Source organism: Pantherophis guttatus, chromosome 12 (assembly GCF_059756535.1).
Source record: "Pantherophis guttatus breed Tessera chromosome 12, ASM5975653v1, whole genome shotgun sequence".
Classification (NCBI taxonomy): domain Eukaryota; kingdom Metazoa; phylum Chordata; class Lepidosauria; order Squamata; family Colubridae; genus Pantherophis; species Pantherophis guttatus.
Window position 1 is genome coordinate 6,557,675 of NC_142074.1, and position 243,993 is coordinate 6,801,667.

The 243,993-nt window shown below is 41.4% G+C and overlaps 2 protein-coding genes and 1 long non-coding RNA gene across 10 annotated transcripts in view; 2 read left to right on the forward strand and 1 right to left on the reverse strand.

The window, feature by feature from the left end:
- LOC148112210 (uncharacterized) overlaps window positions 1–17,736 on the forward strand; it is a 19,336-nt gene extending 1,600 nt beyond the window's left edge. Inside the window, exons 2-3 of the long non-coding RNA XR_015729669.1 lie at window positions 16,473–16,539; window positions 17,606–17,736. This is a non-coding gene — a long non-coding RNA (uncharacterized LOC148112210). The remainder of the gene's footprint in view (window positions 1–16,472; window positions 16,540–17,605) is intronic.
- Window positions 16,118–17,613, reverse strand: SERTM2 (serine rich and transmembrane domain containing 2). The gene has a single exon (XM_060692057.2). It carries the CDS (start codon window positions 17,536–17,538, stop codon window positions 17,260–17,262), a length of 279 nt encoding a protein of 92 aa, XP_060548040.1. The 5' UTR covers window positions 17,539–17,613; the 3' UTR covers window positions 16,118–17,259.
- Window positions 17,737–85,635: 67,899 nt separating the features above from the next.
- On the forward strand, window positions 85,636–215,774 carry DCX (doublecortin). 8 transcript variants are annotated; one of them, XM_060692054.2, is made up of 7 exons: window positions 85,636–85,780; window positions 100,300–100,690; window positions 135,403–135,743; window positions 193,317–193,419; window positions 195,883–196,020; window positions 206,957–207,051; window positions 214,622–215,774. In XM_060692054.2, exons 2-7 carry the CDS (start codon window positions 100,327–100,329, stop codon window positions 214,676–214,678), a joined length of 1,098 nt encoding a protein of 365 aa, XP_060548037.1. In that variant the 5' UTR covers window positions 85,636–85,780; window positions 100,300–100,326; the 3' UTR covers window positions 214,679–215,774. The 8 variants fall into 8 exon arrangements, with proteins under 8 accessions (XP_060548037.1, XP_087733621.1, XP_034290955.1 ...); XM_087877495.1 differs by having other exon boundaries at window positions 85,761–85,780; window positions 195,883–196,005; XM_034435064.3 differs by lacking the exon at window positions 85,636–85,780 and adding an exon at window positions 96,899–97,304.
- The last annotated feature ends 28,219 nt before the right edge of the window (window positions 215,775–243,993 follow it).

The window sequence follows — 243,993 nt, forward strand, 5'->3', positions numbered from 1 at the left end:
ATGGGGATGCTACAACAGCCTTGAGTGTGAAAAACAGTCATAAATCACTTTTTTCAGTGCTTTGTAACTTTGAACGGTCACTAAATGAACTGCTGTAAGTCAAGGACTACCCGTAATTTTATTAAAAGGTATATTGCAGTAATGTATAGCCAGAACCTAAGTTCAACTTTCCCCTCCCCTTAGCTACCTCCCATTGCCCACCCCATGCAACCAGCCAGGTTCAGGCAAGATGTTTTCATAATGATCAGTCGAAGCACAGTTTGATATGCCACTGGTATGCCAGGTGACCTTTTTTTTTTTTTAAAAAAAATTGATTTATATGCCGCCCTTCTCCGGAGACTCAGGGCGGCTTACAATGCGTTAAGCAATAGCCTTCATACTTTTGTATATTTATACAAAGTCAGCTTATTGCCCCCAACTGGGTCCTCATTTTACCTACCTTAGAAAGGATGGAAGGCTGAGTCAACCTTGAGCTTTGGAGAGATTCGAACCAGCAGTAAATTGCAGGCAGCTGTGTTAATAACAGGGTGCATAGACCACTGTACTATTCAAGGCCTTGAAGCAATGTCTCGAGGAGACACAGCAGTTACTTTTGCTTTCCCACAAGTCTTACCCCTTTCAATTCCCTCTTCCTAATAGTTCACGGCAGTCTATCACCTTATAGCAGCAAAGCACAAGCAAGCATTAGGTAACAGCAGATAGTCTTCAGATGTGTGGACTTCAACTCCCAGGATCCCCCAGCCAGAATATATTTTATGTCCTTAACCGAATTTGGAAAATATTGGATTCAGATTAAGGTTTTCTTTGACAGGATAGCCATTTTCTTTTGCAGCATGAAGCTCAGATCAATATTGATCTATACAGGTAGTCTTCGACTTACAACCATTCATTTAGTGACCGTTCAAAGTTGTAGCGGTACCTGAAAAATGTGACTTACAGCCAGTCCTCATACTCACAACCAACACCGCATCCCCATGGTCACATGATCAAAATTTGGTTGCTTGGCATCCAACATGTATTTACAACGGTTGCAGGGGTCACGTGATTGCAGAGTCAATGGGGAAAGCTGGATTTGCTTAAAGACTGCATGATTCAATTAATAACTGCAGTGATTCTCTTAATAACTGTGGCAAAAAACCTCATAACATTGGTGATTTTTCAAAACTCCTCTTGAAAAGCTGGTATTTTAGCCAGTGTCATCTGCCACCTTATGCTTGTTTGTGTTCGCTGCTATGCAGTGACAGACTGCCATGAACTGTGAGAGGGGGGAATGAAAGAGGGAGAGGCTAGGGGGAAAACGAAAGTAAATGCTGTATCTCTGAAATGCTGCCTCAAGGTCACCCAGCTGAAAGGAGGGACCTACAAACCAAAAAGCAGTGGGACTGACCGCTAGGATTGGTTAAACTGGGATGAATGATGAGAGATAATTAAGGGAGGGAGAAGTAGAATGTAGGAGTTTTGCGTGTGATTCTCAGTTCTGGCTTTGCAATACTGCAATACATTTGACCTCTAATAAAACTATACCTTTCTTAATATGTAGCCAAGGATCGTTTCTATTTAGAGGCTTAAGTTGTGGCAGGTCTGAAAACCAGTTCCTTTCTCCTGAGAAGTGCTCTAAGGGGCAGGAGGCTAAGTTCACTCATTATGTTAAACAAAAAATTATTAATGGCCTAGCAAATATTAGTTGGTTCTATTCCAGAGGTATCAAACTCACATTGTCACGCCAGCGTCACGTGATGTATCAGGACTTTTTTCACCTTCGCTAAACCAGCCTTGGGCGTGGCCAGCGTGTTACGTATCCGAGTTTGACAGCCCTGCTTATTTATTTATTTATTTATTTATTTATTTATTTATTTATTTATTTATTTATTTATTTATTTATTGAATTTCTATACCGCCCTTCTCCCGAAGGATTCAGAGTGGTGAACAGATTAAGATTTCATATACATATAATATATATATATATATTTTATAAACAGTAAATAATAAATTGAGTCAACTTGGTGTATCTCCTAAGATCTTGGCATAGAATTTAGATGTTTATGCTAGCCCTGCTTATTGAAACAGAAAGGTCTTCTATTTATATTCTAAACCAGGGGTCTCCAGCCTTGGCTGGCTGTGGAATACTGGGAGCTGAAGTCCACAGATCTTAAAATTGCCAAGGTTAGAGATCCCTGTTCCAAACCATAAGTTTAGGCTTTTCCAAGAACTGAGTTAAAACAAGAAAGCGCATGATGGCATAACAGAATGAGCAAACTCAGCTAGAGATGGCACTATTAAGATTATAATCCACAAATAAATAACTAAGTCCTGCTCGTGTGGTGCTTGCAGCTAGAGTTGTATTCAAAGAGGTTTGATACTTGTGTATACACAGCCTGGGAGGGGGAGATATTGTTAGCTAACCTCTACGTGTATGAACTTGTCTCAGAAAACATAAGCTGATTATAGGAAGTTGAGTCTTAATACCCCAATGAGGGCAATGTTATGCCACAATCTCTGATGCCTTTGCTGTGGCTCCTCTCACCCTGTTGATCTTCGCTTCTTAATGTGCTGTGACTGCAAGTTATTTTGTTTAATCCTCCTTAAGAACCATGCATTTAAAAAAGATGACAAGCATAACCTAATCTCGCCCATATTTTTAATATTGTGTAAAAGGACATTTTAAAAGTACTCTCTGATTAACGGACAATTTCCGCTGTCAGCAACTTTGATCCCTTGAAAGTAATCCTATCAAAATCCAACTGGGTCTTTAATTATGTGCCATTGAGTAGGATTGACTCTTTGCGGCCACATAGATAGATTTTCCCTGTGATGATGTGCACTCATTACCACTGTAAGGAGTCTGCAGAGAGCTGGATCTTCGCATAATGCATCTGAAGTAGGATAATTTGAGTTTATTTGTGCCTCAAATGAGAAAACTGGGTTGATTTGTTTGATGTGACATTTGTTTTCTCAGCTGTCCATGGTGTTCTCAGGAGTCTTCACCAATTCAAAATTTAAAATTGTCTTCCGGGTGCGCTTCAAGGTGTTGGTCATCACCTTTAAAGCGCTCCATGGCATAGGGCCTAGCTATCTTCGAGACCGCCTGCTGCTACCGACGACCTCCCATCGACCCGTGCGCTCCCACAGAGAGGGCCTCCTCAGGGTGCCATCAGCCAAACAATGTAGGCTGGTGACCCCCAGGGGGAGGGCCTTCTCTGTGGGGGCACCTACCCTCTGGAATCAGTTGCCCCCAGAGATAAGGAGAATCCAAGACCTCAGTGCCTTCCGCCGTGCCCTTAAAACCCATTTTTTCCAGCAAGCCGGGCTGGCTTAAGAAGAAATTTTAAATGTTTTAATTGGTTTGTGATTTTTAATTTTGGGGCCAAATTTATATATCTTTTAATTGTTTTTTAATATTTGTATTTCATGTTCTTAATTCTGGCTGTACACCGCCCTGAGTCCTCAGGGAGAAGGGCGGTATATAAATTGGAAATTAAAAAAAATAAAATAAATTGGTAGTCCTCAGCTTATGACCACAATTGAGCCCCACATTTTTGTTGCTAAGTGAGACAGTTGTTCAGTGAATTTTGCCCGTTTTATGACCTTTCTTGCCACAAGTGTTAAGTGAATCACTGCAGTGTTTGAGTGAGCAACACGGTTTTAAAGTGACTTTGACTTTGACTTTGACCATTGAGTTTCTGGTCCCAACTGTGGTTCTAAGTCAAGAACTATCTGTCACAATAATAAAATGTGGCAACCAAAGTCCTTATGTATCTAGAAGGTACCAATCCTTCCTTTTTGTGACCTGTTCAGACCACAATCATAAGGGAATAAGTCACAATCTTGCTTGCAGTTAAGCCATTCTTTGGCACACCAAGTAGAATTTTGGAAGATGCAGTGGACCATTTTTGAAAATCTCCTGTGATGGAGCACCCACAACCCTGGGAAGCAAACTACAGGTAATCCTCAAATTACAACCACAATTGAGCCCAAAGTTAAGTGAGACATTTGTTAAGTGAGTTTTGCTCCATTTTATGACCTTTCTTGCCACTGCTGTTAAGTGAATCCCTGCGGTCGATAAGTTAGTAACCTGGTCTTTTAAGTGCATCTGGCTTCCCCATTGACTTTGCTTGTCAGAAGGTCACAAAAGGGGATTGCATGACCTTGGGACACAGCAACGGTCATAAGTATGAACCAGTTGCCAAGCATCTGAATTTTGATCATCTCACCATGGGGAATGCCACAATGGTCATAAGTGTGAAAAATGGTCATAAGTCACTTTTTTCAGTGCTGTTGTAACTGAACGGTCACTAAATGAACTGTTGTAAGTCAAGGACTATCTGTATTCCATTGATTAATTCCTCACTCTCAGGAAGTTGGATCTCTCTTTGATAAGCTTCCACTGAATGCTTCTTGTCCTGCCTTCAGGTGGTTTGGAGAGTAAGTCAAGCTCCTAATCTCTATGACAGCCCCTCAAATACAGGTAGTCCTCAATTTACAATAGTTCATTTAGTGACTGTTCACTAAATTCCAAGTTACAACGGCACTGAAAAAAGTGACTTATGACTGTTTTTCACACAACCATTCCAGCAATCCCTGTGGTCCTGTGATCAAAATTCAGTTGCTTGGCAACTGACTCATATTTATGACCGTTGCAATGTTCTAGAGTCATATGACCACCTTTTGTGACCTTCTGACAAGCAAGTCAATGGGGAAGCCAGATTCACTTAAAGATTGGGTTACTAACTTATTGACTGCAGGGAGTCGCTTAACAGCAGTGGCAAGAAAGATCATAAAATGGTGCAAAACTCACTTAACAAATGTCTCACTTAACAACAGAAACTTTGGGCTTAATTGTCAAGGACTATCTGTGTAGGAAGGCAGTTCTCCCTCACACACACCACCCCAATCCTTCTCTTCAATAGACTAGACATATCCCAGTTCACTCAACCTCATAGCTTTGGGCAGATTCTCTGGTTTCTAGCTTTAAAACAAACTGAAGTCAGGCCAGAGTTGCCACAGAGAAGCAGAGCTGCCTGCATGGTTCAGCTGGGGATACATTTCGGGCTTTTGATTGTTTTCTGTTTATAAACAGCTTGCCCCAAGGTGCTCATTAGCTGCCAGGATTGCATGTTCAGGTTCAAGGTAGGTTGTGTTTTTGGCTGGTTTTGTTTTTCCATAACCGAGGTAAAGGCATTTATGTATCTTTTGAGACTGCAGGGTGGTTAAATACCATACACCATTGCCATTACCGTCACCCCACACAGGAGGTGCAGATTGTTTTTGAGCAAGGTGTTAATACTGTAGGACCTGGCCCTCTTTATGTACAACTGGGTCAATCATGCATAAGCATTTGAGAAGCCCCTATACAGATAGTCCTCGACTTAGGACCACAATTGAACCCAAAGTTTCTATTGCTCTTTGGTAAGTGAGTTTTGCCCCATTTTACAACCTTTCTTGCCACAGTTGTTGTGAATCATGGTAATTGATAAGTTAGTAACTCGGTCGTTAAGTGAATCTGTCTTCCCCATTGACTTTGCTTGTCAGAAGTTTGGAAAAGGGGATCCCGTGACCCTGGGACACTGCAGTTGTCATAAATATGAACCAGTTGCCAAGCATCTGGATTTTGATCACATGATCATGGGGATGCTGCAAAGGTTGTAACTGAAAAACAGTCAAGTCACATTTTTCAGTGCCATTTGAATGGTCACTAAATGAACTGTTGTAAGTCAAGGATTACCTGTAATTCTGTCGGCAGTAGACAGAAGAGGATTATTTTTACCCAATGAAACATGAAGCTGCTATGCTCATTTAGGCAGCCATGTTATATGAGCATTGTCCTCCAGTCAAGAATGGGTCAAATTTCACTTAAGTCAATCCTCCTCTACAGTGTTTCTCAACCTTGTCAACCTTTTAAGATGTGTGGATTTCAACTCCTAGAATTCTGTCGACTGGGGAATTCTGGGAGTTGAAGAGGTTGGCAACATCTAGAGGTTGCCAAAGTTGAGAAATACTGCTCCAATAAATAGATGGAATGACTGAAAAAAATAGGCTTTCTCCTTCACACAGCTCATTACTGACCCCAGATTGTAGACAGCATCCATCAGAAATGCTGATTGCATTGTCCAATCCATGCCTGCTACTTTTTAGATGGCTAATGAGAAAGGACTAATGATACAATCAAGCTTTTCAGAATTTCCTACCATAAAATGCTCAAACACTTCCTGGGTGACTTTTGACTCGGGAGAAAGACAGGTAGAACCTGAGGGATGGAGTCAAGAGAAGAAACAGCCTGGAGGCCTTATGTTCCCATAAGCGGTCTAAGCCCAGCACCTCTTGAATTCTACTGACTCTAGTGCCAAGTTAGTGCTGAAGTTTAGTGGACTATTGCTTTTGTGCCTGAGCAATAAATTATCTTAACCGGAACTTAACCTGCAGTCCTGATTCTTTCCACCTGACATCTTCTGGAAAATGTTTATCCAGGCTTTGGAAGTAACTCCTTTCAGACTTGCATTACAAACCCCCTTTCGCAGCATTAAGAAGATCTGTAAAGGGGGATCTCTTATCATATAAAAACAGTTTTTAAATGGTTAATTATTTTAGCATTCTAATTTATGCTTTGACATGTTTCTATTGTTTGGGTTTTTATTTTATATTGTTTGGGTTGTCAGCATTCCAGAAAAATCCCAACTCCAAGTAAAACTCTGAAGCAATCATTTTTCAAAATTCTATTTACTAGAATAGGTAAACTGGCACATCTGGGAAAACCAGAATCTGAGAGGTTCAGGTTTTCCCTCAGTAAATTAAAACCCCCAAAACCATCCCCTCACTCCTCAGTCGATCACATGCTCCAATCAACCGCCGTCACGTCTCAGGACATCACTCCGATCACTCCTTCTCCAGATGGTTTTTGGTTTCTCAGGGAATTTATCATGAAATTGCTTTACTAGAGTATCAGCGTTCACATCCCAACTTTTCACCCAAGTAGCTTCAGACAATGGGTACCCTTTCCAGTGTACTAAATATTGTAACCGACCCCTGTATGGTCTAGAGTCAAAGATCTTCTTAACTTCATAATGAGTCTCTCCTTGTACTACCAAAGGAGGGGGGGAAGCAGCTGGCAAGGGTCTTAAATTAGATTCTCTTGCTGGTTTCAATAAGCTACTGTGAAAAACTGGGTGTACTTTCCCTAATATGTGAGGGAGGCTAAGTTGGACGGTCACTGGGTTAATCACTTTATTTATTTATTTATTTGTTTGTTTGTTTGTTTGTTTGTTTGTTTATTTATTAAATTTATATACCGCCCTATTCCTAAGAGACTCAGGGCGGTGAACAGCGAACGATAAAAATACATTTAATACAAACGTTAATAAAAAACCAATTAAAATATACTAAACACTCTGGTCCTAGATAATTCAAGACATCCCAGTTTAAAATAAAATCAAAAAGCAATATAAAGGGAAAGTTAGGCCAGGCCGGCCTGCTGAAACAGGAATGTTTTGAGGGCATGGCGGAAAGTGCGCAGATCCGGAATCTTCTGTATCTCTGGGGGGAGCTCGTTCCAGATGGTGGGTGCCCTCACAGAAAAGGTTCTCCCCCTGGGGGCCGCCAGTCGACATTGTTTGGCTGATGGCACCCTGAGAAGCCCCTCTCTATGGGAGCGTACTGGGCGGTGAGAAGCTATTGGTGGCAGAAGGCGGTCTCGTAAGTACCCCGGTCCTACGCCATGGAGCGCTCTAAAGATGGTAACTAAGACCTTGAAGCGCACCCGGAAGACCACAGGGAGCCAGTGCAGCTTGCGCAGGAGGGGAGCCACATGGGAGTGCCATGCTGCTCCCATAACTACCATATTTTCACTATAGGGAAGGGATCTATGAATTTGGGCCTAAACTTCTTGCTAGGTAACCTCAATCTTAGGTACTTGGTTGACAAATATACCTTATCTCCTATTCGGAAAGTTAGTTGGAGAGACCGGCGTTTGTCAGCCTGGGCCTTATATTTTTCCGCTGATTCAGCTAAAGCTTTCTTAGTATTCTCCCAACCCTTTTTCAATGAGATCATCCATTCTATTAGGGACATAGAAGTGGGTGGCTCTCTAGGCAATTCAGGCATCGACACAAAATCCATGCCCGTAGTTATCTGGAAAAGAGTCAACCCAGTACTGCTGTGTACTGCATTATTATAAGCCACCTCTGCGAATGGTAATAAGTCTGCCCAGTTTTCTTGTTGATAATTTACATAACATCTAATGTATTGTTCCACCATTGAGTTCAATTTTCAGCCGATCCGTTAGTCAATGGGTGGAAAACTGAGCTAAGCCCCTGGGATGACCCAATGGACCACAGGAACTCCTTCCAGAACTTAGCAGTAAACTGGACCCCGCGATCTTATATTATTCTCCTTGGAATCCCATGTAGTCTGAAGATATTCTTCACGAAAAGCTTTGCCAGCTTCTTGGCCGAGGGTAGTCCGTTGCAGGCAGCAAAGTGCTTGTTTGGAGAATAAATCAATGATGGTCCAAACCACCTTGTTCCCTCCGCTGTCAGGGAGTTCGACTATGAAGTCCTTTGCAATCTCCTTCCACGGTTTGGTGGGTTTGGCCATGGTCTGGAGAAGCCCAGGGGGCTGCCCTGGTCTGGAATTCATGGTGGCGCAGGTGGCACAGCTTTTCACATAGTCTTCTACATCAGCTTTCATTCTTGGCCAACAGAATTGTCTCCTAGTCAAATGGAGGGTTTTTAAAAATCCAAAGTGGCCCCCTAGTCGATAATCATGACCCCTCTTTAGCACCAGGAGTTTCCCACTTTCCCACACATGAGAAGGTGGCAGCATGGAAGCTTCCGGCCTAATATGGCTTCCAAAGCTGAAAGGGGTATTAAATTGTTTGTTTGTTTAAGTTGTAGTCTCCTGGAAGTATACAAATAAAAAAAAGAATAAATTAGGTTTCACATGGGATCTTTGACAGGTTCCAGCAAAGTAGGTGTCTTTCCATATATGGTCCTTTTCATCATCATCGACAAAATCTTCTCCCACCTCTAAGGAAGTCAATTCATCATATTTACAACTCCCCAATAGGGTATCTGCAATAGGATGCTTCCCTTGGCAGCAGTAAGATTTTTACCCCACATTTTTTAACCCCCACCTGATTATTTTTGTCATAATTGAAGGGGCGCCACCAAGCCAAGCCACCAGCATCATCATTGTTATCAAAGATACCTCTGAATGCCATAGGCACAGTTGTAAACTAGTAATTGCAGACAGGTGCATAGAAGTACTTCATTTGGGAACAGATTCGCCTCTGAAAAAAGGACATGAAAGGAGACCAAACTCCTTCCCAAAATTTAAATATGACCGTTGTTAATGCTATAAATTGTGCAAAGGAGGAGGATTGGGAAAATCTTTCCCATTTGTAAGTAAGGAATGTGTTCTATTTTTTCCTTATGGCCCCCTTCATGTTTTATTCCGTCATGCTTCAAACTCAGCATTCCAGATGATTACTACAGTGTTTCCCCGAAAATAAGACCCACCCTGAAAACAAGCCCTAGCCTGGTTTTTTTGGGGTGGGCCTAATATAAGACCTACCCCAAAAATAAGCCCAGGGGATGGGCATGGCCTGCTGGACCCTTGGCCCAGTGCAGATACCTGTAAGTCCGAGCGCAGAGGGGTGGGGAGACAGGGTCCACCACACACTTTTCGCCCAGAGGGAGATGAAACTTCGTCTGCTTGCAAGTGGGACATTCCATTTCAAAGTGTCCCATTTGCAAGCAGATAAAGCTTTCAGTCTCCCTCATTTTTCCGTCTGGGTGAAAAGTATTTGGGCACCTATGGATTGCTTGGGAACGGAGTGTTTTGCCTGGCAGTGTCACTTGACCTCCTGCTCCGGTGCCGCAGTGGTGCTGGAAGAAGTGAGCCGGTGGCCACATGGGCTCCTGTTACACATGGTTGCTGGTGCTGCCGCCACCAGGCAGTTGTCAGGGCGTGGACCCATGAGGCCCTGAGGTAAACCGGTCTGTGTGTCGGGCAGCTCCACCACAACCCACCTCATGGAGGTGGCGCTCAAAAAAATTAAGACCCCCGAAAATAAGTCCCAGTGCTTATTTCGGAGCCCAAAAGAAAATAAGACTGGGTTTTATTTTCAGGGAAACATGGTAGCTTGTGCAGCTTCTGACATTCACAGGCAAAATAAAAAATAGAAGGCTCAATGAACATGACACTTCGACATAACAAAAACTTCAGGTTCGACAATCCTTTCCAAGGGTACCCAGCCAATATAAACTGAAAGTCATGTCATTATCTACAGAATATAGACTAGTAGAGGTGAAAGGGACCTTGGAGGTGATCTAATCCTACCCTCTGCCCAAGACAAGAGACCCTATACCATTCTAGACAAATGGTTGTCCAATCTCTTAAAACCTCCAGTGATGGAGCACCCACAACTTCTGCTGGCAAAACATTCCGCTGATTAATCTCACTATCAAGAAATTTCTCCTTATTTCTAGCTTGGATCTCTCTTTGATAAAGCTTTCATCTGCGAGTACTTGGTTGGAGTTGTTTTGGAAAAACAAAGTGGGTTTGGAGAAAAGGTTGACTCCATCTTTTTTGTAGCAGCTTCTCAGATATTGGAACACTGCTATCATATCCCTAGTCCTTTTTTTTCTCATTAAGTTAGACATACCCAATTCCAGCAACCATTCATCACATGGTTTAGCCTCCAGTATCCTAATCATCCTTGTTGCTCTTCTCTGTACTCTTTCTAGAGTTTTAACATCTTTTATCATATCATATTATATATTATATATTACTAGCTGAATATCTGTGCTCCACTACGAAACTATGTGATCGGGCTTAATAAATCGACACAGCTTGAAAATTAATGAGTAGTTATAATCGGCCTCTCCTCTCCCCTTCTCTCCCTCAGCCTTGCCCCACAGAAATGTCTCCTATCCTATCCCCTTCTCTCCCTCAGCCTTGCCCCACAGAAGCCTCCCTTATCCTATTCCCTTCTATGTCCTGCTTGCTTCTGTGAAAATAAAACTGAAACTGAAACTCCTCTCCTCTGCTTGTGTTTTGCATTTGGAACAGTTTTCTTTTCAGGTGCGAAGGGGGAGTAGAACTCCTTAGCATCAGAGCATGTTAATAATAATATAAGAAATACTAATGCTCTGATGGTCATTTCGAAAAATCCTTTCTTAGTGAGCACCTAGAAGCCAAGAGAAACATAGGTGGCAAATTTCAAGTTTGTAGGCTTTACGGTTCTGAAGATTTTGTGATGATTCATGAGTTGTATTTCGCTTATATATATATAGATTATTTTCCTAGGATGGTGTGTGTTGTAGCTCCCTAAATTATGAAGATACCATATTGGAAGAGGATGATTTGACTGATCATCTAAACAGCATTTTTGCCTGTTTTGGTCTCTTCTCCGAAAGCTGCTGTAGTTAAGAGAACTGGTTTGTGATCCCGGTGGATTTGCATGTTTCAAATGAACACCAATTATGGTGTTTACTCTCCGCCAGGGGTTTAAGCCACCGTTTTGTCTTAATTATGATGTGAATTGTGTGCTGAAAAATGCCAGCATCCTATAAAAGACAACCCCCCTCAGGTAATTCTAAAAATCTTGAATGCCAATTGTAAAACGGTTTCCCAGCATGCTTAGCAAAGATGTAATATGCTTGTAAACTCCCTCTGCAGTCCCAAGCCCCCCTATCATTCACCCACATGCAAGATCAGCTCACATGATCACAAGAAGATTGCCTGATTTGACCTCCCTTATGACTTTCCGTCCCTCAATGAGCTCAAGGTTGTTGGGATTTGCCTGCTGCATTTCAAAAAGATCCATTAATTTTGCCTTTGGTGAAAATGTGAGATGAAAAAAAAATTGCCAGGACATAATCAGTGGCAATTGGTATGACTGCGGAGTGAGGGGCCCCAGCTGTCAGGACTTTGAATTCAGGTTATAAATAATAATGGGGAGGTCTGTTGGAACAGTCACTAAGTATCCTGTCATTAAGTGAGGACTACCTGCACTTTGATGACATTGAAATAGAAATAAGGTCAACACAAATTCAGTTTTCTTTCACTCCAGCAGCCAGCAGAGGCAAAGGGAGGTTCAGAATGAGAAAACCAGCATTGCAACTTCTGATATAAGCCCCTTCTGAGTCACAACACAATATTGCAACACTGGAGCTCCAATATGGCTCTGGTCAGGTCAGCTTCAGGGTTGACAGGATGCTGATGACTCAATCTCACCCACTTCTGCCTGGTGTCTGAACCAAGCTGGGTTTTTAGTCCAGTATATTATTGCATCCCTGCACTAAACAACTGAAAGGAAAGTCTTTAAAAAAAAAAAAAGTTGCTAGTCTCATTGCAGATATGAATTTTACTTGGGTATCATTCATGGGTGTTCATAAGACATGTGGAAGAAGAAATTGCGTTCTTAATGGAAGAGGCAGTTTAGGAAACTCACCAACAAATTTCAAAATTTGAATTTCAAGAACGGACATTTTTGGAGGCTCAGTAGAAAACCAGGGATATAAGGTAAATGCAAGAACTTACATCAAGGAAAATGTTGGTAAATAAAGTTTTCTTGACAAGTGTATTACAGGTTCAATTGCAATTATATGTTAAGGACTACCTGTAGCAGAATTTTACAAGGCTGATTGTGCTCCCTTCTCCTTAATCTTTATGAGAACTAGGGAGGTGAAATTATTGGACGAGAAATTATTACATTTCTCGTCCAGACTCCAATTTCTCTTATTTAACAGTTGTCTTGATTGTGGCTTTTCCTCCTGTTCTTCGAGATTAAACATCCTGCCCTTTATACTTTCACAACCTTTAGCATTAGGTATGCTGGGTGGGGTTGTTAGGTCAGGTTCTCAATTTGAAGGAACTTACCAAAATAATGATAAAGGGATTCCTGTTTGAGCAGGGGGTTGGACTAGAAGACCTCCAAGGTTCCTTCCAACTCTTCTGTTATTCTATTATTCAACTGCTGCAACCCCAGATGAAGAACGGTTATATTATTACATCTTCATTTCCCACCCCCACCCCTTACACAAATTAGCCCAAACTCCCACAGGAGAAGCAATGCCCTGAATTAAAGAAGAAAAAAATACAGTGTATCTGCTAACAAAATACACCACTGTTTTTGACACATTGGAGAAATATGTTATTGTTACAACAGCTGAGACATGTGTGGTTACTAATTTTAGCATGGATTGGATTGGGGAATTTCGAAGTCAACAGAGATAGGGATGCTGGCAGATAAATGTTCTATAGCAGGAGCTCCCCTGGCAGTTTATTTCTAGACCAGACCTACATCCCTGATAAGTTATATGCCTACTGCAGTTTGCTATGAAGTGATCTCCTTCTGAGAAAGTACAGGAACTCCTTGACTTGCAACAGTTTGTTTAGTCATTTTTTGACGGCACTGAAAAAAGTGACTTATGTCTTTTTTTTTTTTTTATTTGATTTATATGCCGCCCTTCTCCGGAGACTCAGGGCGGCTTACAATGCGTTAAGCAATAGCCTTCATACTTTTGTATATTTTTATACAAAGTCAGCTTATTGCCCCCACAAACTGGGTCCTCATTTCACCTACCTTAGAAAGGATGGAAGGCTGAGTCAACCTTGAGCCTTGGAGAGATTTGAACCAGCAGTAAATTGCAGGCAGCTGTGTTAATAACAGGGTGCTTAGACCACTGTACTATCACGGCTCTTTTTTCTTGAGTCTTAAGTTTTTCACACTCACAACCGTTGCAGAATCCTCATGGTGATGTGATCAAAATTCAGACACTTGACAGCTGACTCGTATTTATGATGGTTGCACTGTCTTGGGGTCATGTTGCAACCCTCTGACAAGCAAAGTCAATGGAATAGCCAGTTTAACTTCATGAGTATTACTAACTTTACAACTGCAATGATTCACTTAACAACTGTGGCAAGAAAGGTCATAAAATGGGGCAAAATTCACTTAACAACTGCCTCGCTTGGCAGTGAAAATGCTAGGCTCATTTGTGATTATAAATCAAGGACTATCTGTACAAGGCTGGTGAGGTCAACAAAAGGCTTCATCAACGTTTTTCATCGTTCTACTGAATTCTGTATATATCCAACTATATATGGACTGGAGAAAACTATAATTCTCTAAGTAGAGATATTGCTCGTTGTTGGGTTTACTATTTTTCTGGAATCGTAGGACTAGAAAGGACCTCAGAGGTCTTCTAGTCCATCCCCCTGCTCAAGGCAGGAGATGTAATATCATCCCAGTCAAATGGCTGTCCAGTTAATTTTTGAAAACTTCCAGTGATGGAGCACCTACAACTTCTGGAGGCAAGCTATTCCACTGATTAATTGTTTTCACTGTCAGAAAATTTCTTCTTCTAGGTTGGATCTCTCTTTAAACATCTCTTTAAGCATCTTATCCCTCATATTCTCAAACCAAATCCTTGCTTGATCTGTATAGGTTTTCTGTAATGTTGCCAGCATCATAGTTTATATTGGTGCATAATGAAAGTGCAACCTAGCAGTTAAGATGACAAGAGAATTTACTGTCTACTAAACTTGAAGATAGCTATTTTGATGTAGTGGCTAATGGCATTAGACTGGTCATTAGAATTTGAATTTTCATAAGAAGCTAGTTGAGTGTCTTTGGGCCAATCACTCTCTCTCAGCCCTAAGGAGGAGGCACAAGATTTTGAAAATCTTTTCAAGAAAACTGCAGACTTGTTCACGTAGTTACTAGGAATCTAGACTAACTCAAAGGCAGAGTAAGAGGTAGTTTGTTGTTGAATTTAAGGTTACCAGATTAAAAACCAGGAGACCATGAGATCTTGTCCTGCCTTAGGCACAAAGCCAATCTGGGTGACCTTGAGCTAGTCACTTTCTCTCAGCCATAGGAAGGAAGCAATGGCAAACAGCTTCCAGAAATATTGCAAAACAACTACAAGGACTTGTCCAGGAAGTCATCAAAGTCAAGACTGATTGAAGTCACCAAAGACAAAAAAATACCCCTCTTCTCAAAGTTGTATTTGTTGGGTTGCATTTTTTCTGCCCTCTCATCAAAATTCACTTTCTATTCATCCCCCAAATTAATATGCTTTGCTGAAGATTCTTGTCCACCTTCTGCAATCATATATTTGGCCATCATCTTTACCACACTTATTCATTCTTGGATGATCTCCAAAAGCTAAGCAAGATTGGACATGGATGGGATACCACCTGAAAATCCCATGTCTGTTCTTCAATCTTAAATGTTGAAACAAAATTCCCCAGATAAGGCAGCAGTAAACATTTTTTGTATTGTTGCAAACGATGGACGTTGAATTTGTCATGTTGGTGCTGTAAGAATTCTGAAGGTCATATAATCTGATCTTGTCCAGCTATAACTTCATTTTGGTTACACTATATCTCTAAATACAGTTTCAGGAAGAAATGTTATCCTTATATGTTCCTGCAATATGGAGTTAGTTATCTCGTGAAAATCTTTGGCTCTATGAGCCTCAGGTAAGGCCAAGAGGATAATTTTACATAACCATAAAGAAATTTCACTCATTTTTTTTTTTATTTGATTTATATGCTGCCCTTCTCCAGAGACTCAGGGCGGCTTACAATGCGTTAAGCAATAGCCTTCATTCTTTTGTATATTTATACAAAGTCAGCTTATTGCCCCCACAAACTGGGTCCTCATTTCACCTACCTTAGAAAGGATGGAAGGCTGAGTCAACCTTGAGCCTTGGAGAGATTCGAACCAGCAGAAATTGCAGGCAGCTGTGTTAATAACAGGGTGCGTAGACCACTGTACTATCAAGGCTCTTATGAGTTTATTCTCTGTTTTTTAAAGTATCTATACTCTAAAAATGAGAAAATGGATCAATATGTTTCTTTTAGTTCTAGATTTAATGATAAGTTTGACTTGACTTTGTTACCTTTAATTGGTTTAACTTTATTATCTGTATTTATTACTTTTTTCTTTTCATTTTTGATTTCCTGTGGGGAAATCAATACAATTAAATAGGGACCAGCTGGAGTTTCTCCAGTTGGGAAATCAGTGTCTACTAAAATCTATTTCAACTACATATATGGAATCTTCATTCCAATCCTGATACTAGCATTCATCCAGATGCTTATACATCAATCTTGCAGAATCTGTTTATTAAACCGAATAATCCACACTTTCCAAAATGGACTTGGCTCCTGCATTTTGATGTGGCAGCAGAAACTATTTGGGTATGGTAATTATATGTTTGGACCAGAATCCTTTGACTGGAAAGCAGGTCTTCATTTTGCAACCCAAATTTGTAAATCCCATAGGGCAAAAGTAGTCAGAATTTGCTTTCCTTGTTTGTGGCACCCCCCACCTCTCCGAAGAACTAACTATGCATCAATTGTCATTAGCACTTGTATCATGCACTAAAAGACACATCTGAGACAAGCTTCAGCAGGAATTCCATCATCCAGAAATTATAATCTTGTAATAAATGTTTATCCAGAAATTCACCAAAGAAACATATCCAGTATAAACTGCCCCAGACTTTCACTTTGAAATCAATGAAAATGGTGAGTATTGGGTTGTTTTTTAATATTATGTAAATGTATCTTACCAGTTTGCATATATTTGCATGCATGACAGCTGGTTGCATGAAACATCACAACAGGTGCCTGTGCAACTCCTAAGGATAAGCAAAACATGGTAGAAATGTAATATTCCATCTTTTTTTAGGTTTGATTTGCCACATCCTATGACTCCTTCCATGAATCCCAAAGCAGTCCTGCTGCATTGGGAGCCTGGAGGACAATTTTATATTGACCTAGGCCTCCAGAATATTCTGAAAAGCAACTTTATTCAACAAGATCACTATCCTTCTAACTAATAGTGCAGTTCCAAATGCAAAACTATAGGCCCTCTCTCCCAACTGAAGATGATAGTGATGATCTTTTGAAAATATGAGACAAGCCTTGAAGAGGCAGAGCTGCTAAAATAAATCTAAGACAGACTATTAAAATCTATAAATTGCTTTGGGCAAGGCTTTGGATCAAGGAATGTATTCTTTGGTTGCTATCCATGGTCTTCAATCTATAAACCTGTATCTATTGTATGCCTCCATAATTGTTCCCCAGGGTCCTGCTCCTGTCCATTGCAGCCTTTAGCTGTCCTGAAACCTTATTTGCCTGGACCGTTTTCAGCTGGTCCAACAGTGGACAATGTTCCCACATTTCATCCAGTGAACCAAAAGATGCATCTTCAATGTTTCTGTGCAGCCCGTTGTGTCCCATTTTTTAAGGGCTGGGAATCCTGGTATGCATTTCCACATCTGTGAACTCCTGGGTGTTCTCCGTTCTCTCTGGAGATGTGGTGATGGGAGATATAACATGCTTTAAGCGGAGAAGCATTGTGAACAGAAGAATGAGCAAGATGGCTAGCAGGGTCAGGAACAGCCCCACGTACATATACAGGTTAGAATACTTATCTGCGATTGCTGCTTCTGTAGCCAATGTTGGGTGTGGGTGAGCACGGCCAGTAAGATTTCCATGGTGTCTGAAAACAAGTTCAGTCATTGCTTAGTCAGGCCTTGTCCATTCTCCTCCGTTCACTCATAAACACATTGCTACTTTTTTTACACAGTCCAAGAAAGGGGTCCTTGTTGGATTCATGCATTGGAGTATGAAGTAAATTCTCGGAGATGCTATAAATCTTCAAGTTGCGTTGGAAAGCTCTTTTCATGGACAGTCATCTTCTCCCAAGGCTTTGCTTGCTCTGTGAAATAGAAGACCCAGATCATCACCATCACTATCATCATCATCATCAATCATTTTTCTCTTGAAAGAAAAACACACATCTGAGATTTGCAAGGGCTTTTCAGTCAACAGCATTGCACAACTAATGATATATCCACAGAAGGCTTAGTCAATACCCGTATTGAGCTGGTTTTGATCAGAATCTTTGGTCTTCATCGGAAAAGTAAGCATCAGTTAAGTTCAGAGTGAGCAACCACAGTGATGCTTTTTTCAAAATCTAATTTCAAACCTTTGTACTGTATTTTATCTCTAATCTGAGCAACATGAGTTAATTAAGAGACTTTTCAATTAACGTGTTCTGCAGTGGTTCTCCAATGGACTGCTTCACAATTGCTGTGAATTCCAGTTGGCTACTTAATAAACTTTTGTTGTTCTAGTTGTAGCTCTGCCTTCTTTCAGCATTAACATCATAAATCAAAATCAGTACTATATTGTAAAAATTCTGAGTTTAATGTTAAGGCTTTCTTTGCCTGATGCTCTGAGCCTGACAACAATCTGTATTGTAAAAATAATATAGAATTATTGCATGGATAATGAGATATTTGTGAATCATTGGAATGGAGCTAAGTGATTCCCATTGTTTTCCTTCAAAGCTGTCCCATTCTGGTACTGTGTTTCCCTGAAAAGAAGACCCTGCTTTATAATTTTTTGAATCCTGAAATAAGCGCTTGGCCTTATTGCCAGAATGGCTGGATGAGGAATTCTGGGAATTGAAGTCCACAAGTCTTAACATTGCCAAATTTGGAGACCTGGTTTAGATAGACAAAAACCTCTCTCTCTCAAGGCTAAAGGGACCATGTGAAGACGACTTCTGTTGCTGTCACTTGGGCAATGAAATGTCGTGTAATAAAATTTCCCTTGCCATTTTGCCAAAAATGTTCCCTTCTCTACACCTTAAAAGCAGCTTCTGCTTTTTCGCCTTAATTTCAGGGTACCCGAGATTGTCTTTTTCAACTTTTTGTTTTGCTGGCTTTTTGATCATGGGACAGAGCTAATGAAATACAGATAGTCCTCGCCTTATAACCATTAGTTTAGTGACCATTTGAAGTTACAACAGCACTGAAAAAAGTGACTTACGACTGGCCTTTGCACTTATGACTGTTGCAGCATCCTCACAATCACGTAATCAAAATTTGTTTATGATGGTTGCAACATCCCAGGGTTATGTGATAGCCATTTGGAACATCCTACACGCACACACACACCCCATAGTAAGGTCAGCTCCAATTCTCCTTTTTTATATAAGAGGTTAAATACTTGGCTCTGTGAGTTGACTTGGAGTTACAACAGGGTAGTTGATGGGGGTTGGTTAACAACAGATCCCATCTTCCCTTGGCATCATACTTCCTCCCTCCCCATCTTTTTAGCTGGGTTCATTTTTTTATAGTATTGTGTTTATTTCAATTATTAGGTTTTATACAGTTTATCTTTTAATTGTAAGTCACTCAGACTTATTGTGTGGTAAAATGGGAGAATAGATAGATAGATAGATAGATAGATAGATAGATAGATAGATAGATAGATTGATTTTGTGATATTCCCCACCATGTCACTAGGGGTTACATGAAAGTAGCCTTCCAATATTTGAGGGGCTGCCACAAAGAAGAGGGGGCCAACCTATTTTCCAAAGCATCAGAGGGCAGGACAAGAAACCATGGAGGGAAACTAATCAAGGAGAGAAGCAACCTAAAACTAAGGAGAAACTTCCTAACAGTGAGAACAACTAACCAGTGGAACAGCTTGCCTTCAGAAGTTGTGGGTGCTCCATCACTGGAGGTTTTCATGAAGAGACTGAACCGCCATTTGTCTGAAATGGTATAGGACAGGGATGGGCAACTATGGCCCTTTTATGACTTGTGGACTTCAACTCCCAGAATTCCTGAGCCAGCCATGTTAGCTCAGGAATTCTGGGAATTGAAGTCCACAAGTCATAAAAGGGCCATAGTTGCCCACCTCTGGTATAGGATCTCCTGCTTGAGCAGTGGGTTGGACTAGAAGTCCTCCAAGGTTCCTTCCAAGTCTGTTATTCTGTTCTGTTCTAAGCATCCCACAAGCAATGTCAATAGGGGAAGCCAAATTCACTTAACAACTGTGTGATTTATCTAATAACTGCTATGATTTGTTTAATAACCATAGCAAAAAAAAAAAGATTGCAAGATTGGACAAAACTCACTTAACAACCACCTTGCTTAACAAAGGAAGTTCTTGTCCCAATTGTAGTTGTAAATCAGGGACCACCCATAGATGCACCTTAATTTTCTTTTTGTTTTGTTTTCACCTTTTCCAAGCTTAAGTTCATTCCATCCCATTTCTGCCTCATTTTGCTCAAAAACCAAAACCGTCCAGCTTAGTCATGAGTATTTGGAAGAGCTGTGGTGGCGCAATGGTTAGAATGCAGTATTGCAGGCTAATTCTGCCGACTGCCAGCAGTTCGATCCTGACTGGGTCAAGTTTGACTCAGCCTTCCATCCTTTTGAGGTCGATAAAATGAGGACCCAGATTGTTGGGGACAACATTCTGACTCTGTAAACTGCTGAGAAAGGGCTGTAAAGCACTGTGAAGCGGTCTAACTGCTATTGCTAGTTGTAGGACATCACATTTAATACCCCTTTTTCCCCAGCTCGAAGCCACTAAAAGTAATGGGGCTCCACTCAGCCATGTAAAAGTTGTGCTTGTTGTCCTACCTGATTTTATAACTACAATATGGACTGAATGTCCTGAAAAAGAGGCTCATGTCTCATCCTTAAAGACTATTATTGCTACAGCATGTTTTGGTGGAAATTTAGTTTTGAAAATTAGAGGGCCCGATAGGAAGATGGTTCACCTGGAGTTCAAGTGGAGCAATTATTACAATCCAAAAGCCCAAGCCTAATAAGTGTCTATTGGACACTTCTAAATTTAAGGAAAGAGATTAAAAGATGGAAATAATTACGAAGAGGAGAAAATAGCATTTAAGAATCTACTTCCCCTAAAATTTGCGGTCAAATCATACTTTTAATTTAAGGGAAGAAACAAGGCTAAATATATTGAGAATAAGCACATGACTGATACTTCTTTAATAAAACATAGAATAACATAACATAGAATAACAGAGTTGGAAGGGACCTTGGAGGTCATCTAGTCCAAATCTCTACACGAGCAGAAGAGTCAGTACCATTTCAGACAAATGGTTGTCCAGTCTCCTCTTAAAAACTTCCAGTGGTGAAGCACCCACAACTTCTGAAGGTTAGCTGTTCCACTGATTAATTATTCTTACTGTCAAGACTTTTCTCCTTAGTTCTGGGTTGCTTCTCTCCTTGATTAGTTTCCATCTATTGTTTCTTGTTCTGCCCTCTGGTGCTTTGGAAAATAAGTTGACCCACTCTTGTTTGTGAAAGCCCCCCAAATACTAGAACACTGCTGTCATGTCACTTCATAGTCCTTCTTTTCACTAGACTAGACATAACCCAAAAATAAATAACAGTACTGTTAAAGTACTGTTAAATAGCACCAGCTGCCTGCAATTACTGCAAGTTCAAATCTCACCAGGCGCAAGGTTGACTCAGCCTTCTCTCCTTTCGAGGTAGGTAAAATGAGGACCCAGATTGTGGGGGCAATAAGATGACTTTGTATAAAAAAGAACACCGCTTGGGGGGGCCGAAAGCCCTACTAAGCAGGTATATACAAAAGTATGAAGACTATTACTTAATGCATTGTAAGCCGCCCTGAGTCTCCGGAGAAGGGCAGCATATAAATTGAACCAATAAATAAATGCCAATGACCTCTGTATTCTAATGCTCATTTATTATTTGCTGATCTTGTCCATATTATTGTCCTATCCCATGTATGGTTTAGCCTCAGAAAACGACCACTGGCATTCCAGGAAATGCTCACTGCTGCACTTTTCTTAACCTAACATGCCGCCACAGAAGATTGTTGTGAGGATAAAAAGAAGGGGGGGAAAAATCAAGATTACCAATAAAGTTAACCAAAGCTCTTAGATTCCCAGTGTCTTAATAAAGTGCATTGGAGCACATTGGACTTCTGTTCAGATTTCAGGTCAGCAAAGTATTAAATGCCTGAATCTGAAACCCTAAATAGCTTTTTTTTTAAAAAAAAATTGCAGAATTTAAAGGGATCTTTATTTCCTGATCCAATTTTCTACTGAAGCTTTCCCCATAAAGCAGAGCTTCAGACATTGAGTGACAAGCATTCCTTTCAGCAAAGAAACTTCATTAAATTCTCTAATTCAAAGTTCTGGATGAGCAAATTTGTTAGGCTCCCCAAAGAGAGTGAACATTAACTTTTCTAAGCAAATTATCCAAGGGTGTGTGTGTGTGTGTGTGTGTGTGTGTGTGTGTGTGTGTGTAGAGAGAGAGAGGTTTGTGTAAATTCAAGAATGAGACTAAAAGTGCAAGAGTGAGAAAACAATGGTGTAGGGCTAAAATTAAAAAAGGCTTAGCCATCAACTCTGATTTTCTCAGAAGAACTTCAGGAAAAACAGATCAATATGCAATATGATTTCAAGAGGTTTTGAAGACGAAGCCAGCTTGCCCTCCCACCTTGCTGCCTGAATTAAAACCTACCACTGCAATCAATTATCTGGTATAACAGGCTTATAACCTTGCCTCCTCCCCAATTCAGGAAACTGATATTTTAATGCATGCTTTTAATATATATATATCTTGAGAGAGTATTCATTTATCTTCTTTCCTAACAGATGGGTCCCTCACTCCTTCTCTCTCTTTTACATGCAAACCTAATACACTGAAAGTCTTTTAAGTAGAGATAAAAGATTTTAAGAAGTATAACCCATTACCTTTTGCTGCTGGAAGGAATCCGAAAGGGTTTGACCCCAGAAGGACTCTATTTGAGAGGCATCTTCTTACGGGTTGTCCCACAGACACCTTTTGTCCAGATCGGTGAGATCTTTGCTGTTGGGCTTACTAGACCCAGAAGATGTGACTTTCCAGAGAGAGCACAGATGAAGTAGGGTTCCTTCTGAATGTTCACACTTGGCAGTGTGATAGGCACAAACTGGTACTGCTTCTTCCTTAGCTGTCTCACTTCTCCAGCTGGGTTGCTCATTCTCCCTTAGAGCAAAGGAATGGCGACAAATCCATCTGCCTTGCGGACAGCTGACTGAGAGCTGATTTTACCCACCGGTTCTCTTTTCTTTCTTTAGACAGTGGAGAGACTTGAACAGATTTCTCTCTCTGCACGCAGCTGTTTCATGAGAGAAAGAGCGAGGGAGAGAGAGAGAGAGAGAGAGAGAGAGAGAGAGAGAGAGAGATGCTCGTGGCACCAATAGCAAAGTTTTGACAAGCTTTTCCTTTAACTCTTTCTGTGCCCTGGATTCCTTTCTGGACTGAACAACTAGATAAAAAGCCAAGACTAATGCCAGGAGATAAACTAGAACTAATTCTTTTTTAACATTGAGAATCCTCATTGATTGGGGAGTTAAATAAAGCACAGAGACTTGTTGATGTTATCTGCGATAGAAACTCCAATGGAAATTTTATCACCTAGTGGAATTCATTCCCAAAAGATGTGGTAAAAGCTATTAACTGAGGTAGATTTAAAAGGAGATTGATTAAATTCCTAGAGGACAGCTCCGTCAAAGGCTATTCGTTTTGAAGACTCAGTGTTGTCTCTACATTGGAACCAGGCATCTCAAAATAATTTCAGGAGAGGCAGAGATCTACATCCCCTCTTTGTGAGCACCCCAAAAGAATCTGGTTGGCCATTGAGAAAAACAACATGTTGGACTAAGAAGGCCCTTTTAAGTGTCTATGGAGCTTCTCAACCATCCAGATAATGGTTGTTCCAAAAGTGTTTTTTCCCCCAAAAGATAACGACTTTGTTAGTTTTGTCCTTCTTATCCAAGAAGCTTTTTCAGTTCTTCAGAAGCAAAACATTTCCAAAGGAAAAAAACAGGAAAGTCCAGTTGCCTTTTGAAAAAAGCACCTTTGGGACAACCGTTATCTGGATGGTTGAGAAGCTCCATAGACACTTAAAAGGGCCTTCTTAGTCCAGCATGTTGTTTTTCTCAATGGCCAACCAGATTCTTTTGGGGTGCTCACAAAGAGGGGATGTAGATCTCAAGGCCCAAGCTTTTTAGCACCTAGTCTAGTGCTTCAGAAATCTGCAAAATGTGTTGCATTGTCCATTACAGATAATGTCCACTAGATGGACATTATGGACAAACAACAGGTGATTTTTCCAATATTGGTGAACTCTTAGTTTGTGAGCCTTAGCCATACTGATCAATGGTGAGAGACATTGCAGTTCAAGAGAAATTATTCCACAAAGCATGGTGAAACCGTGGCTTAGTGCAAAGGGTTAATTTATTTGAGAATGCATTCCTCTCTGAACCTTGAAAATTAGATTTCAGAGTGGCTGCAATTAAAACAGACATCCACCTACCTCTACATCGTCTTTCTCCTGGCCATCTGCTTCAAAAATTGACCTTTGCACATTTCTATGTGTTTGTGTTTTTAAGAGGCAGAGAACAAGTCTATTTCTTTGCCAAGGAGCATTCTGTTGATCACTCAAGTGAGAATCACAAGATTATGAGCACTTGCATCCTTAGAGTTGTATATATGTCAAGTGCTTTTCTGTAAATAAAGAAACAAACAGAAATGCAGACATCACTTGGCAAAGCATGGGCTTGGAAATTTGAAGGACTACAAGTAGATTTGAGGATAGCCCATAAAAAGAAACCAAAGAATAACAAGACAATAGGAAGGATGAATGTAGGGACGCGGTGGCTCAGTGGCTAAGACGCTGAGCTTGTCAATCGAAAGGTTGGCAGTTCAGCGGTTCAAATCCCTAGTGCCGCGTAACGGGGTGAGCTCCCGTTACTTGTCCCAGCTTCTGCCAACCTAGCAGTTCGAAAGCACATAAAAAATGTAAGTAGAAAAAATAGGGGCCACCTTTGGTGGGAAAGTGACAGCATTAAGTGCGCCTTTGGCGTTTAATCATGCTGGCCACATGACCACCGAGATTGTTAAGGATATTGTTGTGTCACAACCAGAGTCATGGTTCATAAAGCAGAGTACCATCAGATGTTTTTATGCACAGAAATGGTTTTGAGAGTGATTGTGAATAACATGCAGACAAACTGGTTTTATATTACTTTACTTTGAGGGTAAAGCGAAATCATAGTGATTTAACAATCCAAGTCTTAGCCATATAAAGTGCAATACAAGATCAATCCAGGGATATAAAATCTTCTTATCAGTTTGTAGAAAAATACAAGGAACATTCAGGAACAATATAAAAACAGTTCAATAAATATCAGGAAACAGTAATAAATAAACCATGATCAAACAATGACCATTTAGAGAGATCAAAAATAGTTACAGCATAGTAGCAGGTAAAATATGGTATAGTGTTCACAACTAACCACAATAAAGCTCTCCTTAAATAGATTGGCTACAGAGCTCATCCAATCAGGATGCAAAATGACTTAGCAATGTTCTTAAAGCAACATAATACATTTACACAATACAAACATACAATGTTGGATTATATATTGCCTGGCCAACTAGTTAGGCAACGACCATTTCTTAACAGAGACGTCTTCAGACAGCGCTGTCTCTGCGGCTTTGAAACGGAGATGAGCACTGCCCCATAGAGTCACGAACAACTAGCACATATGTGCAAGGGGAACCTTTACCTTTTAGGAAGGATGAAAACAGAACATGGATATAAGAGCCCCTCTTTGAAAGAGATGGGTACTTTAGAAATATGAAATATAAATAAAATTAAAACGCATAGAATTCTAAAAGAAAAAAGTTCTGGAGTTCTCCATATCAATCAGCAATGGATAATAGCCATTGGTTTATGAATGCGAACAGGAAGGCACTTGCAAGACTCAACTCATTAAAGGAACTGTTGGAATAAACGGAACATTTATAAGAGGCAAAAGAGACATAGCAGAGGAGGAAGAAAAACAACGTTACAAAGAAGGTATATTGTGTGAATAATGGGGAGAAAAGAAAGGAAATAGAAAAACTATAGAGAGTTTCATTTTTAAATAATATAATAATGAATGGAGTCATCCCCCATATTCTGCAAATATTTAGTTTCTTTTCTTTCCTTGGATATGCAAGACAAGAAACAATGCATGGAAACTAATCAAGGAGAGAAGCAACTTGGAATTAAGGAGAAACTTCCTAACAGTGACAACAATTAACCAGTGGAGCAGCTTGCCTTCAGAAGTTGTTGTTGTTATTGTTATTGTTATTGTTAGTTGCACAATCAGACAGATGTTCAGACTGGATTTGGAATTTTGAGCCCCCTATTGAATCTTTCCCAAGGACCTGGGATAGGCAAATGTGGATTTTTGATAGTGTTAAAAAGTATCCTCAGGGTGCCGTCGGCTAAACAATGTCGACTGGCAACACCCAGGGGGAGAGCCTTCTTTGTGGGGGCACCAGCCCTCTGGAATGAGCTCCCCCTAGAGCTTCGTCTTAGCCCTGACCTGCGTACCTTTCGCCACGCCCTGAAGACCCTTCTGTTCCAGCAAGCCGGATTGGCCTAATACGAATTTTATAAGGGGTGTATGTATGTTTTAATTTTTGAGCCAAATTTTATATATTTGATTTTAATTGGTTTTAAATTTTGTAAATCTATTTGTTTTAATATGGCTGTACACCGCCCTGAGTCCTTCAGGAGAAGGGCGGTATAGAAGTCTAATTAATAAATAAATAATAATAAATAAATAAATATTATTACAGAATGAAAGCTGTTCTGAGTAAAGCTGCCTTTTGCAATTGACTGTTGGTGATTTTGTCAGTGACGATGGACTTCAAGTTGTGCACCAGTTATTTTGGGATTGCACCCAAGACACCTATTACTATTAGTACTACCATTGCAATTATTATTATTATTATTATTATTATTATTATTATTATTATTATTATCATCATCATCATCATCATCATTATCATCATCTCTTTTATTCATTAAACATGAAACTCATGTTTATTATCATCATTGAATCCTGATTCAGATTAAAATCTACATTTCTACATTTTTCAATTCAGTTTTTATAAAACCGTAATAATTGCATTCATGATATTACAAATTCATGATAATGATTCCTGGTAGCGCACTGGTTAGAATGCAGTATTGCAGGCTAATTCTGCTGATTCGATTCTCACCAGCTCCAGGTTGACTCAGCCCTCTGTCTTTCCGTGGTAAAAATAAAATGAGGACCCAGGTTGTTGGAGGCAAGATGCTGACTCTGTAAACCACTTAGAGAGGGTAGTAAAGCACTATGAAGCAGTATATAAGTCTAAGGGCTATTGCTAATGACTGATGACGTCAAAGGTATCGTTCCAAATAAGGTTGCCCGGGAATTAATGAATGTTGGCATGTTTTTGGAGGCTCTCAGGGCCCGCTTTGAGGACGAGTCCAGAACGCAACTGGCCGAGGGAGAACTGGTGTCCCTGAAACAGAGAGGCCGACCTGCCAAGGACTATGTTAAGGAATTTCGGAAAATTGCAGGAAGGTCATGGCCCGAACGTTTACTAGTGCACCAGTTCCACCTAGGCTTGGACCGTGATTTGAGACAAGCATGCATTTACAGAGGTCTGCCGCCACATCTCACTGATTGGTTTCGAGTGGCCATTGATTTAGATATCGGCTTGAGAGAATTTCGCTTAAGAGGAGTATCAGGCCCAACTCAACCTAGACAAGCCTCAGACAGACCTCTGTCGAGTCGGGAAACAGGGAGGTCGGACCCAACACCTGGGACTCTAGAGGCGGCCCGCAGACCAGCTGAACAAGCAGATGAAGGATGGCAGAAAGCACCTTTTCAGGATAGTAAGCCGCCAGTTCCAGGAATCCCGAACATATACTATTTTTATTTATTTATTTATTTATTTATTTATTTATTTATTTATTTATTTATTTATTTATTTATTTTTATATGCCGCCCTTCTCCGGAGACTCAGGGCGGCTTACAATGTGTTAAGCAATAGCCTTCATACTTTTGTATGTTTTATACAAAGTCAGCTTATTGCCCCCACAAACTGGGTCCTCATTTCACCTACCTTAGAAAGGATGGAAGGCTGAGTCGACCTTGAGCCTGGTGAGAATTGAACTCGCAGTAATTTCAGGCAGCTGGATGTTAAATGCTGCCTTAGTAAGAGACATTAGCCTCCTACGCCACTCAGGCTCAGTAATATACGCAGATTTGGTAGACGTATTTAGCTAAATAGAATATGAATCCTTACCACCACATCGGTCAACTGATTGTGCCATAGAGTTGGTATCTGGGACTAGATACCAAAGCCAAAGTCACGTATGTATTCCATGATCCCGAAGGAGCTGGAGGAACTACATAGGTATATAAATAAGAACCTGGCCAGGGGGTTTATTCCAAGGGCCTGGTAGCTCAGCAGGCTAAAAGCATTGTGATTAACACCAGCTGTCTGCAATTACTGTAAGTTTGAATCTCACCAGGCTCAAGGTTGACTCAGCCTTCCATCCTTTCTAAGGTAGGTTAAATGAGGACCCAGTTTGTGGGGGCAATAAGCTGACTTTGTATAAATATACAAAAGTATGAAGGCTATTGCTTAACACATTGTAAGCCGCCCTGAGTCTCCGGAGAAGGGCGGCATATAAATTAAATTTTAAAAAAAATTTCAACCTAGTAGAGCACATATGGCTGCCCCAGTCCTCTTTAGGGAGAAGAAGGATGGGGGTCTCCGCCTCTGTGTTGATTTCCGTGATCTAAACGCAGTAAGTGTGGAGCCTTTATACCCACTACCGCTGATAAGGGATTTATTGGCCACGTTATCCACAGGTGAAATCTTCCCGAAACTGGATTTATGGGAGGCATATTATAGAGTCCGTATTAAGCCAGGTGATGAATGGAAAATCACTTTTAATTGTCTGCTCGATAGTTATAAATTCCAGGTTATGCCATTCGGTTTGCAGGGCGTCCCAGCGGTATTCATGCAGTTGATTAATGAGGTCCTGCATGAATATTTGTATTGGGGAGTGTTGGTGTATCCTGATGATACCCTAATTTATACTGAAACTATGGAGGAGCATACGCAATTGGTACGCTGGGTTTTAGAGAAGTTGCTAGCGGCCAAATTATTCGTTAAGGTATCGAAATGTGAATTCCACCGAACCGAGCTGGATTATCTAGGGTATAGGATATCTCAAAAAGGTTGGGGATGGATCCCAAGAAGATTACAACAGTATTCGAACAGCCCCAGGGATGAGGAAACAACTGCAGAGTTTCTTCGGTTTTGCTAATTTTTATAGGCAGTTTATCCCAGTGTTTGCCCAGATAGCATCACCCCTTACTAATCTCCTATGCACTTGGGGTATCACCGTAAAACCAAGGCCAGGTCAGTGTATAGTATGGACTCCTGATTGTCACAAGGCCTTTGAAGAGTTGAAAGCACAGTTTGCCCATGAGCCATACTACAACACCCAAACCAACAGAAACCATTCATAGTTCAGGCAGATGCAAGTGATGTGGCTGTCAGAGCCGTGTTGTTGCAAACTAACAATCACTCCAGGAGGAGTGGTGGAGGAAATGGACATGCTTGAATGCTGAGCGAACCTGTAGTTTCACGGGGTGTGGTGACGGTGGCACCAAAGTTAAGCGGCCAGGGCTGGGAGAAATGAGAGCGTTGGAGGCAGGGGGGAAGGGAAATGAGATCGCTGAGGAATGCCGTCATGAAACCGAGGCAGAGGAGGGTGGCTCAGAGGAAAGCGTTCCACAGATGAGAGAAGCCCAGATTATCATTGGGGGTGTGGCAGGTAGGTGGCACGGCTCTACAAAAAGCACTGAGAGGCGGATGCTCTCAGCACTGACTTTGAACTGTTTGAGCTCGGTGTTTCCTCGGATCTAGCTTGCAGCTACATTAAACCATTGTTCAAATACTTACTGTACAAGCAGATACTGGAATTTCTTCAAGCGGGGCTTGACAAGGGTCTTTCGCCTAACACGGTCTGTCACCGGGTGGCTGCCTTGTCATCAGTCCTTACTTGCGGACCGATGACAAGGCTGGACTCCCTGGCTCAGCATCCAACTGTCCACAACAAACCTTCGGCCTCCAGTAGTTCATTGACTGGGACCTCACTAAGGTATTCCAGGCGCTGACCGAGGCCCCATTCGAACCACTAAGAGCGACCACATTGCGCTTCCTAACCTGCAAGGTGGCCTTTCTGGTAGCCATTACATTGGCTCGATAGATATCTGAGTTGGCGGTGCTCTCCATCAGGAATGATCTTTGTGTCTTCCACCCTAACAGGGTGGTATTGCGTCTGGACCCTTCCTTCATATCGAAGATGAACTCATCGTTCCACAGGGCCCAGGAGCTTCTCTTGCCCAACTTCTGCCCCAATCCAGTGCATGCCCTGGAAAAGAAGTGGCACATGCTAGATGTGAGGAGGGCACTCCGAATTTATATCAGGCGGACTTCCCCTTTCAGGAAGACGGAGTTGCTCTTTGTGTCATTCCAGCCAGCCTCCTTAGGAGCCAAGGTCACTCCATCGACCCTGGGCCACTGGATTCGGGTGTGTATCGCCAAATCATATGAAATACAGGCCCTTCCATTGCCCAAGAGTATCACGGCACACTCCACAAGGAGTGCGGCCACAAGTGCAGTGTGGGGAACGCAAGCCTCTCTGGAAGAGGTTTGCCATGCGGCTACATGGTCCTCCCCATCCCCATATAAATTGGACAGCTATGCCTCGGCTGAGGCGGCCTTTGGTAGGCGGGTCCTCCAGAGGGTACATGCGGATGAGGGGACCTTGGACCAGGCTGCAACCCACCCTTAAGGACAAGACCGCTTTTGTATGTCCCATTCCTGGATGCTCTCTGCACTACAATGGAGAAGGGGTGTTGGTCCTACCTGATACGTTCCTTCTCATTGAGTGGAGTTAGCATCCAGCCCCACCCTAGTGACCAGCTGGTCCTCGGTCCATCAGGGGGAGAGCTTCTGACCATGGCACGTCGAGTCTATGCCTTTGCCAAAAGCTGAGGACCATTCGTTTAGGTGTGTCCTCGCAGCTTTGACAGACTCAGTCCTGTTGGCTATCAGACGAGGACAACCCATTCCTGGATGCTGTCTCTACTCAACAAGAAGGAGTGTATCAAGTAGGACCAACGCCCTTTCTAAAAGAAAAAGAAAGAAAGATAGGAAAGGGAGAGAGATGGAGAAAGAGAGAATACTATCATGAGCACTAATTCTATCGTAAGTTCATATGAACAGAATCTTATAAGACTGAAAGTATTTATTCTTTCCTTTCCTTTTACTCTCTGGAAAACTAGGGAGAGTCTATTCTGAAATGCTTCCCACACCTCCTTCTGTGAGCTGAGATACCTTTACATGCCAGTTGTCCAGTCTCTGGTTCTCCATTAATGGAGAGCTAAGCAATTGAACTGGCATGAAGATGGTTCCTCCAACAGGAATTTATCAGAACCACTTTGGTGCAACAGCTGTAGTGCTGAACTTCTATTTGAAAAAGGCAGGGAGTTTCCTGAGTTTCTCTGCACTCTTCAGTCCATTCCCACAAACAAGTGAAACCCTGGTTATTAGGAGATGCTGTCAAACCAATCAAAAATGTTAGTGAGTGGCAACCAGATTGTTCAGGCACCAGAGGACAAGACAAGAAATAGTTGTGAGTTGTGGGTGCTCCATCACTGGAGGCTTTCAAAAATAGACTGGATAACCATTTGTCTGGGATGGAATAAGGTCTCCTGCCTTGAGCAGAGGGTTGGACTAGAAGACTCCCAAGCTCCCTTCCAGCCCTGTGATTCTACTTAAGTTTTATGTTGGGTCAATTCAGATGAAATGGCTGTCCTGTGATCACTGTGGTGACCTCTCCATCAATCCAGAAAATGTAAGCTCAAAACATCTGCCCCACCCCAAAGTTTGTTTTCTGGAATCATGGGAATGAGACAATGGTGAATTCAACAACAGTAGTCTGTCTTTGTGTAACTGAGTCATTTGGGGGAAACAACATATGATTTTATTATGAATATGTCTTTATATCCAAACCTTAACAAAATTGGGATATTGTGGGTGAGCCAGAGTGTTATATTTATAGGGGCCCGGTGGCTCAGCAGACTGATAGCATTGTGATTAACACCAGGTGGCTGCAATTACTGCTGGTTCGAATCTCTCCAAGGCTCAAGGTTGACTCAGCCTTCCATCCTTTCTAAGGTAGATAAACTGAGGACCCAGTTTGTGGGGGCAATAAGCTGACTTTGTATAAATATATACAAAAGTATGAAGGCTATTGCTTAACGCATTGTAAGCCGCCCTGAGTCTCCGGAGAAGGGCGGCATATAAATCGAACCAATAAGTAAATAAAAATTTAAAGGAGGAATCCCTATATATAGCCATGAGAAACTGACTCAGGAGAGTTCTCATGGCCTTTTGCCCATTGTGTTTGTCCCCATTTTCCTGTTTTGCTCCCAAAAGAACCCAAAATGATGCGCTCATTTTCCTTTCCCAGATTATTCTCACAACAGCCTTCGTTTGCCTAGCTTGATCACTTCAAGATTCCAAGGTAATGTGTGAATTAAACAAAAGCATGGAATTATCGGTCTCATAATCTTATTCACATTTCCAGAAATTGCAGGTGAATCTTTGCTACAGATAGTCCTTGTCTTACAACCTTCCATTCAATGACTGTTTGAAGTTACAACGGCACTGAAAAAAGTGACTTATATCCTTTGTTCACACTTATGAACATTGCAGCATCTCCATGGTCAACGGGATCAAAATTTGACCTCTTGGCAACTGGCTGATATTTATGATGGTCACAGTGTCTTGAAGTCATGTGATCACCTTTTGTGTGTCGGTCCCGGACCACCAGATGGCTCGGGGCCACCATTCAGGTGGGGGAGGAGTGGACAGCTGGGATGCTTGTGCACGGGCATCAGCAGCCACGCCGCCCTGCCATCCTGATGGGAAGGGGCCACTGCCACCTAAGGCGGCGTTCCAGACACACGCCCATGGCCCGCATCACATTCTCCTGGGACTGCTGCCTGGCTAGCGGGGCTCAGACTGTACCCGGCTACTCGCGGAGGGAAACAGCTGATCGTCCAATCATGGGTGGAAGCAGGAAACTGAGCGGGATAAGACAGGATGGGCCGCTAGGAGCGTGGCCGGACTGCAGCGGCCGTATTAGTGGCAAGCAGTCAGTAAGAGGGGAAGGGTGTACACACAAGGGAGGTGGAGCACAATATAAGGGGTGGGTGAACTAACCACCGTAGCACAAACTTTAATTCCTTTTGGATGGTTGCTTTGTGTTGGGTCCATGTTTCCAGAAAAAACAATTCTAACATCAACCTGTGTTGCTGGCTTTTTTTAACGCAAGACACCGGAACGTGACATTGTGACTTTCTGACAAAGTCAGTGGAGAAGCTAGATTCATATAACAACTGGTACTAACTTAACTGCTGCAGTGATTCACTTAACAACTGTGGTAAGAAAGGTCATAAAATGGGGCAAAGCTCACTTAACAATTGTCTCACATAGCAAGAGAAATTTTGGGCTCAATTGTGGTTGTAAGTCGAAGATCAGTTGCACTGTACTGCAGGATAATATCTATCTTGCAGTCACTGTATTGACGGTCCTGCCTCCCTGTGAGAACCTCTGGTCACATCTTGGCAGGAGGTGAAAGGAGCCCAGATCAGAATTGGGACTTTCATAAACATACTTTATTAGGGGCGATCACTGTAATTTATCACGGTATTGTGGATTTTCATGGAACCTTATTGACATCCATGTGGGATGCCTCCTTTACAGTGTGCATTTTATTAATTTGTTCAATTTCTGTCTCTTCTTTCGATCAGGAGTTCATCAGCAGACAGAACATTCTCATCTCCAATTTTATTTCTTTATTTGTTGTTTGTTTGATTTCTATAGCCGCTCATCTCAGTAAATAACTCTGGGCTGCTTCCAATTCAAAACATATATTACTGTTAAAAAATTTAAAACATTTTAAAATAATAAAATAGTGAAAAATAAAATAAAGCATCCCCCCCACACACACACAACAGGGGACAGGTCATCAGTGTCAAAATAGTAGCTGCCATTGGGATGATTAAAACCCCAACCCTTTATACATACATGGGACACCATTCTTTGGTTGGGATCACCCGACATGGTAAGTCAGGAACCCTAATTTTTAAAGCATAGTGGCTAGATTCAGATAAATGCCAAGCCATAGCTAAACAAACATAAGATGGCTTACTACGAGGAATGAAGCAGTGGTGAAATCCAATTTTTTTTTACTACCAGTTCTGTGGGCGTGGCTTGGTGGGTGTGGCTTGATGAACATGGCAGGGGAAGGATACTGCAAAATCTCCATTCCCACCCCACTCCAGGGGAAGGATACTGCAAAATCCCCATTCCCTCCCCACTCCTGGGGGAAGGATATTGCAAAATCTCCACTCCCACCCCACTCTGGGGCCAGCTAGAGGTGGTATTTGCCGGTTCTCCGAACTACTCAAAATTTCCGTTACCGGTTCTCCAGAACCTGCCAGAACCTGCTAGATTTCACCCCTGGAATGAAGCCTGCCTTATCCTAAGGGAAGGCAGTGGCATTTAGAGTCCAGCTATGCTCCCTAAAATCTGCAGAAGTGAGGTTCATCTTCTTCCTTGCATTTTATAGAAGAGAAATAGAATAATCAGGGGCTTAATATATTTCAATGATCCTTCTGAAAGCTGGGTTGCAACTTTCCTTGTAGATCATGTTTCTTGGATCCATATCAAAAGCACAGCTGGACATGTAAATCACTGACTGATCAACACCAGCAACTTTCAAATGCCTCCTATCACATCAGCTTTTTGTGTGACTTTCATCAAAACAGTGAGGGAGAAGTGTGGTTATTTTTATTAGAAGTGGACCTTTCAGGGTTTATGTTGACTCTTCTTGGTGGCATGACCAAGGCTGAATTCAGCCACGTGACAAGATAAATCCTATTCATTGAAGCTGCAGGAGGTGGCCTCATCTAGTATGAGCTCCAAATAGATAGATTAGATCAGTGGTCCCCAACCTTTTTATCGCCGCGGCCTGCTGAGCGCGCGCAGGGGTAGGGGCACGGCCCAGGAGCTTTTGCGCACGGCCCATTGCGCACGGCCCAGGAGCTTTTGCGCACGGCCCAGGAGCCTTTGCGCTGCAGCGTTCATGTCCCCCGGCCGCTGCGTGGCCCGGTGCCAGGTACTCCGCGGACCGGGGGTTGGGGACCACTGGATTAGATGGATTTTAGCTATATGATAGAATATATTAGATAGAAAGATGATAGATAGATAGATAGATAGATAGATAGATAGATAGATAGATAGATAGAATACAGAATACAGAATATAGAATACAGAATACCAGAGTTGGAAGGAATCTTGGAGGTCTTCTAGGCCAACATCCTGACCAAGCAGAAGACCCTACACCATTCCAGACAAATGATCATCCAATCTCTTCTTAAGAGCCTCCAGTGATGAAGCACCCACAATTTTTGGTACCACTGATTAACTGTTCTCACTGTCAAGAAATTTCTTCTTAGTTCTAGGTTGGATCTCTCTTTCATAAGTTTCCATCTATTGCTTCTTGTCTTGCCCTTAGGTGCTTTGGAGAATAGGTTGTTCCCCTCTTCTTTCTGTTCCCCTGTTCCCCTGACAGTTAGCTAGCTAGCTACAGATAGGGAAAATAGATTGAGTGATAAAATAGATTTGATAGATGATTTTGACTGCACTGATTGGAATATTTTTGAAGATACCTCTGCAGACCTGGATGAACTCACAGATACTGTAACATCATATGTCAGCTTCTGTGAAGACCTATGTGTACCGACCAGGAACTTGCGAATATACAGTAACAACAAACCTTGGTTCACAGCTAAACTTAAGCAGCTACATCGTTCCAGATAGGAAGCCTACAGAAAAGGTGATAAAATGCTGTACAATCAGGCCAGAAATGTATTAACAAGGGAGATCAGAGCAGCAAAAAGAAGCTACTCTGAAAAGCTAAAGAATCAGTTCTCAACAAATGAACCAGCAAACATGTGGAAAACTCTTAAAAATATCACCGGCTACAGCAAATCTCCTTCCCAGGCTGAAAGAAATCAACAACTGGCAAATGACCTGAATGTGTTTTACTGCAGGTTTGAAAGGAAACTACAGCCACCTATCTCCACAACCCCCATCTCAGACACACCAATAACAGCCAAGCCTCCTACAACTGACCCCATCCCATTGGGCTCACAACCCCTAGTGATCACAGAAAAGGAAGTGCAAGAGCTATTTTGCAGACAAAAGCCAGGAAAAGCTCCAAGCCTAGACAAGATAACTCCTTCTTGCTTAAAAGTCTGTGCTGACCATTTGGCCCCCATCTTCACCCAAATCTTCAAAAAATCACTAGAGATGTGCTATATTCCTTCTTGCTTCAAACACTCTACTATCAACCCAGTGCCAAAGAAGCCCACCATCAGGGAACTGAATGACTACAGACCAGTTGCCCTAACATCTGTAGTCATGAAAACCTTTGAAAGGCTAATGCTGTCCTACTTGAAAACCATCACGGATCCGTTGTTAGATCCCTTGCAATTTGCATACCGAGCAAATACATCAACAGATGATGCTGTTAATATGGCTCTTCACTACATCCTACAATATCTTGAATCACCAAAGACCTACGCAAGGGTCCTCTTTGTAGACTTTAGTTCAGCATTCAATACCATCATTCCAGACACTCTTCTAACTAAGCTAAACCAGCTACAGGTACCTGAACACACTTGTAAGTGGATCATAAGCTTTCTAACAGACAGGAAGCAGCAGGTTAAGCTAAGCAGAATCATATCAGATACCTGTACAATTAGCACAGCCCCCCCCCCCCGAGGCTGTGTGCTCTCCCCACTTCTCTCTGTATACCACTGCATCTCTAATGATCCATCTGTTAAACTACTGAAGTTCGCAGATGACACAACAGTGATTGGTCTCATTCAAGACAATGATGAATCCGCATACAGATGGGAGGTTGAACAACTAGCCTTGTGGTGCGACCGGAACAATCTGGAACTGAACACACTCAAAACCATAGAAATGGTGGTAGACTTTAGGAGAAACCCTTCCATACTTCCACCTACTCACAATACTAGACAGCACAGTATCAACAATAGAGACCTTCAAATTTCTAGGTTCTACCATATCGCAAGATCTAAAATGGACAGCTAACATCAAAAATGTCGTCAAAAAAGCACAACAAAGAATTTTCTTTCTGCACCAACTCAAAAAGCTCAAATTGCCCAAGGAGCTACTGATAAAGTTCTACAGAGGAATTACTGAGTCTGTCATCTGCACCTCTATAACTATCTGGTTTGGTTCTCCAACCCAACAAGACAGACACAGACTTCAGAGGATAATTAGAATTGCAGAAAAAACAATGGCTACCAACCTGCCTTCCGTTGAGGACCTGTATACTGCACGAGTCAAAAAGAGGGCTATGAAAATATTTACAGACCCCTCACATCCTGGACATAAATGTTTCAACTCCTACCCTGAAAACAATGCTATAGAGCACTGCACATCAGAACAACTAGATACAACTAGATACAAGAATAGGTTTTTCCCCGAATGCCATCACTCTGCTAAACAAATAATTCCCTCAACACTGTCAAACTATTTACTAAGTCTGCACTACTATGAATCTTTTCATCATTCCCACCACCCATCTCCTTCCACTTATGACTGTATGACTGTAACTTTGTTGCTTGTATCCCTACGATTTATATTGATATTGTTTCCTGATTGCTTATTTGTACCCTATGACTATCATTAAGTGTTGTACCTTATGATTCTTGATGAATGTATCTTTTCTTTTATGTACGCTGAGAGCATATGCACAAAGACAAATTCCTTGTGTGTCCAATCACACTTGGCCAATAAAAAAAAAATTCTAATGATAGATAGATAAATTAGATATTCCTTATGGTGGTGCAATGGTTAGAATGCAGTATTGCAGGCTAACTTTGCTGACTGTTCAATCCTGACATGCTCAAGATGACTCAGCCTTCCATCCTTCTGAGGTTGGTAAAATGAGAACCAGACTGTTGGGGGCAATATAGAGCCTTGATAGTACAGTGGTCTATGCACCCTGTTATTAACACAGCTGCCTGCAATTTCTGCTGGTTCGAATCTCTCCAAGGCTCAAGGTTGACTCAGCCTTCCATCCTTTCTAAGGTAGGTGAAATGAGGACCCAGTTTGTGGGGGCAATAAGCTGACTTTGTATAAAATATACAAAAGTATGAAGGCTATTGCTTAACGCATTGTAAGCCGCCCTGAGTCTCCGGAGAAGAGCGGCATATAAATCAAATTAAAAAAAAAATGTTAACTCTGTAAACTGCTTAGAGAGGGCTGTAAAGCACTGTGAAGCAGTTTATACATCTAAGTGCTATTACTATATATTAGATAGATAGGTTAGATAAAATAGATAGCTAGATGAAATAGATTAGATAGACCTCTGGATCCTAAGGGTCTCCGTACCCACAGTCATCAGGATTCAGTTGAAGCCTGTTGTCCATAGTCTCCAAGCACTGCAAGTGGGTGGCTGCAGCATTCCCCATAGTCACCAGGGATGGAGATGTAGAGCTGAGTTTCATCATCATATTTACTTACTTGCTTATTTACTTTATATATTTATTGTTTACTTCTTTATTTTTTTAAAATTTATTTACTTCAAATGATGTCAACATAACTTGCCGATTAAGGTAATTTAGAAGACATCTTTGCAGAAAAGTAAATTCAAAGAGAGGAAAGAACTACCAGATTTTTTTTTAAATTTTTTTATTTATCTGTCAAGAACTTATTAGGTAATAAGTATAAACATGGATTGGATACATAAAATAGATACAAATAGAGGAAACATTAGGACAGGGATGGTAGGTGGTGCTCTTATGTACACCCCTTACAGACCTCTTAGGAATGGGGTGAAGTCAACAGTAGACAGTCTTAGGTTAAAATTTGGGGGGGGGGTTGGGATGAAACCACAGAGTCAGGTATTGCATTCCAGGCATTGACCACTTTTTGAGTGGTATTTATATTTGAGTGGTATATATATTTGAATCAAATAAAATGTAAGGAAATCAAATGCTAATAACTATAATTGGAACTCTTGACATTTCCCCCCCCCCAAAAAAGGCAAGCTAAGTTAATTCCTTACTTTTCATGCTTGCCTTTTTGATTCAAAGTTGCAGTTCTTTTTGGGGTTCTTCCTTGTCTCCAGAAAGAAAGGCAAGGGAGGAAGAAGGGGGGGGGATCTTTCCTAAAGCTGACAGCTTAACAAATTGAAAGTTAAGAGAACCAACTGAGCAGACCTATTTCAAATTAGTTTCTGTCTGCTTTTTTTTCCAGTTCGAACACATGACTCTATTTTTAGTCCTCAAAAGTTTCTTCCTCCTCTTCTTGCAAATCACTAAAGGATTTCCCTCCAAAACTAAAGGAAGCTTTCTTAAACAGACGTACAAATTGTCTTGTAAGTAATTGTTTCAGTATGACATTCTTCATCAACATATGTCCCCTACCTCTTTGATTATTTATTATTGTTGTTCTCACTTCAGGTTTTGCAACTGCCCAAAGTAAAAGACAAAACGGACTGAAATCCACTCCTCCCAAAATAGAATTTACTCCCTTTGTAAACATAATGCTCAACCAGTGATGATTTTTGAAGGGAGGGACCAGAGATTTAAGTCTGGAAGTTGTAGCTGAATCAACTCACACATATGCTGAGTGATCCATTGGGCCATACATGATACTCTGAATTAACTTCTCCCTTCCTTATACAGGTAGTCCTAGACTTACAACCATTTGTTTAGTAACTGTTTGAAGTTACAATGACATCAAAAAAAAGTAACCTATGACAGTTTTTTACACTTATGACATTTGCAGCGACCACATGGTTGTGTGATCAAAATTCAGATGCTTGCAACTGGCTCATATTTATGACGGTTGCAGTGTCCCAGGGTCATGTTATCCCCTATTGCAACCTTCTGAAAAGTAAAATCAATGAAGAAGCCAGATTCACTTAATAACTATGTCACTAATTTTACAACTGTAGTGATTCACTTAACAACTGTGGCAAGAAAGGTTGTAAAATGGGGCACTTAACATTTGTCTTGTTTAACAACAGAAATTTTGGGCTCAATTGTGATTGTACATCAAGGACTGTAATTGTTCTGGCCATTCTAAGGAAGAGAGAGAGTTCTTATTAACAGAAAAAATCTTCAGAAATGTTTTTAAACACTTGCAATCTATTGTAAAGTCATGGTGGCTATAAGGAAACATTGGGCATGTCTAATATGATCGATTATTCCCAGATTATAAGGCAATTAGCCATATATTTTACCTTTTAATGTTTCAGTTTTACTAGGCAGTCCTTACAATTGGAATCAGAATTTCTGTTGTTAAGGAAGACAGTTGTTAAGCGAGTCACATATGATTTATGACCTTTTTTGCCAGTGTCCTTAAGTGAATCACATAATCATTAAGCAAATCCACCTTCTGTCATGACTTTTCTTATTGGAAGCCAGATGTGAAGGTCGCAAAAGGCGATCACCTGCTAGTTTCCTGCTAGTACCTGCTAGTTTCCAAGCACCCGAATTTTAATCGCATAACAGTGGGGCTGTAAGTCCAAGGATCAGTCATAAGTCACTTTTTTCAGTGCCATTGTAACTTTGAATGGTTGTAAATTGAGGACTACCTGTATTTTTTGTTGTTGGTTGTAGAGTATGAAAAGGGAAAGAATGAAAGCTGGTAAAGTGACAATCTCTGACTTTTATTCCAGTGAAAGCACCAATAAATACAGGACAAATAGAAGGACCCATCAGGCCTAAGAAACTTATTCTTTTGTAACATTGCCTTGAAAGATGGGAAGAAGAAGAAACCAGGATTTAAAACTGGGGACTAACATATATGAAGGGTAGGATTCCAGATGGCTGTTAGAGTGAGAACCACTTGGTATGTGCCTCTTCTTCAATCTCCGAGATCAACCTATTTATCTAACCTTATTTCTGCTAGAGAATGTGATAATGGCAAGAGAATTTAATAGCCAGACCTGATATCAAGCTGTAGCAGAACAAATGCAAATTGTCCAGATGTCTGGCTTGAGAGATGCGCTGCACAGCCTGGACCAATGTCTTTTGCCACATGACTCTGGTTAATAGGCAACACTCCTTGCAGGGGACAGCTAATCTCGTCAATGAGTATTCCTGGACTTTAAAAGAAGAGCTAACTGTGCCAATATCAAGCCACAATATTATTATCTGGGCATTTTCTCTCTTCCATCAACCCAAGGTTTGTTTTTAAATAGAGCTGTCATGGTTTTTACCTGCCTGATAGGTTGACTGACTGAGTTCTTCAGTGCTATAATGAACACTGGCCATTTACCAACTGATTGGTTAACAAGTGCAACAGTTCCCATTTTTAAGAACAAGGGTGACCCAACTGACTGTGCCAAATATTGCCCAATCTGCCTTCTGTCTCACACTATGAAGATCTTTGAGAGAATCCTTCTCTCAAGAGAGACCCCGCCTCAACATCAATAAAACTGAGTACTTAGAGACTGTCAATACCCCTGGAATGCTTCAAATCAATGGAGAAAACCTACAGAAGGTGGACATTTTTCAGTATCTGGGATCCCACCTCCAAGGCAATGGCGACATCAAGAAGGTGGACATTTTTCAGTATCTGATCCCATCTCCAAGGCAATGGCAAGGTACGAGCAAGGGTGAATGCAGCCTGGATGCGTTGGTGAGAACTCACTGGTGTGTTATGTGTCAAACGAATGCCAACCCCTTTTTAAATCTAAGATTTACAAGACAACCATCCACCCTGTTCCACTGTATGGCACTGAATGCTAGGCAGCAACAACAGGGACTGAAAGCTATCTCCATGCCATGGAAATGCGAATGTTCCTTTGGATATCGGGCATCTCCTTCCTTGACCACATCACAAATGACACCATTTGACGATATTTTGTTATAGAGAAGATGAGAGAAGGCCAGCTCCGCTGGTATGGACATGTCCTAAGAGCAGCACCTTCTACTATGGCCAAGACTGTCTACCAACTAGAAGTCAATGGCCGGTGACTTTGTGGGCACCCAAAATAGAGATGGCAAGACACCATCAACAAAGATATGCAAACCATGGGCCTGTGTCCTGGAGACGCAGCTGACCATGCAAAGTGGTGTTCAATGATCCCGAAAAGTGGACCCTGCGCTTGTGGGAATACGCTAGGAAGAAGAAGAAGATAGTTTTTACCTGTCCAAGGTAACATAAAAGTTCATTATAAATTCAGCAAGTGAATGTTGTTAGGATAGGACCACTGTCAGGATTGCCATCGTGCTACACCAGCCGTGTTTAGCCAGATGCCAGTCTGCCATAGCCAATGGAGGGAGGGAGAGATGAAGGAAGGTAGAGGGGAAGCTGGGATAAGGGGAATCGAAACTACTCTGTGCCGTCCCATGAGAGCCACTGGCTGTTTCAAAGTCATGGAATGAGAAACAAGGAGGAAGTACTAGCACTTCTTTGTCAAGTGGGTAGCAAATATAATTTAAAACTTGAACTAAGTTTTAAGAAAATTACATTTCAAATAATTTTGCAGATGTTTCTTTGAGCACTGGTGTAGGTATTCACTGAGCCCCACTGTCAAGAGCAGGAAATCAGTTGTCCAGGTAATTCAAACAAAAATATAAGTTTAATGCATGCTAAAGCTCTCTACAAGAATCTGAACTACTAACAGTTAAGGCAAATTAATGGTAATCAGTGTAATTCAATGAGGGCTGGACTTAGTTCTTTTGTGAGGATGAAGGAACTTGAAACTGTATTTGACCCCTCCCTCAGGCTCAGCCTGGTCATCTCCTACACCCACGTGGGATATGATTGAATGTTCTGTCTTTCATTGCATAATCCTTCTCCAACACCAAGTAGCCTTCCTAATTCCAGTTTTTCCATTCAGTCCCAAAGGAAGACATCAGGAAGAGCACCATGAATCCTTTTCAGATGTGGAAGTCAAGGAGCTAGAGAAAAGCTGTAGGAACATTGCTGTTTTGCAACCATAGGGGAAAATCAAAAACACCCCCAAGGAGGATCTGTAGATATGTGTGGATGAGAAAATGCTGGCAATTGTGCAGTTTTATAAGATATGGTTTTGAAATGTGTTTGAACTGTTGCTTCTCAACTAGTTTTTGGCTTTAAAATGTTTCCATTGTCAGGTCCACAAAATCAGGAAGTCCAGGCAGTTCAAAAAAATATAGGTTTATTTATACTAATGCTCTCTATAAGAATCTGAAGTATTAACGGTCAAAGCAAATTGGTGGCAGATAAGTGTCCATGGAATTCAAGGCGTGCTGGACTTAGATCTCTTATGGATATGAAGGGACTCAAGATAGATGACGCATTTGACCCCTCGGTTGGGCTCAGCCTGGACATCCAAAGTCTTAGGATTTCCAATTCTGGCAATTGTTGTATGACTTGTAAGCTGCCCAGAGTTGTTTTGTACATCAAGATAAGCGGCATATAAATTTAATAAATAACTACAATAAATAAATATACAAACAACAAGTCAAGAGAGAGACCTGGGTAGTGTTTTGTATTAGATTTACAAAAGAGACATTTGAAGCAACATGTGAGAAGAGCAACGAAAAAAATGAACAGAAATCAAGTTGTACAACATTTTTTAAATGGACTAAAAATTGAGATTGTTAGAAGCAAAAAGAAAGAATGTACGGTTGGTCTATTTGATCATCGTTAAAACAGATATGTTATTATCTCTAGTACCACTTAGTGGACTTCTGCTGACACCAGGACTGAAATGATGAGGTTTTATGGATTTGTTTATAGATAAGAGATTTGGGAAGAAGAGATCATTTGTTGTATTTTAAGAGAAGATGATAAGTTACTATAATTGTTTATACTTAATAAAAGTGTATATAAAAAATTAAAATTGTTTACACTTGTGATGAATGAGAAGTCATTTTATATATATTTTCTTTTTCTTTAATATGATCTAATTTTTCTTTCTTTTCTTTGTCTCTAATTGTTCCTTTTTTCACACATCTATTCTTTATTTTTCTAACGTATCTTTTTCAGTTTTCATTAGTTTTTAACTCTTATAAGTGTAATCTTTAATAAAAATTATCATAAAAATAAGCAAACACTCAGAACATTCTTTTCTTCTGTTCTTTTAGACTTCATTCGACTACCTCCTTCCACCTCTCAGTGGTGTCTCTAACCTGAAGCACAGAGCTCCAGTGTTGGGTGTCTTGGGAATGGTAACTCTGAGTTACATACACCAGGTCGCTATGCAGCTAAATAAAACTCCAGAGGCAACAGTTCAGAGCCAAGAGAAAGCTTGGAGCAAGAGTTTATGGTCATCCTGGTAAGCAGCTCAAAGGTCTCAGCCTGAGTGCTGAGTCCTAATTCTCAAATCATCTTCCTAAACAAGCTTCTTCATAAGACCAGGGAAGACCTGGACAAAGGATACACGAGAAATTAAACAGGGGGAGTAAGCTATTTTTGCTATCCAAACATGCCTTGTTGGTTTTCCAAAATGTTTGTGGGATGTTAGTCCTTTTTCATATGTCAGTGTAGAATCGTGAAATGTAAAGCAGGTAATGAGAGCTAATTTAGATTGGAAGAACTCTCCTTTTTTACCACTAGATGGCAAAATTCAATCGAAGTCGTTCATGACTACCTCTTTTAAGTATTGCGAGATAAATCTAGAAGGAAAGTGACATCTAAAATAAATGCATGTAATCACGACAAAGTTAGGCAGAATAACAAGAAAACAAAACACTCTGGTGGTTTGCTTCTGTTTGGGAGACTGGGAATATTTATTTATTTATTTATTTATTTATTTGTTTCTATACCGCCCTTCTCCAATTAGGACTCAGGGCGGTGAACAGCCAAAGTAAAAAACAGGACATACAAAATTTAAAAACAGTTTAAAATAATTAAATATTTTGGCCGTAAATTAAAACAACCCAATTTAAAATCAATTTAAAATTTAACTCAAGCCAGCCCAGCTAGTTGAAATAAATAGGTTTTTAGGGCCCGACGAAAAATCCGGAGGTCTGTTATTGTACGTATCTCTGGGGGGAGGTTGTTCCAGAGGATGGGTGCCGCCACAGAGAAGGCTCTCCCCCTGGGGGTCGCCAGCCGACATTGTCTGGCGGACGGCACCCTGAGGAGGCCCACTCTGTGCGAGCGTACTGGCTGGTGGGAGGCTATTGGTGGCAGAAGGCGGTCTCATAGGTACCCCGGCCCTAAGCCATGGAGCGCTTTAAAGGTGGTCACCAACACCTTGAAGCGCACCCGGAAGACCACCGAGAGCCAGTGCAGCTCGCGCAGGAGAGGTGTCACATGGGAGCGCCTCGTTGCCCCCATAATCCCCTGTGCGGCCGCGTTCTGGACCAACTGGAGCCTCCGGGTGCACCCCAGGGGGAGCCCCATGTAGAGAGAGTTGCAGTAGTCCAGGCGGAAAGTGACGAGTGCCTGAGTGACTGTGCGTAGGGAGTCCCGATCTAGAAAGGGGCGCAACTGGCGTATCAGGCGAACCTGATAAAAAGCCCCCCTGGCCACGGCCGTCAAATAATCTTCTAAAGACAGCCGTGCATCCAGGAGGACGCCCAAGTTATGAGCCCTCTCTGTGGGGGCGAGTGATTCACCCCCAATAGCCAGCGATGGCATCAGCTGGCTATATCGGGATGCCGGAAGCCACAGCCACTCGGTCTTGGAGGGGTTGAGTCGAATATTGCCAAGAAGACAAGAAGGAGAGAAGAAGAATTGAAAACAAGAAAGAGAAAAAAAAGAGAGAAAAGAGAAAATGAATGAATGAATGAGAAAAAAGAAAAAAAGGAAGGAAGGAAGGGGAATAGAGATTAGGCAACTGGTCAAAAGTCAAGGATTATCATTTTTTGTATGTTTACATTTGAACTTCCTGGTAGCATTGACTTGGCCACAATGGATCAAAATGCTAAGCAAGAGAAAACCTTGGTTGAAACAATACCCACAACTCTCCTTCTTTTCTGGTGATTTGAGTTGGCTTGATGAATGTGGAAAGTAATCCCAAGAGTTGGATTATGTTTGTGCTCATTGAAGTCCAATCATTGGAAAAAACTTTCAAGCCATGAAAAAAATAAATAAAAAGTGTGCACAAAGCAAGAGGTGGGAAATGAATTTGCTGGGTGGGAATAAAAGAAAAGGTGAATGCCTGCCTGCTGGAATTATACTCCCCCTGAGATCCACATGGCCTTCCCCATAGGTGTGTTGGAGGCCCTTGAAGCCCAGGTTGAAGCCCCTTCTAAGTCATGCAGGTACACCTCTTCTTGTTGTCTAGTTTTGCCATCTTTTGTTTATTTTTATCATTGTGTTTTTTTATTGCTATTTTTCTTTGTTTTGTGATTAGCCTGGAATCACTGGGTGTTGGGCAATGTGCAAATGTAATAAAGAGGAGAGGTGAGGGAGAGGGGGAAGGGAGAAGCTAGAGATGTAGTGCTGAATGAGTGTTGGGTATAATGTTGGCTCAGTGGTAGCTATAGTGCTAAATCAATATTAGATGTAGTGATAATAATACCCGAATCAAGGACCTACCAAGGAGAAAACCGCTCTTCCACCAACACTGTCAGGGCAAGCTACAGATGGTCCTCGATTTATGACAATTGTGCCCAAAATGTATGTTGCTAAGTGAGAGATTTATTAAGTGAGTTTTGCCCTATTTTATGACCTTTCTTGCCATAGTTGTTAAGTTAATCACTACAATTGTTAAGTCAGCAACATGATTGTTAGTGACTCTGGCCTCCTCATTGACTTTGCTTGTCAGAAGGTCGCAAAAGGTGATCACATGACCCCGGGACATTGCAACTCTCATAAAAATGAGCCAGTTGCCAAGGGTCTGAATTTTGATCGCATAACCGTGGGGATGCTGCAATGGTCATGTGAACAATAATCATAAGTCAGTTTTCAGTTCTGTTGTAACTTTGAACAGTCATTAAACAAGTGGTGTAAATCGAGGACTACCTGTACTTTATATAAACAGGGAGCAAACCCCACACTCCCGTGAAAGTCCAGGACCACATGTGACGTTCTAATTAAACTGATTTATTACTAATGCTTATGTTACAAGTTACTTCTTGTCTTGCCCTCAGATGCTTTGGAAAATAGATTGATACCCTCTTCTCTGTGACAGCCCCCTCAAATATTGGAAGACAACTATCACGTCACACCTAATCCTTTTCTTTATTAGACTTGGCAGACCCAGGAGGCAGGGCAGGGCAGGGCAGGGCAGGGCAGGCCAGGAAAGAAGGAAGGAAGGAAGGAAGGAAGGAAGGAAGGAAGGAAGGAAGGAGAGAAAGAAAGAGAAAGGAAAGGGAGGGAGGGAAGGAAAGAAGGAAAAGCAGGGAGGGGACAAATGAAGGAAGGGGAGGGAAGGAAGGAATGAGGGAAGGTGGGAGGAGAAAGAAAGAAAGAAAAGAAAGACACTAAAACTGTATGAATGACTTCCAACTTTACCAATTACAGTCTCATTATCCCTCCTCCTAGATGTTATTCAAATCCCTTCAGCTTCTCTCTGAATCCACATCATTTTAAATCTTCAAATCCATAAATCTTTGTTTCATTTCTTTCTTCTTTCAGCAAAAAAGTCCATCTAAGGTTTCCAGCCTTTCAGGAAAGCTTTTGTTGTTGTTTTTTCCCTCTGACTAGAGAGGTCACTTTGCTCTTCCTGCGTATTATGACATTTTCGCAATGCAGACCTTCACTGTGGAAATGTCATTATTCTTCCACTGTGGTACATAACAATAACCTTGCTGACCTGGTATGCCATTCTGATGAAAGCAATGAGTGCTTGAGGAGGCACGTGGTGCCCACGGTACTTGAACTGTAAGGTGGCTTAAGAAAAACCTGCCCAGGCTGAGACAATTGACACTATCTAGAAAATTATTGTTCTGACCTAGGCTTCCTGATACAATAAAAGCACACAATGAGTCCCAAAAACCCTCTTTTTATTTCCACGGCTATGAATTCTGCTCATTCGGAGCCTGTTCGTTCCCAATCTGTTCATTCACAGAGGAGTCCCAAATAATGGTAAAAAGTCTGACAGAAACCTGCCACAGTTCTTCGGGATAATGGTGATAAACACCCATTTTTATATCCCTTGATACGCTGCCAAGACCTAATTGACAATTAACTTTGCAAAGCCACATGGAACACAGTGTCAACACAGAGCTGCAGTCTTGAAACCGGCCAGCACAAACAACAGTTGCTTCCTGCCAAGGGCTCACGTGCCTTTGCTCCTCTTTATGTCTTATGGGAGGGGCCAATAATCTCCAAGCCCTACTCCCGAGTTGTCCCTTTTGCTTTAACTGTTCTTGCCTTCTGGCAGCTCTGCGCATGCGCGCACTGGGAACAGGCTCCCCCTGCTCCTCTGCTTCGCTGATGTCCGACTCTGGAGGCCCCGGAGTCCGCACATAACTCCCAGATGGCCCTGGCCCCATCTCTGCCTCCGATGCAGAGCCCTCATCCAAGCCTTCCCCAGACTCCAGGACTGGCCCATGTTCCCATCCAGACTCCTCACTGTCCGACTCCGCTGCCAGCTCCGCAGGCCACAGGTGGACCACAACAATTATTTGGTCATAACTACAAGCATCAATGGTACCCCATTCCTGTCAATTTACCTTCTTGCCTTTCAGGTGCATTTATTTATTTATTTATTTGTATCTTGCCTTTATTATTTTTACAAATAATTTAAGGCAGCAAACATGTCCAACACACTTTCCTCATTCTATTTTCTCCACAACAATCCTGTGAGGTGGGTCTGGTTCAGAAAGAGTGACTGGTCCAAAGCAGGGCTTGAATTCATGATCTCCCACTTTCTAGCCTGGTGCCTTCACCACTAGAGCAAATTGACTCTCATTAATGGAATTTTTACTTCTTTATTTTTACATAGTTTGGTCTAGTGGTGAAGGCACCAGGCTAGAAACAAGGAGACTGTGAGTTTTATTCCTGCCTTGGGCATGAAAGCTGCCTGGGTGACCAATTACCAGAATCGTAGAATTAATTTTGATCAGCACTGCTAGAGTATATTCATAGCAATGCAAGGTTGTGAGAAAAGTTTGATGTTGCTTTCTATCAAGCCAGAGGAATCAAGAACAGCACAAAGAATTACTTCGGAATGATTTCTCTATTTTTGCTCACCTATAGTCAGGAATCTTGTGAGACTAAAGCACTGTGTTACAGTTAGATATGCCCTTTGAAAGGCTAGGGAGGGTCCACCTTAGCTCTTTTCCTGCCTACCAAAGATTTCAAGCTAAGCTGTCCCTTTGCTCCTGGTGAAAGGTCCCCTCCTTCCTGGGATTCTGGACTATGTTCTACCATACTTTCCTCCCAAATGGTTGCCAAGGTATTCTAGTACCAGGGTACCTTGGCAATGTTGATAAGTCCTATCCTGTAAATTGCTCCTTGAATTTCAGCCAAACAGAGTTTTAGGATGCTGATTTTTTTTTTAAAAAAAATGATTTATATGCTGCCCTTCTCTGGAGACTCAGGGCGGCTTACAATGCATTAAGCAATAGCCTTCATACTTTTGTATATTTTTACAAAGTCAGCTTATTGCCCCCACAAACTGGGTCCTCAATTTACCTACCTTGGAAAGGATGGAAGGCTGAGTCAACCTTGAGCCTGGCAAGATTGGAACTTACTAATTGCAGACAGCTGGAGTTAAATTACAATGCATTACAATTTCATCTTAGTGCCACCTGATGGATGTTTTTGCATCCATTTAAAATCCATAAATGACTGCTTTTTTAAAAAAATAAGAATGTACTTTAATTCACCACGTTCCCCTCTGTTCTTTCCTTCATCCTTTAATAAGTGTGTTTGGGTTTCAATTTTAGGATTGCAATTCTGATGGCTTACATTTTGACAATGGATGTTGCTTTGAAATGTTTCAGCAAAGAAACCGGTTGGAAGAGTTAGGGGTGGGAGGCACTGTGTTGCAGGGGTTCTCCTCCTTTCTCTCTGACCGGTCGCAGTCTGTGTTGACAGGGGGGCAGAGGTCAACCCCGAGGCCCCTCATATGCGGGGTGCCGCAAGGGTCAGTCCTCTCGCCCCTCCTATTCAACATTTATGTGAAGCCGCTGGGCGAGATCATCCGTGGTTTCGGGGTGAAGTACCACCAGTACGCTGACGACACCCAGCTGTACATCTCCACCCCAGACCATCCCAACGATGCCCTTGAAGTGATGTCCCAGTGCCTGGAGGCCGTGCGGATCTGGATGGGGAGGAATAGGCTCAGGCTCAACCCATCCAAGACTGAGTGGCTGTGGTTTCCGACGTTCCGATATAGTCAGTTGGTGCCATCACTGACTATTGGTGGCGAATCATTGGCCCCCACGGAGAGGGCGCACAACTTGGGCGTCCTCCTGGATTCACGGCTGTCTTTAGAAGAGCACTTGACGGCCGTTACCGGGAGGATTTTTCATCAGGTTTGCCTGATCCGCCAGTTGCGTCGCTTTCTGGATCGGGACTCCTTACGTACGGTCACTCATGCCCTCGTCACCTCCCGCCTGGACTATTGTAATGCTCTCTACATGGGGCTCCCCTTGAGGAGCACCCGGAGGCTCCAACTGGCGCAGAGTGCGGCCGCGCGGGTGGTAATGGGAGCGACATGGCGTTCCCATGTAACACCCCTCCTGCGTGAGCTGCACTGGCTCCCGGTGGTCTTCCGGGTGCACTTCAAGGTTTTGGTTACCACCTTTAAAGCGCTCCATGGCTCAGGAGCTGGGTACTTGCGGGACCGCCTACTACCACCAATAGCCTCCCACCGGCCGGTACGCTCCCATAGAGAGGGGCTCCTCCGGGTGCCGTCGGCCAAACAATGCCGACTGGCAGCCCCCAGGGGGAGAGCCTTCTCTGTGGGGGCACCTACTATCTGGAACGAGCTCCCCCCGGAGATACGGAGGATCCCGGATCTGCGCACCTTCCACCGCGCTCTAAAGACCTTATTATTTCACCAGGCGGGCCTGGCCTAATTTTCTCCCTCTTTTATAAAAGATTTTTAATTTTTTTTTTATTGCAAAAGTTTTACAATTACATTTTCACACCTTTTTCCCCCCCTCCACCCCCCCCAAACTTCCCCATCTCCCCAACCCTCCCTAACCCTCCCCTCCCCCCAGACTTCCCTTTAATATACTCATAACTCGTCAAAAAAAACACACAAAAAAACCCTTAATATGACACTTAAGTATAAACTTGAACCCCTCCCTCCCCTATATAATTTTTCTTTTTACCTCATTACATTAAAATATTTCTAAAACATTATTTTCAAATAAAAGCTATTTGATACTTTCTAGTTTGATATTTGTTCTGAACATATTCTATCCATCTTTTCCATTCCCATTCATAAGTCTCTTGTGAGCAATCTTTTAAGTATGCTGAAATCTTCGCCATCTCTGCAAAACTGGCCATCTTCAAAGTCCATTCCTCAATAGTGGGCAAAGCTTCATTTTTCCAATATTTACCTATCAACAATCTTGCTGCTGTTATCATATACAATATCAGTTTTGTTTCACCCGATGTAAAACCCTTAACTATACCCAATAAAAACAATTGTGGAGAAAATTGAATTTTTTTCTTCAAAACATTCTGCATGACCCACCAGATTTTTATCCAAAAAGCCTTAACTTTCCTACAGGTCCACCAAACATGATAATACGTAGCATCCAAACATTCACATCTCCAACATTTTGGCTGAACATTAGGGTACATACATGACAACTTTTGGGGATCTAAATGCCATCTATAAAACATTTTATAGAAATTTTCCCTCAGGTTCTGCGACTGTGTAAATTTAACATTCTGAACCCAAATTTTTTCCCATGTTTCCAACATCACTGGTTCTTCAAAATTTTGTGCCCACTTAATCATACAATCTTTAACTAATTCGGTTTCTGAATCCCTTTCTAACAAAATATTATAAAGCCTTTTGATATGCATTGGACCTTTCTCTTTTATATGTCTAACCAATTCTTCTTCGTGCAACATAATACCAGTTTTTTGGTCCTCTTTCCATCTCAATTGTAATTGATTATATTGTAACCATGTTAGATTAATCCCTTCGTCCAACAGTGTCTGCAATGTCTTCAGCTGCCATCTGCCCGCATCTGTAAAAAGAACCTCTTTGTATAAAAACCCCCCGAGTGACATTATATTTGTATTCCACAAAGTATGACCAAGATCCAGCCATAGCGGTATTTTATAATCCCATTTGAGTCGGTGCTTCTTCCAAACTCTCATCAAAGAGTCTCTAAGTATATGACTTTTAAATACTTTATCAACTTTGTCATCGTAAAATAAGTAGGCATGCCATCCAAATTCGAGATCAAAACTTTCTGCATTCAATATTCCAGTCTTTTTCCTTCCAAACCAATCACTTGTTAAAGTTAAAGCTGCTGCATCATAATATAACTGTAGGTTTGGAAGTTTAAGACCTCCTCTTTCTGGAACATCTTGCATAATTTTCAATTTCACTCTCGGCTTCTTCTCGTTCCAGACAAACTTATTCACTCCAGTTTGCCAGACTTTCAATTGTTTATCACTTTTAAGCACCGGAATCATTTGAAACAAAAAAAGAAATCTTGGCAAAATGTTCATCTTAACTGCTGCTATTCTTCCAAGTAGAGACAGCTGCAGTTTTTTCCAAATCTCCATGTCTTTCTGCACCTCTCGCCACAACACCTCATAATTATTTTGAAACAATTTCATGTTTGATTCTGCAACCTGAACTCCTAGATATTTTACCTTAGGTACAGTCTCAAAACCTGCCCTCCTTTCTAGCTCATGTTTGCGATCTTGTGTCATATTTTTAGCTATCATTTTAGTCTTTTTTGGATTCAGTCTAAAACCTGAAACTTTACCATAGTCTCGTATAATGTCCTTCATCAAGATTATAGATTCCATTGGTTGTGATAGGGTAACAACCAGATCATCTGCAAATGCCTTTATTCTATAATCCTCTTGCCTAATCATTATACCTTTCAAGATATTAGAGTCCCGTATTGTATTTAGCAAGACTTCTAATGTTAGAATAAATAAAAGTGGGGACAACGGACATCCCTGTCTTGTTCCTTTTTCAATTTTAAACTCTGTTGTCAAACTTCCATTAATAATAATCTGTGCCTTTTGCTCTTGGTAAATTGCTGAAATCGCCTGTATAAATTGATCCCCAAAATCCATCTTTTTAAAAGTCTTTAGTAGAAAATTCCAATCCACTCTATCAAAGGCCTTCTCTGCATCCAAAAAGACCAGCACTGCAGGAATCTGTTTATTCTTCTCAAGATATTCCAATAAATCTATTACTTGCCTTACATTATCCTTCATGTGTCTGCCCTCGATAAATCCCGCTTGATCATCATGAATCACCTTTTGGATTACTGGCATCAACCTGTTGGCTAATACTTTTGCATAGATTTTATAATCTGTGTTCAAAAGAGATATTGGTCTATAGTTCTCTGGTTTTTTAGGACCGACTTGTTCTTTTGGTATCAAAGATATATAAGCTACTATCTGGAACGAGCTCCCCCCGGAGATACGGAGGATCCCGGATCTGCGCACCTTCCACCGCGCTCTAAAGACCTTATTATTTCACCAGGCGGGCCTGGCCTAATTTTCTCCCTCTTTTATAAAAGATTTTTAATTTTTTTTTTATTGCAAAAGTTTTACAATTACATTTTCACACCTTTTCCCCCCCCTCCACCCCCCCCAAACTTCCCCATCTCCCCAACCCTCCCTAACCCTCCCCTCCCCCAGACTTCCCTTTAATATACTCATAACTCGTCAAAAAAAACACACAAAAAAAACCCTTAATATGACACTTAAGTATAAACTTGAACCCCTCCCTCCCCTATATAATTTTTCTTTTTACCTCATTACATTAAAATATTTCTAAAACATTATTTTCAAATAAAAGCTATTTGATACTTTCTAGTTTGATATTTGTTCTGAACATATTCTATCCATCTTTTCCATTCCCATTCATAAGTCTCTTGTGAGCAATCTTTTAAGTATGCTGAAATCTTCGCCATCTCTGCAAAACTGGCCATCTTCAAAGTCCATTCCTCAATAGTGGGCAAAGCTTCATTTTTCCAATATTTACCTATCAACAATCTTGCTGCTGTTATCATATACAATATCAGTTTTGTTTCACCCGATGTAAAACCCTTAACTATACCCAATAAAAACAATTGTGGAGAAAATTGAATTTTTTTCTTCAAAACATTCTGCATGACCCACCAGATTTTTATCCAAAAAGCCTTAACTTTCCTACAGGTCCACCAAACATGATAATACGTAGCATCCAAACATTCACATCTCCAACATTTTGGCTGAACATTAGGGTACATACATGACAACTTTTGGGGATCTAAATGCCATCTATAAAACATTTTATAGAAATTTTCCCTCAGGTTCTGCGACTGTGTAAATTTAACATTCTGAACCCAAATTTTTTCCCATGTTTCCAACATCACTGGTTCTTCAAAATTTTGTGCCCACTTAACTTCTTGCTGCTAGCTGTTATTCCTCCCTCAGAAGCGGTTATTGATCTCCCTTTGAACTCTGATATTATCGAAACTTCATCTTCTCCCCTTTTTTTATTTGAATATATTGTCTGTTGGATGAGGAATAATTGATTGATCTTGTTGAAGACATAGTGAGATTTTCTCTTTTACTTCTCTCTTTGTCACATTATCAGAAGAGGTGAGTTTTTTGCTACATCGTGACTTGACACTTTTTTCTTTTTCCCCCACTGCTGAAGATGGATACTGCCCTTGGTTGGTCTTGCACTGCCACCTAGTGGTGGATTTGGATATTTCAATTAAAAGGAAAGGAAAAGAAAGGAAAGGGGGGGGGAAAGATATATATACATTGCCTCATAGTAAACATTGAAAATTGACTAATTTGGATATATCAAGAGCTGATGGATTAACTTATTTGATTTAAAAGACTTGATTGACATATTTATTCAATAAAGAGTAGAGGAACAGTGGTTGTTTTCAGTTATGTCTACATCTTCAACTATTACCAGAACAAATAAGAAAGTTATCTCTCTGCCTACCTCTGTAACCCCAAGTTTGACGTATTTAGTTTCTAGAAGAACATCGGAAGATATGTCCGCGATGGGGAAGATGCCCTCTATGCAGGCTCTTCAAAATATGTTACAAACCATCCAGGAATCGATGGCTAAAAACCAGGAGTCGACATCTAAGAATTTTGAGGACTTGGGAGTAGATGTGAAAGCGGAAATGAGAGGGGTTAAGGAAGAAAGTAAACAGATACGAAGTGAACTGGGAGATATACGACAGACATTAATACAACAAGAGGAAAAAATGAAGGAGATAGAGAAGAAGATGGAGCAATGCAAAGGACGGATGGACAGTTGGGAGAAGAGACAAATAACGATAAATAGGGACTTAGAGGAAGAAATAATTTTTCTGGAAATGGAGAGATCTTCTTTTTTTCTTAGAATACAGAATGTGGCTGAAGAGAAAGTGGAAAAACTGTATGACATTGTAGAAGAAATAGTTGCAGAAACTTTGGAGGCAGATAGATTTATGATCCAACGGGATATTGATGAGGCCTTTAGAGTATTCACTAGCTACGCAAAAAGGAACAATCTCCCTCGGGAAATTCACATTCGTTTTAACAAGAAAGCTTTGTGTGAAGAATTTTATAAACGAACAAGGGATCAAACTATTACATAGAAAGGCCAACCAATAATAGTTTTGAAACAAATCCCATGTCGGGTAAGAGAACAGAGACGCAGATATCAATTTTTGTCGACTTTCCTTAGGAAAAATGCAATTTCGTATCGTTGGTTATTATCTGAAGGCTTATTGATGACATGGAGGGATAAGAAAGTGAGGATTCGGAGTCTTCAAGAAGCAAGAGAACTCATGGAACAACAATTTAATTTGTCAGAATTAGATGTTGAAGAAGAAGGGGAAAGTAGAAGTCTGGAGGAATCGCAAGAGGTAGAGGAGAGGAGAGAAGGAAAGGCGGGAAAGAAGGGTGGGGGAACACAAAAAGTTGAGGAATTAACAGCGCCACAGAGGGAGACAAGACAAACAGCTAAGAAAGCTATAACAGCGGGAAAGTAAAAACTTAGGTGAGAAAAGGAAATGGGGGAATTAGTGCGTTTGATATCTGTAAATATTAACGGTTTAAATGCTCCTAATAAGCGTAGTAGGATTTTGAATAAATTAAGAAAGGCTAAGTATGATATTGTCTGCATGCAGGAGACCCATATAAAAAAAGATCAAAACCATTTGTTAGAATGCCGGGCGTTGGGTAAAACTTATACCTCATTAGCAGGTCAAAAAAAAAAAGAGGGATAGTGGTATATGTACGACATCATTTGAAATCCCAACAGGTTTTTGCTGACCAGGAAGGCCAGGTTCTCATGCTCGAAATAAAAATTGCCCAGTGGAAGTCTTTATTGGTTTGTATTTATGCCCCTAATGACAATCAGAGGACTTTTTATCAAAACTTATATGTTAAACTGGGGGAACTGGAATATGAACATGTCTGTTTATTTATTTATTTATTTTTAATTTGATTTATATGCCGCCCTTCTCCGAAGACTCAGGGCGGCTTACAATGTGCTCAGCAATATGTTTAGTGGGGGAAATGTTTAGTGGGGGATTTCAATGCTGTAACGGATAGAATGCAGGATTATGTCCCGGGAAACATACAAGGAAGGTTGAAGGATATTAAGAGAACATTACCAAAAATATGTAATGATTTAAGGGAGGAATTTGGATTACAGGATATATGGAGGTTGAGAAATCCCAATAAAAATCAATATACTTATTTCTCTCCCAGACACCACTCGTGGACCCGAATAGATATGATATGGATGTCTCTTGAGGTGAGGGGATTGGTCTCGGAAGTAGAAATAGGGCCCAACCAGTGGGCAGACCATAACCGCTAATGGTAACTTGGAAGATCCCACATTGTAGGAAGGGTAGATGGAGAACGAATATAGGTATTCTGAAAGATGAAGAATTTATGAGTAAATTTAAGAAGGAGTTATATCTTTTTTTCTCAGGAAAATAAGAAAGAGGATACTTCAATATACAATACATGGGATACGGTTAAGGCAGTGATGAGGGGATGGTTAATCAAATATATGATTGATAAATGTAGGGCGGGTAAGAAACACCGAGACAACCTCTTGAATAAATTACAACGGGTGGAAGAAAGGATGCAAAATGGATTAACCCAGACAACATTGATAGAGGAAAGGGATTTTTGGCAACACCAGATTAAATTATTAGATCAAGTGGAATTAGCAAATAAAATAAAGTGGACTAAACAAAATTTTTTTGAAAGGGCGAATAAAACAGGAAGATGATTGGCTTACCGGCTTAGAAAGGAGCAGGAACAACGGAGAATAGAAGGGCTGAAAGATTTAATTGGGAATCTTCATTGTACTAAGAAAGGCAAGAGAATTTTAGCTCAGGATTTTTTCACACAGCTTTATCAGAAAGGAGAGGAAAATATTTGTGAAAGACAGACTTGCCTAAAGTCTCGGAAACAATGAAGGAAATTCTTAATGCGGAATTTATGATGGAGGAAGTAGAAACAGTTATGAAAGCACAGGCGAATGGCAAAACCCCGGGTAGAGATGGCCTTCCAGTTGAATTATACAAAATAGTGTTTGACGTGGTAGGAAGACACATGACGGATTTATTCAATGCGGTTATAAAAGAGGCTCAGGTTCCAGTATCTTGGACTGAGGCTTATATTTCTATTATCCCAAAAGAAGGAACTGATCTATCTCTTATTAAGAATTATAGACCTATATCATTACTAAATTCCAATTATAAGATATTTGCGGGGGTTCTTGCAGCCAGTCTTAGCTGCTTCCTTAACCAATTCATTCATTCCAAAATGGCTTCCTTCCTAATAGATATTTACGAGATAATCTTAGAATTATCATGAATACACTAGAATTTTTCGAAAATTGCCCGGGTAAACAATTAGCTTTAATTTTTGTTGACGCCCAAAAGGCGTTTGACAGAATCAGTTGGGAATTTATGATTTCTCAATTGGAATATATGGAGTTTGGTGGGAATTTTATTCGGACAATTCGAGCTATCTACCAGGAGCAGACTGCAAGAGTTTTCATAGATGGAGAGGAGACGGAGAGAATTCAAATTCTTAGAGGTACAAGACAGGAATGTCCCCTTTCCCCATTGCTATTTGTATTAACTTTAGAGCCCCTGCTTAGAGAAGTGAGAGGAAACACGGAAATAAGAGGAATGAAGATTAGGCAGGAGGAAGTTAAAGTCCAGGCTTATGCAGACAATCTTGTATTTATCTTGGATCAACCACTGGACTCGGGCCTGAAATTATTATGCTTGATTAGAGAGTATGGGAAGGTAGCGGGATTACTGATGAATGAAGAAAAAATCCTAGCGAAAAATATTACTTAGATGCAAAGGCAATAGTTGGAGCAGTTAATGGGTTTAAGAATAACAAATAAAATTAAGTATCTGGGTATATGGTTGACTGCCAGTTGCTCCTCCATAAAGGAGGATAACTATCTTCCTCTTTACAACCAGATGCTCAGAGATCTAGAAAGATGGAAAAATCTCCAGCTATCAATTTTGGGAAGGGTGGCAATCATTAAGATGTGCGTGTTACCCAAATGGTTATTTCTATTCCAAACAGCCCCGGTAAGGTTGAATAAAGAGTTTTTTACAAAATTGGATAGGAGTATATCTAAATTTATCTGGCAGGGAAAGAGGCCGTGGATTAGACTTAAAATGTTACAAGAACCCAAAAATAGAGGAGGATTTGGACTCCCAAATTGGGAGCTCTATCACCAAGCAGCGAACTTCATTTGGGTGAAAGAATGGATGATCCTACAAAAGAGACGACTTTTGACATTTGAAGGAGCCGGTCTTCAACATGGCTGGCACTATTTTCTATGGCCGGGAGCATCCGGCCGCCCTAGACACTTTAATGATCACTATTTATGTAGGACGCTTGGGTACACTTGGGAAAAGGTTAGAAGAAGAGTATATTCAAAAGTTCCATGTTGGATTTCGGCACAGGAAGCTCAAATCTACCCGACATTGTATAAAGGGGAGAAAACCTTGACGTATGAAGTTTTTTTGGATGTTCAGGGTAATCCGAAGTCACGAGAATTATTAACTCTTCAAGGATATAAGATAGACTGGTGGTCTTATTCTCAAGTGCACTCCAGGTATAAAAAAAAGATTTATATAGTGAAGGAATCTACCGTAAAAGACAAGAATTGGATAAGATCTTATTAGAAGGAGGGAAAGGGATACTATCTAAATGTTACGCATATTTATTGTCTCTGCAGATAGGACAGGATGTAGTGAAGGATTGTATGATAGCGTAAGGGCGAAATTTTGGATATCCCCTTGACTTCCAGCAATGGGAACTGATTTGGTTAATCATGGCTTCTTCATACAAAGAAAACATATATAAAATGGTCTACCGGTGGCATCTCCCCCCTGCGAGACTAGCTAAAATGTTTCCCGGGACATCTGCCTGCTGTTGGAAGTGCGGTTACAGTAATGGAACTTATTTTCACCAATGGTGGATCTGCCCGCAGGCGGTTAAAAAAATACGGCAATGGATTTTGGAAATTACACAGATTAATTTGGAATTAAGGCCCGAGATTTTCCTGTTGGGGGCAAAACCTTTGAATGTTAAATCAGATATATGGTTCTTGTTGATTCACATTATTACTGCAGCAAGATTAGCGTATGCGCAGGAGTGGAAAAATCAATACTTACCGATGGATTTGAAAATAATATATAAAATTAATGAGTGTGCAGAATCAGATAGATTAACTAGATTGATCAATGGTAAAAAAGATTCAGAATTTTATAACAGTTGGAAACTATGGTACGATTGGGTCCAGAAAAGGTGGGATAGAATAGATATATGATGATGTGTATGTATGATGGCAAATATGTATGTATAAAGGAATGACTTTATATTTATGGACAATGTAATCACATTACACCATGGTGGCAGGATTGTATATTTTATTTGTGTATTGGTGTATAGAATATATTAATAAAAATTATTTTAAAAAAAAGGACAACAAAGAATGTTCTTTCTGCGCCAACTCAGAAAGCTCAAACTGCCCAAGAGCTACTGATCCAGTTCTACAGAGGAATTATTGAGTCTGTCATCTGCACCTCTATAACTGTCTGGTTTGGTTCTGCAACTCAACAAGATAGACACAGACTACAGAGGATAATTGGAACTGCAGAAAAAAAAATTACTTACCAACCTGCCTTCCATTGAGGACCTGTATACTGCATGAGTCAAAAAGAGGGCTGTGAAAATATTTACAGACCCCTTGCATCTGAGACATAAGTTGTTTCAATTCCTACCCTCAAAACGACGCTATAGAGCACTGCACACCAAGACAACTAGATACAAGAACAGTTTTTTCCCGAATGCCATTACTCTGCTAAACAAATAATTCCCTCAACACTGTCAAACTAGTTACTTAGTCTGCATTGCTATTACTATTAATCTCATCGTTCCTATCACCCATCTCTTCCCGCTTATGACTGTATGACTGTAACCTTGTTGCTGGTATCCTTAAGATTTATATTGACTGTTTCCCTATGACTATCATTAAATGTTGTACCTTATGATTTTTGACGAATGTATGTTTTCTTTTATGTACACCAAGAGAGTATGCATTAAGACAAATTCCTTGTGTGTCCAATCACACTTGGCCAATAAAGAATTCTATTCTATTCTATTCTATTAACCAATTTCTGAAAAGGGGCTGTTGAAAAAAGAAAGGCTGCAATTTTGCACAACGCCATGAGGTGGCGCTGCTTCCTACCTGCCTTTTGCTAAATGAACAAATATTCAGGAATATTAAAACAATAGGCTCATCGGTGCTGGTTGGGAAAGGAGGATGGGAGTTTGGGATCAGGGAATTTGTTGGGGTCAGCAGAAAGTAAAGGTTCCATTATGTAGGGATGACAATCTTCTGATGCCTTCACCTATGGGTTAATGAAATGAGTTGGTCTCTGGAAAAGAAAAATCCTAGAGTTTTAGAGTGAGGAGTGGTGCTTTAAAGTAGTGCTCTCTGAACTTACTTGTTTTTTTGACAGACGTTTCATTACCCTAACTGAGTAACATCATCAGTGCTAGTAAGGAGTGCTGGTTGCTGTCCGTTTATATTCTGGTGTCTTGCCTGACTGTGTGGGTGGGAACAAATAGAGGTTTTTGGTTGGGCTCTTCGGCAGTTTCCTGATTGGGGTATTGCTTACTTGATTATCATCTGAAGTTAACCTTGGAGTTAATCTATGCTGATCTGACTGCTGATTACTGGTGCAGAGGTGCTGGAGTCTTCATTTTAGGGCTTAGATTAGGTGTCCTCAAACTTTTTAAACAGGGGGCCAATTCACAGTCCCTCAGACTCTTGGGGGGCCAGACCGGCTGGGTCAGCGTGTCTAGGTGGTCCTGTGACTGGGTGGGCATGACCAATTTAACAGTCCATTTTGCCAATTTAGCAGTCCATTAAACAATACATACACATTAAACTTTCATTTGTTTTGCTCTTGGGAGTGTTTTATTTGCTTTTGTTTGCATGTTGCTCTTTTGGTTGGCTTTTCTTTTTACTAGATCGTTTTTTAAGTTGTTTAGTGGTCCACTTCAGAATACTCAATTTTGCAGCAATTTTACTCAGTCCCAAGGAGCTTACAATCAACAAGCCTCTCCCTCTCCCTCCCTCTCTCTCTCTCTCTCATCTCTATATTTACCTATCTATCTCTCTGTGTCTGGGTCTCTCTCTCTTTCCGTCTCTTTCTCTTTCCACCTCTCTCTCTCTCTCTCTCCTGGGGCATCTTCTGCAGGATCCCCTTCAATCCTGGCAGTGCACTGGGATACCTCATTGAATTCAATTCCATTCCTTTCCATTTCCATTCCATCCCATTCCCATTCCCACTTCATCCTATTGCTATTGTTATTCCATCCCATCCCATCCTATCCCCTCCTATTCCTATTCCTATTTCATTATCTCCTATTTCTATTCCATTCCATGCCCTTCCTGCCTCCCTCCCCAGGGGTAGAGACAGCCATCCTCCTTCAGGGGCAGGCTGCCTCACCGGCCACCGCCAGGACTGATATCTATGTGTGGTAGCTAAATTCCACAAAGGAAATACAGTAGATTTAAGCGGGGGGAGATCCGGTCCGGCAAAAACAAAAAGCAAAAAAATCCACCTGCAGAAGGAGCCACCATGGGCAGCGGGGCTGGGCTCATCTCTGGTTGTCCCAGCGCGAGTAATGCCCCTTCGCTGAGAGCGCACGAGGCTTCGTGGTGGCAGTTTTGCTCAAACTGGGGGGCGGGGGGGGTGTTCAGCTGTCACAAACATCTCCAGACTGTTTCTTCATGGATCAAGGGAAGAATCTTTGCTTGTTCGGAAGGTCAATTTTCTCTGGGAACGGTAAGGCAATTTGAGTTTGGGAGAGATTTCAGGCTTGGAATGAGAATCAATCAGGAATCAGGTGAACCTCCCTCCTTTCTGTGGATCTGCGCAATGTGGGATTCTTTGAACACCCCCACCCTGCCCCCATTTAACTAACTCCACATCTCTGATCAGGATAACTCTGGAATGAAGGATGAGTTTATGAGTGAAAGTACATTTTATCTAATGGAGGGGAGGGGAGGGGGATGTGTGTGCCCCAACTTCTTCCATCCTCCTTGGAATCCACCCTCCAGAAGCCTCAGCCTAGCATCCTCCCCCAATCATTAGAACAAAGGCCAACACGTCCCGTTCTTTATCAGCGGGGGGGGGGGTGGGGGGACTATGCAAAAGAACATTCGCCTTAATACGGGGGGTGGGAGAAAATATTTGAATTTGTGTCCACTGATAGCGCTACCCCGGTGGCTCCTATAGTCATAATGAGAGATTTGAGGGGGCAGCAGGGCGGAACAGCCAAAAAAAAAAAAAAAAAGCGAAGAATTTTTTTTATTATTATTTATATGCCGCCCTTCTCCTGAGACTCAGGGTGGCTTACAATGCGCTAAGAAATAGCCTTCATTCTTTTTTGTATATTTATACAAAGTCAGCTTATTGCCCCCACAACTGGGTCCTCAATTTACCTACCTTAGAAAGGATGGAAGGCTGAGTCAACCTTGAGCCTTGGCGAGATTCGAACCTGCAGTAATTGCAGGCATCTGGTCTTAATAACCAGCTTAATAACAGGGTGCCTTAGACCACTGTACTACCAAGGTAGTACAGAGCCTCAACTGTTATAAGTGGATTATTGTGCATTTGAACATTCTGACAGAATGTTTCTTGTTATACCCACCCCTCCCCGCCCCCGGTTTGGCTTCAGCCCTAAGTCTTTCATAGCCTGAGAATTCTGAGAGTTGGAGTCCATAGGTTGTAAAGGTGCAGGGAGACCCTGTTTCTACTTGTCCCACGTAGGGGATCAGGAAGCACAAAAAACCCGGAAGCCCCGGAACAGAACAGCGTCTGCGTGCTGACATTTTCTCTGCACAGCATAGCCTTTTTTCTTCTACTTTTGCTCCAGGTTCGTCACCCTCTGGGCAGCCCTATCTGGGGAACTGCGAGCCCGTCCACCGGAGCTGTGAAGCAGTGTGAGGAGAGAAGCGGAAATATTTTTTGCCAGCCGAGGAAAAGAGGAAAGGCGCGGCCTGTTTTTGGCTTCCCCCACGCCCCCCAGAAGCACTCTGACAGCCAAAAACAGGGCATATGGATGCTTTCTGGGGCCTCCACATGCCCCTTTTTTGGCCTCCCCCACCCCCCGGAAGCACTCTGCCAGCCCTCGCAAACATAAGCCCTTCACGTGGCCGAAGGGTGGGGGCCAGCAGGTGGGTGTACCGATGTGGGCGGGGCAGCCTCGTGGTCCCGCATGGGCCGGATTAATGGCTTTGGTGTGCCAGATCAGTCCTGCGGCCGTAGTTTGAGGATGTCTCGCTTAGATACAGCTTCTGTATGTTTTCTACTTAAGACAAACTAAAAACCAAGCTGTAGCATTTAGAGCTTATGATTAGAGATAATTTGAGAGGACCAGATCAAAAGAGATTCAGATATCTTGGTTTCCCCTCTGCTGACAGCCCTCCCAAACTTTTGAACCACTCTACCTCAGCTATTTTCTGTGGGCTTCCCACTCTTGTCCATCTCCAATGTCATCTCTACTGATTGGCCCCACATCAGCTGAGTTCCTGAGATGAATCTTCTTCTTATCTTCAGAAGCCTCCAGAGACATGGGCTTCAGCTCCCAGAATTCTGCAGCCAATGTGACCATTGCCAAGAATGCAGGAGCTGAAGTTCACACAACCAGTTGCTTCCCTTGTTTTTATTTATTTATTTATATGGCCTGGATAATAATTGCAAAAGATGAATGCTGAGCTTGGGAAGAGAGAGATAGGAGGTAGATGAATGAGTGAGTGAGTTAGTATAGACAGAGAGAGAGGCAGCCGATAGATAGATAGATAGATAGATAGATAGATAGATAGATAGATAGATGATAGATAGATAGATGATAGATAGATAGATAGATAGAAGATAGATAGATAGATAGATAGATAGATAGATGATAGATAGATAGATAGATAGATAGATAGAAGATAGATAGATAGATAGATAGATAGATAGATAGATAGATAGATGCAGAGAGACAGAAATGATAAATAGATCAAATGTAATAAATGAAAGAAAAATAGGATCTCTAAACATTTTCTAATGGAAACCAGGACACAGTGATAGCTCTAACAGAGAGATCATTATTTTTACCGCAGTGTCAGCAAAATGCTGAGGGAAACTCAACTAGCAGGCAAAATTGCCAAAATTTCTGAGAACATACTGTATTTTTCGGTGTATAAGATGCACTTCCCCCCCCCAAAAAAAGTGGGTGGAAATGTCTGTGCATCTTATAGAGCAAATGTTGCCAAAGCCCTGCCCACCCACCGGCCCCCACCCTTTGGCCTCTGCCTTCCAGCAGTTTGCCTCTTTGTAGCAAACAGCCTGGTCAGCTTCAACACAGCCTGATTTAGCACGAGCAGCTGATTGGCAGTTGGATCAGCCTTCTGGAATACCACCTATCAAGCTGTTCCAGGCTGTGGGGAAAGCCACTGCTGTCGCCGCCTATCGCCGCCTCTGCCTATTGCAAACTAATAAAACTAATTTAAAATTGATTGAAGGGTTTGTGGAAAGCCTGTGGATGAAAATGCAGAGAATCAGGGAGGAAGGGCCCTTATAAATTGCTAATAAAAGTGAGCATTGGTCTTAGGCTTCCCAGTGTCTGGGTGGAAAATGGGGTTTTATACCTCACCATTGGATCCATCTACTTTAGTATTGTCAGCAGCGACTGCTAAATCATATTTGATTCCACTTAAACCAGAATAGCTTCTCCCAAAATATTAAACCATTAGCCCAACAATGCTTCATCCATCATGTTCAATTTCGAATCAGCAAACCATGTTACATGGTAGCTTAGAAGATGCTGGTTGGAATTACAAGGAAATCTACAGGGTTTTCCAGTACGTGGAAGAATTTCTACCTGGAGAAGACAGGATTGGATTTGGAATCCTTGAGCTTTTGAACATGCGTTCTGCCACTCAGCAACAGCGTTTGAAAGAAGGAGTTATGTGAACAAAGATGTATACTTACCCGCTTAAATCTAAGGCAAACTATCAAAAATGGCTATGAAAGAACAGCAGTTAGGTGACTGGTCAGAGAATCCCAGAAAAACCGTACAGAGGAGTCCTTGGTGCCCTCTGAGCTTGGTGTTTTTCTTGCAGATGTTTCATTGCTAAACTGGGTAACAAACTGGGTAACAGTGCATCAACAGTGCACTGATGATGTTACCTAGTTGGGTCTGCAAAAAAAACTATGAAGCTCAGAGAGCATCAAGGACCTCATTGTCATTCTCCTCCTCTTCCACCTCCTTCTCCTGCTCCTCGTCTCCTACTCCCTTCTAGCACTGATGATTTTATCTAGAGTAATGAAACATCTGCAAGAAAACCACCACACTCAGAGAGCACCAAAGACCCCATAGTCCTCCTGCTCCTCCTGCCCTCTTTCTCCATAAACCCCAGTCCCTTCTAGCACTGAGGATGTTAACCAGTTGGGTAATAAAATGTCTGCAAGAAAACCACCAAGCTCAGAGAGCACTAAGGACTCTGCAGTCTAACCCTGAGCTACAAATATTCTCTTCTATTAGTAAAATTCATATACCTAGGCTTTCAAATATAACAATGTTTGAATGTCTAGATATCTAGAATGTCTGGATATGAAATCTTGGTAATCCCATGTTATTATGGGGAAAGCTTTAGGACATTCAAAGATGAAAAAATCCATAATTTCATTTTTCTACTTTAACTTGGCTTCCCATTGTAACTCCTCTGCTCTATTTGAAAAATGCTGCCTTGAAAAAAAAAAAAGACCGTAAAGAAGGAAAAAATCTGGAAAAGAGCCTACAAGGATTAGCAGGTGGATGATGAATAGACCTCCCCTTTCCAAAAATATCCCCATCACATTAACACAATGCACTTTTCACCAAATAGGCAGTTCTTTAACTCCTAGAGAGCTGGTTGGGAAGGGCTGGGATGTGACATGACGTCTATTTTGTAGCCCACACCATTCATTTTTGCTTCTATTATTGCATGGAATTTAGCTGGAACAGAAACCAGATGATTTTCCTTCATCCTGTTGCTGCTTAGTTCAGAGTCAAATGTAATGGCAGCTGGACATTTGAGAGCAATTTAATTTAGAGGCTTGGTTCTGGTTGAATGTCTGTGATTCTTTTTTTCCCTCCACGCTGTTTATTTTGCTTCGTTAGCTTATCAAGGAAGTGTAGCAAGGCATTTCATTTATCCTTTTGTCTTAGCCAATTGTATTCAGCCTCATTCGCCTTTTCTTCTTATATAAAAAACTTCTGGTTGCTATTGAGATTACAAATAGAAACGGAATCTATTGTTCAAATGCTGCATGTGTGTAAATGGGCAGGCGTGCAAAAATTGACGTATGTAATTTATTCAAAAAGCCAGCTTTTAAAGAGGAGAGGAATGCCTCAAGCTTTAAATCTAGAATTACACAAAATTTTTTTCCAATATAAGCCATATTCTGAGTGTTCCAGTGTAGCCATATGGTTATTGGTTATTGGGATCCCTGAGAAGCAACAATTTGCATAATCAATCAGAATGCAGCTGGAAAGGACCTTGGAGGTCTTCTAGTCCAATCCCAAGCTCAAGCAGGAGACCCTATACCAGTGATGGCTAACCTTTTTGCCATTGCATGCCAGGAGAGGGGTGGGGGGGTGGGGGAGGTTCGTGTGCATGCCCACACCCATAATTCTATGGACCCTGTCCTGCGCGCGCAACCCCCCCCCCTCGCTCCTTACATGCGATGGCCTGGTAGGCCCATTTTTCTTTCTTACCTGGTTCCAGATCCTATTTATCTGGGAAGGGCGAAAACAGCCTTTCCCACTCCCTCGGAGGCCCTCCAAAGGCCTGAAACGGCCCATTTCCCAACTCCTGGTGGGACAAGAAGTGACATTTTTTGCTGTCCCCAGCCTCCAGAGACTCCTAGAGAGGCCCTGGAGGCTGGAGACAGCAAAAAAAGTCACTTCCTGTCCCACCAGGAGTTGGGAAATGGGCCGTTTCAGGCCTTTGGAGGGCCTCCGAGGGAGTGGGAAAGCTGTTTTCGCCCTTCCCAGATAAATAGGGTCTGGAGCCAGGTAAGAAAGAAAAATGGGCCTCCCCCGCCCAGGCCCTCCGGAGGCAGGAAACAGCCTGTTTCCCTACTTCTGGTGGGCCCAGAAGGCCCAAAAATCAGCTGGCCGGCAAGCGCATGCGCCCCAGAGCTGAGCTGGCGTGTCCACTGATATGGCTACGCATGCCACCTGTGGCACACGTGCCATAGGTTCGCCATCACGGCCCTATACCATTTCAGACAAGTGGCAGTCCAATCTCTTCTTAAAAAGCTCCAGTGATGAAGCACCTACAACTTTTGGAGGCAAGCTGTTCCGTCTATTACTTCTTGTCCTGCCTTCTGGTGTTGTCTACCTTGATGAATATAAATCACTGGGACCTGATAGATTACATCCCAGTTCTGAAAGAGCTGTCAGATGTTATCTCAGAACCATTGTATCATATCTTAAAAATTCTTGGAGCACTGGGGAACTACCAGATGATTGGAAAAGAACTGATATGGTTCCCATCTTCAAAAAAAGAAAAAAAGACTCAGGAAACTACAGACCAATCTGCCTAACATCAATACCTGGGAAGATACTGGGAAAAAATAATTAAAAAACAGATCTATGAACATCTAGAAACAAATTAAGTTATAGCTACTGGTAGCAGCCAACAGATAATGCCAAACCTATCTTATTTCATTCTTTGAAAAAGTGAGTAAATTACTAGACCAGCAAAATGCTGTGGACATAGTATATTTAGACTTCAGCAAGGCATTTGACAAAGTAGACCGCAACCTACTTCTTGGTAAGCTAGAAAAATGTGGGATAGACAGCATCACCACCAGATGGATTTGTAACTAGCTGACAAACCATATGTCAAGCCCAGCTACAGCTCAACACATGTACTGGAGGGGAAGAGTCATGACGACACATCCCTCACCTCTACGCTGTCGGGGGGGAGGTTCAAGAAAGCACTGGGTGTATTAGCGGTGGTGGTGGAAACCGGCTCTTAGTGGTGGTTATCGGTTTGGGCTGCGTATAGGAGACAGTAGGAGAAACATGACAGCAAAGGCGGCAAGGAACGAGGTGGCAGAAACCCAGAAGTGCTACAACCCATCGAAATCAGAATCAACTGAGACAGGCTATCGGTGGGTGGGGCATAGGCGCGGCCAGCGCAGACTGTTTAAATGGCACTGAGAGGCGGTAGCTCTCAGCACCAACTTTGCACGAATCACCCTTGGTTTGTTCTGACGCCCGTTTGTTGTGGAGTAAAGTTTGATGACACCTACAGACTGACTTGCTTGGTGTTTTGGCGATTTCCAGCACGAACTTGGGTAGACAGACGAGAGAAAGTCGGCACTCTCCTTCATATCCAGCTTATTGCGTGTTGGTCGGGAGGAAAACCAAATCATGGCTGAAGGGACTTCGGTGTCTGAGGTCACAGAGGTCACAGAAAGTGAAGGGGGAGAGGAGGTGGTGGCAGAAGCAGTGACACCAAAAGAGGATGAAGGCAGGGTTGTGTAGCCAAAGAAGAAGAAACCCCAGAGCACAGACCCTCTGTTAGAGAGCAGGGAGGAGATGGAAAAGGGGGCAACACAATCTGCTTCAGGACATTGGTGGCACAGCTCTGCATTGACGGGCCCTGGGGAGTCACGTGATAGAACTCCACTCCCAGTAGCTGATGCACCGTTTCAAGGTTGGAGGGAGCGGAGGTGGACGGAGGAGGATGAACAGGACTGGAGCTACTCCACGGGTCCCAGTGCTACCACCATGGAGGTGCTCAGGGAGAGATTTGTTGAAGCCAGTTTTAGGGACGCGCCTTCATGGCAACCCTGGGCAATGGGTTTGGACCCATCAAACATGTGGCGAGGAGGAGGGGACTCCAGTACTGAATCCCGGTTCCGTCTCACCAATCCCAAACTCAGAAGGGAACAGGAGTCCCATAAGAGCAGGAGTACAGAACAACATCTTGGTGCAGCCCCAATGCTACCTATGGGGGATGGCAGGTACAGACCCGGTGTGGGTTCAGGGGTTGGATATGAGACGCTCACCACCAGACCCCCGATGGGGAGGAAGCAGACAGAGCCTTCCTGGGGTACTGCTAGTGGTGCAGACAATGCAAGGGCACAGGAGTCAGGTCCTGTATGGCCCGCTGGAATGTGGCCTCAACAACCACCCTTTTGGGCCCCACCACCCATCCAGGCCTCTTGATGGGAGTCCCGATCGGGTAGCATTATTTGTGAGTCAGGTGATTAGTCATTTCGATTTGTACAGCCGGTTTTACCCATCCCAATGGGCGATGGTCATCACCATTACGACAGTGTTAACTGGGGAGGTAGCAGACTGGGTGGCGGACCTGCACAGTGAGCATGCTAGGGAGTTAACAAATGTAGGCATGTTCCTGGAAGGTTTGAGGGGATGGTTTGAGGATGAATCCAGAGCTCAATCGGCAGAAGGAGAGATCTTAGCTCTCAAACAACGTGGTCGGTCTGCCAAGGAATATGTTAAGGAATTCAGGAAGATTTCCGGCCTGTTGAGGGCTTGGCCAGAATGCCTGTTTATTCATCTATTCCATATGGGGTTGGATAAGGAATTAAGACAGGCGTGTGTGTACAGGGGTGTACCCCCTCGCCTTACAGAATGGTTCAAGGTGGCTGTAGAGTTAGATGTTAGTTTACAAGAATTCAGAAGTTGAGGAGACAACAGGATAACTTATCAGTGACGACCAGTGAACAGACCCTCTCTGAGGAGAGATGTAGCCCCAACTGGATCCACCGGGGGGGGGGGCGACCCAGCCCGGAGACTGCTCTTCCGGTGTTTCCACTGTAATCAGGTGGGCCATCGAGCGGCTGAATGCCCTTTACCGCCACCAGCATTGCCAGGACTACAAACCCCAGTCACTGGTGAGAGAACCCAGGAATGCTCCAGGCCAACCTCTGAACGAACACGGCTGGCATCACACACTGTACCCCCTAAACCTGCCACTCCAGGAAAGGATGGTGGAAGCCCAGCTGAGGAGAGTGGAGGACGGTTGCCGGTGGGTTCTGAGGAGAGTGATGAAGATGATCCACATGACCCGATGGTGAGTAGTCCTGTAAGGCCGTTTGTAATTCTGATGATCATCCGGAATACACATTCAAGGGTGGGAAGTGAGCAGGGTGCTTTAATCAACTCAGGGTGCACACGGTGTTTCATCCGCCGGTCTGTGGTGGAGGACTTAGCTATACGAGTCCGACCATTACGAATGCTCATTCAATTCGAGTAAATGGATGGTTCGATATTGGGAGTGACAAGTACACAAGTCACTGAACTTGTCAAGTTAGAAATAGGAGAGCATTGGGAGTTCATAAGGTTCATTGTGGTTGATACAATGATTGAGCCTTTTATTTTAGGTCTAACCTGGTTAGATAAATGGCAGCCAACAATATGGTGGGAAGGGGGCTTCAGGAAACTCAGGATAGCCCTTGGCCCCGATCTTCTGGTGGATCAGGTGAAAGCGGAACAGGATACCACAGGCAAAGGGAAGGGAGGAAGCTTCCCGGATATCTATAAGGACCTTTTAGAGGTGTGTAGCGAAGAAGAGAGTGAGGTTCTGCCTCCACATCAAGCAACTGACTGTGCCATTGAATTAATACCAGGGTCTAAATTACCCAAATCCTGGATGTGGGTGGTTATGGGAGCGACGTGGCGTTCCCATGTAACACCTCTCCTGCGTGAGCTGCATTGGCTCCCGGTGGTCTTCCGGGTGCGCTTCAAGGTTTTGGTTACCACCTTTAGAGCGCTCCATGGCTTAGGACCTGGTTATTTATGGGACCACCTGCTGCCACCAATAGCCTCCCACCGGCCAGTACGCTCTCATAGAGAGGGGCTCCTCCGGGTGCCGTCGGCCAAAAAGTGTCAACTGGCAACCCCTAGGGGGACAGCCTTCTCTGTGGGAGCACCTGCTATCTGGAACGAGCTCCCCCCCAGAGATACGGAGGATCCCGGATCTATGCACCTTTCGCCACACTCTCAAAACTTTCCTATTTCAACAGGCTGGCCTGGCCTAACTTTTTCTTTTCCTTTTTAATTCTAATGATGAATTTTAAATTTGTCTTTAAAACATTGGGGGTTGTTTAAATTGTCACGGGCCAAATTATTTAATCAGATTTTATATTGTTTTTAAATTTTGTAATTTATGTGTTTTATCTGGCTGTTCACCTCCCTGAGTCCTGCGGGAGTAGGATGGTATATAAATCTAATAAAATAAAAAAAAATGTATTCGATGACCCCTAAAGAACTAGCAGAGTTACGGCAATACATTGACAAAAATCTAGCACAAGGGTTTATTAGGCCTAGCCGGTCCTGTATGGCAGCCCCTTCTTTTCTTCTTTCAGAGAAAAGAAGGACGGTGGCCTACATCTGTGTGTTGATTTTCGTGGCCTAACGCCATCTGCGTTGAGCATTTGTACCCATTGCCCCTGATGAAAGACCTTTTGTCCACCTTGGCAACCGGCAGGATTTTCACAAAACTAGATCTGTGGGAGGCATATTACCGGTACGGATCAAACCAGGGGACGAATGGAAAACAATGTTTAATTGTCCCCTGGGAAGTTATCAATTTGAAAAGAGCCTTGTAGTACAGTGGTCTAAAGCACCCTGTTATTAAGACCAGCTGCCTGCAATTACTGCAGGTTCGATTCTCGCCAAGGCTCAAGGTTGACTCAGCCTTCCATCCTTTCTAAGGTAGGTAAATTGAGGACCCAGTTGTGGGGGCAATAAGCTGACTTTGTATAAATATACAAAAGAATGAAGGCTATTGCTTAGCACATTGTAAGCCGCCCTGAGTCTCTGGAGAAGGGCAGCATATAAATCAAATTAAAAAAATAATAATAATGCTGTTCGGTCTACAAGGCGCCCCGGCTGTCTTTATGCAGGTAATAAATGAGGTTCTTCATGAACACCTTTATCGGGAAATCCTTGTATATTTGGACGATATCCTGATATACACTAAGACCATGGAGGAACACACCTGGTTGGTGCGCCAGGTTTGGAGAAACTGCTGGCTGCTAAGTTGTACATAAAGTTATCAAAATGTGAGTTCCATAAAAGGGAGATAGATTATTTAGGATACCGTATATCAGACGAAGAGGTTGAGATGGATCCCAGGAAGGTGCAGGCTGTACTGGAATGGCAGGCTCCTAAAACGAGGAAATAGTTACAAAGTTTCCTCGGATTCACAAACTTCTATAGGCAGTTCATCCCATCATTTCTCAGGCCCAGGGTCCGCGGCTGATGTTGTGTAATGCCAGGTCGGTTGTTAATAAAGCCCCCCTCATTTGTGATCTTATTTTAGAGGGGGGTGCGGACCTGGCAGGTATTACGGAGACCTGGTTGGGCCAAGAGGGGGGGGGTCCCCCTCGTTGAAATGTGCCCACCAGGTTTCTGTGCATTTCATCAGCCAAGGGCCCAGGGGAGGGGTGGGGGAGTGGCGGTGATTATTAGGGAGAGTCTTTGTCCGAGGGAGACCACTGTTCCTCAGATAGCCGGATGTGAGTCCCTCTTTGTGAAGTGGGGCCGTGGGGTGCAGATGGGTTTGCTGACTGCGTACCTGGCTCCCTGCCACGTGGCAGCGACCCTGCCCGAGCTACTCGACGTCATTGCCGGGGTGGTGGTTGACACCCCCAGACTTATTGTCATGGGGGATTTCAACCTTCCGTCTGCGGGTGAGGCGTCAGAGGCGGCTCGGGAGTTCATGGCTTCCATGACGGCCATGGACCTGACCCAGTTAGTTCAAGGCCCGACTCACATAGGGGGACACACTCTGGACCTGATTTTTGTCTCTGGTCAGTGGTTGAATGATCTTGGTAGAGGGGACCTAGACATCAAACCCTTGTCATGGACAGATCATTCGCTCCTTCACTTGGACTTTCCTACCGCTTTCCCCCACCGCAGGGAGACGGAACCGACCAAATGGTTCCGTCCCAGGCGCCTGATGGACCCCGAAAGGTTCCTGACGGAGCTTGGGCCGTTTCCTGAGACTCTGGCACACGACTCGACTGAAGAGCTGGTGGCCGCCTGGGAGAGTGCGGCCACCGGAGCTTTGGACCGCGTCGTGCCTTTGCGGCCTCTGACCCGATGCCGATCTCAATTGGCTCCTTGGTTCTCTGAGGAGCTGAGAGAGATGAAGCGTCGGAAAAGACGCCTAGAGAGCATTTGGAGGACTAGTCAATCTGATTCCGACCGGACACAGGTGAGGTCTTATATCAAGACCTACCTAGTGGCGATAAAAGCGGCGAAATCTAACCATTTTTCCGCTCTTATCACATCTGCAGAGAACCGCCCAGCCGCCCTGTTTAGGGTGACCCACTCCCTTCTTCGGGGGGGAGTGCGGGAAGATCCCTTGCAAGGCCGCGCTGAGGATTTTGTGCAATTCCTGCATGATAAAGTCGCTCGGATTCGGGATGGCTTGGACTCCGATTGGATGAGTCCAGGGGAGGAGACAGGGGCAGGCCTTGAGAATATTATCTGGGAGGAGTTTGATCCTGTGGCTCCCGAGGATGTGGACAGGGTTCTGGGTAGGATTAGTGCCGCCACATGTTTATTGGACCCGTGTCCCTCCTGGTTGGTACTGGCCTCCCGGGAGGTTACACGAGGCTGGCTCCAGGGGATTATAACTGCTTCTCTGAGTGAGGGTGCCTTTCCCGCCGCCTTGAAAGAGGCGGTGGTGAGGCCCCTCCTCAAGAAGCCTTCCCTGGACCCGGCTGAATTAGCTAACTACCGTCCGGTCTCCAACCTTCGTTTTGTGGCGAAGGTTGTTGAGAGTGTGGTGGCACGACAACTGCCCGGGCACCTGGATGAAGCTATCTATCTAGACCCGTGCCAGTCGGGCTTCAGGCAGGGGCACAGCACAGAAACGGCATTGGTCGCGTTGGTGGATGATCTCTGGAGGGCTCGGGACAGGGGTTGCTCCTCTGTCCTAGTCCTATTAGATCTCTCAGCGGCTTTTGATACCATCGACCATGGTATCATGCTGCGGCGGTTAAGAGGGTTAGGAATAGGGGGCACCGTTCTGCGGTGGTTCTCCTCCTTCCTCTCCGACCGCTCGCAGTTCGTGTTGGCAGGGGGGCAGAGGTCGACCTCGAGGCATCTCGCATGGGGAGTGCCACAAGGGTCGGTCCTCTCGCCCCTTCTGTTCAACATTTATGTGAAGCCACTGGGTGAGATCATCCGTGGTTTTGGGGTGAAGTGTCATCTGTACGCTGATGATACTCAGCTGTACATCTCCACCCCAGACCACCCCAACGATGCCCTTGATGTGATGTCTCGCTGCCTGGAGGCCGTGCGGGTCTGGATGGGGAGGAACAGGCTCAGACTCAACCCGTCCAAGACCGAGTGGCTGTGGCTGCCGGCGTCCCGATATAGTCAGCAGGTGCCATCGCTGACTATTGGGGGTGAATCTTTGCCCCCCACAGAGAGGGCTCGCAATCTGGGTGTCCTCCTGGACGCACAGCTGTCTTTAGAAGAGCATATGACGGCCGTGGCCAGGGGGGCCTTTTATCAGGTTCGCCTGATCCGCCAGTTGCAGCCCTTTCTGGACCGGGACGCCTTGCGCACGGTCACTCATGCCCTTGTCACCTCCCGGCTGGACTATTGTAATGCTCTCTACATGGGGCTCCCCTTGAAGAGCACTCGGAGGCTCCAACTGGTCCAGAATGCGGCCGCGCGGGTGGTTATGGGCGCAACTCGTTTTGCCCGCGTGACACCCCTCCTGCGCGAGCTGCACTGGCTCCCAGTGGTCTTCCGTGTGCGATTCAAGGTGTTGGTTACCACCTTTAAAGCGCTCCATGGCATAGGACCCGGGTACCTTCGAGACCGTCTTCTGCCACCAATAGCCTCCCACCGACCAGTCCGCTCCCACAGAGAGGGTCTCCTCAGGGTGCCATCAGCCAAGTTATGTCGGCTGGCGACACCCAGGGGGAGGGCCTTTTCTGTGGGAGCCCCAGCCCTGTGGAATGAACTGCCCCCGGAAATACGCAAGATCTCCGACCTCCGAGTGTTTCGTTGCGCACTGAAGACCCTGTTGTTCCGCCAGGCAGGGCTATCAACTTAATAATTTTAATTGGGGTATTTTAAATGTTTGGGGTTTTAAATCGGCCAAATCTATGTAATTATTTTAATTTTTAATTATTGTTGTGTGTTGTGTTTTTAAATTGGCTGTACACCGCCCTGAGTCCTTCGGGAGAAGGGCGGTATAGAAATAAAATTATTTATTTATTTATTTATTTGCGTGGATAGCTTTGCCCTTAACAGATCTATTATGTACAAAACCCAGTACCATAAAACTGCATCCGGGGCAAGCAATCAACTGGACAGCAGATTGTCAACAGGCGTTCGAGAAACTAAAAAGGACGTTTGCATATGAGCCAGTGTTGAAACACCCCAATCCAACACTGCCTTTTGTGGTACAAACAGACGCCAGCAATGTAGCTGTAGGGGCTGTCTTACTACAAAAGAATAAGCAAGGGAGGTTACAGCCCTGTGTATACACATCCAAGAAGCTTATGGTCACGGAAAGGGGTTGGCCCATAGGGGAAAAAGAGGCCTTTGCAATACGATGAGCTTTACTCATCTGGAGACATCTACTTGAGGGATCAGAGACCCCCTTCAAGGTGTGGATGGACCACAAAAACTTAGAGGCTCTGCAAACTCCCAGAAAGATGTCCCCCAAGCAAGTCAGATGGGCACAATATTTTCAAAGGTTCCTCTTTACCCTGAAGTACGTACCCGCTGGGAGGAACTTTTTGGCAGATATGCTCTCGTGTATGCCACAATATAATAGCAAAAGGGAGGAGGTGGTACAAGCCATGATACGGTCATGACAGGCAACGGGTCAGATCACAGACGGGGGAACAGGGAACCCCTGGTACACCATGATAAAACGGGCCTTGGTAACAGATGCATGGATAAACGAGAATAGGAACCTAATGACATCAAGAGATGGGCTTGCCTGGAGAGGAGACAAGCTCTATGTTCCAAAGGATGTTCGGACCACAGTGCTTCGCAAGTGCCACGATGTTAAACCCGCCGGTCACTTCGGCTTCCTCAAAACCTTGCACCTAGCAAGACAGCAGTTTTGATGGCCTCGTATGCGCGGAGACGTTGAGGAATATACAAAAATGTGTATGGTTTGTGTGACCTGCAAGCCACGACCTGGAAAACCCCTTGGCCTGTTGCAGTCTGTAGTCAGCCCCGGAAGACTGTGGGATGAAATTGCTATAGATTTCATAGTCGACCTTCCGGAGAGCAATGGACAAACAGTAATATGGACTGTAATAGAACTTTTCTCAAAACAAGCACACTTCATACCATGTAAAGGTCTCCCATTAGCATTCTGGCGAGAATGTTCATCCAGCACATATACCGTCTACATGGTACACCGTGTAGGATCATTTCGGATCGGGGAGTGCAGTTTACTGCCCATTTCTGGAGAAACTTTGTGGCATTGATAGGTTCATCTCAGGGGTTGAGTTCTGCTTTCCCTCCGAGACTAATGGGGTGGTCGAGAGAGCTAACGCGATGGTAGAACGGTATCTGCGGAGCTACGTGTCTTACCAGCAAACGGATTACCAGCTACTGTTTGCTGAAGTCGCATACAACAATGCTGAACATAGAAGTACGGTTCTCACCCCTTTTTACATAGTAACAGGAAAAGAATTCCCTGCCATACCAGAGTTAGAAACACATACCCTGGATAAGGTTGAGTACCCAGTTGTGGGGGCAATAAGCTGACTTTGTATAAATATACAAAAGGATGAAGGCTATTGCTGAGCACATTGTAAGCCGCCCTGAGTCTTCGGAGAAGGGCGGCATATAAATCAAATTAAAAAAAAAAAAAAGGTCTCTGCTGCAGAGTGGGCTACTAAGACTCGGACAGTCTGCAGGTAGAACAAGCGTTAAAAAAAGCTGCGGAGGAATATAAACAGCAGGTGGATAAGAGGAGAGCAGAGACTAAGCTGTTCCACATAGGGGACAGGGTGTTTCTGTCCACCAAATATATTAAACTACCGATCCCATGTAAGAAACTCAGTCCAAAATATCTCAGTCCCTTTACTGTCACCAAACTAATTAACCCTGTTACTGTTATGCTGAAACTTCCCCCCTTACTAGGGAAGATACATCCAGTCTTTCATAGCAGTTTGCTCAAACCAGTAGAACAGATAACCCCTGCAGGGCACCCAGGGCCCATTACCACGGATGAATATGAGTTAGATGAAATCTTAGACTCCAAGGTGACCAGAGGGAAGCTGAAATATCTAGTAAAGTGGAAAGGGTATCCATTTGAGGAGGTGTCATGGGTAGATAGACATGATATTAAAGCCCCTCGTCTGCTCCGGCGGTTCCACAGAAAATACCCACATAAACCGAGGGACTCTCCATGAGATTTGTTGCTAATTGTTTCCTATTCCTTGCAGGTGGGCACCTGGTAGAGAGGGCCGCCTGTTGAGCCCAGCAACAGCTCGACACACGTACCGGAGGGGGAGAGACATGACGACACATCCCTCACCTCTACGCTGTCAGGGGGGTGGTTCAAGAAAGCACTGGGTTTATTAGTGGTGGTGGCGGGAAACCAGCTCTTGGTGGTGGTTATCGGTTCAGGCTGCGTATAGGAGACGGAGGAGAAACATGATGGCGAAGTGTCCAGAGCAATGGACATGGCAAGGTGGCAAGGAACGAGGCGGCAGAAACCCGGAAGTGTTACAACTCATTGAAATTGGAATCAGCTGAGACGCACTATTGGCAGGTGTGGCGTAGGCGCGGGCGGCATAGACTGTTTAAATGGCGCTGAGAGGCGGTAGCTCTCAGCGCTGACTTTGCACGAATCACCCTCGGTTTGTTCTGACGCCCGTTTGTTGTGGAGTAAATTTTGATGACACCTACAGACTGACTTGCTTGTTATTTCAGCAATTTCCAGCACAAACGTGGGTAGACAGCCGAGACCATACTCAACGAGTAGTCCTTCATGGTACTACATCTACATGGAGGGAGGTAAGCAGTGGGGTATCACAAGCTTCTGTCTTAGGCCTAGTACTCTTCAATATCTTCATAAATGACTTAGATGAGGAAATAAAAGGGAACTCATCAAATTTGCAGATGACACTAAGGTGGCATGAATAGCCAACACCACAGAAGACAAACTCAGGATCCAAAAAGATCTTGACAGACTTGAACAATGGGCCCTATCCAAAAGAATGAAATTTAATGTGGAGAAAAGCAAGAATTTACTGGGCAAGAAAAATGAAAGGTACAAGTACAGATTAGACGAAACCTGGCAAAAAACAGTATGTGGGAGGGACCTTGGAGTCTAAGTGGACGATCACTTAAACATGAATCAGCAGTGTGCTGCAACAGCCAAAAAAAAAACAAATACAATCCTTAACTAATACAATCCTTGGTTGTATAAATAGAGGTATAGAATCAAAATCATATGAAGTATTAATAGTGCTTTATAAAGCCTTAGTATACCTGGAATACTGCATCCAGTTTTGGTCACCACATTACAAAAAAGATGTTGAGACTTTGGAAAAAGTGCAAAGAAGAGCAACTAAGATGATTAAAAGCTTGGAGACTAAAACATATGAAGAACAATTGCAGGATTTGGGTTTGGCTAATCTAGAGAAAAGAAAGACTAGCGATGACATGATAGCAGTATTCCAGTATTTGAGAGGCTGTCACAAAGAGGAGAGGGTCAATTTATTTTCCAAAGCACCATACGGCTAAAATAAGAAACAATGGATGGAAACTAATCAAGGAGAGAAGCAACCTGGAATTGAGGAGAAACTTTCTAACAGTGAGGACAATGAACCAGTGGAACAACTTGCCTTCATTTTTTTTTTTAATTTGATTTATATGCCGCCCTTCTCCGGCGACTCAGGGCGGCTTACAGTGTGTTAAGCAATAGCCTTCATCCTTTTGTATATTTTATACAAAGTCAGCTTATTGCCCCCACAAACTGGGTCCTCATTTGTTGTGGATGCTTCATCACTGGAGGTTTTTAAGAAGAGACTGGACAGTCACTTGACTGAAATGGTATAGGATCTCCTGCTTGAGCAGGGGGCTGGACTAGAAGATCTCCAAGGTCCATTTCAGGTCTATTCTGATTCTGATTAGATAGCCATACCCAAATCCTGCAACCATTCTTCATATGTTTTAGTCTCCAGGCCTTTAATCACCCTAGTTGCTCTTTTCTTCACTTTTTCCAAAGTCTCAACATCTTTTTTGTAATGTGGTGACCAAAACTGGATGCAGTATTCCAGGTGTGATCTTATTAAAATTTTATCAAGCAAAAACTATTGCTTCACATGATTTTGATTCTATATTTTTGATAGATTTGATTCTATATATCTGATGTGATATGGTGATATGCAATTTTGGCCCAGAAGGATTAGCAGAGTTGCATTTTCAACCACTGCAAAAAATGTTTTTTTTAAAAACAAAAAAAAAAAAAAACAGTTAAGTAGGAGATTCTGAAGAGGTAAAATTGCACCCTGTTTTTCTCCTGCTTAAGCAATTGGTACAAATGACTTGAGTGTGATTTCAGCTTCTCAGCTGTTCTTAAAAGGAGGAAGACCTTGACCAGTTATTCCTAGAATGTTGTCTGACAGCTGGAGTGTTTTGTACATAGCAACTGAACTCAGCCAGAATTGACACACACACGTTCACACAACAGATTACTCATCTCCTACTAACTGACAGGTTTCTTCACTGGGCTCCTGGAGTGTGTCTAACGCCCTGTTCTCTACCCCAAGGGCTGACCTTGACTTGGCCCGGAGCAAGGTCAACTGAAATGCAAACAGATCATTTTGAGGAGAAGCATTGCCTTGATAATTCAAAATACATGTTCTCAATTTATGACCAAAACTGCAATCTGAATTTCCATTACTAAGCAAGGCGTTCATTAATGAGTTGTGCCTGATTTTACAACCATTTTTGCCAAGTTTGTCAAGCAAATCACTGCAGTTGTTAAGTGAACATGGGGTTGTTAAGCGCTTCTGGCTTCACCCATTGACTTGGCTTATCGGAAGCCAGTGAAGAAAGTCACCAATGGCAATCACATTATCCTGGGATGCTGTAAATATTATAAATATATGCTGGTTGTGAAGTGCCTGAATTTTGATCACATAACCATGGGGATGCTGCAACGGTTATAAGGAAAGAATCACAAATAAGTCCCCTTTTTTTCAATTCTGTTGTAACTTTGAACAACTGCTAAACAAATGGTTATAAGTCAAGAACTATCTGTAATTTCTGGGTTTTTATGCTATTTCAAAGTTGTATCAGCTGCAGACTTTTTTTTTTCTTCACCAATACACAAATAAAATATACAATCCTGCCACCATGGTATAATATGATTACATTGTCCATAAGTATAAAGTCATTCCTTTATACATACATATTTGCCATCATATATATATACATCATCATATATCTATTCTATCCCACCTTTTCTGGACCCAATCGTACCATACTTTCCAACTGTTATAAAATTCTGAATCTTTTTTTACCATTGATCAATCTAGTTAATCTATCTGATTCCGCACACTCATTAATTTTATATATTATTTTCAAATGTATCGGTAAGTACCAGCTGCAGACTTGATTCCGCTGAGAACTGAGAATGGCTGAGTAAAGAAAAACAATGTTTAGCAGGATGAAGGGGGGGTGTAATTAAATTTGGGAAACACACACAGTGATCTAAATAAAAATAAAAAGATTCACTAAGGAAACTATACCTTGCTGTTGCCACCCATGGATGTTTTGATTATCAGCCTTCCCAATGAACTTGAGATGACATTTTGGCAACCATGCTAAAATCCGGAGTGGACGATTTGGATTCTTAGACACTTCCCTGCTTATGATCTAGATAATTAATTTGCCAAACAATCTGAGTTGCTTAAGTCTGCCTATGTCTCCTAATAAAGTTGGTGGAAATAAGTGTTTAAAAAACATGTCATAGTCAAAAAAAATTCTACCTAGTCCTTTCCATCAATTTCCATCAATCTGCTTTTTTTCTTTTTTCAGATCATCAACCAATTACTGACCGAGCAGGTCATTTCCCAAGCCTGACATACGTAATATTCAATCTCTCTTTCTTCCTCCCTCTCCCTCTCCCCCCTCTCTCTCCTAATGCAAAGGAGGACTGGGGTGACATGACAGCAGTCTTCCAATATTTGAGGGGCTGCCACAAAGAAGAGGGGGTCAACCTATTCTCCAAAGCACCTAAAGGCAGAACAAATGGAAATGTATCAAAGAGAGATCCAGCCTAGAATTAAGGAGAAATTTCCTGGCAGTGAAAACAATTAACCAGTGGAAGGGTTTGCCTTCAGAAGCTGTGGTTGCTCCATCACTGATTGGATAACCATTTGTCTGGAATGGTATAGAGTCTCCTGCTTCAGCAGAAGGAGTAGAAGAAGTCCAAGATCCCTTCCAACTCTGTTATTCTGTTATCTGTCTGTCTGTCTGTCTGTCTGTCTGTCTGTCTGTCTGTCTGTCTATCTATCTATCTATCTATCTATCTATCTATCTATCTATCTATTTATCTATCTCACTATCTAACTATCTAACTATCGATCTAACTATCTTTACCTATCTATCTGTTATCTATCTATCCATAATGAAACTGAGATGGTTCCTCTCCCGTTTTCCAATCTTGTAGTGCTAATTGATTGGAAGAATATGGCAATTAAATAGCATCTAAAAACAGACACTGACGTTCTTCTTTGTCATCCTCAGAAAATTTATCCTGTCCTCCTTACTGTCATGAATAGCTAAAGCAAGGAATAAGTATACAGCAGTAGGGAACCTAAACATCATTTGAACCTGAAGATACATTTGGGATTTCATAACGGAGAAAACAGCAATCTAGTTCTCACCTATCTTTTCATACCCACCGGCCCAGGCTGACAACTTCTCTCATATTTCACGGCTTCTCTGCATAGCATTATTATTTAATTGCAGGGGTGACATGATAGCAGTGTTCAGTAGGAAGTCAGCCTATTCTCCAAAGCACCTGAAGCAGTGGTGAAATGTAAAATTTGTTACTACTGGTTCTGTGGGTGTGGCTTGGTGGGGGAGGGTAATGTGACTGGGTGGGCGTGGCCAACTTTTTTAAAAAAACTTTTAAAACCATTTTTTCTACAACCTCTTTGGACGAAGAGGTTGTAAAAAAAATGCTTTTAAAATCCTCTGACGATCCCAGCTGAGTTGCCTGATCAGCAGAGGCTTTTTTTTTAATTTTTAAAAGCATTTTTTCAGCTGAAGAGATTGTAGAAAAAATGCTTTTAAATTTTTTTTAAAAAGCCTCTGATGATTGCACGGCTCAGCTGGGCATGGGGGGGGGCAAGAATTTTTGCTACTGGTTCTCCGAACCACCCGCCACCATTCGTTACCAGATCGGGCGATCCGGTCCGAACCGGGAGCATTTCACCCCTGACCTGAAGGCAGAGCAAGAAGTAATGATGAAAATTAATCAAAGAGAGAACTAACCTAGAATTAAGGAAAAATTAAGAGAAGTTCCTGACGGTTAGAATAATTAATCAGTGGAATGAATTGCCTCCAGAAGTTGTGGGTTTACAGATTAGCAGAGTTGGAAGGGACCTTTTAGGTCATCTAGTCCAATCCTCCGCCCAAGCAGAAGACCCTACACCGTTTCTGACAAATGGCAGTCCAATCTCTTCTTGAAAGCCTCCAATGATGAACCTCCCACAATTTCCGAAGGCAAACTATTCCATTGGTTGATTGTTCTCACTGTCAGAAAATTTCTCCTAATTTCTAGAATCTCTCAGTCAGTTTCCATCCATTATTTCTTGTCTGGTCTTCGGGTGCCTTGGAAAATAGCTTGACCCCTTCCTCTCTGTGGCAGCCCCTCAAATATTGGAACACTGCTATCATGTCTCCCCTGGTCCTTCTCTTCACTAGACTAGCCATGCCCAGTTTCTGTAACCATTCTTCATATGTTTTAGTCTCTAAAATGATGGAGCACTCTCTGGATGCTCCACCACTGTAGGTTTTTAAGAAGAGATTGGACAACAGTTTGTCTGAAATGGTATACTTTCTCCTGCTTGAGCAGGCAGTTGTACTAGAAGACCTACAAGGTCCTTTCCAACTCTGTTATTCTGTTCTTTAATTTATACCCCATCAAGACAATTCTGTCACCAGCAGTGGTGGTTGTCATTGATGCTGTTGAAGGAAGAATTGCATGGAATTACAACCTCAATATTTTTGATGAGTTTTGTTCCAACTCACTTTTTGTTTTGGGAACCACAAATTTGGTAAGCTCCTATCAAAATATGAACTGAATGTCATTCTTCCCTTTTCCTAAGTGGTAGTTAGACTCTTTGTATGTGTGTAAAGCAGTGGTGGGTTGCTCCTGGTTTGGTTCAGTTCAGTTCTAACCGGTAGTAAACCTGGTGGGGGGCTCCGCCCACCCACCATGACGTCATCATGGGTGATCTGCATATGCGCAGAACCGCACACAAGCAAAGTGAGCGCATGCGTGCAGTCCCATTGCAAACCAGTAGTAAAGGTAAGTAGAACCCACCCCTGGTGTAAAGTCATACAATATTTATTATGTTGTATTTTGGGAGACATCTGTTGCTTACAATAGGAACAGTTATGACTCGGGACTTTGCCTGCTTTCTGTCAGTCGGGGTATTTTATTACTCATCAGAGATTAATTATGGCCATTTCTGCTCAAGAATGTGCTAAAAATAAAAGCCTCGCCCATTCAGACAGTTCTGAGATGTGAGGGCAGTTGCAAACTCATAGCTCAGATTATTTGATTTACACATTTGCTGGAAAAGTCAGTTTTCCTCAGAAACTCCCATGTCATTTTAGACCAAGGATGAACAAGCCATGATTTGGAGGCCCTAAGTGCAACTTTGCAATTTGGGTATTTTCTGCTGAAAATCAGAAAAATCAACACTGTGTTTTTTTTCCCCCCATAGTTTTGGGGGAGAATCAAATAGTTTTTTGTGTTTCATAAGATGCTTACAAAGCCTTTCAAAAAATTGAGAAAACCCTGGGAAAAAACATCTCCATCTTCTTATCTAATGTGGCCTCATTCACTTTGTTTCTCAAATGGGATGGCACCAATCAGACATGCAAGACAAATGTGTATCTTGATATGAGAGATTTGCTGGGAAGCTGAGAAAGGAACTGGAAAAAAAACGCTTGACATAAACCATAAAGAACATAGACACACAGAAATACAGAGTTGTAAGGGACCTTGAAAGTCTCATCCAAGAAGCTTCTTTAACTTTGACTAAATGGTGGACAATGGAAATCAGTCAAAACTGAAGAAGCTTCTTGGATGAGAAGCGAAATGTCTTCAAGGAAAAACAAAGAAAGTCCAGTTGTCTTTTAAAAAAAAACACCTTTGGGACATTGAAAGGTGCTTGAAAAGGTGCTTGAAAAAGCACCTTCGGGGCATTGCTTTAAAGCTATACAGTCCTATTAAGGACTATAATAGAAGTCATACAGTTCTGATAAATGATTCTTATGATGGGCATAATGGAGTTTTCCATCTTACGATTTACCATTTAATGAGAAAATTGGCTTCCCCCCCCCCCTCCTAGTCTGGCAGTCTATTCCAAAATAGCTTTATGTGAAATTCATGATATTTGATAGGGGCTGTCACAAATTATTCAGCAGGGTTAGGAAGATATTTTAGATCTTCATCTTGCTTTTCAGACTGAGGCAAGAGTAGATTAATTGAAAGATGGAGCCTCTCTTAGAAGTTCAGATTTTAAGATGGTAAGTAATCCAACTCTTTTAAAAGGGCTTCTCTTTGAGTGTTCAAGATGCCATTGGAGAAAACTGTATGTAATCCTAGAAAATGATGCTAATGCCAAAATAACAACATGTATATAATGACATCATGCAAATGTGATTTCACAGGCTCCCGCTTTCTAGTCTGGTTCCTTAACCACTAGAACAAAGTGGCTCTTAAAAATTTAATTTGTCTTTTGAGAATTACTTCAGATACAACAGATTTGTCATTTTGGGATCTGAATAGAAATTGTTTTAAATTTTTTTTTTAAATCCTGCCTTTATTATTTTTAGAAAATAGTGATGATGCCAAAATGACAACATCTCATGACAAAGAGCCGTAGTGGTGCAGTGGCTAGTATTGCAGTCTGACTCTGCTCACTGGCAAGAGTTCAATCCTGACCTGCTCAAGGTTGATTCAATCTTCCGTCCTTCCGAGGTGAGTAAAATGAGGACCCAGATTGTTGGGGGCAATATGCTGACTCTGTAACCTGCTTAGAGAGGGCAGTAAAGCACTGTGAAGGCTATTACTTTTGCTATGTGTATAATGATGTCATTCAGTTGTGATCATTACATCCAGTGCCAGTAAATAAGTCATGGCCAGCTTATTTATTTATTTTTATTTATTAGATTTTTAAAATCCTGCCTTTATTATTTTTACAAATAACGCAAAGTGATAAACATGCCTAATGCTATTTGAGGGGCTGCCACAAAGAAGTGGGGGTCAACTTATTTTCCAACACACCAGAGGGCAGGCCAAAAAACAATGGAATGTAAATTAATCAAGGAGAGAAGCAACCTAGGAGAAAATTCTTGACAGTTAGAATAATCAATGGAACAGCTAACCTTCAGAAGTTGTGGGTGCTTCATCATTGGAGGTTTTAAAGAAGAGCCAGGACAACCATTTGGAATGTATAGAGTCTTCTGCTTAAACTAGACTAGAAGACCTCCAAGGTTTCTTCCACCTCTATTCTGAATTGAATTGAATTGGCCGGGTCGGGTATTGGCAACCCACGGCTCGGAAGCCACATGTAGCTCTTTCACCCCTCTGCTGTGGCTCCCTTTGAGGAAGCCGGGCAGCAATGGCTGGAGCTGTTTGGGGGGGGGGAGTGGAGGCATCAGGGCTGCTCACCCCACTCCTCAGCAAGCCGGGCCTGGAGGAACACCTTCTGACCCTCGGTGCCTGAGGGTCAGAAGGTGCGCTCCGATGTTGCCCCAATATGCATTTCCAGCACGTGCTCCTCTGTCCCAAAGTGTGATTGAGTGGTAGGTAGGGGAAGGGAGCAGGGGGAAGGGTAGTGGGGCTTCCTATGCCCAGGTGCCATGCCAAAGTGCTGCTCTCCTTCTATGAGCAGGGGTACAGAGCATCCACCATAAATTCCCCCCCCCAGGAAAATAGCGTAAAGAGAAGTTAAACTGATTAAAATGTTGAGCCCAATGGACTTGCTTAGGTGACAACTTCCAGAGTGTTTTTAAGGCCTCTAGGTTCTTATGGTCTGTCCACACCTAAAGCTTCCTTCTCCCAAATTGCCCATCTCCATTCAGTTTCAGTTAATTTATGGGAGGTTTAGGCGCAGGGTTGTAAAGTTCTGGCAGCATTTGCCTGAAGTAGTACCGCCCCCACAGCCATGTCACTGGCATCGGCTTGGATTATGAAGGGCCGCCATGTCGGGATGTTTAAGGATGGGCTCGGCTGCAAACAATTGTTTCAGCTTCTCAAAAGCTGCCTGGCACTCCATGGTCCACTCAAGGGGGCAGCTAGGCCTTGGCTTTACCATTTGTTTTTAGGAGATTAGTAATGGGCAATGCAATTTTTGCAAATGAGGAAATGAATTGTCGATAAAAGTTAGCAAAGCCTAAGAAGCTTTGCAGCTGCTTGCAAGTGCATGGGGGCACCCAGTCCATGACTGCCGGACTTTCTCCGGATCCATTTCAATTCCTTCATGCAATATGCGGTAACCCAGATAGTCAATTTTAGTTCGGTGAAATTTGCACTTTGAGAATTTGGCATATAGCTCAGCAGCCCTGAATTTTATCAGGACTGAGCACACTATTTTCACATGTTCCTCCATGGTTTCAGTGTAAATAAGAATGTCATCTAAGTAGACCAGGACCCCTTTGTAGAGATGTTCATGCAGAATCTCATTAATCAATTGCATGAACACAGTGGGTGCCTCCTGTAACCCAAATGGGAGCGCCCTAAACTGGAAACAACCCAAAGGGCAATTGAAGGCAGTTTTCCACTCATCCCCTTCCTTAATTCGAACTCTGTAGTAAGCCTCTCTCAAGTCCAGCTTAGTGAAAATCTTCCCTTTGGCCAGATGAGCTAACATGTCCTTCATCAGGGGTAATGGGTAAACATTTTCTACTCAAATGGCGTTGAGATTTTTGTAATCTACACAAAGACAAAGAGAGTCATCTTTTTTCTCACAGAACAGCACCTGGGAAGCCACTAGTGGCCTAACTGGTTGGATGAAAACCCGTTTTAGGTTTTTATCAATGAAGTTTCGCAATTCCTCCAGTTCATGAGGGTCATGGAGTAGATCTTTGGTTTAGGGAGTTTCACCCCTGGGAGGATTCTTCTGCTGCAGTCTGTGGGGTGATGGAATGGGAGCACACCTGAAGCCCTCTCGCTGAATGCCTCCCTGAGGTCCCAATATTCCTTAGGGATTTTCTCTTCCCCAGCAATGTGTTTGCTCACTGCCACTGCCAGCTCCTTCGTGGCTTTGGCTATGCAGGGGTTTTTTTCCCCCTCCTTTCCCTGCTGGGTGGAGCAGATGCGCAACAACCTCTTCCTCCAATTCACATGAGGGTTCCATTTCCGGAGCCAGAGTAATCTGAGCAAGAGGGGCCGTTCCATTCCGGGGGCTATGATAAATCTCAAAGTCTCTCGATGGTCCCCCATCCACATCTCAACTGGCTCAGTCACAAAGTGGGCTGCCCCTCCCCAGCAACTTACCCATCCAACTGGCAAAACACTATGGGCACTTTCATTGTCCTCAGTCTCAGTCCCATTTTTTCCACCACCTCTGGGCTGATTACACACCTGGTACACCCAGAGTCCAAAAGGGCTAGCATCTCCCCATGAGCGCCAGATGAAGGCACCCTTAACTCCATTGGAATGGTCATGGGGCCCACGTGCTGCCTTACCAGGGGGTCATTGTCAGAATTGGTTTTGCTGTCCCCCATGGTGGTCAGAGCTCCCAACTCCTCCAGGCCTGGAGGAGCGAACTCTATGATTTGATGTGATGTCCCACTGCCTGGAGGCCGTGCGGGTCTGGATGGGGAGAAATAGGCTCAAGCTCAACCCTTCCAAGACTGAGTGGCTGTGGCTTCCGGCATCCCGGTATAGTCAGCTGGTGCCATCGCTGACTATTGGGGGTGAATCTTTGCCCCCCACAGAGAAGGCTCGCAATCTGGATGTCCTCCTGGACTCATGGCTGTCTTTAGAAGAGCATATGATGGCCTTAGCCAGGGGGGCTTTTTATCAGGTTCGCCTGATTCACCAGTTGTGTCCCTTTCTGGACCAGGACGCCTTGTGCACGGTCACTCACACCCTCATCACCTCCCATCTGGACTATTGTAATGCTCTCTACATGGGGCTCCCCTTGAAGAGCACTCGGAGGCTCCAACTGGTCTAGAATGCGGCCGCGCAGGTGGTTATGGGCGCACCTTGTTACGCTCATGTAACACCTCTCCTGCGCGAGCTGCACTGGCTCCCAGTGGTCTTCCGGGTGCAATTCAAGGTGTTGGTCACCACCTTTAAAGTGCTCCATGGCATAGGACCAGGATATTTACGGGACCGCCTTCTGCCACCAATAGCCTCCCACCGACCAGTCCGCTCCCACAGAGAGAGACTCCTCAGGGTACCGTCAGCCAAGTTATGTCGGCTGGTGATACCCAGGAGGAGAGCCTTCTCTGTCGGAACTCCTGCCCTTTGGAATGAACTGCCCCCGGATATTCGTAACATCTCTGACCTCCAGGTCTTTCGCTGTGCCCTCAAGACTCTGCTGTTCCAACAGGCGGGGCTGTCTAACTGAATGATTTTAAATTGGGTTTTAATATTGGGTTTTAAAATTTGGCCAAAACTATTTAATGATTTTAATTAATTTTAACTATGATACTGTATATTTATGTTTTTAATCTTGGCTGTACACCGCCCCAAGTCCTTCGGGAGAAGGGCAGTATATAAATAAAATTATTATTATTATTATTATTATTATTATTATTATTATTATTATTATTATTATTATTTTATTATTATTATTTCCATACCTTTCAGAGCTGTTTTGTGATTCTTTGCTGGTGGCTTCTTGGTTTTCTTCCCTCCAGCTGAGGTCGGTTTGAAGCCAGTTTTGGTGAAACAATCAGCAGCTGAGTGCCCCCTCCTTCCCAGATTGGAAGCATGCTGTGGACCTGGGCTTGGAAGCTGGCCCCCCTTTTGTAGCTTTAAGGGCCTCTTTTGGGGTGGAAGGGGAAGGCTTGTTCCAGCTGCGGCCCCCACAATATCGATCTCTGGCCAGATCAGTTTCCATCTTGGCTGCCAACACATACCAGCGAGGAAGGTCTCGGGGTGGGGGGGGGCTTGGGAACAATAGCTTTGGTAGACATCCTCATTGAGGCCGTCCTTGTAACATTCCATCAGGGCCTCTTGGGACCACCCCCGCATATGGCAAACCAGCTCGCGAAAGTCCTGGGTGTATTCAGTCACTGATCTCCACCCCTGGTTTAGGGTTTTCATTCTGGTTCTACCCTTTCGTTCAGCTAAGGGATCATTAAAACACACTCTAAGAGCCATCATAAATAGTTTGTAATCCTCAGCAGTGGGGAATCCTCATTATGGAGGGCAACCATCCACTCAGCTGCAGCTTCCTCCAGGGCCATGGTGACACACCTCACCCTTGCCGCTTCTGAAGTGAAATCCTCCCCATACTCCTGCATGTGATTCCAAACCTGGGGTAGGAAGAATCCCAAAGTCTTGGGATCTTCTCCATATTTTACTTCTAGCGGTGGAACCTCTGGAATTTGACACCTCCAGGAGATTACACTCCTCACCCACTGGGGGGGCCTGGGCTGCAGCTGCGCTTGAATTCCTGCAGCCTGCGCTGGCTCTGGCCAAGCTCTAGGAATCTCTTCTGGATTTGCAAGAGCTTCTGCTCCCCCCCCTCCCCCCAGTTGCTCAGCTTCCTCATGCCTAAGGGATAACTTTCACATGCTCTCTGACTTTCAAGAGCCTCTTGCAGGAGATGCAGAGCCTGAGTCAGCAGGAGGCTTTCTTTGTCAGCTTCCTACCAGGCAGCCTCTCCACGCCGGCGTCTGGCAGCTGTTACCCCGGGGGAATCTCCTCCGGAGCCTCCATCCATCCTATGCCCAGCAACCATTTGGCTCGGACCGTTTTCCTCGATCTGCAGTTCAGACATCCACTCCGATGCTTCCCAGCTGTGATGGGACTGGGGGGGGGGAATCGACTTAGCAACTCCCATGTCCTCATGGTCGCTGCCTTGGTTAGACATTCTTTGCTCAGTCTCCATGGTAGAATTTTCTCCAGGATGGCTGATAAAGCAGATCTTGCTTAATGCCAGGCGTGCCTCCATTCAAAACCCAAGAAAGGAAAATCCCAACTCCATGATTGTAGAGAAAGGTACTTTTATTGAGTATGAACTGATACCAATGAAAGAAAAGCAAGATCTGAGGATAAAGGCACAAAAATTGAAAGTATCCCCAAATCCCTCCCCCAAAGACCCAGGGTAAATGTCCAATCCCCATTCCAATTGGTGTCATGTGGGCAGCATCTTCAGGTGTTTTTGTCCATCTGGTATTCCAGGACAGTTGACCTTGACTGGGCATAAACAAGTCCATACAGCTGTGCAGTAGAACATAGGAGCAATCCTCCCTATTTGTTCACATAGGGCATCTCTCTCCGGCTCACATCCCCCCCAAATACCAACCTTTCCCCCCTCACTCCGTCACTATGGCAGCCGATAGCAAGCAAGCATCAGAGAAGTTGACACACACACACCTATCTGGACTCCCTCTGCATCTTCACTGACATTTGGGAAACCCCTGAGTTACAGGGAAGCTGTTCTTGCTTAACTTTTGCTCAACTTCTGTTCTGAATGTATTTTGTTAATCTCATCATTGCTCTATTTCCCCCAAGATTGGCCTCTGTAATCTGTTGTTATTTTACATTTTGACAGCTATCCACGACAGAGAAGAGGTGTTCTTTTTTATTTCTTATAAGTTCTTAACCATCTTTTCAGCCGAGCGATTTCAAGACTGGGTAAGATCTTTATTCTGAAAAAGAAGAATTCTATAGCTGCTCCTAATACCAACCAACTGTTCAGGATAGGAAGAAAAGCAGAAATGCAAAGAACCTTCATAAGATGATCACCTGGAAGAGAGCAAGAGTTCTTGATGGATCCTAAACCCCTTCCAACGTTGTTATTCAAGTTAACTTTTAATACAGAATGACTAAACAGGGAGAGATTGTAATTTTCATTCCTTCAGCTCAATCATATCTGATTCTCAGAAACTGCCTGAATAACAGAGGGATAGCATCAAAATCATGGACGTGATAGTACTGGGATCCAATCTGCATCGATCACTGGGACCAGAGGTTTAGTATTCCAAGCTTTTGGACTCGTGCTGGGAACTTCTCTCTAGAAGAATGTGTGCTTTGGGCTATTCTATGTTCCCTGAGGATGGGCTCCAGGATGAGTCAGAAAGCTCAGAAGAACGTCTGGTCCCAGTGATTGGCCCAGATTGGATGCTTTAACATTATCCTGGTATACGTATATTCATCTTCATTGGTGATAGTACCACTCTATACTTCACTAGTGAGGCCACACTTAGAATACTGCATCCAGTTCTGGTCACCACAATACAAAATAGATGTTGAGATCCTAGAAAGAGTGCAGAGAAGAGCAACATAACGATAAGAGGTCAGGAGGCTAAACCATACAATGAATGATTTAAGGGAGCTATGTATATCTAGCCTATCAAAGAGGAGGATTGGTGGGAGGGACATGATTACCATCTTCTGGTACTTGAGGGGCTGTCACAGAGAAGAGGTAATCGACTTATTCTCCAAAGCACCAGAGGGCAGGACAAAACTAATGGGTGGAAGCTTGTCACGATTAATCAAGCCATGAGCACCGCCTTCCATCCAAGAGGTAGCCACCAAAATGTTATTTTCCATTGAAAGGAATTTTGAAACCAATAATCACAGAGAAGAGGGGGTTGGTACCTCAGATGCTAAGGATCCAAATCTGAAGGCTATATGCAGGCCCCATTACTTCCAACTTAGCTTTGGAAAACTGGTAGGGGAAGAACAGAGAGCCGGGAGACATAAGGGTGTGAACAAATAATGAAATGTGTGATGATACCATTGTTGGCTTAAATGCATCTATCAGTTCCATGTACTTGGCTGTTACTGATGCTTTCCAATCTACTTGGAAGACGTCTCTTAAACAGAAACCCGGTCAATCAGAATAGAGCTGGAAGGGACCTTAGAGGTCTTCTAGTCAAGCAGGAGACCCTATACCAACCAGCTTGACTGTCTCAGGAATTCTGGGAGTTGAAGTCCACAGGTTGTAAAAGAGCCACATTTGCCCACCCCTGCCCTATACCATTTCAGACAAATGTCTGTCCAGTCACTTCTTAAAAACCTCCAGTTATGAAGCACCCACAACATCTGAAGGCAAGTTCCTTTTATGTGGCCTTTCTCGAAGTATTTTATATGAACCTTGGTTGGTCTCAAGCTATGAATCTGATGGACCAACAGTTATTACAAATGGAGCTGAATCAACTGCTCCAGTTTTTGTTGGTTACCAAATGTTCTTGTATATTGAATACTTTATACAAAATTGCATTGAAATCTTATTTTTCCCCTTCTAGCAGCAATCCCCAAAACAGACAGTTTTGGTGTTGATTTACTACTCACTAATAATGCTTTTCCTGGGCTCCAAGATCACCGCAGATGGGGACTACAGCCAATAAATTAAAAGATGCTTGCTCCTGTGGAGGAAAATTATGGCAAATCTAGACAGCATACTAAAAAGCAGAGACGGCACCCTGCCAACAAAAGTGCGTATAGTCAAGGCTATGGTTTTCCCAGTTGCAATGTATGGCTTTGAAAGTTGGACCATAAGGAAGGCTGAGTGCCAAAGAATTGAGGCCTTTGAATTATGGTGCTGGAGAAGATTCCTGCGAGTCCCTTGGACTGCAAGGCGATCAAACTGTCAGTCCTAGAGGAGATCAACCCTGACTGCTCTTTAGAAGGCGAGATCCTGAAGATGAAATTGAAATACTTTGGCCACTTAATGAGAAGAAAGGACTCACTGGAGAAGAGCCTCATGCTGGGAACGATTGAGGGCAAAAGAAGAAGGGGATGGCAGAAAATGAGGTGACTGTATGGAGTCACTGAAACAGTAGGTGTGAGCTTAAATGTACTCCAGGGGATAGTAGAGGGCAGGAATAGTGGTGGGATTCAGCTGGTTTGGGCTGGTTCAGGCGAACCGGTAGTTAAATTGCTGACTGGCCCCGCCTCTCCCCTCCCTGCCCCTTCCAGGAGTCACCATGTGCCCCATTTTGGCTCCCAGGTAAGTGCAAGGAGGTCTACTAGGCCCAAAATGGGGCTTGGGGGTGTGTGGCGCTCCCCCTCACGGCCCATTTTTGCTCCCAGGAGGCTGCAGGGAGGTTTACTAGGCCCAAAATGGGGCATGGGGGGGGCAGCGCGTCCCCTTCCGCAGCCCGGTTTTGCTCCCAGAGGGGTGCAGGAGGCCAAGTGCTGCCTGTCACACCCCCTGGCCACGGCCACCATGGCCACGCCCACCAAGCTGGTCATTAGGGCAGAGAACCAGTTGTTAAATTATTTGAATCCCACCACTGGCCTGGAGGAACGTTGTCCATGGGGTTGCAAAGGGTCGGACACGACTTCACGACTAACAACAACAACAAATAATGCTTTTTGTGCAAACAAAACGCTGCAAAGATTTTTTTATTCAGCATGGCGTCCATAATAAGAGTTAAGTTGGACTGCTATATATGCTTATTTGTACTTTTCTGTTTTGACTCTTTCCTTTCCTTTTTGATTTATTTGCTGGCTAAAGGCTATAATAAATAAAATAAAACAAAACAGAATTGAAATGTGAATTATCATGCAAAGGGAGCGATCATGTATTTGAAGCAGAGGTCAGCTGGCTGGCATTTTGGTGACAATATCAGCATGCACATTTCATCGTTTTGGCATCATTGTGCTTTGCTGAAGACGCCCAGGTTTCGTCAGTGACAGAACTTGCATCAGATGTCAATGTGCAACTGTTTAATTTATCATGTGCAGAGAGGTGTGTGACATGTGTCATCATTTTGATACCATTGTGGCTTCTACTGATTACCTTAACTGATAGCAGAAGGTTTTTGAATGGGAGGATCAGAACTGCTTCATTTCAGCTGAATTAGAATAAGGAGTACAGAAGAGCAGAATGGACCACTGTTTTTGTTTGAACAAGGGTTCCTTGATCGAAAAAGTCAGGATGACAATTGCATTGGTGTGATGAAAGCTCTACCCATTTTTTCATATGCAGCCCTGCCCTGCAGTGATGTTTGCAATACAGGTAGTCCTCGACTTAAAGCAGTTCATTTAGCAATCGTTCAAAGTTAACAACAGCGCTGAAAAATGTGACTTCTGACCATTTTTCACAGTCACAACCTTTGCAACATCCCCATGGTCATGTGATCACAATTCAGATGCTTGGTGACTGGTTCATATTTATGATGGTTGCAGTGTCACAGGGTCACATGATCACATTTTGCGACCTTCTGGCAAGCAAAGCCAATGGGGAAGCCAGATTCACTTAACAACTGGGTTCATAATTTACCAACTACAGGGATTCATTTAACAACTGAAGCAAGAAAGGTTGTAAAATAGGGCAAAACTCAGTTAACAAATGTCTCATTTAACAACAGAAATTTTGGGCTCAATTGTGATTATAACTCAAGGACTACCTGTACTAATGAAAAGATTCTGCCTTTATGAACTAACCTAATAATAGTGATTTTTGATTGCTCTGTTTATAATTCTGCCAGAATGATTTACAGATTAACAGAGTTGGAAGGGACCTTGTAGGTAAACTAGTCCAACCCTCCACCCAAGCAGGGGACCGTACACCATTTCTGATGATTGATTAATTAATTAGGCTGTGAAATTACTTCAGTGGATTATTTTTTAAAAGGTTAAAATTATGACCATATTATTATATTTTTATCCTACCTTTATTATTTTATAAGTAATTCAAAACAATGAACATACATAATACTTCTTCCTCCTCATATTTTCCCCACAACAAAAACCCTGTGAGGGAGTTGGGCTGAGAGAGAGTAATTGGCCCAAAATCACCTAGCTGGGTTACATGGCTAAGGCAGGACTAGAACTCACAGTCTCCTGGTGATTGGCCCAAAGTCACCCAGCTGGCTTTCATTTCTGAGAACTCACAGCTTCCTAGTTTCTAGCCTGGAGCCTTAACCACTGGACAAAACTGGCTTGTTTACTCCAATATTTTACCTCACTTAATGACTAGAATTTATCATCTTTTGGCACCAGAGGGCAAGACAAGTCGCAGTGGGTGGAAGCTCATCATAGGGAGATTCAACCTGGAACTAAGGAGAAATTTCTTCACAGTGGAATTAATCAGTGGAACAGCTTGCCTCCTGCAGTTCTGGGTTTATCACTGAAGGTTTTCAAGAAGACACTGGACAGCCATTTGTCTGGAATGATATATGGTCTCCTGCCTTGGGCAGGGGATTGGACTAGAAGACCTTGAAGGTCCCTTCCAACTCTATGATTGTATGGTTTATCCTTCCATCAGTTTGAATGAAAACCCTCAGCAAAAAAAAAAGGACAATTGAGACTTGTTTCACACAGTATTAACAGTTGGGGTTTGGGTAACTTTGGTTAAAGAAATGGGGAGCGAGAGTTCAACAGTTTTGTGAGGGGAGAGATAGTGAATGTGATGAAGAAGATGATGTAGGAGATGATCAGGCTGAGCCCTCAGAAGGAGTCAAATATGTTATCCGTGTCAAATCCCTTTGTAACCACAAGAGATCTAAGTCCAGCCCTCCTTGAATTCCATTGACTCTTATCTACTGCCAATTTGCCTTAAACATTAGTAGTTCAGATTCTTGTAGAGCAGGGGTCCCCAACCTTTTGGCATCTGGAATCAAAGTCAGAATGACATCATTCTAAATTAGGAATAGGTGTATCTCCACCCAGATGGCTTGAGATTAAACCCCTACCCCTAGATTTCTTGTGAATCAAGGTCCTGGTTAAGCCTATCAGAGTGCCTTACCCTTTGATGTTGAGGTTTGGAGAAATATGGTGTGTAATCATAAGAAGAATGTATTGATTTACACAACCTTGCTTGCCTAAAGCCTCACCCCTCTTGAATCCACAAGGCAGCTGAGATTTTCATAGGCATCTAGCTAGTACTCCCTCACTTTTGTACTGTGTGTGCTGAAGTCTAATGCCGTGCCATAAATCAAACCATGCCTGTTTTCAGCTGGGCTGGGAAGAGTATGAGGAACTGAAGACAATGGGAGATTTTTCTTGGAGAAGCACAGACAATGCCTCCCAAAATATGGCTTATCCCACTCTTTGTGGCTTCATGTGAAAATTGAAATCATGCATCAGGCTACCTTTTCTCTTTCAAAAGGTGGGAAGGGAAATTTTTACTAGGAAATTGGTCCTGAGTGTGAAGCCAAGCCAAGGCACTTCATGTTTCAGAAGGGGCCTGCATGTCAATCTGTGAGCATGGGCGTGCAAACCCATGTATGCAAAAGGCACTAGGACCTAGCAGGAATCTTGGCCAAACTGGCAGGAATTTCTTGCTTGGAGCACAGACAACAAAGGCAGAGTGTAGCTGGGTTTCTTTCTCTCAGCATCTCCGCCCTGTGAGCTGAAAAAAACGGTAAGTAAAGCCTGACTTTTCCAAGCAGGGCGAGTAACGATGTCAGATGCCAAAAGAAGAACAGGCTGAACCGTTTGAGCCACGGATGCCTTCATAGCCCACCACTCAGCCATTTGATTTTGCCTTTCCTTTTTCGGAAAAGTTGGCTTTTGGTGCAATTCCATTGTACATGCAGACTTCAGTAGAAAGGAGGAGGCAAGAGTGGAGTCTGCAATTTGACGGAAGGAAAAGAGGCTGGAAAAACTCCCTCTGCAGCTCAAGGGTGACAATACGAAGGTCAGGGACTGGTCATTATCACCCTGTAGAAAATGAATGGTGGGTTGGGACCTGACCAAAACTGATAGGAAGTGGCTGGGGAGCGATCGCTTTTGCTCAAGATTTGTACCTGATTGCAAAGAGCATGTTTCGCCCTGTTTCTGTGGTAGAGATGTGACCTGCATGCTAATTGTGGGAAGGCTAATGATAGCCAGAGCTTGCATCCTTCTTTTTTTTCCCATTATAGTCAGAGCTTGGGTTTGCATGCCAAGTTTTAAATTGCAAAAGGAGGAGATTCCTAGGATCTTGGTCTTTCTGTCATTTCCATCACTCCTCCATTGCACAAAATTAAGCTAAGCCTCTCATTCCCTGCTCTGGCTCTGAACAATGAAAGGTGCTACTTGCAGGGGTGTGACAGCAATATGGCTAGGAGGTGCCTTCGGCAATTAAAAGTCACTTCATTTTACCGGTAAGAAGGAGAGGGAAAGGGGAATGTCAAAAACCTTCCTGATTAATTGACCTTCGAATTGCATTCCAAGTGGAAACAATACTGTTCTTCCACATTAACTTCCTTGCTGCTGTTTCCATATTAACTCCTTCCACCCTTCCATGTTATCTCCTGGGCGATTGAGAATAACCCTCAAAAGTGATTGATGGCTTAGGAGGGATGTATGAGCTAAGGGAAGGACTGGGGGGACAGGAGGGGGAGGGGGGGCTGGCTGGCTTCTGAAACCAGCTGCTCACAAAGAAAATGGCATTGTTGCTGTATGACCGGAGAAGAGACTTACTGATGATTCCCACCCCCACCCCCGTTTAAAAGGGGGTCCCTAGCTTGGTCACTCCAGTCACCCTTGGCCATGTTGAATCTGTTACAGATAATGGACTGGTTCTTTGGTTTGTCAGCCGTGTAACTCTAGGGCATTGTCACTTTCATGTTTCCATCCATGGAAGGTGCATCGTCTTTCTTTCCTTTCTCCCCCCGCCCCCCACCCATGCCCCCCAGTCCACAGCCCCATCTAAACTGCAGTGAACTTCTGCTCACTCCTTACAGCTGTTCACAGATCCATCTTCCAACAGTGTCCATAAAAGGGTTTGCTGCTCCTGATAGACAGAACTGATTTCCGTAGAGAGTCCAGGAGGCTCAGTGAAATGCTTCTTCCTGGCTTTTTTTCTTTCTCTTATAAGCTGCTTTGGAAAGAGAGTTATCCCGAAAGATGGGGAGGTGGGATGAAAATTATTCTTAGAAATAATCAATCTTGATTAATTGTATTACGTAGGAGGCTCCTTCCCTCCCTAATGCTCCCAACAGTTCACTCATGCACATATGGAAAAATCTTCTCTGGTAGCCTTCCAAGAGAAGGAAAACCCAGGTGTTCCATTTCTTCCTTCGTTCCTTCCTCTTTTTTTTTTTTAAAGGGGCCTAAATCCAAGTTCTGTATCATCGGCTTTCTTTCTCCAAAGGGTGAATTGTCTCATTGCATCATCATCATTAATTATTATTATTATTATTATTATTATTATTATTATTATTATTAATTATTAAAGATGTAATCTTCAATTTGATTTAGTTTGGGACTGGAGAAAAAACCAAGAACGTTAAGAGCTATTAAGGTAGCGTCTGAGTATATAGGCAGTTCCGAGTAAGGTAGTTTTTTGCAAAGTCAGGATATTCAGGTCTGATAAATTCAAACTTTCCATGTATCTAGGCAACCCTTTGGGTATTGCTCCAAAGGCTCCTGTTACTATTGGTACAGCCATTGCTTTCTTCCTCCACAATTGCTCAACTTCAACTTGCAGATCGTGGTATTTTGTTATTTTTTCTAGTTGTTTCTCTTCAATTCGTGTATCACCTGGTATTGCAATATCAACGAACCAGAGTTTTTTTCCTTTCCACAATAGTGACATCAGGTGTGTTGTAGGCCAGATGTCTGTCTGTTTGGATTCAAAAGTCCCACAAGATCTTGACCTATTCATTTTCAAGAACTTTGTCGATTTAGTGTTCCCAGTAATTTTTGCATCATCATCATCATCATCATCATTATTATTATTATTATTATTATTATTATTATTGATTTAATTTTCAATTTGATTCACAGTCTGGGACTGGTAAAAACTTAACAGTTCAAATCCTAACCAAGGACCTAAGAGCTGTTAAGGTAACATCTGAGTATATAGGCAGTTCTGAGTAAGGTGGTGGTTGCCTTAATTAATCGCACAGTCAGCCAGATGTTTCAGACTAGGTTTGGCATTTTTGTTTACCTATCGAGTCCTTACCAAGTACCTGGGATAGGCAGATGTGCATATTTGATGGTGTTACAAATATCATCACAGGATGAAAGCTATTCCCAATAAAGACGCCATTTGCAATTGACCGATGGCAAATTTGTCAATGCCAATGGTGTTCAAGTACCTCAACCAAGTACCTTCTTAAGATGTACGATGTTCCAAGTAGCGCAGTTTTTTGCAGTTCCGCTGGTGTTATTGCAGGAAGCTGTTGTTGATGTATCTTATAAAATTCTTGGACATGGTACCAAGTGCCCCAATGACAATGGATATCACGGTTATATTATTATTATATACACAAAAATGACAGTATACACAGCAAATGAGATAACCATGCTGGATTATTATTATTATTATAATATATTATTATTATTATTATTATTATTATTATTATTATTATTATTATTATATTTGTTTTTTCTTTGCTTCCATTCTTTTCCTTCTTCTTCTGCCTCAGCTTCACATCTTTAGGGGTCACCAAGCAATGGAACTTGATTTTGGACACTTTGACGAAAGAGATAAGGCGTCCAGAAACATGCGTGGCTCCCGAATGAATGGCCTGCCAAGTCCCACTCACAGCGCCCACTGTAGTTTCTACCGCACCAGGACCTTACAGGCGCTGAGCAATGAGAAGAAGGCAAAGAAAGTGCGTTTCTACCGCAATGGGGACCGTTATTTCAAGGGGATTGTTTATGCTGTCTCCAGTGACCGCTTTCGAAGCTTTGATGCCTTGCTTGCTGATCTGACCCGTTCTCTGTCTGATAACATTAATCTGCCTCAGGGAGTTCGCTACATTTACACCATTGATGGCAACAGAAAGATTGGCAGCATGGATGAACTGGAAGAAGGTAAGAAGGACAGCATTGTAGAATAACTCCAGGAAAGATGAGGAATGGCCCCATGTTTCAGCCCAAGGAAGATGACACTTTGATCCTGATTCAGGGTGCTAAAATTAAAACTATGAATTTCAGTGATGGGAATAATTTATCTTTGGGGCGGTTGTCCAAAAGTATGTCAGAGTTCATATTTAATCCTTGGATGGATGCATATAACACTCTATATCAGTGTTCCTCAACCTTGGCAACTTGAAGATGTGTGGACCTCAACTCCCAGAATTTCCCAGCCAGCATGCTGGAGTTAAAGTCCATGCCTCTTAAAGTTGCTGAGAATACCCATCTTGAAATTTAATTTCAGAGTAAGCAACATTCGGCAATCTCTAGGAAAGGCTCTAATGCTGGGAAAGCTGGAAGGAAAGGAAAGAAGGGCATCAGCATGCTGGCTGGGGAATTCTGGGAATTGAAGTCCACCCGTCTTCAAGTTGCCAAGGTTGAGAAATACTGCTCTATATCATTGGGACCTCCTTATTTTAGATTCACTGCAAGTATCTGGAAATTTTGATGTGACCCACTGGAGTCATCTAAAAGTTGTCACCAAATTTTAATTTATAATGTGATAGTTTGTGGAAACTATTAAATCCTGGGGGGGATTCATGCCACTCATATATAATTCAATCTAATTTTAATCAAAGCAAGTACAGCTGTATCTTATTTTTGGACTTGACTGTACATAAGAATCAAGTGTGATCCTCACCCCTCAAATTGTACACTGTGGCTGTCCAGCCCAGCTTTCTTCCTGCTATCTTGGATTATAACTCTCATAAATCTCAGACAGCATGGGCAAGATAACTGGGGATTGTGGGGGTTGTCATCTTGTCTATTGGAAAGGATCTAGTCTAGCTTTAAAATGATTTATTCTGGTTGTGACTTAGTCAACCCCTCTGAAATCCTTTAAATAGATGGGGATCTCTTGTACATTTCTCAGTGATCCTGCCATTAATTGCAATCCCTGCAGCATGAGGAAGAAATAAAGCCTTGTTAGAATATTAGAAGTTCTAATCCACCCTGTTTTAAATATGGATTTCTTCCCCTGAAGCTTAAAATACATCGCTGAGCATACAGCATGGATGCGAATCTAGAAAGGCATGTAATTGAATGATCTCAGTCCAGATGGTGGGTGTGTTTGTGCACATGTTTCCATAACTTGCACTGGAAGTGGGATGCCTGCTCATTTAGGCGGGTGGGCTGATGTCATGTCTTGTAGTGTATGTTTTCTGCCTCTCTGTAGTGACAGGCATTCCGGTGGGCTTGCAGAGAGGAGTCTCTGTGGACCATTAGTTGACTTGCCTAAGGAGGAGATATGGGTACCCATCTGTGGACCCATGAATTACATTTAGGAGACTTATCTCCCTAACGTCAGAGCATCTGTGAATCTAAATGATCCTGTCTACAATATCTTTGCAGGATGTGAGTTTCTAGACAGGCTGCATTACCTGACCTTCTAGATTAGGACTATTACACTTTTTGCAATATATCTGAGTATTATGAATGCAGGAGGTTGGAAGCCTGCTTTAAGACTTAAGTATGTCCACAAACCCACATTGGTAACACCCTTTATAAAGCCTTAGTGTTTAAGTATCCTTTCTATGCATTATGTGGTAAAGCAGCTGTTCCTCCAATTCTTGGTGAGCATGAAAGCTTTGACCAAATATTTTGCAGTGGGTGTGACTGGCTGAAGGCATGTGCACTTCGCTTGTATCCTGCAGAAATGCTTCAGCATGTGTGAATGCAGTCTGTTAGATTTGTGCACTTTTTGCCCGGGTATTCATCACTCACCAGCTGATGGGCTCTAAGAGCACCGATGGTGCAGTATTGAGAGGCAACAAAGCTAAATGCAGCTTGCCTTAAAGCTTGCAAGATTAGCCAAAACAGTGGTGGGGAATTAAATATAATGCTGATGTCATCACTGCTTTGGAAATTTGCGCTAGAATGTGCTTTTTTTTTAAGAAAGAAAGAAAAAGCAGAATTCTATTCTTTACTGCAGTAACAATGAAGAAAAAAAACCCTTTATTTCTTCTTTTTTGTAAAAAGAAAAAAAGACTGAGCTTTATGTACCTTTAGCTTAAAGGTTTTTTAAAAATCTTTAAAAATCTTTTAATCAGAGGCACTTGTTTTAAATGTTCATCTGAGAGGCAGCCTGCAGGGTGTGTCCCTTTGTCTGGAATGGATGTGTTCAGTGTGTCTCCAAAGTGCCTCTGTGCAAGCTCGGAGGGGGATGTCACTTTGGTTTGCCCCTGGGGGGTGTTTTTTGAGGGAGGGGGTCTCCAAACTCTTCTGAGCTGGGAGGGAGGGAGGGAGCGTGGCTGTTGTAATTGGCCTGCCGGAGAGAAAGTCGGCAATGGATGCAGTCTTCTCAGGAGGAAGGCTTTCCATATGGATCCAATCAATTTTATATCTTTGCAACATTACATGACAAGGCTGGAAGGAAGATCTGCCCAGAGAGATTTGGAGAGAGAGAAAAATTCTTGCCACTGTTGGAAGGGCTGATAAAATGTGAAGCACAATGAAGCATCTATCAACATGATCTTCACCCAGGTTTTAAATCTTACTTCGATGGCAGTGGGTACATCTGGATTGCAGCTTTCTATCCCTCAGGGCATAGCTGGGCTACAGTCATTGTGTTTCTGGAGATACAAGGTGGACATATCACAGGACTTCTTCTTCAGGCTTCCCTGAGGCTTCCAGGTTCCTGAGACTCTTTACCTCTAATACCAGAGGCTACCACTTTGAATGATGTCATTCTCCTTGAAAACTCCCCAGAGCTAGAATTGAAAAGGGTGACGTCATGGTTATTTGTAAGCCACCAGAACTGCTTTGTTTATCAGCTTCTCACAGGGGATTTTGTTCTACAGGAAGTAAAGAGCTTCCACCAGAGTTAATGGAGAATGGAACCTTCTTTGTTTTCATGAATGGAATCCTTTGTCTTCATGTTGCTGAAGGCCGAATGGTTTCATTTCACACACACGCTTCCATGCTTTAATGAGATATTAGTCTTAGTCTATGCTTGCCTTCGCTTCACACAATCTCACCAGCTCGATCAAAGCCTATAGGCTGCCTGTGCTTAACTTGCTAAGCTTAGTTAGTTTTAACCTTGGTTTATTTCTCCTTGTGGCTTACTGTGGGGTACAAATTCTCTGAGGGAGGTGGTTGGTTAAGAAATAAAAAAATATAAATCAGTAAGTAAGTAAATAAGTAAGTAGGTAAGTAGTAGATAGGTAGATAGGTAAATAAACAAATGAATAAACAAACAAAAAAACAAAAATTGACCCTAGTTGGGTTAGTTGATGGTTCAGCTACAGTGCAAACCCAAGATGTGGGTAAGTATGTTGTGTGAATATGGCCAATTGTAGGATATTTCCTAAAAAGTGCTATTTTTGAACCAAGGAAATATCAGGAAATAAAATAACCTTTAATAACCAGTTAGACCTTCACGAATGACTGTGAAAGAGATGGAAAAGGATGTGTTGGGTGGAATCTATGTGCAGCTGGAGCAAATTCTAACTAGCCATAAGGAGAGAGGAGTTCAGTAAAAGCCCCAATTGTATCTCAATTCACTGCCTGTGTATGTAGGGGAAGGAGTGGCAGAATCTGGGGCTGGAGTCAAGAGAGGGATCAGCCTAGACCCTATGTAACCACAAAGGAAGTACCATATTTTTTGCACTATAAGACACACATTCCCCCCCCCCAAAGTGAGTGGAAATGTCTGTGCATCTTATAGAGCAAATATTGTGGGGGTGGGGGTGCCGGTGGCATTCGCTGCCTATCACCACTGCTGCCATTCACTCCCGCCGGGGAATGCTGGAACCTTCGCTGCCGAGCAGCTGATTGGCAATTAGATCGGGCTCCCAGAATACCGCCAATCAGCTGTTCCAGGTGGCAAGGATCGCCGCTGCCAATCACTGCTGTAATTCACCGGCAGTGGCAGCAATCAGAAATCGGCCGATCAGTAGCGAATGGCAGTGGCAAACAGCAGTGGTGATAGGCGGTGGCAATTGGTGGTGGCAGCGATAGGCGGCAGTGATCCACGCCACCTAGAACAACTGATCTGCGTTATTCCGGGAGGCCAATCCAACCACCCATCAGCTGCTCGGCAGCAAAGGCTCCAGAGTTCCCCAGTGCCAGCTCAGCTCAGGTGACTGATGGTGGGCACAATGGAGCAGAGCCCTGATGAGCTACATGTTGGGACTGCAATAACATGATGAAGCTGAGCAGGCTGTTTGCTGCAAGGATGCTAGCCAGATGAACACCAGATGGATGCTGGGAGGCAGAGGCAGATTTTTTTTTCTTGTTTGCCTCCTCTAAAGCTAATGCACGTCTTATGGTCCGGTGTGTCTGCGAAAAATACGGTAAGTCCAACCTCCCTTGAATTCTATTGATGCTTATCTAACTCCAAGCAGGTACTAACCATTAATTGAGAATTCCTGCAGATAGACACCAAGTAACAATAAATCAGTTTAATTGGGGCTTCATATGTGGACCTAGCTTCCATGCCTGATATGTTTAGGGATAAGTCTCCAAATTTACTTACTGATCTTTATTGGAATTACAAATAAAGCCTCTCAAAGCAGCATACAAAGCATATCTTCACTTTTCCCCAAAATAAACCTATGAAGTAAGCTGAACCAAGAGAGAGGAACTGATCCAAAATTACCCTGAGAGTATTCATGACAGAACCTGAATCTTACTAGTCCTACACCACCCCAAAATCTTATTTAAGCAAAAGCAGTTTTGTAGGGTCCCTGTGAAAGAGGTAGTTGGGATGCAAAATCTCCAAGATCTTTTCCAATATTCTCATTTTCTTTCTGTTTTTTCACTCAGAACCTATGGGGCCTTTGGGAAATATTGTATCAGAATCCCAACCCCTCTTCCTTAAAGCAAGAAAATGGATGGATGGATGGATGGATGGATGGATGGATGGATGGATGGGCAGGCAAGTAATATAGTAGAAGATGGATGATTGGTGGATAGGTATAGGTGATAGATTAGATAGATAGATAGATAGATAGATAGATAGATAGATAGATAGATAGATAGATAGATAGATAGATCCATTTTCAGTCCAAGCTATAAGAGGTTTAGAGAGACAATCAGGATTGCAAAAGACCTTTTAAAAATCACTGCAGGGAAAGGAATGAAAGGTTACGTAGGTAAAATTCTATGCATTTTCTACCAGTTTCTATTCCATTTGACGAAAATTTCCTTTAGTAATTATTTCAAAGGAGACCATTTCAACAAATTCTGATAGATGAAGTGGCTGCACCCATTTTCCCCCCAAGTAATATTTTTCTCTACTTCTTTGACTCTGAGAAATCATTTTTCCATGGGGCTTTACTAGAGTGTGACTAGCCAAGGAAGCTAGACAGCAAATCTACCATCAAGGGTTTGTAAAACTTTAATGGTGAGGTAGTCATCCATTTGGTCCCGAGAAAAAGATTTTGAAAATATCCAATAGTGGTTTTTCTGCCAGTAAAGGAGAATATTTGTAGTGTCAGGGTTGAAATGAGAGATCCTTGGTGTTCTCTGAACTTGGTTGTTTTCCTGCAGATGTTTCATTACCCAAAGTAGGTAACATTACAGGGCTAGGATGATGTTGATGTATGATCCATCTCAGTTTGGGTAATGAAACATCTGCAAGAAAACAACCAAGCTCACAGAGCACCAAGGATCCCTTAGTGGTTTTCTATTCTTGCCTTCTATTCTATCCTGATCACATTACAAAAGAGTTGAGTGGAAATACAGTTAGAATGTATTAATAATTTATTAATAAATTATTATTATTTATTAATAAATAATAAATATTTATTAATCACCTTACAGGAGAGACATAAAAAATTAATTAATAAATAAAATAAATTTATATGCCACCCATCTCACTTTCAAGCAACTCTTCAACCACAGATTGGGCTCCTATATACAGTACGATTCCTAAAACTTTTCTACTAAGCTTTGGAGAAGTGTGCAGGTTTAATTTAACAATGGAAAGTGTTTTTGGCTAGAATTTGAGCCATGCATTCTAATGTGTGCTGGAGGTGAACTTGAAATGAAGAAAGACATTAATCGGCTGCACTTTATAATATATTACCAGCAATGCTACCTGATTTAGTAGTTACACTAAGATACATAACTCATATCAGAAAGCCGCTTCCCATAGTTAGAGGCTAGGTGTATGCAGGAAAACAAGGAGAAAAGATTTGATGGGAGGGAAATCTGCCAAAGATTTTTGACCCAAAGCTCAACGAAAATAAGAACAAGTATATATAATAATGTGGACTTCAGACTTAAAAAGTGGAATGTAATTCTTCCTCGCTCTGCTAGAGTTTCAACAATAAAAATTTGACTTCCGGTTTGGTGTCGCGGGGATACAGTTGGGGAAATAGCGGCGCTCTGAAGAGCCCCGCAAAAAGCCCGTCTGGCAAACCGCCGCTGCAGGTCTGTGGACTTACCCTGTCCTGAAGGGACAGGGGAAAAAGAGGGACCCCTTGGGCGGCCGAGAGGAACGGGCAAGTTCCTCGGAGGCCAGAGGCAACCCTCTAAGTCAGCGACAGCAGCAGTGGGGGACGGCAGCCATGGCGGCTGCCTCGAGACCGCGACAAATCGGGACAAACAATGCGCAGGAGGAAGGAAGAAAGGACGATGTGCTTCGGAGCTGGATGAGTGACACCAACCCAGGCGAGAAATAACGTGTGAATAAGGATATTTACAACTAAGACCCCCAGCCTTACCTAGTGGCTGAAGATCTGAGGGGCTTGAAGATCTTGTAAAGTAAGGAAAGGAGTTAAAGACCCTTTAAGAATCTTACTTTAACACTGATTGATTGGAATGAATTGCTTATTAACCAAATAGAGCTGGATATTCAAATTTTCTTGTTAAAACTGAAATGGATTTGACTTTTGGAAAAGAGAAAAGCGATAATTAAGGATTTGTCACCTTTAAAAGCCAGACAAAGAGATTAAACAGATTGCTACATAAATGTTTCAAAATGGCGATTGAAGCTGTGACTAAGTGAAAGTGTTGATTGCGGAAACTTGTTTCTTTCTGATAAGAACCTATTTGACTTGTTACATATTGTGGATTACTTTGAAAAGAACTATGGCTTTTTGAACTTTGGAGATTCCTATTCTGTCTTCTAATGGCTTTATAAAGAAAGAAGAAACACAATGACTAAATAAACTTTTAACTAACTGGCGCAGCAACAAAAGGTTTGGCGCAGGAACGGAAGTGGAGAAGCTGATGGATTTTACTGGGAACAAATTTTATAATAGAATTAAAAAGGATAAGTAGCGTTCTAAGCGTGGAAGTATTGACTTTGAATTGAAATGCTTATGGACAGATAAGGAAATGAAGAAGCAAATCAGATAGCAATGTTTGAATGTTTAATTGTTTAAATGGTTCAAAGTTTAAGTGAGCTTTAAATAAAAACAAGAAGTGCTTATGGTAAAATAAAGATAGAAAATTAAAAATAAAAGATAATTAAAATAGAAGTGGGAAGTTAAGGTGACTAAAAGTGATATTTTCATAAAAGCATAATTTGATGTAACACGTTTTAGTTTTAATTTGATAACAAAGTGGTGGATGATCATGATGATTAATTGTTAATGATTATAGATGATATACTAAGGTACACAGAGGGAAGTCATAATTAACATATGTTGGAAATGATTAATATCAAGAAATAGATGGGGATACACCCTAGAAGAGTATAGTTGGAAACAGTGGATTAATAGACAACATATTGAAAAAGAAAATTTTAAAATAAGTTAGTAGAATAGTAGTTGGAGTTAAGGAGGGGAATAAGATGAAAATTCAGCCAAAATAAGATAATGCTGGAAATCAGCCAAATAATAGGTGGAGTTATGGAGGAGAATCCTGTTAATCAGCCAAAACAGAGCATGCTGGAAATCAGCCAAAACAATGGAAAATGCTGGAAATCAGCCAAATAAATAGTTGGAATTATGGAGGAGATTATGTTGAAAACTCAGCTAAAATAAGTAATGCTGGAAATCAGCCAAATAATAGGTGGAGCTATGGAGGAGAATGATGGAAATCAGCCAAAATAAAGCATACTGGAAATCAGCCAAAATAAGAGAAAATGCTGGAAATCAGCCAAACAATAGTTGGAGTGATGGAGGAGAATATGCTGAAAACTCAGCCAAAATATGCTATGCTGGAAATCAGCCAAACAATAGGGGGAGTGATGGAGGAGAATGAGGAGAATACATTGAAGAATAATTATTAATAAGGGGTGAAAAAGAAAATGTTGGGCGATAATTAAAATGAAATGGAAAATTTTGAGATGTCTGTGTAAAAGTTTAAGATCAAGATAGGATGAATTGGGTCTAGAAAATGAGAAAAATAGAAAGAAATTTTGATTAATAGATTGAAATAAAAATTGAATTGTATACATTTGGAAACTAAGATTTGTAGTGATAAAATTGTAAGGTAAATATATAGATTAATAGATTAGACTGTTTCTGTGTTTAATGTTGATGTTAAAAGGAGCAATGGAAAAAGAATTTAGACAGAGCGGTATTGAATTTTGATTTGAATTTATAATTGAATATAAAAATGAGCTTTGCTTTAGTAGGAGATTAAGATATATGATGAGATAAGAGAACGATTTAAATTAAGATGCTAGAATTTAGGTTAAAATTATTTGTTTTTATTTGTTAAACTAGTATACCCATGTGTGACCAGACCAAGACTTCGTTCTTGAGAAAATTTTTCTTTTTTATGTTTATGTTGGAAAAAATAAAAAAAAAAATACAAAAAAACCCAACACCGTCAAACATCCAAATTTGCCTATTCCAGGTCCTTGGTAAGGACTCAGTAGGTAGACAAAAATGCCAAACCCAGTCTGAACATCTGGCTGACTGTACAATGATCGAATAATAATAATAAATTATAATAAATTGAATACAGATGGATCGTCATTTGGAACACAACACAACAGATATCACAGTTGTTGAAAATCGAAGCATACAATTTATTGATATCGCTGTACCAGGAGACACTAGAGTAGAAGAAAAAGGACTGGAAAAAATCACGAAATATCATGACCTGGCCATCGAAACTACATGGCTATGGATGAAACATGTAACAGTGATATCCATTGTCATCGGGGCACCTGGTACTATGTCCACAAATTTTACAAAACATATTAAGAAATTGCAGTTTCCTGCAATAAGACCATCGGAACTGCAAAAAACTGCTACTCGGAACATCGTACATCTTAAGAAGGTACTTGGTTGATACCTAGGACGCTGACAGCAACCCGTATCAACCATTAGCACCAGTCAATCGTATTTGTGACACGTTTTAAAATGTTCAGTTGACTGAGTTTCATGTTTAATGAATAAAAGAGATAATAATACACACATTTTTTTTATTTGATTTATATGCCGCCCTTCTCCGGAGACTCAGGGTGGCTTACAATGCGTTAAGCAATAGCCTTCATAGTTTTGTATATTTTATACAAAGTCAGCTTATTGCCCCGACAATCTGGGTCCTCATTTTACCTACCTTAGAAAGGATGGAAGGCTGAGGATGGAAGGCTGAGTCAACCTTGAGCTTGGTGAGATATGAACTTGCAGTAATTGCAGGCAGCTGATGTTAATAACAGCACTGTTAATAACAGTGCTTTAGTCTGCTGCGCCACCATGCTTTGGGAAATATTCCATATTTTTATACCTTTAACCAAACAACATCTGCTTATCCCACATCACTTATAATGTTCATGCAATACTACTTTGATTAACCATGAATAAACCACAATTTACTGGGTTGGCACAATCAGGTAAGCAAACCCAAAGAAATATATTATGATGTAAGACTAGGTATGGATTTAGAGGTGGGCTATAATTTCCTGGCAGTGAAACTATCATCATTTCATAGCTGAAATACAGAAGGCAGTGCTTAGCCAACTTGAGCTGAAGCCTTAATTAATACTTGGATGAGGAATCAGCAGGGTATCATAGGTGAGTAGGCCAGAATGAAAGATACAAAGAGAAACAGTTCACATTGATTATTCCTATTATACACAAATGGCTTTATTTAAGAAACTTAGTCTAGGGAACAGATTCCTTAAAATTCTCAAAATAACCATAGAAGATAGCTGGTGCTAAATTCACCATCATTGTAGAATATTTGTCTCTGGCTGAAGTTCAGTACAAAATTCAGTAAATCAGAAATTGGTAAACTTTTCATGATTGTAATTAATATATTTAACTGAAGACTTCTATGAGTCAGTCATGAAGACTTCTATGAGTCGGTCATAAGCCAAATACACCATTTTTTCTTCCTTTTTGGGGGGTAGGGGGTGGGGGAGAGGAGATTCATGTTATTTAACTTATGTTAAACCTCTTTTAAGACTTATCTTAGCTTTCATGTTTTTACAACCTCAAAATATCAGGAAATCACACTACCGTATTCTTGAGGTCACATATAGTGGGAAAGTTTGGTTTCTATTTTAAAAAAAGTCTGAAGATGTTTCCTCTACTTGAAATCCAGAATTGAAAATAGAGGATGTTTGTGAATTTGAAGCTAGTCTCAAATTATGGATTTCCCCCCCTCAGACTGGTCCAGTAGAGTTCATATATAGTTAACAAGAGGGAGCCATTTAAATGGTTTAAAAGGTGTACACAATTCGGTGCATTGTAACAGTACAAGGAAAGCTTGGAGAATACAGGTAGTCCTTGATTTTTGTTTGATCATGTGACTGTGGGGATGCTGCAATGGTCCTCAGTGTGAGAATTAACCATAAGTCAGTTATTTTCAGTGAGGTTGTAACTTTGAATGGTCCTTAAATGAATGGTTGTAAGTCAAGGGTTACCTGAATATTATGGATTGTGTAAGGTAGATACTTGGAATAACCAATCAATCAGAATAGAGCTAGAAGGGACCTTGGAGGTCTTATAGTCCAACCCCCTTCTCAAGCAGGAGACCCTATACTATTTCAGATAGGTGGCTGCTCAGTTTTTTCTTAAAAACCGCCAGCACCCACAATTTATTTAGGCAAGCCTAAATGGTTATTTGCTTCTCTCTTTGGTTAGTTTACAACCATTGCTTCTTGTGTTGCCTTCTGGTGTTTTGGGAAAAAGTTGACTCCCGTCCTTTGTAGCAGCCCCTGAAATACTGGAACACTGCTATCATGTCACCCTAGTCCAGCGATGGCGAACCTGGCATAGCTGGCACACCAAGCCCTTTCTGTGGGCATGCGAGCCGTCGCCCAGCTCAGCTCTACCATGCATGCACACGTGCCTCCCACCAGCCAGCTGATTTTCGGGATGCAGGGAGGAGGGGTGAATGCGGGAGGGGCGTGTGCATATGCAGCGGGTGGGGGTCACGCACACATATGCGGAGAAGGCGGGAACGTGGGGGGGTGACGCCGCCCCCTCCACGGCACGTTTGTGGGCCCAGGAGGCTGCCGGGAGGCCTACTAGGCTCAAAATGGGGGGCGGGGGTCGAACACACATGCACGGGGGGGCGGGGCAGCATGGGGGGGTCACGCAAGCATGTGCCAGGGTCGGGGGAGCGTGGGGGGGTCTGCGTACATGCGCAGGGCCCCCCCATTACATTATAGGTGCCAACACACCCGTGCACATTTCGGCACATGAGAAAAAGGTTCAACACCACTGCCCTAGTCCTTCTTTTCTCTAGACAAGCCATACCCAACTCCTGTAACTGTTCTTCATATGTTTTAGTCTCCAGGCCTTTAATCATCCTAATTGCTCTTGTCTTCACTTTTTCCAAAGTCTCAACATCTTTTTGTAATATGGTGACCAACATTGGATGGAGTATCCCAGGCGTGGCTGTACTAAGGATTTATAAATCAGTATTAATACTTCATGTGATTTGATTCTATGCCTCTGTTTATATAATCAAGGATTGTAATAACTTTTTTGGCTGCTGTCACACACTGTTAGCTAATCATTAGGTGATCGTCCACTAGGATTCCAAGGTCTCTTTCACAGTTACTGTTTTTGAGCCAAGTTTCGTGTAATCTCTTCTTGTACCAAATTAATTAGTATTAATTAATTAATTATTTTAGTGATTGACTGACTGACTGACTGATTGATTGATTTGTGCTAATTTGTACCAAAGCCCTTGGGCTAGATTTCTAGGATTACGTACTGTGATATTCTAAGAATTTCAGCATCTTGACTGCTCATAGGATAGGGTTACAGTTCTTGCTGTAAATATCACTGGATTGGATTGGTGAGAATGCAAGTTTCTTTGTCTCTTTAAGGAAATATTCGCATTCACCTGTATCATTGCTGCTTCTCCTACACTGATAATTTGCATATCCCTCATGTATGCCATGATGACAGATGTATTGATATATTTATACTGCCCGAATCCATTTCCTACCACAGAAAGCTCTCAAGGCAATTGACTAGCAAAAGTAATTTGAAATACACACAGCCTCATCTTTTCACATCCCTGTTCTGAAATCAAAGCTAAAATAATGAAATTAATCAGCATTTTCTTGTTGTCTTATTAAAAATGTGCTGCCTTGCCAGTTCTTCAAGGAGGGACCAAGAGAGGGAAAAAGGGGAAGAGAAAAATGCCAGCAAATATATCTTCCTGTTTTATGCTTGATTAAACCGAATGGCAAGGGGAAGAGAAGGAGATGAAATTAAATTACATCTGTATTTCATATTCTTCACTTCAGATGAAATTGGTATTAATGCTGGAGTATCAAAAGTGAGGTCATTATTGTCTCCCATTTCCTTGAAGATGTTTAGAGCTTTTCTTTCAGAAATACTGGAATTCTTACCATATATAGAACAAAGAAAGCCCTTTTTTTGAGAATTTTACAATCAAATGTGGACAATAAAGGAGAATTAGGGGCCCATGGTACTCTCTGAGCTTGGTTGTTTTCTTGCTGAGTAGCACTGATGATGTTACCTAGTTTGGGTAATCAAACATATGCAAGAAAACAACCAAGCTCAGAGAGCACCAAAGATCCCTCAAGTGAGGACAGGTAAGCATATTTTGGCATGGTGGCAAGGCAACAGCAGAAGGGGGAGAAATTAATTTTGGCCAACACTAAATTAGCGCTAGCTTTTTTCAATGTTTAATTGTCTACTGTTTAATTCTAGTGGTAAGGAACACTGTTTCATTTTTCTGAAACCAACAAAAATAAAATTTGGGTTCTAGCAAGACTAATCTTTAAACAGAAAAATAGCAAACCATGATGTCCAAAGAAATCTATGGTCTAAAAAGTGGAATGTGGGGAAGCCAAACGCCAGGTACGGTTTTGGAATTAGGAGACAAGTCAGAGGAAGAGAAGATGCTCCAAATATTTCTCCCAGAATCCCAAGTCATACTAGACAGAAATCCTGGAAGTCATGCTCGAGCAGAGGGTTGGACTAAAAGACTTCCAAGTTCCCTTCCAACTTTATTATTCTATGCTCTGTTTAGAAAGTTACCAAAGTTGGCACAATGGCTGTAGAACAAGGGTGTCCAACCTTAGCAACTTTAAGACTTGTGGACCAATTTCCAGAATTTCCAAGCCAGCATGGGGAATTTTGGGAGTTGAATTCCACACGTCTTAAAGTTGCTAAGGTTGAACACCCTTGTTCTAGAATATTCCAGTTTGAGATCCTCTGTAGAAGACTTTTTGCTACTTAGAATAAAATAGAATAACAGAGTTGGAAGGGACCTTGGAGGTCTTCTAGTCCAACCCCCTGCCCAGGCAGGAAACCCTACACCATTTCAGACAAATGGTTATCCAACATCTTCTTAAAAATTTCCAGTGTTGGGGCATTCACAACTTCTGCAGACAAATTATTCCACTGATTAATTGTTCTAACTCTCAGGAAATTTCTCCTTAGTTCTAAGTTGCTTCTCTCCTTGATGAGTTTCCACCCATTGCTTCTTGTCCTGCCCTCAGGACAAGAGGTTTTGGTTGAAGAATAGCTAGACTCTCTCTTCTTTGTGGCAGCCCCTGAGATATTGGAAGACTGCTATCATGTCTCCCCTAGTCCTTCTCTTCATCAAACTAGACATACCCAGTTCCTGCAATTATTCTTCATATGTTTTAGCCTCCAGTCTCCTAATCATCTTTGTTGCTCTTCTCTGCACTCTTTCTGGAGTCTCAACATCTTTTTTACATCATGGCGACCAAAACTGAATGCAATATTCCAAGTGTGGTCTTACCAAGGCATTATAAAGTGGTATTAACACTTCATGTGATCTTGATTCTATCCCTCTGTTTATGCAGCCCAGAACTGTGCTGGCTTTTTTGGCAGCTGCTGCACACTGCTGGCTCATATCTAAATGGTTGTCCACTAGGACTCCAAGATCCCTCTCACAGTTACTACTATTGAGCAAGGTACCACATATACGGTACCTATGCATTTTGTTTTTCTTCCCTAAATGTAGAACCTTGCTTTTTTCACTGTTGAATTTCATTTTGTTAGATAGCGCCTAATGTTCAAGTCTGTCAAGATCCTTCTGTATCTTGAGCCTATCTTCTGGAGTGTTGGCTATTCCTGCCAGCTTGGTGTCATCTGCAAATTTGATGAGTTGCCCATCTATCCCCTCGTTCAAATCATTGATGAAGATGTTGAAGAGCACTGGGCCTAAAACAGAGCCCTGAGATACTCCACTGCATACTTCCCTCCATGTAGATGCAGTTCCATTGAGGACTACACGTTGAGTGCGGTTGGTCAGCCAATTACGAACCCATCTGGTGGTGATGCTGTCTAACCCATATTTTTCTACTTTATCTAGTAGTAGGTTATGGTCTACTTTATCAAATGCTTTACTAAAGTCCAAGTAAATTATATCAACATCATTCCTCTGGTCCACTAATTTTGTCACTTTGTCAAAGAATGCAATAAGATTAGTCTGGCATGATCTGTTTTTGACAAACCCATGTTGGCTTTTGGTTATTACTTGGTTTGCTTCTGGGTGTTCGGTGATTCATTGTTTAATTATCTTTTCCAGAATCTTCCCTGGTATTGAGGTCAGGCTGTTAGGTCTGTAGTTTCCTGGATCTATTTTTTTCCCCTTTTTTGAAGATGGGAATAACATCAGCTCTTTTCCAATCCTCTGGCAGTTCCCCTGTGCTCCAGGATCTTTGAAAGATGTAGTTCAGTATTTCTGAGATCTCGTCTGCCAGTTCCTTCAGAACCTTGGGGTGTAATCCATCTGGTCCTGGTGATTTGAACTCATCTAGGGTAGACAGGTGTTCACTTACCATTTTCTTCCCTATTTTAAATTGTGTTCGTAATCTGTTTTTTGTGGTGCTATTTTTGATAGGTTGGACTATTTTTTCCTTTTGTGTAAGGACAGATGCAAAAAATGAGTTAAGTAGTTCTGCTTTCTCCCTGTTGCTTGTCACCTTCTTGCCACTTTCTCCCAGCAATGAGCCAATTGTTTCCTTGATTTTTTTCTTGTTTTTAATATGTTGGAAGAAGCTTTTTTTGTTATTTTTTTACTTTAGTCGCAAGCCTTTGTTCGTTGTGAGCCTTAGCTTTCCTCACTTCATCTTTACAGCCTCGGGCTATTTGCTGATATTCTGCCTTAGTTATTTGTCCCTTTTTCCACTTTTTATACTTGTCTTTTTTGTCTTTCTGTTTGTTAGAGAGTTCTTTATGCAGCCATGCTGGTTTCTTTAAAGATCTATTATTTTTCTTCTTCATTGGTATTGTGCTAGACTGGGCTTTTATAATCTCACTTTTCAAAATTTCCCCAGCTTCTTGAGTTTTCCCCTTGAGGATTCTCATCCATGGAATCCTTCTCAAGCTCTCTCTAAGTTTATTGAAATTAGCTCTCTTAAAGTTTAAGACTCTAGTTTGACAAGTAGTAGAACACTACTTGTGTTTGCATAATGGTGAATTCCAATATTGCGTGATCACTTATGCCTGCTTCTATGAAATTTGTTCTCCAAGAAGCCCAGTTGTCTCCAGTTGTGCCCTAGCATAAAAGAAAAGGCTTTTTCTCTTAGTTTTATCAATCTTTCCCTGAGTTTCAATACTATTTTTCCAAATAATGTGAAATACTATTAGTTCCCTTACTATGTTTGGAAATCTTCACTAAAGTGGTTGTATAAAAAAAGTAAAGATTCCATCAAATTGAACAAATCTGTTCCTGCTAACCTCATGGACATACTTTTTTCAGCTGTACTTGTCATTATGTTCTTGGATTTTACACAAATTCCTGATTGTACAGAAAATTGCAAGTTGCATATCATGATTAGTAGGGAAGAAAGGTGTAAAGCTTTTTGTTGTTGTTAATTGTGAAGTTGTGTCCAACCCATTGTGACCCCATGGACAACATCTTTTGCCCTCAATCTTTCCCAGCATTAGGGTCTTCTCCACTGAGTCCTTCCTTCTCATTAGGTTACCAAAGTATTTGAGTTTCATCTTCAGGATCTGGCCTTCTAAAAAGCAGTCAGGGTTGATCTCCTTTAGGACTGATTGGTTTGATCACCTTGCAGTCCAAGGGACTTGCAGGAGTCTTCTCCAGCACCATAGTTCAAAGGTCTCAATTCTTTGGCACTCAGCCTTTCTTATGGTCCAACTTTCACAGCCATACATTGCAACTGGGAAAACCATAGCCTTGACTTTGCACGCTTTTGTTGGCAGGGTGATGTCGCTGCTTTTTAGTACGCTGTCTAGATTTGCCATAGCTTTCCTCGCCAGGAGCAATTTCTTGGCTGCAGTCCCCATCTGCAGTGATCTTGGAGCCCAGGAAAATAAAATCACTACCACCATTTCTTCCCCATCTATTTGCCAGAAATTGAGAGGGCTGGATGCCATGATCTTAGTTTTCTTAATGTTGACTTTCAAGCGAATTTTTCCACTCTCCTTCTTCACCCATATCAAGAGTTCCTCTTCACTTTCTGCCATTAGAGTGGTATTATCTGCATATCTGAGGTTGTTGATATTTTTCCCAGAAATCTTAATTCCAACTTTTGATTGATCTAGTCCCGCCTTTCTCATGATGTGCTCTGCATATAAGTTAAATAGGCAGGTCGACAGTATACAGCCTTGCCGGACTCCTTTCCCAATTTTGAACCAATCAGTGGTTCCGTGTCCAGTTCTCACTGTTGCTTCTTGACCCGCGTATAGGTTTCTCAAGAGACAAATAAGATGGTCTGGTACTCCCATCTCTTTAAGAACTTGCCACAATTTGTTGTAATCCACACAATCAAGGGCTTTAGCATAGTCAATGAAGCAGAAGTAGATGTTTTTCTAGAACTCCCTAGCTTTCTCCATGATCCAGCATATCTTGGCAATTTGATCTCTAGTTCCTCTGCCTCTTCGAAATCCTGCCTGTATTTCTGGTAATTCTCGATCCACATATTGCTGGAGCCTGGCTTGTAGGATTTTAAATATAACTTTACTAGCATGTGAAATGAGTGCAATGGTGCAATAGTTTGAACATTCTTTGGCATTGCCTTTCTTTGGAATTGGAATGTAAACTGACCTTTTCCAATCCTGTGGCCACTGTTGAATTTTCCAAATTTCTTGGCAAATTGAATGTAGCACTTATACTGCATCGTCTTTTAAGATTTTGAATAGCTCAGCTAGAATACTGTCACCTCAACTAGCTTTGTTGTTGCTCAGATTTCCTAAGGCCCATTTGACTTTACATTCTAGGATGTCTGGCTTGAGGTCAGTGACCACCCCATCATTGTTTTCAGGGATGTTAAGCTTGTTCTTGTATAGTTCTTCTGTGTAATTTTGCCACCTCTTCTTAATCTCTTCTGCCTCTGTTAGGTCTCTGCCATTTTGGTCCTTTATTATGCCCATCTTTGCATGAAACGTTCCCTTCATATCTCAAATTTTCTTGAAGAGATCTCTGGTCCTCCCTATTCTATTATTTTCTTCTATTTCTTTGCACTGTTCATTTAAGAATGCATTCTTATCTCTTCTAGCTATTCTCTGGAATGCTGCATTCAATTGGGTGTATCTCTCTCTTTCTCCCTTGCCTTTCGCTTCCCTTCTTTCCTCAGCTATTTGCAAAGCTACCTCAGACAGCCATTTTGCTTTCCTGCATTTCTTTTTCTTTGGAATGGTTTTAGTTGCTACCTCTTGTACAATGTTGCGAACCTCCGTCCATAGTTCTTCAGGCACTCTGTCTATCAGATCCAATTCCTTAAATCTATTTCTCACCTCTACTGTATATTCATCAGGGATATGATTTAGTTCATATCTGGGTGGCCTAGAGCTTTTCCCCATTTCCTTCAATTTAAGCCTAAATTTCACAACAAGAAGCTCATGATCTGAGCCATGGTCTTGTTTTTACTGACTGTATAGAGCTTCTCTATCTTTGGCTGCAGAGCACATAGTCAATCTGATTTCTGTGTTGACCGTCTGGTGATGTCCATGTGTAGAGTATCTCTTGGGTTGTTGGGAAAGAGTGTTTGCTATGACCATCATATTCTCATGACAAAATTCTATCAGCCTGCACCCTGCTTCATTTTGCACTCGAAGGCTAAACTTGCCTGTTATTCAGGTTATCTTTTGGCTTCCTACTTTAGCATTCCAATCCCCCATGATGATAAGGACATCATTTTTTTTGGTGTTAATTCTATAAAGTGCTGTAGGGTTTCATAGAATTGGTCAATTTCATCCTCTTCAGCACTAGTAGTTGGGGCATAGACTTGGACTACTGTGATATTGAATGGTTTGCCTTGGATTTGAATTGAGATTATTCTGTCATTTTGGGGATTTTATCCCAGTATTGCTTTTCCTACTCTTTTATTGACTATGAAGGCTACTCCATTTCTTCTGAGGGATTCTTACCCGCAATGGTATACTTGATGGTCATCTGAATTAAATTCACCCATTCCTGTCCATTTTAGTTCGCTGATTCCTAAGATGTTGATGTTCAGTCTTGTCATCTCTTGTTTGACCACATCTAGCTTGCCTTGATTCATGGATCTTACATTCCAGGTTCCTATGGACAATGGAGTGGTTTGCCATTTCCTTCTCCAGTGGATCACATTTTGCCAGAGCTCTCTGCTATGACCTGTCCATCTTGGATGGCCCTGCATGGCATAGCTCATAGCTTCATTGAGCTACGCAAGCCCCTTCACCCCAACAAGGCAGTAATCCATGGAGGGGCTTTAGTACAGGCCAATGTACTAAATTGGCCTGTACTAAAGCTTCAGTACAGCTTCAGTACAGGCCAATGCCAGATGTCATCATAGAAGCAGTGTTGTGGCCTAGAGGTGGAACTCTCACCTGACAATCGGGGCTGTGAGTTCAATCCTAGGTAGTGGCAGATATTTCTCTCTCCGGGTGCAGAGAGAAAAAAATTGGCTATGACCTCTCCGTAGGCATCTGGAAGGGCATCTGGCCAGTAAATGCTCAACTCCATTGTCACCCCAACTCCACCCTGATTCAAGGTCATTTAAAAAAATGCTAGATGTCATTTTCTCCTCTGAAAGATATACTGTACCGTGTTTCCCTGAAAATAAGACTTTGTCTTATATTTTTTTGAACTCCAAAATAAGTGCTTGGCCTTATTTTCGGGGAGGTCTTATTAGTTTGGGGCACATGGAGGAAACCAGAGGAAATGGTGGGGACCGGCTGCACATGCATTTAAATATTTTCAGGTTTATTTTCATGAGAGCCTTATTTTAGTGCATGTGCTCAAAAGCCCGATTGGGCTTATTATCAGGGGATGTCTTATTTTAGGGGAAACAGAGTATTAGATTTGGGCTTCTGTTATTATATTGTATTCTTCCTGTTTGGGAAGGAATACATAAAATCTGGAGATAATTTAGAGGAAAACATTATAGTAAACAGTAGTAATTGTGAGAGGGATCTAGGTATCCGAGTAGATAATCACTTAAATATGAGCCAGCAAGTTGCTGCAGCTTCCATAAAAGTCAGGGCAGTCCTAAGGCTGCATCAACAGAGGAATAACATCAGGATCATGAGAAGTCGTACTACTGCTTTATACTTGCACTTGTAAAACCACGTTTGGAATACTGCATCCAATTTTGGTCACCACGTTACAAAACCGATGCTGAAACTCTAGAAAGAGTGCAGAGAAGAGCAACAAAAATGATTAGGGGACTGAAGCTAAAGTGTATGATGAACGGTTGCAGGAAGTGGGTATATCTAATGTAACAAAAAGAAAGACAAGGGGTGACATGATAGCAGTCTTCCAATATTTGAGGGGCTATCATAGAGAAGAGTGGGTTGACTTGTTCTCCAAAGCACTTGAGGGTGTGACAAGAATTAATAGATGGAAACGTATCAAAGAGAGAACCCACTTAGAATTAAGGAGAAATTTCTTGAGAACAATTAATGCTTAAGCAGGAGTTCTGAGTAGAAGACTTCCAAGATCCCTTCCAACTCTGTGATTCTATCATTCTGTAACTTTCCATTGAGGACTTGACATCCCTTTTCTTAATGTCTTTTGAGATTTGAAAATGTGCTTTTCTTCTCCCTTATTTTCACAACAAATGTTTGGTAAGTCAGGAAGCCTCATAGCACTGCCTTGTCAAACAATGATGGTAAATATAAAGAAAGAAGGCACGGCCAACAACTTAGAATTTGGCTCTTCGCTGCCCTGTGTTCATTCCACTTTGAGTATTACCACCCCTAGCCCCCAACAAGCTGGACATAGCTGAAACAGAGTGAATTTTCAGCCACATCAATCATTCACAGATCCTGATATAGAGCAGAAACATGACACAGAAATTTACCATCTCCAAATGCCCTTTGGAGAAGGACTTATCTGGGCAATGGATTAAATTGCCCAACAAAACATATCCTTGATTAAAATCTATCAGGCTCTTGCCACAACCTATCAGTTCTCCTTGACAATCTATTGAATGTTCAGAGAGACACAACTGTTGGGTAAAGAATCACGCAAACCCTGAAGCTCAGTCATTGCTCGGTCAAAAATGGGAGAAAATCCTGCATCCTTTCTCCATAGCTTGGGAAGATGCCAGAATATGAATGTTTACTGTATTCTTGTCAATTGTTGTTCAGGTCGCTTAGATGAAATTGCTAGCAAGTTTTGAAGGCTATCTTGAGCTCCTGGAGGAAGAGTTATTAATATAATATAGTATTTGCAGATGTCATTTCAGTCAGGGACATAGAGCAGATAAATGACCAATAAACCTCTTAATAATTTATGTTAACAGAATAACAGAGTTGGAAGGGACCTTAGAGGTCTTCTAGTCCTACTCCCTGCTCAGGAAGGAAACCCTATACCATTTCACATAAATGATTGTCCAGTCTCTTTTTGAAAGCCTCCAGTGATGGACCACCCATAACTTTTGAAGGACAAGCTGTTCCACTGGTTAATTGTTACCACAATTAGGAAATTTCTCCTTAGTTCTAGGTTACTTCTTTCTTTGGTTAATTTCCATCCATTGTTTCTTGTCTTGCCTTTTGGTGCTTTAGAAAATAGATTGACCCCCCTCATGTTTGTAGGAGTCCCTCAAATATTGGAACATTGCTATCATATACCTCCTATCCTTCTTTTCATTAAACTAGACATACCCAATTCCAGCAATCGTACAACAATGTTGTAAGATGTCCAGAGTTGTTGTACACGAGATGGGTGGCAAATTAAAAATAAAATAAAATAAAATAAAATAAAATAAAATAAAATAAAATAAAATAAAATAAAATAAAATAAAATAATAAAATAAAATAAATAAAATAAAATAAAATAAAATAAAATAAAATAATAAAATAAAATAAATAAAATAAAATAAAATAAAATAAAATAAAATAAAATAATAAAATAAAATAAAATAAAATAAAATAAAATAATAAAATAAAATAAAATAAAATAAATAAAATAAAATAAAATAAAATAAAATAAAATAAAATAAAATAATAAAATAAAATAAAATAAAATAAAATAATAAAATAAAATAAAATAAAATAAAATAAAATAAAATAAAATAAAATAAAATAAAATAAAATAAAATAAAATAAAATAATAAAATAAAATAAACTGAAAGACATCAACAACTATTTCCTATTTCCTTAAGGTCTAATCATAGAAAGACATTTTTTTTAAAAAGACCTTTCTCTCCTTCCACACAAATGGAGGCTGCTGAAATTCAGAGAAAACTGGGGCTGGCTTTTTGCGTGAAAGGATGGATGAACTTGGTTCTCATTACCTCTTTGTAGCTTGAGAGAAGAATCTGGATACTATAATCCTTAATATATGTTCATTTGCATCAATAAAATTCTACAGCAGAGGTATCCAGCCTTGGCAACTTTAAGACCTGTGGACTTCAACTCCCCGAATTCCCCAGCCAGCATGGGGAATGGATCTTCAACGTTGTTGGAGTCAATGATTTTAGGCCATTTCCTTATTCATGTCTTCCAGCCTCATCCAGCCTTCCTGAGGCAGTATAAAATCTGTTCATATTATTGTTGTCTCAGCACAATTGTTGGGGGTCTCTAGAGCAGTGTTTATCAACCTCAGCATCTTTAAGATATGAGGACTTCAATTCCCATGCTGATTGGTGAATTCTGAGAGTTGAAGTCCACACAGTTTAAAGCATGCTGGCTTTCATGCCTAAAATGGAATTTGAACTCATTGTCTCCCGGCAATTTGCCTAAAGTCACCAGTCAACTTTTTTTCTTTTTCTTTTCTATTTTTCCTTTTCTCTTTTTCCTTTTCTTTCTCTTTCTCCTTTTTTCATGCTTAGGGTAGGACTAGAACTCATCATCTCCTGATTTCTACCCTAATGCCTTAACCACTAGACCAAAATTACTGGGATGAATGTTCCTTCTTGCTGTTCGATAACCTTCCCCTGCCAGAGTACTTTCTACCTTTCCATAGACATAGATATAAGCCACAATGACATCATGCCCATCATGACATCTCAATGTTCATTGGGGAATTTGCCCAACGTCATCATCCTTGTATGACCCTCGTGACCCCAAATGTCTTTTTTTTTCCTTTCTTCTAGGTAGGCAGGCACACTTTTAAATAAGCAGATCGCTGTCCACCATTTTATTTTTCTAAGAATACAGAAGACATGAAATCAGTGTTTTCTTTTGCAAAAGATCCCTCCCTTGTTTTTTTTTAATTAAAAGGATGTATTAAAAGCAAAGTCAGGGAACGAGATGAATATCAGATGAAATGTCATTGAGAGAGAGAATTGCTGGAGATAGCAATTGTGGAAATAGAGATGTGGAGATACATATACTACAAAGGGTGACAAGCAATCATTCTTCCTGTTAACCAGTAGTGAGGTTCAGCTGGTTCGGGCCAGTTCGGGTGAACCGGTTGTTAAAATTCTGCACTGGCCCTGCCCCACCCCGTCTGGTCACTTCTCATCTTGCCCACTCACCCAGCATAGCTGCTGCTGCTCTCTGTCTGGCTCCCTCGCTTGCTTTGATTACACGGTCTCTGTGGGCCAGCCAGCTTGCCTGCCCTTGCTGCCACGGCTGCATCCCACACAGCGCTCTTCCTGCAGCCCAGATCAGCAGCCCTGATCTGCCTGGGTGAGCCTGCAAGCAAGCCCTGAATCCCGGCCTAGCTGCCTCCCACATGGCCCAGCCAGTTTGCCTACCTTCCCCCGTGGCCTACCATGTGGCGGTCACAGAGGTGGTCCCTGCCTCTGCCTTCCTTTGCCGATCTCCACTCCTCCTTGCTCACCTAAACTAGAGTCACCCAGCTGCCTTGGCCTGCTCCCATCCGCTCCAGCAGCAGAAGCCTCGAGGCAGAGGTAAGCGCGGCCGGGCACCCCCTCCCATTTCTCTTGCCCTCCACCTCCTACTGCTTCTCTCTGCCTCAATCCGTTCCTCTCCCTCAGCCTCCTACCACTTCTCAAGGCCCGAGAAGCCTCAAGAACAGCCCTCCATGATGGAGCCCTTCCTGGGGAGCAAAGCCTTGGACAATCTGATTTGTCCTGAAGGCCTTGAGGAGCTGCAGACTATCCATGTGCCTCCGCCGGTCCAAGTGCCCTGCCCTTCAGATCCCAATGGGGCCAGTGCCCGGTGGCGGTGGTGCTCCGAGAGGGCGGGCAGATGTCCTGGGGCTGCACTTGTGCCCCAAGGGCCGCCAGCATCAGCCTTACCTTCACAGGCAGGCATGCACTGGCCCCGTTAGGATGTGAAGAGCATGGTATTCAGGCCAGCGAAGGTGCATGGAAGATCTAGAAGGTAAGGCCAATACTGGCGATGGGGGAGGGAAACCCACTGCGCTCATCTGAAGAGCCGCCTCGGGGGGAACGGCGAGGCTTACTCACCCTTTGGGCCTGGCATGCTAGGCTTCCGTGGGACCTCTGGGTGACTGCCACCCTCTTGCCTTCTCCTCCACCTCAGGTCCCGCTGTCAGTGGCTCCAGAAAACCCCAACTCCAAGTAAAGACGTGGAAATGAGCATTTTCCAAAGTTCTCTTTACTAGAATAAGTAAACTGGCACATCTGGGAAAACCCAAATCTGAAAGGCCCGGGTTTTCCCTCAGTAAGTCAAAATCTCCAAACCCATCCCCTCACTCCCCCATTGATCACATGCTCCAGTCAACATCCATCCCATCTCGACCCAGCCCCCTGACCACTCCTTCTCCAGATGCTGAATTGCCCTGACCTTGACCGACAGGAAGAATGCTATTATGTCTACTAACAACTCCTCTCCTTAATCCCCCCTCCTACTTTCCCACATATGAGAAGGTGGCAGCATTGAAGCTTCTGGCCTAATATGCTGACAGGCAAGCTGACAGGCAACCCCCCCCCCCCGCAGAAAGAACCATATCCCCCCAGGGGGACCTTTCGGTTTCTCAGGAAATTTATCATGAAATTGTTTCACTAGAGTATCTGCATTTACATCCCAACTTTTCACCCAAGTAGCTTCAGATAAAGGGTAACCTTTCCAGTGTACCAAATATTGTAAGCGACCACTGTAAAGTCTAGAGTCCAGGATCTTCTTCACTTCATAATGAGTCTCCCCTTGCACTACCAAAGGAGGGGGTGGAGCAGCTGGCAAGGGTCTTAAGTTAGATTCTCTGACTGGTTTCAATAAACTACTGTGGAAAACGGGGTGTACTTTCCCTAATATGCAAGGGATGCTAAGTTGGACAGTCACTGGGTTAATAACTTTCACTATAGGGAAGAGACCTATGAATTTGGGTCCAAACTTCTTGCTAGGTAACCTCAATCTTAGGTACTTGGTTGACAAATACACCTTATCGCCTATTCGGAAAGGTGGTTGGAGAGACTGGCGTTTGTCGGCCTGGGCCTTATATTTTTCCGCTGATTCCACTAAAGCTTTCTCAGTATTCTCCCAACCCTTTTTCAAAGAGGTCATCCATTCTGTTAGGGACATAGAAGTGGGTGGCTCTCTAAGTAACTTAGGCATCGGCACAAAATCCATGCCTGTAGTTATCTGAAAAGAAGTCAACCCAATACTGCTGTGTACTGCATTATTATAAGCCACCTCTGTGAATGGTAGTAAGTCCGCCCAGTTTTCTTGTTGATAATTTACATAACACCTAATGTATTGCTCCACCATTAAGTTCAATTTTTCAGCCGATCCCTTAGTCGATGGGTGAAAAGCTGAGCTAAGCCCCTGGGATGACCCAATGAACCATAGAAACTCTTTCCAGGACTTAGCTATAAACTGGATCCGACCCCACGATCTGATATTTTTCTCCTTGGGACTCCATGTAGCATGTAAATGTGTTTCACAAACAGCTTTGCCAGTTTCTTGGCTGAGGGTAGTCCGTTGCAGGCAGTGAAGTGTGCTTGCTTGGAGAATAAATCAATGACAATCCAAATCACCCTGTTTCCCCCCCCCCCACTGTCAGGGAGCTCAACTATGAAGTCCATTGCAATCTCCTCCCAGGGCTTGATGGGTTCGGCCACAGTCTGGAGAAGCTCAGGAGGCTTCCCTGGTCTGGACTTCTTGGTGGCGCAGGTGGCACAGATCCTCATATAGTCTTCCACATCAGCTTTCATCTTTGGCCACCAGAATTGTCTCTTAGTCAAATGGAGGGTTTTTAAAAATCCAAAACAGCCCCCTAGTCAAGAATCATGACTCCTCTTTAGCACCAGGAGTCGCATGCTGCAGGGCACATAAAGCTTACTCCCCTTCCATGCCAACCCTTCTCTTAGTGTTAGGTCCGCCTGGTTTTCCTTGAACCAGAATCAGCTGAGAATGCCGCTTTTAGTTCTGCTGTCAACTTGTCTTCGGGGAGGTTGGAACCATGGCACATTTGCACCCTGGTGCAGGCTTGGACAGCTGGCTGAGTCTCCAAGGTCATGGCATGAACTATCTCTTCCCATCAGCTGTCAAACTGGGACTTACGGGAGAGAGCATCAGCTAAAATCCTCCCCCCGGATGTATTTCAGGTTAAAGTTAAAGTGTTTCAAATATTGAAACCTGCTTGGGTGAAAGTTTCCTTGGGGTCTTCAGCGCCTCGAGATTCTTGTGGTCAGTCTACACCTCAAAAGGCTCATTAACCCCCTCTAGGAAGTGTCTCCAGGATAGGAGAGTCCATTGCACTGCAAAAGCTTCTTTCTCCCATACCGCCCATCTGTGCTCAGTGTCCGTTAACTTTCTCTATATGTAAGCACATGGCATTAGATTGTTTTGGGTATTCCTTTGCAGTAGAACAGCAGCCACCACCACATCACTTGCATCCACCTGAACCACAAATGGCTTATTTGGGTCAGGATGCTGTAGGATCAGCTCCACTGCAAATAGGCATTTCAACTGTTCAAAAGATTTTTGACAGCCCATTGTTCAAGCTAAAGGTTGGCTAGGTTTTGGTGGGAGATGGGCCGGTTTTTAGCAATTCTGTCAAAAGGGAGTGCAACCTCAACAAAGGAAGGGATGAATTGTCTGTAAAAGTTTGCAAACCCCAGGAAGCTTTGGAGTTGCTTATGGGTTCGTAGGGGCTGCCAGTCCAGCACTGCCCTCACCTTCCCTGGGTCCATTTTGATTCCCTGATTTGACACCCTGTATCCCAGGTAGTCCAAGGACTCCTTATGGAACTCGCATTTGGACAACTTTGCATAAAGCTTGGCCACTAAGAGCTTTTTCAGCACTTGTCTGACCAATTTGACATGCTCTTCCATACTTTCATTGAATATAAGAATGTCATCAAGATAAACAAGGACCCCCTTATACAGGTGCTCATGCAAAACTTCATTGATCAGTTGCATGAAGAATGCGGGGGCCCCTTGGAGTCCAAAAGGCATGACCCGGAATTGGAAGCTGCCCAGGGGGCAGTTAAAAGCAGTCTTCCATTCGTCTCCCTCCTTTATGCGAACTCAGTAGTAGGCTTCTCTTAGATGTAGCTTGGTGAAAATCTTGCCTTTTGACAGGTGATTCAGCAAGTCCTTCATCAGTGGGAGGGGGGTAAGTATTTTGTATGCAAATGCAGTTCATGCTCCTAAAATCGACACATAATCTCAGTGTACCATCTTTTTTTCTTTAAACAATACTGGGGCGGCCACCCTGGATTTCGCAGGCTCCATGAACCCTCTGGCTAGGTTGGAGTCAATGTAGTTCCTCAACTCGGTCATTTCAGCAGGTGTCATGGAGTACATTCTGGGTTTTGGCAATTTGCTCCCAGTTCTAATTCGATGGCGCAGTCCATGGGCCGATGAGGGGAAGGATGTTACATTCCTCCTCAGTGAAAGCTTCGGCTAAGTTTGCATACACCTTAGGAATCTGGTGTTTGTCTGGAGGCCCGTCTGAACAAGCCACTGCTGGTTCTGGCAGCTGGCCATTATGGGTAGGCTGCTCTTTGGTGGGAGGGGCAGGGGGGTAATGGGCCAACCCCTATTCTGATTTTTCGGTATCCATCTTCCCATTTGATGGTGGGCCCCCATTTGTCCAGCCAAGCCAGGCCCAGTATGATAGATTCTGACATTTTTTGGGTTACTATAAATCATATAAGTTCATGATGTTTCCCAATTTCTAATTTAACCAGTTCAGTAATATGGGTGGCAGGGACCCCACCCCCAATTAATGTTCCATCCACCTGGTGAAATTTAATTGGGTGCTTTAAGGCTGTTGTTCTGAACCCCAATTGTTCCACAACTGGAAGTTCAATTAGACATCTGGTGCAGCCGGTATCTATTATTGCTGGCAGTTCTGCTTGTTTCCCTGTCTCTGGGAGCACCAGTTTTACTTTAATTGAAAAGGGGGGGATGGGTGCACTCACCATCGGGTCTTCATCTTTGCTAGCCATGCTGGGAGGGGCTTCTTTAGCAGGAGGATCTTCGCTCTCTTCAGTGGGGAAGGGAACCTCCATGGCTTGTCTGGCATTTTACTTGGAGCCCTCCTGCCTCGTGCAGCTGTGGCAGGATGTTGTTATGGAAGTGGGGCAGGGGCCAGGCACTCAGAAGCTTGATGTCCCAGTTGTCCACACCGATAGCATTTAATCGCCCCCGCCGGTTGAGGGGGGGTGATATTAGTAGCCTTTGAAATGGGCCATCTAGATAACGCTCTCTGAGGCAGCTTCACTGCTGGGGTTTTGCTGTGGGGGTGGGCTTCTCTGTCTAGAGCTATGGACATGGTATACCCCCCGGATCCCACAGGCATTTCTGACTTCTTGGTCAATAGCTTCTTTAAAATAGTGTGGGAGTATGCGGTCAGGCCAATGCCCCAGATTCCCTGCGACCCATCTAAAGTCCCATACAAAGTCTTTTATAGGTCTATTATCTTGCTTCATGACCTTTAGCATGGCTTCACTTTCATTTATTTGGTCTGGTTCTTCAAATCAGGAACGGAGCAGTGTAATAAACCCATCGGCATCATTCAGTTCCGCAGCGCCCTCATTGTGCGGCTATCCATTCAGAAGCCTCTCCCTCATTCATCCCATCTGAAATTGCCGACACCAAGTCCTGTTCTGATTCGTATTGGTCCCTGTACTGATCCACGTGAGCCCAGACCCTGCTTTATTTATTTATTTTTTATGTTATTCAATTTGTATACTGCTCTACTACCGAAGGACTCAGGGTGGTGAACAGCCACAAGATAAAAATACATCATACAAAAGTTAAAAACCAATTAAAAGTACATTAAATAATTTTGGCTCAAAAAACGAATTTAAAAACACCCAATATGTATAAAACTTAAAAGCAAATTAAAAAGGGAGAGTCAAGCCGGTCCAGCCTGCTGGAATAAAAATGTTTTGAGGGCGCGGCGGAAAGTGCATAAATCTGGGATCCTCCGTATCTCTGGGGGAGCTCATTCCAGATGGCAGGCGCCCCCACAGAGAAAGCTCTCCCCCTGGGGGCTGCCAGTTGACACTGTTTGGCCGACGGCACCCTGAGGAGCCCCTCTCTATGGGAGCATACTGGTCGGTGAGAGGCTACTGGTGGCAGAAGACGGTCTCGTAAGTATCCTGGTCCTAAGCCATGGAGCGCTCTAAAGGTGGTGACCAAAACCTTGAAGCGCACCCGGAAGACCACCGGGAGCCAGTGCAGCTCGCGCAGGAGGGGAGTCACATGGGAGCGCCACGTCGCTCCCATAACCACCTGCGTGGCTGCATTCTGGACCAGCTGGAGCCTCTGGGTGCTCCTCAAGGGGAGCCCCATGTAGAGAGCATTACAGTAGTCCAGGCGTGAGGTGACAAGGGCATGAGTGACCGTACGTAACGAGTCCCGATCCAGAAAGGTACGCAACTGGCGAATCAGGTGGACCTGATAAAAAGTATTCCCAGCCACAGCTGTCAAATGCTCTTCTAAAGACAGCCGTGAGTCCAGGAGGACACCCAAGTTGCGAGCCGTATCCGTGGGGGCCAACGATTCGCCCCCAATAGTCAGTGATGGCACCAACTGACTATATCGGGACGTCGGATATAGTCAGTTGGATATGGACAGCCACTCGGCCTTGGATGGGTTGAGTCTGAGTCTGTTCCTCCCCATCCAGATCCACACTGCCTCCAGGCACCGGGACATCACTTCAAGGGCATCATTGGGGTGATATGGGGTGGAGATGTACAGCTGAGTATCATCAGCGTACTGGTGGTACTTCACCCCGAAACCATGGATGATCTCACCCAGCAGCTTCATATAAATGTTGAACAGAAGGAGCGAGAGGACCGATTCTTGTGGCACCCCACATACAAGGGGCCTCGGGGTCGACCTCTGCCCCCCTGTCAACACAGACTGCGACCGGTCGGAGAGAAAGGAGGAGAACCACCGCAACACGGTGCCTCCCACCTCCAACCCTTCCAACCGGTGCAGCATGATACCATGGTTGATGGTATCAAAAGCTGCTGAGAGGTCTAACAGGACCAGGACCGAGGAGCAACCCTTGCTGAGGAAATAAGCTAGTTTGGCAGGCGTCCTGTCAAAGGTTGCTCTGAAGCAGGATAGCATTGGCCTCGCGGATGGAGGGGCCCCGGCAGCAGCTGGCTGGGATAGAATATGCTGCAGGGCTGCTCCTGGTTGCTGCATTCCAACTGGCTGCTGAGCTGTTGCTGTGCTGGAGAGGGGGGGGCACTCTAGCCGGCTGCTGGATTAGTCCCCCCTGTGGTGCCGGGATCGTTGGGAGAGAGAGAGAGATGTGCCTTCTTGGGGGTGCATTTTGGAGAAGTATCAAGAGAAATGCCAAAAGGGCAATCATTTGGGGATTAAATTTCAAATGAAATTGGGTCTTCAGGGTAAGGAGACATGAAGAACTTTCAACTGCAGGTTTCTAAAAATCTTATTAAAATGAATGTCTAGAGGCAGCTCTTTAACTCATTAATCCAGAGGGAGCAAAAGAAATAGGGTCTCAATGAGGATCTTAACTATTTGGCTCAGGAATAACAGAATTTAGAATTTAGAATTTGGAGGTCTTCTAGTCCAACCCCCTGCTCAAGCAGGAAAACTGAGGATGCCAAAATCTGAGTAGAGGGCCTGGGGAAGGAGTCAGAATAACAGAATAACACTTAGAAGGGACCTTAGGGAGGAACCCTATACCAATTCAGCAGGGCTGGGCTTCAGAATTTTTAGCAAGGGGTTCTCTGCCCGGTTGCTGGGTGGGCATGGCCATGGTGAGCGTGGCCTAGTCAGCCTCCAGCACCACAGCGGTGTGTGTGTGTGTTTTTGCCCGCCCTGGACTCTGGAGGCTTTCCTGGAGCCTCCAGGAGGGCGAAAATGGCCTCCCCAGGCTCCGGAGGCCCTCTGGAGGCTGGAAACAGGCCTCTTTCCAGCCTTCCCTAACTTCTAGTAGGCCCATTTTTCGCCCTCCCCAAGCCTCTGTGCGTGCCCTGCACTTACCTGTATCCAAAGAGGCCGCATGGGGACTCCTGGGAGTGGCGGGGCAGAGTGGGAAGGGCCAGCCAGGAGTGGGATTTGGGGGTTCTCCGAACTGCACAGAATCTTAGCTAGAGGTTCTCCCGAACCCCTGCGAACCTCCAGCAGCCCACCCCTGCATTTCAGAGAAATGGCTGTCCAGCTTTTTCTTTAAAACTTCCAGTGATCAAGGACCCAGAACTTCTGGAGACAAGCAGTTCCACTGTCAGGAAGTTTCTCCTTAGTTTTAGGTTGCTTTTCTCTTTGTTCAGTTTCCATTCATTGCTTCTTGTTTTGCCTTCTGCTTCTTTGGAAAATACTTTGCCCTCCCCCTTCTTTGTGGCAGCCCCTTAAAAGCCTGTTGCCTATCACACTTGTGGGCAAAGCATGTGAGCCATTTCCTCTTTTCAATGGTCCATGAAAGTACAACTATAATATGTAGATGCAGATAATAAAGTCAAAAAAAGGTGAACAACTTTTTTACAGGACTATAGATACATTGAGGCTGGCTGTGACAAGGAATGGCTGGGAGGGGAGGGGCCAGGCGAGGCACCTCTTGACGTGAGTGACATTGAGTTGGCCACGCCCACCCAGTCACATGGCCACACTCACCCAGTCCCATGGCCACTTAGCCACACCCACCCAGTCACATGGCTACTTAGCCATACCCACAGAACATGTTAAATTATTTGAATCCCACCACTGCTGTTAACTATATGTAGAATTGTTTCAGCAATCAGAGCTTTGATTGCTACCTTTGTGTTGGCAGATTACAGATTATAGTGCTTGATTGGGGAGACGGAAGTGAAAAGGTTCTGGCTGGTCGTTGTTCTAAAATTGTCTCTCTCCTGTAACAAGCAGACATAATGTTGGTTTGTTAGATACATTGCAATGTCAAAAATTAATTATATCCATGACAGCAGTTGTGTTATTTGACAAGAGCCTTTCACTGCAGCTGCCTTCAGATCCTTTCTCTTTTAGTGATTTCAGTATAATATAAACATGACACTTTGCAAATGGCTATGTTTCAGGAAATTGTTCTTTCAGAGCAGCAAATTTATCCTCATTATTTTTCCTTTTTCACATTTAATTTAAGATTTTTTTTTTTCTAGATCAGGGGTCTCCAAACTTGGCAACTTTAAGACCTGTGGACTTTGAAGTTACAATGGCATGGAAAAAAGTGACTTATGATTTTTTTTTCACATAACCTTTGCAGCATCCCCATGGTCACATGATCAAAATTCAGATACTTGGCAACTGACTCATATTTATGATGATTGGGGTGTCCCAGGGTTGTATGATCACCTTTTGTGACCTTCTGACAAGAAAGGTCATTGTGGAAGCCAGATTCCTTTAACAACCATGTTACTAACTTAACAACTTCAGTGATTCACTTAACAGCTGTAGCAAGAAATGTCATAAAATGGGGCAAAAGTCAGTTAACAACTTTCTCACTTAGCAATAGAAATGTTGGGCTCAATTGTGGTCATAAGTCAAGGACTACCTGTAATGCAAAATCATTCCTAAGTGCAGAGAAGATGACTTCTTTTTTGAAGGCCAGTACTGTATACTGCCACCTAAAGAGACCATGACGACAGGTTCAAAAAAGTCAAGATGTTGACATCCCTGCATTCCAAGCTCTTCCCCTTGTTTATCTGCAACACACACAAAATTGATTGCATGGTGATGGCTGTCATATTGACTTTTTTTTATCATATCCTTGTGGACACCGCTTGGAGATTCTTAGGTAGTTAAACCCAAAGTATAGAGGGGAGAAGGAATGGCCTTGAAGGAAGGAGGAAGAGCTGCCACCAAGGCAACAGATAGGTAAAATGGACTTGGACCCAGGCTAAAAAAATAACTTGAGAAAATGTCTCAGACAAACATCTTCATTGTCCACAAAAAGATAAAGTTAGGATGGGATGCACCTTCAGATTTGCAAGATTCTGTTTCTATGCTTGTTACCATAAAATAATCCTGATTTATATGGCATTGGTGTCTTAATCTGAACTAACTTGTTGGACTGACATAATGTCTACAATTGTACCATTGTGTTGAGTTATGAAGTACTTCAATACCCCTCCACTATCTCTCCCATTTCTCCTGCCTTATGACACAAGACACAAACAGCCCCTGAAAACCCTCCACTGGTTAGAAGGAACTGTGAACTATTTTTCCAGGGTCTGTAGGGGAAGCAAAAACCCACTATTTCTCCAGGAAGCAATGAGTGTACTACTGGGAAATTATACCCATGGAAAACATTTTTTTTCTCATGATTTCCCTTGAGAATTAATGGAAGTATAGAATAACAGAGGAACTGCAGACCACTGGAGGGAATGTTGCATCATGAAAGACAGGACAGTTAGCACATATTTCTTTCATCTTGGAATAAATGAATGACTCAACCAACCAACCAATCAATCAATTGTAAAAATCTGAGAGATGGGAGACGAACTAACTTTCTCTGAGTATTGAGATATTGGCTTTATTTTTGTGTTGTGTTGTAGGTATGTTTAGATGCCCAGAGTTACTGTTGAGCTGGCTGGCCATAAAAATCAAGTAAATAAACAAATAAACATATACATGCATTTTCATTAGGTGTATTCAAACAGGAGATGCTTACTCTTGGTGACCAGATAGACTCACATGGAGAAGATGATAGAGATGGATGGATAGATATATAGATAACAAAAAAGATGGTCTTTCAGAAGCCACCTGCATTCCACATTTGACATCTCTCTTTAGAGATGTGTTCTGTCCCCCTTCCCCACACAGGCAAACACACAACCAGGCACGCCTGCCAAGATTTTATTAAGCAATCAGACTATAAACCCTTGTAGATAAGAGTTTTGGCAGTAAACTGTGAAATGCTTGCCAAGTCAGTTTTCACTCACAGTCAGCAAGAGAGAGTTTCTCCTCAGTCCTGTTCAGTAGCAAAAAGTAATCCACAAAGCAAGAGTTAGCCAAGGTCCAATCCAAATATGCACAAGCCAGATTTCAGATAACGTGATGTGACTCTCAGGTTTTTAACTTTGACCGTCACAATGCCTGAAGAGCAATCACACTCACTTTTATTCCTTGTGGGGTGTGGCTCAGTGACTCAGCTCAATCTCTGGCCCTCCCACGCCTCTTTCGTTGCTGCGCACGCTTCTCCCTCCGACGCTGCCTGGGATCAAGCCAGGATTCATCATCCTCGCTCTCTATCTGTTGTTGTTCTGATATGCTTTCCTCCTGGCATATCCCAGGCTGTTCCTCTTGGCCTTCGGATGGAACCTGAGGCATTGCCAGAGAGGAGGGTCCTGGAGAGGGAGGCCTTATCAGTTCCTCCCCATCACCTCCTGAGTCCTCTTCCTCTGTTAGGACAGGCTTGGGAGTCGGGGTCACAACAAGATGTCCAAACCTCTATAGCTATCCTTCCTGCTGAAAAGAGCTTGCTTATGCTCTTGATAAATATCCCTATATTTTCTGTTCTTCACAGGAGAAAGCTATGTATGTTCATCAGACAACTTCTTTAAGAAAGTGGAATATACCAAGAATGTCAACCCAAACTGGTCAGTCAATGTGAAAACCTCTGCCAACATGAAAGCTCCTCAGTCCCTGGCCAGTAGCAACAGTGCCCAGGCGAAGGAGAACAAGGATTTTGTGCGTCCCAAGTTGGTGACCATCATCCGGAGTGGAGTGAAGCCAAGAAAGGCGGTGCGTGTGCTCCTGAATAAGAAAACAGCCCATTCTTTTGAGCAGGTGCTCACTGACATTACCGAAGCCATAAAGCTGGAAACAGGAGTTGTTAAAAAACTGTATACTCTGGATGGCAAGCAGGTAAGGCCTTTAAACCTTCCATTCAGCTCTGTTCAGCAGTGGGACAAACAAAGACACAGCAGCCTTTTGGTAAACTGGTTCCTGTTATGGTCAAGCCAAAAGTTTATGTGGAAGAAAAATGTTTCAACCTGGTGGTTCATAGGCTGAAGTTTAGAATCCACCTAATCTTAATCTGGAGTCTAGAATCCAGAAATTAGATTTCTTAAATTCACATGTCCCTTTCAGGAGATTCTTTTTCTTTTTTTTGTGTCTCTTTAACAAAATTTGATTTCTTACTCTTACTGGTAGAGGTCTTGTATTGGTCTGCTGATTTGGGTCATCTAAAATTTCTATAATTCAGATTATCTTCTCTTGAGTGGTGTATGAGATTACATTTAGACTAATGTGATCGGTTATGGTTATGTGAACCTCGACATCATGTTAGTAAATCATGGCTTATGATTTAACATGATCTGTGGGGAAGTACCTTCTGTGACTTATTCTAAAACCATAAAATCACCCTGAATGTCCTCCTGCATTATAAATGCACTGGAAAATAAGTAACATTTGCACATTGATTCTGTTGCAATATTTTTAGGATCAGACTCAATAATGATAATAAAGATTAGAGGTTTAAATATATCTCTCTTTAATCTTAACAGGCATTCTATATTCACTGAATATTTACAGATAGAAGCAAGTGAAATGGTGAGGGTGGCTCCTTATATATACAGAGGGCGGAGTCAAGGATGGGAGTGGTGAATTATGAATACATTAGGAAACAAAGAATAAGTTAACCCCTGATATCCCATATATACATTATTTACAGATTAGGGAATAAGGCATTTACATCTGACAAATCCCCCTCTAAATGCCGGTTCGCTATACAACACCAATTACATTCAGATTCAGGACAATATAAGACATATAATTTTGAAGTTAAATATTTGTGCTGTTTAGAAGGTAAAGGCTTCGTTAATATGTCAGCTAATTGTTCAGAGGTATCACAATGCACTGCTTTGATAAATCCATCTTGAGACAATTGTCTCACATGTTTAAACTTTATATCTATATGCCTGGATCTTTGTCCAATGGCATCGGATCTGGATATTTCAATGGCTGCTTTATTATCTTCATGCATAACAAAAGGTAAAGCAGGTTTTTTCCAGACATCTGAAATCAAATCATTAAACCATACAAGGTTATTTGCAGCTTTGGATAAACAAACATATTCCGCTTCTGTGGTTGAAGTGGCTACCAGTTCTTGTTTACCAGTGTACCAGTAAACTGGACAGTTATTTAATAGAAAAATATAACCAGAAGTGCTCTTTCTGCATGATATATCTCCAGTCCAATCCGCATCTGCGTAACAAGTAAGTTTTGGCTCTTTGTCATTACTAGGTTCTAATACTAAACAAAAATCTAATGTACTTTTTAGATATCTTAGAATTCTTTTGACAGCTTCCCAATGATACATAGTTGGTTTACTAACATGTCTTGACAATAAATTGAGAGGTAATGCAATATCTGGCCTGGTCCAATTAGATATATAAAGAAGTGAACCTATGACTGATCTATAGAATGTATTATCTTTAAATTCAGGGGAAGACTCATCATTGTTTCTAAGGAAATCAGTTTGCATGGGAGTGTCACATGGTTTAGCATTGTTTAAATTGCATTTGTTTAGAAGTTCAATAATCTTATCTTTCTGAGTGAGTTTGAATCCCCTTCTAGTTTTGTTAATTTGTACACCAAGGTATTTGTTTACTTTACCTAGAGATTTCAACGAAAAATGTTCGTTTAGCTTATTTACAAAGGTTTCTCTTCTCTCCTTGTGTTTTCCTATATATAAAATATCATCTACATAAATTAACACGAATTCAATGTGATCATCACTTTTTTTTACAAAGAAACAGTTATCAGCGGTGGTAGCGTTAAAATCCATGGTCTTAAGTACTTTTACCAAACAATCATACCATCTTTTGCCAGATTGTTTTAACCCATATAGACTTTTGTTCAATAGCCAGATTTCATTCTTATTAGTGTATTGACTGTGTGGTGCCCTTACATATATTTCCTTATCTAGTTTCGCGTGTAAGTACGCAGTCTGTATGTCATATTGGAATACATCAAGATTGAGTGCAGATGCCACTACCAGAGCTGTTTTAACACTCTCTGTTCTCACTGTGGGAGAGTATGTGTCAGTATAGTCCTCCGGATATTTTTGTGCATAACCTTGTGCAACTAATCTGGCTTTGTATAGAGTATTGCCTCCTTCTAGATTCTTAATTTTATAAATCCACCTAGTACCTATGATTGTTTTATCTTTAGGTGCGGTCGCAGGTGTGAATACATTTAATCCTTGCAAACTTTCCATCTCTTTTTTCATAGCTAGTTCCCATTTTTCCTTTTCTTCATAAGGGAGTTTTAATACTTCCTCATATGTATTAGGTGTTATTTGTTCACCATCCATATGCATTATATAATCTCTGTATTTACCTGGTATTTGATTTCTATTGTTTCTAATAGCTCTTTCAGGTTTGCTATGGTTGTCATGCAAATATCTTGCTTCCTTTTTTGTTAATGTGTCTGTCTTTATTTTGTGCTGACTATTTGTCCAAGTTTTGGTTTTGTTTGTATTTTTGTTGATATTTTGATTCTCTATTGTTCCTCCCTCACAAGATTTTGTATCTTTGTATTTATCTGGAAATATTTCATTAAGATGTAATTTAGACCAATTTGCTTGTTCATGGAACACAGCTGTTCTGGAGACTATAAATCTGTTATTATTATCAATGAATCTGTACCCTTTGGTGCCAGTTTCATATCCCATAAATCTTAATCTTCTGGATACGTTTTCTCCCTTTCTTCTCAACTGCTTAGGTATATGTACGTCTGCAGTGACTCCAAATATGTGCATGTGTGCTAATTTGGGTTTCCTATTATACATCACCTCATATGGTGTTTTATTCACAATACTGGACCAGGTTCTATTTTGAGTGTAATTTGAATAATGTAAGGCTTCTGACCAAAATTGTTTGCCTAAACCAGCATCCTCTAATGTGCATCTAATCATGGTTTGCAGTGTGGAATTCTTTCTCTCTGCAACCCCATTTTGGAATGCAGAAAATGGACTAGACGTGAAATGTAGCATTCCTCTATCCTTTAACCATTGGGAGAATTCTTTAGACATGAATTCACATCCCCTATCTGTCATAATTTGTTTTATTCTGATATTATGTTGTGTTTCTATGCGTTTGTAGAATTCCTTAAATTTCTGAAAGGTTTCATCCTTGTGTTTTAATGTGTAAACAAAACCATAGCGACTATAGTCATCTACTATTGTTAGGAAGTAACGCTTTCTATAAGTGATTGATGGAGTTAATGGACCAACTAAGTCCATATGTACTAAGTCAAAAATTTTGTTAGTCGATCTGTTGGATTTTTTTGGTCTGGGACTAGTTTTTAGTTTAGTGGATTTACATACTGAGCATTCCAAATAGTTTTCACAATTTTTTATTTTGACACCTTCTGCGTGTTCAGTCATTTTTTGTACTACAGGAAAACTTGCATGTCCTAACTTCCTATGTAAGATGTGAGCACACTCATCATGAATTGGTTTACCTATTCTTGGTCTCTTCTCTTTGTGTGTATTTGTGTGATCATGAGATATTTCACATTCATCATTGTCACTGTTACTAACATTTTCATCATCTGCCTCAATACAATCCTCCATATTTGAGTCAATGTTATGTAACCATCTTTCTTTTGTTACTAGATAGGGTAGGCCTCCTTTAATCATCACAGTACCTACATTTGTTTTGTCTTTCTCTAAAGTTGCTTTCCCCTTTGAGAAAACTATATTGATATCAGAATCTCTACTTAGTTTTATGACACTTAGTATGTTATGAGGTATTTCAGGGATTAACAATACCCCCTCTATTTTTCCTAGACCAGGCAATGTTATGTTTCCTCTGCCTAATACTTGAACCTTTTCTTGATTAGCCACTTTTATTACAAACTTATCTTCTGTAAATGAAGATAGAATATTTTTGTTATTAGTGGTGTGATTGGTTGCCCCAGAATCGATAAGCCAATTATTGTTCTCATTTTGTTGTGTTTTAGTGTTGTCTTGTTTATTTAGTCCATTCAGTGAACCAGATTTTCTCTCTTTTGAATTTTCTCTACCCCCTCTACTCTCTCTGTAATTTGGTGGGCTTCTATATTTATATCTATCTGTGGAAGACTGTCTATAATTGTATCTGCTTCTATATTCTGGCCTATGTCTCTCCTTTGATATTTTGGGACAGTCTCTTCTATTGTGTTCCCTGGACCCACAATTGTGGCATTTAAAAGTTTCATTGTATTTTTCTTGGAAAGCTACCTTCCTAAAAGATTTGTGTTCTGTGTGATTGCTATAACGATTCTTTCTTGAATTGTCTTCAGCTATCAATTTGTTAGATAGACTCTCTATGGATAAATATCCTAGATTGATGGTGTCTAAGTGTGACATAAAACTATCCCATGATGAATCAAGTGAATTGATAATAACACTTTTCATTGTTTGATCTGAAATCACTTCCCCCCTCAGATGCAGCTCAGCTCTTATTTTGTTTAGAGATATCAAATGCTCACTTATGGAAACCCCTGGTTTTACTCTAGAAGAAAAGAAATCCTTAGACATTCTCGTAGTGGTAGCTACACTGTCGCTGTGGAATAGATTAAACATGCATTGAATTATTTCTGAGACAGTTAGGTTTGGTTTGATACTATGATACATTGCAGGAGATACGCTAGATATTATTAAGAAGAATGCTCTATGATGTAAACAATCTATTTTTAAAGTCCAAGGTCTTCTTGGAGGACTAGTGATAAAGAATAGTAAATTTTCTTTCATAAAGACAACCTGGAGCTGTTGATACCACTCTTGCAAATTAATGCCATCAACTCTAAGTTTTGGGAAGTCACTGGGTAAGTTTCCCACATTATTTTGTCCATTACTTACAACCTGAGGTAGTCCGTGATCTCGCAAGTGCAGGAAATTGCAAAAACGGCATAGGGATGCTCGCAACGAGTCTGCGCGGTTCTCTGGCCAGTTCAAGTCTTTCCGGACCGTCTACGTGGTTTCGCACATGCGCGTTGCTCATTTCTTCTTTGGCATCGTCGTGGAAGGTTCTCTCCATTTCAGCTCGTTCGCTCTGCTCCTCTTCAGACGAGTCGGTCTCTGGCTCGGTTTTAGGAGTTCTGATGGCGGCGGCTGTTCTTCTCTTTCTCCTGTGTGCGTTGATATTTGATCCGGTCTGCGGCGTGGGGCGGAATCGGCATGGCTCTCTGGGCTCGGGCGTCGTCGCTCTCGAAGTCTGGATGGGAGCGTGTAGGTCTTGAGGTATCGGCTTGTTCTTTTGCTTCTTCGTTGGCGCTTTGGAGATTTTTAATTTTGGCCCAAATGCAGCAAAAAGCGTCTTCATTGCTGATTTTATTTGGGATTTGGTAAAATCGTCTTCGCTATCTGATTTGGGTTCTTCTGGAGATTTCGAATCTTCCTTTTCACTTTCGTTGTCTGATAACGTTTTTCGCGCCAGAAATTTTGAACTGAGCATTTTGATTGGCTCTGCTTCGCTCCCTTTGGAGGCTTGTTGAAACCAAGATGGCTGCCATTCAAAATTTCGCGCGGCATCACATCTTTTCTTTTTCATAACGACTTTCTCTGTAGTCATATCACTCACAGTTTTTTGGTCTTTGGGTTTCTCTTTGACGATGTTTTTCTCTCTCGCTGCTCCGCTGTTTTTCAGCATTTCTTGGAGATTCGCGATGAGACTTTCATCATTCTTCTGGCTTTTTAATATCTTTAATATTTCTGACCTGAGTTCGTTATTTTCTATTTCGATTTCCTCCTGGTCATTATTTTCATTTATTAGTTCTTCTTCTTCTGTGGTGTACTCTTCGGATTCTCTCGAAATCGCGTTTGTGGATTCGTTGATTATTTCTTGTTCAGTTTCTATTTCTTTGCTGTAGGCCCTGGTGTTGGGCCTATCTTTCTTAGACATTTTTAATTATTTATTGAGTCAATTAACCATCCTCTGCTACCAGTTTGTTGCAATATTTTTAGGATCAGACTCAATAATGATAATAAAGATTAGAGGTTTAAATATATCTCTCTTTAATCTTAACAGGCATTCTATATTCACTGAATATTTACAGATAGAAGCAAGTGAAATGGTGAGGGTGGCTCCTTATATATACAGAGGGCGGAGTCAAGGATGGGAGTGGTGAATTATGAATACATTAGGAAACAAAGAATAAGTTAACCCCTGATATCCCATATATACATTATTTACAGATTAGGGAATAAGGCATTTACATCTGACAGATTCAAACTATTCATTTAAATGTAAAGAAGAAGGGAGGGAAATACAACTCCATATATATATAGCTATTTCAATATTGTTAGGTACTGCAAAAGCTTAAATCTATTTTAAGAAAGAAAAACACACTGAAACAATATTATGTATAAATAAAAAGAAAGAGAGGGAGGAAAGGGCAGATTGTAAATATGTAATTATAACCCAAATAATTCAAGAATGTTGAGCCAAATTGCTTGAAACTCCTCTTTCCTGTCTCTCTGCTGAAACCCTGCCAGTTCACCTAAGGAATGATGCCTTCAACCTTATCAAACGTGGGGCAATTCATTAAATAATTCAAAAGTCAAGCTATTCCTTATTCAAAGCCGTGTACTCCCAAATTTGAAACTGTAATCCTTTCCATTTATTCCTTTCTCCTGCCCTTTGCAATCAATAGATTTTTTACCCTTGTTTTTTCTGATGTCTCTTTTTGGATACAAAAAGCCATGATGACTTCCAACGAAGCTCAAAATTAACCTACTAAATGGCCACCATCTGCTCCCCGACTTGTCATGCCAGTGGCAGCAGGAACTAAATTGTCACTATTGTTTGCATCATGCTTGCAGCCTATGTTCAGAGAATAACAGGTGCAAAATGGCTGGGGTTCTAATCACTAGGAATATTCCTTAAAAGACAGATCTGTGCAAGCAGTTTGTTCTTGTTTTTAGAGGGTGCTCTCTCAACAGTTAAAGACAGTGAGCTTGTCACTGGAAACCTGGAAGCCTGGGTTCGAGACTCGAGCACTGCACAATGGGGTGAGCTCCTGTTCCTTGCTCCAGCTCCTGCTCACCTAGCAGTTCGAAAGCAGGCCTATGTGAGTAGATTAATAAGTACCACTTTGGTGGGAATGTAACAGTGTTCTGTGTGCCTCGGCGTATAGTCATGCTGGCCACATAATCACAGAAATATCTTCAGACTGATACTCTTGGCTAAGAAACTGAAATGAGCACCACCAGCTAGAGGTGGAAACAATTGGCAGGGAATACCTTTATCTTTTTTATTCCTTTAGATGGAAGCCATGAATGTCAGGGGTTCCCAACTCCGGGTCCACAGACCAGCACTGGTCTGCGGCATGTCAGAAACCAGTCCGCGCAAACAAATGGGATGCAGGCAGCACACAAAACCATGCCCCCTCTGGTCCGTGGAAAAACCTCTCTCCACGGAACCCGTTGTGGGCTGCTGTACTATGTGTTCCATGTCTGTTAATGCTTTTGAGCACCCAATATTTGCGAAATATCTTTAGGGAAAATGTGATGAATAGCAATAGCAAATTACAATTATACTATTATTAAGCACCTTAATTTGAACCCAAGAAAGCTGATTGATTCAGAATAGGTAGGCTTTTTGCAATAAGAAGGGGATTAAATTATAGAATCTCAGAAACAATGGAAGTCATTCTTCAGTGAGTATTCAAAGTGACTTCCTTCCTAGTGCCTTTGATCTTCTCTCTAACTGAGTCTTGGTGGGGGAAATTACTTATTTGATGCCACAGAAATTTCATTTTTTTTCTGCACTGTTATGGACACATCCATCTACATTCCCAGAGTCAGAGAATTCTGTCATATTTATTCTAATGCAGAGCTAAGGAATCGGCGAATTTTGTTGGAGTGCAGTTCCCATTATTTGTTACCATTTATCTGCTGATTGATGAGAGTTCATTCAATGTTATTTGGAAAATGATATGGTCCCTTCCTTTGGAATTGGAATTCTTTATTTTCAACAATGAACTAGCATGAGCCATATAATTATTGTTTGCTTTTAAGATTTATAACCTAGCCTTTGATTGACTAAAATTCAAGATCCATGCATTCACATCAATATATTCACACTGCCCAAGATTCTTTGTCTTTGAACAAATGGATAGACCAAAACATGCTTCTCTTTGAGAGTGACAGAGGGTTTATTCACATTTGGAGTTGGGGAAGGAAGGAAGGAAGGAAGGAAGGAAGGAAGGAAGGAAGGAAGGAAGGAAGGAAGGAAGGAGTGGGAAGGGAAGGGGAAGGGAAGGGACATCTATGTAGAACAGCTGAAGACTGCTGAAGAAACCTCAATGAAAGGCAAACAGAAACATTTTTGGGGTAAGTCATTTCCTGGTTTACTTAAGGGATTACCTTTAAATATCTTTGGATCAATGAACAATGGGAAGGTTTTAATGCATTGTGGGATAAATGCTTAAAACAGAGACGATGGGGAAATAAAATGCCAAATAAAAATGAAGACTGCTCAGGGAGAGCATTAAATACTGATTGCGAGTGTGAGGGAAGCTGGGGGAGGGCAGGGGGGAGATACCGCAGAAGGTTTGAAATCCTGAGTTAAAACATGACCGAGCTTCCATATGAATTAACTCTGTGTCAAAATTGTGTTTATTGCACTATTTTATGTCAGTCAATATAAAAAGATTCCACACCAGGGGCAGGGGGAGAAAGAGAATAGATGGCTGGTGCATTTCACATGTACTTTTGAGAAACAACCTGTTACTTGAAATGTCAAACATACGCACAGAAGAGTTTGCACATCAGAGCACTTATTTATAGCACATGGCAGCTCCTAAAATATACTGGCAAGGATCAGAAATTAATGAATCACAAGGGCTCCTTTAAATATCTGTGCACAAATCACAAAGAGTTGTGTGTGAGTGTTACTGTTTTAAGCCAAGAATGTTGAAAAGGGCCAACGTAACAAAGGGACTTCAGTTGATGTTGTATTCTGACCATAGAGATTATGTGACTGGCATTTTTTAATTACATCAAATATTTATCAGGAAAATAAAGGTAGACATTTTATTAATATCACAAAGGTTGGGCATTTCATGCCCCCCCCCAATAAGCATTGAAGTGACACCCCAGCCCTGTTAAGGCTGTTGTTTCCATGTTGAGTTCAGAACAGAAGGCATCATAAGCAACCTGTTTTCTTCTCCATGTTGAGGCAGAGATTTGACTAAAAGGCCAGTCTCCATGGATACAAATGATTGCAATATGAGCCAACATGAATGCTTCCGTGTGAGCTGGAATCCTGATACATACGTTTTTTAGAGATCAATTTTTATACTTGTCCTTTCTTCTCTTTGTCTTTGTCATAGAAAGTCTCTGTCTTTCTATGAGGAGGAAGAATTAGTTTCCAGGCTAGAGAAAAATTCAAAAAACTATTACGTAAACTATTACGTAAAGAGCCATCTGAAAGCTCTCCAGTAAAAAGAACTAGAAAAACAGTTAGAAAGAAAATCAAGAAGTCCCCACCTCAAGTAGTAGAAGATGTATTGGTTCTCAATTTAAAATAGTTTAGTTGCTGTAATTCTCGTAGTTGTGTGTAGGGGGCTGCAGTTTGCATATGTGCAAGGATTTTCCTATCTTGGATGGCAAACCTCAGATAAGGAAGGTTATTTGCACGTTGGCATTAAGACCCTAACTCTGTAAATAAGAGGAACAGCAGGAGAGGAAATGGGATATATGTGTATTAGACTTTAATTAAAGTCTAACATTATAAGTGCTTAAGCAAAGCAGTAATGGTTAACCAAAGACTCTAGTTACCTGGAAGATTCTGTAGCCAATGAGATGCTGCCAAGTACACTGTAACTTGAAAGTAACAAACTATATAATGTCACTATGTAAGACAATAAAATCACCACATACATCCTCAACCTTTGTGTGTGTGTGGTCACTCTACAGTTGTGTTGGATTGAATTTTGCAATTTTATCCCAATATTGGATGGTCCTCTGATCATCATAAGAGTATTTATCATAGACAGAAAAATAATAGTAGTGCAACTTTAATAGCATTGCATCACTCTCGTGTCAGAAGCACCAAGGCATTTCTAGGTTGAAAGGATTAGCCAGTGACATCACTGTTGCCTGGGGGACACCCTGTTGGGAACTCCTTTCATGTCCCTGGCAGGAGCTGGAGCGAAGGATGGGGGTTCACCTTGCCTCACAGCAAGACCCTCACTTGGGTCTCAAACATGGACTTGCTAGCCTCCAACCCAGCATCCTAACCAAGTGAGTCACTGTGCTCTACACGAACTTCAACAATAAGTCAATATTTACTTACCTAAACAGATAAACAGAAAGACCACAGGCAAACAAAAAAACAGCAGAAGCAGGAACGATCTCTGACTTTCTGCTGGCTTCCCCAATGACCTTGCTTCTGAGAAGCTACCCAGAGAACATTGGAAATCAAAATCATGTGATCAGAGAGATGCTACAAGATGCCAAAGTTTTATTTGCAAATAAAACTGATCTGAAAATCCTTGAAATTTTAATTCCATAGCAGTAATAGGTCTTTGTTTATGCATTTTTAAGTTAGCAGTTTTTAGGTACCTTAATTCAAAAATTGTTGCAATGTAATGCACCATTTGGGCTAACATGAGGGTACAAACAGACAAACAAAATGGCAATTTTAGTAGTATATAGATATTATGTCAATGAACTCTCCCTCACCCCTGCCAAAATTCTGTTTTCTTTAAGCAGAAATGTAAAATAAATTCTGCACGTGGATAAGGCAATCCAGGAAATGGGACACTAATCCTTGCTTCAGTTTAAATCAACTCAAGAAATAAGCAAAACTACATCTCCAGAATCTCATAATAGCAAAATTCCAAACCGCTCTTATTTTAGAAGTTGCCTCTTCTTTGACTCAAATGTTATATCTCCCTGAAGCACAACCGTAGGCTTTTGCTCAGCCAGCTTCTCTGTGCTGCAGATTTTGCTTCTCAGTCCCGAAAAAGCCAAGGAAAGATAATTTTCACATTTACTAATTCAAAAGCTAAGACTAAAAAAAGCAAAGAGCGTAATTTAATCACTGTTTCTCCCTAGGCTGTCACAGATCATGCAGTAACAAAAATCTCCTTGCTCCAATTCGAAACCAACGGAAAAGGAAAAAAAAAAATCTTATATTTTACTCTGCCCTTGTCATTAGCTCTTATTCTGTGAATTTGTTTGGTTTTATATATTTTTAAAAATCTGAATGGTTCCTAGGAATAGGAATTTTGCAAAGCAGTTAAGCCACCTTTCCTTTTTGGGATTTGCTAAGGTGGCTGGAGCTGATAAGCCAGGAATAGAGTAAACCTGAAATGATAGAAAATATTTGTAGCTTGAGTGGTAGATGTTGGCAGTGGTTTGTTCTCCAAGCCTATTGTTTAGCTTCCTAACATTTCGTCGCCAGGATAAGTAACATCATCAGCAAGACTTCGGTTAAGAGTCTTGTTTCAACTGACCATGTGACCACAGAAGATCAATAAAAGTGGAGGAGAACTGAAACAAGATGCTTCAACTGAAGTCTCACTGATGATGTTAGCTGGTGACGAAACATTCAGAAGCTACACTGCAAGCTCAGAGAACAAACCAATGCCAATATAGAACAAAGCTTTCTCCCCATGGGGAAACAAACTTCTCTATAGAGCTATAATATTTTAAGGGAAAGACTTAATTTTACTGCAGTTTCAGATATACTACTATCGAGCACATATAAACTGGCTTAGCTTTCAAACACAAGAGAAATTGTGGAATCTCCAAATTCAGAACAGTTTTTTTACAATTGTTTTATCTGAAAATGAATCCAGCTCTTCTGATCTCCATGTCTCTGCCACGGAGACCATCTTTTATTATTGTTGGAGCACAACCATCTCATGAGGAACATCAGAACTGACATATTAATCTACAGGTAATCCTCGACTTACAACCATTCATTTAGTGACCGTTCAAAGTTACAACAACACTGAACAAAGTAACTTATGACTGTTTTTCACATTTATGACCGTTGCAGCATCCCAATGGTCATGTGATCGAAATGCGGATGCTTGGCAACTGGCTCCTATTTATGACGGTTGCAGTGTCCCAGGGCCATGTGATCCTCTTTTCAACTTTCTGACCAGCAAAGCCAATGGGAAAACCAGATTCACTTAACAACCATGTTACTAATTTAACAACTGCAGTGGTTAACATAATGACTGTGGCAAGAAGGATTGTAAAATGGGGGGGAAACTCAGTTTCCCATTTAGTAATAGAAATTTTGGGTTCAATTATAATTGTAAGTCAAGGACTACTTGTAATGTCAATGTTTCAGGTCAAACTTAATTTTGGGGCATTGTGGAAAGTTTAAATGACTTTCAGTCTTAAGGAGGAACAAGGATGTTATTGTTATGTGATGATTCTACCAAGATGATAGTTATGATATCTGTCAGGATCAGGATGATAGGTTATATCTGTGGAGGGGCCAGGATCTATCCCTGCCCTTGTAGAACTCAGCAGTCATGAACTAAAAGTAAGGAAGCATTTCATCCTTTTCCTTGTGACAAGGAGCTGTGGTTAGAATGCAGTAATGCAGGCTAATTCTCCCCACTTGCCAGGAGTTCGAGCCCGACCGGCTCAAGGTTGACTGAGCCTTTCATGCTTTCTAGGTCATTAAACTGAGGACCCAGATTGTTGGGGTCAATATGCTAACTCTGTAAACTGCTTAGAGAGGGCTGTAAAGCACTGTGAAGCGGTATATAAATCTAAGTTCTATTGCTATTGACACAGCTATCATATACTTTGACCACTGTGGTAATCTGCAGATTATAATATCAAAGGCTCAAATTAAAATATTATCAATGGGTTTTGACTGTGGATTAGAAACCACTCACCTAGCATCGCTTAATGCTTGCTGAAACCTTGTGAGATGTCTTTCGCTATTTAGTTATTCCTCTCAATGGCACTGTCAAATTTCAATTATTGTAGGCAGCTACAATGATGTGCTTCCAGCTTTAACAGGTGGACCAGACAGGAAAAATTCTACTTTATTGTAAAGCTATATAAACAGAATCTTGCAAGCCTAAAAGTACAAATCTCCTATCTTTACAGCCTAATAACCTAGGGAGGGTCCTCCCTGAGTGTCTTGCTCCTCCCACTATGCAGCTGTGGACTATGCTGTCTCTTATCCTCCCTTTTATTTATTTATTTAGTACAGGAGTCTCCAAACTTGGCAACTTTAAGACTTGTGAAATTACACCCTCAGAATTCCCCAGCTAGCATTCCCAGAATTCTGCCAGTCTAAGGAATTCTGAGAGTTGAAGTCCACAGGTCTTAAAGTTACCAAGTTTGGAGACCCCTGATTTAGTATGGCATCTATAGAAATCATGCAATCACTGATATGCAACTCTAATAAAACACATTATATGTACAAACACAAATATAAGTTTAAATAAAACATCAGCATATATATGTACTGTATGTAAAGTGTGTGGGCAATACAGTGTATGATAAAACATTATGGTAAAACTATTATAAAATCACCATAATATGGCATCATAGAGTTGCAATAGAATAGATGTTATAGTTAATATCTTATAGTTAACATATTATAGTTAATTATAACATCTTATGCTCCTTGGCAGCATCTCATCAGTTTATCTTCCAAGGTCTTTTCCACATGCCATTTTACATGTGTTCCTGCTTAGCTTTCTGACATTAATATGCTCTTTAATTTTTCCTCTTTGTTTTTCATTGTGCTTTGGGGCTCTGTCTTAGAGCCTTTGTAATCATTAGAGATTGCCTTTCCCTCTCTGATTTCTTTTTATATTTTGCAAGTAAGAAAGAGAAAAAGAAATGAAAGAAACCTTCGTCTATATTGATAAATGGCTAGGATCTGCACATCTTTGAACTACTCATCTTAAATATTAGTAAAGTGTTTCTCGGCTCTGTCTCTCATCCAGTCCGTGGCCGTCAAAAAGAACCAGGAAATGATGTCAAGTGGCAATAGTTTAATCAAGGTTTAGCAGCAGCACAGCAAGAACAGAACAAGCCGGATCACGGGGTTTAAGTCAGCATTGCACTCAACTGCCGTGCAGCGCTATTTATTTCCTCCCCAGCTCCTAAACTATCATCCAGCACTCAAATCCCAACTCCCCACATCAGCTGTTCAGCGGGTTGACAATCCCACCCGCCAATGGTATCAGCACTGCCGCAGCATCATAGGACAGCGCCGGCAACTCAGAGTCGGGAAGCTGCGCCGATCTCGTCAAGGCTGAGTGTCGCTCGATGCTGAATTCGGCTGGCTGCTGCGCGGAGCTGTCCCCACCTTCCTAGGCATTCAGATGGGCGCTTCAATTGTCCCCCAGGCCCCCAGTGATGGCGAGTCCCAGCTGGGGCTCGACAGTGTTATTGTTTGCATACTAATTATCAGGAAAGTGTCAGCCAGACTAGAAGGAGGGGTCAAGCAGGAAATTAGCCTTGAGTCCTTGCACAGCCACAAGAGGGATAAGCCACTTTATAATCCACCCAGTCACCCACTGCCAAGATCAATGAGATCTTATTTGGTTGTTCCCAGGGAAGGGGAGATTCCTGTAATATAGGTAGAAGTCAATAAAGTTGCTGACTTAAGCTATTCATGAGTGGCTCTGGTTACTTGTACCTGACATTAATAGTGGTAAATTCAGACACAGGGGTGGGTAAAATATATCTGGTCCCAAATGTTTCATTGGATTATCAGATCTGGACTGCAAAATCAAGTAAGTCGATAGATCAGTGATGGCTAACCTTTTCCAGACCGAATGCCCAACGCACGCATACATGCAAATGCACGTGCCTGCGTATGCCCGAACCCCCAAGATGCAATGTGCAGGCCTCACACATGCACCCCACCCGTGCATGCGCGCACAGCCCCCTGCATGCGACCTGCCCTGTTCATGCATGCATGGCCCCCTGTATGTGCCCTACCCCGTACGCATGTGCGGCAAAGACCCAAAGACCAGCTGGCTGGTGGCAGGTGCGCACGCTTGCGCAACAAAGATGAACTGGGGCGATGGCTCATGTGCCATCAGAGAGGGCACTAGTGCCACCTCTGGCACACGTGCCATAGGTTCGCCATCATGGCGGTAGATGATAGCAAAGAAGTATAGAATGCTTTCTTTAGTGCCACCTAGCGAACTTCCAGATATTTTCAGTCCAGATACAATTGTTTGTTGCTGCACTGAGTGACCTACATAAACTTGGGGACATGGCAATTAGGAGGGTTTATTGTTGGCAACCCAGAAAAGGTCTGAGTATCCCATATTAACAAGTCAATGGCTAAATATATTAAAGAATACAATGAATATTTCTTATAAATTTAAGCTGAGATCCATTCAACAAAAGATGTTTTCTGATGTTTATATGATAGCTCAGATTCAGTTTCTAAAAGGTCTTATCTCATAAATCCATTAAACTGGAAGTGATGTTTTGGGATTATCACACCACTGCTAAAGTTTATTTTCATATCTTTAAATTGGTTATTATGGGAGGTTTAAAATGTGTTTATACCCTAAAATTGGAATTTACCATTACATTAATAATTATGGATGCCAGGGAAAGAATACATTATTTTTCAAGATTGTAAAGTCCCATAGGCAATCTCAGTACCATCCATATATTTGTTTTATATTCTTAAACTTGGCTTTTTTATTAATCAAATGGAAAGATTTAGCAATATTATTTCATATAGTCATGACATATGCAAAAATTAGGCTAAATCATTTTCTATATATACCATGTTTTGTTGGTTACTGTTTTCTAGTTTTTTCCCCTATCTCAATTTTATTCTTTTATTCATTCATTCATTCTCTCTCTCTCTTTTTCTCTCTAAATTTGTGGGATTTTGAGCTTGATTATTTGCTTGTGGATGTATTACCCAGCTAGATAGCATCATCAGTGTGAATTAGTGTGAGATTTGCTGCCTGTTTAAATATAATGGCTTGCCCTACCATTGTTGTGGGTATGGCTCCCTCCTTGGTGGTCCTTGATTAGAGTATTGTTTTCTGCTTGATTGTTTATCTTGTGCTAATCCCTGCTTATCTGGATGTTGGCTGCTGGAGGAGATGCGTTCTAGTCTTATTGTTTCCCTGTTAGGTTCTTTATTGTTTCTTTTGAATGGTGTGTACATGGGGCTTATCCCTGATTTGTCTGAATGCCAACCTTCCAGTAATTCTCCAGCATTTGGGGATGTGACCTTGCTCTAAGATGCTAACAGTTTCCCAGTTTGAAACTGTGACTGAATCTGTGAAAATGATTGAACGTTTTAAAAATGAAAAACAGCAGGCAGCAGAATGATACAAAAGAGGTTGTGACTCCTCACATAGATAGATGGTTCTGTGAATTTCCATTCCTGCTCAGGTTGTAAAGGATTTGTGCAGGTGCCTATTTTAGAAGTTCCAATTGTGTTTTCCCTGTCCCAATAATCCATTGGGGGGTATCATTCTTCTAATAAAAAGTCTGGAATCCATCAAGTTTTCATCTCTGGAGTTTATGATCCCTGTGGTGAATGATTCTGAGCCATTGCTAAAGAAAAATACCAGTAAGAATGTAGGGAAAAGAAAAGATGAAGATTAAACCAACAGTTAACCACAAATGACAAAATCCCTGGCTATTGGCCATTCTGGCTTGGGATGGTGAAATTTGCAGTGTAATAGCAGTTAAACATCTGGCCTTGAGAGCTGTTGTATTAAGGCAGGACACAGTAACATTTGGAAAGTTTCTTAGTGAGACAGTTTGCATTCCACATTTATTTTTTAAGGATGAACATTCTTCCAAATGAGCTGCACATATGTTTTGAGGGACTTATCTCCAACAATATTTGTAGGCATTCAGGACCCCTTATAAGACAGACAGCAAGTGGTTCAGAGGTGGGTTTCAGCAGGTTCTGACCAGTTCTGGAGAACCAGTAGTGGAAGTTTTGAGTAGTTCGGAGAACCAGTAGTAAAAAGACTGACTGGCCCCACCCCCATCTATTCTCTGCCTCCCAAGTCCCAGCTGATCAGGAGAAAATGGGGATTTTGCAGTATCCTTCCCCTGGAGTGGGGTGGGAATGGAGATTTTATATTATCCTTCCCCTGCCACACCCACCATGCCATGCCCACAGAACCGGTAGTAAAAAAATTTGAAACCTACCACAGAAGTGGATATATATATATATATATATATATATATATATATATATATATATATATATATATTGCAACGTGCTGCATTGTATATATGAGAACCATTATTTAGCTGTATTTAATTAAACTTCTATTTTATAAGGATATTATTAATTTTGCCATTGCTGCAGACTCTCGAAGTTCCCAATCTGATATTGTGAAGGTTGTCTCTGTCTTGAGAAGCATTGACCCTCCAGATTATTTCCATCCAAGACAATATCGAGATCCTGGAATAAAAATTCTCCAGCTCATTTAATAATGCCTTGCTTCCCATCCTCTGCTGTCTTTCTCTAACTTCTAGCTTTTGATGGAGGTTGTGGTTCCTCCCCCCCACCCCCACCCCGTTGTGCAATCTGGCAGCTGCAAGGGCAAATTGTTGGTGACAGTTCTTGGAGCACAAAGAAGCTGTCTGGGGAGGCTGGTCCTGCCATTTCCAAGCAGCTGTGCAGAATTTCCACTTGCCTTTTTCTCACTGTCACCATCACTAAGAGCTCAATCAGTATTAAGCATCTCCCCAAGATGAAAGACCAGCAGTAGCTCAATTCTCCTTTTTCCCTTCCTTAAAATCTCTTTTCTGGACTAAAAAAAGGGGGATTGCATGCAATTTGGCTTTGTATGGCTGGAGGTGGAGCAATTAAATGGCAACCGGCAGGACACCACGTTGGGCTCTTATTCCCTTTGTTGGTGGTCTTAGAGTGGTTGCCTGATGGGGGCTTATCCTCAGCCAAGGGGATCCAATACATCAGATGTTATGTAAACTATCAACAAAAGAACTGGGTGAAATTGTTACCATTCACTGAAGTGGCTTACAATAATGCGGTATATATTGTGTTTCCCGAAAATAGGACATGTCCCGAAAATAAGACCAAGCCTGATTTTTGGGCTGGAAATAAATATATGCTCTCCCCCGAAAATAAGCCCTCCAGCAAGCACAGCCATTTTTGCCATGGATTGCGGCCACTTCTGTAGCAGGAAGCCAAGCATGTGCCTCGCGGCGGCCTTCCGAAGTGTACTGTAGCAGCAATTATCCACAATTTTTTAACCCTTATTTCATCCCGACCATACTGGGCCACGTGGGTCGGGACGAAATAAGGGTTAACAAATTGTGGATAGCTGGTGCTATGGTACCCTTCGGAAGGCCAGCGTGAGACGCGAGTCTCCTGCTGCAAAAGTGGCTGCACCCTAGGACCGTTTTTGGGAGAGAAGGCAAAGGGGAAGTGATCGCTTGCAAACTCCCACCCTGCTCACACCTCTCCGACAGGTGACTCCCAGGTGCCCAAAGCCCGTGCCCACCTGGCTCCCTTTTCCACAGTGCCCGGCTCTTTATTGAGGGAGGTGGGGGAGAAGTGAGATGCATGGAGTGAGACAGGGCTTGCTGTCCTTGCCGTCTCTTCTCCCCCACTCACCAGGCATGGCATGGCTTCCTGCCCTGCCCAAATTGGATGCAATTTGGGGGTGCCAAGTGGGGAGGGGTGGAGCTGGGGACACATGAAATATGTCTTACCTGCCTTGCAGCTCTGTCGTGTGTCTCACCGTTGTCTGCAGGCAAACACGTAGGGTAAAAAAAACCTCGCAAGTTCAATCAAACTTCTCGAACTCGCGAGAAGTTTGTTTACGTGTTTGCCTGCAGACAATGGCGAAACATACGACAGAGCTGCAAGGCAGGTAAAATGCGTGTCTCACGTCTCCCCGGCCCTGGCAAGTGGGGGGAGAAGAGACGACAAGAGGAGCGAGCCCCGTCTCGCTCCACATGTTTTGCTTCTCCCCCATCCCACATGCCACCCCCCTCAATAAAGAGCCGGGTGCTGTGGAAAAGGGAGCTGGGCAGGCGCCCGGCAGAGAGGTGGGAGCAGGGCGGGAGTTTGCAGGCGAGGGGGATGGATGGATGGATGGATGACGAGTAAGTGCCAAGAACGCTGGGGAGATTCTTTGGTTGCCCCAGTGAACAACTGATGAGTGGCTCTGTTGCCCTGCCACAGCAGCGCAACACAGCAGAAGCCATGAGGTGGCCACGCTCGCTCTCTCCTGCACCCCCAAAATAATAAGACCCCCCCCCCGATAATAAGGCCAAGCCCTTATTTCGGGGTTCAAAAAAATATAAGGTGGGGTCTTTTTTGGGGGGGGGAAACATGGATTTTGTACTGATGCCTGAGTTTCCTAGAGAGCCACCCACTTCCATGTCCCTAACAGAATGGATCACCTCATTACAAAAGGGGGTGTGGTTTTTTCCTCCGGGGGCGGGGGGCGCCTGTCAGCTTTGGAAGCCATATTAGCAATGGAAGCTTCCACGCTGCCACCTTCTTGTGTATGGGAAAGTAGGAGGGGGGATTTAGTAGAGGGAATGTAGTTAGACAAAATAGCATTCTTCTTTTTGGTCAAGGTCAGGACAATCCTGCCTGGAGAAGGAGTGGTTGGAGTGATGTCTCGAGATGGGACGGATGGTGATTGGACCATGTGATGGACTGATGAGTGAGGGGATGGTTTTGGGGGGTTTGATTTACTGAGAGGAAAACCCAGAACTCTCAAATTCGGGTTTTCCCATATGTGCCAGTATGCCTACTCTAATAAATGGAACTTAAGTTGGACATGAAAATAATAGACAAGAGAAAAATCAACTTGTTCCAGCTTTGTTGCTGGAGAAGTCTCCTGGGCATTACTTGGACAGCAAAGGTGATGATAAGCAAGTACCGGAGCGTATAAAACCAGATGTATCACTGGAAGGCAAAATCACAAAGTTCCACCTTATTTATTTTGGTCATGTCATGTTCTCCAACTCACTGGAAAAGGCACTTATGCTCAGAACGGTCAGAAGTAAAAGGAAACAAGGCTGCCAAAAAACACGATGGGTACTTTCCAGGTCGACACCAGGTAGAGCGTAAAACATTGAAAGAAGGTGTACAAGGACAGTATATATGGAGAGAATCACTAAGAATTGGACACAATTGAACAGCTAGAATCATTGTTCTCTGTATGTTAGGGTCTGTTGTGGCTCCGACCCCCGAGCCCATCTTATCGGAGGAAGAAGGCTCCCTACATGAAGGAGAGGAGCCGGCCAGGCCTCCCTCTCCAGGCCCCTCCTCTCTGCCTATGCCTCAGGTGTCTGCCGAGGGAGAGGAGATTGGCCAGGAGCCAGATGTCTCCGATGACAGCGATGACAGTGATACGTCGTTCCTGGATCCACGCCAATGAAGGCGAGATAAACGTTTGCAGCAGATGAGGAGGCGTGCCAGGGATTAAGCTGAGTCACTGGACCACAACCCACAGGCTATATAAGAGAGTGTGATGGCCATTTAGACTCTGTGACGGACAAAGCTAACTTCTGGCTAGTCACTTTGAACAACGCCTGAATCTGCTGAAGGTTTCATGTTTGAGCTGGACTGTTTTTGAAAACTGTGTGTATTTGTTGGTGATTATCTGGTGGAGGAATATTCCCTCTTCTTGAAGTAAAGCACTTGGCAGACGGTTATCGTATTGCTGCCAAGTTCCTGATAACGAACCTTGTGTATGCCAAGTAATTCTTTAACCCCCGGCTGGCTGTTTGTGTGTGTGTGGGGACGGGGACAGAACAGGGTCATGTTAAAACAAGTATACCGGTAATGCTCGACTCACAACCATAATTGAGCTCAAAATTTCCCTTGCTAAGCATGACAGTTGTTAAGTGAGTTTTGCCCTATTTTATGACCTTTCTTGCCACAGTTAAGTGAATCACTGCAGTTGTTAAATTACTAATGCGTTTGTTGAATGAATCTGGCTTTCCCATCTGACTTTGCTTTGCATACTGCAATGGTTGTAAGTCTGGAAATGGTCATAAGTCACTTTTTTCAGTGCCATTATAACTTTGAATGGTCACTAAATGAATGGTTGTAAGTCAAGAACTATATGTATCAGGTTTATATTTCCTATGCTAGAGTTAGTATGATAGTTCTGAAGAGGAAGGAAGGAAGGAAGGAAGGAAGGAAGGGAAGGAAGGGAAGGGAAGGAAGGAAGGAAGGAAGGAAGGAAGGAAGGAAGAGAGAGAGAGAGAGAAAGAGAGAGAAAGAAAGAAAGAAAGAAAGAAAGAAAGAAAGAAAGAAAGAAAGAAAGAAAGAAAGAAAGAAATTTGATCTTGAGCTTAGGAACTTCATGCAGACCTTGATTTTTTAAAAAACTGGTTTAATCTCCAGCCTCCTGACCAGCAACTCTTATCTGAGGTATTATTGCAATAAATCCACTCCAAGTTAAAAACAACAAAGTCAGATTACTGGAGGACAAGTATCAAAAGGATTAAAGAAGTTTAAAAGTCAAGAGATAAACCCGAAACAAAATAAGAGATTTTTGAGCTATAAACATTCTAGTGAGCTGAATGGGATAACTATCATAGATCAATAGTGTTCCACCACTTTTGCTGTTTAAATACCCAGAGCACAGATGAGGCCTGCTTTTTCTCAAAAAGTTACTACCATGAGGTTTAGTCTGGTTTGGCCTTCCCTTACCAGAGGCAGGTATTGTTAGACGTTCTAGGTTTAGCTAATAATGTTTTTGGAGTCTGAATGGAGGAAGTCCCTGGGGGATGATTAGAATCCGGGGCTCCAGGAATGGTGAGACCAATTGCTGTCTCAGCATCATTTCTCAGGTCTGGAAAGACTGCATTTGGCTCTTGAGATGTCTCCTCCTGATCCTTCTTGTCCTTCTCACCTGAGGAAGGCAGGATCATGGCATTTGGAACAGAGAAAGACATTTCCTGACTGGTAGGGAGAAAACCTGGCTTGTCATATGAGTCATTTTAGAGTCAGATCCAATTCAGACTTACCAGCAGAAAGTGATAATGCTGGTAAATGTGATTCAACACAAAAGCATGCAACATATCTTTACAGTGAATCAGCTTGTTTGTCCATTTAACCTAACAATATCTACACTAAATGATAGGAACTCACCAGAATTGCACAAAGTGTATTTTCTCTGCAGTTCCTGTATCTTAGAGGTCCTGAATAGCCACATTTAGAATCCAAAAAAGTCAAGGGCCATCTCACAAAATGGAGGATGTGGCCAATCACCAAACACCCATAAAACCTGAAGATAAAGAGATCAAATTATTCCATGCTCTTCCTTCCAGTTGTCAAGATGGTCTCTGTCACACTAGCTTTAATTTTTTTGTGGGGTGTCATTGTCAGACAAGATACCAACCTTTTTAAATTGCAAACAATGCTTTTTTGGGGGGAGGGTGTCTCTGGAATAACATATAATGCTTAAGATTTGCACTTTGCTTGCCGTGTCCCTATTTTTTTTTTGGTTTTAATCCAAAGTCAACATAAATTCAAATCAGTTGGGCTATGGAGGCTTGTGGGCACCTAAGGAACCATATCTAGGCATATGACAAATGAGGCGCCATGTTGAGCGACCCAGCTAGCAGACCTCTGAGTATTCAGACTCCAAAGTCCCTCTCGGCTTGTCACCCAGCCAGCCCGGATTGCAACAAAAGAACCAGACGAAAGAGTGATTTGCAATGCTTTTTACTTTTGGTCGTTTCAGCAACACGGCCAGCAAAAAAGAACAAGCTGGATCATAAGTGTAAAGTCAGCGCTACACGCAACCACTGTGTGGCGCTATTTATACATATTTCCCCACTCTAACCACCATCCGGCAGTTAAAGGCAAAACCCCTCCCAACAGCAGTTCGGCGGTGAAAAAGCTGGCGCTTCCCTGATGTCATAGGAGAGCGCCGCGCCCTCGGTCTCTGCTCCGCGCCATCCTCTGTGCTGTGCTGCGACGCCCCGAGACCGTGTGACAAGCCGCCTCTCATGTGAACCTTTCGAACAGCTGGTAACCTCCTCCCCTTCAGTCCCGTGAGTGGCGAGACCCGGCTGGGGCTCGACAGGCGGCTCCCCCTCTACCAGGAGTCCACCTGAGGAAAGCAAAACAGAGATGTTAGTCACAGCGGATACCGTTCCTGATGGTCCTGGCCTATCTGGATACTTGTGGTGAAATCGGTTAATTAAATGGGTGGCATGAACATCAGGTACTGCCACCCAGGAGGCCTGTGCTAAAGGATAACCTTTCCAGTGCACTAGGTAGTGTAGTCGGCCCCTACGGAGTTTGGAATCTAAGACCTTATCTATTTCATACTGATCTGTATGGACCGGTCCTGGTGGTCCGGCTGAACCAGTATTCCTATCCACAGTAACAAGTTTTAATAAGCTACTATGGAAGACAGGGTGTATCTTACCTAGTAGCGAGGGTAATTTAAGTACCACAGTAACAGGGTTGATAACACGCGTTATAGGAAATGGGCCGATATATTTCGGACCTAGTTTCCTGCTTGGGATTCATAACTGTAAATATTTGGTCGATAGATAAACTTGGTCCCCCACTGCAAATGGTTTTGGGTCTGCTCTTTTCTTATCAACATACGCCTTATATTCCTCCGCCACTTTTTGTAAAGCGGACTTAACACCTGGCCAGATTCGGTGGATCTTGTCTGCCCATCCAGATGGCGTATCTATATTCGTCGAGGGAGGTTCTACTTCTGGTATGGCTGGGAACTCTCTACCATAGACTATCTGGAAGGGGGAAAACCCTGTACTATGGTGGGTGATGTTGTTGTACGCAACCTCTGCGAAAGGGATAAGATCGGACCAATCGGTTTGTTGGTATGACACATAGCAACGGAGATAGCATTCTACAGCGGCGTTAGCACGTTCCACAGCTCTGTTGGTGCTAGGGTGAAATGCTGAACTCAACCCCTGGGTGGATCCTATCCTGTGTATGAAAGACTTCCAAAACTTTGCAGTGAACTGAACACCCCGATCCGATATAATTCATTTGGGGACCCCGTGCAACCGATATACATGATGAATGAACAGCTCTGTCAACCGTCAGGCAGAGGGCAAACCACGACAAGGTACAAAATGGGCTTGCTTTGAAAATAAGTCCACTACCGTCCATATGACAGTGTAACCGTTGCTGGTAGGGAGGTCTACTATGAAATCCATAGCGACCTCCTCCCATGGTCGGCTGGGGTCAGCCACTGGTTGTAATAACCCAATCGGTTTTCCGGACCATGGTTTGGCTGCTGCACATATGGGACATCCTTTTACATATTGGTCGATGTCACCTCGCATCTGTGGCCACCAAAATTGCCGTCTGATTAAGTGAAGCGTTTTTAAAAACCCAAAATCTCCTGCTGGTTTGGAATCATGACATCGGCAAAGAATGGTCACCCGAAGACTTTCCGGGATGTATAACCGGTCTCCATTCCATCCTAAGCCGTCCCGCATGGTTATCAAGGCCTGATTCTGTGCTAACCATGGATCCTGTTGGACGGCTGTTTGCAGCTCAGTTAGGAAAGATGTGTGGCACTATTTATACATATTTCCCCACTCTAACCACCATCCGGCAGTTAAAGGCAAAACCCCTCCCAACAGCAGTTCGGTGGTGAAAAAGCCGGCGCTTCCCTGATGTCATAGGAGAGTGCCGCGCCCTCGGTCTCTGCTCCACGCCGTCCTCTGTGCTGTGCTGCGCCGTCCTGAGACCGTGTGACAAGCCGCCTCTCATGTGAACCTTTCGAACAGCTGGTAACCTCCTCCCCTCCAGTCCCGTGAGTGGCTGGGGCTGGGGCTCGACAGTCCCTTCCATCAATCATCTTGTAATATGTAAGGCTTCACAAAAATAGATGTTGGCCAAACTGTGTATGTTCTGACATCTAAACACTTCTATTACTTGAGTCTTTTGGGTTCCTTGTAATAATAACAAGGAACTTTGTGAGGATTTTCTCTAAACTGGAACTTCATGTCAATTCATCATTTCTAGTCTTTATAGCTGGACTATTTCTTGTACAGAATTCTAAAGAAGTAGCTCATTATTCCTGCTGCCAAATCTGCTGCAATAGCTTTTTGTTGACCTTTCTTACTGCAAACCTCTTTTAATATTACCCACCATCATCCCCCACCTCATTCTTGCTGGAGCCTCCATTCTGCCTTCAACCCATTGATTGGCCTGAAATGTCCCTCAAAAAGCAAATCTTATCGCCAAAATTATTCTTTCAGCCTCTCCCCTCTGTCTCTGTCTAAATTTACATGCCCTGTACTTTTTTGTGTCCAAATCCACTGGTGCCCCCAAATCAAACTTTGTAAAGTGATAGGTAAGTCAGGAAAATGAAATCCAGGATATCATTATTTGTCTTGATAATTGAGGAATGGCAAATCCATCTTTTGCAAACTGATTTAAAAGCAGTGGAGTTTGATGAAACATTGTTTAGATAATCTGTGCAGTAGAATTCAAGGATAGCTTTTTTGTCCCATCTGGTGATTTGATTGATTCCATTAAGCTTATTTAGATCCAATCATACCTCAGTATCAAACTTAAAACAGAGAAGTCGAGTTCAAAGTCATAGATTAAGTCTCTCTGTCAACTCTTGTAGAAATAAACTTCAGATATGATTAAAACATCTCCACTTCTATTTATATTAACTTTAGAAATGCTTCTGAAGAGAATTAGAGAGGATCAAGAAATAAAAGGGTTATAGATAAGGAAAACATTTTAATAGGGATCAGATAGCCCAAACTTAGCTGCAATGTTTGTGACAAGCCTACATATACTAGAAAGCTTGAGAAGAACTTGATATTCAGATTATTTGGCAAGGACCACACAGTTTAACCCTGAGCTACTAATATTATTTTCTATTGGATAGTTGTATGAGCAATGGCTTGACTCACTATTTCAGGCAATCCCAATAAGAGGAATTACAGTTCTCTCCATATTTTTCTAAAAATAAAAAGTTACTGTATCAATCTCCTCTCAGCCATAAATATCAACTGTTGCTGAACATGGAAAGTGTCCATCTTCATGTCAAAGTCCAATCTAGCTTCTTCTTCACATAGTGTTATGATTATCATATCATGCCACGCTCATTAGAATAAAGCTCCTAGTGGGTCAAGAACTCAACTTCATAATCTGGTCAATGAAATAAGTATGCTACTAAAGTAGGGTGTCCAACCTTGGCAATTCCCAGCCAGCAGTTGAAGTCCACAAGTCTTAAAGTTGCCAAAGTTGGACACCCATATATAAGATGTTTTCAGAGAAAAGGAAGACTCTCCCATCTCAATTTCTCCCAAGGTTATTCCACTATCTCAAACTGGAGCTGTTCTTGGTCCTGAAAAGTTTTTATAAGTTTTATGAATGCATTGCATGGAATGGACAGGCAAGGTAACCAAATCTCACCTAAAAGTCTGAAAACTATTGCTTAACATGCATCAAAAATGATGATCTTTATCCATCCATCTGTCCATCCATCCATCCTTCTTATAAAACTATGGATAATTTTCTCCTCTCCTTCCCAAAAACATCAGGTAAGCAATTTACATCTTGTCTGGAGATATTTTGCAGGTGAGAAATTGCTTCAGTTTAGATTCTCTCAACATGGGTAATAGAAACATTGTATAGAAAATGAAACTATTAACAGACGTTGGCTATAGAGTGTGTGTTATTATGGAAAATTGTGTTACAGTGGCAAACAGCACTTGACAATAAATGAAATAGGTGTGAGGGTGTTTTCGTGTTTGTGTGTAAGTATAGATATGTGTGAACACACACCCTAGATCATATGCAGACTCATTTATCTGTCTGTCCAGTTATCCAAATTTGGCAGCTATTTATTAAAGCCCCAAATAGCAACCAATGACAAGGGAATAAATTATGGAGAGAAAGAAAGTCTTTCAGCTTGCAGAATAAATAAACAAGTCCCCAAAGAGACATTTGGCAACACTTCCCCATTGACACATCTAGCTGCCTGGCTGTAGCCCAACCAGCTTCAATTTTCTTCTGCACTGCAGCAATTACTTAGTTACAGAAGCTCAGGCAGTCAATTGAAAGAGATGTTCTGCTCACATGCCATGCAAGCAAATGGAGTATTAACAGAAGTCTTCTACAGAAAGAACATGGCTTCCATCTTCCAAACTTGCAGGTCCTGTCAAACAGGTGTAAAAGATCTTTTTTTTTTAAATTGCATCTTTGCAAGTCTGGATAGGAGCCCTCTTGTTCTAGCCTTGTTTTCAGCCTTGTCCACAAAAGAATGCTGTTATCCCCACAGGCAGCAACAGATTCTAATTCACCTGTATTTCAGCAAATAGGTCTGGATTTATCCCACCAGGGGAAATGAATAAAGGTTGAAACAAAGAAAACATTATTCTATTCTTTTTATCATCAGCCTTATGGTTCTTTTTTAAAAAATCCCAATAACTTGGGCTTAAAGGGATTTGGAAGGTAGAATATTTCAGACATAGGAGTACAGTAAAAGAAATTAATAGATTTAGACATTTTTGTTAGCTTTGCAATGCAGTTTTAGGGTGTGTTTAGGAATTGTGAGATTCGTTTGTACCAGAAAAGAAGAGAGGGAGTTAAAATGAATATCACTAGGGCTAGGTTACGGCTAGAAGTAAATTCCTCACTGATTTTCGATAGATAATTTTAAACTTCAATCAATTATAAAGCTAATCAATGATAATTGTAATCTTTAATTAAGCCTGACAAGTTTGGACAGTGTTCCCTTTTGCTTGTGCAATCCTGATAGGTTTTTTAAAAATGGTGGCACAACTCCAGCTCACTCATGATCTCCCCAGAGTGTTTGAGCCACACTCTGACTTATACAATAATTGCTTCCGGCATGCAACATTTGCTGAAACTCTTTTCTCCTTGGAAAATAAAAGATGTCAAATGCCCATTCTCATTCATCAAAGAGAATGAGTCAGTTGAGATTTTTTTTTTTTTTTTGCAGGGATGTTTTTCTTCCGGTGCTATTATTTCATTTTCTTAATATGCAGCTCCGCTGATTTGCTGCTGCATTTTCTAGCTGAAAATTGTATTTATAGAACACGGGCAAAGTCATCCTTCAGCCTGATCTAACAGAACAAGAGGGCTTCAACCATTTCCCCAACGATTGCAGAAGGATTTTTCCATGTGCTTACAAGGCCAGCAAAGGATTATCCTGATGTGTGACAAAAGGAATGAAATGCATCCATTTATCCAAGGTGCTGAAAAGGGCTCGAATACTGTGCTTGCAGGTGCAGAGTGGTGTGGATTTTCTCTGACCTGCAAATGGCTGCCACAGGCTTTTCGAACAGTTCTTCTTTGTCCAAAGGGAATAAATAGATAAGAGTGAACCAAAATTGCTGTTGCAATAGGAGAGAAGCAACATGCAAATTTGTCATATTTGGGGTGCATGCAGGCATTCTTATTTTCAAAGAGAGATATGGTGCAATTCTCTGCAAGTTTACTTCAATCCTGTTTAAGTCTGCCTGGGACTGTGGTAGATCCTAATGGTTTCTCCACTTGTCAACAAAATAATTTAAATTTAATTTGTGCCAATTTATTATTGACACAATTATATAAAATAAATTCATCATATGAATTGATTAATACTAATAAAATATGAACATGAATTTAGGCAAACTCTGGGAGACTGGGAACCTGACATGTCATGTTTCATAGGGTCCTGAAGAGTCAGACATGACTTAGCAACAACAAACAACAAAGATAAAATATTAATTATTCGTTACTAAAAATTAACTTTACATACTTGTTTCCTGACATATGGTGTAGGTCTGGAAGCCATAGTATGGGCCTGATGATGTCAATAAGGCACATTTCATCATTTTCACCCCCTCCCCAGACACCCCAGATTGAAGATATGAATAATTACAATACATCCCTTTTGACAGCTTTGCCCCTCCCTAAGACCAGCTGATGAAGTGCAAGGCTTCCAATGGATGGATAACAGCAGAAGATACAGTTTCTTCTCATGCCTCCATCTCTTTCCATCTATCTATTCTGAGTACAATGGCTATCTGTGATCATACAGCACATCACAGTGTTTAGCAAGCCAGTTAGACTTGCCATGTTTTCCTTCAAGCTAAGCTTCAGCTAGGAAGTGAAGCAAATATAGAATCAATCTGTAGCAACACTCTTTAAAGAGACAATTAGAACTAGAATTAAGAAGAGATTTCCCGAGAGAGAAAACAATGCCTCCAGAAGTTGTGGAATCTCAGTGAACATTTTCAAGAAGAAACTAGATAGCCATTTGTCCAGAATGGTATCGTGTCTCCTGCTCAAGCAGGGGGTTGGATTAGAACCCCCTGGATTAGATCGTCAAGGTCCCTTCCAATCCTATGATTCTATGTTCTACAGTCCAAGAGCCAATCAAGGTAGTAAAAGGGTTCTGTGCACAAGAGTGACCACAAAGTCAAAGCACAGATCAGACCTGTGTTCAGGTAATCAGTTTTACAGATTTAAGTAACAGTTCTGGTAGTTTCAGTAAGAGCTGTGGTGGCACAGTGCTTAGAATGCATATTGCAAGCTAATTCTGCTGACTGCCAACAGCAGTTTGGCAGTTCGAGTTTTACCGGTTCAAAGTTGACTCAGCCTTCCATCCTTCTGAGGTCGGTAAAATGAGGGCCCTGGTTCTTGGGGGCAATATGCCCCCAACAAAACCACCTAGAGAGGGCTGTAAAGCATTGTGAAGTCTAAGTGCTATTGCTATTCTCACAGAAGCACACAAGATGAAAATGTTTCCAGAATGGGACATCTCCAATTGACCATCGTGAGATGTTGGATTTCAGCCCTCTATCTAAACTAGTTAAATTGCATTATCTCTAGTCTAACAATCCAAATGGCTCCTGAATAAACTAAAATAGCTGAGGAAACTTTGGCACTTCACCTGTTCTTCCTACAATCTTTTTCTTCACATAGATTGATGGATGCTCTGGAACATCCTGATTAAGTTCTAGATCTTCCCATAACCTGCAACTGTGTTTTTTCTCTATTCTTCTGAGCTCTGGGTCTTAGGCTCCTTCAGTTTCTAAGTGAATAATATGAGAGATTTCCAAGATCTTTTTATGCCTTTTATACCAGAGAACGTTTAATTAAAGTTGCATACAACTACTATTAAGGTATAGTCCCACTATGGGCTATCTACAACTGATTTATGTGTTCGTAACACTAGTAGAAGGATAAACATTATTGTGTACATTTTATGACTGCAGAAGTCTATTCCAAATGTAGAACTTTCTAAATTTCAAAGGATAATTGAATTTGAGTTCATATAATGTGTTCACCAAAATTCTATTCTCTTTTGGAAGAAATGTTGAAAGCAAATTCCTTCATCAAAACAAATGAGGAAAAAATGCAGGGTAATTTTGTGCTAGTAAATAATCTCTGTTAAAAAGGAATGGAATAGATCAGAATCTATAGAAAGGATCTGATCTCTAAACTTTTAGTGGGGTGATTTTACCACCCTGAAGTCTCCCCTTAATAGAGGCCACACTTATGAACATTTGTCTAATAATGTGTATATATGTATATATATAAATATATTCTTTTTAATTCATAGGTTCAAATGTATGATATTTTTGTAGTCAGGGTTTTTTCTATGTAGATCAAGTTGTTAAATGGCCATAGTGGGATGATATCTCAAATCATCACTTTCAGGCTTGTCAGACATTTTGTATTGTTTGTTCTGAGACTTATGGGAGACTGGGATAGCACTATTTCTGTCTTTTTGGACTTCATCGGCCAGCCACACCCATATTTTATGACTCCTCCCTGTAAAGGTCAAATATTTATTCTTTTTAATTCATAGGTTCAAATGTATGATATTTTTGTAGTCTGACAAAATGTAGACACAAAATGTCTGACAAGCTTGAAAGTGATGATTTGAGATATCATCCCACTATGGCCATTTAACAACTTGATCTACGTAGGAAAAAACCCTGACTACAAAAATATCACATATATATATATATATATATATATATATATATATATATATATACACACACACATACATACATACATACATATACATATACATATACACATTATTGTATATTATTATGTATGTATATATATATATATATGTATATAATTATTTTTTTTTAAATTTGATTTATATGCCGCCCTTCTCCGAAGACTCAGGGTGGCTTACAATGTGCTCAGCAATAGCCTTCATCCTTTTGTATATTTATACAAAGTCAGCTTATTGCCCCCACAACTGGGTCCTCAGTTTACCTACCTTAGAAAGGATGGAAGGCTGAGTCAACCTTGAGCCTTGGCGAGATTCGAACCCTGCAGTAATTGCAGGCAGCTGGTCTTAATAACCAGCTTAATAACAGGGTGCCTTAAACCCCTGTACTACCAAGGCTCTTTAATCATTAATATACAATAGAATCAACACTTGAAAACATTTATCTGATAATTGCTATCAGCTCTGCTGTGACAAAGTACGAATCAGATTTGCAGAGGGACTTCTGTGGGGTGCTGGTTTCTATAAGCCAAGGGCAGTTTAAATGGTAATTAAAAGACTTTTTCTTTTATATAATCTTTATTAAGAAGATTATATTACCTTCTTTTCAGATTCTTTCTGTATTGGTGGTCACAGGAATAAAACAATAAGATACATTGAATTAGGATCTTTGGGGGATGAAGTGAATGTATTATCTGGGTATATTTTCAGCCATTATATTCCCAGATCTGCCGAAGAACTTCAGGAATGCTAAAATGTGGGCTAAATTCAATTTAATAAAAAGGTTACATGTTCTGCTTTATAGTCAATTCTTTAGGGGAAGATCTATAAACAAGGGAAATCAGTAATGATTTGAGTGGAAATCCTAGAGCAAGGAGTATTAAAGTATTAATAGCACTTAAAAACCTGTGATTATATTGTTTGAATATCAATTTGGTCTAGTAGTCAAGATGCCAGGCTATAACCTGGGAGATGAATTCTTGTCTGGCCTTAGGCACAAAAGGCAGCTGGGTAACTTTGAACCAGTCATCAGCACACTGTGAGTTTGAGTCCTGCCTTAACCATGAAAGCCACCTGAATGATCTTGGGCCAAACACCCAGAGAGGATAAGTTCTAGTCCTGCCATAGACATGAAAATCAGCTGGATGACTTTGTGTCAATCACCAGGAGATGGTGCGTTCTAGTCCCACAACAAACTAGGGTGATTTGGGGCCAAACATTTGGAGAGGGTGAGTTCTAGTCCTGCTTTAGGCATGAAAGATGTCTGGGTGACTTTGGACCAGTCCATCTCTCTCAGCCCAATACACCTCACAAGGTGGTTGCTGTGGGGAAAAATAGGAGGAGGAAGGAATTTTCCAAAGCACCAGACAGCAAGAGAAGAAACAATGGACGGAAACTAATCAAAGACTAGAACCAAGGAGAAATTTTCTGACAGAACAATCAACCAGTGGAATGGCTTGTCTTCAGAAGTTGTGGGTGCCCTATTGCTGGAGGCTTTTAAGAATAGACTGGACAGCCACTTGTCTGGCATGGTAAGGGTCTCCTGCTTGAGTAAGGGGTTGGACTAGAAGATGTCTAAGGTCCTTTCCATTTCTGTTATTCTATGTTCTATGTTCTGTGAATATTATATATGTTCACCATATCTAATAAAAAAAGTAATACAGGTGAGATAGAGTCATAGTGGCACAGTAATTAGAATGCAGTATTGCAGGCAAACTCTTCCCACAGCCAAGAGTTCAATCATCACTGGCTCAAGGTTGACTCAGCTCTTCCAACATTCCGAGGTAGGTAAAATGAGGACCCAGATTGTTGGGGGCAATATGCTGAATCTGTAAAATGCTTAGAGAGGGCTGTAAAGCACTTTGAAGTGATACTGTATATACAGTGAGTCTAAGTGCTATTGTGATAGATGATAGATTAGATAGACAGACAGACAAACAGATGGACGGATTGAGAAAGAAAGAAAAGAAAGAAAGAAAGAAAGAAAGAAAGAAAGAAAGAAAGAAAGGAAGAAAGAATATGTTCCTTACATAAACAATCAAACTCCCAGGAACTAAACCCTTAAACCTTTGAACTGGATTCTCTTGTTATCTGTGCCATGGGGATCAGTAGCTAACCATATTGGATTGTTTTATACTCTACTGTACTCAGAGCCCTCTACTAATCATATAGAAGTTTTGACTCTGAATTTGTTGACTCTCAAAGTGGCTCAGATCTTGGAAAAGGTATTCAGATGCCATGATGCATTGATACCTACAAGGATCAGAATAACACAGGCAATGACACTCCTGGTGTGAAAAATGAGCGAAGCTGTAGGATGGGTGTTGCATTTAAAGAATGTTGATTTGGTGAAGAGGCATTTCTAAACATTACACAAAACTGTACAATTTTTATTACTACATCTGGTTTCTTCCTCTTGGTTGGCCATTTTTCCACTAATGACTTCATAGAAACCCCTAGCAATCCCCAAAGTGATATAAAACCCTTTCTCATCAATATTATTTTGATTGAACAATTTTTGGATGAGACTAGAAAAGGCTACAAATTGCTAGTGCAGAAATTGCCTAAAAGGAGGAGCGCATTGATTCTGAAAACCATCTGCCTCTGCTCTTTTCCCTTGGGTTGCTAAGTAAATGGAAGAATTTCATAGCAGATACATTCACACTGGCTTATGTTGTGCAGTTAAAGCTTGCACATCATTTGTTTCCTTCTGCAGCATTTATGTAAGCAGAAAGTAGAGATGTGGGTCTTAATATGAAGGAGAAGGAGTCAGATGGTCCTTTAAAGTTATGCTTGAGAATCTGAGGTTTCACATGACTCTGTAGTACTAAGTTGTACTTCTAAGCAAAGTCGCCTCTTTAATCAATGCCTGCCAGTTCTCTGATTGTGGGCATGCCTTATCTATAGTTTAATGGTTATAAGGAAAACTAACCAATTCAACTGAATGTTGTATAATTTTGCAAAACGATGCACAAAAGCCCCCCCCTTCTGCCGAGTAGAGGGCTGGCTGGGTTACCCCACTTTTCTCACGAAAAAAAATATAGCCTATACAACTGTATAGCCGATTTCTCAAATCAAACAGACAATTGAGACAGCTCTGTTATAAAGATTGGTCACTGAGTAGGAAGAAATGGCTCAAAGGAAATGATGTGGCGGGAGGAGGAAGAGGAGGAGGAAAAGGAAGAGAAGAAAGACGAGGAGGAGGAGAAGGAGAAGGAAGACGAGAAGGAGGAGGGAGACAAAGGAGGAGGGGAAGGAGAGAGACGAGGAGGAGGAGTCACATCTAATCTTAGAATAGTTGTTCTTTGTAGAACAACTATATAGAACAACTCTTCTGAGGTCAGATGTGACTCCTCCTCCTTGTCTCTCTTCTTCTCCTTCTCCTTCCCCTCCTCCTCGTCTCTCCTCCTCCTGCTCCTCCTGCTCCTCCTCCCACATGATTTGCTTTGAGCCATTTCTTTCTACTCAGTGACCAATCTTTATAACTGAGCTGTCTCAATTGGCTGGTTGATTTGAGAAATCAGCTATACTGTTGTGTAGGCTATATTTTTTCTTGAGAAAAGTGGAGTCACCCAACCAGGCCCCTGCTCGGCAGAAGGGGGGGTGCTTCTTCTAAGGGCTTCAAAGGCCTTTATCAATCTTTGTTTTAAAAAATGAAATTTTGATTAAAGAAGTTTGCAACAGAAGGAAAACAATACAATGTTTTGAATTAAAGAGAAAAGGAATAAGAAAATGAAAAAAGGAAGGAAGGAAAAAATTAGAAAACAAAGAAAAAGGAATAAAGGAATAGATTCTGATCTTCATAACAGCAGTTATAAATGTAAATACAGTATATTTCACCCTCTCTAAGGTTACATCATAACTTCCCTCTTTCCATAATCTGCCCCTTCTAAGAATCAAATCCATAAATCAGCAGTTCATTTTTTTTACAGCAAAAAAATCCATAAAGAGTTTAAGTCACTAATAAATGTAATAATTGATCTTTCTCTAATGTTAATTTTGCCACCTCTTTCACTTCGCCATTCCTCCACTGTGAATATCTTTCCATTTCGGCACATATAATAGTGTTGCAGGAGTAATCATATACAAAAATTATTCTCTAAGGTTCTTCTCTAATTTTCTGTCCATTATTTATTTATTTATTTATTTATTTATTTATTCGCATTTCTATACCGCCCTTCTCCTTTCGGACTCAGGGCGGTGAACAGCCAGATAAAAAACATCTATACAAACATCACAATTAAAATAGAATTAAGATAATTTATAAATTTGGCTCATAATTTAAAACTTGTCAATTAAAATAAATATTAAAATTTTAAAAATTTTAAAACTAACCCTAAAATCAGGACAGACCGGCTAGTTGAAAAAAATGAGTTTTTAGGGCCCGACGAAAAATCCGGAGGTCGGAGATCACTCGTATCTCTGGGGGTAGATTGTTCCATAGGGTAGGTGCCACCACAGAGAAGGCTCTCCTCCTGGGGGTCGTCAGCCGGCATTGTCTGGCCGACGGCACCCTGAGGAGGCCCTCTCTGTGGGAGCGAACCGGCCGGTGGGAGGCTATTGGTGGCAGAAGGCGGTCCCGTAAGTACCCTGGCCCTAAGCCATGGAGCGCTTTAAAGGTAATCACCAACACCTTGAAGCGCACCCGGAAGTCCACCGGAAGCCAATGCAGCTCGCGCAGGAGAGGAGTCACATGGGAGCGCCCCGTCGCTCCCATAATCCCCCGCGCAGCCGCATTCTGCACCAGTTGGAGCCTCCGGGTGCACCCCAAGGGGAGCCCCATGTAGAGAGCGTTACAATAGTCCAGACGAGAAGTGACGAGTGCTTGAGTGACCGTGCGTAGGGAGTCCCGGTCCAGAAAGGGACGCAACTGGCGTATCAGGCGAACCTGACAAAAAGCCCTCCTGGCCACGGCTGTCATATGCCCTTCTAAGGACAGCCGCGCATCCAGGAGGACACCCAAGTTGCGGGCCCTCTCTGTGGGGGCCAATGATTCGCCCCCAATAACCAGCGATGGCGTCAGCTGGCTATACCGGGACGCCGGCAGCCACAGCCACTCGGTCTTGGAAGGGTTGAGTCGAAGCCTGTTTCTCCCCATCCAGACCCGCACGGCCTCCAGGCACTGGGACATCACTTCCAAGGCATCATTGGGATGGTCTGGGGTGGAAATGTACAGCTGAGTGTCATCAGCGTACTGATGGAACTCCACCCCAAAACCACGGATGATCTCACCCAGCGGCTTCACATAAATGTTGAACAGGAGGGGCGAGAGGACCGACCCTTGCGGCACCCCACAAACAAGGCGCCTTGGGGTCGACCGCTGCCCCCCTGTCAACACAGATTGCGACCGGTCGGAGAGATAGGAGGAGAACCACCGCAAAACAGTGCCCCCCACTCCCAGTCCCTCCAGCCGGCGCAACATGATACCATGGTCGATGGTATCAAAAGCCGCTGAGAGGTCTAATAGGACCAGGATAGAGGAATAACCCCTATCCCGGGCCCTCCAGAGATCATCCACCAACGCGACCAATGCCGTTTCCGTGCTGTACCCAGGTCTGAAGCCGGACTGGAGCGGATCCAGATAGACAGCTTCATCCAGGTACTGGGGAAGCTGTCGCGCCACCACACTCTCAACAACCTTCGCAATAAAGCGAAGGTTGGAGACTGGACGATAGTTAGCCAAAATAGCCGGATCCCAATAAAATAGTTTTAGCTTCAGTTAAATATTAGTCTTTAATTTTTTTTTTTGCATCATTGTATGTATTTAAACCTAACATTTTCTGGCTTTTTTACAAGTTCACCAAGCATGATAAAATGACCTTTGACACTGTCCACATTTCCAACTAAAACTGAAGCACCTTTATATATTCTAGATAATTTTTATGGAGTCATATACCAACTGTACATCATTTTGTAAAAATTCGCTTTTAAATTATATCTTAGTGAAATAGAGCCTTTATTGATCAGAGTTGTACTCTGCTGCAATAAAAAAAATCTCTTGGCAGTTCACATACATCAAGAGAAAAGAAATAAAATAGCACAGTGAAAGAATATAAAAAGAATTAATCAAAAGTGACATAACCATCGATCGGTCAGCCCAAAGGGTCAGTTCATCCTCCCAAAGGGCTCTCTGATTTAATTCAGTTTTTAATAGCTTGAGGAAAGTTAATGGAATGGTGGTGAAGAGCAGATGCACCCACAAAAAAGTCATGCCTACCAGCTTCAGTCCCTTGTGGGTTCACAAGCAAGTTCTCCTGGGATGTCCAAATCAGGCAGGTTGAAATTGAGTGGAGAAGGTGATCCTACATGTTTTCTAGTGCCAAGCCATGGATGGCTTTCCAAACCAGCATATGGAATTGCCGAGAGATGCTAGTTGGCAGCCAGTGAAGAGTCTGGAGCTCCAATGTTATCTGTTCATATTGGCAGATGCTCATTAACAAGGGAGCTACAAAATTCTGAACCAATTGAACCTTCTAAATAGTCTTCCAAAGAAATCCATGGAGAGTGTGTGATAATGAGGGCAAGTGTTATATTGACTTTGTATTTTACATAGTCTCTCTTCCAGTGAATGCACAAGAAATATTGATAATCTAGGGTCAACTCAAGCTTTATCCTAAATTTTCCATAGTCCAAGTACTTCTGTAGTTACCTCTGTAAAGCTGTTTTTTAAAATTAAGTATCAAAATCAAATCTAGACCAGTATCTGTTAAACAGTGTGAGAGGTCAAATAATTTTAATTTTGTCTGTTTTGACAATTTGATTGTTATAACTCCAAATGCACCAATAATTAATGGGAAAACATCTGCTTATCAATAAAGGAGAATATTTGTAGCTCAGGATTGAAATGAGGGGTTCTTAAGGCTCTTAGAGCTTGGTTGTTTTCTTGCAGACATTTCACTAGCAGTGATGATGTTACCTAGTTTGAGTAAGGAAAAGTCTGCAAGAAAACAACCAAGGACCCCTGAAACCTCTACTTATTCAGTCCATAACATTCATTTTTAAATTATGACGTTCTGATATTTTACAGTCTTTTCCAGTTCTTTTTGTGCTACTCTAATATCATTTTGTGGTTTCATCTATAGGTAGAACTTGCTTTGTGATGGGAAAAAAAAGCATATCCCTACTTAATAGCTTATGTTCCTGTTATGGATTCTGGTTTGGTTTGGTTTGGTTTGGTTTGGTTTAGTTTAGTTTAGTTTAGTTTAGTTTAGTTTAGTTTAGTTTAGTTTAGTTTAGTTTAGTTTAGTTTAGTTTAGTTTATTGTCATTTCACCTCAAACAACGAAATTAAATGTCATCTTCAGTGTCCATCATATATAAGAAAACTATAAAAATGAAACAAAAACATACATCCTTCACATTCTATACAATTGAATTGAAACCCCCTGAAGCTTTAGTACATTAGTATCACGCTCTACAGTAGAATTCAGTGGTGCAATTTAATCATTACAGAAGTCTAATAAAGGAGAATATTAGTAGCTCACGGTTAATATGAGGAGTCCTTGTACTCTTTGAGCATGGGTGTTATCATGTAGACGTTTCATTACCCAAACTTTCATTACCCAAACATTACCCAACTCATCAGTGCTAGAAGAGAGAGGAATTTGTGGAGAGAAGGAGAAGGAGAAGAACAATGAAGTCCTTGATGCTCTCTGAGCTTGCTTGTTTTCTTGCAGAAGTTTCATTACCCAAACTATGTAACATCATCAATGCTAGTACTTCTATATTAGCACTGATGATGTTACCTAGTTTGGGTAATGAATCTTCTGCAAGAAAACAAGCAAGCTCAGGGAGCACCAAGGACCCCTCTTACAGACATCTGTTATGAGCTTCTTAAGCATATATAAAGTGATTAGCCTAGCATTTTTTATATATTTATAAAAATCTGATTTAGCTAGTAAAAATACATGAAAGCATCTTTCAGAAGAAAATAGCAAGTGAAGGGCCTTCACCCTGACCCCTAGTAATGGCTGTAAAAATATATGAAGGCAGTAAAAGCTGTGTGTTTTAATTAGACTGTTCTACTAGCTGGATCTTATCTAATATTTAAAGGCTTCCTGACATTCATTTCCAGTTTATATTGAGAGTAAAATGAGGGTAGCAAGGATATTTATAGTCTAGAGACAAGCTAATGGTTACGGGAGGGGGGGGGGAATTAAGCATTCCAGATTTTGCTTGCTACATTGAGCTTCGGTGATTATGCTTTCTTGTGATCCCCACCGTGGGAGTATCCATATCTTGATATGTCTTTTAAGATAGGAATAAGACGAAAGAAGACATGGGAAAGAGTAGAGAATGGAGCATTTTAAGGGAAGACCGTGGTGTCTTTTGGTGCATTTAATGTAAGAAATACAGCACCCTAAGCAGACATGGTTCTGGTGTGTAGGATGAAAAGAGAGAAGAAAGAAAGTTGTGTTTTTTCTTCTCACAGTGCAAAAATGGTGTCCTGCCATAAGGGTAGGATTTTCAGGCAAAGGTCCAGGGCCCACTCGGCAGAAGGGAGAGATCCCAAATATTGCCAAGCATTTTGAATTAAATGATATAACACATACATCATTAAGTTACTTCATAAAATTCCCAGTTTCATCCCTAGTAGAATTCAAGTTCACCTAGTAACATCAGTTGGTGGGAGATCCTAGGGCTATGGGGTCCTTGGCAATTTCTGATCTTGGTTGTTTTCTTACAGATATTTCATTATCCAATTAGGTGATATCAACAGTGCTGTCATCAGAGTGGGGGTTTGCCCTCTGTTTATATACAGTGGCTTGCCCTGTCAGTGTTGGTGGAAGTAATCTTGGTGATTCCTTATTCTAGGATATCTAAGAATAAGAAATTCTCCATTCAGCATGTAACTCATTTAAGATGTTTACTGCCAAACAGTATAGGGAACTCTACTGATATGTAAATTGTTCAAACAAACAAAACAAAAAACAAAAGGTGAGGCATTTGAGGGATATTTGAAGAACCACCTATCCTTGGGTACATCTACCTATCCCATCAGATCCCACAGAAGAGATATGTTATGGGTCTTGTCTATTAAGGAATCTGACAAGATTCAGGAAAATGGCACCAATCTTTTGGAACATAGTTCTTCCAGAATTTAAATTGATCCCGAATATTTGATCTTTAGGAAGGATCTGAAAATGTGGCTGTGCCACCATGCTTGGAGGGTCTGGTAATATGGCAAGAAATTTCTTAAAATTAAAGTAGGTATTATTTTTTTTCTAAAACTAAGCAAGTTTAGGAATTAAGTGTCTTCCTACCATGTGACTGGTAGCTTTTTGCAGAGACTGGAAAGAGGAAAGTCAGATTAGCTTGGAGCAAGGTGGAAAATCTAGGTAGTTCAACAGAGATCTAGAATTTACACTGAGGATTGCTCATTCATTATTGATTGGAAGAGGAATCTTCAACTATTTTAAGCACTGATGTTTTGACACCTTGAGGCAACTATTGCAGAGCTGTTGACTGTAGACCAATGAATCTTTTCTCTAACAGAGGTTAATAATGCAATCCCTGGCACCCCTGGCTGCAAATACATTATTCATATGAATAAAAAAGCATCTCAGCTTGAGACTAATTGGCTTCCTCAAGTATTGGAGGTACCAACATTTCCCCAAACATACTCACTTCCAGCTTAATGTTAATATTGGGTGCAATTTACCTAATGGCCAAGTGTGTGCTATTTTAATTCAAGCTGATGCACAGTTGGAAGGCTATAGCCTTCCAAGAGCAGCATTAACTTATTCTCAGATAGGCTGGAAATGACAGACCCAGAACTTTTTTTGCACACCTTTTTGAATGTCCAAAAATGTTTCCTGAGTAATCTTCAGAAACATACTTTGGGGACGATTTCTATTTGCAATCTTAACCAACTGTAATGTTGACACTGATTTGTATTTAAAAGAATTGTTTGTCTTCCTGGTACAGCAGGGAAAGTCCTAGATGCAAGCAGCTCATTGGGTGATTATCTTCAGGGTTGTAATTATCAGGATTAAATCAGGAACAATCTTCATAAACCTCATCAAGTGGAACAGAAATGATTAGGAGGTTGGAGGCTAAAACATACAAAAAATGGTTACAGGAATTGGGTATGTCTAGTCTATTGAAAAGGACTAGGGGTGACATGATAGCAGTCTTCCAATATTTGAGGGGGTGTCACAAAGAAGTCGGGGTCAACCTATTTTCCAAAGCACCAGAAGGCAAGACAAGAAGCAATGGATGGAGACTAATCAAGGAGAGAAGCAATCTAGGACTAAGGAGGATTTCCTAACAGTGAGAACAATTAACCAGTTCCACCCCCTCCCTGAAGTTATAGATGTTCCACACTGGAGATTTTTAAGAAGCGCCTAGACAACCATTTGTCTGGTATGGTTGATCGGAGGTTAGATTAGAAGACCTCCAATGTCCCTTCCACCTTGGTTATTCTGCTAATAAAAAGAGCATGTAACAAAAATTGCAAGCGGGCTTAGTTTTCGCAGTCCCCCAAACATATTTTTATGAACTTACAGATAATTTGTTTGTGCTACTTGCTGCCATCTTCTCTTCCACAGTTTCCATATGTTCATTTCTTTCTAGAACACTTGGGTAATTTGGCAGTGCTCATTATCCAATGCTTAGTAACGTGTTTTATGAAAATATTGAAATGACATCTTAATACCAATGCCTCAAGGCATGGGTGCCATTCTTCCACTGAGAAATATCACTCACCTGTAAGTATAACTATTTTAGCATCTAGCAAACAATCCCAGAAATTTTATTTGAAAGTCAACCTCAACTCATATTCCATTCCAAAAAAATTAAAGGGATCCTGTCCTAATGAGGTTCCTCAAAACACTGAAAATCTGCTCATTTCCCTGGTTCCCCTTTTTCTGGATACCCTTCCTTTTCTTCTTTTATTTTATTGTTCTAGGTTTTTTTAACAGACTGTTAAACTCCCAAACTCATTTGGGATTTAGTTGCTCCTTAAATGAGTGTTTTTCAACCTTGGCAGCTTTAAGATGTATAGACCACACCTTCCAGAATTCCCTAGCCAAGTTAAGGAATTCAGGGAATTGAAGTCCACACATCTTAAAGTTGCTGAGTTTAAGGCTGCTAAACACTGCCTTAAATTTTGGTAAATAAATAGAGTTTGGGGGGAGTGTGACAATAAATGTACTATCACAGATCTTGAACTAAAGCAAAAGTATGCCATATAAAACTCTCTAAAACTCCATGGGTCAATTTTTGAGAACAGGAACCACAGCTTCCCACAATATTGGTGTGGAAATTTCAGAAAAAGTGAAGATGGTGACTCCAACTGCAAGTGAGATCTCTCCAAAGTAGAAATGCTATAAAAGAAGGGTACAATTTGTAACTAGATAAAAGAAAATCCTAAAAAGAAAACATAATCTCTATCCTTCTCCATGACAGCGAGTTTGGTTTACTGGTTATAGCATCAGTCTAGAAACTGGGAGATTATAAATTCTAGTCCCACCTTAAGCACAAAGCTAGCTACTGTAGATGGCTTGGGCCAGTCCCTCTCTCTCAGCCCTGGGAAGGAGCAAATGGCAAGTCACTTCTGAGAAAAACCTTGTCAAGGAAACTGCAGGGATTTGTTCATGCGGTCGTTAGGAATCAAGAATGACTCAAAGGCAAAGTAAGAGACAATTTGACCTGGTGGTTAAGGAACCAAACTAGAAACCAGAAGACTGTGTTATAGTTCTGCTTTGGGCATGACGCCAGTTGGGTGCCTGGAGGCTAGTTCTTTTTTCTCAGTCCTGGGAAGAAGAAAGCAAGGGCAAACCGCTTAAACAGATCCTTCCTGCAGAGCCAACATTTTGATCTACTTCTTCCCACCCAGGGGATATTTAGCTTGGGTATATCCCATTCAATGGACTCTCTAAGCAGAGCAAGGGAGAAGAGACATTGGACTTACCCTGAATGTTCTTTCTCCTTACGGTGTGTGAGAGTCCATACCCACCCCCCCTCTGTGTTGGGGGTCCTGGATTGCTATTAACTTTGTACCGTTCAGGTTTATATTTCTTCAGATCCGGACTTTTGTTATCAAACTGGAGCTACGAAGGAAGTGGAGGCATGCTTTTTCAAATTTTAACTCAGTCTCTGGCCAATCAGCTGAGGAGAATACCCATTCAATGGACTCTCATGCAGTGCAAGGAGAAAGAACATTCAGGGTAAATTCAATCTCTCTTTTCAAAGGAAACAATGAAGAAAATCCAGTTGTGTTTTGGAAAGAGCATTTTGGGGACTTATCAAGAAAATGTCTGAGAGTTGTCCAGATGGTTGCAAGGGAGGGAGGGTGGGAGGGAGGGAGGGAGGGAGGGAGGATGGAAGGAAGGAAGGAAGGAAGGAAGGAAGGAAGGAAGGAAGGAAGGAAGGAAGGAAGGAAGGAAGACCTCTTCTCACAAAGAAGAGGGGGTCAGCCTATTCTCCAAAGCACCAAAGGGCAGGACAAGAAGTGATGGATGGAAACTAATCAAGGAGAGAACCAACGTTCCATAATTAATCAGTGGAACAACTTGCCTCCAGAAATTGTGGGCACTGCGACACTGGAGGTTTTTAAGAAGAGATTGGACACCGTTCATGTTCTGTATGTATCCATTTTGTGCGGGAAATTCAAATGATAGAATGTTTGTGATTGGTTAACGGTTATTTCAGAACTGTATCTAAGGAGGGCTGTTGCCTGTGTTTCTTTGCTGAAGTCTCACCCTGAATTAAAGAGCTGTTGTCACTAGCTTGCTTGTGCCTCTCGTTATTCCCGCGCTACAACAGTTCATCTGAAATGGTATAGGGTTTCCTGCTTGAGCAGGAATTTAGATTAGAAGATCTCCAAGGTCCCTTCCAACTCTGTTGTTCTATTATTCTGATATGATTATATCCATTTAACTTATTCCTTCATTCCCTATGTTCATCTCTTCCAACAACTTTCCTCAAAGATTGTTCATCTCAGATCTACATAAGGCAGTATTACTACATAAGTATTCCCCTGTTGCAATTGTGGTGCTGCTATGCAAATTATTACACATATTGTGCAAGATCTGCCCAAAGTAACATCAAAGGCCTTCGCCTGGATAGCTGAATTGGACATGCAGTTATGAAGCCCCTGACATACCCCATAGAAGTTTTGTATAACATTATGTGGTTTGTATGTATATGTTTCCTTCTCTTATGTCATGCTCTCATCATACGCTAAATAAATAAATAATAAGGTAATATAACATTTGATTTGAGAACTAAGCAAATAGATTATGTACAGGAAAAGTGATGCTATAATGGAAATAAAATATCAAAAAATACAAGAATAAATGTAGTGAGTTTTTTTTTAAAAAAAAAATTTCAGTCTGAACAAAGATGAGGCTAGCCAAATATCTGCAGAACTTCAATCTTTGGAAATTATGGAGAATGCTCACTTGAGAAATAAAACCACAGAGATGCAATAAGATGTTTGCCAAATGTGTATGCAAAATTCATCTTATTTTCCACCGTTCGCATATGTCAACAGTTTTATGCACATATATGTAGGGCTAGGGAAGAAACACCTGCATTGCAAATACAAAATGTAAGGTGGTGGAATTGGAATGCACAATATGCCTCTTGAGAGAACTACTCAACCTCTGCCTTAAAGTTGCTGTGAAGTGCAAAAGAGTGTGTGGCAGAGTTCACACATAGCATGAAGCTGTAATATGATTTGCTTAGATTTGGCCTAACCCAATTTATCAACTCAATGTGTAAATCCCAAATTTTGTTTCTGGCTTAACACAGCATGTGAATCCATATAACTGTGACTCAGGTCTATCTCATTGCCCATTTCCTTCATTAAGGGGAGGGAGAGGGGCTGCTGCTGCCGGAACATGTTAGTAGCAGCTTCTCTTGGTTTTATTTTATTTTATCAATTTTTAGTATACTCATTGGAGCCTTTTTATTTAAATAATATTTTTTGGAGACAATAACAACATTGACCACAACACAGACAAAGTTTTGGCTGCTGAAGACTAATAAGGCATGGGGAAAAGAAAGAAGCGCCATGGCACCAGCCCAGGATCTCTCCCACCAATGAAGAATGCAAAACAACCAAAAATCGATGAGTACCCCCCCTCCATTTCCAACAATCTGGAGAGATTAGAACGGGACCTGCAAAGAGATCTGACAAAACAGCAGATACTAGACACTCCATCGGATACAATCTTCATGCAGTCTGCATCAGACGCGAGCAACAGTCCTTGAGTACCGAATGTTGTTATGACTAACTTTCTACCACTCCAACAACAACCCCCTCCCAACTTCCCCAGCTAAAATATGTGGCAGTTTAGAAGCAAAAAGAAAATTGTCTTCCAAAACTGACAAACAGTCCTTCTCTAGATAAGGCATAAAGAGGAGGAGGTATTAATAGAGAAGTTTCATTGGAAGACAGTAGAGCATCTCTCCTACAATTATAGCAATCACATCACTCACTACAAACACATCAGGTTACACTTAGAATCCATATGAACAGAATTAATCACAGACGCTGGATTACCAAGAGTGCTATACTAAATTCTCTAAACCAGCTTCTTCACTGTCACTGGGGGCAGATTGATCTCCGTGCTGTGGAGTGGCTTCCTGAGGCCCCAAATTGGAAGCAGATACTACCACTGATGTTATTCAAGATGAAGGCACATCTAGCCTCCTTTCAAATCTTCCCCATCAGTTTTCTGTGAGGAAAGGGTTAAACCCTTAATTGTTAACATGCGAGCTCCCAAAGTTGCTGTAACGCCTTGTCTGGAGAAGATGAAATTAACAGAAACAGGTCTCATTAATGCTTTTGGTGCTCTCCCAAGGAAAGAACAAGATAATACACTATTCAAGTTAGAAAATTTAAAGAAATCCTATATTGGACATAATCAACACAGCTGAACCGCTTATTGATCTGGTTTCCCCAATAATTGAGCCTCTTACTTCTCCCCCACAGGGCAAGGGTTTGCATGAATATGAGATCATGGAAAACAGAAGCCAAGACACACAGGGGCCATTAGAGGCCACAGTAGATAAGGAGATGCTAGCATCCTTATGTGATTATCCTATGATACCTTTAGCACCTCATCAAATCAAGAGAGGACCCAAGTCAGTGTCACCAGCTCAAAGCCGAATGGAACATGATCGAATAACCCCCTGCTCTACACCTAGAGAAGAAGCATCGGAATGGCAAGCCTTGTTAGCTGGTGCTAAATCCTCTTACCCTGAACAATTTTCCCAGGAGTCGACACAGAATTTAGATGAGGCACCCCTCCTTTTAGAGAAGACCAATTTCGCATGTGATGACACCTCAAGCCATTGCAACAACCATACAACTTCCATTTGTATAAATCAAATTTCCTGATGAGCTGCAAAAGATGATCCTCTCTCCATCATTACCTGGAATATAGTGGGGTGGACTGTTCCATCAAAAGACCAACTTTTTTTGACTATATATCACTATTTGACATTCTCGTTACAGGAAACCTGTGCCTCCGCAGAGCTATAGTTAGATGGTTATTGGGTTAACTCCAGGGATGAAATGCTCCCGGTTCGGACCGGCTTGGGCGAGTAGGTAGCGATGGCAGCGGGCAGTTCGGAGAACCAGTAGCAAAAATCCCTGCCCCTGCCCCCCATGCCCAGCTGAGCCCTGAGATCATCAGAGCCTTTTTTTCCTTTTAAATGGCTCTGACCAACCAAGCTCTGACGATCCCAGCTGAGTTGCCTGCTAATCAGGCAACTCAGCTTGGATCGCCAGAGCCATGTAAAAGAAAAAAAAAAGGAGCTTTTTAAAGGAGCTTTAAAAAAAATAGTTAATTAGGTTTTTTTTTTAGTTGTTCTTTTTTTAGACCTAGCCATTTAAAGTTTAGGAAGTTTTAAATTTAGCTGCTTTTATATAAAAATAAAAATAAAATAAAATAAAGTAATATTTGTGCAGCTTTCTGAGATTTAGTGTGTTTCTGTAGTGTTTCACTCTAACTACACAAACACACAAAATCTCACAAAGCTGTATGTGGAATTTTGTGTGTGTAAAGTGTAAAAGTTGGTTTTTGGGGCTTTTTGTGGCTGTGTGAGGTTCCTGCTTGTTGCGGTGCCATTTTGAGTCTAGCACAGCTGCTTTTACATTGTGGGTGAGCCAGTTGTGTTGTGTTGTGTTTTGTAGGTTAAAAAAGGGCAAAGAAGTGACATTGACTTGGCCACGCCCACCCAGTCACCTTACCACCAAGCCCCGCCCACTAATTAAGCCACGCCCACAGAACCAGTAGCAAAAAAAATTAGATTTCACCCCTGGTTAACTCTATCCCAACTGTCCCAAGTAAGGGTGGGAGAACTAAAGGGGGCATTGTGACATTAGTAAATACATCCCTGCAATTTAAATATGTATCATTGCCACCTTTTCAGCAATGGGTTGCAACTACCTTACTCTTATTTAAACAGGTGGAGATTTTGCTTTTTAATATCTACATTCCTCCACGTAATAAGAATAATTTGATCAACAAGATTTTGGACAGCATAGAAGATTTTATCCTGGGCTGCTTACACAAATACCCTACAGCAGCAATAATTTTTTGGGGGGACTTAAATGCTAGGATGGGCCCAAACGATCAAGCATTATTTAATCAATTTAAGATCCATTATGATGAGAATGTATCAGGAGAACCCCTGCATTCCAGACAATTTAAAGACACTAAGGCAAATCGGGCAGGTCTGTGTGTAAGACAGATGACTGTACACTTGGACCTTTGTATCTTTAATAGTTCCACATAGGGTGACTACCCAGCAGACTATACGTATCGGGGAGCAGGAAAAAAATATACAGTTGATTACTGAATAATATCATAAGACTTCCTGAAGTTCTTGCAGAAGATGGAAGTAGACTCGCAACTGGAAAGCAATCACAATTCACTAATCCTCACTCTTACATTGCACCAGAAATTTCTAAGGGCTGGCTCAATCTATCTACCTGTCAGTTTTAAAGAACAAAAAATGGTTTGATAGAGATTGCATGCAACTAAAAAAGCTACTGTATATACAGTAATAAGGAGTACAGAAAAAGTAAAAATGATCCTTCTGATGATCACACTCACTACTTAAAGCAGTTGAAGGCACAGTATAAGACCCTCCTAAAAGAAAAGAAAAGTGTGGCTTTGAAAGAGTCTTGGCTGAGATTAATTCCCCTTGGAGCTCCGACTAGCGCCTGACCTTCGCACCTTCCGCCGGGAATTAAAAACTTGGCTTTTCAAATCCCTTGACCTGGTCTGATGACGGGGTTTTAGGGTTTTAATGGGTTAATTTTAAATTTTTTAGATTTTAGTCTTTATTTTTATTGTGGCTTGTGTTTTATTGTTGTGAGCTGTCCTGAGTCCATTGTGAGATAGGGCGGCATATAAGCCGAATAAAAATAAATAAATAAATAAATAAATAAATAAATAAATAAATAAATAATTGCATTAGTCAGGACAAAAAATACATCCCTTATCCCAACTAAAAATCCCCCCTATCCCAACTAATCAGGTGCCGATTCAGGACTGGGAAAAATATTTTAGAGAGCTATATACAGACACCGACTATGTAACTAAGGAGAGCCAAATTAGTTTCTACCAAACTGCTTACTAGCCCCCTGTTGCACCAGAAGAGATATCCCAGTTGATCAGAGCCCTCAAGGCTAATAAGGCACCTGGTGCTGATAATGTCCTCCCAGAAATAATCAAAAAGAACACCAGTTGGTGGGCTCCACTTTTAGCATCTCTGTTTACTTTCATAGATAAAATGGGCCGTATGCCAAGAGATTGGGGATTAGCAATTATTATACCAATCTATAAAAAGGGTAATAGAAATGACCCAGGCAATTATAGACCCATTAGTCTTTTGAGTGTTATTAGTAAATTGTATGCCAAACACCTAAACTATAAACTTCAGGATTGGCTAACTTCAGGGGGGATAATCAAAGATGAACAAGCCGGTTTTAGAGAAGGAAGATCTACGGTGGATCACATCATGGTACTTCACTATCTGGTGCAAATATATATATATATAGTTTCTGGGCCTTTTTTCTGCTGACAAACTGCAACTCTGTGTTGCTCTCTGGGAGACTCAGATAGCTATTTCTGCCTTTTAAGGCGTCATCAGTGAGCCACACCCACTTCTCAGATATCCTCCCTGTAAAGGTACAATGTGTCTTTTTCTTTTTCGTAGGCTTTTATGTGCATATTCTTTCTAGCCAGGTTTTACCTACGTAAACTAAGTTGTTCTACAGCCCTGGTTCTGTGAAATCTCATTCAAAAGTTTCTGGGCCTTTTTTCTGCTGACAAACTGCAACTCTGTGTTGCTCTCTGGGAGACTCAGATAGCTATTTCTGCCTTTCTGCCTGTAGAACAACTTAGTTTACGTAGGTAAAACCTGGCTAGAAAGAATATGCACATAAAAGCCTACGAAAAAGAAAAAGACACATTGTACCTTTACAGGGAGGATATCTGAGAAGTGGGTGTGGCTCACTGATGACGCCTTAAAAGGCAGAAATAGCTATCTGAGTCTCCCAGAGAGCAACACAGAGTTGCAGTTTGTCAGCAGAAAAAAGGCCCAGAAACTTTTTATGTGGCCTTCCTTGATTTTAAGCAGGCCTCTGATTCAATATCTAGGAATACCCTGTGGGAGAAATTAAAATGCACTACAGTCGATAAACACCTCCTTTTCCTCATACAAAAATTGTATGCCAATTCCACCTTGAAAGTGAGGTGTAATCTTCAAGGGACTTTAACTGGCCCAGTAAGGGTTCAAAAAGGGGTATGGCAGGGTCGCATCCTGTCCCCCTCCCTTTTTAACTTCTACATTAACCCCCTGATCGATCTCTTACAGAACCCTGATCTACATCCTCTTAACCTAGCACAACACAAAATTCCAATTCTCCTATATGCTGATGCTGCTGATATTATTTCACAAACTCCCATTGGACTGAAGGGAGCAATTAGGGCAACACTTGGCTATTGTAGACAGAACAAGTTGGTCCTTAACATTGATAAATCAAAAATTTTAGTTTTTGCTTAAAGACCCAGCCAATACTCCTGGAAAATTGAAGGGCATAGATTGGAACAGGTTACGACATTTAGATACCTTGGGGTGGTCTTCCACTTGCATACATTGCAAGCAGCCAATAGGTCCTAAAATGTAATTAAACATTTCTTTTACACAGGCAGAGGTCAATTAGTACCTGCTGTCTTAAAACTTTTTGAGGCCAAACATTGGCACAAATTCTTTATGGGACACAAACAGGAATCCTTGTGAAGAAAAACTTGCTAGAAACTATACAAACTAAATTCTTGCAAGCCATTTTAGCTGCACCCAAAGGAACTTCAAGTGCCCAGTTAAGAATTGAGACAGGTATGCCTTATTTATTTATTTATTTATCTATCTATCTATCTATCTATCTATCTATCTATCTATCTATTTATTTATTAGTTCGATTTATATGCCACCCTTTTCCGGAGACTCAGGGCGGCTTACAATGCATTAAGCAATAGCCTTCATACTTTTGTGTATACCTGCTTAGTAGGGCTTTCGGGGGCCCCTTAAGCGGTGTTCTTTTTTATACAAAGTCAGCTTATTGCCTCCACAAACCGGGTCCTCATTTTACCTACCTCGAAAGGATGGAAGGCTGAGTCAACCTTGAGCCTGGTGAGATTTGAACTTGCAGTAATTGTAAGTTCTTTCCAGAGGGACTGTCCCCGCTAGTGTTGACTGACAACTTCCCCTCCCCCTGGAAACAGGTGATAGACCACAAGCTGGGCTCTTATGGACTCTCACTGGTATGCTTAATGTCCCTAGGCTTTGACAAAGCAAAGCAAGTAGTAATTGATAGAATGAAGGACATGGAGTTCCAAGAAGAATTAAATAGGTTGCCTCTCCCACAGTAGGGAGTCTCCTCCAGGACTCAAACCCGGCTACCATGCATACAGTGGCAAAATTCTGGGTTGCTGCAATGTCCACAAGAAAAAAAATTGGTTACAGAATTATAGCTGTCAACTTATGCCAATTTTTGGAGATATCTATAACAATATTTGGAAAAATATATTATTCACATAGATATCGGCTCTCTACTCATGTAAATTAGGGAGTGACCCTAACGGTTTGAGATCATGTATTTTCTTAACGGGGATGTTATCATCCAATATTAATGTCAATATTATTATTGTTGTTGTTATTGTTGTTGTTATTATTATTTACTTTATTCATTAAACATGAAACTCAGTCAACTGAACATTTAAAAATGCATCACAAATACCATTGACTGGTGCCAATGGTTGATTCGGGTTGCTGCCAGCGTCCTAGGTATCAACCAAATACCTTCTTAAGATGTATGATGTTCTGAGTATTATATTATTGTTGTTGTTGTTGTTGTTGTTGTTGTTGTTGTTGTTGTTATTATTATTATTATTATTATATGTCTATTGCTGGTTGATGATGGTAATAAAGTTATATTCTATTCTATTCTATTCTTCCTTCATTAAAAGTTATTACATAATTCCCATAGCACTGTGTTATGCCTACTACCATGTAGTAGGACAGTATTACTACATGGTAGTAGGCATAGTATTACTACATGTAGTAGACAGTATTCTTCTTCTAATCTTTCCTATTACGTATAACTATTGGTATCTTATGTCTATCACCTTTCTGTTGGTTGTATCTCATGGTTTGTGATTGTATCTTATGATTTATGATTTATCACTTCGATGCTTTTATACTGTATATGCTGAGAGCTTATGTATTGGAAACAAATTCCTTGTGTGCCCCAAAGAATACAGTATTCTATTCTTTTCTTTTCTTTTCTTTTCTTTTCTTTTCTTTTCTTTTCTTTTCTTTTCTTTTCTTTTCTGTTCTGTTCTGTTCTGTTCTGTTCTGTTCGGTTCTGTTGCGTTCCGTTCCGTTCCGTTCCGTTCCGTTCCATTCCGTTCCATTCTTTTATTATTTACTTATGCAGGCTTACTTTATTCATAATGTGATTTTGGGGCATAGCTTCTCTGCAACCAAAATGTCTGTAATTTACAAACTCAAGCTCACAGCTTAGCACAATATATGAATGCCACCTATTGTGCTTTATACAATAAAATCTGGACAAACAAACCATTGACTGTTTGGTGGGAAAATGCAGCCAACAAATTTTGCAACTTTTCTCTCTGCTGTGTCAGTTATCTCACTTTTTGAAAATCAGCTGTTCTTCTCTTTCCTGGCCATGATTGCTATGAGCACAAAGAAGCATTTAGAACTGAATGAAGTACCGCATGTCTTTTTGGAGGTATTTTCTCTAGTTTTTCCCTGAGAATTCTATTTCTGGACAAATTGCTCTATATAATTAGAACAACTGATTAGTATGAACACAAACTGGACCCCATCTTTTAAAGAGTGTCAGCTATTTTAGAAGTAAAGTATTTATTAGGCTCAATATAGAACTGGCAGAGATCGTGGGAGGATATTAAATTTCAACTTGAGCTTCACTCCTAATGACCACATAGCCATAACCATGTTTCCTTGGTAAAAATTCAGAAGTGGTTTCCCATGGCCTCCTTTTAATATGCTCTTCCAGCCTCCCAACCTTCCAGCCTTTGAGATTGGTTGGTGCTCTTGTTCTGGGAAAGGGAACTGTGAATTTCTTTTCTTGTTGGGTACAGGTTCTTAGAGAAGCAAAGTCTGTAGAAGCAGAATAAAATGGGGGGCAGGGGAGAGAGAAAGAGGGAGGCTGTAGAAGCAGGATGGATGGACAGATGGACAGATGGATAAACATATGTAGATAAAGACTGGATGATCAATTGATAGCTCTAGATAGAAGCAGGACTGTAGAAGCAGGAAGGATGGAAGAATAGGCAGGTGTACATAGAAACACAGTGGATGATCAACTGATAGATCTAGATAGAAGCAAGGCTGTAGAAGCAGGATGGTTGGGTGAATGGATGTTGAAACAAGATGATCAATTGAAGGATTTAGATAGGATTGTAAAAGCAGGATGGATGAACACACAGATGCAGGTAGAAACCAGCTGACTGACTGATAGACCTAGACCCGAAGAACGATTCTTGTGGGTGGTGGTGTTAAATCCTCAATGGAAGAAACCCTTCATTCGGGGAGAAAAAAAGTCATCTTGAACTCCTGAAGTTGTGGGAGCTTCATCACCAGAGGCTTTCAAGAAGAGACTGGACTGCCATTTGTCAGAAATGGTGTAGGCCGGTCTCCTGCTTGGGCAGGGCAGGGGGTTGGACTAGATGACCTACCAGGTCCCTTCCAACTCTGTTAATCTATAAGCACTCCTGAAGTTGTAGATAGAAGCAGGGTTAGAGGCAAACTCCAGGTCTTTAGTGTATTCAAGGACTATAGAATTACAATTAGAATCACTTGGGAAGAATTGACAGGGAACATTGTAAAGGTTTACCTTATGAGAGAACTCAATTTGCACAAGTCTTGCTTCAAAACCCTTTTGTACAGTGGCATCTTGGAGCCAAAGCTTGAAGAACATGGAACAAGATGGCCACTTAAATTATGTTCTTTAGAGCCACACAAAATTTCCATCTGAGGGTATTTCAGTTGAATCTCCAGATCAGTTTGCTGCATTGTAATATCTGAGTTTTTGTTCAAATAAAAAGTCATACATAAGCTCAATGACAAAACAAATTCAACCAGCGTTGGGGAAAATGACTGCATATTTTATAAATTGAGGTAGCAAACAGACACCTTGAAATCTAGATCATTAGAAATGATTGCAAAGGCCTTTTCAATCTTGCTTTAAGAGCTAAAAATTACTTACAACCACAATTGAGCCCAACATTTCTGTTGCTAAGCAAGAGATTTGTTAAATGAGTTTTGCTCTGTTTTACGACCTTTCTTGCCACAGTTGTTAAGCGAATCACTGCAATTATTAAGTTAGTAACATAGTTGTTAAGTGAATTTGGCTTCCCCTTTTGTTTGTCAGAAGGTTGCAAAAGGGGATCACATGACCTGGGACATTGCAACCGTCATAAATATGAACCAGTCGCCAAACATCCGAATTTTGATCACATGACCATGAGGATGCTGCGACAGATGTCAAAAATGATCATAGGTCACTTGTTTCAGTGACAGACACTAATGAAATGGTTGTAAATCAAGGACTACCTGTATTTGCAAGCATGTCTCTTTCATTTAATACAAATTACAGGTAGTCCTCAACATATGACCACAATTGAGTCCAAAATTTATGTTGCTAAGTGAGAAATTTGTTAAGTGAGTTTTGCCCCATTTTATAACTTTACTTGCCAAATTTGTTAAGTGAATCACTGCAGTTGTTAAATTAGTAACCTGGTTGTTAAGTGAACCTGGTTTCCCCATTCACTTCGCTTGTAAGAAGTTTGGAAAAGGTGATCACATGACCCCCAGGATACTACAACAGTCATAAGTGTGAAAAATGGTCATAAATCACTTTTTTCAATGCTGCTGTAACTTTGAATGGTCACTAAGTGAACTATTGTAAGTTGAGGACTACCTATAGTTATTCCTTTTAAGCAAGCTCACTCTCAGATTTGTTTAAGAAGTTGTTCATTGCCCCGTGATACTCCAGCCAACTGTTGTGGCCCCGCCCTCTGAGCCTGTCCCATCGGAGGAAGAAAGCTCCGAGCATGAGGAAGAGGAGTCAGCCAGGCCTCCCTCTCCAGGCCCCTCCCCTCTGGCATTGTCTCAGGTGCCGGCCGAGGGAGAGGAGATTAGCAGGGAGACAGGTGGCTCGGATCAGAGTGACGGAGAAACATCATTCCTGGACGCACGCCTCCGAAGGCGTGATAAACGATTGCAGCAGCTTAGGAGCCGTGCTAGGGATTAGAACTGAGTCACTGGACCACACCCCAGAGACTATATAATAGAGGGTGGTGGTCAGTGATCCTTGTGACGAACAAAACTAACCTTGGATAGTCACTAAAGCCTCGTTCGGAACTGAGGAGAGAAATAATTATTGTTGTCGGACATTTGGAAGCTGAGTATTTTATCTGTCTGTTTTTCTGTGAAAATAAAGGCACTTGGCAGACGGTGTGTCTATCGCTGCCAAGTCGGAGATAAGACCTGGGTGCGTTCCAAAGTGTTTCCTTAACCCTCGGCTGGCTGTGTTTGTGTGTGTGTGTGGACGGGGACAGATCACCAACTAATGATGGTGCTGTACAGACCTGCATCCTGCCGCACCAACCCTGCTTAGCTAGATCCCAGGTTGTCTTAAGAAATGGGGGAAGGAACCTGCAGGGCTGGATAGAAGTGGGGAGGATAGAGGAAAGAGAAGGGAAAATCATCATGGCACCCAGTAACAACTGCAGCCTTCTCAAAGTTCATCCAATGGAATGCAACACCTTCAAGCCTATGCAGCTGGGGACTGTTACCAAAATAATTAATTTGAATTCTATTAGATACTCACTGGTAACCAAGGGAGGGGGGAAATGAGACATAAAGGGGAATGTTAATTATACATTTTGGGTGTGAAATGCCAGATTCAGCTTTGCTACTGTGGAACTGCTTGGCTCTAGTAAAGTGTACTTTCTATGACCATGAGTCCAAGAGTTTTCTTTGCTGACAGTCCAAATTGGGACAGCTGACAGATGCTATCTGTTCAACCGTGTCCAATTTTCATTGATTCTGTGGGCCGGCTCTCCTCACATATTCTGATCTTGTGCCGTTGTTTCAGATTTTTTTATGCTCTGATTGCTGTTGGCTTTGATGGTGTCCAGAGGTGGTGTCCAGCCCTATTCTGAGCATAACTGCCTTTTCCGTTTGATTGCATGACATGGACAAAATAAGTAAGGCAGAATTTTGTGATTTTTGCCTGCCAGCGACAAGTCTGGTTTTATACACTCTGATACTTGCTTCTTTGTCACCTTTGCGATCCAAAGGATGCACAGGAGCTCCAGCCAACTAATAACAAATCATTAAATTAACAAATGTTGAACTCTGTGATATTTCTAGCAAATTTATGGTCAAAAGAGTGTTTCACATCTCTGGAAACATTTTCTGAAGGAATTCCCTATTTTAAGGTCTTATTTCCTGCGTATTTCTAGTTTCAAGACACCTTAATATTTTAAGTCCCTAAAGAGAAGGTGACAGGAATGACTGTGAAATGCTTATTTCCAGGATTGTAGTTTTCTTGTCACTGTGTAATTGTAACTGGTAGTTTACAAGTTAAAATTAAGTTGTCATGGTTGTACTTGTCAAGAAGCTTACAGGAACATTTTTTGTTTTCTTACTTATTATACTCCTCATCTTTGTTATTCCCTTGCATGAAGCAGTGAAATTGTTTTGTTATGTGGTATTTTAATTCTGCCTAAAGGAAAACTCTGGGTCTTAAGTTAGACCTTCAAGAACTATAGGTTGGCTTAAACTTCAGGTAGGTCAGAGATTTGAGACTACATTATTTCTGAATTCTTTCTACCTATTACTCTCAAGAAGGACTTACTTCTCCATTGAGCCTCAAGCATTACCCGCCTATATCTTCTAAGGAAACTTGGTCCATCAGTCTTGGTTTCTGGTGTAGGCCTGGAGAGTTTAAGATCACCAGATTCAAATTGACTCTTCGGATTGGACTATAACTATCTCATGCTTTCCTTTAATGGAGAGCAGATTGAGATGGACCAAGGGGGAGATCCCTGTACCAGAAGATTCAGTGAAGTGGATTTATCTTCTGAAAAAAATGGTTCATCAGTCTTGGTTTCTGGTGTAGGCCCCTCAGACATGAGGAGTCAAGATCATTAGACTCAAGTTGACTCTGAGGATAGACTATCAACCAGCGATGAAATCGACTTATCTTTGCTACCAGTTCGGGAATGGGAGCACATGGGAGCAGGGGCGTGCTGTGCACGTGCCTCTTCTGAACATGCACAGAGCCTTCTGCGCGTGCGCAGAGGGTAAAAAACGGATGTAATGATGTCCCTGCAGGATGGGCGGAGCCTCCCGGCACCGCCGCTACCAGTTCACACAAGCCGGATAGATTTCACCACTGCTATCAACGATCTCATCTTCTCTTCTGGTAGAGAGCAGGATGAGATAAGACCAAGAATGAGATCCCCCATATCAGAAGATTCAATGAAGTGGCTTTATTCTATCAGATGTACATGTTCCATTTTAATGTCTTCTTGTGATATAAAATGTCAGGTTCTACTCTTGCAACCTGCCCAGAGAGCTTTGGTAATTATGTAATCCCATAAACAATCAGGAACTTGTAAAATGAAGGCATGGGAAGAAATTGCCCAGTTATTCATTTGGCATGAAATAGAACCTGTAAAACAGAAAGCTTAACATACCATTGCATTATTTCAACATAACCGATCTCCCACCATCCCTTTAAATGATAGATGATTCTTTTTATGCCAAGTCTACATTACATTTTGTGTTATAGTTTGTGTAAAGGGAAATAGAGATACTGACGGCAGAGAGAGAAACAGTTTTATGTTTCCAAGAAATCTGAGCCATAAAATGAATGCTGCCAACTCACACTAAACAAATGACTTTATCTTTTTGATAGGTAACTTGCCTTCATGATTTCTTTGGCGATGATGATGTATTTATCGCTTGTGGCCCAGAAAAATTCCGCTATGCCCAGGATGACTTTTCTCTGGATGAAAATGGTAAAATCTCTTCCACAATTATTATTTTTTAAAGGGGAAGAGTATCTTCTTGCTAAACTGGGGGTTATCTTGCATTTGTATTAGACATTTTATATTAAATAATATTGCCCAGAATTACAATAGAATTCAGATCGCATTTTATACATCTCATTGGAACCCAACCTACCAAGATTGGAACCCAATTCAAATTCTTGTGACGTGTTACCCTGTTTCCCCCAAAATAAGACATCCCCTGATAATAAGCCCAATCGGGCTTTTGAGCGCATGGCAATAAGGCCAAGCGTTTATTTCAGGGTTCAAAAAAAATATAAGACAGGGTCTTATTTTCAGGGAAACATGGTAGTACAGCTTTATAAAACCTTAGTAAAACCACACCTGGAATATTGAGCCCAATTTTGGTCACCACATCATACAAAAAAGATGTTGAGACTTTGGAAAAAGTGCAAAGAAGAGCAACTAAGGCCTGGAGACTAAAACATATGAAGAACACTTGCAGAATTCGGGTACAGCTAGTCTAGAAAAAAGAAGGGGGTGACATGATAGCAGTCTTCCAGCATTTGAGGTACTGCCACAAAGAAGAGGGGGTCAAACTATTTTCCAACGCACCAGAAGGCAAGACAAGAAACAATGTTTTGTGTTTCACAAGAAGATTGTAAATTTCATCAAAGTCTTGTTTGCTTCTTGCCACGCTGTCCCCCAAAATCCCCTCTATAAATCTGCTTGATTATTTTTCCTTTAGACAAAACCTGGCAGTTGTGTAAGACTCCACTCAGTTGCCCCTCCTGCCACTTCTGTGCTGAGAAACTCTGATTCATTTGGAATCTATTAAAGACATTTAATACTTTGTAAGAACTAAGCAAGATCATTGTATATTACAGATTGCTTTTCCAGACTATGACAGACACCCTTGTTTTTGTGGGAATTGTCACCGTTTGTAAGAAATTATCACTATCTGGATCTCCTTCACTTGGTTTTCCTCTTTTTATATTATCTTCCAAATGTTTTGGATCTTATTCCAAAAAGGTGCTTTGGAGAGTTTGGGAGAGTGAACGTGACATCTTTCTATATCAGTTTCTATGCTACATAGGAATTGAAGTTCCTCCACAGATTGCGTCTATCTATCTATCTATCTATCTATCTATCTATCTATCTATCTATCTATCAATCAATCTATCTATCTATCATAAGAAAGGCTGAGCACCAAAGAATTGAGACCTTTGAACTATGGTGCTGGAGAAGACTCCTGCGAATCCCTTGGACTGCAAGGTGATCAAACTGGTCAGTCCTAGAGGAGATCAACCCTGACTGCTCTTTAGAAGGCCAGATTCTGAAGATGAAACTCAAATACTTTGGCCACCTAATGAAAAGGAAGGACTCACTGGAGAAGAGCCTAATGCTGGGAAAGATTGAGGGCAAAAGAAGAAGGGGACGACAGAAAACGAGGTGGCTGGATGGAGTCACTGAAGCAGTAGGCGTGAGCTTAAATGGACTCCAGAGGATGGTAGAGGACAGGAAGGCCTGGAGGAACACTGTCCATTGGGTCGCAATGGGTCGGACATGACTTCGTAACTAACAACATCTATCTATCTATCTATCTATCTATCTATCTATCTATCTATCTATCTATCTACCTATCTACCTATCTACCTATCTACCTATCTACCTATCTACCTATCTATTCCTTCCTTCCTCACAGCCAGACAGCCTTCCATCCTTCCATCCATCCATCCATCCGATTAGATTGTAGCTAAAATTGATAATTCTTAATTAGATTGGTGATCCTTGGAGAGCATATAAAGTATCTTCCCATACTTAAGGACCCTAAAGCTAGATTTTGAGGAGACATTCTAGTATGAGTAGAAACTTAGTACAATGCCTTATTTGAAGCCAAGATGGATAATTTAGGAGACTTACATCATCAGGAATAGGTATATTTAGCACAAAGTGAAATTATTCTGCCAGGCATCCATGTCCAATATTTAGATCAAGTGTTGCTTTTCATTAGTCATACTAAACTGAGTTTCTGATTGGTTCCCATTAGGGAAGCCATTCAAAGCAGTTTCAATACCAGACTGATCTGTTCATTCAGTGAAGTTTCATCAAACTAATTTGATATCATGAAGTTTTGCAAAGACTTTTCAAACTTTTTGAAGGTTCCCTTGTGCAGATCAGAAAAGGAGTGGAGAGATTACAAGACATTGTCTAATGAGATACTGCCTTATCATGTACATGTGGGAGGAACCAAGTTGAAAAGTTGGTTCAAATCAGAATTCTCCAAACCTGGATGTCCTCCATCTGGGTGGAGTTCCAGAGTTTATACAAGGCAGCACGAACATTGCAGATAATTTGGGAACCTGAATTCCATTCATCTAAAGGACATCAAGGATATAGGTGTGCAGCTTCTAAAAAGCATCACATTTACCAGGATCTCATGAGTGTGTTCTGTTTTTGTTTCATTTACAGAGTGTCGAGTAATGAAAGCAAACCCACCTACCACCCCAGGCAGCAAGTCATCTCCAACCCCACAGAAGAGCTCAGCAAAAAGCCCAGCCCCATTGCGCCGGAGCAAATCCCCAGCTGATTCAGGTAACCTTCAGGATGGTGAGTGATTGTTCTCTTCCAACAAATAAACATGAGCTCCTCATGGATCTAGGGGAGAAATTAACTTAATTGAGAAGCATATCGCTCTTTGATTGGAGACTGATCAATTCCAATGTTATGGAAGAGTCCATGAAATAACCTGGTCTTTGCTTATTTCTGCTGCCTTCTGTCCCCATCCTGGCTTATCTTGCTTATGATGCCTATCCAAACTCTAACTCATTAGATTAGGGTTGGACAAGGAAGCAGGCTAGAAGTAAGTGACTAAGACGGTAGCAGTAGCTCCTACTGCAATTTGTTGCCATTAATTGTGTCATCTGCATTCCAGAAGAAATGATATTTTAAATTATTTATTTATTTGCATCCTGCCTTTATTATTTTTACGAATAACTCAAGGCGGTCAACGTGTCTAACTTCCTCCTCCTATGTTCCCCACAGCAACAAAATGTGAGATGGGCTGGGCTGAGAGAATGGGACTGGCTCAAGGTCACCCAGTTGACTGTCATGGCTAAGGCAGGACTAGAACTCACATTCTCCCGGCTTCTAGTCTGCTGCTTTAACCATTAGACACAACTGGTTGTCCCAAAGGTGCTTTTTCAAAAGGCAACTGGACTTTGTTTTTCCTTAAAAACATTTTGCTTCTCATCCAAGAAGCTTCTTCAGTTCACAAACTGGTTATGCCAGGGGTGTCAAACTCAAGGCCCGGGGCCAGATGCAGCCCGTGATGTGGTCAGATCTGGCTTGCGGGGCTGTCCTGGTCTACCCAATGTGAAGAAAAAAATATCTGGCCAACGTATCTTCGGCCCAGTCTACCCAATGCAAAAAGGAAACATGCCAGCAGTTTGGAGAGTGGCATCAAGTTGGCCATGCCCACCTAGTTGGCCACGCCTGTCCAGTCGCCCCCCCAGTCAACCACAGCCCTGATGTGGCCCTCAATGAAATTGAGTTTGACATCCCTGGGTTATGCGCTTCAAACTTTGAATAGTACTTTCTTAAAACTGGAGCTCAATATTATGAATCTTTTCCCCTAGCATTTCTCATTTGATTTGATAAAAATGTGGGTTCAGTGTTTTCCTCAAAGGAAAAGAGGATTTCAGTGGGATTCTTATGGAGGGAGCACAATTTCTTTGTGCTTGTTTAGTTGCTTTGTTCTTCACAATAGCCCTGTAATGATGCTGTATTATAATATATCACAGTTTGAGTAGGAAATCATAGTTATTCTACAGTTTAAATTCTTGGAGCTGGCTGGATGTGCAATGGACCTCTTCGATTCAAGAAAAGACATCAATGAATTTTAATCATGATCGGAAGCCCCTTCTGGATTGTGTGCGTGTGTGTAACAGAAAAAATGAAATTATGATACATGGATTTTATTTGATAATTAGAAAAAATACCGATAATAGGTAATAGAAAAAATAAAAGTTGTGTTGTAAACATAGAATAAGAGCTTAATATGAATTCATTCTGATATCTGTTGCAAAAGAAAGTTGGAAGTCATTTTTATATTTCTTTTTCTTTCTTTTATTAATTTATTATTTATTTTATTTACTAGATTTTTATCCTACCTTTATTACTTTACAAGTAATGTAAACATATCTAATACTTATTTCTTCTCCTTTTCTTTCTGCTTTGCTTTCATTTTCATTCTGTTTTTTTTTTCTATTTTAATTATTAGTTTTTGTTCATTTTTATTTTTTTTTAAAAAATCTAATTTTATTTTTTTATTTTTTAAAAAAGAAAGAAAGCATCTTTTAGAAGAGAAGGAACGACTGCTACCTCCAAACAACAATGGGAATCTTGCTTGCTTGTTCCCATCCTGTGATTGGAAGGAATTTATTCTTCTTTTTTTCCCCTATCTCTGATATATTCAAAGAAAACAGGACAGGATAACATGCTTGGCTCAGCTGTAGTTTCTAGTTTAAGAGAGGACTGATCGATCTGCCAACAATAGAAAGTATTATTCAATCTCCTATAGACAAAGAAGTGTGTTTTTGTGATCAGGCAAAGTCAAGTAGCTGAAGAGTTTCACATGAAGCAAGAAATTAACGATGATAATGGAGTGTTTGTTTTAACCACTGAGCTGGGCAAAAAAAAAACCTTAATAGACAAAAACGTCCATCTCTCTGGGTTGTCACATCAATTGTTGGCAAGAGCTCAGCGGAACTGACACAGCTGCAGAGTAGCTTCAATCTTCCTTGTAGGCCTCCAATTTTTTTTTTACCAAGGTGGGGGATGTGGGTGGGGAATGATTAGGACCCTATGGAAGAAACTGAGCATATGTTATGTGGAGAAGCTTTACAGTGAGATGTGTAGAAGATAATGTTTCTAGGTCAGGATTGAAATGAGGCATTCTTGGTGCTCTCTAAGCTTGGTAGTTTTCTTGCAGAAGTTTCATTACCCAACTAAGTAACATCATCACTGCCAGTGAATATGGGCAAACAGAAAGAATAGACCACATAGTCTGCAACATCGGGATTGTGTTTTGCAGGGACTGACACTAGACAAACAATCAAACAGAAAACAATACCATATCAAAGACCTATTAAGTAGAAACTCTACTCTCCCAATACTTCAGGGCAAGTATCTGTATATAAACAGGAGACTAACCCCACATTCATTATCAAAGTTGGGTAATGAAACGTCTGCAAGAAAACAGCCAAGCTTAGAGACCACAATGATTTCACAGTGAGAGATCTGTAATACCTGAATTTCCTGACCATCAGAATTATTAAATAATGGTAGCTTGCCTCCTGAAGTTGTGGGTGGTTTATTACTGGAGGGTTTCAAGAAAAGACTGGGCTTGTCTAGAAGGGGATGAGCATTCCTGCAGTAGGCAGGCTTGGACTAGAAGAGCACAAATGTCCCTTCCAACCCTATGATTCTATGAACTATACTACATGTGATAATAAAGAAAAAAGAAATCCAATTGAATGGGTAGAGGTTTACTCTCATAATATTAAATCTATCTGTTTGGATTATGAACCAAGGATGATTTGAATTCAATTATAATTCTGTTTTGATAATATCCAAGCATCCATTCAAATTCCTTGACTATTTATTTTACTTATTTATTTTATTTACAAATATTTATATGCCACCCTTCTCCCAAAGGACTCATTACAATAATAAAGGAAAATCCTAATTAAAACCAATTAAAACAGGGACAAATAAATAATAAAACCCAAGAATCAGAATCACCCCATTTGTTGAAACAGCCAAGTCTTTAGGCCTCGACGGAAGGAGCGGAGATCAGGCGCCATCCAAAGCTCGGTGGGTAACTCATTCCAGAGGGCAGGAGCGCCCACAGAGAACGCTCTACCCCTGGATGTCACCAGCGGACATTGTCTGGTCGATGGTACCCTGAGGAGGGCAGCCCTGTGTGAGCGGACAGGACGGATAGGAGATGGTTTGAGTTTGAGTTTGAATTTATTTAGATTTATATACCGCTCTACTCCCAAAGGACTCAGGGCGGTGAACAGCCAAAGATAAAACAGATACAATATAAAATTTAAAATTTAAAACACAATTTTTAAAACACAGTTTTAAAACACAGTTTTAAAATTTAAAAAACAATTTAAAAACATATTAAATAAATTTGGCCCATACTAATTAAAACACCCCTGTTTTTAAAAAAACAAATTAAAATTAAAATTAAACAATTAAAAAGAGTTAGGCCAGCCCCGCTTGTTGGAATGAAAAAGTCTTGAGGGCATGGCGGAAAGTACGTAAATCCAGGATCCTCCGTATCTCGGGGGGAGCTCATTCCAAAGGGCAGGTGCCCCCACAGAGAAGGCTCTCCCCCTGGGGGCCACCAGTTGACACTGTTTGGCCGACGGCACCCTGAGGAGCCCCTCTCTGTGGGAGCGTACTGGCCGGTGAGAGGCTCCCGGTGGCAGAAGGCGGTCTCGTAAGTACCCAGGTCCTAAGCCATGTAGGGCTTTAAAGGTAAGTACCAGCACCTTGAAGCGGATTCGGAGGACCACTGGTAACCAGTGCAGCTCGCGTAGGAGAGGTATTACATGGGAGTAATGGGGAGCTCCCGTAACAACCTGCGCAGCCTCATTCTGGAGCAGCTGGAGCCTCCGGGTGCACCTCAAGGACAGCCCCATGTAGAGGGAGTTGCAATAATCCAAGCGAAAGTAACCAGGGCATGAGTGACTGTGCGAAGGGCATCTCAGTCTAGGAAAGGGCGCAACTGGCGCACCAGGCGAACCTGCGCGAAAGCCCCCCTGGTCATAGCCGTCAAATGGTCTTCCAGAGACAGCCAGGAATCCAGGAGGACACCCAAGTTGTGGGCCCTTTCAATGGGAGCAAGTACCTCCCCTCCCATCAAAAGTGATGGGACCTCTAGAACATGAGGTGCCGGCATCCACAGCCACTCAGTCTTGGAGGGGTTGAGTCTGAGCCTGTTTCTACCCATCCAGGCCCGTACCGCCTCCAGGCATCGGGACATCACAGAAAGGACATCCCTGGGGTGGTCCGGGGTGGAAATGTATAGCTGAGTATCATCAGCATATTGATGATACCTCACTCCGAAACCACGAATGATCTCACCCAGCAGCTTCATATAGATATTAAAAAGTAGTGGGGAGAGAACCGACCCCTGAGGCACCCCACAAGTTAGGGGCCTCGGGGTGGACCTCTGCCCCCCCATCCATACAAACTGCGAGTGACCTGAGAGGTAGAAGGAGAACCACTGTAAAACAGTGCCTACTACCCCCAACCCCCCAAGTGGCTGCAGTAAGATACCATGGTCAATGGTATCAAAAGCCGCTGAGAGGTCAAGTAGGACCAGGATGGAGGAACAGCCTCCATCCCGGGCCCGCCAGAGATCATTCACCAGAGCGACCAATGCCGTTTCCGTGCTGTGCCCACGCCAGAACCCCGATTGGTACGGGTCTAGGAAATCCGTTTCCTCCAGGAACTGTGGGAGCTGTTGCGCCACCACAGACTCAACAACCTTCGCTATAAAGTGAAGGTTGGAGACAGGCCGATAGTTATTAAGTGAGTCTGGATCCAGGGCAGGCTTCTTGAGGAGGGGTCGAACCACCGCCTCCTAAGAGAGGCGGGGACATCTCCCTCCCTCAAAGAAGTGTTGACAATTGCCTGGATCCAGTCTCCAGTCACCTCCCGGACAGCTGAAACAAGCCAGGAGGGACACGGATCCAACAAACACATGGAGGCACCCAGTCTACCCACAATCCTGTCCACTTCATCAACGGAAACAGGGTCAAACTCAACCCAGATACTACTCCCAAGACTTACCCCAGTCTCCTGGATGGATTCTGCCCAGTCAGAGACCAATCCGATCCGGATCTGAGCGATTTTATCTTGCAGAAACTGTACAAAATCCTCAGCTCTGCCCTGTAAGGGGTCTTCCCTCGCTCCCTGATTGAGAAGAGAGTGGGTCACTCTAAACAGGGCTGCTGGGCAGTTTTCTGCAGATGCAATGAGAGCGGCAAAGTGATCCTGCTTCGCCACTTCCATCGCCACAAGATAAGACCTAATATGGGTTCTTAACTGTTCGATCAGATTCAGACCGGGAGGACCTCCAACACTCCTCTAGGTGTCTTTTCCGACGCTTCATTTCCTGGAGCTCCATGGAGAACCAAGGAGCGACCCGGGACCTGCGTCGGGTCAGAGGCCACAAAGGTGCGATTCGGTCCAAGGCCCCAGCAGCCGCCCACTCCCAGAATGCTACCAGTGCCTCAGCCGAATCGCAGGATTGGGAAGTGGGGAATGTCCCAAGCTTTGTCAGGAATCTCTCAGGATCCATCAGGGGCCTGGGGCGGAACCATTTTACTGGTTCTGCCTCCCAGCGGTGAGAGTTGGCGGGTTGAAAGTCCAGTCTAAGGAGGGAATGGTTGGTTCATGACAGGGGGGCAATGGAAAGTTCCCCCCTACCCCAGCCATTTATCCACTGCCCAAAGAGAAAAACCAGGTCAAGTGTGTGTCCACCTTTATGAGTTGGGCCCTGAACCACCTGAGTCAGGTCCATGGCCGCCATGGAGGCCATGAACTCCCGAACCGTCTCAGATGTCTCGCCGATCAATGGCAGATTGAAATCTCCCACAACCAGAAGGCTGGGGAGTTCAACTGCCACTTCAGCCAAGACATCGAGCAGTGCGGGCAGGGCAGTGGCCACACAGCTGGGAGATAGGTACGTGACCAACAAACCCAACTGAACTCCAGGGTCCCACTTCAATAGGAGAGATTCACACCCACCTATCTGAGGGACAGTGACCTCCCTAGGACTAAGACTTTCTCTAATAACCACCGCCACCCCGCCACCCTGCCACCCCTTCCCTGGCGTCGCGGCTGGTGCAGTACATGAAAGCCTGGGGGGTATAAATCATAGAGAGAAACTCCCCCCTCCTGCCCCAGCCAGGTCTCCGTAATGCAAGCCAGGTCTGCACCCGCCTCATCAATAAGATCTTGTACGAGGGGGGCCTTATTCGCTACAGACCTGGCATTCACATACACCAGCCGGAGTCCAGGGTTCCCCGCTCTCGCACCCCCAGGGAGGCAGGGTGAGCAGTGAGAGCGGGAACGCGCCACCACCTGGATACAGCGTCCCTGCCTCCTACTCCCATCTCCTCTGCCCCTCCCTACCACTAACATTACTGTACTTGCACAATTGATCAAAATAATAAAAATCTATTACAATGGAGAAAAAGACCATGCAGCTTATACACTCATTTTCAACCATCAATTAATTAATTAATCACAGCTAAGAATGGAGGAATGTAGAAAGAATAGCAGAACCTGGGGGCGGAGTGAAAAGAGGGATCAACCTAGAATCCCTATGTAGCCACAAGCAAACTCAGTCTAACTCCCCTTGAATGCTGTTAACCCTTATCTAACTCTAACCAGGTGCTGACTATTAGCTGAAAAGATTCTTGTGCATAGGCTTTTAGCAACAAATCAGCTTAATTGAACTGTAGACCTGGTCTTTCATGCCTGACAAGGAAGAAATAAATGCAGGCTATTCTCTCTAGAAAAGTGGATTGTGATGCACAAAAGCTTCATGTAACCACAAGAGTGTTTGTATTGTTTTTTCCTGCAAAATAAATAAGTAATGTTAAACAACACAGCTGCTTCTTTGGCAAATAGTACCAGAAGACAGAAGTCAAAAGTTAAGAGACTTAAATTGATTGGCCTCAATGAACAGTACTGGTGTTTTGCTGATATGATTTTTTTTTTTTTAAAAAAATCCATCTTCCTTCACCATAGAATTTCTTCTGATGACTCAACGTGACTTCTGCCGCGTGGCTTTTTCCAAGTTGTGTTGAGCAAAGTGACAAATTCTAGATTCCCTGGGAAAGCTCAAAAGACTACGTTCCCCAAGAAAAAGCATAGAAATTACCATTTACACAAATTATCAAAAATTGTTGAGTCTTCCCTGAAAAATATGAACTGTAATAAAACTATCCATGTAAATGATAATTTAAAAATGCCAGATACAATCTCCAGCAAGTTTCATTTATAAAGTGGCACCAATGGCAATCAGATACAATTATTGAATCGTGGATTTTGAAGAGATCAAAAGGTCACGTAGTCCAATGTTTTTCAAACTTGGCAACTTTCAGATCTGCAGACTTCAACTCATGCTGGCTCGAGAATTGTGGGATTTGAAGTCTGCGTGTCTTAAAGTTGTCAGTTTGAAAAATACTGGTCTAATGGATTTTCTTGCAAATTGCAAAGTTCTTGTGATCCCTTTCAACTCCACAATTCTAAGATTTGCATCTATACAAAAACTTCCATAATATATATATTTTTTTTTGCTTTAATTTATATGCTGCCCTTCTCCGGAGACTCAGGGCGGTTTACAATGCATTAAGCAATAGCCTTCATACTTTTGTATATTTATACAAAGTCAGCTTATTTCCCCCACAAATTGGGTCCTCAATTTACCTACCTTTGAAAGGATGGAAGGCTGAGTCAACCTTGAGCCTGGTGAGATTTGAACTTGCAGTAATTGCAAGCAGCAGATGTTAATAACAGTGCTTTACTCCACTGTACTACAGGCTCTTTCAAGGAGACACTTGTGTAAGGGGTGGGATATTAATGCTAAATGAGGATGCAATTAATAAAACCATAAATATTTCATTTGGAGACACCACATAGGATGCTTTGACTTGTCCCAGCAGATAACAGCATCAAACTGGCTGATCTAAAAAACTAATCCAGCATTTGGAGGAGAAATCAGCGAGCCTTGGTAGTACAGTGGTCTAAAGCACCCTGTTATTAAGAACAGCTGCCTGCAATTACTGCAGGTTCTAATCTCGCCAAGGCTCAAGGTTGACTCAACCTTCCATCCTTTCTAAGGTAGGTAAATTGAGGACCCAGTTGTGGGGGCAATAAACTGACTTTGTATAAATATACAAAAGAATGAAGGCTATTGCTTAGCGCATTGTAAGCCGCCCTGAGTCTCCGGAGAAGGGCGGCATATAAATCAAATTTTTAAAAAAATGTTCCAATATTTGAGGGGCTGCCACAAAGAAGAGGGGATCAACCTATTTTCCAAAGCAACAGAAGGGAAGACAAGAAGCAATGGATGGAAGCTAATCAAGGAGAGAAACAACCTAGAACTAAGGAGAAATTTCCTAACAATTAACAATTGAAAGAACAATTAACCAGTGGAATGGCTCACCTTCAGAAGTTGTGGGTACTCCATCTCTGGAGGCTTGTAAGAAGAGACTGGCAGCCACTTGTCTAAAATGGTATAGGTCCCCTGCTTGACGGGAGGTTGGACTAGAAAACCTCCAATATCCCTTCCAACACTTATTCTCTTATTCTATTATCACTGGGAATTCCAGAACCAGAGGCTAGAGTGAGAAGTTGATAAAAAGAAAACCACAGAAGACAAGAACTAGCCTTTGTAGTCAGCACCATAATGCATTTGCAGAGATTAATGGCAAATAGAGGTTGTATATAGATATTTGCTTTCCCTCCACCTTATTATGAATTGTAGTAATGGAGAATGATGAACATGCTAATTTCAGCAGTTATTAGGCTATGTCATCCCTTTGAGACAATTCAGACCCAAAGCATGAACCATGAGTCCTTGCATTACACTCATTGTAAGGTTACAATAGCAGCCTGAAAGCACTTCTCCCTCCTTTACGTTTTACATTCCAGAAAACTAGAGAGGGTAGGGTTAGATGCTTTTCACATCCCTTTTCCTTTTGTGGGCTGAGATACCATTTTTATGACAATTGTCTAAGCTGCATTTCTTCCTTCTGTCTCTCATGGTTATTTCCACATACCACTATAGGCTGTGATTCTGAACTCCCTGACTCCAATTTGGGGAGGAAATGTACACCCATTCAAACAGAAATCCACTGACTATCCTTTTGCAAAATGCCTCTTTCTTTAATGATCTTGGAACAAAATTCATCAGCAAATATTGCAACATCTGGGTTTTCTCACATCAAGAAAGCACCAGGCTGTTGATTCTCATTCAGTTAAAGTTCAGTTATTGGCACTAATAGAACTAGTCCATCAAATACAATTGTCAAGCCTCACCATGAACCACAATAAGACCAAAGATTTTTTAAAGATAAATCTTTATTATAGGGAGATACTTACGTAGGATTCCTGGCTACATTTGATGGGCTGTGCTGTTCTCATATAAATTATTATACAGTGTGCAGTTCTAGCTTAGACTGAGTTTCTTTCTCTAAACTGCAGAGTGACGAACAGTTTCCATGGAGAATAACAACAGCAGGCACAATATGTGAGGTCTGGCATTTAAATTTATGCGCTTCTCTAATGGAGTTCATGAAGCAATTAAGCCCTGCTAGATTTATATCTCATGGATTTCTGTCAAGAAAAAAGCAGGCATAGTCTTCCATCCATTCTTCCCTCCATTTCATGCTTTAATCAGATTTAACAAAGCAAAATGGAATCCAGGAATTGGTGGATGATGGTTCATAGCCTTCTTTTATAAGGCATCATAATAACAAAAAATTGCAAGATATTCAAAGAAGTCAAATGTTGAGAGCACCTTAAGCAGCTTATAAAACTCAAATAGCGACATTGTGAAATAATTCACATATTAGTTATTAAGCCAATCAACCTTAACCATTAACAATTTTAGTTTAGTGTGACTCCAGGGCTGTGTTAAAAAGAAAAAAATGGCAAATTTTTCTCTAGTTCTAGTTATCTGTTTTTCTCTTTACAACTTAGTACAGGTTGTCCTCGACTTACAACCATTTGTTTAGTGACCATTCAAAATTGCAATGGCACTAAAGAAAGGGACTTATGACCATTTTTCACGCTTGCAACCGTGTGAAGCATCTCCATGGTCATGTGATCAAAATTCAAACGCTTGGCAACTGGTGTGTATTTGTGAGGTTTGCAGTGTCCCAGGCTCATATGATCATCTTTTGTAACCTTCTGACAAGCAAAGTTGATGGGGATGCCAGATTTGCTTAACAACCATATGATTCATTTAACAATTGCAGAGATTCATTTAACAACTGTGACAAGGAAGATCATAAAATGGAGCCAAATGCACTTAACAGCTGTCTTGCTTAGCAACAGAAATTTTGGGCTCAATTGTAGTCATAAGTCAAGGACTACCTGTATTTGAAATTATTCACCTGGCCTCCTCCTTTCACCTCTATCTTTTTCCTACTGTTTTTCTGGCTAATTGGCAAATTCAGAGGGGTTGATATAGCAATTCAGATGGTCATACAACACCTTTGCTTATACTAATACTGCATAGCAGAGAAACCATACGCAGAATTGCCCTATAATACTTCTTTGCTCACACTAAATAAAATAAGTAAAACCCTAATTATGAAGCCAGAAAAGTGATATCATCCAATTCATTGTTTCCCAGCTATAGATTTCACAAACTAGAATGTAATTGAGATTTTTTTTTTAATGTTGATCTTCATTCATGAGTGATTCTCCTTTTGTTCCCTGACAGCAAATGGAACATCAAGCAGCCAGCTTTCCACACCGAAATCAAAGCAGTCCCCAATCTCTACACCTACTAGTCCAGGAAGTCTCCGTAAGCACAAGGTATTACGTTTCTTATACCTTACTAAACCTCCTTCCAGCAGATTACACAGTGTTGAGAGTTACTTGAAGGTAACAAACTTGAGACCACTGCATCCAATTCTGGTCACCAGGATCCAAAAAAGATGTTGGGACCCTCGAAAGAATGCAGAGAAGAGCAACAAAGATGTTAAAAGTCTGAAGGCTAAACCGTATGATAAAGGATTGAGGGAACTAGGTATGTCTAGTCTAATGAAGAGAAGGGCCAGGGATGATGTGATAGCAGTTTTCCAATACTCGAGGGGCTGTCACAGGTAAGATTCTCCAAAGCATCTGAAGGCAGAACAAGAAGCAATGGTTAGAAGCTTGTCAGAGGGAGATCCAACCTGAAACTAAGGAGAAATTTTCTGACAGTGAGAACAATTAACCAATGGAACAACTTGCCTCCAAAAGTTGATAGTGCTCTATTACTAGAGATTTTGAAAAAGAAATTGAACAGGCATTTGTCTGGAATGATATAGGATGGGGTTCCGTATTGTTCTGGATACTAGTCCGTGCAAATGAGTGAAGCCCCATCCAGGGGATCCAGGCAGCATGCAAAACCATGCCCCCTCCAGTCCATGGAAAAACCTTTCTCCATGGAACCAGTCCCTGGTGCCCAAAAGGTTGGGGGCTACTAATATAGGATCTCCTGCTTGAGGAGGGGGTTGGACTAGAAGACCTCCAAGATCCCCTCCAACCCTGTTATTCTATGTTCTATGAAACTATGTTGAGGTGATCTCTGTGAGGGTAGAACACTTCTACTTCAAATAGGACTCCTGATCATTTAGCAACTCGGAAGCCATCTTGTCTTTCTCAACTGTGCCAGTTCTTTGCTTGTTTATTTGTTAACATTATTTTTCCCACTTTTTTTTCCAGGAATTCAAGATAGGGGGAATTGCATTCCTTCTTCCTATTTTTCACTCCCAACAACAAATATAGGGGGTAGAGTGGGTTGAGAGAGAAAGTCTGGCTGAAGGTCACTCAAATGAGTTTGCACAGTTTAGAATTGTCAGAAATCTTAACTATCAGGAGCTTTGTCCCTGGCAAGACCTCAGAGAATGGGAAATACTGTAGGAAAAAGCCTTAAGCCAGCGGGTCTGCTTTTAGAATAGCACTGAAGCTAATGTTGCCTCTGCAAACTGTAAAGTACAGGTAGCCCTCAACTTACGATCACAGTTAAGCCCAAAATTTCTGTTGCTCAGCAAGAAAATTGTTGTGAGCTTTGGCCCATTTTACTATCTTTCTTGCCACAAGTGTTAAGTGAATCACTTCAGTTGTTAAGTTAGTAACACGGTTGCTAAGTGAATCTGGCTTCCCCATTGATTTTGCTTGTCAGAAGACTGCAAAAGGAGATCACGTGACTCCAGGATACTGCAACCATCATAAATACATGCCAGTTGCCAAGCATCTGAATTATGATCACGTGACCACAGGAATGCTGCAATGGTTGTAAGGGTGAAAAATGATCATAAGTCACTTTTATGACTGCCATTGTAACTTTGAATGGTCACTAAATGAACTGTTGTAAGTCGAGGCCTATCTGTACTCTAGAATTACATTTTGTTGATGCTGCTGTTTTCTGGGTCAGGACTGCTAGTAACAGTTATTTTGGCTTAACTGTTAACAACCTCTAAATCTCCATGTCCTTTCTCTCCTCACGCACACAAAGCACAAATGTGGTCACACACCCAGACAGTCAGAACAATTAATCAGCAGAACCGGCTTGCTTTCAGAATGTCTTTGGAGACTGTCAGTCATCCAGGTCATGGCTGTGCCTAGGGTGTTTTTCAAAATGCAACTAGACTTTCTTAGTTTTTTCCCTTGAAAATGTTTCAGTTCTCATGCAAGAACTCATCAGAAATTTCTTGGATGAGGGACTTCCGGTTGGCTCCGCTGACTTTGCTGACGCTCCTCCGTGGGCGCCTGATCCCGGTACCGTAAAAGCCCCAGAACAGCCAAAAAACAGCTGTCTGGGACTTGGAAACCCTCTCCCCGGGCAAAGGGGAGAGAGAAGAGCCGACAGGTGGAGGTAGAGCCCCCCAAGCGCCCTAGGAGAAATCTGGGGGCGCGAAGGGCGAGGGCTCCCTAGAAGTCTGTCAATCTGCTCCGGACCTGGGAAGACTCTGCTATTTAGCGGAGCTAGAAGCTGTGACCATCTCTGCCGATAACAAGTGAGGGAATTCTTAACATCTCTAATTGCTGCAGGCAGAACAAGCCAGGAGAAGTTAGACTGCAAGTATTTACACTTAACTCCACTGTTTATAGCCTCCTTCGGAAGTAACAAGTTTGCAATTTGCAACAAAATGGCGATTGAAGCTTGAAAAGGAAGGGCGGAGAAAGTGAAAGCTATAGAAAGTTTCGTTTCGCTGGTAGCCTCTTGCCTGGAAAGAACTGTTGTGCTGAGAGAAGGAGGATTTTAAACGTTAATTTATGATTGGGAAAATTCTTTGACTTTGATGAACTTTTCTTTTTGGCTTCTGATTAAAATACAACGATCAATTTAAACTGAAAATGGCCTCAAAATCTGTAAAGACTCTACCTATTAAAGGAACTGGGAGTGCTGGAAGCTCCCCAGCTCATATTCCTAGATTGCAAGCCTCTGCCCCCCCCCAACAGACCCACAGACTTTAACGTTTGAGATGATACAAGAAGCCCTACAAGCCACACAAAACAAAATTGCTACTGTGATTAATGAAAAAAATTAATGAAACTAATGAAAAAATTAATCAAACTAATGAAAAAATACAGGCTGTTTCAGATGAGATTTTAATTCGGAATCGGCAAATTAGAGAAGATATATTATTGGCATTTAAATGTTTGGCAGGTGATATTGAAATGGTGGATGATAAAGTTGAAGAAATTAAGCAATCTACGGAAATTTTGGATAATAAATTGGGAGAGACTCACAGCAGACTTGAGAGAGCTGAAGTTGATGTAACGTTACAATATAGAGAAATGGAATTTGCTTTAAGATTCAGAGGGGTGAGGGAGAATATATTTGAAGAACCGAAGGATCAAAGCAACAGACCAGAGCAGCAACAGCTAAGCGTAAGGAAGAATTAAGACAGCAACAACAACAACAACAACAACAACAACAACAACTGCAGATAGCAACTCAAGAAACTACCAAATCAGAAGCTGTGGGAGGAGCAAGACCTAAAGGTCAAATGAGGCAAGATCATCAGAAATTGCTCCAGGCGCTTCAGAGGCCCAGAGATGGGAACTAGATTTCTGACCTGAAATGTCAATGGTTTGAATTCTCCACAGAAGAGAAGGAAAATATTTCACTATCTTAAATAATTTAAGAATGAAGTAATTTGTTTACAAGAGACTCATATTAGGATACAAGATCAAAAATATTTGACAAATGCAAGATTTGTCATACACATTATGTTGCAGCAGCATCAGAAAAGAAAAATGATATAGTTATATATGTGAAAAGAGACTTAATTGCAAAATTAGTTGAAGCGGATGATCAAGGAAGATTTTTAGCGATTGAACTTTTAATAAAAGGAGAAAAAACACTTGTAATTGGAGTATATGCCCCGAACCAACAAGAAGAAAAATTTTATAACTTACTACACTCAAAGTTGACACAATGGAGATATAAAACTTGTATCCTATTGGGAGATTGGAATGGTGTTTTGGACGTAAAAAAAGATAAGAAGGGACCTAAACAAAATGTTTTAACAAGAGCAAAATTGCCCAAACCGTTCTGGGAGATGATGGATGACTGGGAGTTGAGGGATATTTGGTGTGAAAGAAACCCAGAAGAAAAAGACTTTACTTTTTTTTCGGATAGACATCAATCTTTTTCAAGGATTGATTTTATATTAATTACTAATGATTTATTATCTAGGGTGAAGAACACGAAGATTTGTTCAAGAACATTGACAGACCATAGTCCAGTCTGGATGGAATTGGAGTATGGAGAAGGGCCTAGGAGGTCCTAGAGGTTAAATGATAATTTGTTTAGATACGAAGAAAATGTAAAAGAGTGTAAAAAATGTATGAAAGAGTTTTTTGCTATGAATATGCAAAAGGGTACATCTATGGAAATGGTATGGGATGCAAGTAAATTCCTACATGCGGGGAATTTTGATATATCTGAATAATAAATATAGAAAGAAACAGGGGGCAAAAAGAAAAGAATTAGAAGAGGAGATCAATAAACAGGAACAGGCTTTAATAGCCAACCCAACAGATAAGAAAATTAAAGAGGCAATCAATTTATTGAAGGGTCAGTTTAATATGTTAATAGCAGATCAAGTGGCAACCAATTTACAATATGCAAAACATAATACTTTTTGTAATGCTAATAAACCAGGCAGGTGGCTGGCATATTTGTTAAGGAAAAAGCAGAAAGCAAGGACAATAGAGAAAATAAAATACAAGGGTAAGGAGGTTTATGAGCAAGAATTGATTAAAAAAGCTTTTTTAGAGTTCTATTCAAGGCTGTATACTGGTGATAAAATTCAAGATATAGATATAAATAGATATCTGCAGAAAGAGAATATTTATATAACTTCAAAAGAGCAGAGGGATAGCTTAAATCAATTGATAACTTCCGAGGAAATTATGTTTGCAATTAAGCAGTTGAAAGTAGGTAAAGCTCCCGGAACGGATGGTTTGACAGCTATTTATTATAAAAGTTTACAGGAGGAAATGGTGGAACCATTGAAGGAATTATTCAATAATATACAGCAGGGAGGAGAGGTACCTCCAACTTGGAAGACAGCATTTATTTAGCTGATCCCAAAAGATGGGCAAGACTATACAGATCCTAAAAACTATAGGCCGATTTCAGTTTTAAATACAGACTATAAGATTTTTGCTAAAATTTTAGCAAATAGATTAATGACAGTTATGCAGCAAATGATTCATCATGATCAAACTGGTTTTATAAATGGGAGACAAATGAAAAGTAATGTAAGGCAAATTGTTAATTTATTAGAGTATTTGGGAAGGAATAACCAGGTCCCCGCAGTGCTAGTTTTTTTGGATGCTGAAAAAGCTTTTGATAGATTGAATTGGCAATTTTTATTAAAACTAATAGAAAGGATGCAATTTGGAGAATATTTTACACAATCTATTAAGGCAATATATCAAAAACAAAGCGCAAATAATAATCAATGGTGGTTTAACAGATAATTTTAATATAGAAAAAGAAACAAGGCAAGGTTGTCCCTTGTCTCCATTATTGTTTATTTTGATGCTGGAAATTTTATTAAATAAAATACGTGGGACAGATATAATAAAGGGAATTAGAATTAGACGGCATGAATATAAGCTACGAGCATTTGCGGATGACCTGGTGGTTACCTTAGCCCAACCGGTACAATCGATTACAGCCTTGATGGATACAATCTGCTCATATGGACAAGTATCTGATTTTAAAATAAATACAGCTAAAACAAAGATAATAGTTAAAAATATGGACAGAAGTCAGAAAGAAGAGATAGAAAGGTTAACAGGATTTGAAATAGTTAAGAAGGTTAAATATTTAGGGGTTTATATTATGACTGCAAATACGAAATTATATCAACATAATTATGAACCGTTATGGCAAAAAATACAGAAAGAGATGGAAAATTGGAAAAAATTGCAACTGTCTTTGCTGGGTAGGATAGCCGCTGTAAAAATGAATATCTTACCAAGATTTTTATTTCTTTTTCAAATGATACCTATACTCAAAAAAGATGAAAATCTGAAGGAATGGCAGAAGGGCATAAACAAGTTTGTGTGGGCAGGGAAGAAACCACGAGTTAATCAAAAGATAATGCAAGACACCCAAGAAAGAGGTGGTCTTAAAATGCCCAACTTAAGACTGTATTATGAAGCTGCTACTCTCTCAGTAATTACAGATTGGATAAATTTAACAGAGGAAAAGATACTGAATATTGAAGGGTATTGTCTGGTCTACGGCTGGCATGCTTATCTATTATATGACAAGAAAGTAGATAAGACTTTTAAAAGTCACATATTAAGAAATGCTCTACTGAGTGTCTGGAAAAAGTATAAATCTAAACTAAAGGATAAGTTACCAATATGGACAGTAGCCAGACACGCGATAGAGAATATAAATTTGGAGCAAAAGCAAGATAAGTTTACATATAAGGAACTCCTTTATAAGGAAGGAGTTAGATTACAATTAAAATCTATGGAACAATTAAGAGAAGAAGGAATTATTAAGACTTGGTTTCAGTATGGTCAGCTGCAGGCCAGATGGAGAGAGGATCAAAAAACTGGTATTTTGCAGCAGGATGAGAATTTGATAAAGCAAATAAGAGATAAAGGTCAAATGCATATTAAAAGGCTGTATAATGTTTTAGTGGAAATAGATTCAGAAACAGAGCTAGTCAAGGATTGTATGATAAAATGGGCACAAAACATAGGTGAACCAATAATGTTGGATACATAGGAAAAGATGTGGGTTAGAAATGTAAGATTCACACAACCTCAAAACTTAAGAGAGAACTTTTACAAAATGTTTTATAGATAGCATTTAGACCCCAAAAAACTAGCCTGTATGTATCCAAATTTACAACCCAAGTGTTGGCGATGTGAGTGTGAAGATGCTACATATTTTCATATATGGTGGACATGTAAAAAAATTAAGACATTTTGGATAAAAATATGGTGGATTATTCAAAATTTTTTAAGAAAAAAATTAAATTTACACCACAGTTGTTTTTTGTTGTTGTTGGGAATAGTCACGGATTGCACTGTAATAGAGACTAAGTTGGTTTTAACAGCTGCCAGGTTACTGGTGGCACAATACTGGAAGAAGGAAGATCCACCTACCATTGGGGAATGGACATTTAAAGTTGTGCATTTGGCAGAGATGGCAAAAATTTCATCATATCTTAAAGATCATTCAAATGAAAGATACATATCAGAATGGAGAAGATGGATTGACTATATACAAAAAAAGTATCCGAACAAGAAGATTCATATAGCTTATGAATGAAATATTTTTAAGTAGTCTATGTTTATAGTTTTTGAGTTATAAGGAGTTAAAGATTTAGGGAGAATATGAATGCAATAATTTGTTAGCATATTTTAGCTTTATGTTTGTGAATGCTATACCCTGTGCTTGTTCTGGGAAGTCTAGGGAGGGGGGTGGGGGGAAGGAGGGGAGGGGGAAAGGGTGGGGGGGAGAAAATGTTTGTATTTCTTATAAAACTTTTCAATAAAAAAAAAAACAAATTTCTTGGATGAGAAGCGAAACATTTTCAAAGGAAAAAAACCAAGGAAGTCCAGTTGCCTTTTGAAAAAGCACCTTTGGGATTTGCCTTCAGAAGTTGTGGGTGCTACATCCCTGGAATTTTTAAGAAGAAATTGGACAAGTATTTGTCTGAAACTGTATAGGTCTCCTGCTTAAGCAGGGGACTGGACTAGAAGACCTCCAAGGTCCCTTCCAACTCTGTTATTCTGTCCCATGCCAGCTTTTCATCCATACAAAGGAAATTTTTGGCTGCTGTTGTTTCCTTCCTCTTGATGCCATCCAGGCTAATTGTGGGATTTAATGCTTGTCCCTTTCTTCTTACAGGACCTGTACCTGCCTCTATCCTTGGATGACTCTGATTCTCTTGGAGACTCCATGTAAAGGAAACCCAGTTCCCCGTCTCTGTAGTACACGCTCTGTTTTAAATGCAGAGCAGTACTTCTGCCCAACGGAGCAGAGAGGTCACTGGTGCTCACAATCAATCCAAGGACACAAAACTTATAGTTATGCTTTCTTTGCTTTTTTGTTTTCCTCTTATGAGTTCTCTTCTGTGTTACAAAACCAACACTAGCAACGGACCAGAGGTAAAGGGATACCAACCACTTGCAGAACTTCGCCATCCAAGTTAAAACGGTTATTCCTGGTGGGTTTTGGAGCCAGAGATGAAGTAGAACATCGTGATTTTACGACTTTCTATTCTCTCTCTTTGTACTGGGTGCAATGACACCAGGATTGGCTGTCAGTGTAGGGAAAAAAATGATAGTCTTTTCAAAAGATTCCATGTCAAAATATTCCATCAGCAGATGTGGCAACACTGCCATTAAACTTCAACTTTTCCCACCAGGATGTTTTTCAGACATTCATAGTTACCAGCAACTTTACCAAAGTAGCTTTGTTCCCCTCACTCCTCCTGTGTTAAATTTAATACTTTCCTATTAACTGTACTTGATTTATGTTCACAGCCACCAAGGGCTAAATCCATGATGGTAATAAGGTCAATATATCACAGCAAGTCCCAAAAATAAATGAGCAAAAAGCTATTTATGGTAGTTTTGCTGCAGGACCTTTAAGGCCAGGATCTTTTCACTGCAGTGGATTTTTTAAAGGCAATAATAAAAAAAAAAGATTTGGTTGATATGAAGTTACTGGAAGTGCTGCGTGGTATCTCTTGATCTCTGAAAGATTCTTAATGCCTTGCAAACAGCCAACACTGAAAACACTGTGAAGGTTTTGTTTTCAGGTTTCTAACACTTCTCTGTTCCTACAACTACTGCGATTGCTGTTAAGATGAAATCAGTACAATTTTATAATGGAAAAATGACTTTACCTAGGTTGTAGAGAAGCAATTCTTCAAGTTTCTTCTTTCTTTCTTTCTTTCTTTCTTTCTTTCTTTCTTTCTTTCTTTCTTTCTTTCTTTCTTTTTTTAAAAAAGTAAAAACTGGTGACTTGATTTTGCTTAAAAAATAGAAAAACAAAAGTATAGAAAAATGTTCTGCGCAGTGAAACGTTTTTGAAGTTGCGGCCAAATTTAGCATCTGAAATAGGAAAAAAAACAGGGCTGGCATCATGATTGGGTGCTTTGGGGAGGTGGGCTGTTACCATTCAGTGAGTATTTTGAAGGGGTTTATAACATTAGGGGCCTCTGGGAGAATAAAGAAGTCAAAATGTCTGCTCTCCCCCATATCATTGGATTGGAGCCCTGACTTGCCTTTTATGTGTGTTGGAGCTTCAAAACAGCTTCAAAACAGCTTGGGTTTTGGGGCACCATGTTGATTTTTTTGCCTCCAGCCCCACCCCACCCGCTGTGCAACATGCTGGATTTATCTTGCCATTTTCGGCATGTTCAAGAATCCCAATTAAGGCCAGGAGACTACTTTTGAGTCCTCTTTTCTATGAAAACAGCCCATTAGAACAGAATGCAAAGCATAAGCAAGCTTTTCCCTTTTTCGTAATTGTAAATGCAATGTTTGATACAGGGCTGACCATTTTCCCTATGCCTTTTTATCAGTGCTGGATAATGTGTACCGCCTTGTTCCTGATTCATCAAAATAAGTGCTTTGATTTTTTTTTTTAATTCTCGGATCTTTCCATATGAGGTGCTCTGCTTTTTTGGGGTGGCAACCCCTTTTTGAATTTAGAATGTGTATGATGAGAGTTTGTTCTTTCATTTCGATTGGAAAAGCTGCTTTGGGCCACTTGCATGAAATGGAAAGGTGAGCTGAACAGGCATGATTTTAAATGCTTTCACGTGGCTACTTAGCTCACTTCTTTTCTCACCTGGGGGTGGGGGGATTTCCCATTTCTTAAAATGGGAAAGATCATTGCACCACTAGCAAGTTTTGAGTTATGGTGATGATGTGAGTGAGCTGAGTGTTAGGATGTTATCGTTGCAGAGAAGGTGTCAGATGATGGAGTGGCCTATAGTTAACCACAATCCTGCACCACAAAGACAAGTAAGACTGAACCCATTGCTAGCCAAAGCAGTGTCTAAAATTCCCTATTCCCCAATGTTGTCGTTTGGTCTGATGCATCCACTAAACATTGGTTCAGGAGAACCATTTTCCTTGTAGGATCACAGTCAGATCGCCATGGGGAAGGCTGACTTTGAGGACAAAGCACAGAAAAAGATCTACAGGAGAATTTCCCATGGTGTGTTTGACCCCCTAGCAGATCTAGTGTATAAATTGGAGCAGGTCTCTTAATTTCTTGGTGCCTCAATTTACCTTATCTGTCAAAATAGGGACAGGAATACTTCTCTACCTCATGGGAAGGGTGGTTGGGTTGGCAGGTGAGTCATTTTGTTAATGCCGTAAAAGACATATTTGGTGGAAAAGTACTTATAGCTTGGGAAGGGATGGAATTTGTTGAGTTCAGGGAAGGTTTCCTGGGTGGCCTGAAAGATCTTCTTTCTACAGACAGCCAAGCAGCCCTGACCACCACAACTAATCAATGCACACACTGTGAGCTTTGACTGTTGTCAACACCAGAAACAGGAACTGATCTCTCCCTCCCAGATCTGGCAATAGTGACTCTGTCCCTCCTGAGATTCTGAATCATGGTTACAAAGGTGACCTCCATTGTTAATTGCTTACAGGAATACTTGTCAACTTGGAGATAAGCTTTGTTTGCCATGCATTCACTTTGCTCCAGTTTTGATCTTCTGCTCTCTCTTCTCTTCCTCTTGAAGGGTTGTTCTTATTTTGCCAGTTGAGTGTGATCAGAGGAGCTATACTTCTGGAAACTGAAATTGAATGATCCTTTTCTGCTAAAGGTGATGATGCTTCTTGACAACACTGCCTTTTTGGTCAAGAGTCTAAAAATCTTGATGCCTTCAACCCGATCTTTCCTGGTTTAATAGAAAAGAAGCAATGATCTCCATCAAAACTGAGCCATGGAGAACAGACCCTCTCCCTCCCTCTTTCTCTCTCTTACACACCTACACAAACACATACCCATGCAAAATACATCTATAGATGGTTGATCTATTTGATTGCTATTCTTAGGCAATGCCCTAGCATTAAGCCTATCCTTGGTAGTAGTACTGTAGAGTCTTTTGAATGTTAACTTTACTCTTTCTTGATTGCACAGAGAGGACAAATGTAGGCTGTTTCTATCTGCCAATGGAAACTCTGAAGTAGCATTGTCCTTTGTATAAAATGCTGGGAACACATATTAAGGGAGAAGCCACCATATTTATCTCCAGCTTGTAAGCCCTTGAGAAGCTCATAGATAGAATGATAAACTAGATCTGTTTTCCCCAGCTGATTTACTTCAGACTTCCAATTCTCTGAAATCCCAAAGAGAATTTAAGTTCCTTTAGTCATACAACCTGGACATTTTGACAGCTGGAAACTGGATAGAATTTTGGTCCATTCCAGTAGTGATTCTTGATCATGGTTTACATGCTATAGCTGAACATCTTTGCAAAAATACAGATTTGGGCTTTCATTTTTATTGCACTTAATAATGGCATGTCTGAAAGACTGATATAACAGGAATGTTGTTGCTTGAGCTGTGCCATGCTGTGTGTTACTTCTGAATCCAGAAATGGTGAGATTCAGCTTTTGTAAGCATTCGCCTTCAGCATTCAGAAACCAGAGGCCTAGTCAATGGAAAGTGAAGGTTCTTCTTTCTAGAAAAGGAATGGGGGAGGGCAGGGGGAGCCATTCAAAACTTGCAAAAGTGAAACAGGGTAAAGAACAAGACTCCCAGAAGAATCTTTCAGGTAAGTGTTCTTGAACTGTAGGTAGAAATCAGTGTCAGATGTAAAACTGCCTATGTAGTGGATGTTGCATGATTCTTTGTACAAAATAAATAAATTAAAATGCATGCCAAATAGCCATATGTACCATGCTAGGTGTGTTCAGCTCCAAACTCATAAAAAAAAAAAACACTAGAGGCTATAGTGCTTTTCTTTTACAGTCCATTCATTAGTGCAAATAGATGCCACCTATTTTATATAAACTGATTGTATTATGACAGACAGAAGCAGCGAAGGACTATAACAGCAGTTTTTAATACACAAGTTCAAAAGTTGAGTGGCACTTAAGGAGGGAAGGGCTGAGGGCCACAGTAGATGGACCACTGTATCACACATGTGAGCAAGGTTGATGGGGGAGGAGGCAGAGCGGGCAATTATTTAATTTTTGTTTGGCTCTTATATGCCTATTGTAGGATTTCTACTACAGTGTTTATTGCTTCCCCTTTCAAAATAACAACTTTATGTATTCGCAGAAGGAATTCAAGGACCACAGAAAGTTGATGCTGTAACTTGTGACCTTGAGGTTACACCTCATCCTGTCAGGCACAATCAACCAGACTCACATGAGTAGGCTTCAAACTAGCTCCTTTATTGTTCTGTGCCTATTCCACAGGAATCTTCCCAGACTAGAAGCTTTTGCCTGGAAAAACTAGATAAGATTCAAAGGCAATCAAGGGGTGGGGTGGACCTTTCTCTCTTATGTCTATGTAACGATTCCAGACTAATTCCCTACTTGATCCTTCCTCCTGACTGGGACAGTCTTTCTCCAATACATCCCTGCTCTAGCTCTAGGAATCTATGTTTGGTTTCTGTTTTAAAACTCTTGCACTTGAGCAGATGCAGGTTCAGGGTGTAGAAGACAGCAATAGCCAAATTGCACACTTGGGCCCCATATAGTCTTTTAGCCCTTCACAGGTGCCTGCAACTTTGCTTTTATCCATTCCCTCTTATTTTAACTATCCATGACCACTGTTAATGTCTTTAAGGTCCCTATTGCCATCCAGCCCATAAATGAAAATCTTCTCACTGCAGAGGACCATGGGGGGGGGAGCCCTGAATTACAGTCCCATGCTTTTTGTTTTGCACCGGCAGCTGCCTATTGTGAATATACATGTAAAAATGTCTTTGTCGGTCATGAAGAAGATCTGTCCTTTTAATCCTAGAAGCTCATAAATTATGAAGGACATGCTGTAGAGACCACTGTGAAGTTCTCCTAGTTTTGTGAAGCAAAGGTAAGGCAGTTGTCTTGAGGACAGATTATGGATAACTTGAAAGGGCAGATCTGTGGTAAATGTTGGGGAAAGTTTCTGGGAGATATTTGGACTTCAACTTGAAGTTCATACATCTTAAAGTTGCCAAGGTTGGATGGATTGAAAAAAGCTTTGATTCTGGAATAACTTCATGTAGGCCTTTAAAATATGCTAAAAAGAATCAAAGCTGTCTGCCTCTAGAAAAAAAACCTCAAGTTTGTTTTGGGATATTACCTCTTTGATGGAAGCATAGACCACAAGAGTTCCATTTCTTCTCTTTGGCTACTAACTTGAATATTTTCCAATAGAAACAATATTGTTCCTATATAATAAGTCACAGCAGCTAACAGCATCTGTCAAATTGCCCTTTTGATCTTAATCAACTTAATTTCCTTCCCAAACATCCAGGTTTCCATATTGTTTAGATTAGTGGTGAAATCCAATTTTTTTTACTACCGGTTCTGTGGGCGTGGCTTGGTGGGCGTGGCGTGGCGTGCATGGCTTGGTAGGCATGGCAGGGGACAGATACTGCAAAATCTCCATTCTCACCCCACTCCAGGGGAAGGATATTGCAAAATCTCCAGTCCTTTCTGGGGCCAGCCAGAGGTGCCATTTGTCGGTTTTCCGAACTACTCAAAATTTCCGCTACTGGTTCTCCAGAACCTGTCAGAACCTGCTGGATTTCACCCCTGGTTTAGATGTGAAAGTTCTGGAATCAAACATATACTAGAACTATTTGGCATTACTGCTCTTGTCAAGCTTACAGCTAACAAGGAGAATACAAAGATACATAATCCCACCTCCCAGGACAAACCCAGCAAATTTAGAATGCCAACGTAATTTCTAATCCCCTCATCCCTTTCTGTATTTGGCATCCCATCTTTAACATCACCTATTTCTTCCTGAAACAGGTTTTGTCAGAAATAAGAATTCTTATTCATCCGTCACCAATTATCAATTCATGATGCAAATTATAAGAGCTAAAAGACTCAATATTCATAATACATTAAAATGGAAATTTACCAGGCACATAAACTGTAGCCTCTTGCAGCACAACAGTAGGGTTAGCATCCCAAAATATCACTTATAGTAGGTGCATGATCAATAGTACAATGAAATGTCTGCTGGGTTTGTAACATGAGTACAAAACCCTCAGTTGCATGTAATTGCAGAAGTAGAAGATGCTAGAAAAGTTTTGGTTGCAAACTACAGGTGTTATCACCTGTGTTCAGAGGTTTTATGTCTAATTCTGTCTTTGCACACACACCGAGGCAGCCGTCTTTCTTGGCTTTGTAATATATTTTTAATCAGGTTTTTTTATCTTGATCTTTGATCTTGAGTCCCTTAGAACACAAATACCATGCTTCTCATCTATGAAGATTCTTGGTCATCCAAGTCATGGTTGTCCCAAAGGTACTTTTTTCAAAAGGCAACTGGACTTTCTTGATTTTCCTTGAAGACGTTTCGCTTCCGACAGTGGGGAATAGAAGGATTCCAAAGATGACTGCAAGGAATAGAAATCCTTCCATTCTCCACCATTCAGTCAGAACTGAAGCAGCTTCTTGGGTGAGAATGAAATGTCTTCAAGGAAAAACAAAGAAAGTTGCCTTTTGAAAAAAAAACACTCTTGGGGCTACCATGCTTCTCATTCGGCCTTGATGTGGTGCATACTGTGGCATGCGGCCTTGGAAATTCTGAAAGTTGAAATCCATGCATCTTAAAGGTGCCAAAGTTAAGAAAACAGCTCTCTAGGCTATGTCACAAGGTTATCTTAATCAAGAATCCAGTATAGTCAATTTCATAGACTCTTGGTCATTTTCACAACTGTTAGCTTTTTCTGTCTTGGTATCTGTAGCTTGGTTTCCGCCAGATAATCCAATAAATTAAGAAGATCTTAATGCTTCTCTGAAACACATTTTTAAAAGGAATTCATGGCAATGGTAATTGCCTAAAATTGTCTTAAAAGGACTCATGGAAATTAACTGATTATTAAGGAAAAGTGTCAGGAGAATGGACTGGAGAGTATGTCTTGCATTCAGTAAGTTTCCTTATCCTGAAGGAATAACTTCTATGCATATTCACCCTTGTTCCATGACATATATTTAAACTGACAAATTTCTAAACCATGTTTCCCATTAAATGATTACAATTTTATTTTTCACTGTTACCTTTAAAAATCTGTCCACTTGAGATTATTATTGAATATTATCTTCATAGGAGAAGAGACACCTCCTCTTCTCCTACGGAAGATAATCCTATTACAAAATCCTCATTCCCACTCCACTCTGGGGCCAGCCAGAGGTGCCATTCTGTCTTCACTTTTTTTCCCCAGAAGGCAAATAATGTTGGAGACAAACGAATTTCTAATTAAAAAAAAAACAAAGCTTCCACATTCTCTGCCCTTAAACTTCCCAAAACTGGAGCCAGCCAGCTATTTCTCCCAGCATCATCAATGTGCCAAGCTATAAAGAGCTTTTATAGGTGAATACCAGCATTTAAATAGGATCCAGAAACTGACAGGAAGGCAGTGAACACTTGAAAAGCAGATGTAGCCCCTGTATGCACCAATGGAAGTTTCTAGATAGTCTTTCCAGGCAGCCCCATGTAGAATCTATTTCAGTAGTCTCATGTTATGGATGAGGGCAGATAGGGATCCTCCTATCTGAAGTGAGACTGCAATTGCTCAGCTGAAATTGAGCAAAGTCCTCCCTGGCCAGGACCTTCATTTGCTAATCCAGAAAGAGAAGTCTAAAGGTCCTCAAGTTGTGGATCTGGTCCCTCAGGAGCTGTGCAACTTTCCCAGAATTAAGACAAGAGGTCATAGAGGAACTCCAGTGTTCAAGCAACATTGTCTGTCTTGCTAGAGTTCAAGTTAAAGCTGATCTCTTATATCCAGATCTTCACAACCCCTAGACATCAGGACAACACTTCAACAGCATTTTCAATACAGGCCAAGGTCATGATGTATTGTTGAGTATCATCAGCCTCTTGATGATTCCAGACCTCAAACTGCCAAATGACCTCCCTAACAGCTTCTATAAGTGTTAATAATGGGAGGAGATAACTCAACCTTATATACAGGGGTATATAAAGAGCCACTAAACTGATCTCTTCCTTCTGGAACTATCTGTTGAGGAAGGATTGGAATCAATATAAAACAGTGTCTTCAACCTCCAGTCTCTGCAGCTTGTCCAGAAGGATGTCATGGTCAATGCTATTGACGGCCACTGAGAACTGCAGTACCTTCATCCAAAGCCTGACCAATGCTATCTCTGTCCTAAACCCGGGTCTGAACCCTGACCTCTTCTCTTTCTCCATACCTATTACTTTATAAAAAGTAGAATTGTGTAGAGACATCAGATGTGTGAATGCCACCAGCCAATTTTCTTAATCCTTAGCAAGTGACAGAGCAAAAACACATTGAATTATAAAACTCTCTGAATGGCATCTACATAAACATTCATTACTTTTTGGGAGATGCATCTCTTTCTTTACTGCTTTTTTGCAAAATAAACTGTGGCCTGAAGACTGTCAGGAACTAAAACCAGACGGTAATTTAATATCTTGAGTTTTCTGAGCTGATTATGTATGATTTGCTTCATTTGTGACAGAAAGCTGCAATATAATATAACCAGGATGTCAAAATGTGTTTTCTTCTATAATCTTTCTGTGTTGAGTGGGAATGAAGTGGGAAAAAAACCAAGAATTTTAAAAAGTAAAAGAAGAAGCAAGTAAGGTTTAAAGTTTAGCTGGCATACTTTAAACTTTCTGTACAGAATCTTTAAAAACAGGTCCTTTGTATGAATTGTTGAATTTTACAGGGTGGATACTTTAGTTTTTGTTTTGTTTTGAATGTCATATTTAAAGAATGAGTCATTGTAAAGAGGATGAATTAATTAAATTAAGGGTTTTTTTTTATCTTTCTCTAACAAATCAATCTAATATTTTCATAACCCTCTATTAGTACAGTTGAAGGATTTTATAAAAAGCTGGAAACTTTTTTTTCACCCACATCCAACAAAAATAATCTCTTTTTCAGTAAATTTCAAAATGTTTTATATCTTTGCAACAATTCCCCCTTCTAGCAATCAGCACTGGGTTAAATTAAAGTGAAGCTGCACCATGAAACAAGGCTGACATATATCAGGAGCATCTGCAGAGGAGTAAAAAAAATCAAGATGGCAGTCTCAATCATATGACCAAAGTCCTGGGCCTTTGCACTTGTGTTGCAGGCACACATAAAGGCTGTAGTTTCCATCACATAATTGTGACAGCTATCTTTACTTTTTTGAAACCCAGCCTCCCATGGCAAATGCCCCTTTTGAGATGTTCTCCAAGCTTCCAACAACCCCTTCTCCAATCAAAATAGCTCATTATAGTATTGATATAGAGAGACAACTAATTGTAAAATAGGCAGCAGCATTTTTGGTGCCCTGGAAAACTTGTGGTTAAGGACATTAACATGGATTGGCCATGTGGCAATAGAACTACAAAGTGGAGGGGCCAGGAAGTTGATCATGGCTGATGCTTCAGATAGTTGCTACAGCCCACCTGCTGAACCAACTTGCTCTGCACCGCTTCCTGCTCACAATCATGAGCTCTTAGTGTGTTGTTCTATGACATCTCCACCATTAGGGTGTCCATAGGAAGCAGGAATTCAAAGAAAGTCAGGATGGTGGCTACATTTGTCTGGCTGTAGCACTATCTGTACTTTTTGGCCCACCTGTACAAACAGTAACAGAAGAGACGGAACAGCATTTTTACAAGGCTTATGATGACCCTATGATCTGCTGTGCAATTCAAATTACAAATGTTCTTCCTGTCCCAACTTGTTCCCATCCATAACACTGCTCCATAATTCTAGGTACATGGAGGAAGAACCTTCCAAAAAACTCTTTGAGCAAGGATAGCAATATGATTTTTTTTCCTTAATTAGCTGGGCTCAGGGAAATTACATGGTGCCATAGACTATGTGTTATTTCCTCCTCGTTCCTTTGACTATGAGATTGCTTTTCATGAACTCCTGTATGTCCTTAACCTGACTCCAGTCTGATGAAGACCTAAGCAAAAGGGAATTCTTTTAAAGTCTGTCCTTTAAAGTCTCTTTGGTGTCAATCAGGTAATTTCACTTCTATTGATGATGTCCTGCTTGGGGATGTTGACATTTTCTACATGAGGAACAATAATTGGAGTTTCCATCCCAAACTACTCTCGGCTGTTATTGCCTTGTAAAATATTGCAGCTTTAAACCAATGAACCCACTCTCTTCTCAAGGTGCATGTTCTGAACCCATTCTGCATTCTAAACTCATGGCAAGTCACTTAGCAGTCCGTCCACCATTTTTTCAGCCATTCAACTTGTACAGAAAGCATTTTTATCGAGATCTTTGGGGGAGGGGGGATTATTTTTTTTAAAGCTTCAGTTCCATGGCTAAAGGTAGAATTAGGCTACTTAGCTGACAGACATTAAAATAGTTGTGGTAGTTTTTAGACATTTTAGATTGCTAGCAAAGAAGAGTTTGAGAGTAAATGCATGGTATTGACATCTCATGCCTTAAATCATTTCTTTTGCCCACTCTTGGCTTCTCTCTGTCCTTCTGTGTTTTGCATTCTTGTGGGGTTTTTTTTTTCAGTTATTGATATATACATGGAATATAGCAAGAGGACAAAACCTGAATAAGCACTGATTGTGGGAAGGTGTTTCATTACAGTTGTATTGTACAATTCAATGTCTTGCTCCTAAGAATAACTTGCCTTGATTTTTGTCTGTTTACGGCAACAGACCTCACAAATGTGTTTCCGGAGCATTATGCCCAATGCCATTCAGGGTTTTTTGTACTTTTTTAAAGGAGAAAATGTATATAATGTCAAGAACTTCCCTTTTTTCCCCTGAATATTTGAAATGGGGTAGAGAGGGCACCCGATGGTACCAGGATCCAATGGAGAAATGTTGCGTTCTATCCTAATGGTTCCCTCTTCTGATGATTACCACAATCGAAAAAGTGTGATCGTTTACATTTGAAGGAACCATAGTTCCTGGGTTGACTCCAAACAGAGTCTGCAGAGACTAAAAACCCGAGAACTTGCGAATCAGTGACTTTGAATGAAAAGAAAGCAAACTGGATGGACGTACCCCGGACTTACTTTTTTGAGTCTCTTTTTCTCTCCACTGGAAAGGCCCTGTTTGAAGACCTGATGCTTTCAAGTTCTTGGTTTTCCAATGGTGAAATATTGTGAACTGTTTTTATTGCCCGTCGTCCTCTCCACCCAATCCCGACCAGATGAGATCTGTAACATGCAGCAAGAAGAATTTGTATACGTGATAGCTTTGCTCTCAATATTTGTTATGCATTGTTTTCCCCCCCATCTCAATGTACATTGGCAACGTGTGTGTAATGTCATCTTCCAAAATAAAATTTGGTTTCAATACTTAGGTGAAGAAAGATGTGGTGGACTGAAAGAATGTGTCTTTTCTGTTCCGTTGGTGGTGCTTTCAGAAAGAAGTGGGCAAAGCTTTTGGGTGGGGCAGCTTGTTTTTGTAATTGGAGTTCCAAGAGTATAGGGGGATACAGTAGAGATGTTGGTCATCCCCAGAAGTGGATGTCATGATTTGTAAAATGAAACTGGATTAAGGTAAGTAAAAATTCAGCCTCACAAGTGGGAAATATTCACAAACAAATGTAATTCATTTAGATTTGACATTTATCCAAGAAGCTAAAAGAGTCACCTATGAGTCCCATTCTATATTCTCTGAATTTTCTTCAATTCATATAAATCTTTCACCTTTTACTAAATATGCTGCTAAATAGTCAGCTGCCAAAGGATGTTAAACTGAGTACTTATCAGACCATTACGTAATAAGCTCCACTCTGAAGCATAGAGAATTCACAATTATAATTAACCGCAGATTCATTCAGAGATCTTTTTCATCATTTATTACCTAATCTAACTCAAGTGATGATGCTGGTTCTTGAGGTTAGAAGATAAAAGCTCCCTCACAGTGAGCTCAGCTCCCAAAGGCTTCCCATGCTGTCTTTCTGAGATCTTTTCATTTTCCTAGTCTAGTTCAGACCCCTGGGATTTTGGATGCTCCACCATCTAAGTACTAACCCTGTTTAGATTTTTGGTAGTCTGCATTATCAAGAAGGCATGTGCTCGAAGCTGAAATATTCGTCCACAGTTACATCAAGAGCTGCATGGCTATTTATTTTTTTATTTATTTATTGGTTCGATTTATATGCCGTCCTTCTCCGGAGACTCAGGGCGGTTTACAATGCGTTAAGCAATAGCCTTCATACTTTTGTATATACCTGCTTAGTAGGGCTTTTGGCCTCCCCTAAGCAGTGTTCTTTTTTATACAAAGTCAGCTTATTGCCCCCACAAACTGGGTCCTCATACCGGCTACATATGGATCTGAATCTAACTCTTCCAATTGCTGCATACTGGTTGTAGGTACAAGGAGTCCTCAACTTACAACAGTAATTGAGCCCGCAATTTAGGTTGTAACTTGCAATGATTGTTAAGCAAGTCACCAAATGATCATACTCAATTTTACTATCTTTTTTTGCAGCGATCCTTAAGCAAATGCCAGGGTTGTTAAGCAAACCCATTGTTTGCTATAAGGATCATAAATCATGGTCATGTGGCAGCCAGATGCTGCAAATGTCTATAAATTGGTTGACAAGGGCTTGAAATACAGTCACATGACTGTGGGAAGGCAGACACTGGAACTTCAAATCTGAGCTGTTTTTGAGTGGGACTGTCATAACTTCAAACAATCACCAAGCAACTGGTCATAAATCAAGAACTACCTGTATCTTTTACTCCTTCCTTCCTTCCTTCCTTCCTTCCTTCCTTCCTTCCTTCCTTCCTTCTTTCCTTCCTTCCTCTTGATTCCTGGCAAACATCTGCACAAGTCTCCACAATTTTCTTGCAAGTCCCAAAGGTATTATTTTCAAAAGTCAGTTGGACTTTCTTGGTTTTTTTCCTTTGAAAATGTTTCACTTCTCATCTAAGTAGCTTGAATTCCTAGACTCTGGAAGGCATTGTGGATGAATGAAGATAGGAATCTCAGAATATCTCTCTCCCTCCCTCCCTCCCTCCCTCCTTCTCTGAGTTTGTGGGTTGGTTTCCCAACATTTCATTACCAGGCAACATCTTCAGAGGAGTTTAGGGGATGGCAGTGTTCCTCTGTTTATAAGGGCTTTGTATGGTCAATAGGTCTTATGACATCAAGTGAGAGTCTTGTGGTGGGTTTTGCGATGAGGCATGTCTAGCTCAAGACTTAACCACAATTTTGCTTCACATAAAGCCTTATCAGAGATAGCAACTTCTGGACCATTTAAAACTTTTGCAGAAAATGGGCTGACTTCCTCTTAGGAAATACCCATCTGTCTGAATTAGGTCAAAATTTCCAGTCTGTTTTCCAGATGTGTTTACTTCTCCTCTCCAAGACTATCTGGCCAGAAAGACTGAGAAGTTAAGAGAGATCAATTTGAGGTCAGCCAAAATCTGCAAGGAAGATTTTCTAGGATGGTTTCACTCAGGTGAGCTTTTGGCCAGAAAGAAAATGAAAAATTGTCCAGATGCAGAGAAACCTGGAAATGTCTACCTGTCTGGCTCTGTTGTTTCTCCTGCTTAGATTGTGATACAGAGATAAGTGGAAATGGCTTTCACCTAAGAAGGAGAATCAAGAAGTGACTGATCATAATCTATTGGGTTAATAATAACATTTCTGGCAAACGTAGAAGAAAATAAATGGAGATGCTGTTGAGCCTTCATGGAGTTCTTGATTTCTCATCGAGTCATGATTATGCAGCTTACTCCCTTCCCCCATCAAGTGCCACCATTTTAACAACAATAAAATAGGAATGCAGCACCTTACAGGTAGAAAAGCAAATTATAGGGCATTTCCAGATTCTCATTGGGTTTTCCCAGTCTCTAAAGTGCTGGTCTCAGCTGTTTTTAAATTAATTGATTTCACTCCAATTAATTGATTTTCACTGCACAATGACAACCACACAGCTAAGCAATTTTAAAATTGGATTTTTAACTCATTTACGGAAGATAAATTGGTCCACAATTATTAGCTATGAAAATTTACTAAAACCTGCAGAGTGAAAGGATTTTAGAAGACCCTTGTAGGTGTGTTGTAATTGCTGGGAAGACAGAGAACCAATGTGAATTGTGCTTTTTATTCTCTTGCTTATTGATCCACATGTGTGTAAACTGGCTGGTTACATTACTGCATTACTAACTGAACACTTGATAGTAGAGCTTATATAATATAGGTGAGATTCTACTTCTGAGTGAAAACTTAGCATTTTATTTGTCAAGGACTGTGGATCATAAATCATATGAGCAACTCTCATACCCAGAAGACAAGGCTTTCATCTTTGCTGAGAAATATTTAAGATCTCATAGGAGGTAAATGCCGGAGAGGAGAAAACTGCATTTTATTTTAATAAAACACACAAACCAACAAAAAACAAGACAACAACCTTGATTCTTCTCCCCTACTTATCCTTGCAATTTATTTGCTGCTTCTCCTTTTAAACTTCGAACAGATGCAATCTTTCCTTTGGTAGTTCTCATTTTTCTTTTTTAACAATTTTTTATTTTGATTAGAACACACAAAGATACAATACATTTTTCCAGAACGAGCTATTGATCCGGTCATAAGTAGGTACACTTACTAATTTCTCTTTAACAAAAGCTTTTTCCAAATCCCCACTAATTACCATCTTTTTTAAAAAACAAAACAAAAAAAATCTAACTTATATTAATTTACAAAAATCAATTACCTTTCTATTATTTCACCTCAAATCTTAATTTCCAAATAACACAACTTAATATTCTATACCATTATTGCCATAAATTCTATCTAACTAAAAATGTCTTAAAACCCATTACCTAAATCTTAAAATCCTTAACCAAATATCATTTCAATTTCTTTTTCTTTCAACATGGATGGATATATCTTAAAAACATAAATCATCAAGATATTTACACAGTATTTTAACTGTTAACATTTATCATCTTCATTTTACTGTTTATCTTGACATAGTCACTTTTATTTTAACTCTTAATCACAACATAATCATTTCATTATTAATATTAATTCCAGTATAATCATCTCCCAGCATATAATCTTCATCTTAATCATTTTCTTTTGGCTGTTAATCTCAGCATAAGCTTCTTAAATTGTACTGTTATACCCAGTATAATCATCTTATTTTACTGTCAATCCTAGCATAATTATCTTTGTTTTACTGTTATGCTCAGTATAATCTTCTTATTTTGCTGTCAAACCCAGCATAATCACCTTAGTTTGCTGCCTATTCCAGCATAATCACTTTTTTTATTTTACCATCCATCTATTAATCTTATTTTGCTGTCAAACTCAGCATAATTATCTTTATTTTTACTGTTATACCCAGTAGAATCATCTTTGTTTTTGCTGTCTATCCCAGCACAATCACCTTAGTTTGCTGCCTATCCCAGCATAATCACTTTTTTTTGTTTTACCATCCATCTATATGTTACTTATTCATGTTCAATCACATTATCATTATCATCTTTGTAACACATTAACATTGAGACTTAGTTCTTGCACCAAACAGATCCTTATATAAATTAATAAATTTCTGTTAACATATTCAATTCCTCTTATATTCTAACTTCCCTCTTTATTTCAGTTTTTATATATCTATAACAAATTCTTCTCATATTCTTATTCATTCTTATTCCTTTATAAAAACCTCCTTTTTATTATTACTATCCATCTTTACATTGCTTTTTCATTTTTAATCACATTGTTTTTATCTTCTTTTTTCCAGCTGTGTACATCTTATTCCTCATTTCCTTGTCTGTTAGCGTATATTTCATTTCAATTTCAATGTTCTCAATTAAATTCTCCATATATATCAATTTAGTTATTTTTCTTATTTCTATTTCAAGCAAATCACATCAATTTTCTTCTTTTGTTTCTGCGCCATTTGACTTCTTTTATTCCTGCGCCAATTAGTCCAATTATAGGAGTTCCGTTATATTTTCCCTTTCTTTTCACCAAAGTTCAAACAAAAGGCAGCTCCACTGCCAGAAATCCCACAGTTGTTATCTGTAATATTCAAAATGTTCTCAAACAAAAAACAAGTTACAATGTTTCTTTTAAACCAGAAGGTGTCTCTCTACAATCCACAATTTCCATTAGTCATGCAAATCACCATTTTATTTCAATTATATAACATTCCTGCTTGATTCTCTCCTTCTTCTGTGTTTTAAAAATAATAATTCTTCTTTTCTTTAATAGTCCAATTCAAACTTAAAGTTTGATCAATTTTGAACCCAGTCTCAATGTTTATTTTTTCAATTCAGTCTATTCAAACATCAATTTTCAGTCGGGTCTTTTTCTTTTCTTTTAAGAATTTCATCCTAAAATCTTCTATGCCCCATAGTTCCTCAGCTGCTGTTTTAAGGCTAGGGGTCTTACAATACTCCAAACATTGTTTCTAGCCTGGGTTGGTTGTCACTCACCCGGCTTCAAAGAGCATCGTTTCTTTGCGCTTTCCTCCTGCACATCACATAGTCCGGTTTGTCCCAGCCATGGCTGCCGCCCCCCACCGCTGACTTACAGAGAGTTCCCTCTGAGGAACTTGCCTGTTCCTCTTGGTCATCTGAGGTGCCTCTCCTTCTACCCCATCCTTGCAGGACGGTTTTGGTCCGAAGACCCATTGGCAACAGTTCGACAGTCGGGGTTTTTGCTGGGCTCCTCAGAGCCTGCTATTTCCCCAGCTGTCTCGCCACGACGCCAAACCGGAAGTCTGTGTTTTCTTATCTTAATCTTCTTGTGTCTCATTTTTTGCCCTCAGTTTATCCATCTCTCCAATTGTACAGGTAATCCTCGAAAGAACAATTTGTTTAGTAACCATTCAAAGTTACAATGGCATTGAAAAAAGACATTTATGACCATTTATCACATTTATGGTCATTGCAGGTCACATGATTTACATTTGGATGCTTGACAACTGACTCACATGATGGTTGCAGTGTCCTGGGATCATGTGATCCCCTTTTGCGACCTTCTGATAAGCAAAGTCAATGCGGAAACCAGATTCACTTAACAGCCATATTACTAATTTAACAACTGCATTGATTCATTTAACAAATACGGCAAGGAAAGTTGTAAAATGGGGCAAAATTCACTTAACAAATTTGTCACTTAGCTACATAAATTTTGGACTCAATTGTGGTCCTAGGTTGAGGACTACCTGTATTACCAAAACAGTTCACTTCACCTGTCACTGTCATCATGTCCCCCTTATGCCTTTATATTTATGAACCAGCTTACCTCTTTGACCATTTCTTTAAAGATCTTTATGACTTCCTTTATTACACCTTCAGTCTTATCTCCTAGCACATCTCGTTTCAAGATCTTGGCTCTTCCAAACACATCACCTGCTACTATCTCAATTTTCCCTGTTCCTCAAAAGTTTTAGCTCATCCCTTGATGCTTTTTATGACTGGTTTTATCTCTTAAAATACCTGAACACTCTTATACTTGTTTGAAGACATAGAGACAATGTTCCTGATGAAATATACCACTTGTATGTTCCTTATTCCTAGTTAAAAACCTTTATGATTGTACCCCTTGATAGATAATCAAACTAAATACATTAGGAGAGGAAAATAACCTTGCAGTTGTCTAAACAATGACCAAATACTATTTTCAAACTATGCTAACATTTCAAAGTTATATTGGGGAAGTACATTAAAGCTTTTTTGTAAGAAAAAGAAGAGGAAAGTTAAAAGACTTCAGCTGAAGAAAATGTCAGCTAACAAATCTTTTTCCTAGCCTACATCTAAATTATGGTTTTTTCCCAATTGGCAAGAAACCTCAGTGACACACGAAACAAAAAATATATATTTTCTTTTTACTAAGACAATACCACAACCCCAAGGAGAAGAATTTAAAATAGATATTTAAATTTAAGAGCCATATTTATTGTTGTAAAGTTTTCATATATTTTATTCAATTTCTGTAAGCCACTTAGGGTCATCTTTGGCAAGATGGGTGGCATAAAATTTGATACATACATACATACAAACAAACAAATAATAAAATAAAGCTAAGTTTGCAAGATATACATTCCCATATAAACTCAGTTTTCAAGGATCATATCAGACTTTGAATCATCAGTTGCCACGGATTATACAGGTAGTCCTCAATTTACGACAACAAGTGAGCCCAAAATTTCTATTGCTAAGCGAGATGGATGTTTGCCCCATTTTGTTACCTTTCTTGCCACTATTCTTAAGCGTATCTCTGCAGTTGTAAACACAGTTTTAAGGTAAATCTAGCTTCCCCATTGACTTTGCTTGTCAGAAGGTCACAAAAGGTGATTGCACAACCCTGGGACATTGCAGCTGTCATAAATACAAGTCAGCTGCCAAGCATCTGAATTTTGATCATGTCACCATGGAGATGCTGCAATAGTCATAGGTGTGAAAAATAGTTGTAAGTCACTTTTTTCAGTGCGGTTGTAACTTTGAACAGCCACTAAACAAACAGTTAAGTTGAGGACTACCTGTATTCTCACTACGTATTAGTTTGAAATGCATATGGTCCATTTTTGGCATAAATTGTTGAACTTACACAGTCTATGATTCCATTCCCATGAAAGTTTTTTACTTTTCACCAAATACATGAATCTCCTTTGGATATTTGAATATTCCTATGGTTTAATACATTTCCTTGTTGACATTATTCATGCATTAATTTTCATCAATTCTCTTTGCACTGCATAATTTTTCTCATCTATTTCAAATCCCATCTGCCATCTAGCCTTAGTTTAACCCCTTAAACCATAATAAATGTTGCAGTCACTTAAGAATGAATGGCATTAATTAGCTCTGCTCATTACAAAATCACTGGTGTTTTCGTGCACTGCATATGGCTTTTCTTCATTTGTGTCTTTATTTCCCCCCCTCTATTCTTGGGTTAGCTTTTTTATCAAACATTAAACATGTGGAATCTAGTTTGTATTTCTTCTTTACTCTTGAATCCAAAGCATAAACATTCGTCTACAGAAAACTCACCTTACAGGTAGAAAACTACCTGTACATTCTTACCGTGTTTTCAACCCTCTGTATTGCTTAGACAGAGAAGGTAGATGCTCATCACATAACAGCCAGCACTTACACATGTAACAAAATCAAGACTCCAATTGTAGAAATGTTATGGTCATAAAATTGGGCATGACTCTCTCAGCAACCACTTTGCTAAGCAATGGAAATTCTGGTTCCAATTATGGTTGTAAGCCGAGGACTACCTGCAGTCTGAATGAATAGAAATGCAATGTTTGCTTACATTGGAAACCATTTCCCACAATATTTAATTTCATAACCGCTTCCTGCTGTCCAGCTATTCCTTTCTGAAAGTCCAAATGAAAGAAGCCTCTCTTCCTCTCCTACTTCCATCTCTGTTTGCCTTGGTCCTTCCAAATCATTCCAGAAATCTATTTTCTTTTCATTTCAAATAGAAATTGCATGTAGATTTGTACACCATGGGCCTCCATACATATCCATCCTTTCTGGACAAGCAACATTATGCAGAATATAGGACAGGACTGAGGAATACTGAGCCAAAATAAAGAAATAAGTAAAGACTATAGATGAGGGGAAAATAGCAGGGGAAATCAGCTTGCACACAGAGAGACAGAGAAACAATGACAAGAATCAAGAGTCAATGGCGTAGGGAGAATCATGGGATTCTACCAGAGCTGAAAGAATAAAAAGAATTAAAGCTAAACCCTACAATGAATGATTGAGGGAACTGGGCATAGTCAGACCTGGGAACTGCCTGGTCTAACAAAGAAAAGGACTACGGGTGTCATGATATTTGAAGGGCTGTCACAGAGAGCACTGTTCCAATAAAAGAGGGCCAAGCTATTCTCCAAAGCAACTGGGGGCAAGAAACTATGGATGGAGACTTAACCAAGGAGAGAAGCAGCCTAGAACGAAGGAGAAATTTCCTGACAGTAAGAACAATTAATCAATGGAACAGCTTCCCTCCTGAAGTTGTGGTTGCTCCAACCTGGAGGTTTTTATGAAGAGCCTGGGCAGCCATTTGTCTGGAATGATATAGAGTCTCCTGGTTATGCAGGGGATTGGACTAGAAAGCAAGAGTTAGAAGTCCCTTCCAGCTCTGTTATTCTACTCTATTCTATATCTCCAGTGTTAACTGTGTTCTTTCTATTCTTGAAAACTCTATTCCTTTCTCCAACTGCATCTTCTTCCCCTGGAAGTGATGAGTAAACAAGTGATGAAAAGATTAAAACAGCACTACACAAGTTAACTGCACATGGATGAGATGTCACCATCTTTCCCAACCTACCAGGGTGATTTCAACTCCAGAATTCTCCAACCATCATAGTCCTTGCTGAGAAATTTGAGAATTCAATTTCTTATATCTGAAGGATGCCTGGTTTTACTGCAATAGAGAGTCGGAAGTCAATGTTTCTTTTTCTTTTCTTGTCCTTCTGCACTTCTCTTCCCCCTTTTCCTCCCCACTGCTTTTCTATTTACTTTTGTATCTTGTATTTTACAATATTTTATAACTCAATAAAAATATTAAACTGGAAAGGGTGCCCTGTTTGAGTATACTTCTACCCAGCCGCATTCTCAACTTCAAATTATCATAATTGAACTTGCACCATTTAACAAACATCCTTTCTTTCTGGCTTTTGAAGATGATCAGTGCTCCTTTCTTCATTATCAGCTGGCCGGTTGCAGAATGCAAAAACTGACCCTCTACCTAGTGTTCAGTTTGCTGCCTTGTTATATTTTTCTGCCAATGAGCAAGAAAACACACACACACACACACAAACAAGGGGGAATGGATTCTGGAGGTAGGAGAATATATCCTTGGAAATCCTAGGAGCCATAAGACAGGATAAGGTATGAGTTCTTATTTAGCGAAAGCATGTACCAATAAGCTGTAGAAGGAATACTACAAAATATGTAGGTCCTTTGTGGTCTCTGGGCTTGGTTGTTTTCTTGTAGACATTTCATAACCCAACTAGGTATCATCAGTGCTAAAAGGGAGTGGAGTTTGATCTCTCTTTATATATAAGTGGTAGTTCCTTGAGTAAACTACCAACTCAGACAAACAGTAATCAACTGCCTAATCAAGGAACTACCAACACCACTCCCACCAACATTGACAGAACCAGCCACTTGCATATAGATGGAGAGTAAATCCCACTCCCTTCCAGCACTCATGTTGCCTAGTTGGATCATGAAATATCTGCAAGAAAACAACCAAACTCAGAGAGCACCAAGGATCCCACAGTCTTCCTCCTCCTCCTCCTAGCACTGATGATATTATCTAGTTTGTTAATAAAACATCTTCAAGAAAATAACCATGCCCAGAGAGCACCAAGGACTCCACAATTCAGCCCTGATTTACAAATATTATCTTTGATTGGTGCAAAAATATCTTTGCAATGTTGCCTTTTCAAGGAAAATAATTTATAATTTTGAAAAAAAAATCACTTTCAAAGTTACATTAACTGGTTCATTTTTCAGACACCTAAAGAACCCACTTCCCCCCATAGCACTGTATGGATGTAATCGTGGATCAGTACAACCCTTACATACAAAAAATGTCTGAAATGGAGCAACAGAGACCCTGTTGAAGACTTGCAAAGGTCTATAATCCCCAGACCGAGCTCCAATGTTGATCCCTTGGAACTCTCCTCCTTATTTCTGTCATTGACTGCTTATCTGCTTTCTCCAAGCAGGCAATGACAAAGGAAAGGAATTGCAGCAATTCCCTGACTTGTTTTGTCCTTCTAATGCATCTCCAGTAGGTCAATGGGATTAAGCACATGGCAGCAGCCACTTCAAGGATCTGGAGGCAAGGCTGTTTCTAATCACTCTTCCAAAGCTTCAGCTGATTTGCAAATCAGTAACTGGAGCCAGCTACTGATAAGATGGAGCAAAACTGCTGATCCAGTCATTCCCGTATAACACAGCTGCTGGGAGTTCTCTAGCCCCATGACTCTCCCCCTCTTTTTTGGGAGAGGGGCAGTCTTTGCATCTAACTAATCTCAGAGAAACCAGTGCTCTTTACATATAACACAACCACTGCCTTCGTAGCACCTCTTCCATTTTACACCCTCAGTTTTGAGTTTAATTCATCTTTCCTGAAATAAGAAATTTGGGGGCATACCCCCAGCCCACATTCTCCCTTCTTAGGAGGAGAAAATCACCAAGATGGAATAAAATACTGTATCAGAGAGAGAGAGCCATCAGGACGTTCATGCAAGGTGAGTAACCTGGTTATTAAATTAACTCTTTCTCCTGAGTTCACTCTATATATTCAAACACAAATGAATAAAACCAGCAAAAATGCAAGCAAACAACCCAAGGTTAACCCTAAACAATTTTTTCATGTGTTGCCAATGTATCAGTTTTAAAATCAAACTGTGTTGTATGACTGCAGCTGTACTATAAGAAGGAGGAAGTTCCATTTCTCTCAAATGCTTCAGAATGCCCTCATAAAGACCAAGATGGATTGAAGGCAGGAAGCCTAAATTGAGCAAACATAATGCATAAACATAATTGGTTATATATCACATGGTACGTAGGACTTAATTTACAAATTTTGCTTTTACTAGGTGAAAATTCCAACTGAAGGGCTGTTTAAAATGTAGAATCAAAAGAAGGAAGGAAAAAATAATATAATTTTTAAATTATATTTAAAATTATAAGTAAATATAATTTTATAATCTATTAAAATCATTGACTGGGTAATATTCTGTTAACATGGACAGTAAAACAGACTAACAGACAGACTTGTTTTGAATCCATTGTGACTGAGAATCTCCTCCTCCTCCTCCTCCTCCTCCTCCAGTTTGAAAGAAACACTGCAGCCCCCAAACATAATTTCTAATCCTCTGGTCTGGTCCAAAGAAATCAAGGCCATGTTTAAAGCCTGTACCAAAAATTTAACCCTGTGGTAGAGATATACTCAATGTGCTTTTTCAATGATGAAACCCAAAAGTCCTTATATGGCAACATTTTCAAGGTGAACTATATAATGAATACAAGCCAGATGTGAAACTCAAACTCCCAGGAGGACCACCAATGTCATAACAACTGAAAAAAATGAATGCAATTTGTCTGCTTATTCAACACAAAGCCAGCCTCATGTCATCAATTCCACAGACATTCTGAGAGATGCTTAGATAGGATTGATGACTGGAAGGTATTTCCCTAAAATGAAACTCCAGAAGGAAATTCCAGAGGGGGAGATCTCCTCGTCTCTTGCTGGTGCTCAGAGTTATTACATCTCTGATTCCAAAATTCGGACAAATTGAACCTCTTAGCTGCAGTTTAGGAAAGGCTGCAGAGTTCATGAGATAAGAGGGCAAGATTATTATATCTTTAGTGTATGGCATAGCATATACAGTGTAGCAATACATATTGACATTTCACTTAGATTAATATAACACAATAAAATATAAATGTTAAAAAGATCGGTGTTCAAATACTAATGCCTAGGCCATCTAACCATTGAAGTGCATCATCGTTTATATTTTTAAAAAATCAGATATTGGATTGGTATATGCCCTCATTTTACAGCCGCTCACAATGTGATCTATAGCTTGACATGGGACTCCGCAGTTACACTGCAGGGAGGATACAGGGCCTTATTTATATGGAAAATAAATTCCTTTTATTATTTTATAAATTATTGTTATGTTATTTAAAATTTAATAGTTGGAGCAGTGAAGGGTTGGACAATGAACAAGAACACACTATTATAGCTAATTGGCCTGCATGAGGGAATCTGAGCTGTAATTGGTTGCTGTGAGAGTAGAGGGAGAGTTTCCTTGTTTCCGACCATTTTTACCATGTGTGCCCTCCGTGATTTACTTGTTCCTGCTGTGTTGATTTACTTGACAATGCTCCTGTTTGCGTCTCTTATTTATTGTAAATATATTTATTTATGTAAAACCACAAGTTCTTGTCAGTGTCTCTGACTCCATTTGGACACAATTCCCTGACATTGTCAGCGTTCCAGAAAAAACCTCCACTCCAAGTAAAGACACAGATTCAAGCATTTTCCAAAGTCCTCTTTACTAGAATAGACAAAACTGGTACATCTGGGAAATCCCAAATCTGAAAAGCCCGGGCTTTCCTTCAGTAATTCAAAGCTCCCAAAACCATCCCATTTCTCCCCAGTCAGTCACATGCTCCAATCAACGTCCGTTCCACCCCGACTCAGCCCCTGACCTTGACCAATAGGAAGAATGCTATTATGTCTACTAATTCCCCTCTCCTAAATCCCCCCTCCTACTTTCCCACACCCGAGGAGATGGCAGCATTGAAGCTTCCGGTCTAATATGGCTTCCAAGGCTGACAGACATATTATAAACTATTTTGTAAATATAGTTTCATACAAGCATTTTATTATGATTATTCATTTATACATAAGAAGAGGGCAAGAAATGCCTTCCTTAGCTTATCTAATGTTTCCAGCGAACAAAAGCCAGGTAAACAAATCCTCTGGAATGACATTCAGGGAAACTGGTTTTCTGTAACCTCCAGAGGAGGAGAAGCACTATGACTGGTGACGGCCTGTGGCTGGTGACCAAATTAATATTTTCCAGAGGGAAAAAAGCAAGAACAGCACTTATGGACTACTTAAAGATTAGCAAATTTATGATTATCTAAGGCATTTAAGGAATACAAAACCAATGGCTTCAATGCAGAAAACAATGCAGATACTCTTCTTTTACAAACTGCCTCATTCAGCAAATTTTTGAAGTTACCACAGTGCTGAAAAAATAAATTTACCACTAAAGTATGCACTTACTACCTTCGTAGTGTCTCTCAGTCATGTGTTCATCATTATACAGGTAGTCCTCAACTTACAACAGCTCATTTAGTGACTGTTCAAAGTTACAACAGTGCTGTCTGTGGAGATTCTCAGTCATCCAGGTCATGGTTGTCCTTCTTGAAAAAGCATCTTTGGGATTACAACACTTCTGGGAAAAGAGAGAGATGCTGGAGGTATGAGCCCCAATGAAGGATGAAATGCCGTATAATTCAGCCATAGAATTGGAGGCTAACTCCTGGCAAACGACCTAAGAAAAGGGAAGCATGATGCAATCATCATTGCATTTAATGAGGCAGGAACATAGACTGGACTGGAAGTTCCTTCCTAGTATGAAGATGGCAGAGCTCATGTTACTAATTGGATCACTCAAGCTGGATTTTACAAAGGGGCATGCCAATGTGTTATCTCTATGCAGTTACCATCAGAGAACAGGGCAAGTATTTGACAGGTTCCAAATAATTCAAACCTGCTTAGAGTCTAGGAATCTAAGACAGAAAAGGGAGTTAGATTTCCCCCGTGTACACATTCAGGTATGGAAGACAAATGTCTTGACCAGACCTCCAAAAAAGATAGAAAATGAACTGGTCAACTTGGAGATATGATATCTCCAAGAGAGAAGATGGAATAAAGGGTCTTGTGTCCGGAATGGGACAACTCGCTGCAACCAACTTACCATGGGTCAACTTACTGTGGCCAATTTTTCCACAGGACAACTTGCCGTGGGACAATTCAAAAATTTTATTTAATTACTTAAAATAATTTATTTTTTTTAAAAAAATTATCATTCACATTTCAATTTGTCCCTCCTTTTACATCCTTCCTTTAATGATTTTATTTCAACATGTCTTCAATATTATGTAACTTTTGTCCATGGCAAGTTGTCCTGCAGCGAGTTGGCCATGTCAAATTCTCCCATGGCAAGTTGGCTGTGGTGAGTTGGCTGTGGCACTAGAAGGATCCAAAGAGATGAGAAGAACTGTACATCGTAGACCAAGAGATGTACAAGAATGGGACCTCTTGACTTTATACATATAAATAAATGTGACTATTTAGTCATTTCTCTTTGGCTCCTTTTGCACAGGGAAGTTTTGAAAGAAAATAGTGAAGAGGGTAGAGCAGTGAGCCTGTTAAATGACTACATGGATGTTTTACAAGGAGGGGAGAAGGAAGGAAACTCACATAAATTAATGTTGAAGTGTACTGCCACCTAGTGAGCCATTCACAACTCAGCTTTCACTACCCCTCGTGTAAAATACTCTTTCTGGTGCCAGCAGAGCTAATCAACAGAAAGCCATAATGTTTTATGTCAAACATTATGCTGAGATGCCATATCTTCACAGGTGAGAGAAATATCCCAGAGTTGGGCACATATATATTTACGTTCCATTTCTTCCTAGTTAATTGCTGGCATCTTTTCATGTTTCAGAAACAGCCAATAATTCTGGGAATGACCAACCAGGCTGTTTCAGCTGTAATTGGTGGATGCCATCATTTTGACTCTTGTAACCACAAACCTGCAGATGGTTATAAGTCGTCTTACAATTCACACCTTGCGTATTCCCAAAAGATGATAGCTTCTGCTTGAATTCCTTCACTCTGGAAGGCATTGTGGATGAATGAAGACAGGAATCTCTCTCTCTCCCTCCTCTCTCTCTCTTCCTCTCTTCCTCTCCCTCTCCCTTTCCACCCCTCTGTGTGTGTGTTTAATGCTATTGCTATGCACACAAAGGCAGGTCTGGCCAACCCCGAATGGTAGGACCTGGTTGCTTAGCTACAGAAAACACAGCTATCAAAGATATCAATAAACTGTCCTGGTTTGAATGATGAAAATATTAAGATGCAATGGAACCGGTTATATTTAGCCTTGGAAAATAATGTAACTGGGTTTTTTTCAGGGGGCTGGGCTTATTATTAAATGGCTGCAGCAAAATAACAGAGGCTTCTATGGCACATTTCCCACCTGCTCAGAAAGAGCTCATAATAGAAAATGCATTCAAACCTCTTCTGGTTTTTTTTAACATGGCAGATTAATGCAACAACACCATCAGTGTGAAAACATCACAGACTGAATATAGACCGGTGCAGATAGATCCCTATGAATTTGTTAATTGCAATAAAGCTTTGCAGGGGAATATTATAATTCTCTATGAAAGCTTACAAAAATGGGGATGGTGGAGATATTGAATAGGCTAGCAAAGCATTTGTCACTTCATACACAGGGTTGGGGCAGATGGATCATGTTTCTCCTAAGCCAATGCCCTGCTGTTTGAAAATACTGTTTTGATTTCAGTATGAACATCTAGAAAGATTTTGTTGATTAGTTTGTATTAAATCTAGAGGCAGCTTGCAATCAAACAAAGAAAGCTAAGAAAACCAAGCAAAAAGAATCATGCACACAAGGAAGGAGACTAACAGAGTTGGAAGGGACCTTATAGGTCATCTAGTCCAACCCCCCGCTCAAGCAGGAGACCCTACACCATTTCTGACAAATGGCAGTCCAATATTTTTTTGAAAGTCTCAAGTGATGAGAGAAATGAGAGAAAAAAATAAAGCAATATAACTCAGTGTTTCTCAACTTTGGCAACTTTAAGATGTGTGGATTTCAACTCTCAGAATTCTAAGAGTTGAAGTCCACATATCTTAAAGTTGCTAAGATTGCCAAATCCTGAACAGGAGCTCAACACTCATCCTCGCCCAAAGCTTGGGAGGACACTAAGGTCAAAAAAGACTTTTTAAATGTCAATAAGTTGGGAGCCATATAGATCTGTGGGGGAAATGATGTTCTTGTAGAGAACTAGGAAGACCAGACCTGATGCAAATATTCAGAAACTGGATAAGCACAACTAGACTTGGAAGAGTCTGGAAGAGATGCAAATGAACCCACAGAAAGAATGGGAACATGGCAAATGTGTTAAATTGTGGGTGTGGACCAAAGCGCAGGACACATGCAGCCGATTTAAAAGGTTTATTCAGCTCCAGTACAAGCAATGCCAAACCGAGCCACGGCAGTTCTTTTTAAAGGGAGCTCTCTGTGGCTTCAGCCATTGACACATGCTTGTTTTTCCCGCTCCGACTTCAGAGCCCCTGATTGGTTCCTGCGTCAATCTATCCAATATCTAACACCCCTCCCCTCTGGCTAGCGCTATCCAATCAGGAGTCATTTATGAAACATAGTCCCATACGTAGGCGGGTCACTTGTGGGTACGACCTGACCTGCGCAGATCAGTCAGTTTGGTGGCTCTGGACAGAGAGGTTGGGTTTTCTGTCTCTCCTGTGGGCACTCCTGTAACCATCTCAAACCCAGCTGTCAGTGCGGCCCTTTCTTTTTGGATATTTATTTCCTGTGGAGTATCTCCAGCTTCAGCAACTCATCGATGGACCTCAGATAAGTGTCCGTGGACTCTATTCGGGGTTGAGTTTAGTTGTTGTGTGTTTGGTTGAGTGTTAGGTAGGGCCTGGTTTACTTCTGTTTTTTTCTATGTGGTGTCAGCCCCCTCGCTCTGAGGCCTCTGCCTGCGTGTTGTGTTCCTTTCTGACTATTCGACCCCGAAGTTGGTCAATGTGTCTCTTCCATCCTCAGCCATCTCCTGTTTCTATCCAGTAGGTTAGCAGGCCTGTGATTTATATTATTTGTGCCGGTACCCATAATGGGTTCCTGCTGTAATTCTTTGCGTATACCTTGTTCCCCACGTGGAATGATTTACATTTACTGGTTGAGTCTACTGGGGTTTCTGAGTTATATTGCGAGTGTAATCTGTCTAGCTGGGGTCTCAATTTCCTTCCCATTAATAACTCCGCTAGGCTTCTGTGTGTGGTTGCACTAGGTGTTATGTGTTGTATGCTTAGCAGCTTATCTAATTTGGCCTGAATTTCCTCTGGGCCCATCCTAGCTAGTGTCTCTTTTGTTGTTCTCACCGTCCATTCCACCTGCCCATTAGTCGACAGATGTCCCAGTGTGGACTGTGCATGCCTTATCTCTTGGTTACCTAGGAACATTTCGAACTGATTTTCAGTAAATTGTGACCCGTTATCAGAGACTATTATGTCGGGCAGCCCGTGTGTTGCAAATAGACTCCTTAAAAACCTAATGACTGCCTCTGTCATGGTCGATGTCATGAGATTTACCTCTAGCCATTTAGAATAGGCATCAACTGTGATTAGAAATGTGTTTCGCTGGCAGGGCCCCACAAAGTCAATGTGTAAGCAGGACCAGTCATGTGTGAGTGCTGTGTGTGGTGTAGTCCGTGGTTCTTGACAGGGTGTGCATGTTGCTACCC

Excerpts from the sequence above, each read along its gene's own strand:
- DCX (XM_060692054.2), top strand. The coding sequence starts at position 100,327 with ATGGAACTTGATTTTGGACACTTTGACGAAAGAGATAAGGCGTCCAGA. Across the intron at positions 100,691-135,402 it reads CATGGATGAACTGGAAGAAG|GAGAAAGCTATGTATGTTCA; the intron begins GTAAGAAGGACA and ends TGTTCTTCACAG. Across the intron at positions 193,420-195,882 it reads CTTTTCTCTGGATGAAAATG|AGTGTCGAGTAATGAAAGCA; the intron begins GTAAAATCTCTT and ends TTTCATTTACAG.
- SERTM2 (XM_060692057.2), bottom strand. The coding sequence starts at position 17,538 with ATGACTGAACTTGTTTTCAGACACCATGGAAATCTTACTGGCCGTGCT.